This window comes from Phacochoerus africanus, chromosome 15, assembly GCF_016906955.1.
Source record: "Phacochoerus africanus isolate WHEZ1 chromosome 15, ROS_Pafr_v1, whole genome shotgun sequence".
In the NCBI taxonomy this organism is placed as follows: domain Eukaryota; kingdom Metazoa; phylum Chordata; class Mammalia; order Artiodactyla; family Suidae; genus Phacochoerus; species Phacochoerus africanus.
In genome coordinates, this window is record NC_062558.1 from 50,156,815 (window position 1) to 50,395,918 (window position 239,104).

A 239,104-nucleotide genomic window follows, 5' to 3' on the forward strand; every position below is an offset into this window, starting at 1 on the left:
ATAGGCTGTCCTGGTCCAGTTGTTTGTAGAAGACATTGTGGCTGGCTGATTTGGTGGAGTTGGTGTTTGAAACCACTCTTTGGTTTAGGTCCTCCATGTCCCGGTCCACATCGGGTGTCCCAGGCAGCAGGGTGCCGATGGCCTGTCTGTCCCCAGGGTGAGTTTAGTGGAGCTGCGACTCTGCTTAGATCCAGCATCCCACATGCACTGACCAGGACTATATCCCTGAGGACAAGGACTGCATCCCCAGGCCTCTGAGAGAGAGGACAGGCCCTGACAGGTGATGGGGCGCAGGAGACCTAACACATCCTACAGGGTGTGGAGAGCCCCCAGGAGGCCTTGATCCAGTCCAGCTCTCCCCCTGCCATCCCCACCCCCATTGAGATTCTTGGCCCACTCCAGCCTCAGACCTGGGCTCCTTGCACCTTAGGGGCTGGGTTCCACACCCAGGGTCCAGGCAGAAGCTCTTCCCCCCCAGCACCTGCTGCCCAGGGCCCAGAAACTGTGGTTCTCCTAGGGATGGCCCCAGGTTTTGGGGAGAAGAAGGGGCTTTCCACGAACTCAGTGACCCCAGCTGCCCCCCGCCATCCTGTACCTGCTGCAGGATCTAGGCCACTGCCACTGCAGACCACATCCTCCCATGGTGGCTGTGGTCAGAAATACAGGTCTGGCTGGACCCTAGGGACCCTCAAGGGATAGGCTTTGGCCACCCAGGCCTGCCCTACCCCCTCCTGGACTGAGAATGGCCAAGGGCTGGACTCTGGCTGGCCCAGAGAGGTCTGGGTCCAGCTGCCCCACTGGTGGACCCCCTGCTCAGGGTCCCTGACCTTTGTGCCCCCGCCCACCTGCCCTGGAGCAGAGGGCTGTGTCATGTCCAGAACATTCCCTGCTTCCGTGTCAGAGGGTGCCCCCTGCCTCCTGCTGGTCAGGCCCCCACCCCTGGCCCCTGGCCATCCCAGACCCCAGAGACTCCTCCTGCAGCCACTGTGGACTCTTCTCTCCCATCTCCAGGGCAGACACATGAGTCCATCTTCCTCAGGTCCCAACTGCGAGTTCTAGAAAATTCCAGGTTCTTGGGGTCAGTGGACATGTCGTATGGCTCCCAAGCCCTTCTCTGGGGGTGGTCTCCATTACTGGAAGGTTCAAAACATTCTCCAATGCCCAGAGTTCTCCAGAGGAAAGGGAGGGGGGGTGTCTTGAGATAATCAGCCCATTCCCAGGGGATCCACCAGGAGGCTGAGCTCTGAGTTTGGGGCAGGCCCAGCCCAGGGTGCTGTGGGGGTAGAGCCTGTGGGCAGGGCTGGGGCAACACTTGGGCAGAGATTGGGGAGGGGGAGCAGGAAGAGGTCCAGGCTATGGTTGAGGTGCCCTGCACTCTCCTCCTGAGCCTGCAGCTGGGCAGGACTCCCCAAGACCCTCTCGTTGTGGCTCATGCAAACCCATTCCTCTTGTTTTTGCTGCCTGTGGGCTCCACCTGCATCTGGAAGGGCTGGTCCAGAAGGAAGCAGTTAGGGGTGGAGCCTTCTCACTGCCACCCCACCAAGGCCTTCTCCCTCTGCTCTCCTGTCTCAGGGAAAGCTGGCTCTGCCTTTGGGTCTGAGGTGTGGTCAGGAGCCCAGGACTGGCCCAAGGGTTCTTTTCAGAAGTGTCAGATTTGGGATTTTTGTTGTTGTTTGCTCATTTGTGTGTGTTTGTCCATGCCTGTGGCATGGGTCAAGGATTGAACCCGTGCCACAGCAGTGATCCAAGCCACAGCAGTGACAATGTCAGATCTTTAACCTGCTAAGCCACTAGGGAACTCCCAGATTTGGGGGTTTTAACCAAGGAAGAAGGGCTGCTGGCAGCACCTCCCTGAGCCACAAAGCTGGGAGGGAAGGGATTGAGGAAACTGAGCAAAGCAGCCACCACAGGGGCGGGGATGGGGTGGGGGGTAAGCTCCAGGTCTTGCTGGGTGAAGGCTGAGAAAGTTGAGGGTGAGGGGCATGGAGGGGGGGTGTCTCATCCAGGGAGGGGAAAGTGAATGCAGCAGTGCAGAGCAGGGCTCCCAGGAGGGCAGCTGCAATCTGGAAATCAGGGCTGTGGGGCCACAGCTAGAGGGTGGTCAAAATGCCTAAAGAGCAGGAGCTGAGTGGAGTCAGAGGCCAGCCGTGGGAGGTGAGAGTGTTCCGTGTGTAGGAGCATACCTATTCCCTTGCTTCTGTTTCAAGGTGCTCCTTAGAGGCATTTTCAGATCGTCACCTGCTTGACCACATTTGTGGTTTGGGTGAAAGTGTCTTAACAAGTGAGGTTGAAGCAGATAGCGAGGGCGCAGGAAGTGCTCTGAGACTTTCACATGCATGCAGCCACCAGAGATCTTGTGAAAATGTGGATTCAGACTCCAAAGATCTGGGGTGGCCTGGAAATGGGGCAGAGTGGACACACATGGCGTCCCTTGGGTATAAACAGCACTCTGTGCTGCCTCCTGGAGGCCTTGTTATCCGGTGTCTGCCCTTGTCCAGCAGGTGATGGGGGCTGGTGGCGTTCACCATGGCCAGAGTGGGACGATTCCCAGGGCCACTCTGACATTTGCTGAACTGGGCTGTGGGAGTGTTGAACCTCGGAAAGCTGTGTCTCTGGGTCAAGGATGTGCTGATGAGATGCAGGAAATGAGAGGAGGGTTCAGATTTGAGGGACCATCTGGAAGGCAGTCACTGAAGTGAAGATGGGAGAGGGGTTGTGGTTAGCCTCTAAGGATATCACCCTCCCAGCTCCACCACCCTCAGCTGCAGTCCAGACCGTCCTATAAGGAGAACACTGCTCACCAGCTCCATGGGGAAAAGTGAAGCCTTCAGGGCACAGAAGAGAGATTTAACCTTTTTTTCATGTTTTTTTTTCTTTTCTTTTACTTTGAGTGTGGTGTAAGGTGGGTAGTGTTATCCTAAACTTAACTTTTCTTTTTTTTAGGGCTGCAGGTATGGCATATGGAAGTTCACAGGCTAAGTGTCAAATTGGAGCTGCATCTGTGACCTACACCACAGCTTGCAGCAATGCCAGATCCTTAACCCACTGAGTGGGGCCAAGGATTGAACCTATATCCTCATGGATACTAGTTGGGTTCATTTCTGCTGAGCCACAGTGGGAACTCCTAATGTTTCTTCTTTGGGGAGGGTAAACTGTTTGCAGGTATATCCTCCTCTCAACCTAGAGCTGAGCCCAGTCATCAGAAAACATGTTCTTCATTTGTTCAAATGAGTTCCTTCTCTTAGCAACAGTAGTTGGGGACTTTAATGCTCCACTTTCAACAATAGAACAACTAGACAGAAGGTTGACAAGGAAGTGGAAGATCTGAACAATGCTGTAGCCAACTAGAACTCACAAACACCTATAGACCACTCCACCCAGCACAGCCTTGTACCCTTTCTCCTCAAATGCACACCCAACAGTCTCCCAGAGAGACTACATGCTAGGGCTAAAACAAGTTTCACCAAGTTGAAAAGGACTGAAATAATACAAAGTTTGTTCTTCAACTACAAAGGAAGGACATAAGGGATCAATAACAGAAGGAAATTTGGAGAATTCACAAACATATGGAAGTTAAACAACACATTCCTGAGGAGTTAATCAGTCAAAGAAGAAATCACAAAAGAAATTAGAAAATATTTGAGATAACTAAAAATGAAAACACAACATACAAGACTTAGGTAACCCCTCTTCTACTTTCCGTCTTTATGAATTGGACCACTCTAGGTGCCTCACTCAGGTATTAGTTGAATTATACAGTATTTTTGTGACTGGGTTATTTCATTTCCTCAAGGTCCATCTGTGTCGCTGGATGTGTCAGAATATGCTTCCTTTTTAAGGCTGAATATTCTATTGTATGAATTTTCCTCATTTTGTTTATCCATTTATATCTCAATGGACAAAAGGTTATTTCCACCTTTTGGCTATTGTGAATAATATTGCTATGAACATGGGTGTGCAAATATGACCTTGAGACCCTCCTTTCTATTCCTTTGGGTATAACTTGATAATACAGACATTCCTTTTTTTTTTTACTTTTTATCTTTCTGGGGCACACTGATGGCATGTGGAAGTTCCTGGGCTAGGAGAACCCATGATGCAACACCGACCTGAGCTCCTGCAGTGACAACACCAGATCCTTAACCATATACTTATTAGTGATGTAATCAAATCCCAGGTGGGAAATCCACAGACTGGAGAATAACTACATTGCAGAGGCTCTCCCATGGGAGTGAGCACTCTGAGCTTATGTCAGGCTCCCCAGCCTGGGGTTCTGGAATTGGGAGGAGAAGCCCCTAAAGGAATTGGCTTTGAAGGCCAGTGGGGCTTGATTTCAGGAACTCCACCAGACCAGGGAAATTAGAGACTCTACTCTCAGAGGTCACATACAAGGTCTCACGTGCACTGGGATCCAGGACTTCATAGGAACCTGGGCCAGACCAGGGTCTAGGGGGAGGCGGGTGTGGGGAAGGGTTGCAGCTGTGGCTCACACTGGTGTATTCACCTGCTTATCGGGGAGTATTCATCTGTGTGGACATTGGGTTGAACCAACAGCAACTTCCTGGTATTGATGCTGTATTTTAATTACGGAAGATGTTAACAGTGGAGGAAGATGGGGAAAGGTGCATGGAACTTTTCAGACCACTACTTTGCAACTTCATGAAAATCTAGAATCATTTCGAAACTAAAACTTTTGAGAAATTCAGTTAAAGGGTGTTTTGATACATTCTCCTAAAAGGTCTCAAAGTCATGATCAAACCTAAGTATCCCGTAGTAGTGAGTAGTCAAATTTCAGTAATGGTCCTCAAAAATAACTCTCATTTATAGTTATTGTGTCTTGTTCAGTTTGATCTTCAAACAAGTTCCAGCAAAACTACTGGAATGAGGAGTTCCCGTCGTGGCGCAGTGGTTAACGAATCCAACTAGGAACCATGAGGTTGTGGGTTCAATCCCTGACCTTGCTCAGTGGGTTAAGGATCCGGCGTTGCCATGAGCTGTGGTATAGGTTGCAGAGTGGCCCTTTGAAAGGCAAAAAGACACACACACACACACACACACACACACACACACACACACACACACACACACACAAACTACTGGAATGAAAATGCCCCCATTTTACACCCCATCATGAATGAATGGATTTGGGCGTAGTGAATGCATCACACAAATGCAACTTAGCACAAGATGTGAGGGCCATCTGTGCCCTAAAGGGCTCTTCTTGTGTGTTAATCCCACCCCAACCCCTTATGCGGGGCTACCTGCCCCAGCTCATCACGCCAAACCCCGTCAAGACCACATGGGCCTGTGCACAGAGATACCTCACATTTTCACTTTGTCTGATTGGCACGCTCCATCCCTCCCAGACCCTGGGTCTCCTCAGACCCCTCCCCCAGGGTCTCAGGGTCTAACTCAGTCAGAATGTTTGGGCCCCTGGTCTTCAGTGTCCTCAGTACCTGGTGACATGTCCAAGACCAATGGGTCAAACTTGGGAAATGTGCCAAGCATTTATTTGCACAGACCACAGCTCTCAGGCCACCCCCCCCCCACCACCACCACCACCTTGCTCTGTGTCACAGTCAGGAGCCCTGCTGACTCCTGGGGGTAGGGGTGGGGCACTTTGCATTCCAGACCACAGAGCCCAACATTCTGGGAACCTGACCCTCTCCAATATCGCTAGCCTCCATTAATTCAAAAAGTTTCTCAATGTTCCCTTCCCTGCATTGACTTATTTCAACTTTTCCCTTCCATATCACTCCTGGTTGCTGGATATAATCACTAGATTTGCAAGTTTTCCCTTCTTAGGGAACCACAGTGACTCCAGCCATCTCCTGGGTCGCAGAATAATGGGGTCTTTGGGTCCCAAGAATTCATTCGGTCCTGCATTCATTTACTCATTCATCTATTCACTCGACTCAGTTATCACCTATTGTTCATCAGATACAAAGAGTGAGTTAAACAGATCCTACCCACTGGGAATTTCTGGATTAATGGAGGAAAGAGACTTGTGAAATAAATTTATATATCTGTGGTAGGTGCTAAATATATTTTGGAAAACATAATGTTAGCTCATGGCAGGAAGCCAGTGACTGCCTAAAAAGGTCAGAGAAGCTGTGCCCAAGGAGTGAGATTGGAGATAACTATGGATCTCAGGTTTGGTGCAGCCAGCTGGAGGGCATGGCAAAGGGATGGGAAGTCTTGCTGTCTTGGACAAAGGTTTAGAGGCATTGCAGAGCATCAGGTAGGATCAACTGCAGACACACTATGGCAGAAACAGGCACTGAGGGTAGCACCCAAGAAATGGCACTTGGGACATAGTCTGGGCAAAAGGCTGTGTCATGAAAAGGAGTCTTACTTTTTTTTTGTTTTTTTAGGGCTCTACCTCCGGCATGTGGAAATTCCCAGGCTAGGGGTTGAAATGCAGTTGCAGCTGCTGGTCTATGCCACAGCCACTGCAATGCAGTATCAGAGCTGTGTCTGTGACACCACAGCTCATGGTAATGCTTGATCCTTAGTCCACTGCGTGAAGCCATGGATGGAACCTGTGTCCTTGTGGATACTAGTTGGGTTCATTACTGCTGAGCCACGACGGGAGGTCCCAAGGAGTCTTAATTTTATCTCTTCAACCTGCACTGTCCTGTCACAATCCAAGACAGCTGTTTATCACTTGGAATGTGGCCTGGCCAAATTGAGATGAGCTCCAAATAAAAAATATATACTAGATTTTTTTTTTTTTTGGCTTTTCAGGGCTTCACTTGCGGTATATGGAGGTTCCCAAGCTAGGGATCCAATCGGAGCTACAAATGCTGGCCTATGCCACAGTCAGATCCTTAACCCACTGAGTGAGTCCAGGGATCCAACCCGCAATCTCATGGTTCCTAGTTGGATTTGTTTCTGCTGCACCATGATGAGAACTCCAAATATACACTAGATTTTAAAGATTTATTCATTTATTTACTTAATTTAAAATGAAAGTTGCAATTTCTATTTCCATTTGTTTTTGTTTTGCCACACCCATGGTATGCGTAATTTCCCTGGGCCAGGGATTGAACCTGTGCCACAGACATACCTGAGCTACAGTAGTGACAATGCTGGATCCTTATGGGTTTTGAAGATTGAGTATGCAAAAAAGAGTTAACCATCTTTAACTGATTTTGATGTGCAATCAATGTGTTGATTGCACATTGAAATGATAATATTTGGGATGCATTACATTAAATAAACTATATTATTAAAAATCATTTCACTTGTTTCTTTGCATCTTTTTAAAAAAACATACCACCAGAAAATTGGAAATGATAGGTGTGGCTTGCATTTGTACCTTTGAAGGTGGGAGGCAATGGAAGGATAGGGAGGAGGAGTACAGGCAAGGCTGGATCTGGGAGGAATGAAGATGAGGAGTGGATGGTCCAGGCTGCAGTAGTAGGATGGGCAGGAAATCCTGATGATAGTTGAGGTGAGAAATGACTCAGACTAAAGGAAAGGATTGGACAAGAGGAAGGCCAGGCTACTCCTATTACGTTGAGTGCCCATTACAGTCAAGCCCAGGTTAAGCACTTTATATCAATTAATTGGTAAGCTATTATCTTTTTTTTTTTTTAATTTTTAGGGCCGCACCCATGACATACAGGCAAGGGGTCGAATTGGAACTCCAGCTGCCAGTCTACACTACAGCTACAGCAATGCCAGATCCATAACCCATTGAGCAAGGCCAGGGATTGAACTCACATCCTCACAGATACTAGTCAGGTTCACTTCCACTGAGCCACAGTGGGAATTCCTGCAGTTATCCTCTTTACATACAACACTGGAAATGTTATCCTAGAACCCAAATGACACTTCCGAGGCTGCCCAGATCCAGGACTTGCTCTGGCTGGCCCGAGGCCCAGGTCAGGTTCCCACCCTCCAGGAACCTGGTGGGGCAGGTGTGTTGGGATGATGGAGCCAGCATGACTCCCTGTTCCCTGGATTTCTTGTGGCTCAGAATCCCAGAATCACAAAGGATGAAAGCAAGGGAAGGTCAGGTTCCAAGTGAGAGACAGAGTCCTTTGGGGACCACCTAGCTGACCTTTGGAAACCTGGGCTACCCAGGGGCAAAGGCCTGATGTGGGAACAACTCAGTGCGCTTTAGGAAGTAGAAGCCCAGAGGGTGCTGGGAACTGGCCTGAGCTGAGGCTCTTACTACAGGAGACTCAGGAAATGCTGTATCCTTAACGCATGGAATCACACAACGCATGGAAGGGCTGATACGACACACATCTGCCGCTCTGTGGGGACCTCGTGTTTGGGGTCTTTTCAGCTGTGATAAATGGAGCTTCTCATCCAAATTTGGGATCCCAGGGGAGATGGTTTGTCGGGCACCTCTCTGAGTGGGAGGTGTAGCTACACACATGGCATGGACACCTGAGGTCCGGGTCGCTCTTTCAGGGCTCACGCTAACCCAGCACCCAAGGGCTCAGGGTACAGGACCCCTCCCACCCCATTCCCTCCTCACCCAACAAGCCCCTTGGCAAGGCCATGCTCCTCAGTCCCTCCTGCCCTCAGGGCCTTCCCTGGCCCAAGGGTCAGTGTTCTGGGATCTCCAGGGAGGAGGAGTTGAGGGCCACCTTGATGTGTCGTTTGGCCAAAACCTGGAGGCAGGAACTGGGTGTTTCTCTAGAGTAGAAGTCAGCAAAGCGTGGCCCAAGAGCCATGTCCAGCCCAGCCCTGCCTGTTTCTGTGAGAAAGTTTAATAGGAAACAGCCATGCCTATGTGTTTATGTACAGTCTGTGGCTGCTTTTGAGCCTCAAGGACAGAATCGAGTAGTTGCCACAACAATCTTGCGGCCCAGAAAGTCCAAAACTATGTGCCATCTGGCCCTTTACACAAAATATTTACAGCCCTGCCACTTTCCTGCCCGTTTCTCTCACCTAGATCCACGGTTCTCAGCTGGGATGATTTGGCAATGCTTAGGACAGTTTTGCTTGTCATAATTAGGAGCAGGAGGGTGTTTGGTGGGTAGGGCCCAGGGATGCTGCTTGACACCCTACAGTGGCCAGGAGAGTCCACTGCAAAGGACCGTGTGGCCCAATAGAGGGCCTGGTCCACAGCCATCACCGGGCACCACGCTCTGCCCCAGAGGCCTAACTAAGGCATTTTCTAAGCTGCTTACCCCATAACTCCTGTGCATAATCTGGTGACAATAGATGTCCTGTCTTTGGCAGGGGTGTCCCCACAAGGTGCTGTGTCGGCCTGCAGCTCCCCAGGACCCACGAGACCAGGGGCTCCAGCCAAGCAGATCGTGACCAGTCAGTCTCCTGGGACCTTCACCCTCAGTTCTTGGGTGCGTCCTACTCACCCTGACCATTCACAGAATCTCTGGGGCCTCCTCGGAACAAATTCGGCACACCAGTCAGACCAATAAGCAAAACAGCTTCCCAAGGCAGAAGTAGCTTTAATCCTCGAATCTGGCCTTCATGGGGGTTTACAGGAAGCCCTGACCCCACCCTCCTGCCCACAGGGACTCCCATCCCTCTGCCTTTAGTTCAACGCAAGCATTTCCTAGGGTGCCGGGGACACTGGAGCAGCAGGCTCGTTTCCTTCCCTCATCTCTCTCTCCATCTCCCTCTCCCGCTCCCGCTCCAATCTCTCAACCATGGCAGCACAGAAATACACAGCCTCGTCCTCAGGCTGAAGCTCAGAGATGCTCAAATACCCCGTGTTCTTGGCCATGTCTTTGGATCCAGAGAAGCGAGGGGGGACCTTGTGGCCCTGGATTTTGTCTGAATGGGAGAAATAGCTCAGCAAGAATCTTGGAGGGTGGCCGGGCCACTGCTGGTACCACTGGATGTTGTAAATGCTGATGTCAAGGTCCCTGCTCAAGGTACAGGCCAGGTGGATTGTGGTTCCGAGGGACGAGGACACAGACGGCGGCTGATCCAGCAACTGCTGAGGGCCACACCCTGGGAACACAGAGGCATGTGGGCACTGGGGCAGAGCAGGGCAAGGAAAAGGCTGGGGGCTGCGAGTTCCCGGGTTCTTACCTGTGCAGTGGGCCAGGAGCAATAGCAGGATGAGAGCCCAGGACATGGTGCCGCTGTGCAGAGCTCTGCCTCCCTCAGGTACCACAGCTCCTGGGCCTCTCAGGGCTGAGCCAGCACCCTCCTCCACCCTCCCAGGGGTGGAGCTGTGGCATGCCTGGTTCCTGACCACCCATCCCAAACTTTCTTGGGTTTGCGTTGTCAGTTAGGGGATGACCCCATGGTGGTCTCTTTGGCTCTTGCCTTGGCCCCTTGAAAACTCTTAGGGAGGATGCACCTGCTGAGATGGCGTAGGCCAGTGCTCAGGGGGCCAGTCTGCAGACTGAGCCACTGAGGGGGACTGGCCTCAAAGTGCCCTCGAGCAAGCTGAGTCTCAGAGAATAAGGTTCTTGCCCACATTTACATGCCCGGTGAACCACAACGAGAGGACAGGTCCTCGAGTGGAAAACACCTGCTTGGTGCTGCAGGAAATGCAGGAGGCCCTGCACATTCCCCTGGGGGGTTAGGAAAGAGACAAGAGGATTGTTCTCTTAGTATAAAATCATGGCGGGGGGGGGGGGGGGGAGGATGGTTTGTTTCACTTTTTTTTTTTAAGTGCCAACTACTGCGCAAAGACCAGGTTGAGAGGAAACAGTAGGAGAAGCATTTTACAGTAAGTTTATCAACATCTGCATAGATCTGCATTTGTAAGCAGTAATTTTTCCATCCTAAAATAAATAAAATGAGAGTTTATTTCAAATCAATAAGCAAGGAATTATCAAAGTAAAAATAGGCAAATGCTTCCTTTTTAAGATTTATTTTTCCACTCTGAATTTTAAACAATCATCATCACAAATATTTGTGTTTGTTTTATGTTCACACTGTAGATAAATAAATTTCAGTAAGTTTCCGGTGGTGAAGGTTATTTTTTTGTTTTTTGTTTTGTTTTGTTTTTCCTTGAGCAATATTTACTCACTTACAGCTTCTCCTTAACATGTGCGGGCATTTGAGTGTGTGCCTCTAGGTACAGGGCAACTTTATTTGTTTTTATTTTTTATTAAAAAAAAATTTTTGGAGTTCCCATCGTGGCTCAGCAGTTAGTGAACCCAACTAGCATCCGTTCCCATCGTGGCTCAGAGGTTAATGAACCCGACTTGTATCCGTGAGGACTCAGGTTTGATCCCTGGCTTTGCCCAGTGGGTTAAGGATCCGGCGTTGCCATGAGCTGTGGTATAGGTCACAGACACAGCTCGGATTCTGCATTGCTGTGGCTGTGGTGTAGGCTGGTGGTTACAGCTCTGATTGGACTCCTAGCCTGGGATATATGCCAGAGGTTCGGCCCTAAAAAAAGACAAAAAAAAAATTTTTTTAACAGCCGCACCCACAGCATATGGGAGTTCCCTGGCCAAGGACTGAATCTGAGCCACAGATGCAGCAATGTCAGATCCTTTAACCCACTGCTGCTAACAGAATCCACATCGCCACAGCAACCTGAGCCGCTACAGTCTGATTCTTACTGCCCCACAGCAGCAACTCCAATTTGCTTTTTAACTTGGTCATTCTTTTTTTTTTTCTGGCTGCGCTCGATGTATGTAAAAGTTCCCAGGCCAGGGATAAAACCTGTGCCACAGCAGCAACCCAGGCTGCTGCAGTGACACCAGATCCTTACCTCCTTGTGCCACATGGGAACTTCCATTCTGACATTTTGATGGTATCAAGAAGAAAAAATTTTGAGTGTTTATGGTTTTTTTAACAATTACTTTTTTCTTTTTTGATTTGTTATCTTTTAAAGTTTCATTGAAGTATAATTGATTTACAAGGTTATGATAATTTCTGCTGTACAACAAAATGATTCAGTTATGCATGTCCACATAACCATTCTCTTTCAGATTCTTTTCCCACATAGATTAGCACAGAATATTGGGTAGAGTTTGCTGTGCTATAGAGCAGGTTCCCATTGGCCAATCATTCCATACACCAATGACTTTTTTCCTTGAATGAATGATGTAATCAACCCGCAAACATTTGAGGCACGCCCTCAAATCCAATCAGGCTTGGCTGTGGGCAAAGAGTATGAAAGTACTGAAAGTTCTCTTCTTTTTAACATTTTACCTAGTCAGGTTAATGTCACAGGGGCATTTAAAGGAGTTCTGGGAGTTCCCATCGTGGTTCAGTGGTTAACAAATCCGACTAGGAACCATGAGGTTGCGGGTTCGGTCCCTGCCCTTGCTCAGTGGGTTGAGGATCCAGCGTTGCCATGCCCTGAGCTGTGGTGTGGGTCGCAGATGAGGCGCAGATCCTGCATTGCTTTGGCTGTGGTGTAGGCCGGCGGCTACAGCTCCGATTAGACCCTTAGCCTGGGAACCTCCATATGCTTGTGTGTGGCCCTGGAAAAAACAAAAAAAAAAAAAAAAAAAGCAAAGGAGCTCTGAAAGGGATACTTCCTCACTCCCTCAGGTGGGATGAAAGTCCTGACACTCCAGAACTCCAGGCTGGTGGCGATGTCTGCCCAGCTGAAGGTGGTATAGCAGATTCACTTAACTGGTTTTTCATAAGGAATTGAGTTGGCTAAATTTCTTGCTCCCAAGATGCCATTTTCCTGGCATTTAGATACCAATGGGATTCAAGCACCCCCTCGCTTTTTCAGCTTAAGCCATTACTAGGAGTCAGATCAATGTTTCCGGTCTACTAAGATTTGAGGCAACTGCATTATGAGCCGAGGGCCAAATCCCAGAGGCTGGGGGCTGAGAGCCCGTGGCCACCCTGAGGCCCTGGCTGGAACACCCCCCACCCCCAATCCAGACGTTTGCCAACCATCAAGACCTGGAAGTTGAGAAATGGGTACGTGAGACTGGTCAAGACTGGGGCATTTCTCTTACCCCTTCCTAACATAGGATATACAAACTCAGATGTTGCTTGGGGTAGTCAGGCCAGTCTGGGGCAGAAATTCTCTGCAGACTGATGGGGTTGGGCTCTGGGGCTCTGCAGCCCGGAAAGAATCCACTTTGGGGTCCCCTGAGCTGGGGAGCCCGCACACAGTTGGGTGCAATGCTGCAATGCCCCAGGGCCAGATAAGTGGGCACCACAGACTCACTTGGCTGCACAGAGCTGCAGGAGTAGGTTTCTGTCCCACTTCTGTGAGCCCCAAATCTCCTTGGGCACTGAGGGTGGTGGTGTTGGTGAGGCACTAGTAAGTAGCCTCATCCTCCATCTGAAGCCCAGAGATGGCCAGGGAGGCTGCGTTGTTGGACCTGGAGCCTGAGAAGTATGGAGGGACCCCCGCAGGCCGACTGCCATCTGCGAAGATCACAAGCGTGGGCGGCAGCGTCGCCCCCCCCCAGGCAAGGATCACAAGCGTCCCACCCCACCCCCAGCACCTGCTGGAGCCACCTGGCATAATTCTTGCCCAGGTTGTTGCTGACCCCGGAGCACTGGATGGTGATTATCTGTCCCAGAGCCCCCAACACCAAGGCTGGCTTAGTCAGCACAAATTGCATCCAGGACCCTGGAAGGAGAGAAACACAGACTGGTTACCCTGAGCTTAGAGCTGGTACTGAACCCTGGAGGAGAACAGGAGAGGAGCCCAGGTGCCCTGCCCTGAGTGTGTCCTGAGACCATGTCAGCCCGTCAGGTCACCTGGGCAAGAGTGAGGAGGGTGAGAGGGAGCAGAGGGGTCCAGGCCATGGTGAAGGCATCCACAGAGCCAAGATGACTGCGGATGGGCTCCCGGGTCCCTCTAATACCCATTGACAGCTTTGTGGGGGCGGAGATGCAGGAAGATGCTGCTTCCTGATTGCAGGCCCAGGGCCTTGCCCTGGGCATTGACTGCATGGGGTGGGGGAGAGCGGGACTCCTGGGCCCCTTCTGTGGTGGGGCGGGGTGCCTGGTCCCAGTGGGACCCTGCTGGTTCTGGCAGGGCACAGCTATAGTCAGTCGCACCCTGGTGAACACCTGTTGGCTCAACTACCTTAGAGCCCCCCCTGTGTGGTTCCCAGTTGTTCCCCTTCGGACAGCTCCATTGCACCCCCTGCCGGCCAGAGACGCACAAGCCCAGCAAAGATCTGTAACCCTGGGGCAGGGTAGGAACCCAGGGGCCCTGAACTTGGGCAAGAAATTGTATGCCATTATTACAACTGACCTCTAATATTCATCAGTTCCTTCAAACACGAATACAGGCAAACCACCGCAGTATTAGCCATATCCATTTGTCACCAACAGAAATAGCAGCTGGGCCAGGAATTTCCATATGCCACAGGTGCGGCGAAGGAAGGGAGGGAGGGAGGAAGGAAACATGGAAACATGAAAAATCCTCCTTTTCCTAAACAACAGAATTTTAAAAGAGCCTCACGGGTTACTGTAACAAGCAGCAAGATTTCCAGAACTATCCCTCAGAGCAGTGGTTTCCAAATTTGGTAACCTCTTGACATCACCTGGAATCTTTATAAACAAAAACAAAATACCAATGCCTGACTCTGCCGCCGCAGATGATATGGTTTAAAAGGCAGGACTGATTCCCAGGCATCTGGGTGATTCTAATGTACAACCAAGTTTGGAAAGCAACACGGTGGGAAATTAATAAGAAAAAAGTGGTGTTCAGGTGACTGAGTAAGCTGTAAATGTACAGATCTCCACACAGAGTAAAAGAGAGTGAGGAATAGTCCGGGCCCTCCAGAGTAATAAAACTGATGCAGGAGTTCCCGTCATGGCGCAGTGGTTAACGAATCCGACTAGGAACCATGAGGTTGCGGGTTCGGTCCCTGCCCTTGCTCAGTGGGTTAACGATCCGGCGTTGCCGTGAGCTGTGGTGTAGGTTGCAGATGCGGCTCGGATCCTGAGTTGCTGTGGCTCTGGCGTAGGCCAGTGGCAACAGCTCCGATTAGACCCCTAGCCTGGGAACCTCCATGTGCCGCGGGAGCGGCCCAAACAAATAGCAAAAAGACAAAAAATAAAATAAAAAATAAAAATAAAACTGATGCATATTAAAAATACTCAGAGTTCCCATGTTGCAACAGAACAAAGGGTGGGGAAAAAATGTAATGTATACATGTAAGGATAACTTGATCCCCTTGCTGTACAGTGGGGAAAAAAAAATACTCGGAGTTCCTGCTATGGTTCAGTGAGTTAAGAACCTGACTAGTATCCATGAGGACGTGGATTAGGGATCCAGCATTGTTATGAACTGAGGCATAGTTTGTGGATGTGATTCAGATATGGTCTTGCTGTGGCTGTGGCATGGGTAGGGAGTTGCAGCTCTGATTCGACCCCTAGCCTGGGAATCCCCATATGCCATGGGTGTGGCCTTAAAAATAAATAAATAATATAAAAACACTCGTAAACCCACTATTGTTTTCTTAAGATATGCATTGAGAAAGGGAAAGACAGCTCCTGACAGTGGGGAGCCTGCCTGGCCCTGGAAGCCAGCTCTTGGGTTCCTGGGAGCTGACTTAGCTCCTACAGCTCCCATGTACATACATAATTTCCCAAAGCACCAGCCTCAGATAAGGCTGGTCGGGGACCCTGATGATCAAGACAAAATCAAACCATTCCACAGTCGTATATGAATCCATAAAAATCATGAGTGTTGTTTAAACCACAAGATGACCAAGCATTGCCCCGGTGCTGGCTCTATGAGTGACTTCAGCTTCTTTCCCAGCTACAGTTCCAGCTGTGCTCTCCTCGGTTAGAAAAAGGACAGGGCCAATGATGGAATCACCAGGCTTCCTAACAATATCCAATCCCCAGCAAATCCCCATTTCCTTGAACCCTCCCCCAAATTCCCTAACAGAAGTCCAAATCCAGCAATAACTTTTTCCTAACAGCCTCCCGCACAGAAGCTCCCCAGGCTGTCCAGTGTCCTACATGGCAGGCTGCAAATCCACAATACCAGACTCGCTTGCCTTCAGATTTGTCCACCTTAATTCTTCCCCCTACAGAGACCAACTTTAACAATACCATTAAGAAATCACTTTTCCTCACTAGTGTTCAGCCTACTTCCTTATATACCAAGTGTCCACGTGAAGCCTCTGCTCCATCGGGAGCTCCCTGGTCCTAATCCTGTGCTAACTTAACGCCACAGCTGATGCACGAACCCCCAAGGCACCTGCATTAGGAAGAGAGTGGATGAAATTGGATGACTACAGGGGGCTGAAAATCCTAGTGAGGAGGAAAAGCTGCATTGGAACCTACAAGGAGCTCCTGAGAAAATCCAGGTGACAGGTGAAATATGTGCTCCTTACAACACCCACCTCAGCTAGAGAGGGGGATGGGTGAGGATCCCTCAGGGGCTGAGCAGGGAGATGCTTTGGGCTGAGCGGGGAGATGCTTTAGGCTTCAGTGGGGAAAAGCTGGAAGTGTGAATGGTTCCTCATAAGAAAGGCACTTGGGAAGGAGCCTGTCCAGGCTCCTTCATACGCTGAGGGGTGAGGGGAGATCCTCTCACAGGGCATGTAAGAAGCTCTCATTGTGCCACTCTTGGGAATCTTTTTCCAGCCACTCTGAAGAGGGCAGCACAATGTATATTACACCCCAGACATTATTCTGGTGCAGGGGAGGGGAGTCCTGGCCAAGAGCCAAGGTCATTAGTCTCATGGGTGCAAATTCTGAGATCACCACAGGACAGCTTTCTGCAGCCCAAGGAAGAAACGTTTCTTTCCTTCTGCAGGGAGCAGAAGGACAGAATGAGAAAGGGTCCTTCTATACCTTCACCTAGAATGTTTCTTGCACCCAAAGTCTAAACATTGTTTCTGTGGCCTCACATGCCACGGTGGTGCTCGGTTGAGCTCAGTGGGAAAGGGTATGTTAATTTTGAAATACAAATTTGCTCAGAATTTCTGATGTAATCAAGAAACCAAGATAAAACTCAGAGTCTATGGTCCTAATACCCACACTCAGACCCACGAGAGAGGGGTTCCTGCCACAGTTGCCAGGGCAGGAGTGGGTACTCTGGTCCTGAGTCCCGGATCCTGCGAGTACCCTGATTCTAGATCCTAAGAGGAGGGACAACCATTCCTGAGACCTCACAGCTGTATTATGGGGTGGGGGTGACCCCACTGCCTTTTCGCCCCTGCTGGGGATAGGAGAGGACTTTCACGTCAATCTGCTCCCCAACCACAGTCCTGCCTCAGGCCCAATACAAAGCCTACTGTCCCCTTCCGGGCTGCGCTGCCAAAGCCACAGCAGTGGACGAAACGAGAGGATGGCCCAAGTGCTGGCAAGAGGCCCCTCCCATCCACGTGACCCGGCGAGCTCTTTCCCCCCCCCCCCACACACGTGATCCAGTGCGAGGCGGAAGCGCTCCCAGCCTGTCCACTCACGTGAGAGGGGGCAGGCCCCGCCTACTTGCCTGCTGCGAGGCGGGAGGCCCTTTCCACCTAAGTGACCCGGGGAAGTCGCCCCGCCCCCACGTGACCCGGAGCAAGGCACGCGGCGCTAGGGGCAGGTTCTTTGAGGAGGAACTGAGGCACTGGTGTCAGGAGGGATCTTCCAGTGAGGGACCGTCCTCTTCCTCCGAGGTCTACTGTCTTGGCAGCCCTGCGGGCTTTGGGGCGTCCAGGCCTGAGGCCTGGCCCACTGCAGGTTGTGAAAGGAAAGCAGAATGCCCGGCGTGCGCAAGTGAGGGCTCCCGATGGGGAGACCCCGAGCTCAGGCCTGGCGGGCGGTGCAAACCCGATGGCCCCCTTCCTCCGCCCGAAGGGACGCGGGGCAGAGGGTTTCTTGGGGGATTCCCAAAGCACACCGACTGCCCCGCGCAGGGCTGCCGTACCAGAGCCTGCGCTGGGAAAGGATGGAGCCCGGGCCCATTAATCTGAATCCTGGTCTCCTCCTCTACCCAAGCCTGAGGAATGACGGCCTCCGAACGGAAAACCAGACGCCTTGACGCCAGCGCTGCAGAGGTGCCCTCGCGGCTTCCCCGCTTCCCTTCAGGCCTCTGAGTGGGCTCCTCCCGCAGAGCGCCAGGGGCTCAGACCAGGAGGGGTAGAGGATGACTCGAAGCCGCGGCTGCCGGTCCATCGTGTGCCTGCGGGGCTGCGGGGTGATGGTGCCCCACGAGGGGCCTGGACATCACCTTGGGGAAGGTGAGTTACTGACTTGGGCGCATTTTTCTGAGCTGTAGTAGTAAGCTTGTCAGGGACCCCACGAGTTTTTTGAACTTCCTACTACGATGGCTTCTAGAAGTGCGAAAATAACAATAGCTGGAGCTCAGTGAGGTTGAAACTCCAATATTGTTGGGACAGGTGGCAGCTGAAGTGGAAGGGGCTGGGGGAAGTTGGCATCCTGCCAGACACACTTGCAAGACATAAGAAAATCCAACCAAGTGCACAGGAAGTCCCAGCAAACACATTATTTACCAGGGCCCTCGGAATATGCCAGTGACCTGGGCGGCAGGCTCCCCCTGCAGTTCAGTGGGTGCTCCTCTGTAGGCTGTTATAGAATTAGACTCACTCATAGAAATGGGCCAGTAGGACCCTGAAGTGATTGGGGTCAGGTGTCAGGTGATGGCATTTCACATCAGAAGCCAGGTTGACACAGTTACTGTATTGAGCCATATGGTTGGCGTCACAGCCAAGACACAGGACCCACAGAGGGTTATGGACATGGTTTAAAGAACACACTGTCCTTAGTTGCAAGATAGAAGGGCAGCCACCAAAAGTAATACTTTTGCTATCAGAAGAAATAAAGGCTGAATAAGGAGGCTTAGAGCAGTCAGCCCAATAAAAAGTCATAATCCCTTGCCAGGTTTCTAGACTGGAGTCAGTTTTTAGGCCTGAAATCCTTTGGTTGAAGAAGAGGCTAGGTCCTCAGGAGGAAAGATCTATCACCATGATAAGGGGACTAATAATTTCCTCAAATGAATCTACATACATTTATTCAGTGTATTAGTTGTCTGTTGCTATACAAGTTACCCCCAAAACTTGGCAGTTTAATTTGTTATTATCTCACACAGTTTCTGTGGATCACGAGTTTTGTTGCAGCTTAGCTGGATGGTTCTGGCTCACAGTCTCTCAAAGGGATGCAGTTATTTGAAAGTTCAACTGGGGCCAAAGTATTCACTTCCAAGGTGTCTTACCCACATGTCTAGTAAGTGTTTGACAAGACCCCTCAGTTATTTGCCACATGGATCTTTCCATAGGGCTGCTTGACGTAGGGCTGCTCTCCATGACACCAAAGCAGATGATCCAAGAGAGAACAGAGTGAAAGTCATGGTGTCTTTTAACGTTGAGAGTCATAACTGTAATTTCTGCCACAGCCTATTTGTTAGCACAGGCCTGCCTTGTTCACTATAGCAGGAGACTTCATAAGAGCATGAATACCAGGAGGCAAGAATCATTGCAACCATTTTGAAGGCTGGCTACCATACTTAGGTAACTAAATAAGGGGAATTGGAATATTCAAGCAATTTGAGCATTAGACCAGGGAAAGTGGGAAAATACAAACAATCTGAATATTGTTGGACATAGCATCAGAGTTAACATTGATATCTGGAGATCCAAAACACCATTGTTGCCCACTGTTAGAATGGAGAGCCAGGTTATAAATAGAATCCTGGCCAAAATCATCTTACAATGGGTATACTGTGTCACTACCCAGTTTGCAGATGTGAATTGGAATAGAATATTTGGAAGTTGATGCAGTATCCTCATTGTGTCTTCAACTGTGTGTTAAGAACTATTGTGATGGGGAAGGCCAAATGGAGTCCTCTGTAATCACTCCCACTCCTGGTCAAGATGGTGAATAAAAAGCAGTACCATATCTTTAGAGGAATGATGGAAAATTGTACCACTCTTAAGGATGTAAAGGACTTATGGGTGGTGGTCCTTGTCATAGTTCCATATAATTCACCAGTCTGCACCTGCAGAAACCAGATTCGTCCTGAAAGTTGGCTGAGACTTCTCTTAATTCACCCAAATAGAAGCTCCAGTTGAAGCTTCTGTGCCAAATGCGCTCCCTTTCCTTGAGCTGATTAATAATGCCTCAGGTAAACAAAACCAAGCAGGAGGCATAACGCTCCCAGACTTCAGGCAATATTACAAAGCCACAGTCATCAAGACAGTGTGGTACTGGTACCAAAACAGACAGACAGACCAATGGAACAGAATAGAGAACCCAGAAATAAACCCAGACACCCATGGTCAATTAATCTTTGACAAAGGAGGCAAGGACATAAAATGGGAAAAAGAAAGTCTTTTCAGCAAGCATGGCTGGGAAACCTGGACAGCTGCATGCAAATCAGTGAAATTAGAACACACCCTCACACCATGCATGAAAGTAAATTCAAAATGGCTGAAAAACTTAAATATAAGACAAGACACCCTCAAACTCCTGGAAGAGAACATAGGCAAAACGTTCTCTGACATCAACCTTACAAATGTTTTCTCAGGTCAGTATCCCAAAGGAACAGAAATAAAAGCAAAAATAAACCAGTGGGACCTAATCAAACTGAAAAGCTTTTGCACAGCAAAGGAAACCAAAAAGAAAACAAAAAGACAACTTACAGAATGGGAGAAAATAGTTTCAAATGATGCAACTGACAAGGGCTTAATATCTAAAATATATAAGCAATTTATACAACCCAACAGTAAAAAAGCCAACCACCCAATGGAAAAATGGGCAAAAGACCTGAATAGGTCTCCAAGGAAGACATACAGAAGGCCAACAAGCACATGAAAAAATGTTCAATGTCCCTTATTATTAGAGAAATGCAAATCAAAACTACCATGAGGTACCACCTCACACCAGTCAGAATGGCCACCATTAATAAGACCACAAATAACAAATGCTGGAGGGGGTATGGAGAAAAGGGACCCCTCCCACACTGTTGGTAGGAATGTAAGCTGGTACAACCACTATGGAGAACAGTATCGAGGTACCTTAGAAAACTATACATAGAACTACCGTATGACCCAGCAACGCCACTCTTGGGTATGTATCGGAACAAAACTTTCCTTAAAAAAGACACATGCACCCGCATGTTCATTGCAGCACTATTCACAGTAGCCAAGACATGGAAACAACCCAGATGTCCATCGACAGATGATTGGATTAGGAAGATGTGGTATCTATACACAATGGACTACTACTCAGCCATAAAAAGAACAAAATAATGCCATTTACAGCAACATGGATGAAACTAGAGACTCTCATACTGAGTGAAGTGTCAGAAAGAGACAAATACCATATGATATCACATATCTGGAATGTAATATACAACACAAATGAACCTTTCCACAGAAAAGAAAATTATGGACTTGGAGAATAGACTTGTGGTTGCCAAGGGGGAGGGGGAGGGAGTGGGATGGATTGGGAGCTTGGGGTTGATTGATGCAAAAACTATTGCTTTTGGAATGGATTAGCAGTGATATCCTGCTGTGTAGCCCTGGGAACTATGTTTAGTCACTTATGATGGAGCATGATAATGTGAGGAAAAAGAGTGTATACATGTATGTGTAACTGGGTCACCATGCTGTTCAGTAGGAAAAAAATTGTATTGGGGAAATAATAGTTACAAAACACCTCAGATATATGGTTAATTGGTGAATATGTTCCATGTATCCCTATCAAATACCATTTGTATTCACATAGAACAGATGACAGTATGCATTTCATTTTTCTCCAGGATTATACTTCTGTCATAGTCCAAAGAGATCTGGACCATCTACGACCACAGGACATCATGTTGATTCACTACTTTGATGACATCATACTAATCGAGTTAGATTAGCAAGAAAGGGCTGGAATGTTGGAGGCCTTGGTAAGAAACATGCACTGTAAAGAGTAGGAGAAAATCCATATGAAGATTGAAGGACCTGCCACATGGAAACAAAATTTTTTTTTTGTCTTTTTTTTTGCTATTTCTTGGGCCGCTCCCACGGCATATGGAGGTTCCCAGGTTAGGGGTCGAATCGGAGCTGTAGTCTCTGGCCTACGCCAGAGCCACAGCAACGCAGGATCCAAGCCGCGTCTGCAACCTACACCACAGCTCTCGGCAACACCGGATCGTTAACCCACTGAGCAAGGGCAGGGATCGAACCCTCAACCTCATGGTTCCTAGTTGGATTCGTTAACCACTGCGCCACGACGGGAACTCCCAGAAACAATTTTTGAATGCTTCCAGGGGTCGAGGACATGCTGGGTCATAGCCAAAGTAAAAGATAAATGATCACATCTTGCACCTCCTCTGGCGAAGGAGGAAGCACAATGCCTGATAGAACTCCAGGAGTTCCCATCATGGCTCAGTGGTAACGAACCCAACAAGTATCCATGAGGATGTGGATTAGATCCCTGGCCTCACTCAGTGGATTAAGGATCTGGCATTGCTGTGAGCTGCAGTGTAGCTTGTAGATGCAGATTGGATTTGGCGTGGCTGTGGCAGTTGCCAGCAGCTACAACTCTGATTAGACCCATAGCCTGGGAAGTTCCATATGCCAAGGTGTTCCCTTAAAAAGACCAAAAAAAAAAAAAAAAAATCCAGGTTTTGGAGACAGCATAGTCCACATCTGAGAACAAATCTTTGGTTTGTATATGGGGTCATACAAAAGGCCGCCACCTTTGAGTTCAGCCCAAAGTAGGAAAGTTCTCTGCAAGGTAGCAAAGTCCAGACTGCCATGAAAGCAGCTATGCTGCTTGAGCCATATGACTTGGAATGTATGGGAGTAGGGGGTACCAGTGGTAGGAGAAAGTCCCATGTAGAATTTGTGGCAAGCTCCAGTGGGAGAATCACAGTAAGGGCTTCTAAGGGTCTAGGGTATGGCCTTGCCATCTGCAGTGGTGAATTATGTTTTGCAAAACAGCCCTGCAGTGCTGCTGGGCCCCGGTGGAGGACCATGGGACATGAGGTAACATGTCCAGAACTGCTTGGCACAGGTATGTTGCAGCAAAACTGTCAAGTCGTAAAGTTGGTTAGGCCCCACCACAGGAGAGGGCCAATAGATTACAAAACATGGCCACCACCTGAACACTTTATCCTCTTTGTGTTAGGGGCCCAGTTGGCAAGGAAAGGAGGCCCCACATCATGAGGAAACAGGGCCGCTTTTATTTTATTTTAATTTTTAAAATTTGTTTAGGCTATGCCTGTGGCATGTGGAAGTTCCTGGGCCAGGAATGTGCCCTACAGGAGTGACCCAAGCCATCACAGTGGCAACACTGGATCCTTAACCTGCTAGGGCCACCAGGGAACTCTGAGATAGGGATGCTCTTACCCTAGGGGATAGGGAGGAATGTGTTTTGACCCTCAAGTGATAATTTTGGTGCATCTTGATACTCCCTTGGTCAGTTGTGACAGTGGTGCAGCCACAGAGGGCATGATGAGGGGCTGGGACACCTCAGACCACCTGGAAAGCCACTGTGGACAAACAAGACCCTTGTTTGCAGTGGCCAAGACTAGTTGGTCTCACTAGCCCTTCTCTTCTGAGTTTGCCCCATGATTAGAGGCCAGTGGAACCCCAGGAAAGCCCCTTCTCAAACAGATGAAGGGCAGCCAGGCTGTGCACCTGATGGGAGCAGGCAAGCAATAAATCCAGGTTTTCACAGACAAGAAAAGGAACAGCAGAGATGTTGGATGCTCGAGGGAACCAGAGGCCTCAGCTCATTACATCCTTGGGCAAAAAATCCCAGTGGGGGAGGAGAAGCTGCATTGGAGCCTAGGAGGAGGCCCTGAGGATATCCGAGTGACAGTTAAAATGTGCCACTGATGACATCCACCTTAGCTAGAGAGGGGACAGTTGCTGAGCAGTAAGACGTTTCAGCTGGGGGAAGATGGAGGTGTGACTGGTTCCTCATAAGAAAGGCACTTGGTGAGTTCCCATTGTGGTACAATAGAAACTAATCTGACTGGGAACCATGAGGTTGAGAGGTTGAGGGTTTGATCCCTGGCCTTGCTCAGTGGGTTAAGGATCCGGCGTTGCCGTGAGCTGTGGTGTGGTCACAGACGTGGCTCAGATCTGGCATTGCTGTGGCTGTGGTGTAGGCTGGCAGCTGTAGCTCCAATTCGACCCCTAGCCTGGGAACCTCCATATGCCAAGGGTTCGACCCTAAAACAACAAAAGACCCCTCCCCCCAAAAAAAAGGCACTTGGAGCCCATCCAGGCCGAGGGGCAGGGGGAAGGGAGGGAGGGTCGTCTCACGGGAGGGGCAAGTACTGAGTGCTCACTGTACCCTGTCCGGGAACCTCTCTCTGGCCCCTCTGAAGACGTCAGTAGAATATACATCCCTCACCAAAAGTTTGGCTATGGGACCTACTTTTGCTTAGTGAGAGGCATGGAACTCTGCCCTCAGAAGAGAGGCACAGGCAGAAATGCCCCTGAGGGCCCCAGGCATGTGGCTTTCTGTGGGTGGTTTCTTCAGAGATATGGGATGTTTCAGGAGAAGTACAGAGGGGAGGATTCAGACTTGTCACAGCATCTCTTGGCCCAGGGGTCCTGCTACTTCAGAGAAGCTCTGCACTCAGAACAATTGGATTGTGACGGGGCCTGGTGCTTCCCTTCCTACACTGCCTGTTCCACAGGCTGCTCCAGAGGCCTGAGCCTTTCTCTGCTGGTGCCACTCCTCAGACATACAGACGTAGGAAATGCTCCAATAGAGAAGGTTCCACCGGGTCAGAATTTAGTGTTTTGGTTGTTAAAATGATCCTTACCAAGCCTGCCCTAATGTGCCCCCTTTTCCCCCCATGGAAGAGTAGCCTGCTATGGGGTGAGGGCTGTGGGCCGCTCCAAGGGGCAGCGGAGCAAGTCAGGGTAGAAACTGGAGGGGCCAAGGTGTGGACTGCTGGCTGTGCTGGTGGTAGAAGGAAATGCGTGCGTTCTCAGAGACTCTATGTATGTCCTAGTTGCTGACTGCAGTCTCTGATTCTGCCCAGAGCCACACTTATGTGTCTCACTCCTGAGACCTTTGCGAATCCTGCAGTTGATTGTCTCCCAACTTTGCTACCCTGATAGTCTTAAGTTTTGGCCTCTGCAGCCTACCACCAGTTCCTTGAATCCACATTTTTCCAGAGTCCAAAACTGCTTTTTCTGGGGGAGTTGGGGTGCGTAATTCATTCTGTTATGGCTTCCTGGTTTTAGATCTTCCTTTACTTCATTTGGGTTTTCAGGTAGTAGCTCAGAGCACTAATGGTCACTTGTCCAAGTGTAATCAGAAGTTCACTGGAAGTTCCTTGTGTCACAGGAGGGTAAGGATCCAGCATTGCTTCAGCTATGGCACAGGCTGCAACTGCATCACAGGTTCCATCCCTGGCCTGGGAACTTCCACATTCCACATTAGGGCCAAAAACAACAACAGCAGGGAGTTCCCTTTGTGATACAGTGGAAACGAATCCAACTAGTATCCATGAGGATGCAGGTTTGATCCCTGGCTGCACTCAGTGGGTTGGGGAGCCAGTGTTGCTGTGAGCTCTGGTGTAGGTCACAGATGAGGCTTGGTTCCCGAGTTGTGGCTGTGGCCAGCAACTACAGCTCTGATTTGACCCCTAGCCTGGGAACTTCCATATGCCACAAGTGTGGCCCTAAAAAGCAAAACAAAAAAAACAACAAAAACGAAAAAATCAAAATAGTAGCTACCAACTGCTCTACTACTTAGTTCTTTCATTCCAGGAAGAAACCCCTCGTGATCCTGTTTCTGTTTTGTTTTGTTTTGTGTTTTGTTTTTTGTGTTTTTTGTCTTTTTAGGGCCATACTTGTGGCATATGGAGGTTCCCAGGCTAGGGGTCAAATCGGAGCCGTAGCTGCCGGCCTACACCACAGCCCCAGCCACATTCACAGCAATGTGGGATCTGAGCTGAGTCTGTGACCTACACCATAGCTCACAGCAATGCCAGATCCTTAACCCACTGCGCAAGGCCAGGGATAGAACCCATGCCCCCATGAATCCCAATTGGGTTTGCTGCTGCTGAGCCACGGTGGGAACTCCCAGTTGGGTGAGTTTCTTAAAACACTCATTTATAAAGTGGGTGATTGAAATGTTAATCAAGGGAATAGAGAAGTAAGGTGCCTCACCTGGAGTTTTCCTTCTCTTGTTTGTTCAATAGTGACATCCTGCGTTGCTCAGAAAGTGCTCTCACTTCAGAATACAAAGATAAACATTAATGATACCTGCTTTCAGAGAGCTTAACTTTGAAAGAGGTATGGGGACCACTAAAGAAGTCATTAAGCCAGGAGTTCCCGTAATGGCTCAGCAGTTAATGAACCTGACTAATATCCATGAGGGGGAGTTCCTGTCGTGGCTAAGTGGTTAATGAATCCGACTAGGAACCAAGAGCGGCCCTAGAAAAAAGCAAAAAAGACAAAAAAAATAGTAATAATAATATCCATGAGGACGTGGGTTTGATCCCTGGCCATGCTCAGTGGGTTAAGGACCCGGCATTGCCCTGAGCTGTGGTGTAGTCCCAGACTCAGCTCGGATCCTGTGTTGCCATGGCTGTGGTGTAGGCTGGCAGCTGTAGCTCCGAGCTAGTAGAGATGGCTATGAGATAATAGAAAATATATACAGTCATCCCTCAGTATCTGCTGGGAATTGGTTCCAGGACTTCCCTCAGATACCAAAACCCAAGGATGCTCAAGTCTTTTTTATAAAATGGTATAGTATTGGCATATAACCTATGCACATCTCCCATATACCTTAGATCATCTCTAGATTACTTATAATACCTAGTACAAAGTAAATGCTATATAAATAGTTGCTATACTTTATTTAGGGAGTAATGGCAAGATCAAAGTCTGTGCATGTTCAGTACATGCAGCCATTCAGTGATCATAGGACTAACTAGGTAGCACATTAGCAATGATGTAAGATTTTCTTTTTTTCAGCACTTACAGATTGCTTTCATTTAAGGATCTAAGAGAAGTACCTAGAATAAAAAATACAAGTATATAAATAAAATACAGAGAAAATGTAAATTCAGTTTTTTCTCTTGTACATTGTGTTAACATTCACCAAAACTTTGGTTCTAGTCTCTTGATAACCTTTATATCATAACAGTGACATCCTTCATATGATGAAAATCATGATGATGAGGATGATGATAAGATTACCTAAGAACCCTCATATGATGATTAACCCTCAGATGATGACCTTCACAAAATGATCCTCAGATAATGAGGATGATGAAGAGAATAACTTTCAGATGATGATGAGGATCTGTAGATGTTGATAGGATAACCCTCAGATAATGACGAGGATGATGATGCTTAGATGATATGGAGGATAATGATTCTTACATGAGGAGAGGATAATAACTTCAGACGGTGATGAGGATGATGATGCATAGGTAAGGAGAGGATGTTAACCCTCAGATAGTGATGAGGATGATAATGCTTACCCGAGGAGGGGATGATAACCGTCAGATGGTGTTGGAGATGAAGATCTTTAGATGATGAAAAGGATGATAATCCTTAGATAATGATAAAGATGATGATACTTACATGATGATGAAAATAATGAACCATAGATGATGAGGAGGATGATTCTTAGATGAGGATAGATAAGCCTCAGATTGTGATGTGAATGATGATCATTAGATGTTGAGGACAACCATAACCATTAGATGATGTTGAGGATGATAATTCTAGATGAGGAGAGGATGATGATGAATAGATATTGAGGACAGTAACCCTCAGATATTGAAAATGATGATCCTAGATGATGAGGTTAATAACACATAGATGATGAAGATAATGATACTTAGATGATGGTGGGTATGGTGATGCTTAGATAAGGAGGGGGGATGATAATCCTCAGATGATGATGAGGATGATCATTAGATGATGAGGACAATGATAATTCTTTTTTTTTTTTTCTTTTTGCTATTTCTTGGGCTGCTCCTGCGGCATATGGAGGTTCCCAGGCTAGGGGTTGAATCGGAGCTGCAGCCACTGGCCTACGCCAGAGCCACAGCAACGCAGAATCCGAGCCGCGTCTGCAACCTACACCACAGCTCACGGCAACGCTGGATCGTTAACCCACTGAGCAAGGGCAAGGACCGAACCTGAAACCTCATGGTTCCTAGTCGGATTCATTAACCACTGCACCACGACGGGAACTCCCAGACAATGATAATTCTTAAAGGGTACTGAGGATAATGCTCTTTAGATGAAGAGAGGATGATGATCCTTAGATGATGCTGAAGATGAAGATTCTTAGATGATGAAAAGGATGATAATGCTTAGATAATGATGCTTAATGTTAAGGACGACAATAACCCTCATACAATGTTGAGGACAAAGATCCTTAGATGATGAAAAGGATGATAATGCTCAGATAATGATGAGGATGATAATGCTTAAATGTTGAGGTTGACGGTAACCCCCATATAATGCTTAGGATGAAGATCCTTAGGTGATAAAAAGGATGATAACCCTTGGATAATAATGAAGATGATCCATATATGGTGATGAGGGTGATGATGAATAGAGGTTGAGAAGATTGATAAACCTCAGATGATGTTGAACATGACAATCCTTAGATGATGAGGATAATGATACTTAGATGATGAGAATGATAATCTTCAGATGATGAGGAAAATGATAAACCTCAGATGAGGATGATGATGCTTAGATGAGAAGAGGATGATAACTGTTAGATAATGATGAGGAGGGGGTGATGCTTAGATATTGAAGATGAGGATAAGCCTAAGATGATGAAAAGGATGATATTTATGTGAGAATGAGGAGGATGATGCTTAGCTGAGGAGAAGAATGATAATCTTCAGATGGTGATGAGGATGATGATCCTTAGATGGGGAAGAGGATGGCCATCCTCAGATGGTGATGAATAGATGTTAAGGAGATTAATAAACCTCGGATGATGTTGAAGATGACGGCCCTTAGATGGTGAGTTTGATAACCCTTATGTTATTGAGGATAATTATCCTTTGATGAGAATGATAACCCTCAGTAATCATGAAGATGAAGATGAGGATGATGATGCTTTAATGAGGAGAGAATGGTAAACCTCAGATGGTGATGAGATGATTATGCTTAAAAGAGAGGATGATGATGCTTAGATATTGAGAGTGAGGATAGCCCTCAGATGATGTTGAGGATGAAGATCTCTAGATAATTAAAATGATGATAACCCTTAGATAATGACTAGGATGATGGTACTTAGATGATGATGAGAAAGATGATACTTAAGTTTGAGGAGGAAGATGCTTAGATGAGGAGAGGGATGATATTCATCATGTTGATGAAGACAGTTATCCTTAGATGAGGATGAGGATGATTCTTAGATGATGATGAGACTGTTAATACCTAGGTGAGGGTGATGATAATCCTCAGATGGTGATGAGGATGATGATGAATAGTTGTTGAGGATATTGATAAGCCACAGATGAAGTTGAAGATGACAATCCATAGATGATGAGGAGGTTGATTACCCATATTTGGTGAAGAGGATAATGATACTTAGAGGATGAGAAGGAATTATAACCCTCAGTTGATGAGAATGATGATGCTTAGATATTGAGGACAAGGATAATCCTAGGATGATAACCCTTAGATAATGAAGATGATGATTCTGGATGAGGCTGAGGCTGGTGATGCTTAGATGAGAAGCAGGATGATAATCTTCAGATGGGGATGATGATCATTAGATGTTGAGATTAATAAAACTCAGGTAATGTTGAGATGATGTTCCTTAGATGAGGATAAGGATGATGATGCTTAGGTTAGGAGAGAAATGATAATCTTCAGATGAGGTTGATGGTCCCTAGATGAGGAAGAGGCTGATGATGCTTAGGTGAGAAGGGGGATGATAATCTTCAGATGGTGGTGAGGCTGATGATGAATAGATGTCGTTGAGACTGTTAAACCTTAGATGATGTTGAAGATGACAATCCTTAGATTATGACAAAGATAATGATACTTAGATGATGAGGAAAATGATAAACCTCAGATGAGGATGCTTAGGTGAGGAGAGGGTGAAAACCCTCAGATAGTGATGAGGATGATGTGTGTATGTGTTGAGGATGACGGTAACCCTCAGATGATGTTGAGGATAATGTTCCTAAGCTGAGGATTAGGATGATGTAGCTTGGGTGAGGAGAGGGATGATAATCCTCAGGTGGTGATGAGGATGATGATGAATAGATGTTCAGGAGATTAATGAGCCTCAGATGACGCTGAAGATGATGTTCCTTAGAGGATGAGGACAGTGATAACCCTCAGATGATGAGGAAAATGATAAAACTCAGGTGAGGATGAGGATGATGATGCTTAGGTGAGGAGAGGATAACTTAAATAATGATGAGGATTATGATCCTTAGATATCGAAGATCAGAATAACCCTTAAATAATATTGAGGATGAAGAAAAGGATAATAATTGGAGTTCCCATTGTGGCTTAGCAGGTTAAGGTCCCAACTGATATCCATGAGTATGCAGATTAGATCCTTGGCCTCAATGAATAAAAGATCTGGTGTTGCCACAAGCCGTGGTGTGGGCCAGGAGCTGCAGTTCTGGTTTGACCCTTAGCCTGGGAAGCTCCATATGCCACAGGTGAGGTCCTAAAAAGAAAAAAAAAAAAGGATGATAACCATTAGAGAATGATGAGGTTAACAAAACTTAGATGAAGATATAGATGATGATCATTTGATGAGGATGAGTATGATGATGCTTAGATAAGGAGGGCAATGATAGTCCTCACATGGTGATTGGGATGATGATGAATAGATGTTGTGGAGGTGACGAAGCCCTGATGATGTTGTCAATGATAGTTCTTAGATGATGAGGAGATTGATAACCTTTAGGTGATATTGAAGATAATGATCCTCAGATGATGAGGATGAGAATAACCCACAGATAATGAGTATGATGATTCTTAGATAATGAGACTGATGATGCTTCAATAAGGAGAGGATGATAAACCTCAGATGCTGATGAGGATGATCATCCTAAATGAGAATCAGGATGATGTTGCTTAGGTGAGGAAGGGGATGATAATCCTCAGACAGTGATGAGGATAATGATGAATAGATTTGAGGAGACTGATTAACCTCAGATGACATTGAGGAGGATGATCCTTGGATGATGGGGAGGTTGATACTTCTTGGATAATGACAAGGATAGTGAACGTAGAAGATGAGGAGGAGGATGATCCTTAGATGATGTGGAAAATGATAAAGCTCAGATGACTATATAGATGATGATCCTTAGATGATGAAAAGAAACATAGGAGTTCCCATCGTGGCTTGGAGTTCCCGTCGTGGTGCAGTGGTTAACGAATCCAACTAGGAACCATGAGGTTGCGGGTTCGATCCCTGGCCTTGCTCAGTGGGCTAAGGATCCGGCGTTGCCGTAAGCTGTGGTGTAGGGCGGCTTGGATCCTGAGTTGCTGTGGCTCTGGCGTAGGCCAGTGGCTACAGCTCCGATTTGACCCCTAGCCTGGGAACCTCCATATGCTGCAGGAGCAGCCCAAAAAAAAATCACAAAAAAAGACAAAAAGAAAAAAAAAGAAAAATAACCCATAGATAATGGCTAGGAAGGTACTTAGATGATGGTGAAGATTATGATACTTAGATGAGTTTGAGAATGATTATACTTAGATGAGAAGGGGGACAATAATCCTCAGCTGGTGATGAGGATGATGATGCATAGATGAGGAGGGAGATGATAGTCCTTAGATGGTGATGAGGATGATGATGAATAGATTTGAGGAGGCTGATAGACCTCAGATGATGTTGAAGATGATGATTCTTAGATGATGACAAGGATGATGAAACTTAGAAGATGATGAAGATAATGATCCCTTAGCTGAGGATGAGGATACTTAGATGTTGAGGACAATGATAGCCCTCAGATGATGTTAAGGATAAAGATCCTCAGATGGTGAGGGGTTCCTGTCATGGTGCAGCAGAAATGAATCTGACTAGGAACCATGAGGTTGCAGGTTCAATCTCGCTTCGCTCAGAAGGTTAAGGATTTGATGTTGCTGTGATCTATGGTGTAGGTCACAGACGAGGCTTGGATCCCACATTGCTATGGCTGTGGTTTAGGCCGGCAGCTGTAGTTCCAATTGGACCCCTAGCCTGGGAACCTCCATATGTCGCAGATGCAGCCCTAAAAAAAAAAAAACAAAAGCAAAGATCTCAGATGGTGAAAGGATGACAGCCCTTGGATAATAACACAGATGATGATGCTTAGATGATGACCACAATAATGATCCTTAGATGAGGTTGAGGATAAAGGGGTTGATAATCCTCAGATGATAATGAGGATGATGAATATTAGATGTTGAGGATGATGATAACTCTCAAATTATGTTGAGGATAAGGATCCTCAGATGATGATGAGTATTGATGATGCTTATCAAATGAGAAGGAAGATAATAACCCTCAGTTGGTAATGAGGGTGATAACTTTTTTCTGTTTTGTTTTGTTTTGTTTTGCTTTGCTTTTTAGGGGCCCACCCATGGCATATGGAGGTTCCCAGGCTAGGAGTCAAATTGGAGCCACAGCTGCTGGTCTACACCACGGCCGCAGCAATGCCAGATCTGAGCTGCGTCTGCAACCTATACCCCAGCCCATGGCAACACCGGATCCTTAACCCACTGAGCAAGTCCAGGGATCGAACCCACAACCTCATAGTTCCTAGTCAGATTTGTTTCCGCAGCATCACAATGGGAACTCCAAGGGTGATTATTTTTAGATGATGAGGAGGAGGATGATGCTTAGGTGAGGAGACGGTGATAACCCTCAGAAAATGATAAGAATGATGAATCTTAGATGAGGAGCAGATGCTAATCCTCACAGGGTGATGAGGATGATGAATACATATTGAGGTTGATAAACCTTAGATGATTTTGAGGGTGACGGTCCTTAGATGATGACGAGGCTGATAACCTTTAGATCATGATGAGGATAATGATACTCAATGTGATGAGAAGGAGGATAACCTTGAGGTGATGATGAGGAGGATGATGCTTAGGTGCAGAGGCAATGATAACCATCAGATAATATTGAGGATGATGAAGATCCTTAATGATGAGGAGGTTGATATCCTTCAGATGGTGATGAGGAGACAGATCCCTAGATGAGGAGGAGGATAATGATTCTTAGCAGAGAATAATAAACCTCATAATGATGAGGATGATTATCCTTAGATGATAGAATGATGATGCTTAGTAAGGAGGAGGTAGATAACTCTCAGATGATGTTGAGGAGGATGATACTTAGATGATGAGGATAAACTTCAGATTATGGTGAAAATGATGATTCTTAGATAAGGAAAGGATGATAACCCTCAGATGGTGACCAGGATAATGATGAATAGATTTGAGGAGGTTGATGAGCCTCATATGTTGAATATGGTGGTTCTTAGATGATGAGGAGGAGGATGGTGCTTAGGCGAAGAAAGGATGATGACCCTCAGATAATGATTAGGATGGTGGTGCTTATATATTGAGGATGATTATAACCCTTAGATGACGTTGAGAATGAAGATCCTTAGATGATGAAAGAGATGGCAGACCTTAGATAATAACGAGGATGATGATGGTTAGATGATGACATAGATAATGATCCTTAGATGATGATGATGAGGAGGAGGAGGAGGAGGATGCTTAGATGATGAGGGGAATAATCCTCAGATGGTGATGAGGATGATGATAAGTTTTTGAGGAGGTTGATAACATCAGATGATATTGAAGATGATCCTTAGATGATGAGGATGTCGATAACCATTAGATGATGAGGAGGAGGATGATCCTTAGATGATGAAAAGTATGATAACCCTTAGATAATGATGAGGATGAAACTTAGGTGATGATAATGATGATCCTTAGATGAGGTTGAGGATGATAGTGCTTCGATGAGGAGGATGATAATACTCAAATGGTGTTATGGATGATGATCATTAGATGGTGGGGAGATGATAAACCTTAGATGAATTTGAGGATAATGTTCCTTAGATGAGGATGAGAATGATGGTGCTTAGATGAGGTGGGGGAGGATAATCCTCAGATTTTGATGAGGATGATGATAAGTAGATGATATAGAGGTTGATAAACTTCAGATGACGAAGATGAAGGGTTTTTTTGTTTTTGTTTGTTTTGCTTTTTAGGGCTGCATGTGCAGCATATGGATGTTCCCAGGCTAGGGGTCAAATCAGAGCTACAGCTGCCATCCCATGCCACAGCCACAGCAGTGGGCATCTGAGCCATGTCTGTGACCTACACCACAGCTCACGGCAATGCCAGATCCTTAACCCACTGAGCAAGGCCAGGGATCAAACCCACAACCTCGTGGTTCCTAGTCAGATTTGTTTCCACTGCGCCACGCCGGGAACTCCAGAACTGAGTTTCAACTGCAGATGCTGAAGCTTTAGTTGGAGGCTCAATAATACTAATGTCAGGATCTATGGAGGCTAAGGGCTGAGAATCTTCAAGCATTGACAGTCAAGTGTTCACAACTTCAGATGCTTTAGTTAGGAATGTTGTTATGGGAAGTTTTTTTTTTTCTTTGCATCATCAAAGAAATCTTGTAGTGGTGGAGTTCCCATTGTAGCTCAGAGAGTTAAAGACCTGACATTGTTCCTGTGAGGATGAGGGTTCGATCCCTGGCCTTGCTCAGTGGGTTAAAGATCCAGCGTTGTGGCAAACTGTGGTGTAGGTCACAGATATGGCTGGGATCCAGTTTTGCTGTGGATGTGGTGTAGGCCTCAGCTGCAGCTCCTATTTGATCCCCGGCCTGGGAACTTCCATATGCCACAGATGCAGCCATTAAAAAAAAAAATCTTTGCAGTGGTTATAAGCGTGTTGTTATCCCTTGGGAGACACAGACCCTTCACTCCATTGTAGGCCATCACTCGAGAATCATATTCACTTGTAACTGTTAAAAAACTGCTGCAAGTTTTTCAAGTGTCCAAGGTGATCGCTCCATATCCTCTAAATCTTTAGCATCATCCTCATCAGTAAAGGATTTCAGCACATTTTTTAGTTCTTTGTTTGTTTTTTTTTAGGACCACACCCGCAACATATGGAGGTTCCCAGGCTAGGGGTCAAATCGGCACTGCAGCTGCCAGCCTACGCTACAGCCACAGTAACGCCAGATCCGAGCTGCATATTCGACCTACACCACCGCTCACAGCAATGCCAGATCCTTAACCCATTGAGCAAAGCCAGGGATTGAACCTGCATCCTCAGGGATACTAGATGGGTTCATTACCACTTAGCCACAAAGGGAACTCCCTTGGGTTCCTTGTTAGTACGGCTTTCTCTGTGCTCTTCTAATTGTCCCTCAACATTGTCCTTGATCACTTCAGAGAAGCCTCTCCTGCCAACTTCCCTTGCAGCATTCAAGCTATGTGTGACTTCAGTATCAATAGTGGGGAAGTTCCTGAAATCTTACCTTACTCCATAATTGCTTCCAACATGCATTGACTGTCTTGGCCTTAAGTGCATCTACAGCCTCTTCAGTAAGCACAGTTGTGGAGCTATTCCTTAAGTCCCGGATGTTGCAGTCAGAGTTAGCATCTGCCAAAGGTGAGGCAGGTGTAAGTCACCTTAATGCACTTGATGATACTCTATTCCTTATATGGGAATTAATCTGTTTTAAGTGTGTAATTCAGTGTTGTTTATTATATTCACAGTGTTCTGCAACTATAGCCAGTATCTATTTCCAAACTTTTTTTCATCACTGCAAACAAACTCTATACATTTAAGTATTAATTTCTGACTTCCGCCTTCCTCTCTGCCCTTGTGACTTCTACTCTACTTTCCATCTCTATGAATTTGTCTATTCTACCTCACATAAGTGAAACCATATAATATGTGGTGGTTATGGGTTGATTTGTGCCCCCACCAAAGATGTGTTGAAGTCCTAACTCCCTGTACTTCAGAAGGTAACCTTATTTGGAAATAGGGGCTTTGCAGAGGTAATCAACTTAAAATAAGGTCATTAGGATAGGCCCTAATCCATTATGACTAGTGTCCTTCTAAGGAGGGGAGAGTGTTTGCAGGCAGGCTAAGACTAAATCTGTACATTTTAAAAAGACTAAAACTGTAGACTTAAAAAGTTTGAAAAGTGAGTTTCCTGGTGGTGCAGCAGGTTAAGCATCTGGCATAGTCACTGCTGTGACTTGGGTTGCAGCTGTGGCATGGGTTCCATCCCTGGCCCCAGAACTTCCACATGTCATGGGTGCAGAAAAAAAAAAGATTAAAAAGATGTATCACTTAATCACAATGTGTACCTTTCTTGTATCCTGATTTGGATAAACAGTTTATGAAATGGCTGGAAATTTGAGGGTAGACTAGATATTTGATAATATTACAGAATGATTACATTTTTTGCATGTGATAGAATGATTTTATATTTTGTACTTTGAAGATAAATGCTGAAATATTTGCAGATGGAGTGTGATGTTGGGGATTTGCTTCCAAGAAATACAGAAGGAAAGAGGAGGGCATGAGTATGAATGCAAGGTGATTGGCAAAGAGTTGATGACTATTGAAGCTGAGTGATGGGTACATGGATCTATTGTAATACTTGATTTTACTTTTGTGTTTCCATACAAAGAGACTTTTTAAAAATGCTATTATTAGGAGTTACCACTGTGGCATAGTGGGTTAACAGCCTGGCCTTCTTTTTGTGGTGGCACGGGTTTGATTCCTGGCCTGGTGCAGTGGGTTGAAGATCTGGCATTGCCACAACTGTAGCATAGGTCACAGCTATGGTTCAGATTGGATCCCTGGCCCAGGAACTTCCATATGCCATGGGTGCAGACCCCCCCCCCCAAAAAAAAAGCCATTGTGGGCTGAATTTTGCCTCTCCCAACCTTCCAAAATTCTGTGTTGAAGTCCTAACCCCTCTCCCCGCCCCCGTATCTCAGAATGTGACTCTCTTTGGAGACAGGGCATTTAAAGAGATAATTAAGGTGAAATGCAGTCATGTGGGTGGGCCTTAATCCAATATGATGAGGGTCTTTATAAAAAGAAGAGATTAGGACACACACCTGTGTACACAGAGGAAACCCACATGAGGATACAGCAAGAAGGTGGCCATAAAAAGCTAAGAGAGGTCTCAGAAGGAACCAACCCTGAACTTAGATTTCTAGCCTTCAGAATTGTGAGAAACTACATTGTTGTTGTCTGGGCTACCTAGTCTTTGGTATTTTGTTGTGTTTGCATCCCTAGAAAACTAATGCAAATGCCTTCAAGAAATGAATGAATTAACTAGAGAATTTTTTTTTTTTTTTGTCTTTTTAGCTATTTCTTGGGCCGCTCCCACGGCATATGGAGGTTCCTAGGCTAGGGGTTGAATCGGAGCTGTAGCCCCCGGCCTACGCCAGAGCCACAGCAACGCAGGATCCGAGCCGCGTCTGCAACCTACACCACAGCTCACGGCAACGCCAGATCGTTAACCCACTGAGCAAGGGCAGGGACCAAACCCGCAACCTCGTGGTTCCTAGTCGGATTCGTTAACCACTGCGCCACAACAGGAACTCCCAACTAGAGAATTTAAATTCATGCCAGGCAAGTTTTACTAAGTGCAACTTTCTGATTCTCCAATACTCACTTAAGCAAAGTTGTGAAATTCAAATGACCACTTGCTTACAAAAATATGAAAGATTAAAAGATCCAAAATACTAATAATTACAATGACTAGGATTTATTGAGGTCTCACTCCATTAGGGTAGAGCTCTCTTGTGAAATACTTTATTAACTCCTCCTAATAATTCTGTGATCAAGGTACTACTGCACCCGTTTTATAAATGAGAGTAGGTAATGTAGTCAGATAACTTAATGAGGCAGTAAGATTTCATCCCAGGCCATCTGACTCCATGCAGAGCCCCTGCTCATAGCCACAATATTTCTTTGGCAGCTTTGGTAGTGTTTCTTTCTCATTCTTGGGAAATGTCACTTGTCTAGATCTTGCTGCCAATACCTGAAGCAAAACAGTGGAAAGTTTCTTTCACAAAGCAAGAGCACATATCCCTTTCCCTTGCTTTCTCCAGTGCAGCATTAGGAATTTGTGTTCTCATAACCACTGCTGATTGAGGTTGAACTGACAGTAACAGCTTTAGGATGGCCTTTATCCAGATGCCTCCAGGATCCTCTCTTGGGCAACTCCCTAAAGATCAATCAGCTCCTTGAAGAGCATCCTTTCATGTGACATCATGTATTGAACCAGGATGTCATTTACCTGGTATTCCATGGAAAGCTGGCCTCCGTTACCATATGAGGTAGCTGTAGTTTGCCAATTCCATATTGTCCCTGTCCTAAGATTATTAACCTAAGTCAGATATTATGAACACATGATCAGGAAGCCTTCAGTAATTTGAAGTCTTTAACAGAATTTACAAGGCCATACAAATGTGGTCCTGCCTCAATATCCCAGCCCATTTCTCAACAGCTACTCAGTTCAAACTAGGCTAATGTCAGTTCCCATACCTGCTATGCCCCAGCTCGTGGCAGAGCCTTCTCATGTGCTATCCCATTTACCTGAAACGTTCATTCTTTTTTTCTTCCATTGTCTCTTCTTCTGGGAATCCTTTCATGAACCTACAGGCCCTAAATTATGGTGTCAATGCAACTTTCAGTGTTCTTTTGCCCTTTTTAAGACATTGTGAACCATCTTACTTATACTTTCCTAAAATAGTTTTCAACATGTGATGACTCTGTTTCAGCCCAACTGGTGTGCTAAGAGTGTGCCTTTAGGCCACTAGGACAGGATGAAGCAAAGCAGGAAGGGTTTTCATTAATTCACATAGAGAAAGTATAAATCTAGCAGTTACTAGATACAGGCTCAGTGCTGCGTCATGTATTTACTTCCTCCCAGTAAATAAAACAGTACTCTAAAACAAGTACAATTATCTCCCGCATTTTAGAAATAAAAATATGAGGTTTAGAGCACTTGAGGAACTTAACAAAATCATACAGGAAGCGAGACGTACCGGGGACTTAAGCAGAGATCTCTGTGACTTTAGATTGTAGCTCATGCTGCTATAACTCTCCTAAGCGATAAGAAAACCTTATGAAAAAAGGCTAATGCCCGGCCCCAGAGACCCCTTTGAGCTTTTAACAAACCTCTTCCTTTTCCTTTAACCACGACTCCAGTTAGGAAAAGTCTTTATGATAACTCTTTACTGCCAGTCCTAGGAGGAGGAAAAGGCTCTTCTCACCTGGCCACAACCCCACTCCCTGGTCCCTGGCTTCTGGACCTTTCAGGACCAGCTAAGTCCTGCCTGTGGAGATCAGAGAAATCCAGCACAAGGCACAGTACCTGGGCCTTAAGAGCTTCAGCCTCATTCAGTCACTAGGAACTAAGGAACAACACTGTGCTAGCAGCCCGGAGGGTGGGGATCAGGAACAGACTTGTGGCTCCACTGAATGTGCCCAGGACCCCAGCGTGCAGTGACAGCCCGCCCAGTTCCCGGAGCATTCTTACATCACACTGCGTACCCAGCTGTAGCTGGAAGTGGTTCCAACAGGTCCCTAAGTGAGGCTCTTCAACAGGGTTTCCCAGGATCCCTTTGCTGATGCCATGTTCCCAGAGTGGCTTCAGGATCTCATCCTTTTCTGGAATCCTACGTTGGCTCAGGTCACTTCAGTAGCTTTTCCTTCCCACGTTTTCTTTGGAAATGGTTTCTGCCTTGGCATGGTTCTTCATAGGCTTAGTGATGACCAGTTGCCTTTTAAAAACATCCCTGAGGAGTTCCCGTCGTGGCGCAGTGGTTAACGAATCCGACTAGGAACCACGAGGTTGCGGGTTCGGTCCCTGCCCTTGCTCAGTGGGTTAACGATCCGGCGTTGCCGTGAGCTGTGGTGTAGGTTGCAGACGCGGCTCGGATCCCGCGTTGCTGTGGCCCTGGCGTAGGCCGGTGGCTACAGCTCCGATTGGACCCCTAGCCTGGGAACCTCCATATGCTGTGGAAGCGGCCCAAGAAATAGCAAAAAGACAAAAAAAAAAAAAATCCCTGAGATAGGCATCCTAAGTCCAGAGAGGTTAGTTGACTGAACGTCCTCAGCAAGTTAGAGAACTGTGGCTCTGGTGTAGGCTGGCAGTTGCAACTCTGATTCGACCCCTAGCCTGGGAACTTGCATATGCAGCAGGTGCAGCCCTAAAAAGACACACACACACACACACACACACACACACACACACACACACACACACAATGCTGGCACATGATAGGAGTTTAAGTAATTTATGTGTTAAAGGAATAAGGGAATGAATGAATTCCACACCCTATTGTGTACCTGTGCCTATCTTATCTCTCACTTTTTTTTACTGAATGATTAATGTGAAACCGAACATCAAATCTAGTTATTCTGTAACTCAGCCTAACCCAAGTAAATTATATTTTAAGGGGGGATTCCTGAGAGCACACACCAACTCAGAAACAAAATCTAGGGAGTTCCCATCGTGGCGCAGTGGTTAACGAATCCGACTAGGAACCATGAGGTTGCGGGTTCGGTCCCTGCCCTTGCTCAGTGGGTTAACGATCCGGTGTTGCCGTGAGCTGTGGTGTAGGTTGCAGACGTGGCTCGGATCCCGCGTTGCTGTGGCTCTGGCGTAGGATGGTGGCTACAGCTCCGATTGGACCCCAAGCCTGGGAACCTCCATATACCGAGGGAGCGGCCCAAGAAATAGCAAAAAAAAAAAAAAAAAAAAAAGACAAAAAAAAGAAACAAAATCTAGTTATAAGGGAACTATTTTCTGTTGAGAGAAAAGAGCTAGAATTGACCTTATCTAATTTGGATTTACAACCTCCAGGTTACACTCACTCATTCAAACATGTAATGAGTTCCTAGCATGTGTCAAACTTTGTTCTGCAAGTTTGGAAATGGCAGTGAAACAAATGTCCAAGAACTTGATATTCTACTGGAAGAAGACAGATAAGAAGGATTTAAGATATATATACTTTTTTGTTGTTGTTGTTTGGTTTTTTTGTCTTTTTGCCATTTCTTGGGCCACTCCCCATGGCATATGGGAGGTTCCCAGGCTAGGGGTCGAATCGGAGCTATAGCTGCTGGCCTATGCCAGAGCCACAGCAACGCGGGATCCGAGCCGTGTCTGCGACCTACACCACAGCTCACAGCAACGTTGTGATCGTTAACCCACTGAGCAAGGGCAGGGATCGAACCTGCAACCTCATGGTTCCTAGTCGGATTCGTTAACCACTGCGCCATGACGGGAACTCCAGATATATATACTTTTTTTAGGGCCACACCTATGGCATATGGAAGTTCCCAGGCTAGGGTTCAAATCTAGAGCAACAGCTCTCCGCCTGTGCCACAGCCACAGCCATAGCCACGTGGGGTCCAAGCCACGTCTGTGACCTACACCACAGCTCATGGCAACACTGGATCCTTTAACCCACTGAGCTAGGCCAGGGATCAAACCCACATTCTCATGGATATTAGTTGGGTTCTTAACCCACTGAACCACAATGGGAATTCCAAGGTAATTTTAGATAGTGATAACTGCTATAGAAAATAAAGCAGGTGATAGGTTTTGGTGAGATTCAGGAAAGAAGTACTCTGGCAAGGGCAGTGATTTCAAATGGACAGCCTAGGAGCAAGAATGGTTCTCGTTGCCAGAGATATAGGAAAGGGAATATCCCACTCTAGAAGAGGCATGTCTCTAATAATACATACATAATTGACAATATTATTTAAAGATCGGTCATTTGGTTGTTTGATTCTTTTTAATAATTTCCAAGAGCGTGAATAAATCTGTGTATACTAAGTCCACATCTTGGACTGCCAGTGCGGAGAAACAGACTCCAGAATATGGTCCCCATTCCAAAATATTGTCACTCATGGCAGTTATGATTAGAACATTATTCAGCAGCTAGGATGGCCCTATTCCCTCATTGTTATTTTACAACATCATCCTGGCCCACAATTTCACTGACTGGTGAGTGAGAGTTTCTGTTTTCCTAGCCTTCATACTTCATTGACTTATGGAATCATAAAGTTTAAGGTGTCACCGAACTCAAGTTCAGCTGCTTGTTGCTCAAGAATCCAATACTGAGAGGCCAGTGTTTGGGGTTAAAAGGAAAGATATTGAGGAAGATTATTGAGGAAGCCAGCAATCCTGGGGAGAAGGCGGACTCATGTCCTGAAGAATCAACTCCCTGTTGTTGATCAGGGAGCAAGAGCTTTTACAAGTAAGATATGGGGGTGTACAGGCAGTTGGTGGGGTGAGGGCTATTTGCAGAACAGCAGAGTCAGCTCTGATAATCATCTTGAAATTGGTCATGTGGTGGTCTGCTCAGTGTCATCTTGATTGGAATCACACAAGATGAAGCAGTTTATGTTATGGCTATAGTCCAGTCATCATGTAGTTAACTTCTTCTACCTGGTAGGGGCTTCAGTATCTTCAAAATAGCTCAAAGGATGTGGCTCAGAATATTATCTGTAGCCCTTGAGGGGGAAACTAAAGGTCCTTGACTTTGCTTAATGGCTCAATTATTATTACTTGTCTTGTTTGACTGTTTCCCTTTCTTTATGCACTGTCTCACTTCTCTGATTAAATTTACCCTTTAAAACTCAGAGAAAGCCGAGGAGGCTAAGTTTTCTGCAAACAAAAGGCAAGCAGAGGATAATATAGCAGAGGGGTAGGGGATGTCTGTCCTGGGACGGCCTCATAAGGTCTTGCTTGGTTACAAAGATAAAATTCTCACCCATGCACCACATGTTATTGAAATACATGGACTGAAGAAAATGGTTGGAAAACCTCTACAGGGAACCTCATGAAATGCACAAGTAAATACTAATGTTAATAGTTTAATAACAGTAGCTGTCTTTTAATGACTATTTAATGTGGCAGACCCTTAGCTCATTTAATCCTCAAAACTGCCTTCCAGGAGTTCCCATCGTGGCTCAGAGGTTAACGAATCCGACTAGGAACCATGAGGTTGCAGGTTCGATCCCTGGCCTTGCTCAGTGGGTTAAGGATCCGGCGTTGCCATGAGCTGTGGTGTAGGTTGCAGACGTGGCTCGGATCCTGCATTGCTATGGCTCTGGCATGGGCCAGTGGCTACACCTGATTAGACCCCTAGCCTGGGAACCTCCATATGCCACGGGAAATGGCCCTAGAAAAGGCAAAAAGACAAAAACAAAATAAAAAAAAAAAAACAACTGCCCTCCAAGTACCTTCCACAGGGGAAAAGAACATTCAATGCTGAGAACTTCCAGCTCCAATTACTAGCTGCATGACTTCAGGCAAAGTATTCTTCAGCTATAAATGGGGATAAGTAAGTACTACATCCCTTGTAAATTTTGTCTATGTGAGTATTAAATGGGATGGTGATTATAAACTGATATTAAACATTGTTTAATGTTAGCTTTTAGTGTTAACACTTGTAAGCTTAAAATATGCAGTACTGGCTAGAGATTTGATGGATATTTGGTTCCATTTTCTTTTTGTTTTCCCTTGTTTGTGTATCATTCTTTAATCAATCTGGAATATTTCTGGCTTGATGTATGCCTACTTGCAATTTACCAGAAAAGGGGCCTTGTGTATATTTCCAACAGTTCCCCAACTTCTAAAATCAGAAAAACAAACAAGCTAGTTGGAAGGAATGTATGAGCTGCTAGGAATGTTTCCAGCAGAGTGTGGAGGAGTGAAAACCAGCCACAGTAATGTCTTGGTCTTTTTGTTTTAAGGCTCTTTTGGAGCGTCTATATCTGAATTACCCTATTTTATTTAAAATACATTCATTACCATTGAAAATACAGACTCTAATTCTCATAGGAGAATTGTTTTCAGTTTCACTAAACTCTAAAGAACTCAGAAAGAAATTGTTTTGCTAAAACACTTTTAGGAGTTCCCTGATAACCTAGCAATTAAGGATCTAGCATTGCTACTGCTGTGGTGTGGGTTTGATCCCAGGCTTGGGAATATCCACATGCTGTGGGCACAACTTAAAAAAAATGAGTTTCAGATTATTAAGGATATGACTTCTTTACATTTTTTATCCTTTATGAAGATGATTCCGTGGGGCTTTTTTCCCTCTTTTGTCTTATCATACGGTGAATTTTATTAAGAGATGTACTCATATTGGACTATCCTTTGCATTTCTAGTATTTCTTTTTTAAATAATTGAATGAATTTTATTATATGTATAGTTGTACAACCACCTAATTTTAGAACATTTTATAACAACCTAATTTTAGAACATTTCTGTGTCAAAACCCCAGTTCATCCCTCCCTGCCCCCCAACCTGTCCCCTTTGGTAACCATAAGTTTTTCAAAGTTCGTGAGTCTGTTTCTGTTCTGCAAATAAGTTCATTTGTATCCTTTTTTAAATATTTCACATAGAAGTGATATCCTGTGATGTTTGTCTCTCACAGTCTGACTACCTTCACTTAGTATGATAATTTCTAGGTCCATCCATTGCTGTAAATGCCATTATTTCTTTCCTTGTAATGACTGAGTAATATTCCATTGTGTATACATACCACATCTTCTTTATCCACTCCTCTGTCAGTGGACATTTAGGTTGTTTCCATGTCTTGGCTGTTGTGTATAGTGCTGCACTGAATATTGGAATACAAGTATCTTTTCAAGTCATGGTTTTCTCTGGATAGATGCCCAGGAGCAGGATTGCTGGATCAAATGGTAATTCTATTTTTAGTTTTCTGAGGCATCTCCATACTGTTTTCCACAGTGGTTGCACCAATTTACATTCCCACCAACAGTGTGATAGGGTTCCCTTTTCTCCACACTCTCTCCAGCACTTATTGTTTGTAGACTTTTTGATGATGGCCATTCTGGCTGGTGTAAGGTGGTACCTCGTAGTAGTTTTGATTTGCATTTCTCTAGTGATGAGTGATGTTGAACATCTTTTCATGTGTTTTTTGGCCATCTGTATGTCTTCTCTGGAGAATTATCTCTTTAGATCTTCTGCCCATTTTTTGATGGGCTTGTTTTTTGGTATTGAGCTGCAGGAAGTGTTTATAAATTTTGGAAATTAATCCCTTGTCAGTTGCTTCATATGCAGATATTTTCTCCCATTCTGTGGGTTGTCTTTTCATTTTGTTTAGGGCTTCCTTTGCTGTGTAAAAACTTTTAAGCTTAATTAGGTCCCATTTGTTTATTTTTGTTTTTATTGTCATTATTATAGGCGGTGTTTCTGAGAAGATACTGCTGCAGTTTATGTCAGAGTGTTCAGCCTATGTTTTCCTATAAGAGTTTTATAGTATCCGGTATTATATTTAGGTCTTTAATCTATTTTGAGTTTATTTTTGTGTATGGTGTTAGGAGTGTTCTAATTTTATTCTTTTACATGTAGCCATCCAGTTTTCCCAGCACCACTATTGAAGAGATTGTGTTTTCTCCATTGTGTATTCTTGCCTCCTTTGTCATAGATTAGTTGACTGTAGGTGTGTGGGTTTAATTCTGGGTTTTCTATCCTGTAGTAGTATAGTCTGAAGCTTTGTAGTATAGTCTGAAGCCAGGGAGCCTGATTCCTCCAGCTCCATTTTTCTTTCTCAGAATGGCTTTGACTATTCTTGGTCTTTTGTGTTTACATACAAATTTTAAAATATTTTGTTCTAGTTCTGTGAAAAATGCCTTTGGTAATTTGATCAGGCTTGCATTGAATCTGTAGATTGCCTCAGTATTTCTCACTTAGTCCTATTCTATAGTTATTTTCATGTACTGTTGGATGCCGTTAAAAGAAAATTTTCCATAGACAATTTATTGATTTGGTAGGCTTTTATTCATCAATTCATGAATTGGGCAGCATCTGATCTATCAGATAGGAAGGAGCTCCAAAGGTGAGAGGTTTCTCTAGACCAGAATGAGCAGAAACAAGGAAGTTATACTGGGCATTTTCTGGTTGGTCCAGGCAGGGCTGCTCTCCTTACGGGGAGCAAAGGGATAGTCTTGGATCCTGGTCATGTGACTTGTGCCAGGCAGTCTTTTATGGAATAGGAACTTAATTAAGCATTTTTGGGTTTTATTTGTTTGTTTGTTTGTTTTTGTTTTTGGCCATATCCAAGGCATGTGGAAGTTCCCAGGCCAGGGATCGAACCTGCGTGACAGCAGCAATCCAAGCCACTACAGTGACAATGCCAGATCCTTAACCTGCCGTGCCCCAAGGGAATTCCTGGATTTTTTTAATGAAATAACTTTGTCAGTTTTGATCTGTTTGTAACTCAGAGTTAAATCTAGTATGGCCTGGGATAAATGAGTTGGCTGAATGACAGACCCTTTCCTGAGATAAGTGGAAAAATATGCACCTCAGTGAAAAACTATGTGTTCAGATCAGTCCTTTGTTGTCCTAGTCTTCAGATCAGTCCTTTGTTGTTTTCTAGTCTTTTATTACTTTTGAGCTATTTTGGAACACAACTGATAGCAATGCAGAATAATTCTTATCTCTAGACAGCTAAATTTTGTCCCATTTTATTGACTTTCTCTGTTCCTAGAAGCCAGTTTCACCTCTTTTTGCACATTCATTTCAATATTCCTGAACTTATTTTGGATGCTTCCTAGAACTGATTGCAACACCTTCCTAGTTTCCTCACTAATCAGTTAAATAAATAAAAATTTTTATATTTGTGTGAGTCGTGATTTTAATCATTTTTTGAAAAGCATCTCTTTTTCAAAATGTGGTAAAGTACATGTAAAATTTACCATCTTAACTACTTTTATTTATTTGTTTGTTTATTTTTTTGTCTTTTTCTAGGGCTGCACCCGCGACATATGGAGGTTCCCGGTCTAGGGGTCTAACTGGAGCTGTAGCCACCGGCCTACACCGCAGCCACAGCAATGCCACATCCGAGCCGGGTCTGCAACCTACACCACAGCTCACAGCAACACCGGATCCTCAACCCACTGAGCGAGGCCAGGGATCGAACCTGCAACCTCATGGTTCCTAGTCGGATTCATTAACCACTGAGCCATGACGGGAACTCCTTAACTACTTTTAAATGTATAGTTCAGTGGCATTAAGTACATTCACATTATTGTGCAGCCATCACCATCATCCATCTCCAGAGCTCTTCTCATTTTGCAAAACTGAAGCTCTGTACCCATTAAACACTAACCCTTCAGTCTTCCATCACCTAAGCTCCTGGTCACCACTAGTCTACTCTGTCTCTGTGAATTTTACTACTCCAAATACCTCATATAAATGTGCAAGGAGGAGAAACTTCCTCTCTCAATTTAGAGGTAGTCTGGAGCCTCCAGGTTAATTGACAGTAGGCTGATGAATAGGAGAAGAGGCAAGATTTATCTGTACATTCATGCTGGAACATTCAGGTCCAGAGGCTCCCCAAAGAGCTAGAGATGGAGGTTTCCTTCCCAGCCCCACCGGAGAAAAGTGGCAGGGAACTCCTATGGGAAAGACTAATGGGCTTCTAGGAGGACTGACGGAGGGCATGACCATTTGCAATAATGTTTGCTTATGCAGTTTCTCAGGTGCAAGTGGTCCAGACTGGGAGTAAACCCCTGCAAAGAGGGCAGTCATGGCAGCCTCACTCTTAGAAGAGTCAGCCTTTAGTAAGACAAAGGAGGCTCCAGAAAGGCTTCTTTCTGCCCCTGCTGTATCTTAGATGGCTTCAATTTAAAATAAATCTTCATACCAATGCTGGTGGTCTAGGTGGATTGTATGGTTATTTGTCCTTCTGCAGCTGGCTTATGTCCTCAGTGTTCATCTATTCTGAAACTTGTGTCCGAATTTCCTTCTCTTTCAAGGCTGAATTAATTCCACTCCTGAGCATTTTTTTCACATGCTTCTTGGCCAGAAAATTACCTTTTACCCCTATATGTCCACCAACTCTAACTGACCCAGAACTAACCCAATGCTTTGTGAGTGGAGAAAGAAACCTCCACCTGGGTCACCCTAGGCATAGTCCGTGGGATCATGGTGAGCTTATAAGGCATGTAAAATATGCCTTGATTGCCAGTGATATCTTTGATATCAAATCATAGCAATGATCAAAGCAGACACAGCTCTTTTTTTCATGAATCTTACAGCTCAGAGGAGGGGAGACAGATGATAAGCCCTTGTGTGTAGCGTGTGAGAGACAGAAGTTGGAGTGTAAGTTCTGTAAAGTGGCTCATGATAGTCAGATACGTAATTAAGGGATGGGTGTGTTCACCTACAAGGGTGCTCAGGAAAGAACTTAGACCCCATGAAGTCTGAGCAGAGACTTGAAGGAGGTGAGGAAGCCAGCCATGTGGGTTTCTGAGAAAAAGCTTCCAGGTGATGAGAACAATAAATACAAAGGCCCTGAGGCAGGATGTGCTTGGGTTGGAGGGGCAGGAGGATTGCTGGTGTAGAGTAAATGCTGCAGAGTGACAGATGGTGGGCCCAGAGACACTATGAGGCTAGATTAGAAGGCCCACCCTGGGGTGCATTGTATGCAGAGTGCAAATGAAGCCACTGGAGAGTTTCCTGAGCCCCTAGGGGTACAAGGACAGAAGCAGGGGGCAAGTGACAAGACTGGGGTGAGAGATACTGAGGGCCTGGTGATGGTGGATTGAAGAGAATTGACAGAACCTAAGTACATTCTGGAGGTAGAATCAATGGAAATGGTGTCCAGTTTGGGGTTAGTGTCCTCAGTAGGTGCTCATGGTAATCTTGGTGGTGAGGACCTAGGGGGAAAGTTGAGCCAGTTTGAGCAAGGAATGGGTCTGCATCCCTGAGGTTCTGGGCCCCATGTCATCAGTGCCTGGAGGGGTGCTAGAGTCTCAAGCTTAGCAGATCCAAGCTGTGGCTTTGGGGTCATGAGAGGAGGATGGTGCCAGTCCCTGGTCCCCCAAACTAACATTTGGTCTGTGGTGGATGTGGAAACCTGGGGGCCACCCACCTGGCCCGGCCACGGTGCTAAGCAGCAGGTCTGAGGATTTCCACCTTACTGTGCACCAGGTTATGGAGATTAGCAGTCCAGCCCTCTCCAGGCTCTTGGAACTGGCAACCCAAGTACCTGCTTTGGAAGAGTTTACAGTTGACCTCTTCCCGCCCCTGCTCACTGCTGCATTTGTCAAGGGTCACATTAAGCTCTGAAGGCACTGGTGCAAGCCTGGCCCTTCCCCTTCCTCTGCCTGGGCTCCCTCATCTTGTGCGGTGGCCCAACCAGGACAGCTTGCAGGCTGTGCTTGATGGGCTGGAGGCCTTCCCTGCCCACAGGGCTTGTCCTGGGTAAGGAGTGCTGGGACCAAGGTGGGGCCACAGAGTCAGGGAGAGAGAACTCGGGGTGCTCACATCAGCCAGGGCTATGAATGGGTGACCCCTGGGTTTCTGGGTGAAGCCTGTGAGAGAGGGAGGGTGGGGGGCTGAGATCTGGGCTCAGGGACCAGGCTCCTCTCACCCTGGGCCCCAGATTGGATCTGACCCTGGACTTTGAGCAGGTCCAGGGCAGAGGCACTTCAGAGGCCTTGGCCACGTTCCCTTTCTGGTTACCATTGACAGCCAGGGCAGAGACGCCCCAGGTCTCATCCAGGCCCCACCTGGTGGGGGACTCGAGGAAAGGACGGGGATGGCCGTGGGAGCCAGTGGAATTGCACATCGGCCTCTTCCCACACAGCCCCTTCAAGTTGGGCACATTTCCTCTTCAGCCTCCTGAACAAGGTGGACTGGAGCAGTGGGGCCCTGCGCCTCTGCTGTCAGAAGCTGCACATCGAGGAGATGCCTTTTAACAGCCTGATCAGGAACCTGAAAATGCTGGACCTGGACTTCATCCAGGAGCTGGAGATATTTGACTGGTACCAGGCGCTGTCGGAGCAGAGACTGTTTGCCACCCAGCTGGGCCAGATCTGCAACCAGTAGGTCAGCCTCAAGCTGGCCTACCACCATTGGGCCTTCTCGGCAGAGGACAAGCAGTCATCCAGCTACTTCCTGTCCCAGCTCAGCAGGCTGGGCCATCTGCAGAAGCTCCAGCTATCCTACTCCTACCTCTCAGGCAACCTGTACCAAGTGCTCAAGTGAGCCAGTGGGCAGGGTCCTCCAGAGAGTCCGTGGTGGGTGGAGGGAGGGGGGTAGGCAGGGCAGGGAGTGGTGCCCTTTCCTCCCTCACCTGGCAGCTGGGGCCTGGGGTCTGCTTTGGAAGGCAGAGATGGGTGCTATTATCCACTGGCCAGCCTGCTGGGGCACCCAAGTGCCTCTCAGCTTGTGCTGGGCCTGAGGACTGAGCACCAGAGAGGAGGGCCTAGGGCTCCAGGGACAACTGTGGGAGGGAAGCATCTCCCTAGAAATTTCCGGGTGAGGCATTCTGTATAACCGAGCCCAGCTTCCCCCCAAACCCAAACCAAAGGAATAAAGATTCCTCCTGTGGACTCCTTATCATCAGATAAGCTCCTGTGTGGTGGGCTTGTACAATGCAGGTCCCGCTTCACTAGGACTTAAACAGAGAGGTTGGGAGAAGATCTAGCAAGGGAGTCTGTTGAGACAGAGCCAGTCCTGTGGCTCCAAGGACATGCCGGTCAGTGGCTACCACGCAGGAGCTGGCCTGGGACCTGGCTGTACCCTGAGAGCCACACCTTCTCTCCTCAGCTGCCTTCAGATGCCGCTGCCAGCCCTGGAGATCCGCTCCTACCCCCTTCTGGATGCCGACATCACCTTCCTGTCCTAGAGCTCTCACGCCGACCACCTGAGGAAGCTGGATCTGAGTGGCAACAGCCTGTCCCACATGGTCCCCGGACCCTTGGAGACTCTCCTGGAGTAGGTCTTGGGGATGCTGCAGCACTGGGACCTGAACCACTGCTGGCTGAAGGACGCACACCTGGGTGCCAGCCTGCCCACCCTGCGCTGCTGCTCCCACCTCAGCTCCCTGGGCCTGTTCAACAGCCCTGTGTCCAGGACCGGTCTGCGGAGCTTGCCAGAACCTGTGGGCAGCCGTCAGGAGCTGAAGCAGGTGCTCTCCCCCATCCCCATGGAGCACTGTGTGTACCTGCATGGCTTGTCCCGGGGCCCATCAACAAGGGAAAAGCTGTGCCAGGTGCAGGCCGAGTTGCAGACGCTGCTGCAGGCTGTGTGCTGGGCTGACATGCAATGGAGCCCCCCACTGCCCATGAGGCTGGTGCAGCTCGACTGAGGCCAGGGACCGTGGCAGAGAGGGCAGCTGGCAGACAGACTTTCTGCTGGGCTGAGCTATTTGGAGGGAGCATAATGGAAATATCCATAGAGGTGCCTTCCGCTCTTCTAGGTCACTCCCCTTGCCAGGCTGCAGCCTCTGGTAGGACCCTGGCCTGGCTGGTTCCATGTCCAGGTGAGGTGCGGGGACAGGGTGCACAGAAAGGCACCAAGCCTGGCCACCCTCCCCACCCCCGCCCCAAACACCTTTTGGCCACATGCTGTTTCTATTCCTTGTCTTTTCCTTCTGGGCAGAATGAAATGGGCCTTGGCTGACCTCCCCAGCCTAGGGTCCTCCTCTGCACGGGCAGTCAGAGTAGCTCAGGGGGTGTTGGGAGAAGGCAGCACATACAGGCCTGGCACTCAAAGTGGAAATGCATCCAGCCAACTGGCCTCCTCGACTTGTGCTGGGCGCCAGGCACCACAGTCCTCAGGGGCAGACAGAGGCCCAAGAGAGCTCACACTGGGTGGACAGGAGCAGGACACAACCATGCAGGAAGTCACACAATGGGGCTGAGTCAGAGAAGAGCCAGGAGAGGCTGATCCTGCTGGTCAGGGTGGAAGCCCTGGGCAGGAGCCCCGAGCTGGGCCAGAATCTGCTGGAGAGGTCCAGAGGCAGCTTCTCGGGGAAAGGCATGGCAGGAGCTGAGCTCTGAGCCTGGGCCAGCTGTGGCAGACTGAGTCCTGACACCAGGTTGGAGGCTAGGCCTCCAGTACAAATGGGTGAAATATAATCAAGGCTGATGCAGATGGAGCCCTGAACAGGAGGCTGGGGAGCCAGGAGTGGCCAAGGCTCAAGCAAGAGCTGCACTGGCAGGCCTGGGTCAGACCCACCTGCGGGGCTGGAGGGCTCCCAGCACAGCCCAGTTCCCAGCAGCTGGGGAGGATGGACCTTCCTTCTGTTCCACTGGCCCACCTGATACCTTCCTCTCCTTGCTGCAGCCCAGAGGCATTCTGAAACCATTCATGCAGCCCCTGGAGGTGGACAGTGGAGAAGCCCCACGTGGTGGACAGGATCCCAGGGCATCACTTGCCCCGTGCCCATCCCACTCCCCTGTCCCCAGCTGCCCTGAGCCCCGGTTATTTCTCCACAGGGCAGGAGGAGGGCTCTGTTTGGGATGAAGCCACAGTCCTTGCGTTCCTTTCTCTGCACTGTGCGAGCAGGGGGCCAGCATCATTCCTCAAAGCCGCCAGCAATGGATTTTCACATTATTCCTTTATTTGACAATACATGCTCAATACCAGCTGACAGGTATTTTGCAAGGACTGGAGGTGGAGCAAAGACAACACCACTTCCCTGCCCTGGTGTCAACAAATAGGTTGCAAATGAACGGCAGGACTTCAGGCTGAGGCTGGTGAGGCGGTGCACCCACAGGTGCTACTGGAGATGAGGGGATGAAGCTGGTGTGTGTTGGGCAGAGACCTGCCTGGGGGCAAACCCTCCAGGCAGCGGAGCAGACAGTGTCGGGTATCCTGGGTGGAGGAACCCTGTGACACATGAAAGTGTCTGGGGCCTTGCACACTGCTGTGCTGGGCAGAAAGTTCAAGTGCTTCCCTGGTCCTGACCAGGTTGAATCGCCTTGGATCCCACATGGGATGTCACTGTCCATGCACTTGGAACCGATCAATGAGTTACTTCCAGAGCCTGCTGAGATCCCACTGCTTCCTTTAGGGACCTTCTGGTGATGTCTTTCCCACATTTATCAGGGTCCTGGTGCTGCAGTGACCCTGGCTACAGGCCAGCCACTACTTGGGACCTCTTCGCTCCTTGCCCTGCCCGGTTATTTTCTCTTCCTTGCTCTGTACTCCGATAGTGGAGGATGCTTGCTTCCAGAAGTACCTGTGCCAGATCTTCCTGCTGCAGCATGGCCACTCAGGGCTTGCTTGAAGGCTCCCCACCTTCTGGGCTGAGGAATCCATGGCTCCTCAGGATCAGGCAAGTTGGCTCTGGGACCATGGGATCCACTGTGTCTCAGTTTCCTCATCTATGGAATTTAAGAATTCTGAATCACAAGGTTGCTCAGAGTCCCTACTTCACAGGTTTACACGTGTATTAATAAGTTATATGCTTAGAAGGTTACATGCTGAGAACGTTGTCTGGCATCTAGTAAACCCTCTTGGAAAAGGGACTTTACAAGGTCCCCTGGAAGTAAGCAGTGGTGTCTGGTCTGGAGGCTTGACGGGAAAACTCGTGGAGATAGCCCATGGACCACCTTTAGGAGAGTGGCAGTCATGTGCGTCCTTTTCTGGTTTCCTTTCCCTTCTTTATTCAGAGTGGACAGTCCACTCCCAGGGAGTCCCTAGGGAAAATAAACAGGGGCATGTTGCCAGCAGGCCACAGGGCTGGCCTCGGTGGGGAGAGGGAGGGGGAAGGGGAAGTGTAGGGCAATCCGAGGGCTCGGGTGGAGTGGGGCAGGAGGGAGGCTGGCCGGGGCCAAAGCATCCACTCCCCAGGACAGTCGCCACGGCTTTGTGCACATCCTCTCCACCAAGGCCTGCGCCTGCCCACAGCCACTTCCAAACACAAAGGGACCCCAGCTCCCCAGAAGCACAGCTGAGGGGGCAGGTGTTGCCTGCACCCCACACCCAGAACACCATGCACACTACCATAGCAGACACTGTGCCCTTGCGTCATGAGGGCGGGTGCAGAGTGCTTCTGTGAGTGGCTGTGGGGGCTCTTTCCTGTGCCAACCAGTCCTGCCGCACCTGTGGACATCCTGCCTTTCCTCCCAGTTCTGACACTACCCCTGTTAGCATCAGATCCCACAAGCTGCTCCCATTGCAGACACATGTCACAGCCCCAGTTTGTCACCTGTACATCTGACTGACTGGCCATAAATTGGAATTCTTCAGTTTGATAATTTGCTAGAATGGCTCAGCAAACTCAGGGAGACATACAGCAGAGGATATGATAAAGGATGCAAAAGGCCAGCTGATGAAGAGCTGCAGAGGGCGAGGTCTGGGAGAGCTTCCGTGCCCTCCTGACACAGGGAAGTATCTCCAGCCTGGAGATGCTCTGAACCCCATATGTTAGGCATGTCATGGAGACTTCATTGTGAAAGCATGATCATTCTCAACTCTATCCCCAGCCCCTCTTCTTTTCTAAGAGGGTGAAAAGTGGAGCAGAAAGTTCCCAGCTTCTAATCACACTAGGGCTTTCTGGTGAGCAGCGCCATCTAGGAGTCCACCAAGAGTTGCCTCATTAGAATAAAGATGTCCCCGTCACCAGGAAATTCTTAGGAATTTGGGAGTTCTGTGTGAGGAACCAGGGCCAAAACCTAAATATGAGCAGGAGCCAGGGGCAGAGACCAATATATATTTCTTACTATTCCACAGGGATGTTGCTCCCTCTTTGTGGGTGAGGGTACCACTTGGCCAAGTCAGCCTGGGGCTCATAAGGAACTATTTGAGTCATGAACTTGTAGGTGGGTCTTTCATTTGATCCCGATTCTGGATCCTTGGAAACATGAAACCAACATGATTGTCAAAGTTGTGGGGTGCAAACCGTGAGTGACGGAATGCTTCCTCTCTATTTTCTGTTACTGTGCTGTGTGTTTAATGCATATTTGCCTAGGTAAGTACCACAGATCGCTACAAAGTCAGCCACAGGAGGGCAGATGTTTTTGTCTGTTTCCTCCACTTTATCCCCAAGGCTTGACAATTGCTAGGTGCTCAGATGAACACTGGATGAATGTGAGACTAAGAGATGATGTGATGGGCAGATGGCGGTGGCCTGGCTAATAAGGTGAGCCTTGCAACGTGCCTTCTGTCATCACCATTGATCTCATGCTGTTGTCTCAGGCTTTGCAGCTTCAGGTAGCTGGCAGTGCTTTTCTCTCCCTGTTCTTGTCTCATTATTCTGTTTTTTTGTTTGTTTGTTTGCTTTAATGACCGCAGCTGCAGCATATGGATGTTCCTGGGCTGGGGGTCGAATCAGAGCAGCAGTTGTGGCCTACGCCACAGCCATAGCAACACTGCATCCAACCTGCATCTGCGGCCCACCTACGCTGCAGCTTACAGCAACACCGGATCCTTAACCCACTGAGCCAGGCCAGGGATCAGACCTGCATCCTCACAGAGACAATGTTGGGCCTGAACTCGTTGAGCCACTGGGGGAACTCTTCCTTGACCATTATTCTTGTCTGTTTATTCTTGCACATGAAAGCACAATGATTTAGCCGTGTTCCAAAATGACTACTCCAAGTATTATAACCTCAAAATAATACAAAATTATGAAGAATTTAAAGCTACCCTCTTCCTCATTGCATACAGCCATGTGGTTTGCTTTTCTTTTTATCTCACTAGGTGTTTATCAATAAGATATCCTTAGAAATTTTAGGGGAAGTGGGGAGGCAGATTCTTGTGCAGAGAATCCATTTCTGCACTGTGTGTTTACCTGGGTTTTGCTGGAGTCACAGATACACCTGCACATCCCGGTGGCTCTTTAGTTACTCCCTTAGGGCAGAAAGGAATGCAAGGAGGTGCTCGTCTAGGTCACAGGAGATGGTCCCAGGAGCTCTGTCTCCAGAAACCCTAGAACTGTTTGGGTGTCTGTGACTCTTCAAGTTCCAGCCACCTGTGGAGCAGCCCTGGACAAAAGTACTTCCCAGGCGCGGAGAAAGGCCTCAGCACACTGCCCATCAACGTAATGTTCCTTGGTGCAATTTTTTCTTGTTTTCCAACTAATGGTGTACTACAAATGCCTTTTGTGTGTGTGTGTGTGTTTTTGGGGCCGCACCCGCAGCATATGGAGGTTCCCAGGCTAGGGGTCTAATCAGAGCTGTAGTCGCCGGCCTATGCCACAGCCACAGCAATGCAGCATCCGAGCCGCTTCTGTGACCTACACCACAGCTCGCTGGATCCTTAACCCACTGAGCGAGGCCAGGGATTGAAACCGCAACCTCATGGTTCCTAGACGGATTCGTTTCTGCTGTGCCACGACAGGAACTCCCTAACAACTTTTTTAGTCCATGAGATTGTACCTGGAAAATGGAGAAAAGACTTGCATTTTTGGTTGTTTTCTGATTGTCTGAGGGTGGCTTTGTTTGAAAATCACTGTTGTACGTGATTCCTGATTAAGGAAAAATATGCTGAGAAAGTAGGAAAAGAATGATAATTTCTTGGTTGTAGGGAAATAATGACTTCCATTATGGAGCCTGCAGCCTAAGAAACTATCTTTTCTCATTTCTGGGGAGTATAGACAAAACTAATGGACAGCAGCAGAAGCCAGAAGGGTGTGAAGTAAAAGCTGAGGCTCATTTTCTTTCAAGCACTATTTATTGAAGAAACTTTCCTTTCTCCTATTGCGTTGCCTTGGTGCCTTCATTAAAAGTCGATTGACAGGCGTATATCCTGTCCTTGACTGGGAGCTCTACTATGTTTCATTGGTCTGTGGCTTTCTCCTCAGGCCACAACTGTGCTGTCTGATGCCTGTCTTTTTTTTTTTTTAGGGCTGCTCCCGAGGCACATGGAAGATCCCAGGCTAAGGATCGAATCAGAGCTGCAGCTGCCAGCCTACACCACAGCCACAGCAATGCTGGAGCCTCAACCCACTGAGTGGGGCCAGAGATGGAAACTGTGTCCTCATGAATACTAGTCAGGTTCATTACCACTGAGCCACAGTGGGAACGCTGAAAGCAACATTTTATACCAAAAGAAATGCGTGATATATTTAAGATACTTAAGGGGGAAAGAATGTGAGCCAAGGATTTTAAGTCCAGCCAAAATGACTTCCAAGTACAAAGATCAGAGTTGGGAGTTCTCTGGTGATGCAGCAGGTTAAGGATCTAGAGTTGTCACTGCTGTGGCTCTGGTGGCTGCTGTGGCATAGGTTCAATCCTTGGCCCAGGAACTTCTGAGTGCTGTGGGCACAGCCTTAAAATAAAATAAAATAGGTCACATTGAACTGTCATCAATTATGCCATTGTTAGTCATCATGAGGGAAGGCAGAGATGCACATGGAACTGGTATCAGTAAGATGTGAGCAAAAGAAATAGGAAAATGCCCCTGACACCTACGGTCAATTAATCTTTGACAAGGGAGGCAAGAACATAAAATGGGAAAAAGAAAGTCTATTCAGCAAGCATTGCTGGGAAACCTGGACAGCTGCATGCAAAGCAATGAAACTAGAACACACCCTCACACCATGCACAAAAATAAACTCAAAATGGCTGAAAGACTTAAATATATGACAGGACACCATCAAACTCCTAGAAGAAAACATAGGCAAAACACTCTGACATTAACATCATGAATATTTTCTCAGGTCAGTCTCCCAAAGCAAAAGAAATTAGAGCAAAAATAAACCCATGGGACCTCATCAAACTGAAAAGCTTTTGCACAGCAAAGGAAACCCAAAAGAAAACAAAAAGACAACTTACAGAATGGGAGAAAATAGTTTCAAATGATGCAACCGACAAGGGCTTAATCTCTAGAATATATAAACAACTTATACAACCCAACAGCAAAAAAGCCAATCAATCAATGGAAAAATGGGCAAAAGACCTGAATAGACATTTCTCCAAAGAAGATATACAGATGGCCAACAAACACATGAAAAAATGCTCAACATCGCTGGTTATAAGAGAAATGCAAATCAAAACTACCATGAGATATCACCTCACACCAGTCAGAATGGCCACCATTAATAAGACCACAAATAACAAATGCTGGAGGGGGTATGGAGAAAAGGGAACCCTCCTACACTGTTGGTGGGAATGTAAACTGGTACAGCCACTATGGAGAACAGTTTGGAGATACCTTAGAAATCTATACATAGAACTTCCACATGACCCCGCAATCCCACTCTTGGGCATCTATCCGGACAAAACTCTCCTTAAAAGAGACACGTGCACCCGCATGTTCATTGCAGCACTATTCACAATAGCCAAGACATGGAAACAACCCAAATGTCCATCAACAGATGATTGGATTCGGAAGATGTGGTATATATACACAATGGAATACTACTCAGCCATAAAAAAGAATGACATAATGCCATTTGCAGCAACATGGATGGAGCTAGAGAATCTCATACTGAGTGAAATGAGCCAGAAAGACAAAGACAAATACCATATGATATCACTTATAACTGGAATCTAATATCCAGCACAAATGAACATCTCCTCAGAAAAGAAAATCATGGACTTGGAGAAGAGACTTGTGGCTGCCTGATGGGGGGTGGGGAGGGAGTGGGAGGGATCGGGAGCTTGGGGTTATCAGACACAACTTAGAATAGATTTACAAGGAGATCCTGCTGAATAGCATTGAGAACTTTGTCTAGATACTCATGTTGCAACAGAAGAAAGGCTGGGGGAAAAATGTAATTGTAATGTATACATGTAAGGATAACCTGACCCCCTTGCTGTACAGTGGGAAAAAAAAAAAAAGAATAAAGAAATAGGAAAATGCCAGAATTGATCTATCTTGGTGACATGAAAGAGTAAAATTTACTCAGCAGATGTCGCTAGTGTCTAGAGGGGCCAAGGGGTGTGTCCCACTTCCCCTGAGGTCTCGAGCTTGGAGCCACGCAGCCTTCGCAGCCTTCGCTGTGATCTCATAGGAATGAGTGATAACTCGTCTCATCCTCAGCTGGAGTCCTGCAGTGTTCGGGATGGCTGTGTTGCCCAACTGGGAGACAAAGAACCAAGCCAGGCCCCTAAGGGCCAATTGTTGTTCCTGAACACAGAACTTTGGGGACTCGGCTGGTACCAGTTTGGGACATGTTCCCAAGGTGGCTGCTGTTTCCTGTGCAGGATGTGCTGGCCATGTATCCTAGGACCCCAGACACCGAGGCCGGTTGGGTCATCACAGACTAGGCCTGGAGCCTGAAGAAATGACAAGAAGGAGAAAGCAGAGAGAAACCCTGTGGCCAGCAGCTGACCTGACCTCTTGGACCCTGCTGCCTAGTTTTGAATCCAGCTCTGCCATTTACACCTGTGTGACCTGTTTCCTTATATGTGATATCAAGATAATGATATTATCTAGTCTCTAGAGTTTTAATGAGAATCAAATGCCTTGAAAATAGAGAAGGGCCCAGGAGTTCCCATCATGGCTCAGTGGAAACAAATCTGACTAGTATCCATGAGGACGTGGGTTCGATCCCTGGCCTCGCTCAATGGCTTAAGGATCCGGCATTGCTATGAGCTGTGGTGTAGATTTCAGACACAGCGTTGCTATGGCTGTGGCTGTGGCTGGCATCTATAACTCCAATTTGACCCCTACCCTGGGAAACTCCATATGTCACAAGTGCAGCCCTAGAAAGACAAAAAAAAAGAAAAAAGAAAAAACAGAGAAGGGCCCAGCACAAAGTAAGCACAGGGTGATGTTAACTATTAACAGTATCAGGAAAACCGAGTCCCAACCTGTGTCCAACCAGAGAGAAAGGAGACCCAGGAGCTCAGCCATCACACCCACCACCCCAGCACCTAAGTGAGGGGGGCCTAAGGACTTTTCTCAACCTGACTCATTTGTCCATGTAAGGGGCCCCAGGGTGGCCAGACCGCAGCTCCCCAGGAGACAAGTGGGGAGGACTCAGCTGCAGAGTGTACAGGCCAACTGCACTTTCTCAGCTTGATGGAGACCCCCGCGTTTCTGGAGCCGACCACTCAGAGGCACTCCTCTTGTCCAGCCCTCAGGTCCCTCCTCTTGCTCTGCAGAATGAACCCCTGAGCTGGATTAAGTAAAGAGGAGCTCTGGTTTTGCCTCTCTGGCAGCTAATGACACCCAGGACCCAACCTTAGCACTGGCCACCTTCAGTGGGGGCTGCATGGAGACAGACTACAAGGCAGTGATGTGGGGGCCAGGAGGGAGATGGCTCAGGATGGTGGCAGCCAAGGCAAGGAGGCTGGATTGGATCTCAAGTATATTTTGAAGACGGTGATGGATAAGGAGTGTGAGAAAGAGGAATCCGGAATGCCTGCAGCTTGAGCCACCAGGAGGATGGGATTGCCATTTTGGAGATGGAGAACCTGCCAAGGAGAGAGGGTTTGCAATCAGCAGTTCTGTTTTGAGAGTGAGATCTCATGGTGACAGAATTTTGGGCATTTCCCAATCTTAATTTGGCCATAGAACTTTCCTTTTTCCAGGGCATCTGTCAGGACTGGTTTCAATAAAGGCAAGTTGGGGGAGATGTCTAGGGGAGCAAAGGAAGTGTGTGCACTCTATTATGTAAAATATATAAAAATAAAGCCATAAAAATTACTTTAAACCTTCCATAATCTTATAGTTCTAACACGAAAAAGATTATTATATTCCAATTCGTTTTCCAGATATGTTTTACATAGATTATTCATTCATTCCACAGATGTTTATAGCATTGAAAGAAGCCTGCTATACACACATATGTAGTTTTTAGTTTTTAATTATGAACAACATTTATGTTTTCACGCTTATCCAGTTTTCATCTTTGTAGATAATTGTCATTATTGCCTCCCCGCGGCCAGGAAGAATGGGGTGAAGGGTTTGGGAACCCCTTGCGGACCGCAGCAGGGCGAAACCAGGGCGGGGTTTGGGAACCCCTGCGGACCCGGAATGCTAGGCTAGAGCCGACTGGAGGATGTGCCCCGGAACGCTTGCGCCTCGGAACCCGCAGACACCGGCGTGCGGCGCCGGAGGGCACGCGGGGGACGACGTCCGCGGCCGGACCCGGAAGCAGGTCGCCGAAGGCCGAGGGGAGGGAGAGGCGGAGCAGGACCCGCGACGTGGTGAGCGGCGGACGGCGGGTGGCGGGCGGCTCGGGAGCGCGTCCAGGCCGGGCTCCGGTTCTCGGCGCTTCCTCCCGCTGGGCGGGGCTGGGAGTGCCCAGAGGGAGCTGGCGCTGCCCCTGAAGCCCCTGTGGACCGAGCCGTCGGTGGGGCCGTGCCGCGGGCGACAGACTCGGGGTTCGCGGTCCAGGCTCCGCTGCTGCCCCCGCCCCAGCTCTGTCTGGAGGGAGCCGGAGCGTGTTTCTCCACGGGGAGTGGTTGGTGCAGAAGAAGGAAGGAGGGAGGGAGAGCACTTTTGTGAACAAATTCGCTGGAATCCAGGCAGTACTTTCTCACAAAGGCCCCGTTTTACCTCTTTTGTTCCTCAGCCTTAGAACAGGTCATGGAGTTCCCGTCGTGGTGCAGTGGTTAGCGAATCCGACTAGGAACCATGAGGATGAGGGTTCAATCCCTGGCCTCACTCAGTGGGTTAAGGATTCCGCGTTGCTGTGGCTGTGGCCTAGGCCTGTGGCTACAGCTCCGATTAGACCCCTAGCCTGGGAACCTCCATGTGCCACGGGTTGGCCCAAAAAAGACCAAAAAAAAGAACAGGTCATGAAAATTCAGCCCAGCCTGGGCTCGGTGGCCAGCGAGTTCTGGGGTCCCTAGAGCCCTGGCAAAGGTCACCTGACACTAGTCTGAATTGTTTTCAACCTCCCAGTCTACCCAGTTTCAAAAATTACAACGTAGGCCTTGTAGGATTGCTGGCAAGATAAAATACAGTTGTGTTTTCAGCTATAGCATGGCTGCAGAGGAGGAGCTTAAAGGGTGGTTTCTCCTCCTGACTCCGTAGGTGTTTGATAAAGTGACTAAGGCGGGAAACCCTAGGGCTCTAAGTGATAAACAGACCACTGCTAGGCCTCCATTCCCAGGCTAGATCCACTTGTGTGATCCACCTGTGTGTAAGTCACTGGTGGTAAAGGACTTTATCTACAGTGCTTCCAAAAGACACATACCATTGTCTTGTGAATGGCCAGGGTTATAACAAGTTAACCTCTACTTCCTTTGATTTTCACCCCTCTAATTATAGCCTTAATTTGGGGTGTTTGCTGTTAATATCCTCTTAGCACTCGCTAATCTCCTTTTATGCAATAGAGGACAAACTTCAGGCTCAGAGCTTTGGCAGGCAACAAAATTGAACTTGAGGGGTTCCTGTTGTGGCTCAGTGGTAACAAACCCAACTAGTATCCATGAGGACTCGGGTTCAATCCCTGACATCAGCTCAGTGAAGTAAGGATCCAGCATTGCTTTGAGCTGCAGTGTAGGTTGTAGACACAACTTGGATCCCTTGTTGCTGTGGCTGTGGCACAGGCCAGCAGCTCTTGCTCTGATTCGAGCCCTTGCCTGGGAACCTACATATGCCTCGAGTGTGGCCCTAAAAAGAAGAAAAAACAAAATGAAATTAAACATGATAGGCCATGTAGGTTACTGGAAAGAATCTAGTTCTGGTTATTGACTACAGCCTTTCAGCTCCTAAGAGGCTATAGAATTTCCCTTTTGTATATATTCAAGCTTTTTCTTAAAGGCAGAACCTTAAGTTAATAATAATATTAGTAAAGCAAAGATGTTAAGATGGTATATAAATGAAATTTTGCAAACCACTCTTTTCAGCTTCTGTTCTCATTGGCTTCCATTTTGAAATTGGAGATATGTCTTCATGGAAAAATAGGGAGGCCTCAAGATTATCAGAGAACATTTGTTGAGAGTGCAGAAATCTTTTTAAGAGGTAGAGCTTGGTGCAGTTGGGGGGGCGGGGGGAAAGTACCTGGCTAGAAGTAGAGCAGCATGCATTTCTGCCCCAAACTTTGGAAAATTGCTTCCTCTGAGTCTTAGTTTGCTCCTCTTTAAGATGGTTGTACCTGATCTAAGCCTCATTGGTGACCTACGCCACAGCTTGCAGCAATGCCAGATCCTTAACACACTGAGTGAGGCCAGGGATCCAACCTGCATCCTCACGGACACTATGTCAGGGTCTTAACCTGCTGAGCCACAACGGGAACTCCCCAGTTTTTAAATTTTATACATGATAAAGTATTTTCATTATTCACTTTGCAGGTAGAATCACTCTTTTATATCTTCAGCGATCATCCATTCAGTAGTATTTGCTCACCATCTACTCCTTGCCATTGGAGTAACACCCCTGTTCTCCTGGAGTTTACTTTTAGAGTGGTAAGTGCTGCAGGGATGCAAGGCATCTCCCCCCGGGGTGCTCTCAGAGGCCAGACAGGTGAGGGCCACAAACTTGAACTCTCGACTCTGCAGTTCCCACCGTGGAGCAGCACAACATGGCCCCCACCCAAGGACCCTGGCAGGACAATTATACCACAATTACTGGCTACACTTGTGATATTACTGCGAGAAAAACTGAGGGGACATCGTAGGATAAATCCTTCCTCCTACTCTGGAAGGGATGGGAAACTTGGAAGCCCTCACAGAGCAATCTCCATTTGCCACCACTTTCCCCTTCTGGCCTCTGGTGTCTCTGGGCTGGGGAAGGGGAGTCTCTGGATGGTCCTGGGCCTCTGACACTTCCCAGAGCAGAGCAGAGGCTGGATAAGAACAGCTTTGGTTGTTCATTCCTTCAGCAGACATTCAGTGAGTGCTGGTGCATAGACCACAAACCACACACCATCCATGGGGGGACGCAGCAGCAGTGGTTTTTAGGGAGAGGGCAGGGAGTCAGAGGAAGTAGACCAAGGTGGAAGCAGGAACGACCATGACTCTGGAGGGAGGAGGAGTTGTCTGGGACGACGGGAGCGGACACAGATCAGGGCCCTGGGCAGTGCCGCCAAGTGGGCTTATTGTCAGGTAGGCGAGCCTCTCTGCAGATGGTCTGGCTGTCATTTGAGGCATCTCAGCTCTTTACTCTGAGGTGATTGTGCATGCATGTGTGTGTGTGTGTGTGTGTGTGTGTGTGTGTCTATATTTATTTATGTATTATTTGGCTGTGGCTTGATGTGGGCTGTCAGTTCCCAGACCATGCAGGGATTGAACCCAGGCTTCAGCAGTGGAAGCACTGAATCCTAACCACTAGACCACCAGGGAACTCCCGAGTTTTCTGTTTCTTGCCTCATGTGTTTTTTTGTTTTTCTTTCTTTTTAGGGCCGCACTTGTGGCATATGGAGGTTTCCAGGCTAGGGGTCTAATTGGAGCTGTTGCCACCGGCCTATACCAGAGCCACAGCAACACAGAATCTGAGCCGCTTCTGCAACCTACATACACTACACCTCACAGCAACGCCGGATCCTTAACCCACTGAGCCAGGACAGGGATCGAATCCACAACCTCATGGTTCCTAGTTGGATTCGTTTCCAATGCGCCATGACGGGAACTCCCTTGCCTCATGTTTGTTTTGTTGTTCAGAATGAGTTTGCCTATTAGTGGTGGAAGTTCCAGTTTCAAGTGCTGTTTTCTGCATATTTTCTCTTTAGGAGTCAGCATTGGCAGCAGTAAGGGGCTGCTCTAGGGCAAAATCTGAGCTGCTTGGCTGCTGTTCCCCTGAGAGCAGTGAAGGAGTGAGGCCAGGACCTGGTGGCACTGGGACGGGATGAAGACCGTGCTCATGGTCGCAGAGAAGCCGTCCCTGGCCCAATCCATTGCCAGGATCCTCTCCCGAGGTACGAGGGACTGCTCTGCATGTCATCCCTTTCTTTTCCCAAAAGGTGACCCCTGATCGCTGGAGTAGGTTCTGTTTGGGACGTCAGGCGTGAAGGAAGCCCTTGGTCTCTTATTCACTTAGTCCCTGGGCTGCGATTACTGTTTTGATCAGCGTCCCACAGGTGCAGGCATGGCTGGTGGCACGTGGCAGTCAGGGTTGTCTGTCACGAGCAACAGAAACCAGCCCTGCTAACTTATGCAGCATGTCCACTGGAAGGACAAAGACACAGCCAGGACCCTGCCTGTGTCATGGGCCTTGGGAACCAGCCTCTGGACCCACCTCCCCCTACAGCTGCAGCCCATGCCCCTCTTGTCAGTCACATATCACAAGGCTGAGCTGTGGCCCCAGCCCCCACAACCCCAGGACACCCTCTGGCCCCACCCTGGCCCCTTGGTGTTTGGTGGGTGCTGGGGATACAGAGATGCCATACATCTGCCATCACCTCCCCTCAGCCCGGCTGAGGGGGAAGAAGACCCCAGGGCAGCAGCATGAGAAGTCCTGGTCTGAAGGGAAGGGGAGACCCCAGAAATGCCTGGTCCCCGGAGGCCAAGAAAATTAAGCTGAGGGACTGTCGGGGAGTGAATTCCCAGGGTTCAACAGTTAGGAGGGCTCTGGGGAACTCTGAGTTGGGTTTGAAAGAGGCAGAAATACAGTTCAGAGTGAGCACAGGAATGCAGCAGACAAGCCCAGTGCCTGTGCATGAGCGTCCAAGGGGTGCTTCTGGCCCCCACCCACCAGTACTATGAGCGAACACAGTGCTAGGTGGTGAGCAGTGCCATTTTCCCTGAGGATCCTTATTCGTGACTGCCAGGGGGACACCAGCTGCAGCTTGCTGGCCTGGCCATCACCCTGCTTCTCTCACAGGAAACATGTCCTCGCACAAAGGGCTGAATGGGACGTGCTCGGTGCATGAATACACAGGGACCTTTGCTGGCCAGCCTGTCCACTTCAAGATGACATCTGTCTGCGGTCACGTGATGACCCTGGACTTTCTGGGTGAGCCCCCACTCCTGCTCACCCTCCATGGCACTGAGCCCAGAAGGTTTGTCCTGAGGCCAACGGATTGAGGAGTGCTGACTGGGGTCCCCATCCCAGAGGTACCCCTCCATTGCTGTGTGCCCTGTACCCTCCTGTGCAGACTGGGGGCAGGGTGCCCACCTCACTGGTGACCTGGCCTGGGCAGTTTTGCAGAAGAGGGTTGCTGCCCCACCATTTGACCCTCGTCCTGTGGGCACTCAGTGGCTGTTACTGGGAGGCCAGCTTCATTGACTCACTGGGGTGAAATGTAGGGCCCCAGTTGACAAGGGTCTGACCTGGACTTAGACCTTTACCCTGCTGGGGCTGCTTCTTGTGTGTGACGGGCCTGAGGACAGCGTCATCACTTCCCAGGACTGTCTGCTGCCCCAGCATGGAGGGAATTGCAGTGCTGAGTGCAGGCCACTTACAGCACAGCCTCGACAGCTCTTTGCTCAGTGACTCCCACCCAGTCATGTCTGACCAGTGAGACCTAAGAGGAAGCCTGAGGGCTGGGCAAGTGATCCTCCAAGCTAGGAAGGAGGGGGTACACCAGACAGGGCCCCAGGGAGACAGATGCTCCCCTGGATCTGCTGAGCACCTGCTAGGTGCCAGCCAAGTGCTGGGTGGGGAGAGGTTACAGAAATTGGTTGCAGGAGGAGCCAGGCATGCATGAGTAGAGTGCATCTCTGGGGCCTGGTGTGGTGCCCCAGCCGCAGGGAACGGCCAGGAATGACTGGAGCGGCATCGCTGCTGGGCTGCCCTGCGAGGGGTGTCAGCTCACAGCTCAGGAAGGCAGGCCCCGCTCTGGGAAGATGTTCCCTGAGCCCCCCCCCCCCCCCTTGACACACTTGAGGTGTCAAGTGTGATTCTAATGTCCTCGTGCCTGCATTTGTAGGGAAGTACAACAAGTGGGACAAGGTGGACCCTGCCGAGCTGTTCAGCCAGGCCCCGACAGAGAAGAAGGAGGCCAACCCCAAGCTGAACATGGTGAAGTTCCTACAGGTGCGTCCTCCCTGACACAGCTGGCCTGGGCACCCTGGTCACCCAACCCCCAGAGCAGGATTCTGCTTTTAAAATAGTTTGGTGGTGGTTTCCTGATTTTAAAACAAATGCACATGTGATGGAAAATTAGGAAATACAAGTAGGGGAGTTCCCATTTTGGCTCAGCGGTTAAGAATCCTACATAGTCTGTGAGAATGCGGGTTAAGGACCCCGCATTGGTGTGAGCTGTGGTGTAGGTCACAGATGTGGCTCAGATCCCATGTTCCTGTTAGGCCAGCAGCTACAGTTCTGATTGGACCCCTAGCCTGGGAATTTCCTTGTGCTGTGGGTGTGGCCTTAAAAAGAAAAGAAAAAAGAAAATACACATAAGTAGGAAGAAGAAAAAATTATTTATAATCATACCATCCAAGACAACCACTGTTAATAGTTAATTATCCATTTCAGCCTTTTTTCTATGCAGTTTTGGAGGTTAAGCTCACATGTCATTTGTAACCTTTTTTTTAATCGAAAAAACAATTCTGAAGTGATTTTTTCCTGAGAGACTAAGCTAGCCTGATAAGCCGGCTCCTCAGCCCAGCCCAGGCCCTGCCCTGGACTCCAGCCTCCTGATAGGGTGGAGGGACCGGGGGTGGAGTGGGGGCGGGCAGGTACAAGTCCCCGTGTGTGCTGTGTGCAGGTGGAGGGCAAGGGCTGCGACTATATCGTGCTGTGGCTGGACTGCGACAAGGAGGGCGAGAACATCTGCTTTGAGGTGAGGGCCCTGGGGTTCACACATCGGCTTTCCTGCCACTGTCACGCCATTTCTGGGCCACTGCCACCCCAGGGAGCCAGCACCAACTTAAAGGGAGATTCTGTAAATGCTTTAAGATGCAGGGGCTCTGCCCAGGGGAGGAAGTGTCCCTTCTCCTGCTGGGCACAGGAGCAAGCAGTGGGGCAGGATTTCCTAGATGGAGGGCTGCCTGGAGGAGAGGGTGGTTCTGGCCATGCAGGGGACTTCAGCTAGCGCTGTGACCCCCTTTCACACGCCACCCTCTTCTCACCTCCTGCCTGCTCCATTGTCTGCACCTCCCTGCCCTCCCGCCTCTGCCACCCCCAGTGAGCCCTCGCTCGGGCAGGGGCCCCTCACACTGTGACACCATAGCTCTCACCGAGGGCCTGGCACTCTCAGGAAACTTGCTCTAGCTGTTCCCAGATACTGTCCCCCACCGCCCGCCCTCCCCTGCAGGGCTGCCACTCCCCAGGGACCTTGGTGTCTGGAGTGCAGAGTGGTGGCGGCTCATGGGCTTTCTCCCCTCAGAAACGAAGCCACTTCTTCCCCGTGAAGAAGCTGCATGGCCAGGCTCCAGCACCGACTCCCCTCCCACTGCACGGCCTTCACTAATTCTTAGTGAGTCTGGGCCCCAGGACCCCAGGACCCCGTGGTGCCCTTGCCCTAAGCCAACCTGGCCCCCTCTCCTATCCACTGCCTCCTCTTCTTTTTTCTTCTCAGTCCTTCCTCTAATCTCTGAAAGGTCTCAAGTCCACGCAGCCCTCCCTCCAGAAGGAGGGGAAGTGGTGGAGTGGGTAGCGGTGGAGGCTGAGTCCCCCATGTCCGTGGCCAGAGCACCTCCTGGTTTGGGGTGGACACGGCCTCTGGCAGGGGGTGTTTGGGGTGGAGGGGTGTTTGGTGGAGGGGAGAGGAAGCTGAGTACAGGAGTTTCTTGGAGACTGGGCTGCTGGGAGGGGCCGCACAGGAGGCTCTGCAAGGGTGGGAGCTGCCAGGCACGCTGGTGAGAAGTTGGGCATTACAGCAGGCCACCTCCCTCAGGTCCTGGATGCAGTGCTCCCTGTCATGAATCAGGCCCATGGCAGCGAGAAGACAGTGTTTCGAGCCCGGTTCAGCTCCATCACGGACACGGACATCTGCAACGCCATGGCCCACTTGGGCGAGCCCGATCACAACGAGGCGCTCTCAGTGGATGCACGGCAGGAGCTGGACCTGCGCATTGGCTGTGCCTTCACCAGGTGCGCCTGGCCACTACCCTGGCCAATCCCGGGCTGCACCCTCGGCCTTATTGGCCTTGGGAGGTGGTGCATTTTCAGTTCCCTGAGAAAATACTCTCTAGCTGAGGCAGACGACAGATGCCCCCCTCTCCCTGACAAGTATAGTGGGTGGGTCTTGAGGGGGTGAGGGGCCTGGAGTGAGATCAGAGGGCTTCCTGCTTCTGGAAGGTCAGAGCCTCTACTCTTTCCTGCCTCCCTGTCAGCGCACATGTAGCTCACTCCACCCACCCACACCTTCTCTACCCCTATGCTGGGTGGGTCCTTTTACCCCACCTCCTGAGCAATGAGCAGCTGCTTTGGGCCTTCTTTCGCACTGCCAGCCAGCCCCCTGCCTGCCTCCCATGGTGCTTGAGGGGACACATGTCCACCCCCCACCCCCATAGGTTCCAGACCAAATACTTCCAGGGGAAATATGGCGACCTGGACAGCTCGCTCATCTCCTTCGGGCCGTGCCAGACCCCCACCTTGGGCTTCTGTGTGGAGAGACACGATAAGATCCAGTCCTTCAAACCAGAGACCTACTGGGTCCTGCAGGCCAAGGTTGGCTTCCCCATGGCTTTACACTGGGGCTCTCCAAGCTTGGGTGTGGACTCTGAGCATCTCCGTCATCGTTGCCATAGTCCTCAGGCTAAGGGCACAGGTGTGGGCAGCTGTCTGAGCAGGCCATGTCATGGGTGCCAGGGACAGGCCCCAGCCTTCATGAAGGTGGCAAGACAAGGCTGGACCTGGATGCTTGGGCAGTGTGGGATGAGGCCACCCACCGGGGCCACAGCTGGGAGGTCAGATCCAAGGACTGACTGGACTTAGAATGGGGCACTGACTTTCAAACTTCTAAAAAGTATTAGAACTCCTTCTCCAAATAGAATGGAGGCTTCTTATAAGATTTAGAACATATTACAGATCTGCTTCAGTCAGCATGGGGCTGGGGGGCTCCTGGGTGGGGCCACACCTAGTGTGGTGGGGGGTGGTGGGGAAGTTAGGGGTAGAGCAGGGATGGCAGGAGATGTGGGGGCTCCAATGCTCCCTAAGGACACCTCAGCCTCAGCTTTGGGCTCCCCTCATGAGCCAGTCTGCCTGGTCTCAGCTGGGAGGCCTCAACCTGTGCCTGTACCTGAACAGGGCTAGGTGCCGCCCCGACTCACCTGGAACCTCTATTCTCCCATCCTGCAGGTGAACACTGACCAAGACAGGTCTCTCCTTCTGGACTGGGACCGAGTGCGTGTGTTCGACCGGGAGATCGCACAGATGTTTCTGAACATGACCAAGCTGGAAAAGGAGGCCCAGGTGGGCCTGCCGCCCAGTCTGTCCCACTGCCTGAGGGAGGGCAGCTTGAAAGCCTCTGCCCACTTAGGCTGATATCTTTCTCTGCCTTTCTGGAGCCCAGATTCCTTTTAGAGAGAAGAGTGGTTACTCGTATATATGCTCCCACTGGGATACTTTGGTCCAGGCTGAAGCTGCAGTGTCCATGCCCACTCTGACCAGGCGCCCCCACCCCACCAGGCCCTCCACGCTCCCCTTTCTTTGTGCCCATGGTGCTACGTGCTTTGGGCAGATTCCACCCAAGTGTCCCTTGCCAGTGATACATCAAGCTAAGAACTAGCAGTCCCTTCAGGAACCCACCCAGGTCAGCGGCTAGTGCTGGTGGCTCTGCATTATCAGCTTTCATGGCCTTGATGTGCTGCTTTTCTTACCCAGGGCTTCACAAGTTGGAAGCATGCACTGCGTGGCTGTTAGGAAGAGGGTGGTGGCATCCAGCAAGGGGCTGGCCACGTGGATAAGGGCAGGTCTGTGGCCACCTCAGCTTATGCCCTGCAGCGTGATGGCTGCCCTAGTCACTGAGGCCCAGCCCAGCCTTCTCTATTCGCCTTCTCATCCTTCCAGAGCCTTCCTGAATGCCCTCTTTCCCACCATGCAATTACTCCAGCTCCAGGTCTTCTCCTAAAGCTGCCCTATGCTTCTACCCTCAATAGCCATCATGTCCACACACAGGGCTGGAGCGTTAGCCCTGAGTTTGGGATTCAGAGGGCACAGTCTTGCCAGGTCCATGTGGGGTTGGTATGGATGCAGCGTGGCAGCAGAGAGGATAGAAGTCCCTCTGACAGCTGTTCAGCCCAGGGGCTGACCAGGGTAGCCCACCACTATTTTCCTTTAAGTACATGGTGTGGAGAAAAGTTCCAAAATGGTTACCCACCTTTAAAAGTTAGGAGATTTCATGTAAACCAGTTTCCAGTTCCTGACAGATCACAAGGTGTAGCAACATTAGTGGTGCAATGAGGGGCAAGCGGCAGGCTGCCTTGTGACAGGCCCTCACTCTGTGGCCCCCTGCCCACCCACCACCACCCCGCTGCTGCCTGGCAGATGTTGGCACCATCTACCCCTTCTGACTCCCCATTCCTCCAGGTTTTCTCTCTCCCTAGAAGATTCTCTAGAAAAGACTTTTCTTTTTTCCCTTTCTGGGCCTGACCAGATAATCCCTCAAGTCTTGAAACCACTGTGACAGTGAATTGGGAAAGGAGGGAGGCCACACGGAAGAGATCAGACCCTTGGCCGCACGTCCTGATCCTGTGCTGGCCACCTCCTCCCCTGGATCTGTTCTTTCTCCAGGTGGAGGCCACAAGCAAGAAAGAGAAGGCCAAGCAGAGGCCACTGGCCCTGAACACTGTGGAGATGCTGCGTGTGGCCAGCTCTGCTCTGGGTGAGTGTGCACCTTGCTCCAAAGCCCCAGGAGATGTCTTGGGGAGGCACGTCATGACCTTATTCAGCTCTGCTCACCGGTGCGGGAAGGCACCCCCTTGACCTGTGCCAGCATGCCCTCCACCAGTGCCAGCACACCCTCCGTGCAGTGTGGGCTGAGGCTTAGAGGGAATCTGAGCCTCATGCAGATTTCTTTTCTCTTAAATTCCAGAGCAGAAACAAGTAACAAACAGGAGGGAGGATTCCATTTGTAGTGTTGGTTAACACTCAACGGTGTCTTTGAACTTGCGGGGGAAATGCAGACCATTTCATGTCACTAAGCGTTGAGCAGCTGCCAGGCCCTTGCGTGTCCCTGGCTCGGTGCTGTCCCCTCAGAGGCGTTAAACTGTGGGGTTTCAGCTCCAAATTAAAGACTGGCCAAGTCCCAGCTGGGCCACTTCTTTCTTTGTCCTGGAGCCTTGGTTTCCTCGTGAGAAAGTAGAGCGACCGTAGGCCCCATCTCTCTGGGTTGTTATGAGGATTACAAGGTGTGAAACAGGCCATCTTAACAATAGCAGTTTGTAGTGCTGGCTGCTCCCTGGAGCAGGGAGGGCCAGGTATGGGAGGCCCATCTCCCCCCCAGGACAGGTGTGACAGGTGTGATGTGGCCTCTCTGAGCCCTGTGTGCACAGCATGGAGGGAGTTGTGCTGGGCGCTTGGTCTCCCAACTGTCAGCCTTCAGGCATTCATGCCCTTCACTGGCCTTAGGAGGCCATAGGCACTGTCCTCAGAGCAGCACCTCCAGGGATCCTCAGGAGACAACAGTGACCTTGAGTGGCGCTAGTGGAGGCTAGCCTCTGTGGGTTGGGGCAGGAGACGAGCCCTCTGTCAGTGGCTCTGGGGGCTGTGATCACAGAAATATCAGGCCTCAACAGAGGCATGTGTGGGCTCTGCTGTCCCAGTGGGACCTGGGCTGAGGGTGTGGCCCAGGCAGAGTGTGAGAGGGTGCTGTACGGCTGTCAACATCTTGAGGGTGACAGGGGCGTCCCCGCCCTGCTTGGGGAACCTGGCGCCCCCTGCCCTCCCAGGACCCTGAGCGCGCCTCCACCACCGGCAGGCATGGGGCCGCAGCACGCCATGCAGACCGCCGAGCGGCTCTACACACAGGGTTACATCAGCTACCCGCGCACCGAGACCACCCACTACCCCGAGAGCTTCGACCTGAAGGGGCCGCTGCGGCAGCAGGCCAACCACCCCTACTGGGCCGACACGGTGAGGCCCCGGCCCCTTGGGCCAAGTCCAGGACAGGCGGCTGCTCCCTCTGTGTGCGAGCCCAGACTCACTCTGCTACACATTCTGCCCTCAGGTGAAGCAGTTGTTAGCTGAGGGTATCAACCGCCCGCGGAAAGGCCACGACGCCGGCGACCATCCTCCCATCACCCCCATGAGGTCCGCCACTGAGGCTGAGCTAGGTATATGGGCGCTGCCGACGATCGCACCTTCGTACACGTGTACACATCCACCCACGCACACCTGCACAGTGTCCGAGCTCCCAAGGGGGTAGGGTGAGGAGCCCCAGTGGTGGCAGCTTTGGATGGGTCAGGCCCCATCAGCAGTGTGGCCCCCACCTGCCCGGCCATGGCCAAGAGGCCACCCGAAAGCTGTGTTCTGTCACACCAAGTATGTGACCCAGGTGTGGGCACTGCTACAGGAGACCCTGGAGCAGAAGGCCAGACAGGAGGCCACAGATGGAGTAGGGTGACACCAGGGCAGAGTGACAGGTTCAACTGCAAGGCACCCCTACTTGCCGCCCACACACAGGAGCGAGCAGGGAGATGGGAGGCCCTGTATGTAGCCCCATCTGATGCAATGGCAGCAGGTCACTTACAGGCCAGGCCAGGCCCTGAAAAGCAGCCCTACCTGGAAGGGCTGGGAGTGGGTGGGGGGCCTGCAGGTGCCACCAAGACCGGGGAGACACTCGCATTCCTTCCTGTGTGCCCCTTCCCCCTTCTCGGGCTCTGAGCAGCCTGGCTCTGGCATCCCAGCCCTGCTGCTGGGCCCTGAGTTCAGGGCTGCTGGAGCCTGAGCCCGAGTACCAAGTAGGCAGCTGTTGCAGGGGGCGAGGCCTGGCGGCTGTACGAGTATATCACCAGGCACTTCATCGCCACGGTCAGCCACGACTGCAGGTACCTGCAGAGCACCATCTCCTTCCGGATTGGGCCTGAGCGCTTCACCTGCACGGGCAAGACTATCATCTCGCCAGGTAAGTGCAGTGGGACAGGTGCCTCTCCTCACGCTGTGGACACACAGACACGGGCCCTGACTGACAGCACCCCATCTCCTCAGGCTTCACAGAGATTATGCCCTGGCAGAGCGTGCCCCTGGAGGAGAGCCTACCCACCTGCCAGAAGGGCGACACTTTTGCCGTGGGCGAGGTCAAGATGCTGGAGAAGCAAACCAGCCCGCCCGACTACCTGACGGAGGCCGAGCTCATCACACTCATGGAGAAGCACGGCATCGGTTGGTCTGGGCCCAGGCTCCCATCCCAGGATGGGGGCCCCATCTGTAGCCACCTGAGTGGGGCAGGGCGGCCTCCTCTTCTCAGCCTCCACCTGAGACCTGGCCCTGCTGCAGAGATGCCCCCTTGGGCTCTGCTACGACCCAGGGCTGCCTTGGCCCAAGGTGCCTGTGATTTCTCTGTGGGATCAAGTCCACACGGATGATAGTAAAGCCACATTTCCACAGCACCACTCCCTGGCCAACCCGGCACCTTGAAGCTCCACATGAGAGTGGGCATCCTGGGGGAGCTCATGGTCTCCGAGGTGGGGTCGCCAATGCATGCTTCAAGAGGTCCTGCCCATACCCTGATGCGCTGCTCCAGTGACCAGGCCCCTCATGGTTGACAGGCTCTGGAGGACAGTGGGACAGCCAGGTCAGGCACTGGGCTCTGCTGCGTCACCCACCGTCCTCAGGTGCCCGCCAAGGAGCCTCTCACTGGAGCCTGGCATCCTGGTGACAGCGATGGCCAAGTCGGGAGAGCTAGGCCTGCTTCTTCCAGGGGCCTGGGTGCTGGTGTCCTCAGCCTACATGGGTATGGGTGCCACTCCCCGGTATCCTCTGTCCTTTTTGACTGGCCATCCGTGGCTTCTTGTAGCCACATGCTAGATAGTGTCACAGACCCCATGACCAAAGCAAGTTTGCAACAGTGAAGAGAGATCCTGTGACCTACTGGCCAGGACAGTGGTCAAAGGTGGCACTGCTGACCAGGGGCCAGGACTATGGTCCAAATGCAGTGGGTACAGCAGGGAGTGTGCAGTGGGCCTCGGAGCTGCACAGGGCTCAGACCCCAAGTCCATGTGGTGCCGCCAGCCATGGACCTTGGGCTCCTGGGCCTCTGAGCACCCACCGTTCAGGAGGCTCCAGGCACAGGACCAGAGAAGGCAACACCTGGCTGTGCTAGGTGACCTTGGTGCCCAGAGGAGGTGTGCCCCACACTGGGGGCTGGGGTTCTGGAAAGGTACAAATGCCACAGGAGGCAAAGAGAGGCCAAGGTCACATTCAGCAGATGTGAGGGCTGGGCAGACAAGCTCGGGAACTTGGCAGAGTTCCTTAATCTCTCTAAGCCTCTAGGAGCATTGTTGTCGGGTCCACAAGAGATAGTCCAGGAAAGGCCTACAGCCTGGCATCCGAGGCTGGCTGAGAACCAGGGCCTGCGTGGCAAGCAGGCCTAAAGGTGGAGCCCAGTCCGACGGGGTCTTGCTCTGGTCACAGGGACAGACGCCAGCATCCCCGTGCACATCAACAACATCTGCCAGCGCAACTACGTGGTCGTGGAGAGTGGGCGCCGGCTCAAGCCCACCAACCTCGGCATCGTCCTGGTGCATGGCTACTATAAGATTGGTGAGTCCAGCTGCCTGGGCACCACCTCTGACGGGCAGTGAGTGCAGTGAGCGTCCAGCAGGGCTGAGTGACATGTGCGAGGGTCCGAGTGCAGGGCTAAGGGACTCTTCTCTGCAGACCACCTCCCACCCAGGCCTGCATCCTTGCTGCAGTGCTTCCATCTGTCCTAGAGGCCCTAGGGAAAGGGAGGAGAGTGGACCCTCACACAAGGAGCCTCCCACTGCAACACTGTCCTGGTGGGGGCTGCCCTGGCCCATAGGCGTGGAGCTTACAGCATGTCCCTACTTGCAGACGCAGAGCTGGTGCTCCCCACCATCCGCAGCGCAGTGGAGAAGCAGCTGAACCTGATCGCCCAGGGCAAGGCCGACTACCGCCAGGTCCTGGGCCACACCCTGGACATCTTCAAGAGGAAGTTCCACTACTTCGTGGACTCCATTGCTGGTAAGGCCCACCTCTTCCCTGCCTTCACCAGACAGCCGCACTCAGAGCCGCCACCTCTGGCAGTGAGACTGCATCCAGGCTCCATGGAGGTTATAGTAGGGGCATCACAGGAACATGCAGCACATGGGGCACATTTGACACGAGGCTGGGGATGGGTGCACACTTGAATCCTTGGCTACAGTGGCTGCTCTCCAGCCCACCATGTATACGGCCTGTCAGGGAGATAGGCGGCCTGAGGTGTATGTGAACCCTATACTCTCTCATTCAGGCATGGATGAGCTGATGGAGGTGTCATTCTCACCCCTGGCAGCCACAGGCAAGCCCCTCTCCCGCTGTGGGAAATGCCACCGGTTCATGAAGTACATCCAGGTAGGAGGGTGAAGGGCTCTGACAGGTGGGGGCACCTGTGCACAGATGAGGCCATCTGGTCACCCCTGTAGGCTTTGCTCCAGCTGTGACCACACAGAATGACTCAGAGGCCTGGGCAGCCATCTCCCACTGTTGCCTCCAGGCCCTAGCAGCGTGTGGGCTCTTAGGCCCCTGAAACTCATGTCCTCCATTTTCTCTGGACAGCATGTTCCCTGCTTTCCTGGGTACTAACACATAGGCAGGGGTTGACACTGGCTGTGTATGTATGTGTGTAACTGTGTGTGTGCCTCTGTGTTGAGGGGGGAGCTATGTATGTGTGTATGTGGAGCAAGTGTCCTGAGACTCAGTGACTAGGGATTCTCCCCTGAGAGGTCCTGGCAGCATCACATACTACACGTTACCTACTGTGCATCGAGCGTGGTAGACATGTATGGCGGGCTTATGTGCACTTACACGTTACGTGTCACATGTTACTTGTTCTGTGTCTTGTATTATGGGAGAATGAGGGCAGGCAGGAGGGTTGGGGGGGGGGCCTTAGCAACCCTGTGCCCTCCCTACCCCCTGCCACAGGCCAAGCCGAGCCGCCTGCACTGTTCCCACTGTGATGAGACCTACACGCTGCCCCAGAACGGCACCATTAAGCTCTACAAGGAGCTCCGGTGCCCGCTTGATGACTTCGAGCTAGTCCTGTGGTCATCGGGCTCACGGGGCAAGAGCTACCCGCTGTGTCCCTACTGCTCCAACCACCCACCCTTCCGAGACATGAAGAAAGGTAAGCTGTGCCCTCCCAAGCCGGGGCATCTGTGGTCTCCCCTTGGTACCAGCCCTGTTTGCACCCCATTGGACTCCTGGGCCTGGATGTGCCAGAATGTGTGCCTGACTGCTGCCCTCTGCCCTATCATGATTGGATGGTTGACTGTGGTCAGCACACCGGGGATCGGGCAGTGGGCATGCTGTGCCCCTCCTGGGCTGGGGCAAGTGAGAAGGTGTAGCAGGTGGGGCCCCTCAGTTACCACCACACTTCCAGGACAATTGAGCGCCCCATGGGCCAAAGGGAGCAAAGTGAAGGGGGCAGGCAGATCCAGTGAGAGGCCATCTAGAGTGCCTTTCGGACTTGGTTTTAGCCCCAGAGCAGGGGGACCTCAGAAGTCAGAGAGGATTTAGAGAACAAAGCCAGGGCTGGTGTGCACAGGGCCAAGGGTCAGGGTGGAGGTGCTGAGGGTGGCAGGCAGGTGTGCATCTCGCTCCCCTCCCCCACCACCAGGCACCGGCTGCAATGAGTGCACGCACCCCACCTGCCAGCACTCGCTGAACATGCTGGGCATCGGCCAATGTGTGGAGTGTGAGAGTGGCGTGCTGGTGCTTGACCCCACCTCGGGCCCCAAGTGGCGGGTGGCCTGCAACAGATGCAACGTTGTGGCGCACTGCTTTGAGAACGCCCACCGTGTACGTGTGTCCTCCGACACCTGCAGCACCTGCGAAGCTGCCCTGCTTGATGTCGACTTCAATAAGGCCAAGTCCCCGCTACCAGGAGATGCCACACAGCACATAGGCTGCGTCTTCTGTGACCCCATCTTCCAGGAGCTGGTGGAGCTGAAGCACGCAGCCTCCTGCCACCCTATGCACCGTGGGCCCGGGAGGAGGCAGGGCCGGGGCCGGGGCCGGAGGCCGGCGGGGAAGCCTGGTGCCAGGCGGCCCAAGGACAAGATGTCAGCCCTGGCTGCCTACTTTGTGTGATGGCCCCACCTGGGCTTTGCATGGTGTCCTCTGGGCCATGAAAATCATTAAACATGTTCTGTCTTCTCCAGAGCAAGCAACTCGGGGCCTTTCTTGGTGTCTGACAGTTATACCTGTCTCCTGCTGGCCCTCCTGCCCCATCCCCTCTCCTCTCCCTCGTTCTGTACATGCCCCCTAAGTGCCCACTCTGTCCACTTCTCGCAGGGAGCCCACCCTTCAGGGAAACCTGGGAGCACACCCAGCCTGAGGCCTCCATCGTGTTCATGTACATGTGGGAGTGGCCCTGGCACCTGTCACCCCTGCATGTGTCCGAGGCAGGAGGAGGCAGCCAGAAGTCCTCCCTGGATGTTAGCCCTCATTCCCCCCACTGCTTGGGGTCAGACCCCCGCTTTCCTCTTGGCATCCCTGGGTGGCACCCTAGGGCCCATTCCCATTCCTATTCTCAAACTCCCATCCTCTGAGAGAGGTTGGCCAGTGGCTTACATAAGGGAGCCATGGTGCCCATGAAGGCTCTCTGGCGCCAGCTGTAGAAGGTACCTCACCAGCCGCACCACCACCCTGTGGGCCACCAGCTACCTGCCCCCTTCCCAAGTCCTCATCCTATCTCCGCTCCCCCCAGGGGCACCCACATTGAGCCACTACATGCCCACCACACATGAGGACTTCCCCCCCTGCCCAGGCTCCACTGCCTCTCCAAGCCTGTGCCAGGGGCAGATCAGAGACCTGCTGCCCACAGGTGGGCTCCCCGTCTTGGTCAGAGATTCACTCACACCTGAGGCTGGGACTCAGGCTGGGTGGGCTGGGTGATGTGGGGAGGCTGCTCTCCTGAGAGCTGATGGAACAGAGATGGGAGAGGCGGATAGGAGCCATACCACCATCCACCACCACCGTGTCCTTGGGCCACCTCCTGCCAGCTCCCAGCCTCAGGGAATCAGTACTCCAGAGAGTAAGGTGGGCCCCGCAGGTTACATCAGTATTCAGGGGTTTCACATGTGGGAGGTCCTGCCTTATGACCAACTGGCCAGCACTGTGGTTCTCAAACTTCCTCCCCACAGGTGGTCCCAGGCACAGTTTGAGAAATGCTGAGGCAGGGTCTCACCACAACCCTAGGAGGTAATTTTGTTGCTATTGTTCCCATTTTTTCCAGTAAGGAAGCTAAGCACAGGGGAGCTGAGGAATGTATTCAAGGTCACAAGTGGCCTCTTTGGAGTCAGCACACAGGGATCAAGGGATCTAGGAAGGAATGAGCAAGATAATGGGATGAGGAGTTCCTGTTGTGACTCAGTGGATTATGAACCTGACTAGTATCCATGAGGATGCAGGTTTGATCCCTGGCCTCACTCAGTGGGTTAAGGATCCTAAGGATCTGACATTGCCATGGTTTGCGGTATAGGTCACAGATGTGGCTTGGATCCCATGTTGCTGTGGCTGTGGTGTAGACCAGCAGATGCAGCTCTGATTTAACCCCTGGCCCAGGAACTTCCATACGCTTTGAGTGCAGCCCTAAAAAGACAAAAGAATGCGACCAGCCAGAGTACCCCCTCCACCCTGCTTTCTCTGCCCAGACACCCCTGCCTGCCAGACCCGCCCCAAACTCCACCCCAGATGTCCTTTCAAATCCACCAACTGCTAGTCTTCCAAAACCCTGTTAGTGAAACATTCCGAGACCTTAGTTCCTGGGAAGGACAGGCAGTGCATGGGTGGGCCCGGATGCCAGGGGGGGCAGGGCCCCAGCTCTCTTAGAAAATTTAAATCACGCTTTACGGAGTTCCAGAGTTCCCGTTCTGGCGAAGCAGAGATGAGTCCGACAAGGAACCGTGAGGTCTTGGGTTTGGTCCCTGGCCTGACTCAGTGGGTTAAGGATCCGGCATTGCCATGAGCTGTGGTGTAGGTTGCAGACATGGCTCGGATCTGGCATTGCTGTGACTCCGGCATAGGCTGGCAGCAACAGCTCTGGTTAGACCCCTAGCCTGGGAACCTCCATATGCTGTGGGTGCAGCACTAAAAAAGACAAAAAGACAAAAATAAAAATTATGCTTTACAACTGCACTGATACAAAGATGAATATATTAACATGTATTAAAACATCTTCTTTGACCTAAAAGTTCATTTATCTCTTCCAGCCTTAAAATATTTTTATAGGAGTTCCTGTCGTGGCGCAGTGGTTAACGAATCCGACTAGGAACCATGAGGTTGCGGGTTCGGTCCCTGCCCTTGCTCAGTGTTTTAATGATCCGGCGTTGCCGTGAGCTGTGGTGTAGGTTGCAGACGCGGTTCGGATCCCGCGTTGCTGTGGCTCTGGCGTAGGCCGGCGGCTACAGCTCCGATTCAACCCCTAGCCTGGGAACCTCCATATGCCACGGAAGCGGCCCAAGAAAAGGCAAAAAGACAAAAAAAAAACAAAAAAATATATATTTTTATACATTTCTAGGATGGCAGGAAAATGGCTCCCAAGGTTCTTGTCCCTGGAACTGTGCTGATGTTAGATTATGTGGTGAATAGGAATCAGGGCCGCAGGTAAAATTAAGGTTGCTAATCGGACTTTAAAATAGGAAGATTATCCTGGGCTATGTGGGCGGCCCAATACCATCGCAAGGGTCTTTTCGTTCCTGGCTTGGAAGGGGGAAGGGGCGGTAAGCCAAGAAGGGGGGCAGTTAGGAGCTGTAAAGATGGGAGAAGGGATTCTGCCCAGAGCCTCCAAAAAAGAAGGCATCCTGCTGACCCTTGAACTTGACCCACTGAGACCCACTGGACTTCTGCCCTCCAGACCTATAGATATTAAATATGTGCGTCTGTAGCAATCGTCCTAACAGCAAAAGGAAGTTAACGGTCTCTGAAAGCATCAGCCCCCGGCAGCGTGGTCTCGCAACCCTGCTCTGAGGCTAACCGGCTGTTAACTGCGCAAGTTGCCTAATTTCTGGGCGCTTTCCTCCATCTACCCGGCCACCGCAGGTTAAAGACGTGCCGGACTCTGGCCGCTGAGCGCGGAGGCAGAAGCCAGGAAGTCGGCAAGCAGGCGCAGCGTGAGCTCAGTCTCCAGGCTGGGCCGCCGCGCGGCCACCAGGAGGCAGCAGAGGCCGGCCCCCGCCTCTCCCGCCCAGGACCAACTGCGCCTGCGCGGTGCCCGTGGCTGCTGGACGGGAAGTGGGCGGGGCTGGAAAGGAGCTGCTCGCTGGGCGCCGGGTGGCCGAGTGGCAGGTGAGGCCCACGGGGGCTTGGGTGCGGCGGCCCGGGGCGCGGAAGCGGGGCAGATGGCGCCAGGGGGGTGCTACGGCGGGGGCGCCAGGGACGGTGTCGGGGGCTGGAGAGGCCGATATGGGGACCCCGAGGGGTTGGGGGCCGAGTGGGAGCTGCAGAGCGGGGGCGGCTGCGGGGCTGGGGAGCCCCAGGCGAGCATGGGGGCTGAACGCCGGGGGGCAGAGTCTGGGCGTCAGGCCCGCGGGGTTGTGACCGAGCCGGGGCAGGGGACCCAGGACGGTAAAGCGGGATGGAGTGCGAAGGGGTCACGTGCCTCCCCTCTTGCCCGGGTCCGGCCCCTCTGCTCCCCACCTCCTGGAGCATCTGGCGCGGCCACAGCCCTGACGCCTACCCCAGGAGCCTCTGCACCCTGGCCCTACTGCAGCCCCGGCCCCGGCCCTCCCCTAAGTGTATTTAAGCTCTAGCCAGACAGGGCCCTCCCCTAAGTGTATTTAAGCTCTAGCCAGACAGGCTAAGATAGAACCTCAGGCAGGGAGGCCATGGCTCCACCACTGCAGCTGTGTGGCTTCAGGCAAGCCTCTTAACCTCTCTGTATCGGGGAGAAATGGCACCTGATTGGAGGGATTTGAGTGCAGGGCCTAACAGTGGGGCCTAATCCCTGGTGAATGGGCTCCTTCTTGAAGGCTTCCACTCAGCTGGACACTTGTCCTGAGTGACACAGGTCCTGGTGACGTTTCCTGGGGCAGTTTCTGTGGATGAGCTGTGCTCCCACCGTGGGAGATAGAATGCAAGGCTCACTTCTGGCTTTTATGCCATTTCCGGCCATTGTCACATTTCACCCTTCCTCCTGCAACTGGAAGTGACAAAGGCATGGAAAGACCCCACCTCATTCCAGCTTTGCCATTTCCTGCCTGTGTGGCCTTCATTGGGCTGCTGACCCTTCCTGAGCCTGTTTCTTCATCTGCAGGAGTGGTTCAGTAAAACTGTACTCAGCCTAGTGGTGAGAGGTAAACAGGATGGTACCACTTTGCAAACCTTCAGGCAGCTTCATTCCTAGAATTCCTTTGTGTTATCGCCTCAAGCCAGCCCTGTCCTTGAGACCTGTCTGCTCCCACCATGTTCACTGGAGTTTTAGCTTCCTCTTTCGAGGGGCTGGGCTCCAGGCTACACCACCATCTAGGGGTGTTGGGAGGGAACTTATGCCTTCCCTCTGCTGTCACACTTGCCAGGAGCCGCACAGAAGCCCTGTGACACCTGAGGGACTGGGTAGGGCGTTGGGGGAGTTTATAATCTTGTGAGAAGGCAAGCCCGTAAAAAGTGGTGGGTGCACAGCAGTGTGAATGTGCTTAAAGCAGCAGAACTGTACAATTAAAAATGGGTAGAAAGGGAAGTTCCCATTGTGGTGCAGTGGAAATGAATCGGACTAGTATGCATGAGGATGTGGTACAATCCCTGGCCTCACTCAGTGGGGCAAGGATCCGGGATTGCTGTAACCTAAAGTGTAGGTCATGTACGTGGCTCTCGGATCCTGCGTTACTGCGGCTGTGTGTAGGCCGGCAGCTGTAGCTCTGATTCAAGCCCTAGCCTGGTGTGGCCCTTAAAAAAAAAAAAAAAAAATGGGTAGAACGGAGTTCGAGCAGCAGAAACAATTCCGCTAGTTTCCATGAGGTTGGTTAGGGATCGCAGACCCTAACCAAACTTTTTTGGTTTTTAGGGCCGCACCCAAGGCATCTGGAACTTCCCAGGTTAGGGGTCAAATCAGAACTACAGCTGCCAGCCTACACCACAGCCACAGCAACATGGGATCCAAGCCACGTCTGTGACCTACACCACAGCTCACAGTAATGCCGAATGCTTAACGCACTGAACGAGGCCAAGGATCAAACCCACGTCCTCATGGATCCTAGTCGGGTTGGTTACCACTGAGCCACTATGGGAACTCTCCACTTGTAGAAAATTTTAAAACAACGATTACAATACTTTTGTAATAGTGATGCGGTTACCTTTCCTAAGTATCAAGCTTCTCCCTTCTCTCTGTTCTCAAGGCAAGTAGGACTTAACAAGTATCTTGTCCTAATGACTAGAAAAAGGCAGTTGTGCGAATGGGCCTTAGTTGAGCTTCTAAGTCAAAATGGGTAAACTAGGAGTTCCTGACGTGGCTCGGTGATTAACGAATCCAACTAGGAACCATGAAGTTGTGTGTTCTATCCCTGGCCTTGCTCAGTGGGTTAAGGATCCTGCGTTGCTGTGGCTGTGGTGTAGGCCAGCAGCTGTAGCTCTGATTAGACCCCTAGCCTGGGAACCTCCATATGCCACAAGTGTGGCCCTCAAAAGCCAAAAAAAAAGGGGGGGTAAACTAGAGGAAAATAAAGGTCTTAAATGGAAGAGAACAAGAAAAATGGACTTCCCCGAGTCAGGTGCAGGCGAGAGTGCTGTAGAAGCCAGCTGTCCCCAGGGTATGATGATGTCTGCAGAGGCCAGGGGTGGAGGGCAGGGAGCAAGGAAACAAAGGAGGGGATCTGGGAGCGATTGAGAGGGTGGTGGGGTTCTATTCAGGTGGGAGCTGGGCTCCACAGTCCCACTGGCCTGACCCTACCAGGGGCCTCTCAGCAGATGACCAGGTCCTTTTGCTGCAGCTCTGAGGTAAGGTGAGGGTGATTTCATGGGTATGGGGAGGTGAGAAGGTGGTAGAGGAAGCAGCTCAAGGTGGTGGGTATTGGCAGCACCGCTACTCCCACCAGGCCGCCGGCAGATGAGCAGTGTGGAGGGGCATCTTTTCAGGAGCTGGAGGACCTGGCTATACTGGTCAAGCAGGTGGCAGAGGTGTCCCTCCCACGCCCACCCCAGGTCCTCATGCGCGCGGGGGGTGGGGGGGGGGAGCAACTGCCCCAGTCAGGACCCCACACCAGGCCCAGCCCTGCTGCATCCTTCCCACCACCTGCCCCTGTTGTGCCACCTGCCTGCTGGCCACCATCCTGAGACCAGCTCCTTGGATGGGCCACAGCCCTGCCCCTATGCTCCCTACCCAGGGCTGTTTCTGGGCCCCTCTTTGGGCAGGAATGTCCTCTTCCTGCCCAGAGAGAGGCCCAGAAGCAACTAGAATCCAGGCTCAAATAGACTCCAGGCTCACATCAGTTTGATGTTTACCTCAAATCTGGGAATGTGTTGAGAAATGGATGGGCAAGGAAGGAAGTCCCTTATGTCAGCTGGCCCCAGAGAAGGAAAGCCATGTCCTGGCTCATTTCCTGGGCCTTGGCTCTGCCAGGTGATGTAGAAACAAGCCTGCTGGGTCCTGGTGATGCCCACCTATCCAGCACAGGAAGGGCTGGTCCAGGCCTTGAGTCACACCTGGGCATGGGGTGGGGGGCACAGGCGCATAGCAGAGACTAAGATCCGGTTGCTGCTGGGGGCGGCTGGGGGGGGGGGGTCAAGGCCCAGGGAACAGCATCCCAAGGCCAGGAAGCAAGGGCTTCCTGCATTCCCCGCACCAAACCCCCTCTGCCAGCACCAGCAGTGAGGTTGCGTTGAAGGCTCTTGAACTCCGCACTTTAGTTCCGGACCCGTGAGGTCAGTGAGCAGGGCCTTCCCCCTTTGATTCTGACCCCTCCTTTAGGGAGCATGCTTTGGCCTGCCAGGGATTTCAGCACCTCAAGTATTTGTTTCTGGATTCAATTGCAGGGGAGCCCCAGGCAGCAGCTCCTTATTACTCACATTTCTCTGCTGAGCCCCATGTTAGAGCAGTTAGCCAGCAGAAGAGGCAGCTTAGCCTCTTTTTCTGCCCTGGGGCCACTGAGTTTGTTGGGAAATTCACGCCACCTTCCTCTTGTTTTTCATTGGCTCAGGCTGTCCTGGGCCTGGCCTGGCCACCTCCTACCCGGTGGCCCTCACCACCCCCATGGGCTGGCCTGGCCCTGTCTCCTGCTCACAGTCTTACCCTTGTGGTTACAAGGCAGCATGCATCCTGCTCTCACCTGCTTGTTCTTTATGTCCTTCATCTGTCTCCCCGTTTGCTTTCTGCAGCCCAGGCTGTGTTGTGCTTGGACAGGAGGGGTGACAGTGTGATCCTGGCCCCAGAACCTTCCATCACAGGTGCCCGGCTTCTGAGTTGTTCGTGTGTCTCTGCTTCAAAAAGTTAACCCCCGATTCCTGTCTCTGACAGAGAGAGAGGGTTTGTGTGTTGAGTTCACCTCTCTTCACCCTCCACCCTCTGCGCTCCAGATCCCCTGCGGACACACATCTTGCTTCCTCTCTCCCTTCGCCCCTGCGCCTGCCCTCCTGTGTTCTGTCTTTATTCTTCCAGAAGACCTGTCAGTGGTTCTGTTCTTCAAGGGGCGCCGAGCCGCCTGCATGCTCCAGACTCCAACCCATTTGGAGCCCAGGACAGTGTATGGGGACATGGTCAAGCCTTTTCAGCCTCAGAAGGCCTGAGGCTCCTCCTGAAAGGACTTAAAAGGCTTGACCACATCCCAGACGCTGCAACCTTTCTGAGCCAACCTTCTGCTTCCTGCCTGCCTGTGATGCCCTCTGCATGGTGGCCCTGCCACTATCCCAACACGTGTCCCTTCTCTCCTCTGGGCACAGCTTCCAGGCTCCCAGGCCCAACAGCATCACTTCTTCATATCCTGCTGCTCAGGCCCCAGGTCAGGTTGAGCCCCTTGATGGGGTATGTCCACCTGGCTTGGCCCTGGGTCTCCCTCCTGCCAACCTCTGGCCGCAGGGGTCGTCTGCCCAGAATGCGCCTTCCCCCCTCCAGGACATCTCTCCCGGCTCTTCTCCTGAAGCTGCCTCTCTGACCTTTGGGTCACCTAGGGTTGTCCCTCCCATGTGGGCCCCAGAACTGTGTGCCAGGATGATGGCGGTGTTAAAGGAAGCTGGAGCCAGTGAGCACTCAGCTCTCAGCACTCAGTGCTGCAAGGCAAGGGCAATGACTATCCGTGTTCCTGCTGATGCTCACATTCCTCCCCCCACATCCCTACCAGAGTGAAGACCTACCAGCCTGGCTGCAGCCCCCGTGATGCTCTGGCCATGGCCTCGGGAGCCTCACAGCAGGACAGCCAGACGGCAGAGGAGATCCCCAGCTTCCTGGACGCGTTCCTCCACGACTTCCCAGCCCCGCTGAGTCCAAACAGCCCTTTGCCATGGAAGGTCCCAGGCATGGTGCTAAGCCAGGAGGAGGTGGAGGGCGAGATGGCCGAGCTGGCGATGGGCTTCCTGGGCAGCAGGTGAGCCGTGTGGTCCAGGATGTGGCGGGGAGGCGGGCATAGAACTTGGCCGCCTGGTCCCCATGCCTTCTCATGATGAGTCCGTTCCACGTGGAAGTCCCTTGACAGGTGAAGGCATCTCCATGACAAAGCACCACAGCCCAGGTGCCTTAGAACAACAGAAATGCCCCACCTCATGGTCCTGGGGGCCGGAAGTCAGGGGCTGCGTTGTCACACGACGTCTACCTCATCTGTCTATGTCTCGTCCCTTCTTGTAAGGATACCTGTTGGATTAGGGGCCTGCCTTGCTCCTACATGACCTCATCTTACACCTGCCAAGACCCTAATTCCATAGAAGGTCACATTCTGAGCCCCTGAGTCAGGGCTTCAGCACATCTTTTCAGGAGGCACAGTTCAATCCATGATAGGCATGAAGCAATAGGTCCCGTTTCTGTCCCGTCTCACACAGGGAGCAGAGGCAGCTAAGCAAAGAGACTGGCCCAAGGCCTTGCAGTTGTGGCAGGACAGAGCCAGGCCATGTGCCCAGCACACAGGCCACACTGTCCCCTGGCCACCACACTGAGAGATGGCACCATTCCCATTTCAGAGGCCGTGAAGACAAGGTTCGGAGAGGAGCACAACCAGCTTAGCGGGTTTTGGGGGGAGATGGAGATCTGTGCGCTGCCATGAGCTGTGCACTGCTCATTGCAGTGAGGGCTGGTGGGCCAAGTGGCCTCAGTGTGAACCTTGACCCTCCTCAGGGGCTGTGCCCACCCTCCCTGGTCACTGCAACACCCCTAATGCCAGGACACACCCTGGCCCCTGCGCTGGTGTTTTCATGTCCCCAAGTGCATTTCCTTCATGGCGGGTCAGCTGCCTCCCGAGAGGTCCTGCTTGGTGGAGCTCGAGGCCAAATCACTGTCAGCAGCACTGGGAGCATGAGGGCCACAGGGCTGCTCCAGGGCCATGTCCACACAGCCCAGGAAGAGGTGCTGGTGACCATGTCCCTCGGGCATGCTATGTGTGGAGGGTGATGCTGGTGGCTTGGCTTTGCTTTCGAGGCAGGTAGCATAAAGCAGATTGGAGCAAACAGACCTGGGGCCTGAGGAGGTGAAGTCAGGCGTCAGGGTGCTGGATGTGGGAGAAATGAGGGGCAGAAGCACAGAAGAGGAAGGGCTGGGTGCCCAGCAGGCACCTCAGTGGACAGAAGGGACATGGAGGGTCTGAACCCCCAGCAGCTACTGGGCAGGTGTGGTGCCCGGCGGGGCCAGGGATGACATGCCCTCAGGGCAGAGCAGAAGCAGGCTGGGGGTCGAGGCACAGAGTGGCCTGGGTAACAGCAGAGCCCCGGGGGAGGGGCACTGATGTGATCAGCCAGGTCTCGGGTTTGGGAGAAGGGCCGTGCTAGGGGGAGGGGGCTGGTTTCACAGCAGGGGAGGTGGGAGCCATGACCAGACTCCTGCCTGGGCTGGTGCCTGAACTGGAGAAATCAGGTCAGTCTGAGGGCCTATGCAGGGCCTCATGGAGTGAGTTCAGTTAGGAGGGAGGGCGGGAAGTGGGGGGAGGTCTCAGGCTAGATGTTGGAAGACTAGGTCTTACTCAGGGTGGGGTGGGACCCCTGGAGGGCCAGGCAGCAGGCGGGTGAGAGGGGAGTGGGGTTGGCAGGCCTTGGGGGCAGGTGTTGAATGAGCTTCCTTTAACTAGCAGATGACAGCAGGATTGAGATCATCAGTGATGGAAGAGGCCAGGGGTCACAGCCCCAGAGCCTGAGGCTGGCAGGGGCCATGCAGGGGGCCTCCCACTGTCCCCGTAGCCGCCCCCCCAGTCCACCTTAAAGCATCTTAAAATGTAACATTTTAGGAGTTTCCTGGTGGCCTAGCATTTAAGGATTTGATGTCATTGCTATGATGCTGGTTTGATCCTGGCCTGGGAATTTTCTCATGCCACTAGCAGGGCCAAAAAAAAAGAAAAAAAATTTTCTTTTCTTTCTTTTTTTTTTTTTGTCTTTTTAGAGCTGCGCCCAGCCATATGGAAGTTCCCAGCTAAGGGTCAAATTGGAGCTCTAGATGCCGGCCTTCACCACAGCCCCAACAACATCAGATCTGAGCCAAGTCTGTGACCTACACCATATTTTTTTTTTTTCTTTTTAGGGCTACACCCATACATATGGAGGTTCCCAGGTTAGGGGTCAAATCGGAGCTGTAGCTGCCAGCCTACACCACAGCCACAGCGACGCAGATCTGAGCCATGTCTGCGACCTACACCACAGCTCATGGTAACTCCGGATCCTTAACCCACTGAGTGAGGCCAGGGATTGAACCCGCAGCCTCATGGGTACTAGTCAGTTTATTTCCACCACACCACAATGGGAACTCCAAAAAAACCATAATGTTTTAAAGTTTCATGTTTTCTGGCCATTTGAATAGGTATATTTTCCATTAGTTTAGTTCTTCCCAGTATTTCTTTCCTATGCGGACAAATGTTCACACATGTCACGTATTGTCTGCACACTTGTGACATATGGGGGTCCCACATGGGTGTCCCAGAAGCTTGCATGCAGGCTCTTAGACCTCAGCCCAGGGCATGTTGGTCTGAGAGGGGTTTCAGATTGTGAGTGGAATCCTGTATGAGACTGTCCAGAAGTCAGATCACCCAGTGTAGGGCTGCAGTGACTTACTTCCTGTCCTCCCCACTGGTGGCCACATCTCAGGTCCCCAAGCAGTGCGTCCCTGACACTGTCACTGCTGATGTGTGTCTCACCTTTGCTGCTATACTGCAGGCTCCTTGGAAACCCGAGGTGTCCGGGGCGACAGCGTTACTCAGGTGCCCAAGCCTCACCTACCTTCCCACTCACCAGGGCATCACTGGCATCTTTAGGAGCCTGGGCACCTGTCAGAACCCCTGGCTGAGGCGGGAGGGGTGGCCAGGAAGCCACGCCGTGGCCCACAGCCAGGCATTGTTCATTCCACATGCTGGAAGCTGCCTCCCTGCAGGAAGCAGCCAGGCCTCGCCCCTCACTGGGAGCCAGAAGAAAAAGGAAAGCCCCTTGGCTGGCAGGAAATCCCCACATGACAGAGGAACTCACTCCTCTGTGTCTTGACTGGTTGTTTTTCAAAGGCAGTTCCAGGGGCTTCTTCCCTGAGTCATTCATTTTAAAAAATGACAGGTTCATCCCAACTGATCCCTAGAGCATCTGTAGGCACAGCCTGTATGCTGGAGGGATGTGACCGCCCCCCCCCCACCTGGCTCTTGGGGGTCCTTGCTCTTCAGGGAGGCTGGTGTCAGCCCAGCACAGCCACTAGCTGCCCTGGACTTAGCCCAGCCCTCAGGGACAGGCCCCGATGCATCCTAGGGGCAGCAGTGCGGCTTGGTGGTAGGAGACAGTTCCTGAGGCCAGGGGCTGGGCAGGCAGCTGGGAGTACTTCCCATCTGCCTGTGTCTCCACCCGCAGACTTGCTGGGGGTTGAGGGGGATCCTGCCAGGGGAGGGTTCCTTTGCCCTTATTTGCTGTCCCACTCCTGCCTGTGCTGACCATCAAAGCACCCAGCCACGTCTGGGCCCCGGGCATCCCCAGGGTCACCCCACTTCCAGCCTCGCCGACCCCTCCAGCCAGACCGCAGGTGCCCTGGTCCCAAGCTTCTCAACCTCAGTGGAACCTGAGGCTCACTACACACCTGCCTGGTCCCCTGCCCAACCCCTGCTCTGTCCTGTCCCGTCCACTGCCAAGCCTGGCGTTTACCCTTGAGTCTACCCCCCAAGGCAAGGCCAGAGAGGTCTAAAAACCACAGTGGGATCATGTCCTGTCCCTCCTCAAGCCACACAGAGGTTGTGGCCCCTGTTGTCCTGATGGTGGCCTCCCCAGGGCCCCCTTCACCATCTGGGCCCCATGGGCTGCACACTCAGCCTGGCCTTTCAGACCCAGCCTGCGGGCCCCATACTCCCCAGGCTGCTTTCCTGGGGCAGCACTGCAGGCTGGGCAGCCCAACTCACAGGAACATAGCAGCTCCGGATCCTGGCAACTGGGCGGGTGCCCTCTAGGGGTGGCTGGCAGCCCTCTGCTGTAGAATCCTCATACCAATCTTTGCCTTCTTCACAGATGAGGACACCAATGTGACTGGAGTAGGGCCCGCCCTTCTCCAGCATGACCTCATTTTAGCTGGTTGCGTCTGCAGCAACCCTGTTTCCAAATGAGGCCACATTCTGAGGCACCCGGTGTTAGAACTGAGACTTATAAACTTGGGAGATGAAGTTCAACCAAAAGACTCCTCGACCCCCAGGGGTCTCCAGCTGGCTTTGGTGTCCAGGAGCTATCATGAGGCTGGACATGGGACTGTTTAGCCTGGCCACCAAGGCCAGCAGACACAGCCCACATGTCTGTGACAGCCCCTTCCCACCAGTTGCCCCAGCACATGTTTGGTGCAGCAAGGGACCCATAAATGGTGTCACATCCAACCAGCCCCGACCCCGCTTGAGGACCAGAGGCTGACCTGCTGGTCGTGGCCATACATGGGGAGTGAGCAGTCACTGTGATCTCCGGAAGGGCCACCCTGAGTGAAAAGGGGCCCGTGGTGCCTACCTGGAGCATGGTGCAGGCCTTGGGTGCTGGCATCTGCCAAGGAGCAGCCTCTCACTCCCGGCTCGCACCCCTAGGAACGCTCCACCATTGCTTGCGGCAAGTCTGGCCCATGAGGCTGTTTCCCGGCTGCTACAGATGGACCTTTCTGAGTTTAGGAAGTTGCTGAAGCAGGAGGATGAGGATGGTGATGAGGAGGAGAAGGCCCCCGTGACCTGTGAGTTTTCCCTCTTGGGGGCCCCGGGCTTAGTGGGTGGTAAATTCACCAGCCAGTCGGGGGCCAGGCCACAGGGGAGCATCAGGGCTCACCTGGCCCCCCTTTCCTGTTTTGCTGGCTGATGGGTGGTCATGGGTAGCACTGGGCACCTGTGCTCAGGACAGGGTGACAGAGTGCAGATGCGGGGACAAGCGTGGATTCTGTTTGTTGGGCACTACAGCCCTGACCCTGAGCTTCACAACAGCCCAGGAGACACATCCTTGTCCCAGTTCACACAGAGGAGCCCTCTGGGCACCCACTTCTCTGCCCCAGAGGGCGATGTGTGGATGGTGACGTGAGAGCTGCTTCCTGGGGGCAGTGTCAGTGTCCAGTCATAGAACATGCAGAGCTCAGGGCGTGTCTCAGCTGATCCAAGTTGGGACCCTGTCAGGTGGAGGCTGGGGGTCCCTGAGAGCCTGGAGAGGCACCACAGAGGCATGCGTCCTGTTCCTGGGACAGTGGTCAGTGACTGGAGGAGCCCAGGACAGGAGTGAGCCTCGTAATCAGGCAGGGCCCTCATTTTTCAAGCCCTCCTGTCACTTTCCTAGTAGTTCCTTCCAACTGTATTTTACCCAAATGTCAGATCAGAACCGTGGAGAGCGAGGGCCTGTGTGTGGGCCCAGGTGGAGTGTGGTGCAGACCCAGCCTGGAGCAGGGGCCCAGTATCTCCATTGCTGCCCAGAGGAGGTGCCTCAGGCCAGTGAGGATGCAGGGAAGCAGGGTGGGTCCTGGGGGTCCAGCCCCTGTAGACAGGGGGCGCGGGAGGGGGCTCACAGATTTCCCCTCCGTTGCCATTTCCTGTGCAACTGTGTTACTTTGCTGTCTTCTTTAATTGAGACGTGAGTGATGTTTCATGGAAGGCAGATTTGGGGGGATGGAGGAATACTGGCTCAACCCCTGCCCCCTTCCCCAGCTGCCGCCCACTGTGTTCCATCCCAGCCCCCGCATTCCTGCTACAGCCAGCCTTTGTCCTTTGCAAAAGCCTGCAGGCGTCCGCCGGGCCGTCATCGCCACCTGCTGGTGGGAAGGAGCTGTGCAGCTGACACCCTGCCTGGGCCTCAGGGCTCCCGCTGGGGAGGCGGGACACTCCAGGGCTCTGCCCACCCAGCAGGCCTGGGCCCGCTGCCCTTGTCAGCTCTGCACTGTCATGGGAGTGGAACGCAGTCTGCCTCTTGCGAAATTGGCCTTGTGCCTTGCAAGAGACAGACTGCTTTGAGACTTACCACCCAGGGCAGGGGTGTGACTGAGGCAGCTGTGTGGCCTCCCCCACCAGCCAGCAGCTCCTCTGAGGTACATCTGGAGTCTGAGCACCCACTGCTTGTCATCCTTACTGGGAACTGCCCTTACTGGAGCCCAGGGTCCAGTTTGCACACGTCAGCAGAAGTAGCAACAGGGCCTGAGCAGAGAATGACCAATGCCTCTGCTACCCCACCTCTGACACTCCCGGGTGTCAGCCTGACATGTACAGAGCCTGGGGGTGGGGGCTTGGGGTGGAAAGAAGAAGCGTCACTGTGCTACCCAGCTGGACAGGACTTTCTGACAACACGGAGCCTTGCACATGGACCTGTGCTCGTGATCTGAGCCTTCCTGCACCCACAGCCCCCTGGCAGCCCTGCCAGTCCCCAGTCTCCCAGACACCTGAATGTCCCTTGTGTCCTGAGCGTGATGGCAGTGGTGCATTCGAGGCACCCACCTTGCTCCATGGACTCCCTCAGACTCATCTCCCGTGGGCTCCTACCCACAGACTGTCGGTGCCTCCCTGGCCCCATGCTCCCCTCTCTTGCAGCCACTGGCCCCACTCCACTCCCAGTCTGTTTCCAGCCACCCGCCCTGGAGCCCCTCTGCAGGCACCTAGGCAGCCATCTCCTCGGGTTATGCAAGAAGTGCACTGGGTGTCCCTGGCACAGCGCCTGGGGTCCCTTTGGACCTGTTTCTTGTCCGTCTTTTCTTTAGAAGCTAGGTATGGGTAGGTTTTGGGGTTTTCCTTTAAAAATTCATGTTGTGGGGGGTGAGTATTCCCTGTTGCTGCATAACAAATTGCCCCCAAGTTTAGTGGCTCTAAACAATAAACATTTATTATCCCACAGTTTCTGTGGGTCTGGAATTTGGTGGCGGCAGAGCTGGTGGTTTGGGCCCCAGGTCCCTCGTGAGGCCATAGTCAGACAAAAGCCAGTGGGGCAGGGGTCCCACTTCCGAGACAGTCCATCACTTGGCCCCTGGCAGGAGACCTCAGTGCCCCACGTGGCATGTGGCCTCTGTACAGGTGCTTGGGTATGTTCAAAGCATGGCTTCCAGCCTCCCTTAGAGCCACTGATTTGTGAGACGGAGAGAGACAGACAAAGACAGAGATTGGGAGGCTAAGAGTGAGAGAAACAGAGCCGGAGAGAGAGCAGGCTGGGACTGCTCACCATCACTTCCGTTTTAGTCTCATTAGAAGCAGTACAAAACTGTACTGAATTATCACAACGTGATCTAGACATAGTTTATCCCACAAGGATGGATGTGTTATTTTTCTGGCCACGCCAACACCCCCACCTTCATCCCTGTCAACCACCATGTCTGTCTCTATAACCTTGTTGCAAGGATGCATCTCAGTGGCCTACACAGTGTGATTTCGGGGTTGGCACCCCCCAGGACTCTGTGTCTGTAGCCCCTGCCCCTTCCACTGAGCACCAGGCAGGGTTCTGTGTCTGGGGGTTTGTCCTTCCCCTATGGACAGACACCTGGGCCCATTCCAGCTCGCAGCTATCACACTGCTGGGACCTCCCAGCACAGGTCGCGATGTGAATCAGTCTTCATTTCTCTGATCTATGAGCCCTGGGTGCAATTGCTGGGCTGAATGGCAATTCTGTGTTTAGTTGCAAAAATCTTTTTCTTTTTTTCATTTTTGCCTGCTCTGCGGCATATGGAGTTCCTGGGCCAGGGATCAAATCTGAGCCACAGTCTTGACCTAAACTGAAGCTGAGGCAACACTGGATCCTTAACCCACTGTGCCAGGCCTGGATTGAACCTGCATATCAGCACTCCAGAGACACCACCGATCCTGTTGCCCCACAGTGGAAACACCACAAAAATAATTTTTAATGCAGCTGAATTCTTCATCAGGAGACCAGACCATAATTTACTCTGTTGTCAGACATGTATTATTTCTAAGTATGCCACAATCACAAGTGACTCTGTACTTGTTCTCAAGGTATCTTTGCATTTCTGGCTCTTTCCTTGGGATGGGCTCTGAGGAGTGGCCATGGGATGGGGGATCCTGGTGTGTGTTGCCACACCAGCCACTCATGCTGATGGCACAGGATGGCATGGGTTCTTAGGCTGCACTGGCTGGGGAGCTTCAGAGGGCAGGGGGAGCACTTCCCTAACTGCCCTCCATCCCCCCTCAGTGCTGGACGCTGCAGGCCTGGCGCGGAGCCTCTTCAACCAGCTGTGGGAAGTGTGCAGCCAGCAGCAGGTGCAGGAGCACGAGCCTGTGGAGGCCCAGGTTCTGCAGCTGCCGTGGCTGGTTTCTGTCCACGCCGTCCGCAATGCCCGCCGCAGGATGGAGGACCGACACGTGTGTCTCCCTGCCTTCAACCAGCTCTTTGGCCTGTCAGTGAGTATACAGCCAGTGGAGAAGGTCTCTGCCTCAGTCAGGACAGCCTGGGAGCCTGCGGAGGGACCCTGGGCACCAAGCGGGAGAGACATCCACAGCTGCCACTGGGAGCCAGTTTGTCCAGCACCCCTGGACCTGGGCAGCCCCTGGCCCCACTGGGAGCCACCTGATGCCTGTTACCTCTTCCTACACTCCTGGCAGCTGGGCCCAAAGTAGAGACCAAGGCTCCCAAGGGTCATCCTTCCCCAGACAGCCCAGCCTGTCTGGTGGTAGAGGCCGTGCTGTCCAAACCCTGCCCCATTCAGCACCCAGCTCTACCCCCTGATGTGACCCTCTGCTGGGCAGGGCCATGACCCACACTGTGCCTCCCCTCCAGGACTCTGTGGACCGCGCCTACTTTGCCGTGTTTGACGGGCATGGTGGGGTGGACGCCGCGAGGTATGCAAGTGTGCATGTGCATGCCAATGCTGCCCGCCAGCCGGAGCTGCCCACAGACCCTGCAGCGGCTCTCCGAGCAGCCTTCCGTTGCACCGATGAGATGTTCCTCCGGAAAGCCAAGAGGGAGGTGAGGACCAGCCGGTGGTTTCTGTGAGACTGCCCGTGCACCAGCAGAGGGTATGCAGCCCTCGTGGGGAGGCACAGCCTGTTTTCAAATGCGCTCAGGATTTTGTCTCAGTCAGGTACAGTAGGATGATAGAGATGGAGGCACCGGCTTAGAAAGAGGTGTTTATTATACACAGTGCTCAGGAGGAGACACCATACCATACAGGGCCACACGGGAAGCACCAGGTCAGGTCAGGAGATCTAGTGGAGAGGGGACGGCATGGCCCCAGGCCTTCACTGTGGCCTCTGTAGGAAGGCCTGGGCGAGGCAGGCAGGCACCACAGCAAGCTTCGGATCAGATGGTTTGAATAAGCCTGGCAGGTTCTGGGCTACAGGGGTAGTCCCCAGCCATCCAGTCCAGGGGACACACTGGCCTGGTGGGGGACCAAGGAGGTCACAGAGGATGTGGGCCCCACTGGCTTGTGCAGGAGAGGTACAACCCCAAAAGATGGAATTAGCCCTGGGAGGGGCACTCCTGTCAGGAGTCATAAGGTCCTCCATTTGTCTAACATCAGAAGATACAGAACACAAATCACAGGACCAGTACAGGCAGACCTCAGGTCTTGAAAATTTGGTTCCACAACGTTATTGGTTCCTCAATAACGTGAGTATCAGATAAAGTGAGTAACATGAATCTTTTGGTTTCCCAGTGAACACGAAAGCTGTGTTTACACTATCATCTAAGTGTGCAACAGTATCACGTCTAAGACAATGTACGTACCTTAAAATTACCTTATTGCTAAAAAAAAACTCTAGCCATCATCTGAGCCTTCAACGAAGTAGGGACTTTCTGCGGGAGTAACATCAACGATCACTGACCACAGATTACCATGACAGGTATGATAAAAGTGAAACGTCACAAGAACTACCAAAATGTGGCACAGAGACAGGAAGAGAGCAAATGCTGTTGGAAAAATGGCACCAGTGGAGTTCCCGTTGTGGCTCAGTGGTTAACGAATCTGACTAGGAACCATGAGGTTGCGGGTTCCATCCCTGGCCTTGCTCAGTGGGTTAAGGATCCGGCGTTGCCGTGAGCTGTGGTGTAGGTTGCAGACACGGCTCGGATCCCGCGTTGCTGTGGCTCTGGCATAGGCCAGCAGCTATAGCTCCGATTAGACCCCTAGCCTGGGAACCTCCATATGCCACAGGAGCGGCCCTCAAAAGGCAAAAAGACAAAAAAAAAAAAAATGGCACCAGTAAACTTGCTTAATACAGGCTTGCCACCAACCTTCAACGTGTAAAAACACATCCGGAGTTCCCTGGTGGCCTAAGAGTTAAGGATTCGGTGCTGTCACTGCTATGGTGTGGGTTCCTAGCCCAGGAACTTCCACATGCTACAGGTGTGGCCAAAACAAACACACGTACACACAGTAAAAGAAGCAGTAACAGTATTTACCATCTCCCCCCACCCCCACCCTGCAGGCTGCTGAGCTCAGAAAAGGCATGGGGGACAGGGGGGCACAGGCCTTACCAAAGTCGCCAGGGCAGGACTTTGCATCTGAACACATGAGGTGGGAGTCGCGCCCTCCTGGCCACTGTCACCTGGAGCTCAGGCTTGCTTCTTGGAGTTGAGAAAGGGTTCCCTGAGGCAGGTGTTTAGCTTAGGTATGATCATCTAAAAGTACCTTTGCTGAGATATAATTGGCACAGGACAGACTCCACTCGTCCAAGGTGGTGGCTTTGGCACGTCTGCACTCTCACCATGGTAACAGACTTCATCACTCGAAGGTTTCGTCTGTCCTTTTTCATCCCTGCCCACCCCCTGTTCCCCAGACACCCACTGCTATCTGACACCACAGATAGCAGAGTCTGCGTTTGCCGACTTTTCGTAAACACCCCTTTCATACAGCATGGCCCTGGCACTTCAGTCTGTTCCTGTTTCCCATGAGCGCTGTTTCGGGGTAGTCTGGCTGGCTGGCGTGGGTGTGTGGCGCAGTGGCCTCTCTGACCTCACCCACATGCCTCCTCTCCCCACAGCGGCTGCAGAGCGGCACCACAGGGGTGTGTGCACTCATTGCCGGGAGCACCCTGCACGTTGCCTGGCTCGGGGACTCCCAGGTACTCCTGGTGCAGCAGGGGCAGGTGGTGAAGCTGATGGATCCACACAGACCTGAGCGACAGGTAAGGGCTTCGGATGGGCTGGGGCCATCTTCCCAGGAGATACCTGGCATGCCTCCAGACAGAGGGCACCCGCCTGACTCGAGTGGCTGGGAGTCCCCTAAAGCTTGGGGTGTTAGCAGCCAGGAATCCCAGTTGAGCCCTTCCTGTCACAGTGACTAGTGCTGCGGGGAGAGCTTTACCTGCAGGGTCCCACCTGGGCTGTGGAGGAGGAGGTGACGCTGAGTTGGAGCTGGAAGGGACCAGGCTTGGGGCTGGGAGCTGCAGAAACGAACAGGAAGGAGGCAGGTGTAGGCCCAGCAGGCCTGTGCTAGAGTCCAGGAGAGAACAGTTCAGCCAGGACCTACCACTGAGATCACGGCTGCTTCTGTGGCAGGAGGCACTTTTTGTAAGGAACCCAGAAGCCTTTGGAATGATCAGACCAGCTGAGGGCAAGCCGAGGGCTGCGTCACAGAGGCCGCTGCGGAGGGACATAGAAGAAAGAGTCCAGGCTTGGGGGATGGGGAAGAGGCTTTGGGCAGCTAAGAGGATGGCGCTGCCTTTAGTCTGGGGGCTGGGGAGCTTGAGGTGGGATATTCCTATGAGTGTGGGCCCTGGAGGGGCTGGTGGGACCCCATGTAGAAGGGCAGGGCTGGGGATGTGGGCCTGCAGGCAGCTGCTCCCGGAGCCCAGAGTTGTGCAGGGGGGAGGGTGTGGCAGGAGGCCGGGCGCACCGTCAGAAGTAGGGTGGAGCAGGAGCACACACAGTGGGGGTCATGGAAGGCCCAGCTGACTACCTGGGCAGCGCACAGGTGAGCCAGGCCTTAGGCCAGAGGGGCTGGGAGGTGAGCAGAAACATGGGACTGGCTGCTGCTAGGAACCAATGGGGCCACCAGTCCCAGCTTGGCCTTGGGGCAGCTGTCTCAGGCAGGTGGGGAAGATGAGGGGGAAGGACAGCTGAGGTGAAAATGGGGCACCCCAAGGCCCAGGATGCCCAGTCTTGGACTGGGCAAGGTGACAGGTGGGAGCCACAGGGGAGGGCAGGGGCACTTGACATCTGGGAAACTTCTTCTTCAGGGCAATTTAGGAGACCTAAGTGGTTTTTAGAACTCGTGGCTGGACCCAGCCTCTTTCCTGTCCTTTTTTTTTTTTTTTTTTTTTTTAAGGGCGGCATCCTGGAGGTTCCCAGGCTAGGGTTTGAATTGGAACTTCAGTTGTCAGCCTACACCACAGCTCACAGCAACACTAGATCCTTAACCCCCTGATCGAGGAATCGGAACCCGCAACCTCCTGGTTCCTAGTTGGATTCATCTCCACTGTGCCACCTTGGGAACTCCTGTCCTGTCCTCTTAGGCCTGGAACACTTTTGTGGAGCTGGACAGTGCCCTTGTGGGGGTGGGGGTGGGGTGAGAAGGACAAGGACCTGGTTCCAGGCCATTCTGGGCCTGGTTTCGTTTTCATCCAGCCCTGCCAAGTGGCCACAGGAACCACACACTTGGTCCTATGAGGGACAGCATCCCCGTGTGACTGATGAGGCAACTGGGAACCCATATCTGACCTGAGCAAGGCTCTAGGTCTTTTTTCGGCCGTGAGCATTTCCTGGACCCGAATCGCTGCTCAGGGATGGGCCCCTGTCTGTGTGTGCAGTAACCTGCTTAGTCGTTCCTGCCAAGGTCATGCGTCTTTGGGACCTTTGGGTCAGTCATATCTTCTCGCAGCCTCACCAGCACTGCCTCGGAAGCCAGTGCATCTCTCCTCAGGCAGCACCACGGGCACCTGCCTTCAAGCCCCAGCCCACCCTGGCTGTCTCCACAGGACGAGAAGGACCGCATCGAGGCGCTGGGCGGCTTCGTGTCACACGTAGATTGCTGGAGAGTCAATGGGACGCTGGCCGTCTCCAGAGCCATTGGTAAGGAGACGAGGGGCCCGGCTCCCAAGTGCTGTGGGGCAGCAGCGTCACCTGCTGGTCGGTCAGCCTGTGAAGGGCTCTGGCGAGTGTAGCCCAGGCAGGTGCAGGCGCCCTGGGGACTTGCATCCCACACAAGTGATTGCAGGGTGCATTACATTTGTTAGAACAGCTCCCCAGAGAGGTCTAGGAGGAAACCCTAAGCCAGTGACCGTGTGTTTAACTAGTCTGTAAGTGAGGCTTATTCTCCCCTACCCCCCTTTCATGCTGGTGACTTTTTTTCTATCTTAAAAAATGAGTACAAACAGCAGTACCCCCCTCCCCATCCTCAGTCTGGGACGCAGACCTCCCTCCTGGTGCTGAGAAATCATTCCCTCCCCACCACCCCTGAAGTGTGGCCCCTCCCAGCCTCTTGAAGTGTTCTGGGCCTTCCTTGCCACTGGGCACTGGGGTGGAGGGGTGTGGAGGCTGGGAGGGGCCCAGCTCTTCAAAAAAGAGGGGACTGCTGGGCAGCTGCGTGACTCGGGGCCACAGTCGGGGCGGGGACTGGTGGGGAGCTCTTGGGTGAGGCCTGAGCAGAAGAGAAGCAGAGGGTGGCATTGGGGCAAGAGTCCTCGGGGAACCGGGCTGGGTGGTGGGGAGATGGGAGCAGGTGGGCGGGAGACAGTGTCTGGAACTCTGTCGAGGTGCCCATTAGATGTGGAGGAGAGCCTGGGGGACTGGCGTGGGTGGTCAGGGCCACAGAGCAGACAGTGTCCTCAGCCTGTGGTCCCCTCCGAAGCAAGACAGCTGTTACAGGGGGCTGACCTGGCCTTGCTGGGTTCTGACCCTGCCCTTGGGAGTCAGTGAATCTGCCATGTTGCCCTGCCTTGTCCCTTTGGAGCACTTGGCCCTGCACGAAACCTTTTCACCCTGTGTCCTTGCCCCATTGAGCCAGGCACTGGAGGCGGGGTGGCGGAAGGGAGCCCCAGGCCTGGGGGAGCAGCAGGGGTGCGGCCCTCACAACTCTCTCCATCCCCAGGGGACGTCTTCCAGAAGCCCTACGTGTCTGGGGAGGCGGACGCAGCCTCGCGGGAGCTGACGGGCTCCGAGGACTACCTGCTGTTGGCCTGCGATGGCTTCTTTGATGTGGTCCCTCACCAGGAGGTGGCTGGCCTTGTGCAGAGCCACCTGGTCGGGCAGCAGGGCAGTGGGCAGCGCGTGGCCGAGGAGCTGGTGGCTGCAGCCCGAGAGCGGGGCTCCCACGACAACATCACGGTTATGGTGGTCTTCCTCAGGGACCCCCGAGACCTACTGGAGGGTGGGGCCCAGGGGGCGGGCCTCTCTGAGCCAGAGACCCCAGCTGCCCCCAGAAGCTAGGAGGTCCAGGCTCCCCACCCTGTGATTCCCACCTCAGATGCCTTAGGACCTGGCAGGAGGTGGGCAGGCACCACCACCCAAGCACGTTCCCCCATGTGCCTCTCTGTCCCCTGCTTGCGTTGGCCATCCTGGTGACTGCCGAGGGTGGCACGCCCTGCTCACGGCAGGCGGTGGGATGGCAGGATCTCCAAAGGAAGCCCCAGAATGGGATGGGGCCCAGCAAGTAGACAGGCTTTGTGCCCCATCAGGCAGGGATGGGACCAGACCAAAGACACCTGGCATGTGCACAGAGCAGCAGGACGCTACCTGGGGGACACTCAGGCAGAACCAGGAACCACAGACATTTTCAGGCACCCTGGGCACCCAGCAAAGATTTCTCACCCACCCCTCACTGCGGGTGACTGGGAGGCATATATGGACAGATGTGCCTGGCGGGTCCTGGTGCCTGGTGGGTCCTGGCCAAGGCAGGTGGCTTCCCAAAGTATGTGAGGGGGGGCCTCCTGGGCAAGGGAGGGGTCCTGTCAGCAGTGCCCATGCATCAGTGACTTCCCTGGTCCCTGTTGCCCATGGTGCACCAGGGAGGGGATGTTCAGACAAAGACGAGTGTGTCTTGTTTGTGGTCTTTTTTTTTTTTTCCAGGGAAAAGTCTAATTCAGAAGCAGTATTTCAGGTTCTGTCCTTGTTATGTCAGTGCCAAGAGGACCTATTGTGTCATGTAACTTGAATAGAGCTCAGCATTTATTTTATTCTTTAGAAAACTTAAGTATTGATTTTTTTTTTTTTTTGAGAAGTGTCTTTTTCAGTATTACTGAATTTTTTTTCCCAAGTCAGGATTTAAACAAACACTTTTCCAGGTGGTGTCAATAAGCCATTCAAGTGCCTTAAACAGCTTTAGGCAAGGCTGCAACTGCCAGGCCTGTGACCGATTCTGATAGCATGTTTAAGTTGTTACAAAAGCAGGATTTATTTTGTCATAGTGGCAGGATTTTGGCCAGAATTCTTCCTACAAGAGTTCTTTCTGCCTTTGTGATGTGCCAATGAGAGTGAGAGCTGGGCCAAGTGGTCTGGGCTGGACTGCAGGGCCGGAATCAGGTGGCCGCAGCCCTGCTTGCCTCCCCACCCGTCTCAGCCCTACCACTCACATCTCTGACTGGACCCCAGGCTGAGGGACTAAGCTCCGTGATCAAGCGGGTCCTTGCTGCTGTGTGGAATATTCCAGAAGGTCTTGCCTATTGGTCACTGAATTGGTTTCACCTGCAAGTACGCGTAAGGGGCTCTGCAAGGCAGAGGCAGCCTGTGGGTCTCTGGCTGCATTTGGAGGAGGTGGTGGTGCCACCGGAAGCCTGAGCTGCCCGCCTGCTGCAGCCCCTCCATCGGCCCTGAGGGTGGCAGCCTCTGCTGCCTTGCTCTGCCTGCAGCCCACCTGCCTGTGAAGCTCAGAGGCCTCAGGACGCAGTGACACAGGTTTGCTCATGTCCAGTGGGGCAGATATGATTATGTGTGGACTTGAAATTGCAGGCCTGGACCCCTGGGGAAAGGGGTCTCTGGTGGCAGGTCTAGGAAGGTCAGCAGGTGGCTTAGTGAGGCTTCAGGGATGCCCCTTGGGGGCTTGTGGGACTGGGCAGGGGGAGGAAGCTTAGTGCCAATGGCTGTGGGGCCCCATGGGGGCGACCATAGTCCACTCCCAGCAGTGGGCCTGGATGAGCTGTGCAGGGAGCCCCTGGCGTCAGCCAGGGCACCAGGGTAGGGGCAGTGTGAGAGCCTCTCCTGAGGCCAGTCCACTGTCCAGCAAGAGGGGAGGGAGACCTTGGGGGTGGGGACGCCACCTGCAGCCTTAGCATTTCCACTCCCAGCTGTGGTCAGTGCCTCGCTCCAGAGCTCTGTTTAAAAAGCAGCTTTAATGTGGTCACAGCAGTTCAGAGATTTGCTCCATTTAACCTGAAGGCCCTGCCTTCTGGGGGCCAGAGGTCCCCTCGCAGCCCAGGAGCAAGGAAACGCTGTCCTCCCTCCACAGGGGGCTGGATTGTGCCAAACCTGGGCACAGAGGCCCTCTTCCTCCCAACTGGGCACCTTCAGCCTGGTCTGGAAACCCTTCCAAGCCCTAGCTTTGTCATAGTCATTGTCTTTGTGCCTCCCTGGACCTCAGTGTCCTCTCTGCGGGACACAGTGGCACTGAGTCTGCAGCAACGCCTGGATTTCTGGAATCTCCGGGCCTCGAGGCCAGCCGGGCCTGCTGGGGAGGTGCTGCCAGTGCAGTGCCAAGGGCCCCTCCCCTGCAGCAGGGTGAGATGATTAAGGGTTATTAGTGACTATTCTTAACATGAAGTGGGCTGGGAAAGAATCAAGCTCCTAATGCCAGTGCCTGCTTTATATGGGATACAAAGCCGGAGTCCTGTGGCCCTGCTGGTACAAGTGGGGCTGATCCCAGTTGGCAGGGATTGGGGAGGCCCAGGGAGGGCACCAGGTGCCAGCCCTCCAGTGTCAAGCCCCCAACCTGCTGAAATCCAAGGGGCAAACTTCACCCAGCCCAGCTTCAGCATCCAGGATTAGGAAATGGGTGTTTTGGGAGGAAGAGCAGTGGGGTGGGGGAGGCCCCACAGGAGAACCCCAAACCCTCTGGTGTGCTAGATCGGCTTCCGAAGACCCCTGCCCTCCCTGGGCCAGCATGCAGCCCTGCCTTGCCCCTTCTCCTGTGGCTGGAAGTCCACTGTGGACTTGGGTGTCCTGGGCACCTCAGCAGTATCCCCAGGGCGGGCACGTAGCCCACCCCTGGGCCTGGCCCCCATTCAAGCCACATGGAAACCTGTGCAAATTGAGCTTTGAGTTTGATTCTGGCTGCGGCCCCAGGGCCGAGGCTCCACAGCTTTACCAGAGCACCTCCAGCCTTTCAAGGCATTATCTGTGCACGTCTCAGTGGGCTTCCTGGAAGTGTTCTGTGCAAGAGGCACTTGTTTCCAGGCGGGGTGGCTGTTTCCACTTCTGAGGGACAAGTGCCTGGGGCCAAGGTGTCAATAAACCACAAGTCCAAACCCACCACTGAGTCCTGCCTTCTCTTCTTTGGTCCCCTGGCATCCAGGGTGTGTGTGGTAGCTGCTGGGGGACCATCTGCCAGTCTTGCCAAGGGAGCAGATGGATTCAAGAGAGACCTGCCTACCGGCTCTCTGGCCCACTAGCCAACCTGGCTCCATCTCTGGGTTCTAGGCTCACCAGAAGCAGGAGGGCCTGTTCCCTTCGAGCCTCTCCAAGGGTGGTGGGAGGGGGGTCAGGCCCCCTGGGAGCCCGCAGGAGTCCTCCAGGGCCTAGGGGATCTGAGGATGGAGACACTCCCCCATTGTACCTGGTGAGGGGAGTAGGGCAAAGGGAGACCACAGTTCAGCAGCTCCCAGGAGGGCTGAGCTCCAGGGAAGGTGAAAACAGCCCCCACACATCTACTGCTGAGCCTCCAATGCTGCCTGAACTCCCCAGGTGGAGCAGGAGCTAGTACTTGTGCTTTCGGGGTGGTTCGGCCAGCTTGCCAGGATGGCGTCCCTGCCGCTCCTACTCCTACCCTGGATGCCAGCCTTCCCACACCTCCTTGCCCACAGTGGGCCTTTCAGTGCCCCTCCCACCCCAGGCAGCCTGGGCAGTGGTCTCCTTCCCTGAGACCACTTAGCAAGGGAGGCAGCTTCATCCGTCTCCACCTTGTTACCATGATGGAGGGGGGGGCTCCCAATGGGCCACACCTACTCACCCATCTGTTTCCCCTGCGCCCCCCACCTCCCTGAGCTCCCGCATCCTTAAGTATATGCTGTCTTAATTGCTCCCTGATGAGCTGCTTCACGTGTCTGAATCAACTCTGCAGCCAGATGGTGGCACCCACACCCCGCCCCCACAGTCACAGGGCTGGGAACCAGGAGCCACCCTGCCTGGGGGATGGGGCTGCAAGGCCCCCGGGGCAGCTGGGCTTCATTCATCTGCCAGACCTGGACCAGGACCAGGCCAGCAGGACAGCAGCTGCGGTGGGGGCTGCAGCTGGGGACAAACCTACACCCAGAGGCCAAAGCTGAGGACACAGAGTCTGCCCAGGGGGAAGGTGGGAGCAGGCAGTGGGGCTGGATCTCATGCCCAACAGGTGGGGGCTCTAGCCCTGGGAGCCAGCTGGGAGGGCTGAAGACTAGCTCCCTGCTGCCCCAAGGGCCCTTCAGAGGGTACTGGGGCTGCTAGCTGCCCCCTCTGTTTCTGAACCAGTCAAGGGCAAGCCTTCAGCCAGCCCCACACATCTTGGATCTGCTTCTAAGAACTTGGGCCTGAACATCTGGGCGCCCAAGGCCAAGGAGTATGTGAAGCCTCAGAGCAGCCTGGGGACCGCTCCAGTCCAGCAGAAGATCCCACCAGGTGCCAGCCCTAGGCCCAGGCAGGTCCCTCCTCAGACCACTGTCTCTGCCAGTTGTTATGACTGTGGTCTTAAAGACCACCTCTTCCTCCTCCCTTCTCTCCCCCTCCCCCTTTTTCTCCTCCCTCCCCTCCCTTTTTTTTTTTTTTTTTTGGTCATCCCTCAGCATATGTAGTTCCCAGGCCTGGGATCAGATCTGAGCTGTAGCTACAACCTAAACTGCAGCTGTGGCACAGTGCATGTTGGTGGTTTCTTGCAGCTTGCTTAAAAAATTATGTGCCTTTATTGTACTAAAGAAATTCCGAGAGCAGCACAACCTACTCCCTTACAAAGTCTACTGAAGCCCTTGAATTTATCCCAATTCAACGTGGGATCCTTAACTCACTGTGCCAGGCCGGGGATCGAACCTTTGTCCTGGCACTGTAGAAACACTGCTGATCCCTTTGCGCCACAGCAGGAATTCCTCCCCTCCTTCCTTAAATTGTAAAAGCAATATGACAGCATAACAAAACTTGGAAGAGAGAGGAGAAACAAGATTTTTTTTGTTTTGTTTTGCTTTTTAGGGCTGCACCTGCAGTATATGGAGGTTCCCAGGCTAGGGGTCGAATCCGAGCTGTAGCCTACACCACAGCCACAGCAACACGAGATCCTTAACCCACTGAGTGAGGCCAGGGATTGAACCTGCAACCTCGTGGTTCCTAGTCTGGTTAGTTTCCGCTGAGCCATGACAGGAACTCCGAGGAGAAACAAGATTTGGTTTTGGGTGTGGAACAAAATAACCAACAAAAGTGTTTAGAAATGAAGCTTAAAAATAAAGCCTTTTGGGAGTTCCCTGGTGGCTCAGTGGGTTAAGGACTCAGCATTGTCACTGCTGTGGCTAGGGTTTGAGCCCTGGCCAGGGAACTTCCACATGCCACAAAAAAAAATCATAAAAAGCAGAGTTCAGGGAGTTCCTGTCGTGGTGCAGTGGTTAACGAATCTAAGAACCATGAGGTTGCGGATTCAGTCCCTGCCCTTGCTCAGTGGGTTAACGATCTGGCATTGCCATGAGCTGTCGTGTACGTTGCAGACGTGGCTCGGATCCCGCGTTGCTGTGGCTCTGGCATAGGCCGGTGGCTACAGCTCTGATTCGACCCCTAGCCTGGGAACCTCCATATGCCGCAGGAGTGGCCCAAGAAATGGAAAAAAGACAAAAAAGAAAAAGCAGAGTTCCTGTGGTGGCTCAGTAGTAACAAGCCCGACTAGTGTCCATGAAGATGCAGGTTCAGTCCCTGGCCTTGCACATTGGTTTAAGGATCCAGTATTGCTGTGAGCTGTGGTGTAGGTCACAGATGTGGCTTGAATATGGTGTTGCTGTGGTGTAGCCCGACAGCTACAGCTCTGATTCAACCCCAGCCTGGGAATTTCCATACGCTGTGGGTGTGGCCCTTAAAAGATAAAAAAATGCCTCTTAAGGAGTTCCTGTCATGGCTCAGCAGTTAACCAACCCAACTAGCATCCATGAGGATGTGGGTTCGATCCCTGGCCTCGCTCAGTGGGTTAAGGATCTGATGTTGCTATGAGCTGTGGTGTAGGTTGCAGACACAGCTCGGGTCAGGAGTTGCTGTGGTGTAGGACGGCAGCTACAGCTCGGATTGGACCCCTAGCCTGGGAACCTCCATATGCTGCTGCAGGTGGAACCCTAAAAAAATGCCCCTTGGGAATGCCCTGGTGGCCTAGTGGTTAAGGACTCAGTGTTGTCACCATTGTGTCCAAACGGTGGCCCTGCTAAGATTAAGTGAGGGCTCTAATAATGACTGAGATGAGACAATAGGAAACACCAGGACATCTGGTCACTGTGTACCACAGGAGGCGTGGACAGTGACTAAGGGATGACCAGGGGAGTCACTGCTCTTGTAACCAAATATGGAACAGCCTAGATCCCCAGCTAGAGTCATGAACAGGGTGGACTCTTAGTGTTTGAAAATGCTCTTCCCAAATAATTTTAGGAAGCTTAAATAGAGGGAAATAAGGAAATCCGGGAATTCCCTGATGGTGCATCAGGTAAAAGATTGGTCATTGTCACTGCAACCGCTAAGGTCACTGCTGTGGCGCAGGTTTGATCCCTGGCCCAGAAACCTCTACATGCCATGGGATGGGGGTGGGGTGTAGTTCCCAACTGTGTGTGCTGGCAATTAGTCCTAAACACACTCTGAATTCTTGGGTCTCAAGAGCTGAGGAGTTGGTTGCTTTGGAAGGTCACCATCGAGGTGGCCAAGGTGGAGCAGGTGGGGCCTTTGCCCCTGGGGTGGCGGGGGCTGCCAGGGTCCCGGGACGCAGAACCACGGTCTGTTCTTGGTTCTACAGCAATGACGAGACCCCCACACTATGTGCAACTGCTCTCAGGTCTCAGAAGAGCCCTCTGCTCTGGGAGGGGAGGGGCATGAGAGCGCTCCGCCTACCCCTCCAGAGAAATTGCTGAGAAGGGCATCCACACAAATAAGTCATCTTGGAAAAGGAGGTCTGTGGGTAAAAGGACAAATTAAGGTGCATTTAAAAAAATGTTTTTACCATTTTATTATAAATTATTCAGTTTATTTAAACAAACAAGCAAAAAGAAAAAAAAAAAAAAGTTCACCCATTTCTCCCACCTTTAAATACCCATGAGTTAATATCATGGGTATTTAATACAAAAACTTTTCCTGGGTCCACCATTATTATTATTATTATTATTACTTTGTCTTTTCAGGGCTGCACCCACTGCATATGGAGATTCCCAGGCTAGAGGTTGAATCAGAGCTACAGCTGCCAGCCTACACCACAGCAGCTCAGAATCTGAGCCGCACCTGTGGCCTACACCACCGCTCATGGCAATGCCGGATCCTTAACCCACTGAGCGAGTCCAGGGATCAAATCTGCCTCCTCATGGATACTATTCAGATTTGTTTCCACTGAGCCATGATGGGAACTCCTGGGTCAACTATTATATGCTGCTAGTAAACCCTCGTTTTTCTAAGTTTTCACCAATTATTTGTTGTCATTCCTTCCTTATTTTTTCCAGTGAACAAGAGGATTGATAACATATGTGTCATTCCCTTTTTGGAAAATGTGGATATCTGTGAGTTTTCTGAGATCTTTCTGGTGTCTGTTTGTGGTTCTCATCTACCTCTCCTTTTAAGCATATCCCAAGAATCTTTGGGGAAATGGCTGTTCCTAGTGGGGAAAGTTGATGTGAAGTGGCATCTGACTAGTTCTTCACATGTTCTTTAACCTTTCTGTCTCTTCTAGTAGTTTTATTTATTATGGTGCCTTTCATAACAAATTCCAATGTTTCTGTTCACAAGATTGTGATTAGGGAAAAAAAACAATGAAAATATACCAAACTACCCCATTTCCATATTTATAATTATGCAAATATACAAATGTGTTCTTTTTTTTTTTTTGTCTTTTCTAGGGCCGCACTCGTGGCATATGGAAGTTCCCAGGCTAGGGGTTGAATCAGAATTGTTGCCACTGGCCTACACCACAGCCACAGCAACGCCAGATCCGAGCCGTGTCTTCGACCTACACCACAGCTCACAGCAACGCCGGATCCTTAACCCACTGAGCGAGGCCAGCAATCAAACCCACAACCTCATGGTTCCTAGTCGGATTTGTTAACCACTGAGCCACAACAGGAACTCCCACAAATGTGTTCTTAAAAGCACAGGAAAGACAGGTACCTCTTGGAGGTGGAGGGGAAGGGCTTCTTGGCCCTGGCCCTCATGCTTTATTTTACAGGCTTTGCACGGTTTGTATTTGTAATAATGAGCATGAAATGTTTTGTAATTTTTTCTGAAGTTCATAAGATATGAAGGAAAGGAACCCTTTTGAAAGCCAGGAGTGAAGAAGCAGAGGAAGAGGCTGGGGCAGGGAGAGCAGTGAGGACCACCTGCTAGAGAGGCAGGGCAGGTGGCGTGGGGGAGGGAGGAGGGGGACCCTGGCTTGCACCTGGTTCAGTATCTCCCTCCTCCACCTCCCTCCCCTGCTTTCCTTTCCCCTGGAGATGGCAGAATGGCTGGACTTTGAATCTGGCAACAATTTCTTGGATGTAACAACAAAGGCACAGACAACAAAAGAAAAATAGATAAATTGGGGTACATCAAATTAGAAACTTCTGTGAATCAAGGGATACCATTGACAAAGAGAAAAGGCAAAGGAATGGAAGAAAATATTTGCAAATCATACACCTGATAAGGGATTAATATCCAGACCATACGAAGAACTACAACTCAACAATCAAAACAAAGCCTGAGAGTTCCTGTGTGGCTCAGTGGGTTAAGGATCTAATGTTTTCACTACAGTCACTCTGGGTACTGCTGTGGCTCGGGTTTGATCCCTGGCCCAGGAACTTCCACATGCTGGAGAGGCAGCCAAAAAAACTTAAATAGATAGATAGGTGGATAGTTAAAAAAATATAATGTTAAGAGACTACAACCCACTAAAATACATAGAAATTCTTGAGTCCATATTGATTAAGGAGAAAGGAAAGCTCTTCTTTACAATAAGTACCAAGTCAGCTAATGGAATTCCTAGCCATGCAATAAGGCAAGAAAAAGACCTAAAAATAACACATTATGAGTTCTCTGGTAATGCATTGGGTTAAGATTCCAGCATGTCACTGTGACGGCTCAGGTCACTGCCTTGGCATTGGTTCAATCCCAATCCCATGCCTCAGATGTAAAAAAAAAATAAAGGTGAGAAAGGAAAAAAGCTATCTCTCTTTGCAGGTGACCTGGTTGTCTACACAGAAACTCCCCCAAAATCTATCCCCTCAAAACACTGTTAAAAACTAACCAGTTAGTGGCCACTCTCCCATCTTTTGAGATGGACCGAATTCTGTCTGGAATGTGTAACTTCCAGGCTGCTCTCACCTTCTGAGAGGCCCACACTACTTCTCTCAATAAATCAAAACAAAAACAAGAGTTCCCGTTGTGGCGCAGTGGAAATGAATCCGACTAGGAACCATGAGGTTTCGGGTTCAGATTAAGGATCCGGTTTTGCCATGAGCTGTGGTGTAGGTCACAGATGGGGCTCAGGTACCGAGTTGCTGTGGCTGTGGTGTAGGCTGGCAGCTGTAGCTCTGATTTGGCTCCTAGCCTGGGAACCTCCATAGGCCACGACTGTGGCCCTAAAAAGCCAAAAAAAAAAAAAAAATACAACTTTAATCACTTAAGTGTACAGTGCAGTGGTACATTCACAGTGTTGTGCAACCATCACCACCATCTATTTTCAAAACTTTGTCATCACCCCAAAGAGAAACTCTACCCATTAAGCAATAACTCCCCCCTCTCCACCCTACCCCCAACCCTTGTAACTCTAATCTACTTGCTCTTACTACAAGTTTGCCTATTCTGAATAGCTCTATAAGTGGGATCCTATTTGTCCTTTTATGTCTGGCTTATTTCACTTAGCATACTGCGTTAAAGGTTCATCCATGGTGTTCCCTTGTGGCTCAGCAGGTTAAGGACCCGCATCGTCACTGCCGCCGCTCTTTGTTGTGGAATATATGAGAACGTCATTCATTTTTATGGTTGGTAATATTCCATTGTATGTATATATACTTTTGTTTAGCCATTCATGGATAAACATGTGAACAAACATGATAGGTATTTATGTTGTTTCCACATGTTGGCTCTAGGAAATAATGTTATGAACATTGAACTTCTGTTATCAGATCTTTGGGGTATATACCTAGGAGTGGGGATGCTGGATGATGTAGTTATCCTATTACTTTTTGAGAAACTATCAAACTGTTTTCTATGGCAGCTGTGCCATTTTCTTTCCCCACCAGTAAGGTGCGAGGGTTTCAATAGCGCCTATGTTGGCCAACTCTTCTTATTTTTTTGTTTGTTTGTTTCCTTATTTTTAATTATAGCCATCTAGTAAGTATGAAGTGATATCTCATTATGGTTTTGATTTGCATTTCCTTAGTGACTAATGATGTCGAACATTTTTTAATGTGCTCATTTGCCATTTGTATATCTTCTTTAGAGACATATCTATCCAAGTCCTTTGCTCATTTTTTAATTGGGTTGTGAGTTTTGCTGTTGAATTGTAGAAGTTCTTTTTTTATTGAGATATAATTGACATACATCATATTAGTTTCAGGCGTACGACATAATGATTCGATATTTGTATTCATTGCAAATTAATCACCACAGTGAACATAGTTAACATCTGTTACCATACATAAAGATAAAAATCTTGTGATGAGAACACTTAAGATTTACACTCTTAGCAACTTTCAAATATGCAATACAGTACAATTAACTATAATCACCATACTGTGCGTTACATCCCCATGACTTATTTATTTATAACTTAATTATTTTATAGCATGTATATTCTTTTTTGCTTTTTAGGGCTGCAGCTGTGGCATATGGAAGTTCCCAGGTTAGGGGTCGAATCAGAGCTACAGCTGCTGGCTTATGCCACAGCCACACAATGCCAGATCTGAGAGGCATCTGTGACCTACACCACAGCTCATGGCAAAGCAGGATTCCCTATCCCTTGAGTGAGTCCAGGGATCGGATTCTCAAACCCACATCCTCATGGATACTACTTGGATCCATTTCTGCTGTATCTTCTTTGTCCATTCATCTATGGATGGCCACTTAGGTTGCATCCATATCTTGGCTATTGTAAATAGTGCTGCAGCGAGCATAGAGATATAATATATTTTTCTTCCTATTTTTTATCCTTTTTTTTTTTTCTTGGTCACACCTGCAGCGTGTGGAAGTTCCAGGGCCAGGGATTGAATCCACGCCACTGTACTGCAGCACCGGTCCTTATCTTGCCAGATCCTTATCCTCATCCTGAGAAGCTGTCACAACCACATAATGGATAAATATAAAGGTCCTTACAGAAAAAGTCCTTAGTAAGGTTCGTGGCTCAGTGGTTAACAGACCCGACTAGTATCCATGAGGACTTGGGTTCGATCCCTGGCCTCACTGAGTGGGTTAAGGATTTGGCATTGCTGTGAGCTGTGGTGTAGGTTACAGACGTGGCTCGGATCCCCACATTGCCGTGGCTGTGGCCAAGGCCAGCAGCTACAGCTCTGATTCGACCCCTAGCCTGGGAACCTCCATATGCCTCAGGCGTGGCCCTAAAAAAAAAAAAAAAAAAAAAAGACAGAAAAAGGTCCTTAGGTGAAAACAAAGAAGGAATTCCCTGGCGGAGCATTGGGTTAAGGATCCAGCGTTGTCACTGCAGTGGCTTGGATCGCTGCTCTGATGGGGGTTCTGTCCCTGGCCTGGGAACTTCCACATGCCAACGACATGGCCAAAAAAGCCCCAACCCCCCCAAAAAACAAAAACACAACTAAAGAAATCTAAGTATGGATTTTACTTAATAACAATATAGTGATACTGGTTCATCAAGTGTACCACACTAACGTAAACTGTTAGTGATAGGGGAGTTCCCGCTGTTGCGCACTTGGATCTGTTGTGTTTCGGGAGTGCTGAGACACAGGTTCAATCCCTGGCCCGGCACAGTGCGTTAAGGGTCCAGTGTTGCCACAGCTGTGGCTTAGGTCATAACTGCAGCTTGGATCTGATCCCTGGCCTGGGAACTCTATATGCCTCAGGCAAGCCAAAAAAAGAAGAAAAAAATGTTAATGATAGAGGAAACTTGGTGTTGGGTATTGGGAACTCTCTGTAGTAGCTCTGCAATTTTTTTGTAAATATAAAAAAGTTTGTTAAAAAAAAACACTATTTAGGCAATCTAGTGAGGAGGATTTCAGCATGAATTGGATGTTGGGGTTGGTAAAGAAGGAGGCTGAGGAAGATGTTTATTTTTTGGCTCTGGGAACTGGAAAGGTGGAGGGGCTCTTGGGTAAATTAGGAAACAGGTCATGGGCAGGTGAGGAATTCCTGGAGATTTGTAAGGAGGGGTCATGCATTTGAGTGTAGAGCTGAGGTGTGCGATTTGGGCTGGAGAGGGAGACTTGGGCCCCTGGGTGGAGAGGATGATGCGGGGGTAGGGGGGTAGGGAGTAGGTTATGGGGGAGGAGTAGGATAGCTCCACCCATCGCCCACCCATTCTCTTTCTTCCTGGATGCTGGAGCCCTGATTTGCCTGGGGTGTCTGCCCTTTTCCCACGTGACTGGGGGGGCCCTCCTCTGGGTTCTGAGAATAAATCTTTATTTATTTTTTTTCTTTTTACAGCTAAACCAATGGCATATGGAAGTTCCCAGGCCAGGGGTTGAATCAGAGTTGCAGCTGCAGCCTTCGCTGCAGTTCGTGGCAATGCTGGATCCTTACCCACTTGAGCGAGGCCAGGGATTGAACTCACATCCTCACCAAGACAATGTTGGGTCGCTAACCTGCTAAGCCACAACAGAAGCTCCCTGAGAGTAAATCTTAATTGGCCCAAGACAGTCTCAGCAGTCTTATTCTGGTGGATGAGGATTAGCTGGGGTGGGCAGGTGACTCCTCTCCACGGGGCCTCAGAGAAGGCTGCTGTGAGGCTGGTGGTTTCCTCACTCCTAAGAAGGAGATTCCCAAAGAGACCCTCCCTGTCTGCCTTTGAACATGGCCCTGTGTGTAGTCTACAAGGCTGCAGCCATCTCCCTGCCCAGCTGAGGACAATGTTGGTGCACAGATTAAGGCAGAGGGCAGAGAAGAGGAGCAAGAGCCTTACCTGTGGGGCTCCTGTCAGGTGAGAAAGAGTCCTGACTATCTATACCAGTTTGGTTTGGCAGGGCCACCACTCAGGCAGTTGAGGCACCTTGGATGCAGCAGTTCAGCAGGTGCAAGCTCTCAGAGGTGGAGACTGCACTTCGTGACCCTGAGAGCGTGTGCTTCCCTAACGTTTCACCCTGGACGCCTCATCCTGGTCCTGACCCCAGCGGATCCACTGTTCTGAAGGCCCAGCTGAAAGTGTCCCACTGGCAAGCAGAGGGCACTGACCTTTAGGAATGGACAGATAAAAGGGACCCAGGAAAGAAGGGGAGTAACTGCTGCTCTGCTCAGGCAGCATGATGTGTTATAGTAATGATGCCAGTGCCGCCCAGCCTTCAGCCTCATACTAAAATGACCCTTCAAGCCATCTTATTTTGAAGACTTCCTAGAGTATGTTCCTGCCTCTGGCCTGAACAATGTTTGCTTATTTGAATTTATTAAAATTCTTTGTGGGAATTCCTTCTGTGGCTCAGCAGGTTAAGAATCTGGCTAGTATCCATGAAGATGTGGGTTCAATCCCTGGCCTCGCTCAGTGGGTTAGGGATGCAGCATTGCCATGAGCTGTGGTGTAGGTTGAAGACACAGCTCAGATCTAGCATTGCTGTGGCCACGGCACAGGCCAGCAGCTGCAGCTCCAATTGGAACCCTAGTCTGGGAACGTCCATATGCCATGGGTGCAGCCCTTAAAAAAATAAACACTCTTTGTGGCCCAAGGTAGGTTACTTTTTAACTATTTCATTATGTAGGTGTAGAACTCAGTATGCATTCTTATGCCTTATTCTGTTGTTTAATTCATCTTTATTCTTATTTTTTGTGTATTTTATATATCACAGTCTGATAGCGGTGTATGGTATATTTTACTATAACTGTGTTTCTATTAGCTGTTTATATTTCTAAAGATTTCTGTTTCCTGTTTTATGCTGCTCTGTAATTTGGTACATTTGGTTTCACAATGACTTTTTATTCTATGTGTATTTTTTGGTGCACCTTTTCTAATAATAGTACATATTCAGAGTTTGTCCTTTGATCTGATCTGAGATTTTCTTATTTTTATAAAGTAATTTTAGTTGTGTTTTTCTTATTTATTTACATTTCCCTTGTTACAACTACTTTAACTTTCCATAATCTAATTTTCTGGTATATTGATGTCATTTTTTTATGATTTCTTGGCATTTATTTTCTACATAACAACATGGAAAAAGTGTCTAGTACACTTCTGGTTACAAGCCTTTTGATTTTTTTTTTTTTTGGTATTTTTTATTTTTTGTCTTTTTGCCTTTTCTAGGGCCGCTCGCGGGGCACATGGAGGTTCCCAGGCCAGGGGTCTAATCGGAGCTGTAGCCACCAGCCTATGCCAGAGCCACAGCAACTCGGGATCCGAGCCGCGTCTGCAACCTACACCACAGCTCACGGCAACGCCGGATCCTTAACCCACTGAGCAAGGGCAGGGATCGAACCCGCAACCTCATGTTTCCTAGTCAGATTCACTAACCACTGTGCCACGACGGGAACTCCTCTTTCTCTTTTTTTTTTGGGGGGGCCACCCTGAGGTATATGGAGATCCCAGGCCAGGGATCAGATCCAAGCTGCAGCTGTGAACCTAAGCTGCAGGTGCAGCAACTCTGGACTCTGGATCCTTAACCCGCTATGCCGGGTTGAGGATTAAACCTGCGTCCCAGGACTACCAAGACACTGCTGATCCCATTGTGACACAATGAGAACTGGGTAAGACTCCTGATTCTTGTTGTGTGGAAGCTGGTTTTGTTTTGTTTTGTTTTGGTCTCATTGGTAGCACGTGTAAGCTCCAGGGCTAGGGATCAAACACATGCCACAACAGTGACCTGAGCTGCAGCATGACAATGCCAGATCTTTAACCTGCTGTGCCACAAGCTAACTGATTTTTGCTGTATTAATTTTTCCTTTTACCTCTTGTTTTTTTTTCTCTTACCACTTGTAATAATTTATGAGTTAGACATACAGCTCTGCATACTGAAAAGACATGAAAATATACAATTTTTAAAAATAACTTTTTTTTGGAGTTCCCATTGTGGCACAGTGGAAACAAATCCGACTAGTAACCATGAGGTTACGGGTTCTATCACTGGCCTTGCTCAGTGGATTAAGGATCTGGCGTTGCCATGAGCTGTGGTGTAGGTCACAGATGTGGCTCGGATCCTTCGTTGCTGTGGCTTCGTTTCGTAGGCCAGCAGCTGGAGCTCTGATTCAACCCCTAGCCCGGGAACCTCCATATGCCGTGGGTGTGACCCTAAAAAGCAAAACAAAAAAACCCCAAACTTTTTCTTCATTTTCTGTAGAAGAGACAGTGCCTTGCTTTTTTTTTTTTTTTTTTAAACCCTCTTTCTTCCTCTCTAGTTTTCATTGCATTAATCTGAGGTTAAATTCTCTTTTTTAAAAAAATCCTCTTTCTCAATTTTTTTTCCCTTTTGGAGTTTGTTTGTTACCATAACAACAACAATTATTTCAACTTATCATCATCAAACAGTCTCTACTGAGTGGTGTTTTTATTCAGTTATCTCTCTATCTTTAGCTAGTTTCAAGGCTCATTGCCAGTTCTTTTCTCTCATTTCATCATTCATGAGTTTCTGATTCATGTCCTGGTGACTTATTGTATGATTCTGAGCAATTTTTACAGAAAAGGGAGTTAGTTGGGTAGTGTATTAGTCACAAACTCTTGTGGTTTCAAGTGACAGACTCCTACTTCAAATTGACTTCAGTTAAAGAAGAGATTGTCTCATGAACCTGTACAGTCCAGGCTCAGCTGAATACAGCCAGCCTCAAACTATGTCATCAGAAAATTGTCTCCCTCTCCAGACTCTGCTTTCTCCATCTCGCCTTTCTTCTCAGAGGGCAATTCTCACATCATGGTGTGTTTGGCCCCAGACTCACACTCCCTGCCCTAGCGTCCTGGCAGAAAGGGAGCATGTCTTTCCCAGTTGTTTCTGCACAAGTCTGGGCTGAGTGTCACTGGCCTGGAACAGCTCTTCATGCCCATCCTTTGAGCCAATGTCTGTGACTCTGGGGGGCCCTGGGTCCCATGCTTTTTTTTTTTCTTTTTTGGGCCACACCTGTGGCATATGGAAGTTGCCAGGCTAGGAGTCAGATTGGAGCTGTAGTTGCCAGCCTATACCCCAGCCATAGCATCGCCCAGGTCTGAGCTGCATCTGCAATCTACACAGCAGCTTGTAGCAATGCCAGATCCTTAACCCACTAAGCGAGGCCAGGGATCAAACCCACATCCTGGTGGATACTAGACAGATTCTTAACCTGCTGAGCCACAAAGGGAACTCCCTTCCATGCTCATCCTTGACTTCAGTGGGCCAGCCCTCCAAACCCAGTGTGGGTGTAGAAGAACAGTTCACAAAGAAAAACGGGATTGTGGCTGCCAGAAGGAGCAAGGATCAGTGCTGGGCAGGCAGATATAACAGATGTGCCTTGTTTTCTAAGATTCTACAGATCTGTGAATTGTCCCCACTCAATAAGGAAGACATCTAGATAGCGAGCCGACCATCTTTGCAGACTCTCAGGCTTAGACAGTGGCTTAGTGTGGTCTCACAATGATCCAGAGCCTTGTTCTCAGGTTCTTGGCTTTGTGCTTCCAGAAATTTGTTGTTGTCAGTGTAGCTAGATGATGGTTCCCCCTGGGCCTGGCTCCTGCGAGCCTGAGTCAGCAGAGACTGCTGTGTATCTAAACCCCATCTCAGAGGGAACCATAATTGCCACGGGACCTGATGAGGGCTGTGTTCTGGTCAGTGCACTTTCCCTGTCGAAAACCACAAGTGAAGCCAAACTCTGATCATAAATTCTCTGGAGAAAGTCAGTGGCCAGATGCATTACGCCATGATAGTGTGGTGACTTTAAAATGTCTGCAATGGAGTTCCCATTGTGGCGCAGTGGTTAACGAATCCGACTAGGAACCATGAGGTTGCGGGTTCAGTCCCTGCCCTTGCTCAGTGGGTTGAGGATCCGGCATTGCTGTGAGCTGTGGTGTAGGTTGCAGACGCGGCTTGGATCCCGTGTCGCTGTGGCTCTGGCGTAGGCCGGTGGCTACAGCTCTGATTCAACCCCTAGCCTGGGAACCTCCATATGCCGCGGGAGTGGCCCAAGAAATAGCAAAAAGACAAAAAAAAAATGTCTGCAAGGTTGCAGACACGCTCAGATCTTACGTGGCTGTGGCTGTGGTGAAGGCCGGGGGCTACAGCTCTGATTCAACCCCTAGCCTGGGAACCTCCATATGCTGTGGGTGCAGCCCTAAAAAGACAAAATAAAATAAAATGTCCACAAATGCTAAAGAATGAAGAGAGGACATGTTACAGGGAGAGAGAGGTACATGGCAAGGATGAAAGACAAGAAGGAACTGAGAGCCATCTGGTCTGGCAGGAGCCCAGAAGGTAAGGGCAGGTTACGTGGGGTGGAGTAGAGGGGGGTCAGCAAAGGCCTTAGAGCTAGAGACTTGCTCTAAGGATTACTGGAGTTCCCACCATGGCGCTGTGGGTTAAGAATGTGACAGCAGCGACTTGGGCCATTTGGGTTAAAGGATCCAGTATAGGTCGAAGCTGCCTCTCAGATTCAATCCCTAGCCCGGGAACTCCCATATGCCATGGGTATAGTAATTAGAAGAAAAAAAAAAAGGTGTAACGTGGTCAAATTCCTTTTGGCAAGACTGATTTGGGTACAGGGAGAAGCAACTGGAGACGGGCAATGCTGGAAGCAGAAGACTTCAGGCTGCTGTGTAAGGCAAGGTGAGCAGTGATGCAGCAGGCTGTAAGAAGAAGAATGGCTTTGGCAGTGAAGCGCGCATGTTTAAAACAGTGCTTTACAGGAGTCCAGGTGGCTTACTGGTTAAGGATCTGGCATTGTCACTGCTGTGACTCCGGTCTCTGCTTTAGCTAGGGCTCCACACCTGACCTAGGGAATTTCTGAAGCCAAAATATAAAAATAAAACGGTGCCTTACAAATTCTATAACCATGTGTGGTGAAGGATGTTAACCAGACTTATCGTAAGCATCATTTCTCTGTATACAAACATCCAATCATTACACTGTACACCTGAAACGAATGTATTGTTTTTTGTTTTGTTTTGTTTTTGTCTTTCTATGGCTGCACCCTTGGCATATGGAAGTACCCAGGCCAGAGGTTGAATCAGAGCTGCAGTCCTCTGCCTACACCACAGCCACAGGAATGCTGGATCCCAGCCGCGTCTGTGACCCACACCACAGCCCACAGCAACATTGGATCCTCAACCCACTGAGCAAAGACAGGGATTGAACCCACATCCTCATGGACACTAGTTGCGCTCACCACCACTGAGCCACAAAGGGAACTCCTAATGTACTGTAGTATGACAGTTATACCTCCTTTAAAAAGACAAATAAAACAGTGCTTTTCAAAGTTTCAGATGCGCATGAACCCCTGGGGATCTTGTTAAAATGCAGATCCTGAGTCAGTAGGTCTGGGGTGGGGCCTGAGACACTGCATTCCTAGCAAACTGCCATATAATGCTGATGCTGTTGGCCTGGAGACCGCATTCTGAGTGGCATTGATTTCAGAAATATTAAAGAATTTGAATTTACAGGCACTTGCAATGGGCCGGGTGGGGGAGGGGTTGGGAGCTAGGTAACATGAGTTGTGAAGGATCATCCCCAAACTTCCAGCTGGAGTATCTGGGTGGAGATGCTCTCCACAGGTACAAGATGAGGAACAGGTTTGGGTGGGGCAGATCACAATAACAGATAACATTTATTGGGTGCTTACTCTGTGCTGGTTCTTTACATAAGTTGTCTTATTTATTCTGTGCAATAGAGAAATAGGTACTATTGCGATCTTTCAGAGTGAGGAAACTGAGGCCAAGGTCGTACAGGTAGTGAGTGGAGCAGCCAAGATTCAAACTCCTAAAGTTTGGAGATGTAGAGTTGAATCACCTTTAGGATGTGACATGGGGCTGACCAGAGATTCTGCATGACAGTTAAAGACCTGGTAAGGGACTTCCCTGGTGGCCTAGGGGTTAAGGATCTGGTGGTGTTGTTGCTGTGGTGGGGGTTTGATTCCCGTCTGGCTTCTGCATACCACAGGCATGGCCAAAAAAAAAAAAAAAAAGAAAAAGACCTGGGAGGAATTGAGGCATTGGTGGGAACTAAACCAAACCATTAAAAATAGTTACAAGTACCCTGTCTGAGTGCTGCTAATCTTGTTCCTTTTTCCTTGGCACTTAATTGCTTCATAGGAATCTGAAGAAAAACATTTTAGCTTAATTTTTAAAATTTTTTATTTTTTGCTTTTTAGGGCCTCATCTTCAGCATATGGAAGTTTCCAGGCTAGGTTTCAAATTGGAGCTGCAGCTGCCGGCCTATGTCACAGCCACAGCAATGCCAGATCCAAGCCACGTAGGCGACCTATAGCACAGTTCACGGCAATGCCAGATCATTAACCCACTGAGCAAGGCCAGGGATCAAACCCACATCCTCATGGATGCTAGTCGGGTTGATAACCCACTGAGCCACAGGAACTCCCAGTTTTTAGCTTTTTAAATAAACAATCTCTTTGTCCTGATTATACATTGTGCTTGTTCTTTATTGCTGAAATTTCCGAACTTTTCCAGATCATGTCTTGGAGTTTTCTGCTTATTTTTTCTGGATTCAGAGAACTCAATTTTCCATGTCCATCCTAGATCCTTTTGTTTTGTTTTGTTCTTTTGGTTGCACCTGCAGCATACAAAAGCTCCCAGGCCAGAGATTAAACCTTTGCCGCAGCAGTGACCTGAGCCGCAGCAGTGACAATGCCAGGTCCTTAACTGCTAGGCTACAAGGGAACTCCAACACCACAGATCTTTTTAGACATTAAGGCAGGTTTTCTTTTACTGTAAGTTATTGCCTCTCTAAGTGATCTGCTCTGTCTTCTTTGGGGAGGGGGTGCCTGTAGTTTGACTTTGTGGTGTTTGTTCTCTTGTACATTTTCTTCTCAAAAGAATTTCATCACCAGCTTTTTCTTATAGTCGTCTCCTATCCTGCTACTTGCTCTTCTACACTGTTAAGTCTGCTTATTACAGCTCCAACCATTGCTTTTACTTTGGCTATTGTGGTTTTAATTTCATGGTACCCTCTATTTATCTTGGCCTGTCCTTTGAAAGATGCAAGTTCTTCTTTTAATCAAGAATCAGGGAGTTCCTGTCGTGGCTCAGTGGTTAACAAATCCGAGTAGGAACCCTGAGGTTGAGGGTTCGATCCCTGGCCTTGCTCAGCGGGTTAAGGATCCAGCGTTGCTGTGAGCCGTAGGTGTGGGTCGCAGATGCGGCTTGGATCCCGCATTGCTGTGGCTTTGGCATAGGCCGGTGGCTACAGCTCTGATTAGACCCCTAGCCTGGGAACCTCCATATGCCGTGGGAAGTGGCCCTAGAAAAGGCAAAAAGACAAAAAAAAAAGGAATAAGAATCAGGTGTTGGGTTCTACTTTATGGACTAAACATATTTCAAAAGAGTACTTTTTGGCTGTAGCCCTTTATTTTCTCATATGCCACATGTTTTTTTTTTTTTCTCTTTTGCTTATTCATCTTCAAGACTGTCTAGTTGATCTTTGTTGATGACTGGAAGTCCAGGCTTTCTGGATCACAGTGTCAGACAATCAGGACGCAGTTTCCTACCCTTAGTCCCCTTTCCAAGACGACGCAGGTGACTCCAATGAAGTGGTTCAGAAGCAAGGGCTGGATCATCTTCTGTCTCATTGTCTTAGCTGTTTATCGAATTCACCTGCTTCAAGATTCTGCCTTTTATTTTCAACCTCTGGTGTTTGTGACTATTAAAGTTACAGTTGATTTATGTTGTGTTCATTTCTGCTATACAGCAAAGTGATTCAGTTATACATATATACATTCTTTTCCATTTTTGTGACAATCTCTGAACCTCAGTGCGTCTAACTCGTTTTCTCTAGATGTTAATACTTGTTTTTTTCGCGTTTCTACCTGGGTAAGATCCTGCCCATCTGTACCAACCTGGGTGGCAGTCTCTGAATCTCAGTGTTTTTCTCAGTGTCTCAACCCACTACTCCCGAATCCCTTACTCTGCTCTCCTTTTCTTCGCAGCACTTCTCAGACAACTTGAGTCTTCCTCCAGATCCATCCGACCGTCCATCCATCATCTCCTGGAGGGTAGCTTCGAGGAGGGTGGACGCGCAGGAACGCGGTGACACTTGTTGAACGAGCCTCTGCCTGAGCGGGCCGCGTCCGGGCTTCTTGTCTCCGCCTCCCACTCTGGGTTTCACACTTTCTCAGGATGCAAATGTCTCTCGCGGTCTCGGTCACCCTTCCGGCTTCTGTGCGGGTCTCGAGGCCTCTAATCTGTATGGGCCCCGGACTCTCACAAACCTGGCTCGGCGCGCGGGGGCGGGGGGAATCCGCCCCGGTAGCGCTCCTACTCGGCGGGAGCCGACCGGAGCTTCTCTTGGCCCGCTGCCCCGCCCGCTCGGCCCCGCAAGCTCGCCCCGCCTCGGAGTCCTCTGCGTTTCCCCGCCACCTCCCGCGAGCGCACGTGACCGCGCCCCGCCCCGCCGCTGCAGTGCTCCGCCCCCAACGCGCCTCTTCCGCCGGCCGCTCAGCCCTGCCCCCAGGCCGCTGGAGCCAATCCGCGCTCACGCCTACGGCCCCGCCCCGGCGCCCTCCTCGGCGCGCGCCCCTCCCTCCGCCCGCCGGCCCGCCCGTCAGTCAGTCAGGCGGGCAGTCGGTAGGAGCGGTCGGTGGCTATCTACCTCTCCTGAGCGGTTCCCTCACTAATTCTTCCCTGCCAGCGGCGGCGGCTGCAGCGGCTGGGGCGCGGTCTCCCCGTTGGTGCAGCGTGGGCCGAGCAGCGGCCGCGGAGCATCGAGCCCAGTGCGGCGGCGGCGGCGGCCCGGCAGCCAACATGGCGGCGGCAGCGGCGGGCGCGGGCCCCGAGATGGTCCGCGGGCAGGTGTTCGACGTGGGGCCGCGCTACACCAACCTCTCCTACATCGGCGAGGGCGCCTACGGCATGGTGTGGTGAGTGTCCACGCCCCGCGGCCTGGCCGCGCCCGCCGCCCTCCCCCCCCCCCCCCAGCCGGGCTCACGGCTGCTGCCCCGCTTGCGCTGCGGACCCCGACCCCGACCCCGACCCCGGACGCGGACCCAGCCCCTACCCCAACCCGGACCTCCGACCTCCGACCCAGGCCCGCTGCGCCGCCAACCTCAGCGGGGCCTCGGTCGGGGCGGGGCCGGTCGGGCTGGGGCGTTGCTCGGTGCGGGGAGGGGGCGGGGGGTGGACACTGGATCCAGGACCCCGGCCCGGGAACCTAGGCCTCCTCCGCCCCCCCGCCCCCCTGCCCGGCCTGGGTGCGCGCCGCGCGGCCTGCTCTTCGAGCCGGGGTGGGAAGCCGCGAATTCCTTCAGATGCTCGCGGCCGCGGCGTGTGTGCCCCGCCCCGAAGTGACCGTCTGTTATTTTCCTCCCCTCGCCTGCGTTTTCCACGCACGGCTTTCATCAGATACCTTCGGTGGTGCCAGCGGTGCTCTCCTGCGCAGGCTTTTGAAAAAGCATCAGTGGCGTCAATGTTTGTTTTGGCATATTTCATTCTTGATGAAGTTTTTAAATGGGTTTTAATATCGTACTGTCCGCGTTTTAGGAAAGATAAGCCAGCATCCCTCTCTTGATTTATAAGGAGTCATTTGGAGTTGAGCCTAAATTGGCTTCTTTTTCCTTTATCTCGCTTGAACTCTATTACCAGCATAAAGGCATCCAGACGTTTTAGCACAATTATTGTGGACTTTTACTGTCAATGCTTTAGTGGTCAATATGTATGCAGTCCTGGTGGAGTTCTTGCAGAGTCACATGCTGGTTCCCTCGTCTTGATGCAGATCCCTCAGAAACGTTTGTGGAGTGGAGGTGACGGTGTTTTTTTTTCCTTTTTTTTTTTAAATTAGTACTAACTAGCTGTCTTGTGCTGATGAAGACTTGTGCAGGTGTGGACTCCCTTATACCTAAATCTTGTGAGTGTCTTTTGTGTTGAACGAAGGAAAAAAACTAATACTGAATGCTGCGTGGCAGGTACTGTGCTAGATATATTATCTCATTTTATTTGAATAGTCAGCTGGTGGGAGGGAAAGGCTGTGAGATCTTTCAGATGAGAAAGTATTTCTGGTAAAGCCAATTCCTAAGGTCATTCAACTAAAGAGTCAGACTTGAGATTGTAGACTGAGATCTTAACTTCAGTTGCTGCAGCTCTTTTCATTACATCCTATTTTCCTTAAGTAATGTTATTAATAATTTTAGAATTCTAGTCTGTCTTATTCATAAGCAAATCTATTTCAGAAATATATTCAACTTTAAATGATCATGCTTTCAGAAAGGCCATAGAGGGCATGATTTACCAGTTACATTAGCTAGGTTCAAAGACTACATAAAATTAAAAAAAAAAAAGAAAAAGATTTTCATTGAATCTTGAATATTTTCATTCTCTTCAAGATCAAAATGCTTCGAAGTATACAGCTGAGAATTAACGTGAATTCAGAGGCTAAGGAGCCAAAAGCGAAATTAAATTAGTTGAGGCCTAAAAGAAATGCAGTCCTAGAATGTAATGGAGAGAAAGTAATGCCCCACAGCATCACTTGTGTCCTACATCTGATTGCTGTTGTACCTGCTGGTAAGTGTGCCAGTAAAGGTCTCTATGAAGTGTTCAGAATTGCCTGTCATGTCCTTCAGCCCTTCCAAAGAAGATAAATTAGCACCTAAGATAGACTCTGAAAAGAACTAGTTTTGGAGTTCCCGTCGTGGCTCAGTGGTTAACGAATCTGACTAGGAACCATGAAGTTGTGGGTTCGATCCCTGGCCTTGCTCAGTGGGTTAAGGATCCGGCATTGCTGTGAGCTGTGGTGCAGGTTGCAGACGTGGCTCGGATTCCGCATTGCTGTGGCTCTGGCATAGGCCGGGGGCTACAGCTCTGATTGGATCCCTAGCCTGGGAACCTCCATATGCTGCGGGAGCAGCCCAAGAAATGGCAAAAAGACAAAAAAAAAACCCCAAAAAACTAGTTTTATGACAATCCAGTTTAGAGGTTTTTTTTCCTTTTTAATTTGATAAGAATGTTTACTAGTCTAAAGCTCATTTAGATCTGCTAACTTTCTATAGCTTCTATAGACTTATTTGACCTTCTAAATCTCTGTCAGGTAAAATACCAAGCCCTCTTAATGTGACGTTCCTTTCTTAAGTAGGATCCAAGTGTAAATATTATTGGAATTAGAATCCTGGGTACAGATTATAGCTTTTTAATCTTCAGATTAATGATATTTAAGAATTAAATCCATGTCACATTATTAGCATTTAATAAATGTTGGTTTACATTGTTGGGTTTATGGAGGATTTCTTGATTGAAATAGTAATATTTGAATAGGGATGTTTTCAAAAATTTAATGCTTCCAGAAGGATTTAAGCGTTTTGGGAGAAAAAAATTTTTTTTCACTCCCTGAATCAGTTCATTAGGAATTTGCTTTTTCTGTGCAGAGTCCTTTCCTAATCATCATGTGGAGAATATAAAGATGAAGAGTGGAGCTTGAATTGGGCCTTTAGGAGTGGGTGTGATTTTGATAGAAAGATAATCGGTGCAAGTGACAGTTTGAGCTGTAGACTCTAATTCTGGAAAAGTACTTAGTTGGCAAATTGTAGAGGACTCTAAAGGCGAAACCAAGCTTGAGCGTATATTTGTGCAATGGAGAAGCATCAGTGTTTTTGAAAAGAGGCAGACACATGGTCAGTTTTGAAATTTTGAGGGAAGATAGAGCAACACTGGTAGAAGTGACGGGAAAAAGCAAAGTGGGAAATCACTTAGGCTATTGTAACCTCCTAGAGGTGAAGTAATAGAGTGGCAGCCGAAAGCAGCAGATGGAGAGCCCTCATAGACAGAATCAGTCACTTGGGCTCTGGTAAGTAGAGTGGTAGACTTCTAATCATGGCGAGTATGGGATGAAGCAAAGGACGATGAGATCTGAAAGAGGCTGGGAGAGGCGGGATTTGGACTTGAGAGGGGTTTCTTGGTGGTGTGCTGTGGACATGGTGGTTATTCCAAGGCTTCTAGCTTGGCAGCCTGGGAAGATGGTGGTGTCATTATCAGAGAAGAAACATTGTAGGCAGAAGAGGTTTGTTAAGGAGAAGGAAATAGTGAGTTCTTATGGGGACTTGTTAAGTTTATGGTGCCTCTAGGCCATTTAGGCTATATCCAGAAGTCATCTTGAAAGTAAGAGGAAAGTAGGATCTGGAGATGAAAATTATTTGGGTAATTGATAGTCTGGGTAGATAAGCATAGCTTCTCCGCCATCTTTTTTTTCGGTCTTTTGTCTTTTTAGGGCTGAACCATAGCATATGGAGGTTCCCAGGCTAGGGGTTGAATTGAAGCTGTAGCTGCCAGCCTACTCCACAGCCACAGCAACATTGGTTCCAAGCTGCATCTGCGACCTACACCACAGCTCATGGCAACGCCAGATCCTTCACCCACTGAGCAAGGTAAGGGATCGAACCCGAATCCTCATGGATACTAGTCCAGTTTGTTAACCACTGAGCCACAGTGGGAACTCCAAGCACAGCTTCTTATTAAAGGTCATCGCTTAGGTGAAATTGCATGCATGTATTCTGTATGTTTACCCTTTTAGTAAACAAACTATAGAATTCAGTATATTTTTCAAAGGGTCCATTATCCCAGAAAGGTTAAGAATGAGTAAGACAGAAAGACCAAAGAGGTCACCCTGGCAAACAAGTACTTGGAAGAGATGGGCAAAGGAAAAGGAAGCTGAGGACTGGTGAGATGCATAAGAATCAGAAAAAAAGGAAAAAATGGTTTGAAAGAGGAGAAGTTGAAGCTCTGTGCTGATCATCTAATCAAGATAAGTATTTTGGGGGTTTCCGTTGTAGCTCAGTGGTAACGAACCCAGCTAGTATCCATGAGGATGTGGTTTTTTATACCTGGACTTGCTTGGTGGGTTAAGGATCTGGCATTGCCGTGAGCTGTGGTGTAGGTCGCAGACGAGGCTCCTTGCTGGGCTATGGTGTAGGCCGGCAGCTATAGCTCTGATTCGACCCCTAGCCTGGGAACTTACAAATGCTGAGAGTGTGGCCCTAAAAAGGCCAAAAAAAAAAGGGTTAAATATTTTGGATAAGTTCAGTTTGAACACAGTCCTGAATGTGAGTGAGAGGTTGTGGGGTCATCTCCATAGAGATACTAATTGAAACCTTGAAAATGGGCAAGATGAGAAAAGTGTGAGCGCTGAGCCAAAGGAATACCTGACTTTAGGTGTTCATAGAGGGCAAGGTATAGGAGAGGAGGAATGGTCAGACCAGAGAACCGGAGTTGGCATTGTCCAGGGACCCAGGGAGAGGATGGTCTCCAGACTGGCGTGAATATTGTAGAGAGTACTGTGCAGCTAGAAGACAAGCTGTTGGATTTGTTGGCTTTCAGCTCTCCTAAAAAACACTTGGTTCCCAGGAAGATTTCATTGTGAGGTTATAGAAGACTAGTCTACTTTCTGTTAGTTTTTTTTTTTTTTTTTGGTCTTTTTAGGGCCGCACCTGCCGCATATGGAGGTTCCCAGGCTAGGGGTTGAACAGAGCTGTAATCGCTAGCCTACGCCAGAGCCACAGCAACACTGGATCTGAGCTGCATCTGTGACCTACACCACAGCGCCGGATCCTAACCCACTGAGCGAGGCCAGCTGTGGAACCTGTGTCCTCATGGTTACTTAGTTAGGTTTGTTTCCACTGAGCCACGACAGGAACTCCACATTTTGTTTTTTTTAGCGTACAGTAATTAATCCTCATTGACACCCTGCTCAGATGGTTACTTTCAGTGAGTGGGAACTTGAGACACAGATAGGTTAGTTAACTTGCCCACTGACACCCAGGAAGGACATGATAGAGCATCCCAGTCTGTATGGTTCCTAAGTGATACTCAGCCAAAGAGCTGAGTTGAGCTCTTTTTCTGCTTTCAATAACAGAAAAGATCTATTGTCTGCTTTTTGCTTGTGTCACTTTAAGCCTTTAAAAAACCTTTCATGCAAGGTCAGTCCCTTGGAACTTATTTATTGAGCACCTATTATGTGCTAGGATTCATGTGGTCCCTGCCCTTTACTAACGTTTAGTCAAAATAATGGGATAGAGTTGGGCAGTAATACAGAGCATTCTAGTGCCATGCAAAAGGAATGTGTGGAGTGCTGTGAGGAAAAAATGAAGCCTGGGGTGTCTTTTTATGGCTTCACAAATGTTGACATATGACTGGGAGTTTGCCTTGAGAAGTGCACTCCCCTTAGAGGAAAGTGTACATGCAAAGGCACAGAGTATGAAGACAGCATCTCAGGTCAGGAAAATCGGGAGTAGTTGGGGAAGGCAGGGGAAGGCTTGGGTGCCTTTGGGAGAAAGCTGGAGTTGAGACAGCAGAATGGGCAGAGCCACATTCTGAAGGACATTGTGTACCGAGAAGTTCAGACTTGATTTTGTAGGTGAAAGTCGTTAAGGGATGCCTTTCTCTGGAGTTCCATTGTGGCTTAGTGGGTTAAGAATCAGACTAGTATCCATGAGGACATAGGTTCCATCCCTGGCCTCCCTCGGTGGGTTAAGGATCCGCAGATGTGGCTCGGATTCTGCATTGCTGTGGCTGTGGTGTAGACCAGCAGCCGCAGCTCCGATTTGACCCCTAACCTGGGAACTTCCATATGCTGAGGGTGTGGCCCTAAAAAGACCCCCTCCCAAAAAAGGGGATGCCCTTCTGCCAGTTCCTTATCACATTTGATGTTCCCCTCTGTCTCTTACACTTCTACCTCCTGTGCATTTCTGCATTATCTAGGGGTATTCAGTGAGTGTGATTTTTTGTTTGTTTTTTACTCTCTCTCCAGTGGCATTTTGAAATGGATATGAATTTTGCTTTGGTTTTTGGTTGTTGAGGTGATTGGGGGTGTTGTTGGCCTTCGTGTGTGTGTGTGTGTGTGTGTGTGTGTGAGAGAGAGAGAGAGAGAGAGGGGAGAGAGAGGGGAGGAGGGAGAGAGAGAGAGGGAGAGAGGGAGAGAGAGGGAGAGGGAGAGAGAGGAGGGGAGGAGAGAGAGGGAGAGAGAGAGGGAGAGGGAGAGGGAGAGGGAGAGGGATGGAGATGGAGGCAGACACTAAACTACCCATAGTGCATGATACAGTTCTTGCCTTGGAGGACTATACTGTTAAGATGCCAGTAGTATTTCCTCCCAGCCCATCCCCCGGAAGCACTGGGCCCTGATCTGTTCTGCCTTACTCTAAGGTTCATCTCCTCTGTAAACTTGCCCTTCTTATTCTTTGCTGCTGCTCCCCCCTGCCGTTTGTGGAGCTTTGCTGGGTATTTGTACCACCTGTTTGGCAGGCATGACCAAAGCAGTATTTATCATCTGTAAAGGCTTGAGATCTGGAAACAGATCTGGATGTTAACTGTTTGACTTCTTTTTTTCTTTCTTTTTTGGTTGCCCCATGGCGTATGGAGTTCCTGGGCCAGGGATCAGATCTGAGCTGTGGTTGACCTGTGCTGCAGCTGTGGCAACACTGGATCCTATAACCCAGGTGTGCCAGGTGAGGGATTGAACATGCACTCTGGCGATACACAGATGCTTCTGATCCTGTTGCGTCTTAACTTTTAAGAAATCCTTTGTATTTTTGGAGCTCAAAGATGTGAGGAGACCAGCTTATATGAGCAACAGAAAATCCAGAGTTTCTGACCTTTTTTTTTTTTTTTGGTCTTTTTAGGGCCACACCTGCAGCATATGGAGTTTCCCAGGCTAGGAGTCTAATCAGAGCTGTTGCCGTCAGCCTACACCAGAGCCACAGCAATGCCACATCCGAGCCACGTCTGCGACCTACACCATAGCTCACGGCAACGCTGGATCCTTAACTCACTGAGCGAGGCCAGGGATTGAACCCAAGACCTCATGGTTCCTAGTCGGATTTGTTTCTGCTGTGCCACGACAGGAACTCCATGACTAGTTTTGGTTGTAAATAAAGTACAGACTTAATTTTGATATTAATAGCATCCCTAATAATGTACTCCTGGTAGCTATAACTGATGGTTGTTCCCATGAATTTAATTTGTATGCTCTCAGTTTTCAAGTATTTACAAAAAGATTCTTACGAAAAGCATCCATGTTGAGTTTTCCCAGGAACCATATATAATTTATTCCTCTCCTTACTAACATTAATGTAGCTACTAAGTGAAAAACAGCTAGTTCCCCAGCAAACATCTAGAGCTACCCCACCATGCATCCAGCTTGCTCACCTATCCACCTGCCTAACCTTGAAATGCTCTTTCTCCCTTTTTGCTCCTCTTTCGTCTTTCACTTCTTTAGGCTCCTGTACATTGGGAAGCCAACGGGATAGATGTTCTCCAGGGTTTCTCTTAGATGTTTAGTCTTAGGGCAGGTTCTGGGTTCTGAACCCATCCATGGCTGATAGGAGCTGGGAATTGGGGCAGAGGGAGGGAGTCGTGGAGTCTGCATGGGATATGCTATGACCAACTGACTAATACTAATAGTGGTTGCAAGCCAGCTTTGCCTTTTTTTTTTTTTTTTTTTTTTGGCTATGCCCACAGCACATGGAAATTTCTTGGCCTGGAATCGAACCTGAGCCATAGCAGTGATAATGCTGAATCCTCAACCACTAGGCCACCAGGAGACTCCGAGCCTGCCTTTTTGCTTTAGGTTGTATGGTTTCAATTTTTTAATTTTTTATTTTAAGGGCCACACCTGGGGCATATGGAAGTTCCCAGGCTAGGGCTCAAATCTGAGCTGCAGCTGCTGGGCTGTGCCACAGCCATAGCCATGCCAGATGTGAACCTCGTCTGCAACCTACACCATGGCTCACGGCAGTGCCGGATCCTTAACCCACTGAGCAGGGCCAGGGATCGAGCCCATATCCTCATGGATGCTAGTCGGGTTTGTTACTGCTGAGCAACAGCAGGAACTCCTAGGTACCAGGGTTTCAAATTCATTTTTATCCTCATCTTTTAGATATTTTTTTCACTTTATAGATAAGGAAACCAGGTATCAGGTACTTGTCCAGGGTTCACAGCCAGTAAATATATTAGCAGAACAGATTTGTCTAGACCCCAAAAACCTGTGATTTTTTTTTAATTTCATTTTATTTATTTTTTCCGCTGTACAGCATGGGGACCAAGTTACACTTACATGTATACATTTTTTTTCCTCCCTTTGTTCTGTTGCGATATTAAGTATCTAGGCATCGTTCTCAATGCTACACAGCAGGATCTCATTGTAAATCCATTCCAAGAGCAATAGTTTGCATCTGACAACCCCACGCTCCCAATCCCTCCCACTCCCTCCCTCTCCCCCCAGGCAACCATAAATCTGTTCTCCAAGTCCATGATTTTCTTTTCTGTGGAAAGGTTCATTTGTGTTGTATATTACATTCCAGTTATAAGTGATATCATATGGTATTTGTCTCTGACTTATTTCACTAAGTATGAGAGTCTCTAGTTCCAGTCATGTTGCTGCAAATGGCATTATGTCATTCTTTTTTATGGCTGAGTAGCATTCCATTGTGTATAGATACCACATCTTCCTAATCCAGTCATCTGTCGATGGACATTTGGGTTGTTTCCATGTCTTGGCTGTTGTGAATAGTGCTGCAATGAACATGCGGGTGCATGTGTCTTTTTTAAGGAAAGTTTTGTCCGGATATATGCCAAGAGTGGGATTGCGGGGTCATATGGTAGTTCTATGTATAGATTTCTAAGGTATCTCCAAACTGTTTTCCATAGTGGCTGTATCAGCTTACATTCCCACCAACAGTGCAGGAGGGTTCCCTTTTCTCCATACCCCCTCCGGCACTTGTTATTTGTGGTCTTATTAATGGTGGCCATTCTGACTGGTGTGAGGTGGTACCTCATGGTAGTTTTGATTTGCATTTCTCTTATAATCAGGGATGATGAACATTTTTTCATGTGCTTGTTGGCCATGTGTTTATCTTCCTTGGAGAACAGTCTAATCAGGTCTTTTGCCCATTTTTCCATTGGGTGATTGGCTTTTTTACTGTTGGGTTGTATAAGTTGCTTGTATATTCTAGAGGTTAAGCCCTTGTCCGTTGCATCATTTGAAACTATTTCCTCCCATTCTGTAAGTTGTCTTTTTGTTTTCTTTTTGGTTTCCTTTGCTGTGCAAAAGCTTTTCAGTTTGATTAGGTCCTATTGGTTTATTTTTGCTCTTATTTCTGTTGCCTTGGGAGACTGACCTAAGAAAATATTCATGAGGTTGATGTCAGAGAGTGTTTGGCCTCTGTTCTCTCCAGGAGTTTGAGGGTGTCTTGTCTTATATTTAAGTCTTTCAGCCATTTTGAGTTTATTTTTGTGCATGGTATGAGGGTGTGTTTAATTTCATTGCTTTGCATGCAGCTCTCCAGGTTTCCCAGCAATGCTTGCTGAATAGACTTTCTTTTTTCCATATTATGCTCTTGCCTCCTTTGTCAAAGATTAATTGACCATGGGTGTCAGGATTTATTTCTGGGTTCTCTATTCTGTTCCATTGGTCTGTCTGTTTTGATACCAATACCACACTGTTTTGATGACTGTGGCTTTGTAGTATTGCTTGAAGTCTGGGAGAGTTATGCCCCCTGCTTGGTTTTTGTTTCTCAGGATTGCTTTGGCAATTCTGGGTTTTTTGTGGTTCCATATACATTTTTGGATTGTTTGTTCTAGTTCTGTAAAAAATATCATGGGTAATTTGTAGATTGCTTTGGGTAGTATGGCCATTTTTACAATACTGATTTTTCCAATCCATGAACATGGAATATCTTTCCATTTCTTTACATTTTCTTTAATTTCTTTGATTAAAGTTTTATAGTTCTTGGTACATAAGTCCTTTACCTCCTTAGTCAGGTGTATTCCGAAGTATTTGAGTTTTTGAGGTGCAGGTTTTTTTTTGTCTTTTGTCTTTTTTTTTGTTGTTGTTGTTGCTATTTCTTGGGCCGCTCCCGCGGCATATGGAGGTTCCCAGGCTAGGGGTCGAATCGGAGCTGTAGCCACTGGCCTACGCCAGAGCCACAGCAACGCGGGATCCGAACCGCGTCTGCAACCTACACCACAGCTCACGGCAACGCCGGATCGTTAACCCACTGAGCAAGGGCAGGGACCGAACCCGCAACCTCATGGTTCCTAGTCGGATTCGTTCACCACTGCACCACGATGGGAACTCCTTGAGGTGCAGTTTTAAAAGGTATTTTTTTATTCCTTTTCTAATATTTCATTGCTGGTATACAGAAATGCGACTGATTTCTGAATGTTAATCTTATATCCTTCTGCGTTGCTGAATTTATGAATCAGTTCAAGTAGTTTTTGGGTTGAGTCCTTAGGGTTTTCTATATATAGTATCATGTCTTCTGCATACAGTGACAGTTTTATCTCTTCTCTTCCTATCTGGATGCCTTTTATTTCTTTTGTTTGTCTAATTGCTGTGGCTAGGACTTCCAAAACTATGTTGAATAGCAGTGGTGAGAGTGGGCATCCCTGTCTTGTTTCAGATTTGAATGAGAAGGTTTCAGTTTTTCTCCACTGAGTATTATATTTGCTGTGGGTTTGTCATAAATGGCTTTGATTATGTTAAGGAATGTTCCCTCTATACCCACTTTGGTGAGAGTTTTTATCGTAAATGGATGTTGGACTTTGTCACATGCTTTTTCTGCGTCTACTGAGATGATCATGTGGTTTTTGACTCTTCCTTTGTTAACCTGGTGTATGGTGTTGATTGATTTTCGTATGGTTTGTTTGTTTGTTTTTTGTTCTTTGTTTTTGTCCTTTTGCCTTTTCTAGGGCTCCTCCTGTGGCATATGGAGGTTCCCAGGCTAGGGGTCCATTCAGAGCTGTAGCTGCTGGCCTACGCCAGAGCCACAGCAACACTGGATCCAAGCCACATCTGCAGTCTATATCATAGCTCCTGACAATGCCGGATCCTTAACCCACTAAGCGAGGCCAGGAATTGAACCCGAAACCTCATGGTTCCTAATTGGATTCGTTAACCACTGAGCCACGATGGGAACTCCTTGATTTGCGTGTGTTGAACCATCCTTGTGAACCTGGGATGAATCCCACCTGGTCATGGTGTACGATCTTTTTGATATGTTGTTGGATTCGGTTGGCCTGAATTTTGTTGAGGATTTTTGCATCTATATTCATCAAAGATATTGGCTGATAGTTTTCTTTTTTGGTGGTATCTTTGTCTGGTTTTGGAATTAGGGTGATGGTGCATCATAGTTTGTCTTTGGGAGTGTTCCTTCTTCAACCTTTTGAAAAGTTCGAGGATAATGGGCACTAGATCCTCTTTCTGTGTTTGGTAGAATTTGCCTGTGAAGCCATCTGGTCCTGGGCTTTTATTTGTAGGGAGTGTTTTTATGATGTATTCAATTTCATTTCTAGTCATTGGTCTGCTCAGTTGGCCTATTTCTTCGTGATTCAGTTTTGGCAGGCTATAAGATTCTAGAAAGTTGTCCATTTCTTCCAGATTGTCAGATTTGTTGGCATATAGTTGTTCATAGTATCCTCTTATGGTTTTTTGTATTTCTGCAGTATCCGTTGTGATTTCTTTTTCATTTCTAATTTTGTTTATTTGGGTTCTTTCTCTTCTCTTTTTAGTGAGTCTAGCCAGAGGTTTGTCAATTTTGTTTACCTTTTCAAAGAACCAGCCCTTGGTTTTATTAATTTTCTCTGTTGTTTTTTGAATCTCTATTTTATTGATTTCCTCTCTGATCTTTATGATTTCCTTCTTTCTGCTGACTTTAGGGGGTTTTTTTTGTTGTTCTTTTTTCTAATTCATTTAGGGTTAAATTGTCAATCTGAGATTTTTCTTCTTTTTTGAGGAAGGCCTATATTGCTATGACTTTCCCTTTTAGCACTGCTTTTGCGGCGTCCCATAGATTTTGAGAGGTTGTGCCTTCATTATCGTTTGTCTTGAGTTATTTTTTAATTTCCTTCTTGATTTCCTCATTGACCCATTGGTTTTTTAGTAGCATGTTGTTTAGTCTCCATGTAGTAGGTTTTTTCTCATTTCTTTTCCTGTGGTTGATTTCTAGTTTCATACCATTGTGGTCAGAAAAGATACTAGAAATAATTTCTATGCTCCTAAATTTGTTGAGGTTAGCTTTGTGCCGCAATATGTGATCAATTCTTGAGAATGTTCCATGCGCACCTTTAAAGAACATGTATTCTGATTTTTGGATGTAATGTCCAGAAAATGTCAATTAGGTCTAACTTTTCTATTGTTTCCTTTAGGATCTCTCTTGATTTATTGGTTTCCTATCTAGAGGATCTATCCATTGATGTGAGTGGGGTGCAGAGCTAGTTCTACCCCTAGCCTGGGAACTTCATATGCTGCAGGTGGGGCCCTGAGAAGCAACAAAAAAAAGGAAAGAAAGAAAAGAAAATAATAAAAGCAATTAAAGTGTCATGTGTGGTTGTAACCAGGAACTAGAAAATAAACCAGGAAGTTCCTGTTGTGGCTCAGCAGAAATGAATCTGACTAGTATCCATGAGGATGCGGTTTTGATCCCTGGCCTCATTCAGTGAGTTAAGGGTCCAGCATTGCTGTGAGCTGTGGTGTAGGTTGCAGACACAGCTTGGATCCAGCATTGCTATGGCTGTGGCATAGGCCAACAGCTATAGCTCTGATTTGACACCTAGCCAGGGAACTTCCATATCCTGCAGGTGGGGCCCTAAAAAGTGAAAAAAGAAAAGAAAATAGACCAAGGCAGCTGTCCTCCCGCCCCCACTTTTAGGGCCCTACGTGCAGAAAAAGGAAGCTCCTGGGCCAGAGGTCAAATGGAGCTGCAGCTTAAGTTTATGCCACAGCCACAGCAACACCAGATCTGAGCCGCATCTGTGACCTACACCAGAGCTTGTGGCAACACCAGATTCTTAACCCACTGAGTGAGGCCAGGGATCGAACCTGCATCCTCACAGAGACAATGTTGGGTCCTTAAAGCCTCATAGCCATGATAGGAACTACTCCCGCCTTTACATTTATGAAATCTTCCTGCACTCTGCATTTCTGCACAGCTGTTTTGTTTTTATTTAGTTTTCTGTTTTACCACATCTCCATACACTTGGCAAAAAAGAGCTGAAACAACAACAACAAAGACAAAAGACAAAAAAAAAAAAAAGAAATGGGAGTTCCCGTTGTGGCGCAGTGGTTAACGAATCCGACTAGGAACCATGAGGTTGCGGGTTTGGTCCCTGCCCTTGCTCAGTGGGTTAACGATCCGGCGTTGCCGTGAGCTGTGGTGTAGGTTGCAGATGCGTCTCGGATCCCACGTTGCTGTGGCTCTGGCGTAGGCCGGTGGCTACAGCTCTGATTCGACCCCTAGCCTGGGAACCTCCATATGCCACGGGAGCGGCCCAAGAAATAGCAACAACAACAACAACAACAACAAAAAAGACAAAAGACAAAAAAAAAAATAGCTGACCCTAGCTTCTCAAAGGAATGTGTCATCAGTTCATTGACAGCCAGAGACTGAGAGCACTCTGAGTCCAATTCCTTGCAGGGAGAATCTGATCCAGCTTGGGATAGTGTCCACTTTTGGTCTGGTCAGCTGAGGCCCAAGGTGGAATTCTCTGATGAGGTTGGGCATCTCTAAGGTATGAGTAGTGGCATGCAGGTGTTCAAAAGATGTCTCCTATTGACCACTGACTTCCCGGGTTCAGGTTCTCCATGCTTCTTCCCCTGCTTTCCTTGGGCTGGAACCATTGCCTGCTGTTGAGGCCTGTGGAGGAGGGGAGGTGAGGGGGAAGTAGTTGAGGCAGGAGAAGGGCTTTGGATTGTTTTTAGGGCTCGTCTGCCTTCCTGTCTCTGGCAGTATAGGGGTAGCAGCCAAACGGGGTGGCATATTTAATATTTAATCCATATATAACTTGTGACTTACGCAGCCTGACAGTAAACACCTAAGAACCCATCACCCACTCACCGACTTCAGACCATATAGTCTGAGGCCACTGTTCTCATCCCTGTCCACAGCCTCCACCCCAGAGTTTTATTGTCTTTCTGGGATGGAGTGGCTAAGAGCACAGACTTTGGACACTTCTCTATGACAGGAGCTTGCTTTTCACACCTATAGAAGAGGGTAGTGATATACAGCCTTAATGTTGGGAGGGTTAAATGAAATGTGTAGGTGAAGTGCTGAGCACTTAGTGTCTAGTTAATGATCTAATTGTTGTTACTCCCTTGAAGTAAATGAGCCTGATAAAAACTGGATCCTGCCTCACTGCAGTAAAGCAGAACGTGCAGAAACAAAAACATTATAATTGGAGTTCCCATCATGGTGCAGCAGAAACGAATCTGACTAGGAACCATGAGGTTGCGAGTTCGATCCCAGGTCTTGCTCAGTGGTGTAAGGATCCAGCGCTATGGTGGGCTGTGATATAGGTCGAAAGTGCGGCTCAGATCTGACATGGCTGTGGCTGTGGTGTAGGCCTGCAGCTGGAGCTCCAGTTCAACCTCTAGCCTGAGAACTCCCACGTGCTACAATTGTGGCCCTAAAAAGCAAAAACAAACAAAAAACCCATGTTCTATTATAAGATATAAAACTATGATTGATAAATAAAAAGTTAATGGTACATCCTAGAATAACAGTGATTTGTTTTTCAGCCAGACTCCTCTACACAGATTCAAACTTTGTAGTTTGCAATATTATCTTAATTAGTGCTGGCCTTCATGGGTTCATGTTCCAGGCCTAGGTGTCTCGAAGCCTCTTGCCCAGGTGCTGGAGGGATGGATGCTAATGGATGGGTCCAGGGCAGAGTCTGAGAATATGAAAGCTGCAGCTACTGCCAGTTTTCAGAGTCCCACATCTTGCACTTTGAACCTTAATTTGCGTTAACAACCTTTTTTTTTTTTTTAAGTTTTAGTGAAATATAGTTAATTTACAAGGTTGTGATAATTGCTGCTGTACAACAAAGTGACCCAGTATACATATACACATATCCATTCTAAGATTCTTAACCTTTTTCAAAATGTTCATCCCCCTCTTTATACCATAGTGATTTTTAAAAGACTGACCAAATAGCAAGCAAAAGGAGGCTCTTCTGGAGTTCCTGTTGTGGTACAAAGGGATCAGAGACTTTGCTTCATTCTATGCCTCTTATTTTCAAACAGGTATATATATCAACATACTATAAAATTCATAAAAGTTTAAGTATTCAATTCAGTAATTTTTAACAAGTTACAAAGTTGTGTAGCCATCATCACAATCCAGTTTTTGAACATCTCCATCATTCCAAAAAGTTCACTCCTGTCATTTGCAGTTAGGTCCTGCTCCCACCCAACCACCCTCCCACCCCTCTGGCAGCCGATGATCTGCTTTTTGTTTTGCATGTTTTTAGGACTTTAGATTCATGTGAGATGAGAGGTTTTTTGTTTTTGTTGTGCTTTGTGGGGCCTCACCCGAAGCATATGGAGGTTCCCAGGCCAAGGGTCGAATTGGAGCTACAGCTGCTGGCCTTATACCATAGTCACAGCAATGCCAGATCTGAGCTACATCTTTTACCTACACCACAGCTCACAGCAGTGAGCAAGGCCAGGGATCGAACCCAAAACTTCATGGTTCCTAGTCGGATTTGTTTCCGCTGCGCCATGACGGGAACTCCAAAGGTTTGGTTTTTTTGTTTTTTTTTTTTTTAATCCGGCGTTTTCTTCACTTAAAATGTTTTGAGATTCATCCTTGTTGTTGCCAGGATCAGTAGTTTGTTGCTTTTTGGTCATTCAGTAGTTATTGGATGTCTATACCAGATAATAGACATTTGGAATATTTCCAGTTTTTGTTTATTATGAATAATGTTGCTATGAACATTCACATATATGTTCTTATGTGGACATGTTTTTATTCTCTTGGGTACTTTGCAGTAGAGTTGCTGGCTCATAAGCTAAGTGGTGTGTGTGGATTTTTTGGGGAGGAGATGGTAAATGATTTTTTGTTAAATGATTATAAGACAAATTAACTTATTGGACAAATATGAATAACCACTCTATTGGCCAGTATGCCGGGCACTTAGAATAGAGGAGTGAACAAAATGTAGTCCTGACCTTTGAGGAGCTTACTTTTCAGTGGAGAAGGTAGCCTATCACATGCACGTACCGTTTCACTTACTGATAAGGCCATGAAGAAAACCAAAATGGGGTAATGGTATAGAGTGTAGAGGGCAGGGCATTTTATTTTATTTTATTTTCTGTTAAAGATGCTTTTTTTTTCTTTTCAGGGCTGTACCCGCAACATATGGAAGTTCCCAGGCTAGCATTTGAATCGGAGCTTTAGCTGCTGGTGCACACCACTGCTACAGCAACTCGGGATCCGAGCTGTGTCTGACTTGTACCACAGCTCATGGCAACACCAGATCCTTAACCCATTGAGCAAAGCCGGGGTTCAAAGGGTATTAGTTGGATTCTTTACCATTGAGCCATGATAGGAAGACCTCTAAAGACACTTTTTTTTTTTTTTTTTTTGCTTTTTAGGGCCACACCCTCAGCATGTGGAGGGAGGTTCCCAGGCTAGGGGTCCAGTCCGAGCTACAGCTGTCAGCCCACACCACAGCCGCGCAGGGTCTGAGCTGCATCTGTGACCTACACCGCAGCTCACGGCAGCGCTGGATCCTTAACCCACTGAATGAGGCCAGGGATCAGACGCGCAACCTCATGGTTCCTAGTTGGGTTCATTTCCACTGTGCCACGATGGGAACTCCTAAAGACACTTTTAATGCTAAATATTTAACAAAATTTTTTAAACAAGCGTAAATGTATAGAAATATTATAAGGATAGTACAAAGGTTTTTTTCCCCCTGAATCATTTGAGAGTAAATCGCTGGAACAGTGCTCATCTCACTACAATGCCAAACCAGGACACTCTCCTGCATGACCAGAACATAGCTGTCACCACCAGAAAGTGAGCACCGACACGCTGCTACTTCCTACTTTTCAGACCCTGCTACCCTGCTCATCAGGCTTGTTATCCGAGCTTGCATTTAGTTATCCTAGTGCTTTGATCTTCTTCAGGCTGGAGCAGTTCCTCAGACTTCCTTTGACTTCAATCCCTTGAAACTTAAAAATTGGTGTGTGTTAACTTTTTTTTTTTGCTATTTCTTGGGCCGCTCCTGTGGCATATGGAGGTTCCCAGGCTAGGGGTCCAATCGGAGCTGTAGCCACCGGCCTACGCCAGAGCCACAGCAACGCGGGATCCGAGCCGCATCTGCAGCCTACACCACAGCTCACAGCAACACCGGATCGTCAACCCACTGAGCAAGAGCAGGGCCCGAACCCGCAACCTCATGGTTCCTAGTCAGATTCGTCAACCACTGCACCACGACGGGAACTCCTGTTTTAACTTTTTAAGAAACCACCAAACTGTTGTCCAAAGTACCATTTTACACTTGTCTGCAATGTGGGTGGCGTTCCAGTTCTTATCTTTACCAACACTTGGTCCAATTGGTCTATTTGATTAATCCCATCTGGTGAGTTTATAAGTAGTACTGCATTGTGGTTTTACCTTGAGGAGTATCTTTTTTGGGGGGGGGCACACCCACAGCATATGGAGCTTCCCAGGCTAGGGGTTGAATTGGAGCTACAGCACAGCCACAGCAACACAGGATCTGAGCTGTGTCTGCAACCTACCACAGCTCAGGGCAACGCTGGATCCTTAACCCTCTGAAGAAGGTCAGGGATCAAACCTGTGTCCTCAGGGATACTAGTTGGGTTCCTTAACCACTGAGCCACAACGGGAACTCCCAGGTATCTTTTTATGTGCTTTTAACCAGTTGCTTATATTGTTTGGTGAAGTGTCCAGCTGTATCTTTTGCCCATTTAAAAAAGTCCTCATCTCTCATTTGATTTTATTGTTTATAGTTGAGCACTCCGGGTTTTCCTTTAGAATAGGGACGGCCGAGAATTGAAAGTGTAATCCAGGTCTAGTCATGGGGCAGCATCAGACAGATCCTAACTTAGGGATACTCTATAAGATGAATAGTCTGTAATCTTCAAAAATGTCAAAGTCATGGAAGTCAAGAATACTAGGGATTGTTCCAGGTGGAAGGAATCTAAAGAGGGCGACAGATAATGTGATCATGGTTCTGAATTGGCACGGTGGAGTGTGTCTGAAGGTGAGACTGTAATGTGTCCTTGTTAACAATTTTGATCATGTGGGAGCCTGGCCTTGTTTTCTTTGTAGCAAATACATGCCAAAGTATCAGGGAGTGATGAGGTATCATTTTAGCAAATTTGCTTTCAGATGCTTCTGGGAGTAAAAGATTGATGGCCTACATTTACAACTTTTCTGTAGTTTGAGATATAGTTCCTTTTCACTGAAGAGTTGTTGGTGAGTCTCTGGAATATTCTTGTGGGAGGGTGTGCCGAAATTTGGGGTGGGCCTCGAAAGGCATCTTTAAGCTGGGTGAGATCACTGGCCTGGGAACTAGGGACCTGAGTCTCAGTCCCTGCCTTGTGGACACTTGCCATGGGCTTGTATTAAGTCACTTTGCTTCTGCAAGTTTTCATCTGTAAAATTAAGGGATTAGGATAGTCTCTAGGGTCCTTTCCAGCTCTGATGTTTGTCCTGTCCTCTGGAGCATCACCTGAGATTACCACACATACACGCATATATATATGAAGAGAACTCTTGTGGGTTCTTTCCCTGTTGACTGGAGAGCTGTCTACTTTAGTTTACCTGAGAAGTCTTTGGATAAGCATTACTGAGAGCAAAATGGGAAACTCTTTAAGAACTGGCAAAATGATTTACTAAAATCAAGCCCTTGAGGAAAACAACTATTTTCTTTACTCTAAAGTAGGAGCTTTCAGAGTTCCTGTTGTGGCTCAGCAGGTTAAGAATCTGATTAGTATAGGAGTTCCCGTCGTGGCGCAGTGGTTAACGAATCCGACTAGGAACCATGAGGTTGCGGGTTTGGTCCCTGCCCTTGCTCGGTTGGCGATCCGGCGTTGCCGTGAGCTGTGGTGTAGGTTGCAGACGTGGCTCGGATCCTGCATTGCTGTGGCTCTGGCGTGGGCTGGTGGCTGCAGCTCTGATTAGACCCCTAGCCTGGGAACCTCCATATGCCGAGGGAGCGGCCCAAGAAATGGCAAAAAGACAAAAAAAAAAAAAAAAGAATCTGACTAGTATAGTATCCATGAGGATGCTGGTTTAATTCCTGAACTTGCTCAGTGGGTTAAGGATCCAGCATTGCTGCAAGCCGCAGTATAGGTACCAGTTTCCTAGTGGGCTTCGTCTCTTTCCCATCCATTTTCTGCTGGCTAGATTGGGCTATTCGCGGAAGAATAAGGAGCAGACCTCTGGCCTGTGTTGAGATCACAGGTGGGAAGATAGAGGAAGTCTTCCCCCTTAGCTCAAGGGTGGAAAGTAAGGGCACAAGAGGAGCAGTCACTAAGAAACCATGGCAACTGAGTGTGTGTGAGGGCTTTTTTGCCAGGTGGCCTTGCTTCTGAGTCAAATAGGAGGTAAGGTCAGACATCTGCCAGGAGTGCATCGTGTGGAGGATCTAAGGCTTGGAAAGTGTAGGTAAGGTTTGGGACAGCTCTTGTGTACTTGAAAGTCAACTAGAGGTGAAGCAATGAGCTGACCCTACCCCTGGAGAGCGAGGGCTCTGTTTGCTGCTGTCACCCCAGTACCTAGTACACACACTGCACATAGTAGGTGCTCAAAATATTTTTCAGTCAGCCAGATGTAAGAATACCAGTGATGGTACATTGAGACTGGCCAGCTCTGTGTTGTCCTCAGAGTTTTTACCTTCTTAAATTTCTTTTTTTTTTTTTTTTGCCTTTTAGGGCCATACCCATGGCGTGTGGAAGTTCCCAGGCTAGGGGTTGAATTGCCTACGCAGGCAGCTGTAGCTCCTGCGTGGGATCTGAGCCATGTCTGCGACCTTCACCACAGCTCATGGCAATGCCAGATCCTTAACCCACTGAATGAGGCCAGGGATTGAACCTGCATCCCCATGGATGCTAGTTGGGTTCGTTAACCGCTGAGCCATGAGGGGAACTCCCCTTTTTACATCTCCACTCACTTCCCTGTTACTTGACTACCTGCTTGAAGGAAGAAATAAGTTCTTCATGACCCTTGTGGCCTTTAAGAGCAGCAGGAATATGTCTCTTTTATCAGTTTAGAAACTGCACTTAAAAATCTCAGCTCTGGCACTGAGAGCTGGATAACTGACAGCATGTCATTTAACTTCTCAGTCTCATTTCCCTCTTGGGTGAAACAGGGATCATGCATTTTGAGTGCTGGAATGATTACATCTGTTAAATCACTATATAATTCTGACCCATCTCAATATGGATCTAGAGAGTAAAGTGTTGGAATGAACTACTTGAGTGCAGGCTGGACACCTATATGAGTAGGTAACTTATGGAGCTTGTTTTGGGGTTTTAAAATTATTTTTTTTAATTGCAGAAAAATGCACATGACAGAATTTACTGTCATAACCGTCTTTGAGCATATAGTTCGGTAAAGTATTTTCATATTATTGTATAATAGATCTGTAGAACTTTTTCACCTGGTAAAACTGAAACTCCACCCCTTAGCAACTCTTCATTCTCCCCTCATCTTTTTTTTTATTGTTTTTTTTGTTCTCCCCTCATCTTTCACCCACCATTCTACTTTCTGTCTCTATGAATTTGACTGCTTTAGGTACCTTATGTAAGTAAGCATAATGTCCTCAAGACTCATTTATATAGTTGCAGACAGTAGGATTTTCTTCTTTGTTATCTATTCATCCATCAGTGGATACTTGGATTGCTTCCACCTCTTGGCTCTTGTGAATAATGCTGCTATTAACAGAGATGTATAATTATCTCTTTAAGACCCTGCTTTCAATTCTTTGGATATATATCCAGAAATGGAATGATAATTCTGTATTTAATTTTTTAAGGCACTACCATACTGTTTTTTTTGAAGCAGCTGCCACATTTGCAATCCCACCAACAGTGCAGAAGGATTCCAATTTCTCCACATGCTCATCAGTACTGATTTTTTGGGTTTTGATAGTAGCCGTCCTACTGGGTGTGATGTGGAAGCTTGTTTGATAGGTCTTGTGTTCTCTGTGTTTAGGGTGCTATCAGTCAGCCCTGAATATTTGGAAGTTAAAGTGGAAGTGACTCAAGAAATGGTGGGTTAAGCACTTGTGTGAGGTAAAAATATGAATAGGACACAACCTTTCAGAGAAGCTTTTAATAAATACAGTAGGGAGCTTATAACTTAAAAGTCTATGTATGCTCATTCTATGTATTTTCCCTCTGTTTCTAAACAAAAAAGTACTTCTTGGAGTTCCTGCTCTGGTACAATGAGGTCAGCGGTCTCTGCAGTCCTAGGATGCAGGTTTGATCCCCTGCCCAGCACAGTGGGTTAAAGAAAATAGTGTTGGGGTGTTGAGTTGCAGCTGTGGCTCAGATCTGACCCCTGGCCTGAGAATTCCCTATGTCTCATCCAAATTTCTATGTACTGATGACTCTCCTGTTCCTAAAAAGCAAAAGAAGCCAAACCCTCAGCACCCTTTCAGGCATTGGCATCCTTCTTTCTCCTCCAGGTCTTGCCCTCTCTCACATTGGGCTTCACTTCCCTCTGCTCTGCTGGGCTTGTTCTCAGCAAGGTCTTTCTTTCTGTTTCTTTTTGCTTTTTAGGGCAGCACCTGCGGCATAGGGATCAAACCGGAGCTACAGCTTCTGGTCTACACCACAGCCACAGCAATGCGGCATTCAAGCTGCGTCTGCTACAGCACAGCTCACAGCAGTGCCAGATCCTTAACCCACTGAGCAGGACCAGGGATTGAACCCACGTCCTTGTGGATACTAGTCAGGTTCTTTCTTTCTTTATTTATTTATTGCCATTTCTTCGGCTGCTCCCTCGGCATGTGGAAGTTCCAGGCCAGGGGTCGAATCGGAGCTGTAGCCACCAGCCTACGCCAGAGCCACAGCAACACGGGATCCGAGCCGCGTCTGCAACCTACACCACAGCTCACAGCAACGCCCGATCCTTAACCCACTGAGTAAGGCCAGGGATGGAACCTGCAGCCTCATGGTTCCTAGTCGGATTCGTTAACCACTGAGCCACGACAGGAACTCCTCTAACATGAATTTTAATGAAAACGATAATATTGGAGGGCTTCCTTGTGGCTCAGCAGGTTAAGGATCTGGCATTGTTACTGCAGCAGCTCAGGTTGCTGCTGTGGTGCAAGTTCGATCCCTGGCCCAGGAACTTCTGCATGTTGTGGGAGCAGCCAAAAAAACCCAAACCAAAAACCAAAACAGATTTTTATAACTGTTACCCATCTCTTGGGCATTTGAATTTGTTTTGAAATAATGCAGGTATAAACATTTTTAATAAAAACAGGACCCCAACTTTGAGTAGTTTTCTTAGAACCCATTTTTCAAAAATGGGGATGACTAGGTCAGAAATGTGACTTTTGCAGTATGTGACCAGATTGCTCTTCAGAAAACAGTGTTTGAACTTGAATTTATGCTGTCCTTGTTACTTTTTTTTCCCCTGGCCCCTCGCTCTCACCTGTCTCTGTTAATCTTTAAAAGTCCCTCTCTGCTCTGTGTGTCTCCCATCCCAGCACCAATTCCTTCTTGCTGTGACAGCATGGTATTATCCTTTTACTTGTATTGAATAGAAGTAAGATAAACCTTATAAGTACCTTGTTTTTGGTTATTTGTGAGGGCAAACTTTCTTTAAGTTTTACTCATTTATCTGGTATTTGAATCTTAAACTCTTTTTGTGGGTCTCTTATTTTAAATTAATTATTTTCTTCTTCCTTTTTTGGCCACCCTGCGGCATACTGAGTTCCTGGGCCAGGGATCAGATCTGAGCCACAGTTGTCATGTACACTGCAGTTACAGCAATGCCAGATACTTTAACTCACTGTGCTGGGCTGGAGATTGAACCTCCGTCCTGGAACTACAGAGGTGCTGCCAATCCCATTGTACCACAGCAGGAACTCCTCTTTTTTAAACTGTTTTTCAGCTCTGATGGTTTCACCTGCGCTATCTTCCTTTTTTTTTTTTTTTTGCTGAACCCAAGGCATATGGCAGTTCTCAGGCTCAGGCCAGGGATTGAGCACATGCCTCAGAGCTGTGACTAGAGCTGCCAGAGACAGTGCCAGGTCCTTAACCTTCTGTGTCACAGTGGGAACTCCTATCTTCTAAGCCTGATTTCTTTTATTGTTATCTTATAAATTATCATCTTACAATTTACATTCTGCCTGACTTACTCTCTCTTTTTTTTTTTAATCTTGTTTCTGCTCTTTGCAGAATTCTTTTTTGTTTTAAATTATTTTGTAGTATGTCATGGTTCCGCAGAATATATTCTGATCTTTATTTAGTATTCCACTTATATGTAACACTTTAAATGTTGTTAATGAGTCCCATTTACTTATTTCCATTCTTTTTTTTTTTTTTTGTCAGGTCTGCTTCCACAGCATATGGAAGTTCCCAGGCTAGGGATTGAATTGAAAGTACAACTGCCAGCCTACGCCACAGCCACAGCAACGCCAAATCTGAGCCACGTCTGTGACCTAATACCACAGGTCATAGTAGTGCCAGATCCTTAACCCACTGAGTGGAGCCAGGAATTAACCTGCATCCTCATGGATACTAGTCTGGTTAGTTACCACTGACCCACAATGGGAGCTACTATTTATTTCCATTCTTAGAGACTTGGACTCCTTTTCTCCTGGGACTTTATGGTTTGTACTTAGTGGCCACTCCCAGCTCCTGGGTTGCCCTTTAAAATTTGCTTGCTTTGTTCCTTCAGTTGAGTCTGAATCTTTGTTCTTTGTTTATAACATGTTTATTTCGTTGGGTTTTGAAGGAGTAGGCATTGTGCACCATTTCTCACTTAGTGCTTCCCAAAGTTCTGCTGTGTAAGACTTTCTGGGCACATTCTTTTTTTTTTTTTTTTTGTCTTTTTGCCATTTCTTGGGCTGCTCCCGCGGCGTATGGAGGTTCCCAGGCTAGGGGTATAATCGGAGCTGTAGCCACCGGCCTACGCCAGAGCCACAGCAACGAGGGATCCAAGCCGCGTCTGCAACCTACACCACAGCTCACGACAACGCCGGATCGTTAACCCACTGAGCAAGGGCAGGGACCAAACCCGCAACCTCATGGTTCCTAGTCGGATTCGTTAACCACTGCGCCACAACAGGAACTCCATGGGCACATTCTGATGTAATGGAAAGAACACAGAACTCAGGAAAGGCCAGTTGTTAATCCTAGCCCTACCATTGGGTGGCTCTGGCTGTCACTTAGACTCTAATGGACTTAAACTATTTAAAATTTTTATATAGGAGTGGATTAAAGGATCCAGTGTTGAGGTAGCTGCAGTGTAGGTCACAGCTGTGGCTCACATTCAGTCCCTGGCCCGGGAACTTCCATATGCCGTGGGTGTAGCCATAAAAATAAAATAAAATAAAGTTTTATACAGTTTTTGTGTTCTTAAAAATAACCATAATTTTTTTTTCTCCTTTTTTGGCGGCCTCTTGGCATATGGAGTTCCCAGGGTAGGGATTAGCTCTGAGATAGAGGGTGGATGTGAAAACAGTGATGGGATCAAGATCTCTCTTTAACTTCCAACCCACTTAAAAATTTAAAGAAACACTTTAAATAGTTAGAAAACAGCCTCCCCCAAAACCTCATTTTTAAAAAATTGATGATTGAGGACCAAAAGGAAATACATTGCTTCTGTGGTTAGATTTATCTGCAAAGTCATTCCAATGTTTAGTATTAACGATTAAAATGTAATTCATTTTTCCTCATCAGCTTAATCCTGTAGATGTTCACACTAGTGGGCAGGAGAAGGGGGGGTCCCTGCAGAGAAATGGGAGAACTTGTGTTCTCCTGCCCTCCATCAGGCTCTGTAGGAAGGGCTCTTCCACAGTAAACTGAAAACCAAGACAAGGTGGGCTGAGAAGAAAAGGATTGGAACATTTACTCTCAGACTTAGTTTTATGTTAGAATCACCTGGGACCCTTTAAAAAAAACCCCAATGCTCAGGCTGCACCCTAGACCAATTCAGCCAATTTCTGACTGTGAGACCAGATTGTTTTGTTTTTTTTTTGTTTTGGGGCCACACCTGCAACATATGGAAGTTCACAGGCCAGGAATCCAACCTGTGCCACAGCAGTGACCTGAGCTATTGCAGTGACAATGCCAGATCCTTCACTGGCTGAGCCGCAAGGGAACTCCAAATTGAGTTTTGGGGTTTTTTTTGTTTTTTTCTTTCTTGGGCCTCACCTGCAGCATAAGGAAGTTCCCAGGCTAGGGGTCCAATCAGAGCTGTAGCTGCCAGCCTACACCACAGCTACGCGGCAACACAGAATCCGAGCCACGTCTTCGACCTACACCACAGCTCATGGCAACACCAGATCTTTAACCCATTGAGTGAGGCTAGGGAAGTGATTGAGGCCGGGGATTGAACCTTCATCCTTGTGGAAGCTAGTCAGGTTTGTTTCCACTGAGCCACAATGGCAACTTCCCAGGCTGGGTTTGGGGGTTTTGTTTGTTTGTTTTTTGTCTTTTTAGGGCTGCACCCATGGCATGTGGAGGTTCCCAGGCTAGGAGTCAAATTGGAGCTGTAGCCACTGGCCTACACCACAACCTCAGCAATGCCAGATCTGAGCCACGTCTGGAACCTACATCACAGCTGATGGCAACACCAGATCCTTAACCCACTGAGTGAGGCCAGGGATGGAACCTGCATCCTCATGGGTGCTAGTCAGATTTGTTTCCATTGAGCCACAACAAGAACTTCAGATTGGGTATTTTTTTTTTAAAGCTCCATTGGTCATTCCATGTGTAGCCAAGGTTGAGAGCCACTGGGCTAGAGAAGCAAGGAACTTATCATATTCATGGCTTTTCCTTTTTATTTTCTTCACCTTTTTAGTGTTTGAATTAAAAACATTTATTGAACATGTACTTTATGTCAGAAACTATTCTGAGTGTTTTATGTCCTTTAATTTGTTCTTGCACATTTTCTCACTGTTACTTACCTCTTTTTTTCGTATCAGTAACTTTGTTCCTTTTTAGTCTAGTTTCCCTCTTTCTTTTAACATTCTTCTCATTCTCTGTTCTTTGTTTTAAAAAATCTTTGTTATGCAAGAGCACACAGGTGTATGTGCATATGATTTTTAATAAAAGGATAGAGTTTTTTAAACTGTTATGTTTGAGGTAGTTTTAGACTTAGAAAAAGGTGCAAAATAATCCAGAGTTCCTATGTACCCACCTTTTCCTGATGTTAATATTGTATATATCTGTGGTAATATCATCAAAACCAAGAAATTAAAACTGGTACAGGAGTTCCCATTGTGGTGCAGTGGTTAACGAGTCTGACTAGGAACCATGAGGTTGCAGGTTTGATCTCTGGCCTTGCTCAGTGGGTTAAGGATCCGGCATTGCTGTGAGCCATGGTGTAGGTTGCAGACGTGGCTCGGATCCCAAGTTGCTGTGGCTCTGGCGTATGCCGGCGGCTACAGCTCCGATTCGACCCCTAGCCTGGGAACCTCCATATGCTGTGGGAGTGGCCCTCGAAAAGACAAAAAAAAAGACCAAAAAACAAAACAAACAAACAAAAAAACTGGTACAATACTGTCAGCTAGATGCAGGCCTTATTCACATTTCCCATTTTCCCACTAATGCCATTTTTTTCTTCCAGGATCTTATTTTGCATTTAACTGTTATTTCCCCTTAGTCTCTTCCAACTGTGATGTTGCTTCTGTCTTTCATGACTGTGACACTTTTAAAAAGAGTACTGCACTGTTATTTTGTAAACTGTCTCTTAATTTGTGTTTGTCTGTTTTTTGTTTTTTTTTTCACGAGTTGAATGAGATTATGCAGTTTTAACCGAGGTAATATTGATCCCTTCTGGGTCCATCTTGTCAGAGAGTTCATGTTGTTGAGGTATTTTATCCCTGGAGATATTAACTTGAATCATCTGGTTGAGATCGGGTCCATCTGTTTAGTCCTTTGTACTTTGAGACTAAGAAGATAGCCTGTTCTCACATTTTGACTTACTAAATTATAAGCATCCATACATGGATCTTGTCTGAAAAAATTACTGTGGTGTTTGCCTAAGGACACTTTCTCTGTCCATTCCTTCTCACTGGAGTGCTATAAGAAAAAGCTGTCCCATCCCCCTATACTTTATAAAGTTATTTATTTGTGTCAGTGTGAACTCATGGGTATTTATTTTATCCTGTGGGTTATAATCCAGTATTGTCATTTTTTATTTCAAGTTGTTGCAACTTCGACCATTGTTTGCTCCTTGACATTCACCACTTTGAACAAGCCCCACCCTTGTTTGAATATCTTCTTAGGTACTGAGTGTACTCATTGCTAGTGGGGGGTTGTTACTTCCTGATCTCAGCACACAGAGCTGGGAAAGCAGCATGTGTGCGCCAGGCCATACTCACACACCCCCTTCCTACCCATCCCATATGTAGCTAGTCTCTTTAGTTTATCCTTCCTATACTTCTGCTATACCTATAAGCAGATACATTTATGTTTTCTTATAACCCTTCTAATGTGAAGGATAGCATACTATAAATCTCTTCTGTACTTCACATTTTTTACTTAACATTGTATCTCGGAACCACTCCCTAGCAGTTCTTAGAGGTCTTTGCCATTCTTTTTTTTTTTACAGCTGTATAGTACTCCATTATGTGAATGTACCTTAGTTTATTCAACCTCTCTCCAATGTATGGGTATTTAGTTTTTTTTTCCAATATTTTGCAGTTAGAAATAATGCTGCAGTGAATAACCTTGTTGTATGTATTGTCATATCATTGGAGATGTATATTTAGGGTAGATTGTTAGCAGTGGGATTGCTGAATAAAGGTAGATGCAGATGTATGATTTGGTAGATATTGTCCTACCAGCCTGTCCAAAGGGTGTATAATTTGCCTTCCCACCAGCAATGTATGCAAATTAATTGCATGTAACATATATTTGAATGATTATCAAGTTTTGTTCAGGTCTTCCTTTCCTTATCTACTTCCCTTTTATAATGATGGATGGTGGGGGGTGACTTTAACTGCAAAAAGTTTTTTTAATGGAAAGAAAAATTAGTTTTCCAGAGCTGACTGAAGATTTTCTTACTGGCATTTTAGAGTTATAATTATATGTTATATTTTTCTACTTTACCTAGTTTAGCATCTGTTACATAACATCTCACCACCTGCTTAGTTGTGCAGGCAGCTCTTTTCAGTTTAGATAATAATGCTGTGTGCTTTAGGTTTAAATGTTTTCCATTCTCGAGAGTCATTCTGTACATGTCTGGGCTGGTGTTGATATTTCTAACATTGGGACAATTCCTGAGAGACTTGGATTTCTCAACTAAAGTTGCAGTGGTGGGGCTGGTTGCCTGATCCTCTCTCAGGTGCAGCTGACAAAAGTGAGCACGGGTAGCCTTTATGATGTAGATGGTCCTTTCAGACTGCAGCTCCCTTTGCTCCTGCTCCTTCCCCCTAGTGTCCCACGTGAGATCCTCACCTCCATGGTTCCCCATATCAGTCTACTGGTCCAGCTTGGCTTCACCCTGGCTCTTGTCTGCTGACCGCTCCTCTGACAAGATTCTCACTTCTCTTAACAAGTCCACTCCCATTTTACAGGAACCCAGCTGTTTATCTTGTCTGATATTACTCACGGGCTGATGATATATGCTAGAGAAAATCACTGAACTGTCACGACTGACACCATGAAAAAAGTCTCTGGATTCTTTTTTCGGCTGGTCTCCAGCAGGATCTTGTTACTTGTCCCACTCAGGCCCCGGTCTCACCTCCCTCTCCTCTGTCTGCTTTGCCTTTACATCTCCTGCCTTTAGGTCTGCTCGCCCACACTTCTTTTACAGTACAGATCTGCCTCATGTTTCAGAGGAGACAGATTTTGGCTCATCTTGAGAAGGATGATGTAAATAGCCAGAACCTTTGAAACAGGTTACTTTGGGAAGCAGAATGCAGTCTGTATCATGGTCATTATGATGTTAAGTTTTTTTTTGTTTTTGTTTGTTTGTTTGTTGCTTTTTAGGCCTGCACCCTCAGCATATGGAAGTCCCCAGGCTAGGGGTTGAATCGGAGCTACAGCTGCTGTCCTATGCCACAATCACAGCAACACCAGATCTGAGCCACGTCTGCAGCCTACACCACAGCTCATGGCAACACTAAACCCCTGACCCACTAAAGCGAGGCCAGGGATCAAACCCGCATCCTCACAGATACTAATCGGATTTGTTTCTGCTGTGCCACAACAGAAACTCCCGGATGATTTTTTATTTTTATTTTTTAAATTTTTATTTATTTATTTTTGTCTTTTGTCTTTATAGGGCCGCACATGAAGCATATGAATACCAGTTCTGTCAGCTATGGGTTGTGTAATCATAGATAAGTTGTGTGTGTGTGTGTGTCTCTTAGGGCCACACGTTGTGGCATATGGAAGTTCCCCGGGCTGGGAATTGAATTGGAGCTGTAGCCACCAGCCTACGCTGCAGCCACAGCAATGCCAGATCTGAGCTGTCTGCTTCCTACACCACAGCTCATGGCAAGACCAGATCCTTTACCCATTGAGTGGGACCAGGGGTGAAAATCATGTCTTCATGGATCCTAGTCAAGTTTGTTAACCACTGAGCCACAACAGGAACTCTGTAGACGAGTTGCTTGACTCCTCCCTTCTGCCTCAGTTTCTTCATCTGTAAAATAGGAGCTTTGCTTCATAGGATTGTGGTGAAGACAATACATTAAGATTTTTCTAAAGCTCTTAGCAGTTGTTCAGTAAGCCATGTTTTTTTTTAATTTTTTATTTTAAAAATTTTATTTATTTTGCTTTTTAGGGCCGCATTCGTGGCATATGGAGGTTCCCAGGCTAGGGATCCAATGGGAGCTAACAGCTGCCATCCTCCTCCACAGCCACAGCAGGATCCAAGCCTTATCTTCGACCTACACTACAGCTCACAGCAATACCAGATCCTTAACCAACTGAGTGAGGCCAGGGATTGAACCTGCAACCTTATGGTTCTTTGTTGGATTCATTTTCTCTGTGCCACAACAGGAACTCCAGTAAACCATGTTTATTATGGTTAATGAGGCTCTTTCTCATTTTCTCACTCTGCTTCAGGTCCAGAGGCATTGTGGAAAGCATTGAAGGAGGCTTGATACTCTTAGTCTCTTTGTGATTACTTCTTACTATCTCATCAGATTCTTGCCCATGAAGGTGGGAGAGGATAACTGAGAAGGAAGGAAATATAGGGGAATGATCCAGAGATGACTAGGCCATCTACTACATCACGCTCTCACCACAAGGTTAGAGCATAGACAGAGGTCATTTCTAAATAGTACTGCTTTGGGTTAGAGAGTATTTGTTGCAGAAAATCCTAACCCTGACTCTGTGCTTCAGATAACAAAGTGTATGGTTGTGGGGTTTAGATAGACAGTAGTCATAGTGCTATATCTTGATGGAGTATCTTAGATCTAGTAATAGGGACTCACTTTTCCTAGTCACATGGAGAGATATGTTGGTTTTTCATGCTTTTTCCTTTAATAATTTGTGTATGTGAGTCCACTAAAAATCTGTGGAACCTTTACTAAGTGTAAGTCACTGCAAGTCTTCATCTTTCTGTGGTCATATCTGTGCGTACATGTATATGTATGTACATTCAACCACATAGCTGGACGTGGGTTTTTTCCCCATTCTTTTGTATACATATAAAAGTTTTAAAGGAATTTTGCGTCTATGTTTAGAAGAAGCCTGAACAAGGAATAATGGAATCCTTTTGTAATTTGACCAACAATCTCAGGGCAGACATGTAGGATGCCGCTGAGCTAGGATTAAAACTGAGACCTTTGATTTGATGCCTAGTATTATTTTCTTTTTTTTTTGTCTTTTTGTCTTTTTGCTATTTCTTGGGCCGCTCCCACGGCATATGGAGGTTCCCAGGCTAGGGGTCGAATTGGAGTTGCAGCCACCGGCCTACGCCAGAGCCACAGCAACGCTGGATCCGAGCCGCGTCTGCAACCTACACCACAGCTCGCGGCAACGCCGGATTGTTAACCCACTGAGCAAGGGCAGGGACCAAACCCGCAACCTCATGGTTCCTAGTCGGATTCGTTAACCACTGCACCATGACGGGAACTCCTAGTATTCTTTTCTGATGTTACTTTCTTTTTTAGGGTTTCATTTGATAAATTCATAAATAGCAATAAAAATGATAAATTAATAAAAGTGTCTACTCCACTATTGGGGGGGATGGTCTAATGTCTTCCAGGCTTTTCATCTGCTATTTTCGTGATCTTTACAACCCTCAGGCTTGCCTCATTTTTGAGCCAAACAGATGGTTGCTCAGATATGTGAGGCCGCTCAATGATGTCTCAGTAAGGGATGGACCAGAACTGGACCTCTTCTGACTGTTGGCCCCTGTTTTATCACTGAAGAGATTAAAAAGTGCATATGTAAGCAACCAAATTTGGTCAAGCTTTGGGCTGTGTGGAGCACCTTTTCTAGAGAGGTTACAAAAGTGTTAATGACATCAGATTTTAAGCTATGATATCTGTAGTATATTGGAGCACTGATTTTTTTTTTTCTTTTTTTGTCTCTTTGCCATTTTTTGGGCCACTCCCTCGGCACATGGAGGTTCCCAGGCTAGGGGTCGAATCAGACCTATAGCTGACAGCCTACGCCAGAGCCACAGCAACGCAGGATCTGAGCTGCGTCTGCGACCTACACCACAGCTCACGGCAACACCGGATCCTTAACCCACTGAGCAAGGGCAGGGATCGAACCTGCAACCTCATGGTTTCTAGTCAGATTCGTTAACCACTGCGCCACGACGGGAACTCCCTGGAGCACTGATTCTTAATGTAAAATTGTGATGGTTTTATAACTAAAATAACTTCACCTTTTATTTTCTCACTTAAATAGTTTGCTCTCTCTGAAAAAACCTTTGCACTGGCATTTTTGGTTAGTGAATTATGAGAGACTCAGGTTAAAAAGTAATGAGTACATTTTCTTTCTTTTTTTCCCCATTTTTGGCCATCCCTTGGCATAAGGAGTTCCCAGGCCAGGGATCAGATCTGAGCCGTAGTCATGACCTAAGCCACAGCTGAGATAATGCCAGATCTTTAACCCACTGCGCCAGGCCAGGGATGGAACCTGCAACCCAGCGCTCCCAAGACGCCATCGATCCTGTTGCACCACAGTGGGATCTACTGAGTGCATTTCCTTTTAAAGCAGTCATTTATGTTGTCTCCCTACTTATTTTTGGAACATTAATTTGAATCAGTCTAACTTACTTTGCATCTGAAGACAAGTTAATTTTTATCTGTAAAACAAAAGTACTGTAGTTTTGTGTTCAGATAATTAAAGTTCACCAAAATGGGTAGCTTAGAGAACAGCTTAATAGCTTTCTCTAAAAATAACCCATTCACAGTTGATAGGTAGCATTTTAGTTGCTTAACAGAGTGTACAGTATGTAATCCTTATGTGTAAGATATTGCCTTTATTTAGACAAACTTTATTATCCACAAATATTATTGTACCTCTGCTGTGAAATGACTCTAATGACAGGGACTGGGGAGGATGAGGAGAAAATCTGAACGAACTAGAACTGTTTATTTATGTCAAAGCCTTAGAAATGATGTGCAAGCCTGGGCATGTATTCTAATGATACTGCCATTGCTCCAGACGTATTTGGAACGTTTGGCTTGAAATTGCCTTCAGTGTGAGCAGAGGAACCAGGAAAGAAAATCAACCCATAATTTTGTAGCATAGCTCAGTTTTTAAAATCACCTTTGAGGTATAATTTATGTACAATAAAATGCACCTTTTCTTTGTGCAGAGTTCAGTGAGTCTTGGCAAATATATGCACTTGTGTAACCACCACTACTGTGGAAACAGAACATTATGTAACCCCAGAAAGTGCCCTGTGCCATTTGCAGTTTTCAGCTCAGGCAACTGTAGATCAGTTTTCTGTCACCTTAGACAGCTTCAGCTTACCTGGAGTTCCAGGTAAATGGGACTAAAATGTCTGTGTTCTTTTTTTGCCTGGCTTCTTCTCTTAGCAGATATCTTCCACGTTCATCCTTGTCGCCTGTATCAGTAGTTGTCTCCTCTCTGTTGCTCAGTGCTCTTCATTGCACAGGTGACACATGGTTATGAAAAAGCTCTATAAATATTTGTATAGTCTCTGTGAACATGTATTTTCTTTTTTCTTTCTCTTTTTTTGTCCCCCCCCCCTTTTTTTTAGGGCTGCACTCGTGGCATGTGGAGGTTCCCAGGCTAGGGGTCTAATCAGATCTGTAGCTGCTGGCCTACATCACAGCCACAGCAACACCAGATCCGAGCCACGTCTGCGACCTACACCACAGCTCAATGCTGGATCCTTACCCCACTGAGCAAGGCCAGGGATTGAACCCACAACCTCGTGGTTTCTTGTTGGATTTGTTTCCACTGCACCAAGGCAGGAACTCCTCTGTTTTCTTTTTACCTCTGCTCCTGCATTATATGGACCTTCCCAGGCCAGGAGTCAAATCAGAGCTGCAGCTGAAGGCTTATGCCACAGTCACTGCAACATCAGATCCAAGCTGCATCCACCACCTATGCTGCAGCTCACCGCAACACCAGATCCTTAACCCACTAAGCAAGGCCAGGGATCAAACCCATGTCCTCACAGACACTATGTTAGGTCCTTAACCCACTGAACCCCAGTGGGAACTCCTTTATTTTTTTTAATTGAAGCGTATTTAACATACAGTATTTTATTAGTTTCATGTGTAACTGCATAGTGATTTGACGTTTGAATACATTGTGAAATGATCGCCACGATAAGTGTAATTATCGTAGTCACCATACAAAGTCAGTACACTATTATTGACTGTATTTCCCATGTTGGATATTACATCCCTATGACTTACTTATTTTATAACTTTAAGTTTGTACTTTTTTTTTGTCTTTTTTTTTTTGCTATTCCTTTGGGCCGCTTCTGCGGCATATGGAAGTTCCCAGGCCAGGGGTCGAATCGGAGCTGTAGCCACTAGCCTACACCAGAGCCACAGCAACGCAGGATCCAAGCCGCGTCTGCAACCTACACCACAGCTCACGGCAACGCCGGATCGTTAACCCACTGAGCAAGGGCAGGGACCGAACCCGCAACCTCATGGTTCCTAGTCGGATTCATTAACCACTGCGCCACGACGGGAACTCCAAGTTTGTACTTTTGACTTCTTTCACCTATTTTCCCCCACCCCATCTCAACCCCCTCCCTCTCTGGCAACCACTAAACTATTTTCTATATCTGTGAGCCAGGGTTTTGTTTCTTTTGTTTTTTGGTTTTTTGGGTTTTTTAAGATTCCACATTTAAGGACTCTCATCCAGTATTTGTCCTTTCACTGACTGACTTCATAGCCTAAGGCCCTTTAGGTCCATCCACGTGTAGATGGCAAGATTACTTTCTTTTTTTTATGGCTGACTGGTATTCCATTGTATGTATATTATATACTACATCTTCTTTACCCATTCATCCATCAGTGGACACTTAAGTGTCCACTTATCTTGGCTGTTGTTGTAGACATATATTTTCATTTCTCTTGAGTAAGTAAGTAAGAGTAGAACTGCCAGGTTGTATGATAAGTGTGCATTTAGCTTTTCAGAAACCACCAAACTTTTCATAGTGGTTTACCATTTTGTAGTTCCACCTGCAGGGTATAAGAGTTATAGCTTTTCTACATCCTCATCAACACTTAGTTTGGTCATTCTTTTTCATTTTAGCCATTTTAATGGGTATGTTATGCGGTTTTAATTTGCATTTCCCTCGTGACTCATCAGTCATCCTGTATGTGTGTATTGTCACACAAAAAGTGTATTCTTATCTTTTGCCTATTTGAAGCATTTGTTTGTTGTTTTATTTTGAAGTTGTAAGGGTTCTGTATATATTCTAAATACAAGTACTACATGTTGCAAATTTTTTTCTCTCATCTTCACTGCTCTTTTTTGACCTTGGCAGTATTATCCAACTTGTCACCCACCTCACTCTCTAGATCCTAGCACCTTTCCTTTTCAACCTTGCTAAGTCCTCCTATCTCCACCGACATCACCTTGTACCTTCTAGAGGCTTCAGCACTCCCCTTAGGGGTGTGGTTCTTTTCCTTTGTTTAGGTATTTAACTGATTTGAGCATGCCTCTGGTGCCCTTGAGCCTGGGGTGCTGAGTGTCTGCAGTGGGCCACAGGGTTTCACACGGGTCTGTGCTTTTGGTTTAGTCCAAGTCACTGCCTTGTCTCACTGGTATTGCAGGTGTCTCAGATGGTTTCTTTTTTTCACGCTTTCCTTTTCACAATTCCTTCTCCATATCACAGCTGGAGAGAGCATTTACAAATGTACATTGAGTACCTTCAGTTCTTCCTTAAAGTGGCAACACATTTAGGATGAAACTTAACCCTGTAGCACAACTGCTAGGTCTCTGCCTCATCCTGAACCATGAGCTCTCAGCTTGATACAGTCACAATGACCTTCTTTTGGGTCCACAGATACACAAGCTCAACCTGCTCAGGGCACCCTTCTCAGCTCTTCCTCACCTGGCTAATTCCAGCACATCCTTCAGGTCTCTGGGGGTGGGGGGGTTTGGTGTCTTTTGGCTGCACTCATAGCATGTGAAAGTTCCTGGGCCAGGGATCGAATCTGAGTCACAGCATCGGAACTGCAATAACACTAGATCCTTAACCTGCTGCACCATGGCAGGAGCTCCCCAGGTACCTGTTTTATTTATTTATTATCATTATTTTTTGTCTTTTTTTGTCTTGTATGCATGGCATATGGAGGTTCCCAGGCTGGGGTCTAATCAGAACTGTAGCTGCCGGCCTATACCACGCCAGATCCTTAAGCCATTGAGCGAGGCCAGGGATCGAACCCGAAACCTCATGGTTCTTAGTTGGATTCATTTACACTGCGCCACGACAGAAACTCTACCAGGTCTGTGTTTTAAATGCCACTTCCTTAGAGAGGAAGAACCTTCCTCTGAGCCCCTAATTTAAATCAAGTTCTCTAGTTATTCATGACAATGTTAATTATAGCATTTGTGTTTTTCTTAGCAGCCATCATAATTTATATATTTAGGAGTTCCTGTTGTGGTGCAGTGGAAGTGAATCCGACTAGGATCCACGAGGTTGTGGGTTCAATCCCTGGCCTCGCTCAGTGGGTTAAGGATCCAGCATTGCCGTGAGCTGTGGTATAGGTCGCAGACATGGCTTGGATCTGGTGTGTTGTTGTGGCTCTGGTGAAGGCCAGTGACTACAGCTCCAATTAGACCCCTAGCCTGGGAACCTCCATATGCTGTAAGTGCAGTCCTAAAAAGGACAAAAGAAAAAAAAATTTATATATTTATAATACAGTCATATATTAATATACAGTGTGGAAAATATGAGTATAGCTGTCTCTTTATATTTCCCCCATGTTGTACAAGTTTATGAGAGCAGGGAGCTTTCTGTTTTCACTGAAATGTCTATAGTGCTTAATACACTGTAGATGTTTAATAAATATCTGATCAGCAGAATTGATTTTAACTTTTTTTTTTTTTTTTTTTTTGCTATTTTGCTCTTTAGGGCCACACATGAGGCGTATAGAAGTTCCCAGTCTAAGAGTCAAATTGGAGCTGCAGCTGTCAGTGTATGCTACAGCCATAGCAAGCAGGATCCGAGCCTCATCTGCGATGTATGCCACAGTTCACAGCAACACACTGAGGGAGGCCACGGATTGAACCCACATCCTCATGTACATTAGTCGGGTTTGTTACTGCTGAGCCACAATGAGAACTCCTGATTTTAACATTTAAATGATCTTTATTTAGAGTGCTTCCTTCAAGATCTCAAACTGGGAGTTCCCATTGTGACACAGCAGAAATGAATCTGACTAGTATCCATAAGGATGTGGGTTCGATCCCTGGCCTCTGTCAGTGGGTCAGGGTCCGGCATTGGCGTGAGCTGTGGCATAGGCCTGCATTTGTAGCTCCGATTAGAACCCCTAGCACTTGCATGTGCCGAGGGTGCAGGCCTAAAAAGCAAAATAAAACAAAACACTCAAACTGACTTTTTTTCTTGAACACAGACTTCTCTCTTCTAGTTTTCTGTCTCTGCCATTTGCATTGAATCTATAAATCGCTCTAGTAAGTGTTTTTTTTTTTATCATTTTTAAAAGTTTTATTGAAGTATAGTTGATTTACAATGTTGTCATAATTTCTGCTCCACAACAAAGTGATTCAGGAGTTCTTAATCTTGGAGTTCCCAAGATTGGGAAACGAACCCAACTAGGATCCCTGGCCTTGCTTAGTGGGTTAAAGATCCGTGTTGCCATGATCTGTGGTGTAGGTTTCAGACATGGCTTGGATCCCGTGTTGTTTGGCGTAAGATGGCAGCAGCCTATGCCATATTTGACCCCTATCCTGGAAACTTCATATGCCATAGGAGCGGCCCTAAAAAGCAGTAAATAAATAAATATTACCAAGGAGAATTTTGGAAAATATCTAACTGTCTAAAAACCTAATCTGCCAGTATTCTTAGAGCACAGAGGATCTTACCCCTGATTCCATCCTGAGCTCCTCTCGGGGGTGTTGAGAGTGGGCAGCTGCAGTGGCTCATGATTGAGTCTGTAGAGGCAGGTGGCAAGTGCCAAACTCTGGTTCACATTTGAAAAATTGGCCTCTTCTAGGTAAATATTTTTAAGCTGTAGTCTGATTTTATTGAATCTCATCTTTGTTTTGTTTTTGTTTTTGTTTTTTTGTCTTTTTAGGGCTGCACCTGCGGCCTATGGAGGTTCCCAGGGTATGGGTCTAATCGGAGCTGTAGCCACAGGCCTACACCACAGCCACATCGGACCCGAGCCACGTCTTGGACCTACACCACTACTCATGGCAATGCTGGATCCTTAACCCACTGAGTGAGGCCAGGGATCAAACCCACGACCTAATGGTTCCTAGTCGGATTTGTTTCCACTGCGCCACAATGGGAACTCCTGCATCTCACTTTTAGTATGATCTTCATACTTAGTTTAATGGCTGCACAGTGACCCATTAATATTCCATAATTTAGTATTCTATGTTTGGCAATACAGGTTTTGTTCTTTTAGGTATTGTTGAAGTAAATATCTTGAAGTATCATCTGTATTCTTAAGGATTCTCAAAGGGAGAAAGGCAGATGGGATGAGGTTCTATTTATTTGTGTCTGCAGTGTGTATTTAGACTATATTAGGTAGCAGATAAAGGTTTTTCAAGTGATTGAGGTGGAATTTAACTTAAAATTCAAGTAGGTAAAGTTTTCAGTTATATTTTAAGGAATGTTTTTGTTCCATCAAGCATTTGTGGCGGGGGAGGGGGCAGGATTGCAATTTAATGGAGTAGTCAGGGGAGGCCTCAAGGAGCTGACATCAGAGCAGAGACCTGGAAATGAAAGAGCCATAGGTATATCTGGGGGAAGAGCAACCCAGGTAGAGGACATAGCAGGGGCAAAGGCTCTGGGGCAGCACCATGCCTGTGTGTAGGAGGAAGCAAGGAGGCATGTGGCTGTACAAACTTTGTTTTTTACTCCAAGAGCCCTGGGGAACCATGAGAGGGTTGGAACAATTGGCCTACCCACAGCAGGCCACCAGGGAGGGCAGCTTGTGCAGTAATCCACCTGGCAGAGTCCTCCTAAGAGGATGAGGGCTCTCATTTTCCTGGGACTAGACAGAATTAGCTGTAGGGACCCTGCCTTGCCCCAGCCCACCAGGCAGGTACCCGAGTACCTACCCAGGAGAGGGCATGGCTAGGACGGGGCCCTGGCACCATGTGTGCACACGTGTGTCTTCTAGCTACCTCCAGTCTGGTGGTCACCAATGGAGGTAGACAGGAGGTTGATCGGTAGACCCAGGTTCCTCAAATCAAATGATTGTCCAATGAAAATAACCCTGAGACCTTGACAGGAAGGAAAGAGAAATCTGTTTCCTCTGGCTGGGCTTGCTAAGCTGAGTAGGGGGTGTCATCAGCCAAGAGCCCTGGAGCCACCCCTGCCCAAGGAAACTACTCACTGGAGTTCAAAGTCTCCAGAAATGGAGAGAGTCACATAGCTGAATACTGAAGCACCTGGATCCAGCTATGCCTAAAGTCAGAAAGAACCTAACCCTGTACATTTCACTTCCTGAAGCTCACAAAGACTGTTTGGCTCTAGATGACTTGGCTCCACTGCAACCCAGAGAGGCTTAGCTAGAACCACCCACCCCCACCTCAAGGATGGGGGTTGGGACCTCTTGGGCAGTGCTAAGAATTCAGGTAATCAGGGCGAGAAGCTCACTGAGGCTTTGTACCTGTAGAAGCTGGGCCAACCCCGGGGGGTAGAGGCTGGACCATGGAACCACTGGGTCTGAAGAACCTACCTCCCTCTCCACTGCCTGCTCCAAGTCCCTCCTGGCTCAGGTGTGAGACAACACCCAGTGACATCCAGGGCCCTAATTCAGCCTTGCTGTGGGAACCACCTGGGAACCGTAATGAGAGGGAAGTCTCTGTTCTTGGCAAAGTCTGTGTTTTCCAGAAAATAAAAGGTTATGGGGGCAGGAAGGGGGATGCACTCCCTCCTGAACACGTTCTGTTTCCTCAGGTCCTTCGAGGGTCCTGGTGCTCTGGTTCCTCCCCTGCTAGAACTTCTGGTTCTTGCTTAGCTGGTTGTGGTGTCAAATGTTGTATTTCCACAGCAGTTGCCAGTATTCTCGGGTCTCGGGGTCCAGCTCCTCCAGCTTCTTGGGGAGGGGCCACATTCATCTCGGAACAGCCTGACGGAGAGTAGGCAGGAGCTAGGGTGCAGAGCAGCCCCTCAAGGCTTCCGCACTCCAGGCACTCACTCTGGGTACTCAGAATCTGGCTTCAGAATGACATCCATGCCCTCCTTGTAGATATTGATGCCCATGGCATGTGTGGTGAGCTGGATGGGGTCTGTACACACCTCTAGGGTCTTTAAAGGCCTCACTGACCACAGAGCCTTTCCCCACCCCGTAATGACCAGTCTTCTGGTGCGATTTCGTACAGATAGTCTCCCAGAAGCAGCGGGGTCTGAGAGCTGGGCCTGCCAGCTGGCCCAGCTGTGGGCAGCCCCAAAAAGGTGTCTAGCCCCTGTGACGTAAGCCTACTTAAGCATTCATTTTTGTTTTTATGGGAGGTTAAAGTAGCTTATTATGAAATGTTTGTTTTCTTCTGTTTATTAAATTAAGCCCATATTTTCTACATACTAAGTAATCAGATTGGAAGTAGCATTTAGTGGAATACTTTTTTCAGATAAACTTTTATGTTGGAGTATTTTAAGTTTACAGAAAAGTTGTAGAGAGTTCCCATAAGCTCCCCCCCCCCGCCCCGACCCCTATTCCTGGTGCCCTAGTATCACCCTCTTACTGTACTGTAGTGCGCTTATCAAAACTGAGAACCCTGTGTATATGTATGTGTGACTGGGTCACCTTGCTGTACAGTAAAAAATTGACAGAACACTGTAAACCAGCTATGATGGAACAGAATAAAAATCATTAAAACAAACAAACAAAAAAAACCCCTGAGAACCCAGCATTGGTATAACTCAACTCCAGACTTTACTTGGAATTTGCCTTTCCATTGATTTCCTTTTTCTGTTCCAGGACCTAGTCCAGGATACTACATGCATTTAGTTGCTATGTCTGCTTTGTCTTCTGTGACTATTGTCTTGCTTTTCTTTTCATGACCTTAAGGAGTACTAGTCAAGCATTTGGTGGAATATCCCTTGACTTTGGTTTGTCTGATGTCCTTCTCATTATTAGACTGGACTTATGGGTTTGGGGAAAGAATATCACAGAAATGAGATGCCCCTCACCTCGTCCCGTTAGGGGTTCACAGTATTCACTGTGGTCACTTGGTCGAGGTGCTATCTTCAGGTTTCTCCACTGTAAAGTGACTGTTTTTCCTTTTTTAAATTCTGTTTGGCCTGCCAGTAAGTTCAGTCTGCTCACGTGGTGTGGGCGCTGGGTGAAATTAAGTTTCACCTCCTGGAGGGGAGAATGTCTGCTTTCGAAATTCTTCTGTCTGAAAGACTTGTCTCTTCTCCATTTATTTATCTATTTATTTAATTAATTTTTGCTTTTTAGGGCCATGCTTGCAGCATACAGAAGTTCCCAGGCTAGGGGGTCGAATCGGAGCTACAGCTGCTGATCTACACCACAGCCACAGCAATTCGGGATCCAAGCCGTGTCTGTGACCTACACCACAGCTTATGGCAACACCAGATCCCAGCCCACCAAGCAAGGGCCAGGGATCAAACCTGCATCCTCATGGATACTAGTTGGATTTGTTTCCACTGCACCACAGCGGGAACTCCCTGGCCTCCTTTTGTTCTTGAGTACTTCCTTACCCCAGCACTATGTTGATGATCCAGGCTCATCTTGTGTTTTTCTTGCCCTCATCCCTAAAATCAGCCATTTCTGTTCCTTTTATTGGAGGAGGATATTTAGAAACCAAGATCTGGACACTGGATATAATTGAATACTCTCAATCCTCTAATACTAAATACCAGGAAAATGTTAGTAAATTAGCTTTAGCAGAAGTGTCAGAAGTATTGGAGTAATTGTCAAAATCTTTCAAACACAGAACTGAATTGGCCTTTTCAGTCAAGTAATATCCTTCCCTTAAGGAAATTTGAATGCACGTTGGGTATGTAGTTCAGTATCAGTGTAGGGCAGGGACCCATATTTCCCACCTGGCCTGAAGGCCATGTGAAATATGCTCAGGTGACTAGGAGCGCTCTGTGGCCTGGAGTTCATTGGTATTTCAGGTATCCTGCGGCTGAGACAGCTAGAGGCTGAGTCAAGACCTGAAGTACTTGTGGCTGGCAGTTTGTACTTCTCCCAGTTCCTCTTGGCATTTGTGGTTCATCTATAGGGTTTTTGTTAGGAAGTCTTCCAATGGGAGGTGTCAGATAATAGTATTTTGTTTCTCCCCTGCAAATTTCGTTAAACTACTCTTAACAAGGCAGGTTGTTTAGATTAGAGTTCAGCCCTTGAGGAGTGTATTCTAATTGAATAGAGAGTATTCCAACAGGCCCAAACTAGGAAACATGAGGTTTGTGAAATAAGCACCCATCTCCTGAGCTGCCGTGGCTCCCTCGTTATTCCAGTTTGGCGAAGAGGGCTCCTGCCTGGTGCCCTGCCCTCTCCTCACCATTCTTTCAGCCTTCTGCCACCTGAGGGAACTTCACAGAAATAGCAACAGTGCCATGCTTAGAATTTCTGGTGGCTCTCCAGGATATGGCCTGGCTCCTGCTTATGTCTCCAGCTTCAACCTATCTGTGACCCCCGTGTGTCCCACTCACCATTGCCCAGTTTCCTCTGCACCTTTGTGTGCCATGTGCTTTGCATGAAGTGCACTCTGCCTTCTCACCCAGCCCCCAGCCTTCGACCCACCCACTGCTTTCATAACAGCCTTTGCCTCTCAGTTGTTCCCCTGGATTTGCTAGTCATTCTCCTCCTCACCTTCTTTAAAAAATAGTTGCCTGTACTGTTTCCACTCCTGTCCCTACTCCCCTCCATTTACTGACACCCAGAGTACCAGGCATCAGCTCATTGCAGATTCAGTGAATGTTTTCCAATGTTCCTCTTTCTCAAGCACTCCTCTTTGGAACTCTTTCTGTCTTTGGCCTCTGAAACACCACTCTCCTGGTCTTCATAGGTGCTTTCTCACTCTAGCGAGTTCCTCTTCCTCTCTCTGCTCCCGAGTTTTCACCCCAGACCTCTCTTTTCTACATTCTCTTTCCTCAGCAGTGCTACCCTCTGTGGCTTCTTTTAAAACTCATATATCCTATTCCCAGCCTTGCTGTCTCTCCATTTAATGCTGCTGGAAACACAGAGCCTCTGTTTCCTCCATTAGAATCACCCACAAGCATCTTTACATCTTTAAGTCAGGAAGTAAGAGACCGTCATTGTCTTCCCCTACGTCTGTCATCATTTTGTACCTCCCAAACCCACGCCTGCCCCTAATGTTTTTTTTTGCAAGGCCTGGATCAAGAACACATATGGAGCACCACGTACCATATAAATCAAACTCAGAAACGTGTATTAAATTCTCTCCCCTACCATGACAGAGTAACCTTAAAGATTTGGAAGATTAGGTTCACATGGAAAAATCTTGGGCTTTTTAGAGTTAAGTGCATCAGTTCAAGGAGAACAGGGCTCCAGCATAGCCCTCTTTTTCCCAACCAGTGCTGTGCCCTACTGGGAGCTGGAGTTGGTGGTCACCAGCCTGATGGCCCACACACAGCACGCACCCTGCACATAGCTACTACCCCTTGGCCACCTCTTTTGTACATGCTGGAGGGGAGTCTGCTCTGCAGAGCCACTGTGCAGAGACCCATACAGCCTTGGAAGCAGACTGAGGAGACGCAGGGGATTCTGGGGTTCCTGAAGGTTCTCTGGACCCCGTAACACCACCTGGTGGGGAGACATATGGTTGGGTGAGGGCCAATGGTCCCCATAGATGGCCTGTTTATTTTCCTCTCCATGTGTTGCCTCTTGTCTTGCTCTGTGCCTTTGCTCCTCTTTCAGAAGCCTGTTCATCCTTAAGGCCTTATCTTCTCTTAGTGTTCTTTTCAATACTAAGACTTTTAAGACTTAATCTACCCAAATCCTCCTGGGGTTTCAGAAGTGCTTTACTGTGACAGGTAGTATATATTGTCTGTTCCTGTCTATTCCCTTGCTAAACTGAGAGCCCCTTAAGAGCAGGATCACTATTTGCTTTTGACCCCAGTACTAACATGAAGTCTCACAAATGGGAAGTTCTTGACAAGTAGGGCTTGAATCCACCACAGCTCTGGCATCACTCTCTTGTTGTTGTGGTAACCCTATCAAAACAGGAAATGAGGTTAGTTTAGCATGACTTGTTCATAATTGACTCATCTGGTTCCCTTTTCTTCCTTAAGTGATCACAAAACATCTCTTAAACAATCTACTCCAGAATTTTGTGGGCTTCTATTTCCACATTTACTGGTCAAATACCATTCTGGATTCTTCCTACCTCTACCCCATCCCTGGAATTGACCACATATTCAGGGAGGCCTGGTTCCTTTTTTAACTGCTCTCTTAAGCATTTGACAAACAATATCCTGCACAGTGTACAGTTTAAGTTTTAACATGTTATACAATCATGAAGCTGTCAGCACAGATAATGAGCATATGCTTTACCTCCAGAAGCTCTCTAGTTTCCATCTGTGTGATCCCCCCCCACCAGCCTTAAGTAACCCTACTGCTGTGCTCTCTGTCCTCATAGAGTAGTTTGCATTTGAGAGTCTTCTGCATTGTATATATCAGTAGTTTATTTCCTTTTATTGCTGAATAGTAGCAATCTACCTGTTTTGAGACTTGAGCATGTTCACTTTTGGCCTTGACCTCCCATTCCCCACCATTTATTGATCTCAGAATAACATCCAGGACTTGAGGCTGCATTTATGTAAGTTGACTGGGAGGTCTCAATAGCTTGAGCTCCTGAAGGGCACAGTATTAGTTATAATCTTTGTATATCATTAGTATAACTGAAGTTTGGATAAAAGTTTCATCCTTTCAGATGGTGTGTATATGTATCTGTCTGTCTCCATTAAATGCACCTAGTTCCAATTTTAAAGATTATTCTCTCAGGTGGGTACGAAGTTAAAGATATTTTTGCACCTCCTTCTAACACATTAAGATTTTTATTATTTTTTTTTTTTTTTGCTTTTTAGGGCCCACCTGCAGCATATGGAAGTTCCCAGGCTAGGGGTTGAATTGGAGCTACAGCAACACAGGATCTGCGCCGCATCTGTGACCTACACCACAGCTCACAGCAACGCCGGATCTTTAACCCACTGAGCAAGGCCAGAAATTGAACCTGTGTCCTCATGGATCCTAGTTGGGTTCGTTAACCTCTGAGCCACGAAGGGAACTCCCTAATGCATATTCTTTATTTTAAAAATATTTTGGGGGGAGTTACCACTGGTGCAGTGGAGTGGGATCAGTGGTGTCTTCGAAGTGCTAGGATGCAGGTTCAATCCCCAGCCAGGTAGAGTGGGTTAAGGGTCCGGTGTTGCCTCAGCTATGGCTTAGGTTGCAGCTACAGCTTGTATCTGATTCCTGGCCTGGAACCTCCGTATGCCTCAGGGTGGCCAAAAAAGGAAAAAAAAAAATTTTTTTTTGTATTGTTCTGGGATTCCAAAGTAATTATGCTTTCTCCTTTAAAGGGTGTTCCAGTAGTCTTCTAGTATTTCTTTTGAATTTCTTCTTTCTTTTTTTTTTGAGGGGGGGGCATGCCTATGGCACGCAGAAGTTCCTGAGTCACGGATCTAACCTGTGCCATAGCAGTGACAGTGCCGGTTCCTTAACCCACTAGGCCACCAGAGAACTCCTCTTGTATTTTTTCTAATTAACAATAGCTGGTGTGGTGTAGGTTGCAGACACAGCTCGGATTCCGCATTGCTGTGGCTGTGGTATGGGGTTGCAGCTCCAACTGATCCCTAGCCTGGGATCCTCCGTGTGCCATGGGTGTGGCCCTAAAAAGACCAAAAAAAAAAAAAAAAAGGCTTTTAAAATAAATTTTGAAAAAGTTAACGTAGTTCTTTAATCAAAACAATATAAAGTGAGGGGTTTTGCTACCCTGTCACACTCCACACTAGGCTTTCTTTTGCAAACACAAGCAGATTTCATATGTATAAAAGCACATAGATATGGACATTATTACATATATAATCTTACTTTTACTCTTTCATAAAAAAGATAGCATATTAATCCACTGCTCGACTGTGCTTTTTTTGATTTAAGAGACCTTGAAGACCTTTCCATGCCATTCCTTTTCTCAGTTTCATAGTATTATGTGGTATACATAACCCTATTGATGATTTTTACTTTATTTATTTATTTATTTATTTATTTATTTATTTTTGCCTGCACCTATGGCATGCAGAAGTTCCTAGATCAGGGATCAAACCTGCACCACAGCAGTGACCATGCTGGATCCTTAACCCACTAAGCCACCAGGGAACTCGTGGTGGATATTTTTAAAATTAAACTTTTTGGGCAGAGCTTTCTTGCCTGGCCTCTTGCATCTCCCACAAGTGTCCTATCCTAATAAATCTGTTTCTTGCCTAAAATAATAATAATAAAATTAAACTTTTTGTTTTGAGATAATTGTAAAGTCACATGCAGTTGTAGAAGGTCCCATTTCCTCTCGGTGGTAATAACATCTTGAATAACTATAGTGCATCACCACAGCTGGGAGAGTGACATAGATACACTGTGCAGAGATCATTCACATATCACTCATTTATATCATTTCATTTTATATCACAAGCTATTGAGTAGATTTTCCTGTGCTATATAATAAGTTCTCATTAATCATCTGTTTTAAACAGCAGTGTGTATGTGTTATTCCCACCCTCCCAACTCTTCCCGCCCTCTAATGGTTTCACCTGTGGTAACCTTAAGATTGATTTTGAAATCCGTGGGAGTTCCCGTCGTGGCGCAGTGGTTAACGAATCCGACTAGGAACCATGAGGTTGCGGGTTCGGTCCCTGCCCTTGCTCAGTAGGTTAATGATCCGGCGTTGCCGTGAGCTGTGGTGTAGGTTGCAGACGTGGCTCGGATCCCGCGTTGCTGTGGCTCTGGCGTAGGCTGGTGGCTGCAGCTCTGATTCGACCCCTAGCCTGGGAACCTCCATGTGCCGAGGGAGCAGCCCAAGAAATGGCAAAAAAGAGGAAAAAAAGAAAGAAAGAAAGAAAGAAATCCGTGAGTTTGTTTTATAAATAAGTTCTTTTGTATCATTTTTATTAGATTCCACTTATAAGTGATATCATATGATGTTTGTCTTTCCTCTAACTTCATTTAATATGATAATCTCTAGTTCCATCCATGTTGCTGCAAATGATATTATTTCATTCTTTTTATTGCTGAGTAATATTCCCTTGTATATAATCTTTATCCATTCCTCTGTCAGTGGACACTTAGGTTGCTTCGTGTTTTGGCTGTTGTAAATAGTGCTCAGTGAAAATTGGGTTGCATGTATCTTTTTGAATTAATCGTTTTCTCTGGATAGACACCCAAGAGTGGATTTGCTGGATCATAGGTAAGTTCTGTAGTTTTTTAAGGAACCTCCATACTGTCCTCAGTAGTTGTTGCACCCATTTACATTCCCATCAACCTTGTAGGAGGGTTCTCTTTTCTCCACACCCTCTCCAGCACTTATTGTTTGTAGTCTTTTTGATGATGGCTATTCTGATTCCTGTGAGGTGATACTGCGTTGTAGTTTTGATTTGCAGTTCTCTAATAATTAGTGAAGTTGAGCATCTTTTCATGTGTTTTTAAGTTTAATTAGGTCCCATTCATTTATTTTTGTTTGTTTTCATTATTGTAGGAGGTGCATCAAACAAGATATTGTTGCAATTTATGACAAAGAGTATTCTGCCTGTGTTTTCCTCTAGGAGTTTTATGGTATCTAGCCTTATGTTTAGATCTTTAATCCATTTCGAGTTTATTTTGTGTATGGTGTTGGAGAATGTTGTAATTTCATTCTTTTACACTTACCTGTCCAGTTTTCCCAGCACCACTTACTGAAGAGACTTTCTTCCATTGTATGTTCTTGCCTCCTTTGTCGTAGGTTAGCTGACCATAGGTACTTGGATTTATTTCTGGACTTTGTTTTGTGTTTTTTGTTTGTTTTAGTTTTTTTTTTTTTTTTTCCTATTTCTTTGGGCCGCTCCTGCGGCATATGGAGGTTCCCAGGCTAGGGGTTGAATCAGAGCTGTAGCCACTGGCCTACACCAGAGCCACAGCAACGCGGGATCCGAGCCACGTCTGCAACCTACACCACAGCTCACGGCAATGCCGGATCGTTAACCCACTGAGCAAGGGCAGGGACCGAACCCGCAACCTCATGGTTCCTAGTCGGATTCGTTAACCACTGTGCCACGACGGGAACTCCCTGTTTTAGTTTTTTTTTTTTGTCTTTTGTCTTTTTAGGGCTGCACCCGTGGTATATGGAGGTTCCCAGGCTAGGGGTCAAATCGGAGTTACAGCTGCCGGCCTATGCCAGAGCCACAGCAATGCAGGATCTGAGCTGCGTCTGTGACCTACACTGTAGCTCATGGCAACGCTGGATCCTTAACCCACTGAGCGAGGCCAGGGATTGAACCTGCAACCTCATGGTTCCTAGTCAGATTTGTTTCCACTGTGCCACAACGGAAACTCCTATTTCTGGCCTTTCTATCCTGTTGCATTGATCTGTAATTTCTGGTTTTGGGCCAGTACCATACTGGGTTTTTTTTGTTTTATTTTTTGTTTTTTTCTTTTCCTTTATACAGCCATACTTTTGGCATATGGAATTTGCCCGGGTCAGGGGTTGAATTGGAGCTGCAGCCTATGCCACAGCCGTGACAACACCGGATCCAAGCCATATCTGTGACCTACACTGCAGCTTGCGGCAATGCTGAATCTTTAACCCACTAAACGAGGCCTGGGATTGAACCTGCATCTTCTCAGAGACTATGTCAGGTTCTTTACCTGCTGAGACACAACAGGAACTCCCACACTGTTTTGATTACTCTAGCTTTGTAGTATAGTCTGAAATCAGGAAGTTCGATTCCTCCAGTTTGGTTTTTCTTTTTCAAGATTGCATTGGCTATTCAGGGTCTTTTGAGTTTGAATACAAATTTTAAAATATTTTGCTCTAGTTCTGTGAAGAGTATCATTGGCTATCTTGATATGGATTGTATTCAATCTGTAGATTGCCTTGGGTAGTGTCGTCATTTTGACAATATTGACTTTTCTCAGTCTAAGAGCATGGTATATCTTTACATCTGTTTGTGTCATCTTTGATTTCTTCTATCAGGGACTTGTAGTTTTCAGAGTACAGGTTATGGGCCAGTACCATACTGTTTTCAGAGTACAAGTCTTTTGTCTCTTTAGGTAAGTTTATTCCTAGGTATTTTATTCTTTTTGATGTGATGGTAATTGAATGCTTCATTCTTTTTTTGACATCTACTTTTTCATTAATATGTCTTTTCTCTCCCCCTTAAAATTTTTTAAAAATTTAATTGTAGGAGTTCCCATCGTGGTGCAACGGAAACAAATCCGACTAGGAACCATGAGGTTGCATGTTTGATCCCTGGCCTCCCTCACTCAGTGGGTTAAGGATCCAGCGTTGCCGTGAGCTGTGGTGTAGGTCACAGATGTGGCTTGGGTCTGGCGTTGCTGTGGCTGTGGCGTAGGCCGGCAGCTACAGCTCTGATTAGACCCATAGCCTGGGAACCTCCATATCCAGTGGATGCAGCCCTAAAAGGACAAAAGAGGAGTTCCCGTCATGGCACAGTGGTTAATGAATCTGACTAGGAACCATGAGGTCGTGGGTTCGGTCCCTGCCCTTGCTCAGTGGGTTAACGATCCGGCATTGCCATGAGCTGTGGTGTAGGTTGCAGACGCGGCTCGGATCCGGCGTTGCTGTGGCTCTGGCGTAGGCCAGGGGCTACAGCTCCGATTCGACCCCTAGCCTGGGAACCTCCATGTGCCGCGGGAACAGCCCAAGAAATAGCAAAAAAGACCAAAAAAAAAAAAAAAAGGACAAAAGACAAAAATAAATAAATAAATTGTTTTAATTGTTAAAAAAATGTTAAATTAAAATTTTAACTTTTTTTTTTGTCATTTCTAGGGCCGCTTCTGCGGCATTTGAAGTTTCCCAGGCTAGGGGTCCAATCGGAGCTGTAGCCACGGGCCTACACCACAGTCACAGCAACATGGGATCCAAGCCGCATCTGCAACCTATACCACAGCTCACAGCAACGCCGGATCTTTAACGCACTGAGCAAGGCCAGAGATCAAACCCACAACCTCATGGTTCCTAGTCGAATTTGTTAACCACTGCGCCACAACGGGAACTCCAAAATTTTAACTATTTTTAAGTACATAGTTAAATAGTACTAAATATGTTCACAGTATGTGCAAAAGATCTACAGAGCTTTTTTACCTTGCAAAACAAACTGTACCCTTGAGGACCATCTCATTTTCTTCCCTCCAGTGCTTGGTAACCACCATTCTTCTTTCTGAGCCTGTGAGATTGACAGCTTTATATACCACATTTGAGTGGAATCATACAGTCTTTTGTGACTGGCTTATTTCATTTAACACAATGACTAGTCTCAAGGTTCATGTATGTTGTAGAATGCAGGAGAATTTCTCCTGAATACAGGAGATTCGAATCTGAATACAGTTTCTGGGTGTGCTTAAGACCACATTTTTGTTATCCATTTCTCCATCAGTAGACACTCTGGTTGCTTCTATTTGGATATCATGAATAATGTGGTGAACATGGATGTGCCAGTATCTCTTTGAGGTCTTATTTTTTTATAATGATTTTTATTTTTTCTGTTATAGTTGGGTTAGTATTCCGTTAGTTTTCTACTGTACAGCAAAGTAACCCAGTCTCACACACACACATATATACACATTCTTTTTCTCACAGTATTCTCCATCTTGCGCCATTGCATGTGACTAGATGCAGCAGGATCTCATTGTTTATCCACTCCAATGCAATAGTTTGCATCTATTAACCCCAGATTTCTAGTCCATCCCACTCCCTCCCCCTTCTCCTTGGCAACCACAAGTCTGTTTTCTAAGTCCATGAGTTTCTTTTCTGTGGAAAGGTTCATTTGTGCATATATTAGATTCCAGATACAAGTGATATCATACGGTATTTGTCTTTATCTCTCTGACTTACTTCACTTAGTATGAGAGTCTCTAGTTCCATCCATGTTGCTGCAAATGGCATTATTTTATTCTTTTTTATGGCTGAGTAGTATTCCATTGTGTATATATACCATATCTTCTTAATCCATTCCTCTGTCAGTGGACATTTGGGTTGTTTCCATGTCTTGACTGTTGTGAATAGTGCTGCAGTGAACACAGAGGTGCATGCGTGTTTTTCAAGGAAAGCTTTGTCTGGATGTATGCCCAAGAGTGGGATTGCTGGGTCATATGGTAGTTCTATGTATAGATTTCTAAGGTATCTCCATACCGTTTTCCATAGTGGTTGTACCAATGTACATTCCCACCAACAGTGCAGGAGGGTTCCCTTTTTTCCACAGCCTCTCTAGCACTTGTTATTAGTGACCTTATTACTGATGGCCATTCTGACTGGTGTGAGGTGGTATCTCATAGCAGTTTTGATTTTCATTTCTCTAATAATCAGTGATGTTGAGCATTTTTTCATGTGCTTTTTGGCCATCAATATATCTACTTTGGAGAAATGTCTATATAGGTCTTTTGCCTGTTTTTCAGTTGGGTTGTTGGCTTTTTTTGCTGTTGAGTTGTATAAGTTGCTTGTATATTTTAAAGAGTAAGCCCTTGTCAGTTGCATTGTTTGGAACTGTTTTCTCCTATTCCATAGGTTGTCTTTTTTTTTTTTTTATGGTTTCCTTGGCTGTGTAAAAGCTTATCATTAAGTCTTTAAGCTATTTTGAGTTTATTTTTGTGCATGGTGTGAGGGTGTGTTCCAATTTGATTGATTTCCATGCAACTGTCCGGTTTTCCCAGAACCATTTCCTGAAGAGACTTTTTCCCATTTTATATTCTTGCCTCCTTTGTCTAAGATTAATTGACCATAGGTGTCTGGGTTTTTTTCTGAGTTCTCTGAGATCTTATTTCGAATTCTTTTAGGTTTATATGCAGAAATGGAATTACTGGATCATATATGATAATTCTATGTTTGATTTTTGGGAGAACTTCCATACTGTTTTCCATAGTCTCTCCACTACTTTATATTCCCAGCAGTGCACAAATTTTCCAGTTTCTCCACATCCTCTGCAACAGTTGTTAATTTTTTATTTTTTGATAGTGGCAAACCAGATGGGTATGAAGAATTGTCTTGTGGGTTTGATTTACATTTCTCTAATGATGAGTGATTTTGAGCAACTTGTCATATGCTTGTTGGCCATTTGTGTTTCTTCTCTGGAGAAATGTCTAATCAACTAATCCACATTCTCTTATTTTAATGTTTTTAAATTGAGCCATTCTTGAATTCCTGAGATTAAATATTACTTGGACATAATGGACTTGTTATTTTAATGTGTTGTTAAATTATACTTACTCTTTTTTGTGGTTGTTTTTTGCTTTTTAGGGTGGCACCCATGGTATATGGAAGTTCTCAGGCTAGGGGTCTAATCAACCTACAACCTGTATCTTCTGACCTACACCACAGCTCACGGCAACACCAAATCCTTAACCCACTGAGGGAGGCCAAGGATCAAACCCACATCCTCATGAATCCTAGTCAGGTTCATTAACTGGTGAGCCATGAAGGAAACTCTCTACTTACTCTTTTCTGTTGATTTTCAATCTCTTGTAAAAGAGATTGTTCTTTAGTTTTGCTTTTAGTTGTTTTTCATTATCACCAATTTTTATTTACTTATTTCTAGAGGTTATTACCTTATAGGGATGAGTTAGGAAGCTCTTTATTTTCTTAACTGTGAGCAGTTTATTTAACCTTGAATTTTGTTTTTGAAAAGAAAAGTTTCATCAGTTAAAAGAAAAATGAATATTTAAAATTAACTCATCCAAAAACTGTATAGTCACAGATTGGATTAAGATACCAAACTGCAATCATAAGTGGTTTGCAAGAGACACATTTCAAGCAAAAGCGGTAGCGAGGCGGTGGGTGCAGGGAGAACTCCAGGATGTGAGCAGAGATTAAATTCTTAAAGGAAAGAAAAAAGGTGGTAATGCCACAGTGATTTTAAAATAAAAACTGAGACACTGAAAAGTCCATGGTGAAGATACACCAATAAAACATATTTGCCGAATATCACAACTATACAATATATAAAAAACAAAATCAAGATATCCAAGGAGAAATGAACAAATAGTGCTGTTGTGGAAACATATAAATGCTTTGTGATCAGTTATGTGGCAGATTGTGTAAACTAAACAGGCGGCAAAATGGAGAGAGAATACACAGCGACAGACCAAAAACTCTAAGATCACCCCTTCTCTGCATGTGGGAATCAGTGAGTCTCCTCTCGTGCCTTCTCACTTGAAAGGAGTCAGTGGTTATTTCTCTCATCACAGAGTGTCCATGCAGTTGGAGGGGAACACTCTGCAGGAGCCCCTCCCCTCAGCAGTCTTGTTCTCAAAGGCAATTTATGGAATGTTCAGCCATCATGCTTCAGTAAATTGAAGTTGAATTTAACCAGTGTTTTAGAACTAGTTGAACCTATGTTCTCTTTTGTTCAATTTTTATAATTTGAATTATCAAAATTTTTTACTTTAGTAATATGCATAAGTATAGGAGTTTCCGTTGTGGCTCAGCAGGTTAAGAATCTGACATAGTGTTCATGAGAATGCAAGTTTGATCCCTGGCCTCTGCTCAGTGGGTTAAGAATCCAGCATTGCCACAGGCTGTGGTGTATGTGGCTCAGACCCAGTGTTGCAATGGCATAGGCTGGCATTTGCAGCTCCAATTTGACCCCTGTCCTGGGCACTTCCATATGCTGTGGATGCAGCCCTGAAAAGAAAAAAAAAATTTTTTTTTAAATATATAGGAGTTCCCTTCGTGGTGCAGCAGAAAGGAATCCGACTAGGAACCATGAGGTTTCAGGTTCGATCCCTGGCCTCGCTCAGTGGGTTAAGGATCCAGCGTTGCTGTGAGCTGTGGTATAGGTCGCAGATGTGGCTTGGCTCTGGTGTTGCTGTGGCTCTGGCATAGGCTCGTAGCCTGGGAACCTCCATATGCTGCAGGGTACGGCCCTAAAAGGACAATAAAGACAAAAAAATAAAAAATACATAAATACTTAGAAATAAATATTCCCTATATTGAATAAGCTTGCTTGAACGACATATACCTTTGCCTGTCTACCTAAAAATCAGTGATTTAGGCTTTCGTGTAGCAAACCAAAGCAAAATAAGATTTGAGTAGTGATTCTTTTATTTAAGGAAATAGACTTCATTTCAGAGTATTGAGTGCAGATTATTAATGGTGTTGTGAGAATTAAAGCTGAGTTAGGCAAGGTCTCTCATATGGCATGGTTTTATGATAGACAGATACATTAGTAATTATCAGAATAAGTAGATTGATAAGTATTCTAAAAGCACAAACTTGAGAATAAACTTATTTATTTCCATTTTTAGCACCCTGAGGAAGCCAGAAGTATTATGTTACTGCCTGTCTGTGTTGCATTGCTTTGATTGATGAACCAGATGTTGATATTTGTTAATATTAAAAGCTCTTACAGAAAAGATTTGTAGAATATTGATCATAAAGATAGTAGTACTGTTCATGATACAAATTCATTATAAAATTGAAGTTATTGCTTCTGCTTGAAATTCTATTAAGTCAGAACTTCAGGACAACTTGGGAGAGAACTAAGCCCTATGTTATAGTTATGAAGGTGTTTTTGTTTTTGTTTTTTTAATCTTTTTAGGGCCACGCTCATGTCGTACGGAGGTTCCCAGGCTAGGGGTCGAACCAGTGTACACCACAGCCACAGCAATGAGGGATCCGAGCTGTGTCTGCAACCTACATTACAACTCGCGGCAGTGCCAAATCCTCAACCCGCTGAATGAGGCCAGGGATCAAACCTGTGTCCTTATGGATACTAGTTGGGTTTGTTACTGCTGAGCAACGATGGGAACTCCCCAATATGAAGGTATTTTTTGAGCAATACTTTCTAGGTTTTGTTAAAGACCACATAGACATCTTGATAAAATTTCTGGGGGTGGGGGTTGGTAAGACAACATCATTTTGCAGGTAAGACAAAATTGCTGTAAGCAATCAATATGTCCTCTTGGGTCCCCTTTCTTTTTGGAGAGGGTGGCCTCGCTCACGGCATGTGGAAGTTCTGGGGTCAGGGATCAAACCTGCGCCACAGGGAGTTTCTGTCGTGGTGCAGTGGTTAACGAGTCCGACTAGGAACCATGAGGTTTCAGGTTCGATCCCTGGCTTTGCTCAGTGGGTTAAGGATCTGGCGTTGCCGTGAGCTGTGGTATAGGTTGCAGACGTGGCTCGGATCCTGTGTTGCTGTGGCTCTGGTGTAGGCTGGTAGCTACCGCTCCGATTAGACCCCTAGCCTGGGAACCTCCATATGCCATGGGAGCAGCCCTAGAAAAGGCAAAAAGACAAAAAAACAAAAAACAAAAACAAAACCTGAGCCACAGTAGTGACCATGCCAGATCCTTAACCCTACTGTGCCCGCAGGGAACAATCCCCCTTTTCATTAAAATATAGTTGACTAAATAGTACTTAGTTTTTGGTGTACAGAATAATGATGGGGCAGGGGGTGTTTGTCTACGTCTTTTTAGGGTTGAACCCATGGCATATGGAGGTTTCCGGGCAAGGGGTCGCTGGCCTGTGCAACAGCCATAGCAATGCCAGATCCAGGCTGTGTCTGTGACCTACACCTACACCATACTCACGTCAATGCTGGATCCTTAATCCACTGAGAGAGGCCAGGATCGAACCTGGGTTCTCATGGATACTAGTCAGATTCATTTCCACTGAGCCACGATGGGAACTCCTGATTTAGTATTTTTATAGGTTATATACTCTGTTAAAAGTTTTCCAAGATAATGGCTATAATTCCCTGTGCTATTGCAGTAGATCCCTGTTGCCCTCTTGGGTCCATTTTTGTTAGGGGTGAGGATGTAGTTGATGGTCATTGGAATATTTCTGCTGAGTCAGTGGAATCTGATACAGTAGTAGGAAGCTGTTATGGAGGCAGAAATGATTCCTCTCACCGGAATGCAGTTGCTGTTAAAAACAGTGGGAAAAATGGAGGGGGGATCCACCCATATTCCTGGAGTTTTGAAAATGGGCAACCAGGAGTTACCAGGTGGCTCAGTGGGTTAAGGATCTGTTGTTGTCACTGCAGTGGCTCTGGTCACAGCTGTGGCAGGTTCAGTCCCTGGCCCAGCAACTTGCGCATGCTGCAGGTATGGCCAAAGAAAGAAAGAAATTTGGTGTCCATACAGTTTCCAGGGCCAGGCCCTCTGGTGGTTCTGAGATACACAGTGTGTACTGTGGCATCCTGCTATGTCCTCCCCCTCTTAGGGCCTCTTTGTGGGTGATATGCATTCTGCCTTCATGCATGTGAAACAAGTATTTGCCCAGAGTTCTGAACAGAATACTTCACTTTGCGTTCTTTCTGCCAGGGTGTTCTGAGAACTGTTTTTAATGCCATCTCCCCTCTTTTTCAGCTCTGCTTATGATAATGTCAACAAAGTTCGAGTAGCTATCAAGAAAATCAGTCCATTTGAGCATCAGACCTACTGCCAGAGAACCCTGAGGGAGATAAAAATCTTACTGCGCTTCAGACATGAGAACATCATTGGAATCAATGATATCATTCGAGCACCAACCATCGAGCAGATGAAAGATGTGTATCCTTTTCAGGCTGTGGACTCCACTGCTCCATCACCTGGTTGAGTAATGTGACTTGATGTGTCTTCCACTTATCATGGTGGAAGAAAAGTAGTCAAACATGTTTAAGGGGAAACTCTACTCTGCTTACCACTTACTATAACACTTGCATCATTTACTTTTTTTTTTTTCTTGCTTCTTCCACAGCATGTGGAAGTTCCTGGGTCAGGGATCAAACCCGTGCCAAGCAGCAATCCAAGTTGCAGCAGTGACAAAGCTGGGTCCTTAGCCCTCTGAACCACAAGATAACTCCCACATCATTTACTTTTTTTCTCTGATTCATTTTATTAGTAGTCAGTAACTGTTTTTAGCATATTTTTTGCTGTTTATTCTATATTTTCTCAGTTTCAGTAAAGATTTCCTCTAAGTGTAGTTAATGGAAAAAGTTGGTTAACACCTTTTCCAGTCATGATATTTCTTTTCAAGGTATGGTTTGTTGTGGTGAAAGAGCAGTAGACTAAAAGAAGAGGCCCTGTATAGCACCTGGTCAGGTCGAGATTGTCCTGATCTCAGTGTCATTTTTACTTCTGGGTCCAGTTTTCTCACGTTAAAACTGAGGTACAGCCATCATGATCTTCAAGGCTATCTCAGGTCTGAAGTTGTCATTAATTGTGACAAACGTTTAGAAATCTGGACTCAGGAGGTCCAGAGGATACTTTCTGAGTAAGGACTGCATGTGAAAGATAGAAGTGTTAAGTGTGCTCGGAGTTCCCGTCGTGGCACAGTGGTTAACGAATCCGACTAGGAACCATGAGGTTCAGTGGGTTAAGGATCTGGTGTTGCCGTGAGCTGTGGTGTGGGTCGCAGATGCGGCTCGAATCCCGCATTGCTGTGGCTCTGGCGTAGGCTAGCAGCACCAGCTCTGATTAGACCCCCAGCAAGGGAACCTCCCTATGCCACGGGAGCGGCAAGAGAAAAGGCAAAAAGACCAAAAAAAAAAAAAAAAAGGTGTTAAGTGTGCTGAGGAGGATCTGCCAGGAGAAAGGGTTCTGGCCAGTGCAGCATTACTGCCAGCTTGCGCACTGTGCAGTCCGCCCCTCCAGGGAGAGGCAGTGCGCTGTCTCTAGGCAGTCTTTCCATTTTTAAACAGTTCTGTTACTAAGTTGTGATATTTTAAGTGAAATGCCTCCTTCTGCCGCCTGTTGTCCTGCTTTACCTTTTGCCTTGAAAATCAGGTCTCTTTTAGATGACTAGTTTTTAAGTCATGTTTCTTCAAATCCCATACTGTGTCTCATCTAGCATGAATCTCTAGGAGATGTATAGTATTTACAGAGAAATGAATAAAAGAAATGCAGGAAGACTTCACAGAACCTCAGGAGGAAGCAGCTACTCAGGACTCCTTCCATTAAGCTCTACTCAGTTTCCATCAGTTTCTCATTTCCCTTCTGGGCCTCATGATGTAATAATGGACCATTTGGATTCCTTCTGTTTTCAGTGCTTTGCTAAGTGTAACTAGCTCTTTTGGTTGTGTTACCTTAATCTTTCCAAACAGATACATAGTACAGGACCTCATGGAAACAGATCTCTACAAGCTCTTGAAGACGCAGCACCTCAGCAACGACCATATCTGCTATTTTCTTTACCAGATCCTCAGAGGGTTAAAATATATCCATTCAGCTAACGTACTGCACCGTGACCTCAAACCTTCCAACCTGCTGCTCAACACCACCTGCGATCTCAAGGTCAGCCAGCTTATTTACTCTTAGGGTGGTATTTATTGGACAAAACTCGTTTTGCTGGAGAATGTTTATTTATATATATGTAATTTTTTATTTTATTTTTCTTTTCAGGGCCACAGATATCATGAAAGAATGTAGATTCATTCTAATAAAAATGCACTTGAATTTAAGAGGACCTAGATAAATGAAATGACATTCCATGTTCATGGATTGGAAGACTTAATATTGTTAATATGGCAGTGTTTTCAAATTTGATCTACTGATGTAATGGAATCCCTATCAAAGCCCCAGGTGGCTTCTTTTGCAAAAATGGACAGGCTGATCCTGAAGTGCAATAGAAATTCAAGAGACCCAGAATAGCTAAGACAATTTTATGAAAGGGCAGAGTTATAGGACTCACACTTTCTGATTTCAGAACTTACTACCAAGCTGTGGCAATCAAGAGTAGGCATATAGATCACTGGAATAGAACTCCGAGTCAGTAAATAAACCCATATGTTTATGAGTAACTGACTTTTTTTTTTTTTTTTTTGGCCACCCTGTGGCATATGGAGCTTCCCGGCCAGGGATCAGATCCAAGCCTTAGTTATGACGTAAGCCAAAGCTGCAGCAGCAACAGATCCTTAACCCACTGTGCTGGGCCAGGGATTGAACCTGTGTCCCAGCTCTCCCAAGATGCTACTGATCCTGTTGCACCACAGTTGGAACTTCTGTGATTAACTGACTTTTTTTTTTTAAGGGCCAAACCCACGACATGTGGAAGTGCCCAGGCTAAAGGGTCAGATTGGAGCTACAGCTGCTGGCCTACTCCACAGCCACAGCAATGCGTGATCCAAGCTGTGTCTGCGACCTACACTACAACTCACAGCAACACCAGATCCCCAACCCACTGATCGAAGCCAGGGTTTGAACCTACACCCTCACCGATACTGTCAGATTCGTTTCTGCTGCACCACAACAGAGGCTTTTTTTTTTTTTTTTCAATTAACAAATTTTTGAGAAGAGCACCAAGAACATTACTAAGGAAAGAATAGTCTTTTCACCAAATGGTGCTGGGACAGCTGGATAACCACATGCGAAAAAATGGGGCTGGGCACCTCCTGGCCCTACAAAAATTAACTCAAAATGCCACAATCAGAGACCTAAACTGAAGGGCGAAAACTAAAATACACTTTAAAAAACATGGGAGTAAATTTTTACAGTCTTGTATTAGGCCAAGTTCTTAGACATGACACCAAAACACAAACAACAACATTGTTTTTTTAAAAAGTGGATGTCAGGGAGTTCTCGTCGTGGCTCAGTGGTTAAAGAATCTGACTAGGAACCATGAGGTTGCGGGTTTGATCCCTGGCCTTGTTCAGAGGGTTAAGGATCCGGCATTGCCGTGAGCTGTGGTGTAGGTTGCAGACGTGGCTCGGATCCTGCGTTGCTGTGGCTCTGGCATAGGCCAGTGGCTACAGCTCTGATTCGACCCCTAGCCTGGGAACCTCCATATGCCGTGGGAGCGTCCCAAGAAATGGCAAAAAGACAAAAAAAAAAAAAAAAGGTGGACGTCAGGAGTTCTCTTGCAGTGCAGCAGGTTAAGGATCTGGTATTGTCACTGCAGCAGCTTGGGCCACTGCTGTGGCTGGGGTTCATTCCCTGATCTAGGAACTTCCATATGCCACAGGCATGGCCAATAAGTAAAAATTTTAAAATGGATTTCATCAAGATTAGAAACTTGCGCTACAAACTAAACCGTAAAGGAAGTGAAAAGATAACCCACAGAATAAGAGGAAATATTTATAAGTCATATATCTGATAAGAGACTTTATATCTAAAGTATATGAAAAACTCTTACAACTCAACGACTAAAAGATAAATAGCCCGATTTAAAAGCTAGCAAAGGATCTGAAAAGACCAAGGACCTAAAGAAGATATACAAATGACCAATATGTACATGAAAAGATACTTGACAGCATTAGTCAGTGGGGAAATGCAGATCATACCCACAGTGAGATTCCGTGTCATACACACTAGAATGATATAATCAAAATGTCAGATGATAGATGTTGGCAAGAGTCTCACTCCTCGGTGTATACCTAAGTGGAGTGAAAATAGGCATCCACATGCAGGCTAGTACACAGATACTTATAGTAGCATAAGAACCCAAAGGTGGAAATAGTCCTGATGTCCAGTAGATGATGGTTAAATCAAATGTGGTGGGTCTGCACAGAGAAATGAAGCAATGATGCATGCTGATAACACAGATGAGTCTTGCAGATGTTACTGTGTGAGAGAGGCTGGTCATAAAACACTGCACAGTGTAGAATATTTGAGTCTAGAGTTAGAAGGTAGATTAATGGTTGCTGTGGAACCACTGGTGGGATTGGGAGGTGGGGAGAGACTGCTAATGGGCCCAAGGTGATAAAAATGTTCTAAAACTAGATAGTGGTGATTTATAGCCCTGTGATTAGAATGCCAAAAACGACTGAATTGTACGCTTTAAATGGGTGAATTGTATGCTATGGAAATTATATCTCAATGAGGTGGTTTGAAAAGTATGTATTGGAGTTTCCACCATGGCTCAATGGGTTAAGACTCTGACTACAGTGGATTGGGTCACTGTGGTGGCACAGGTTTGATCCCTAGCCTGGCGCAGTGGGTTAAAGGAACTGGTATTGCTGCAGCTATGGCCTGGATTCAGTCATTGGCCTGGGAACTTCCACAGGTCATGAAATCTGAAAACTTCTATCAGCTCAGTAGCTTGATAAACAGTAGATTGTAGTACTGTTTATCCCACTGTACTGTTTACTGTTTAACCCACTGTAGCTGGGGTTCCAAAAGGAAAGGTGTATAAACACAAAGGAGAAGGGTGAGCTGGTTTTGGCCGGGCCATGAGGCATCAGAGAGAAGGTGGGGGGAGTTCCCATCATGGCTCGGGGGAAATGAATCTTTACTAGGATCCATGGGGACGTAGGTTCGATCCCCGGCCTCACTCCTTGGGTTAAGGATCTGGCGTTGCCGTGAGCTGTGGTGTAGCTCGTAGGTGCAGCTTGGATCCAGTGTTGCTGTGGCTGTGGAGTAGGCTGGCAGCTGTAGCTCTGATTTGACCCCTAACCTGGGAACCTTCATATGCCTCGGGTGTGGCCCTAAAAAGACAAAAAAGAAAGAAGGTGGGGTCATGATGTCCCTCTCAATGTGTCAGACTTTCACTGGGTGAGTGGCTCAGTTGGACACAGAATTTTGTAGGGAGGAGAAGCGGCAGAAATAAGCAAGAGATGAGTGCACAAATATGGAGGCCCGCTCTGTGTGGCTGCAACTTCAAGTGGGTAGTGGGGAGTCACCGATGTATCCGTTGTGGAGAACCATCTGGAACTATCTGAAAGGCAGTGTAAGAGTTCCTGTTGTGGTACACTGGGTTAATGATCTAGCTCATCTCTGGGGCGTTTCCAGTTTGATCTCCTGCCCAGCACTGTGGGCTGAGGATTCAGCACTACCGCAGATGTGGTTCAGATTTAATCCATGGCCTGGGAACTTCCATATACAGCAGGTGCAGCCCAGAAGAGAAAATAAATGAATGAATGAATGAATCAATGGCAGTGGGTCCTGTCATCAGGGTCAGCTGATCCACTGTTCTTGGGCAGCAGACATCATGTGAACAGTTGTGAAGATGGTATCCTGCATCAGATACGGTTGGATTGGACCTTGTCACCTCTCAGGGGCCTTCTGCATGAGTCATGGGGCATAGCCAGGTCCCTTCCCTGGAGTCTGTGCAAGAGCAAGCCAGGCCAGCACAGGAATGTCTTAGTGATTTTCTTGAAAAGTTACAGAGAATACTTTTCATGTCTCCTACTGCTTTTCCTTTTTCTTTATTTCTTGCTGTGGCCATCCTGTTATGGGAGATTGCTTTTGTTTGTTTTTGGAGAGGCATTCTTTTTTTTTTTTTTGTCTTTTTGCCATTTCTTGAGCCGCTCCCGAGGCATATGGAGGTTCCCAGGCTAGGGGTCGAATCGGAGCTGTAGCTGCCAGCCTACGCCAGAGCCACAGCAACGCAGGATCCGAGCCGCATCTGCGACCTACACTAGAGCTCACGGCAATGCCAGATCGTTAACCCACTGAGCAAGGGCAGGGATCGAACCCGCAACCTCATGGTTCCTAGTCAGATTCATTAACCACTGCGCCACGACGGGAACTCCTGGAGAGACATTCTTAATGAGTAGTTTAAGTGTGTAATATATCTGGGGAAAGTTGACTCTTACTTTTACTTGAAAATGCTTGTCCTTAAGAAGAAAAACAGGACTAGACTATGTTGTCTTCTCACTGTGGACTTGTCTTTACCTAGGGCCCTTTTGTTCACTCAGATGCACACCCACACTGATATATGTGTGTTGGCCATCTGCACAATCCAGGCATTGTTTTCAAAACCCAATTTAACACACACTCAGAAACACAATAGGATGTTTTAGATATTTGCAGCAGCACAGTTCACCCACGTTTAAAATGTCCATATGGGGTGTGCATCATCCACACAGGCATGAATATTCAGAAGAGAATCTCATGGTAGAGATGAGTGTGGTGTGTGGCCAAGTCATGGACTTGCTGTGGCGAGTGTGTCTTACAAGCAGGGCAGGTGCCCACATGAGAGCAGAGGGCGCGCGCAGGGGAAGGGGAGCTCTGGAGTCACCCAACAGCCTCAGACCTTGAGGTCACCATCCTGCTGTGCCTAGAACCTTTGTAACCTGTGGCCTTACATTTTGTTATTGAAGTCCTTGGCAGTTGTGTCACTTCCTTTCTCCATTAGCCTCTGCGTTCCTGAAGCACTTCCTACTCCTGAGCCCTCAGGATATCCGCTCTTCTGAGCATCTTAGACCTTGAACCAATAAGGCCCACAGCAGTATGCTTTCATTTTGGCTTCTAGAAACTGCTTTGTTATCTGAAGCCCTGAGACCCAGCAGACACTGGCCTCTCAGGGCTCCTGGGACACTCTCCTTGTAGACTTCCTCTTTATTTCTCAGGACCCACAGAAAAACAAGGACTAGAGGCCCCATTTGGAGAGTCCGCTAGCATATTTTTAGTGAAACTGCTAGGTGAGTGTGGTCTTCAGTAGCTCTTGTCCTCGCTGTTTGCAAGGAGGAGCCCATAGCAGTCCCATTAGGAGCCCCACTGTGCTAGGATCACAGCACATGTGGTTCTGGCTGTGCCTGGGAAGGAGCCCTGTGTCCTTGGGGTCTCTTTTGTCTTATCAGAATTTGAATTTACTTAACCCAGAAAGTAGCCAGGTAGGAGTGCTCTAGGTTGTTTTAATTTCTTGTACCATATCCTAGTTGTCTGCTGTCCTTTGTATGAAATTGTAATGAATTTTATTGCTTTTTTATTTTGCCTTGGCAGGTTTTTTGTTAATTGCATATAGTAGCTTTTGGTGTTACAGTGTTACGAGAACTTAAAAAAAAAAAAAAAAAAATCAGGAGTTCACACTTTGCCGCAGTGGGATCGACACAAGCTTTGATCCCCAGTCCAGCACAATGGGATCTGGCATTGCTGCAGCCACAGCATAGGTTGCAACTGTGGCTCAGATCTGATCGCTGGCCCAGGAACTCCATATGCCTTGGAGTGGCCAAAAAAAAAAAACTCATGAGCTTTTCCATTCAAGACTGTGAATGGAGTTGTGAAATCTTTTAGAGGTCTAAATGCTATATCTCCCTCTTTATTGTTTAAGTTGTAACCAATCATTTTTGAGACCCTGCTGGTTCTATGCCCTGTACTAGATGTGGAGGATACAAATAATCCCTCTTACACCAGCTCATGACTCTGATAATTGGTAACTAAAGGGAAAGGATCAAATACTTTTCTATCTTTATAGTAGGATCTGTGCATCAGGGTAAACAAATAGTCCCAGTTGATGCATGGTGCCTCTTCCTTAAAATAAATGCCAGCTAATAAATGCAGAGGGATAATAAAATTAGAAAAGTCCACACTTTGCAACCTCCATTGAAATCACTGAATTGTGTAGTGTAGCCCCTAGATCCTGTGCTCACTCTGCTCAGACCCCAGTCCCTGGGTAGGCTGCCGCCGCCTCCCCACCTTGGAGCCCTGTCCACCCACCGGTGCTACATTCCTCCCCAGCCATCTCAGCCCCCCGGGCCACAGGGCCCCACCTGATGGTTTCCAGACAGAAAGCACCTGCACGTTTAACCCTCTTTCTCTCTCTCCTTTTTTTTTTTTTGTCTTTTTGTCTTTTTCCCATTTCTTGGGCCGCTCCCACGGCATATGGAGGTTCCCAGGCTAGGGGTCGAATCGGAGCTGTAGCTGCCAGCCTACACCAGAGCAACGCGGGATCCGAGCCTCGTATGCAACCTATACCACAGCTTACGGCAACGCCAGATCGTTAACCCACTGAGCAAGGGCAGGGATCGAACTCACAACCTCATGGTTCCTAGTCGGATTCGTTAACCACTGCGCCACAACGGGAACTCCTCTCTCCTTTTTTTGGAGCTGCACCCGCAGCATATGCAAGTGCCCAGGGTAGGGATTGAATTGGAGCTACAGCTACCAGCCACAGCCACAGCAAGGCAGGATACGAATCACGTCTGTGACCTACACCATAGCTCACGGCAATGCCAGATCCTTAACCTACTGAGCGAGGCCAGGGATCCACAATAGGAACTCCTTTGCTCTCATTTTATAGAAGTAGCTGTATTGCAGCATTCAGCGTTGTTGGACCAGTCTTCCCTAGTGAAGGAGTGTTACTAATTCTAGTTTATTTTTCCTTCTTCACATTGCCTCTTAAAAACAGTGTGATTTTATTAACATTATTAAGTGTTAGTGTGAGATTTTAGCCCTGGTAGTGCTATACCCTGATTTTTATTTTTAAGATATTATCAGTAGTTCAGGAGTTCCTATCGTGGTGCAGTAGAAAAACAAATCTTATCTCAGAACCATGAGGTTGTGGGTTCGATCCCTGGCCTCATTCAGTGGATTGAGGATCCAGCGTTGCCATGAGCTGTGGTGTAGGTCACAGACGCTGCTCGGATCTGGCATTGCTGTGGTGTATGCTAGCAGCTGTAGCTCCGATTAGACCCCTAGCCTGGGAACCTCCATATGCTGAGTGCGACCCTAAAAAGACAAAAAACCTAATGGAGTTCCCGTTGTGGCACAGTGGTTAACAAACCCGACCAGGAACCATGAGGTTGCAGGTTTGATCCGTGCCCTTGCTCAGTGGGTTAAGGATCTGGTGTTGCCGTGAGCTGTGGTGTAGGTTGCAGACGCGGCTCAGATCCTGCATTGCTGTGGCTCTGGTGTAGCCTGGAGACTACAGCTCCGATTGGACCCCTAGCCTGGGAACTTCCATATGGCGCGGGAAGTGGCCCTGGAAAAGGCAAAAAGACCAAAAAAAAAAAAAGATAAGACCCCCCCAAAAAAGATATTATTTATCAATATTTCAGATACTGTGAAAAGTGGTCAGTACTAGAGTCTCTGCCAGTTAATCCACCTCAGTTGTGCTTCTTACAGACATTTGAAATAAGGTGTTTATTCACCTGGTGGTAAGAGCCCCCTATATATAGGACACTACGAATAAAAAGTTAGTCAAGGAGTTCCCGTCTTGGCACAGTGGTTAACGAATCCGACTAGGATCCATGAGGTTGCGGGTTCGATCCCTGGCCTTGCTCAATGGGTTGAGGATCTAGCATTGCCATGAGCTGTGGTGTAGGTTGCAGATGCAGCTTGGATCCCGCGTTGCTGTGGCTCTGGCATAGGCTGGTGGCTACGGCTCCAGTTGGACCCCTGGCCTGGGAACCTCCATATGCCGCAGGAGCGGCCCTACAAAAGGCAAAAAGACCAAAAAAAAAAAAAAAAGTTGAGTATTGTCTTAGAGGCAGAACAGTTTCTGCCCAGTGACATAAGCAAGATCACTGAGGGATAAGCAAATAATAATGGCAGATGCCTCTTAAAACACGTTCTGTTCAGGACCTTTCCAGCCGCTTCTTGTCTGATATGTGGCAGCTGCCTTCCAGATTGTTGTGAGGATTATCTAAGCCCGAGTTTGTAGAGTAAATCAACTATAATAAAAAAAATTTTTTTTAATAAAAAAGAATGAGTTTGTAGAATTCCAACAAAGATTCCGCCACATGGTAATGGTAGCAATTACTTATCATCATTTATTGTTTTTGTCTTTTTGTGTTTTATGTTTTGATACTGAGTTGGTTAGAATCTCTAAATAGGTATCCTGCTTTTTTTCTCTTTTAGATCTGTGACTTTGGGTTGGCCCGTGTTGCAGATCCAGACCATGATCACACAGGGTTCCTGACGGAGTATGTAGCCACACGTTGGTACAGGGCTCCAGAAATTATGTTAAATTCCAAGGTAAGGACCAAGTTTCCATAAAAAGAAACCAGGAAGCAAAAGAACTGTGGACGTGAGTTACAGTCAGCCTCCCTGTCAGTAAGCCAGTTTCCACCTGGTCTGAGGCTTGGCCTCTCTGGCCAGGACCAAGGTGCTGTCCCAGTTTCCTGTTCAGCACAGAACTTCTGGGCCCTGAGTTGTGGCCTTTCCACTGCAGCTGGGATAGTGCTGCTGTGTTACAGGGTTGGAGGGTGCGCCTCTCCGGTCACTGCATCCCACCCTTGGTCAGCTCTCCCCAAGTCTTGCCGGGGGGCAACTTTCACTTTTGCGGTCCTGTTCTCATAGCTGGGAGGGGTGGTGCTGCTATCGCTGGGCAGCCCTCAGGGAGGGACGCCCTGTAGATGCTTGTCCAGCCCAGAGAAAGAGGGGATCCCCCATTGTGACTGCGCATGGTGATCAGAAGTGTGAGTGCTGACCAGTGTCTCTGCACTGTTCACATCCACTGTCATCATAATAACCTCTGTGGCTTTTCTCCCTGTTTGGTTTATATGCTGTGTTGTTGCTTTAGTCTCCTTCAGTAGTTCCTCAGCTTTTCTTGACCTCGATGTTCTTGAAGGATTCGGGCTAGCTCTTTTTTAGCACATACCTCAGTTTTGTGTCATGCATTTGGGCCGTGAATAGTCTAGAGACCGTGTTTCTGTCCTGTCAAGGGGCACACCTGGTTTGTGTTAGTGTTGGGGAAGTTCACATTGGTCTTTTGGGGAAGGTTTAACATCTTAAAAGAAAACCAAATTATTATTTGTCTCTCCATGCGGTCTTCATTGATTACTGAATTCCGAAGCCAAAGGAGAAGCTGACCCTCAGTGGCCCCTTGCCTCTGTGCAGGAAGGTCCCGTGTCATGGAGAGCCATAGTCACACTCATCTTGTCTTTTTTCCCGCTGCAGGGCTACACCAAGTCCATCGACATCTGGTCTGTCGGCTGCATCTTGGCAGAGATGCTCTCCAACAGGCCCATCTTCCCAGGGAAGCATTATCTCGACCAGCTGAACCACATTCTGGGTAAGCTTTCTGAGCATGCTCAGCCTGTGATGGGCAGGAACTTTCTCATCTTTGATGAGGGAGGAAAGCATTGGGAGGTGGTGAGAGGACATTGGTACCAGGGTCCCTTCCGCCCCACTCCTGATGGGTAAGATTGCTGTACTTTGGCTTTGATGATTAACAGCTAATTATTTTACCTGATAGGTATTCTTGGATCCCCATCACAGGAAGACCTGAATTGTATAATAAATTTAAAAGCTAGAAACTATTTGCTTTCTCTTCCACACAAAAATAAGGTGCCATGGAACAGGCTGTTCCCAAATGCTGACTCCAAAGGTAAATAGGATTTCATTGATTATTTTTCTTAGGTTTAGCTTATATTTGTGTTCTTCAGTAAAGCATGAGGTCACTCTGTAGTTATTGGACAATGCTTTTGGTGTTGGCTCTTCATTGCTTTCCCCCGTTTATTTAGGAGTGGTGGCTATAGGCTAAGGGGGTGTGCAGGGGAGTGTCTTGTTTTCTGCTTTCTAAAGTCAGGTTTATCGTAGAGTAATTTACATAGAGTAAAACTCACCCATTTTAGTTGTGCAGGTCTTTGAATTTTAACAGATGGGTACAGTCCTGTAACTTCCACCACAGATAAGATATGGAGTGTTTCCATCATCCCCAGAAGTTGCCTCCTGCCCCTTTGTAATCAGCTCCCTTGCCAGGTCCCTGACCGTGTCTGCTCTGATCTCTGTCCCGATAGCTTGGCCTTTTCCAGAATGTCATAGCAATTCAGTGATGTCATATGTAGCCTTTGATATCTGGACTCTTCCACTCAGTATCATGCATGTGAGATTTAAGTTTGTACTGGTGCCTGTCAGTCTCCTCAGCAAATGGTGCTGGAACATTTGTGTGCAATAAATAAATAACATAAAGGAGTTCCCGTCGTGGCGCAGTGGTTAACGAATCCGACTAGGAACCATGAGGTTGCGGGTTCGGTCCCTGCCCTTACTCAGTGGGTTAACGATCCGGCGTTGCCGTGAGCTGTGGTGTAGGTTGCAGACTCGGCTCGGATCCCACGTTGCTGTGGCTCTGGCGTAGGCTGGTGGCTACAGCTCCGATTCAACCCCTGGCCTGGGAACCTCCATATGCCACGGAAGCGGCCCAAGAAATAGCAGCAACAACAACAAAAAAGACAAAAGACAAAAAAAATAAAAAATAAAAAAAAATAAATAACATAGACCTAAATATAAGGACTACAACTATTCAGCTCTGAGAAGAGAACAGGATAGAGTCTTTGTGACCTTAAGTTAGGTGAAGATTTCTTAGATATGATACCAAGAACATGTTCCATTAAAAAAAAACGGTGATACATTCGACTTTAGCAGCATAGGAATCAGGAGGAGGGGAGATCCTCAGAGAATCTGTGGGGTCTAAGTCAGTTGAGTCTCTGGAGGGCAGTTTGGCAGTTGTGTCACATGTCTTTTATTCCAATAGTTCTGGGTATTGAACTTTTTTGGGTTTGCCAACCAAGTAAGGGAGAAGTGGCATTTTAATTTGTTTTTCTTTAATTAAAAGTGAGGGTGAATATGAATATTTTTTCACGTGTTTGTTAGAAATTTTCTGACTGCTTAGTCCCTTGAACCAGTAGTATTGTAGATTTCTCTCCAAAATTACTCCAGTGAGGTGGAAGAAATGATGATTATTCAGCAGATGGTACTGGGCTAGTTGAATAGCTTTTTGGAAGAAAATCAGTTTAAGTCATTACTCACACATCAAAGTGATTCCCAAGAGAATGCATAAAATACTTTTTAAAAAATCACAAAGAAATAGCAAAAAAAAAAAAAAAAAAAAACCAGGCGTTCCCATCGTGGTGCAGTGGTTAACGAATCCGACTAGGAACCATGAGGTTGCGGGTTTGGTCCCTGCCCTTGCTCAATGGGTTAAGGATCCGGCGTTGCCGTGAGCTGTGGTGTAGGTTGCAGACGCGGCTTGGATCCCGTGTTGCTGTGGCTCTGGCGTAGGCCAGTGGCTACAGCTCCGATTCGACCCCTAGCCTGGGAACCTCCATATGCCGCGAGAGCGGCCCAAAGAAATAGCCAAAAAAAAAAAAAATCATAGTTTAAAAACTAACAATATTTGGAGTTCCCATCATGGCTCAGTGAAAATGAATCTGACTAGCATCCATGAGGATGCAGGTTCGATCTCAGGCCTCACTGAGTGGGTTAAGGATCCACCGTTGCCATGAGCTGTGGTGTAGGATGTGCCGAGAGAAGTGTGGGTCAGCAGGCAGGAAGGGGGATCCACGTGTGGGTAGAGAAGGGCTGAGAAGTCTCTCCCAGAGCTGCTGGGGGCCTCAGTGAGATGAAGAGTCTTGAGTTCTTGGCAGAGTGCTCCTTAGGCCTCTGAGGTCCCAAACCTTCCAGGGGGCCGTGAGCTTAAAACCACTTTCTTAACAGCACTTGAATGTTCTTTACTCTTTCTCTCTTCCCACCTGCCTTGGAGCAGAGGGAGACTGCCAGCACCTGAGCTTTTGAGAGTCTGGCTCTGAGATCAGAAAGCTGGAGAAGCACTGTAGCGGTGGCTCAGTCCGCAAGGCGGCCATTCTCTCTGGCCCTGCTCAGAACTTCTAGTTGAGGATCGAGTTGACAGGTGGCATCCCTGACTTGGGATGGGATTGTTGCTGGGTAGATGAGGTGGGCACTGCTAGTCGGGTGCCCCCTCTCCCTGACCTAGGTTAGAGGGAGAATGTGGCATTCTGGGGGCTGTCAGGGAGTCAGGAGTGCTGTTGGTCGTCATCCAGGCCTTGAAGAGACTTCAGTCTTTGAGGGGAAATAAAATCTGCATCCAGGGAAGCATATGCACAGGCAGCATGATTCATGCCGTCTGAGCCGTGCCAGTGGGTAGCAGAGCCGTGTGGGAGGCAGGAGGCCAGGCACTCTGACTGTAAGATCAGCACTGCCAGCTGCCTCCCATTTCTCTCTCCTTCCCCTTCTGTAGGTATGCAGTGCAGAAATAGCACTTGCACTCAGAAGAGGCTAGAGATTCAGTGATTTTTCAAATAGCCAAAAAAAAAAGCTCTCCCTTTGAAGTTGCTTGGAGGTTTAAGGCCTGGGGTTTAACTCAAAGAAACTAAAGGGTCTGCTTTGGAGATGGTTGCCTCAGCAGAGCATCCAACTGCCTTGGAGGGCTTCCCCCATGCACTCTCAGCAGACTCGGGGCATAGGGATAATGTTGCTGGGATCTGTGGCTAGCCCTCTGGTGTCCTGACTCAGACCAAAGTATCTAAGCTTATTTAAGTACATCCTGGGGGCAGTGTCCTTGAGCTCTGGGGGAGGGGTTTGGGAGCAGGAAATGAGGCAGGTTTTAGTACCTGTGACAGGTGTGTGGTGTGGTCTCAGGTCTACCAGGTGTTCTGTGGGACTCAGATTTGAGCCAGAGGTGCCCAACTCTTTGACCGTCATGGTGCAGTGTCTTGACACTGGAGAGGCTCCTTGGAAGCCTACCCTCTCTGAGGCCCCAAGACCTCATGTACTGCTGCAGGATGACACCTTCTGTTGCCCACAGTGTGCCTCAGTCTGTATCCAGATTCCTAAGAGCCACCTCTTCTCTGAAAAGTTCTCTAGCCTGTGAGGCAGATGTCATTGTTCTCTGATTTCCTAAGGAATACTTATGAGTATGTGTTGCAAAGATTATAGATAGAGGAGTTACCTGGTGGCCTAGTGGTTAAGGATCTGGTGTTGTCGCTGCTGTGTTCCCTTGGCCTGGGAACTTTAGCATGCTTCAGGCATGGCCCCCCAAAAAGATTATAGGTAGAGGCAAAAATTAATTTGAAAATGTACTGTTTGTAGACAGATTCGTTATGTATACTTAAAAAAAAAATCCTACTAGAGTACCCTTGTGGTGCAGCAGGTTAAGGATCCAGCATTGTCACTCCAGTGGCTTAGATTGCTGCTGTGGCTCAGGTTTGAGCTCTGGCTCATGAATTTCCACATGCTGTGGGGTGCAGCAAAAAAAAAAAAAGAAAACCTACTTTTTGTCTACACTTTCCCTTTACACACACACACTTTTTTTTTTTTCTGTCTTGGTCACCCCTCGGCATATAGAGTTCCTGCGACAGGTATTAGATCTAAGCCCCAGTTGTAACCTACACTGCAGTGGTAGCACTGCCGGATCCTTTAACCCATTATGCCAGGCTGGGGATTGAACCTGTGTCCAGGAACTACAGAGACACCACTGATCCCGTTGTACCACAGCAGGAACTCCTCATACTTCACTTTCTAGACATGAGAAAAGTCTTTTGTTACATGGAATTTCTCATTTGGCCATCATTGGGTTTACCACATTGATTTATATCTACTCTTGAAGATGGATGGGCGTGGGACCCAGAGCTGAGCCCGCCTATGCACCCTGCCAGAAACCTCAGGCTGCAGGGTGCCCCGGCCACACCTCTCTCCAGGTTGACATCCTACCACATGAACAGTCACCTCAGTAGGTTTACTGTCTGCTGCTCACAAGGGGTGAATACGTTTGTCAGTGAGTAAATGACCACAGTGGTTTTCCGTTACCATTCTCCTCTTACAGCTTAGTAGCTGCAGGTGCTGATTTGTAGATGAATGGGGTTGATAACCTTGTAAGAAATTATCACTGTAAGGAACACGGCTTCATTATGTAATTGCCAGGGTTTTTCTTAGCGTCCCTACATTCTCCTTAATATTACCTGTGGAGTTCTCTGATACTCTAGTGGTTAGGTCTTGGCCCTCTCACTAGGGTTCAATCGCTGGTCTGGGAAATGTGACCCCACATCAAGACACTACATGCCGTGGCCAAAAAAAATTAAAAATTACCTAGTAGTTTTTATATTTGTTTCTGGGAGCCCTGGAATTCTCAGCAGTGTTCTAGGGCTGTGAGCACCACTGGTCTGAGCATCATTAGATAAGGAGAGGCATTTCTGGAAAAAAAACCCTTTTTTACTACTACCAGAACAGTAATGTGTATTCTTTCTCTTTGAAGCCTTCTCTTGACACTACATACAAGAAGTGTTTTGTCACATTGTCCTTCACCCTTGTCCCAGCCACTGTCAGCCACACCTTTGGGCTGTGCTCACAGCCTGAGGTGGTGCCAGGATACTCTTTCAGAGGCCTGCAGGGCAGGCCATGGAGTAGCCACCCTTCCGTCTCCTTCCTGCTCATCCCCCACTTGAGAAAAAGTCTTGTTCCAGACTGACTGCCAGCCAGGTCAAGACAGTACTTTTGGTTTGGGGCCTTGGAAAAAGATGCCGAGTAGGCCAGGGGTGCCTGTGCTTTCCACATGCCTCAGCCAGGACTGGAAGGAGGTGGCTGAAACCATGGGAGGATGGGAGCCTTTGCAGAAGGACTTTGGAGTTTGACTTAAGAGCAGTACACGTGTGGAGTTCCTGTCGTGGCTCATTGGTTAACGAACCCAACTAGCATCCATGAGGATGCAGGTTCGATCCCTGGCCTCACTCAGTGGGTTAAGGATCTGGTGTTGCCGTGAGCTGTGGTGTAGGTCTCAGCCTTAGCTCAGATCCAGCATTGCTGTGGCTGTGGCATAGGCTGGAAGCTACACTCCGATTCAACCCCTAGCCTGAGAACCTCCATATGCTGAGGCTGCAGCCCTAAAAAAAGGAAAAAGAAGAAGACGGAGTTCCCTTCGTGGTGCAGTGGTTAACGAATCCAACTAGGAACCATGTGGGTTCCTAGTGGGTTAATGATCCGGCGTTGCTGAGAGCTGTGGTGTAGGTCACAGACGTAGCTAGGATCCCGCATTGCTGTGGCTCTGACGTAGGCCAGCTCTGATTAGACCCCTAGCCTGGGAATCTGCATATGCCGTAGGATCGGCCCTAGAAAAGGCAAAAAGACAAAAAAAAAGAAGAAGAAGAAGAAAAGAAAGAGCGGCACTTGTGTGAAACCTCTGCAAAGCAGAACAGTTTTTAGGCCTCTTTGCCAAGCACATCCCCTTCCTGAGCCTGGGTCTGCTGCTGTCAGAGGGTTGGATCAGGAAGCTCGCAGGTGGGGTGGGCTCCCGTGTGCTGGCTGTTCTCCCAAGGCCATGCTTGTGTTGCTCAGCTGTCCTGTGGTCGGTTATCCTGAACAGAAAGTGGGAAGTGTATCAGTGACTTTTTCCTTTGGCTTTTCACCACCACAAAACTTGTCTCTTTGTAGCTCTGGATTTACTGGACAAAATGTTGACATTCAACCCTCACAAGAGGATTGAAGTAGAGCAGGCTCTGGCCCACCCATACCTGGAGCAGTATTATGACCCAAGTGATGAGGTAAGTGTCCGCGCCACAGACTGGCACTGTCCCTTTCCTCCAGGACTGGGCCGGGGGAATGGCAGGGATCTGAGGACATTGTCATGGTCTGTGAAAGGAAGAGACTCGGGGCTGCAGTGCCCACCTGCAGGTTGTGGGAGGGACAGGTCAGCTGGGACAGTTCCACTTGGTGGCTTGGTGTCTCCTGTGCCTCTCTGCAGACACAGGAGTCTGTGAGCAGTTACGGGCCCAGAAGTGCATGAGCGGGTCTCCAGCACCCGCCAGGTGTCCATAGGAAGGTGCTGCACGTCAGTCATGTCCTCTCTTTGACAAGTCCCAGTCCTTGGCTCTGTGCCTCCTCTAGGAGCTCACTCTTAACTTTATCCTCTGGAGGGTGACCAAGGGAAATGCAGTAGAAAGCAGGAGTTTGGATCTTTCTAGTTGAGGCTAAAATGTGTAGACTATAAGCCTTCACACTCCTGTTTTTTAAAAAAGGAAAAGCATCCTGCTGTGTAGCACAGGGGAACTATATCTAGTCACTTGTGATGGAGCGTGATGGAGGATAATGTGAGAAAAAGAATGTATGTATATGGATGACTGGGTTACTTTGCGGAGCAGCAGAAATTGACAAAACATCGTAAGTCAATTATAATAAAAAAATTTTAAGTAGAAGCAAGTGGAATGTGTTAAAGGGGAAAATGGAAGAGGAGAGGAAAACTATAAAAGTGAAAAGGAAGTAAATGAAAAAGAGAAGGAGGAAATCAGAAAGAGAAAGCATTTATTAGTCAGCCTCCCCTTCCATAGCCTCCCCCAGAAATGGTCCTTCAGGACAGTAGGCTGCTTGTTTTTCCTCTTTTCCCCTTCCAAGAAGCCAAAGCCTGGAGGAGGGCATGGGGTATATGTTTCCTGCCCTTAAGACCTGGTGTGAGGGAGTTCTCACTATGGTGCAGTGGATTAGAATGTTGTCACTGCTGTGACTGGGATAAGGCCTGGTGTGAGGACTACATGGGTAAGATCTAGGGGACCTCATTACTGCTAAGCACCCCCAGACTAACAGCTATTACCTTTATCAGGAGCTTTGTATCATTGTGTTCTTTTGGGGGTGCCTACAAATCAGAATAGAAAATTAATTGACTAATTTCATTTTTTAATCATTGGGCGTGTATGGAGCTTCTTTGACATAAATGATTTAAGTATGTACTTAATTTTCTGAAATATGAAAACTTGCAGAAAAATACAAAGAGGATCACTTTGTAGTCTTAGGGTTCATTCTGTTTAGGACAAATATGGGCATTTTGTCATAGTTTTTATCTTCCTTGCAGCTTCATTTTTAATGGCTCCCTATTTCTTCATGTAAGGTTACTGTCTTGTACTTAATAAAATGCATTTATTTGAGTACCACGGGTTTTGACCTTATAAACACACCAGCAGCAGCAGGAGCCCTCTCACAACAGCAGATTCCTGTGATTTCACTACGCAGTGCCCTAAAACATCTGAACAGTATTGGGGAAACATTCTGTGGCCTCAGCTGCTTCCCGTCATTCATTCAGTGCTCATGGGGAGGGAGTTTGCTATGCAGTGCGATGGTGCCAGTCTTATCATAAGATTCTAGGACCTTAGCTGTGGTCGTTTTCTGGAGCAGTGAGTGAGTGCCGCAACCACAACAGCTTTGTCTAAATGCTTTGTTTTCTTTTCAAGCCCATCGCTGAAGCACCATTCAAGTTTGACATGGAATTGGATGACCTGCCCAAGGAAAAGCTCAAAGAGCTCATTTTTGAAGAGACCGCTCGATTCCAGCCAGGATACAGATCTTAAATTTGTCAGGTATCTGGAGCTTTAACCAATAATAAATTCTAGCAAAAGAGATAGGATAAATTAAATATCATTAGTAAGAAAGAAGGGTTTCCACAGGCCTGTGTGAGCTTCATGAGCTTAGAAGTGGTAGACAGTTCAGTGGTGTTGGTTTTTTTAAAAAGTGTTCCAAAAAAGGAAATGCAGATTTTGATTTTAGAGAATACTTGGAAGCAAGAGAGAATGGGGCTTGTGTTAGAACTCTGTAAGAATGAGCACTGAGGAGTTCCTGTTGTGGCTCAGTGGTTAACGAATCCAACTAGGAACCATGAGGTTGCGGGTTCGATCCCTGGCCTTGCTCAGTGGGTTAACAGTCTGGCGTTGCCGTGAGCTGTGGTGTAGTTTGCAGATACAGCTTGGGTCCCAAGTTGCTGTAGCTCTGGTGTAGGCTGGTGGCTACAGCTCCGATTTGACCCCTAGCCTGGGAAACTCCATATGCCATGAGAGCAGCCCAAGAAATGGCCAAAAAAAAAAAAAAAAGAATGAGCACTGAAAGAGAACTATCACCAGGGCTCTACTGGGGAAATGCTTTGGACAGTCGGGCCTGGGGCGGGCCACCAAGCAGTGGTGTCTATACAGATAGGTGACCAAGGGGAAACTGCACTTGTGTTGGAACTTGCCAGTGGAGGGGCGGAGGTTGTTTATGAAAGGTAGATTCTGCAGTGGTGAGCACTAGAGGTTTCTGGCTGCGTATTTATTCCATTCTCTCCTGCCTGTTCCTTTTTATTTTCATATATTGGCATCAGACCGAGGGTTGGCCCTGGTTGCCTGTAGGAGCAGCATCCAGGGTTAAGATCAGAAGCTGCTCAGGGTATTTCTGATGGAGGGGGTGTAGTCAGCTAGGAGGCTTAAAGGGCTGGAGAACACAGCAGGGCTCGGGCTACCTGCACATGTGACTGCAGGCAGCCGTGGCTGGCGTCCCAAATGAGCAGGTAGGGAGGGTACAGGGGCCCAGCCATAACCAAGGGTGTTAGAGATGGCCGTTGCTGTGTGGGGTCAGGAGCCCAACTTCCACTGGCGCAGGGACCTCAGGGCCTGAAGTCACTGCCACCCTCCAGTGCCCCTGAAACCCAGGGGTGCCCCTCTTGCCACATGTCACTAGACACAGAAGGAAGGAAACAGGGCCTTTCCTCTCAATGCCTGCCACAGGCAGTCTCACCAGGCAGCCACCAAGGACACCTAGCAGAGTGTGAGGGATGGTCAGGAAGGGGCCAGGAGCAGACATGGCTGGCTCACCTCCCAGAGCCACAGGGCTGGGGCCAATGGGGACAGCCAGTGGAGCTTTCAGCGGGAACCTGACATCAGAACTGAATGGGACAGAGGGGCTGGAGAGGAGCTTCCAGCCAGGGTGCTCGGCTTAGGGCTGGTGGGGAGAAGTGTGACGTGGGGGGTTGGGGAGAGCAGAGTTAAGAAGACCCTAGTTCCCTAAGCCAGCAGTAGGGGTGGTAGGGTGACCCTCAAGCCCTTGTGGCTGATTCTTTTTTCAGCATGTTTTCAGTAATAGGTCTTATGGAAAGTGGCAAGTTTCACTGGACACCCACACCCCACCACCTAGCCCTATGTTAAACACTTTACTATACCTGCTCTGCCTTCTCCCACATCTGCCCTCAATCCAGCTAGTATTGTGAATGTAGAGGAAGGTGGGGCTAGGAGCCTTATTAAACTCTGGGTCAGACTCTTTTATAGACATTTCCTTCTCAAGTCAGCGTGTGCCCCAGGTCAACACTGAGGAAACACGTCATCTGCTTAAGCACTTTGCTCAAGATTTTACAGCAGTGGCAAAACTAGGCAGAGAATCCAGGCCCCTTAGAACTCAGAATTCCTTTTTCTTAAAGTTTCTGTGCAACTGCCTTGAGCTCAGTTTGTTCATGGGTAGGTGGAGGGATTGTGGTTGTGGGTTCACAACCTACAGTGAGGACAGCTCTATGCAATGAGGAGTCTGCAGGTGGAGGTGCTGTGACATGGCAGCTGAGGAGGGGGATGGTCCACTGCCTGAGAACATGCATGCACAGTCATGGGGGCTTTGACAGAGGCCACCCCAGATGTCCCCTGCTTGCTGATGTCCTTAGCGGGGGCCCTGGGTGGTCATAAAGGATCAAAATATGTTCATTGTATTTTGTTTAAGGGAGTCTGTTTTAGAAATGTTTCCACTGAAAAAATAAGGAGTAAGTGGTCAGCACTTTGTGTCAAGCCTCATCCTTACATACCATCCCCTTAATTCCTTCCCCAAGGGGTCGGGCAAGCCTGGAGTGTGCCTGCCTGCCTTCCTCGCCCACACAGAGGTGGGCTTTCTCTGGTGGACTGACTACTAGAGGCACTAACCTCCTGTTTCCCTTTGGTTTCATTGAAGATAAAAGCATTTTAGGGCAGTTTTAATTTTCTGCCAGTCACTAGATTTGGCTGCAGTTCAAGACAGCAGACACCTGGGTGGAGGTCATATCCCATCTCCCCACCCCACAGTTGGGCCTTTGTGAGCATCCTTTCTGCCCTGATGCTGTGGCAGATGCCCAATCCCCTGAAAGTGGCTGTGAGGTCAGTGACACCTGCCAGAGGCCGCTGCACACCAGGCAGCGTTTCCAAGGAAGGGTCTTCGTCGTTCGCATACCAATGTACGTGGTTGCCCTCCCGCTGTCTCCACGAGGCTGCCTCAGGGGAACCAAGAACGTGATCTGAGTGCCATGCTTCCACTTCTCCCCGGGGCAGTCCACCGTGATAGACCTGGTGGGAGGTGCTTCTCAGAAGCCTGGTCCATCCGTATGGCCCCAGAGGTCCATGCCCACATCTGAGGACTGCTGGGCTGTAAACGAGTGGAGGGAGTTTGACTTGGAGTCTAATTTCCTTAAGTAAAATAGAGGCATTGGGAGGAGAAGCAGGGCCCACCACCTGCCCTTTCAGAGTCCAGGCCTGCCAGCTGCACGCTCCTCTGCCTATGGATGATGCTGGCCTCCCTGGTCATCTAGAGAAGGGGACTTAGAGGAACTTCCAAGTGTGTTTACAAAGATTCTCAGACTGGTTCCGACTGTGGGTTGGTGAAAGGCATCCTGGGATTCTGTCAACGGCCCAGCTATGAGCCAGTGTGTCTGCCCCAACTGTCGTGGAAACATTCTCTGGGAAACCCTGGGAAGTGGAGGCAAGCCCACCACTGCCAACTGTGCTGTTTCTCTTGCCGCGTGGTCCAGGGGAAGTGGGCTTCTCTGCAGGACGAGTCTTCCTATGCTTTTTCACTTTCCTATTTTCCTGCTGCCGCTGCTGCTATTTTAATGTGGGTCATCCGAGCTCATGGTTTGTCTGTTTCCCAATAGGACACGGGCTCCAAGGACGGGACGTGCTCAGACGTCGGTGTTCTTCCTCCCAGCTCCTGACCCCGGTCCTGTCTCCAGCCCATCTCGGCTTGTCCACCTTGACTCCTTTGAGCCGTTCAGAGGGGCGGTTTCTGATAGTTGTGGCTTTTATGCTTTCAAAGAATTCCTTCAGTCCAGAGAACTGTCCCTGGCAGCCCTGTGTGTGTCGCCCCTGGTGGCCTGTGGCAGTATGTACTTCAGTGCACCTACTGCTTACCATTGCTTCAGTCACTAATCGCTTTCTGATTTGAAAGATGCAGTGGTTCCTCCATCCCACCGCCCTGCTGACCCTGTTCCTCGGGCACTTTAGGGCAGCAGTGACCCCTCTTTGCACTTCTCCTCCCGCCCTGGCCAGGCCCTGGCTGGGCAACCTGCAGCTCGAGCTCTGTCTCAGGGCCCTTAGGGCACTCATCCGCATCCTTCTCGATCACGTTAATCACTAGCGTGCGTAAGGTATGTGCTCTTGCCCAGCTTTTAGAAAATTCAGTCATTTTTCTAAATAAAAGCAAGAAGTACTGCATCCAGCATTTCCACTTGTACCATTTATAGAGGCATGACACTTGCCAAAATATGTGCAGTCCTGGGTGTTTGCAAAGCTTATGCAAAAAAGATTCAAAGTGGCAGCTCCTCTCAGGATTTCATGAGAGGTGATGGGGTCACGTGGGCTGCCCAGGGTCATAGGCAGTGCTCCACATTGGGGCATGTCCACCCTGGAGCTGCTCACGCATACCTGGTTCACCATGACCACACTCAATGCCTGAGGGCTTAGCGGAGAGAAACACTGCGTCTTTAAATGAGAAAGTGTACACTTCCTTCCTTCCTACAGCATGTCTGCATCTCAAGGTCCTTTCAGCCTCCGAGCCCTCATGAGCTCGTGCCGTGAAGCGCTGTTCCGTCAGGTGCTCTAATGTCTGATGCTGCAGGGCTGAGGCCGGCAGGAGACGCTAGTGCTAGGTCGTGTGTGGAGCCCTCGCCCATCCCCTCCCTATCTCTAACTGCCGCTCCTGCCACTGCACCCTGTGGCCTTGACTCGGTGTTCTGTCCCAGTGCGGTGCCTCCTCTGACCCCCACTGCTCTGGTGAGAAACCTGCCTTGTTGAGTAACCACTGTACCCTCGCATGACTGTTACAGCTTTCTGTGCGGAGATGACTGTCCAAGTGCCACATCCCATGATTGAGTTGTGTTCCACGGAAAATGCTATCCAGCAGACCACTTAGGAAAAATAATCCTATTTTTAGCTTTTCATTTCTCAGCTTTTCTTGTTTGATTTTTGACAGCAGTGGAGAATGGGTTATATAAAGACTGCCTGCTAATATGAACAGACATGCACTTGTAATTCATGAAAATAAATGTACATCTTCTATCTTCATTTCATGTTAAGATTCAGTGTTGATTTTCTCTGGATCAGCGTGTCCGAATGGACAGTCAGAAAGACTAATGGGCCTCACCTTCCCACTCAGGCACTGCCCGACCACTTTGGTTTACATAAGATGACTTAGAAGGCATTTCTGGGGGGTTCTCTTTTCCTTCTGCACAGCAGAGACTCAGTTCTGACATGTTCCTTTATTCAGCCACAGGTCTCCAGTGTTGTGTCAGACTCTGATGAAGCAGCCCAATCATCTCAGGTTGGGTTCTCTGGTTCATTCTAAAGAGGGCCAGTCTGTATCCCAGGCAACTGCCAGAGGGCTGTGCACACCCCCAGCCCAGCATGCTGATGTGCACACACCCGAGGGCTGACTGGCCCTCAGAAATCAGAACCACACCTCCATGCGCAGAGCTGCTCTCTGAAGGTCCACACGGCATTGAAAAATCAGAGACTGACTGTTCTTTGATACGTTCTAAAAGGAGCATTGACAGTTTTATTTCTCTTGCTTCTTTGTACTTTTTAAGTGGAATTTTAGGGTCACTGTGAGGTACAGTCCTCTAACCAGAAAGTCTTGGCTGTGGTTCCTAAAACCTGGGGCCTGTGGGCTCCCCCATGGAGTCAGGCCAGCAGGAAACCACCGACTCTTCTAGAGTCCCTGCAGCCCTCAGTTGTGTGCTTTTACTAACCATGCCCAGTGTGGCTTAACAGGTCAGTGGATTGTCTTAACCAAGGTACCTATGAAAAATCCTGGCTCTTGTGTGTGGTGGACTCATCATTTGGACCTTCTTGCATCACTAAACATGTACATATTAGGTCATCTAAAGTCATACTGTGATACCAGATGTCCCCATTATTAGTATGTGCAGATAAGCTCTCAGACTGATGCTCTTTGGTGTCTAAAATGCAAGCAGCAAGTTCCTGTCAAAACATTCCAATCCTTTCACTTGTGTGAAGCAAAACTCCTGACCAACGAGGGGCTGATCCTGAGAGCTCAGGATGGCCGTGCAGACACAAGCCTTCCAACCTGGTGGCTAGGTCATTGCGTGTGTGCGGTGCATGACGCCACGTGTGCACACAGCTCCGGCTGCTGCAGGGATAGCCACGGGCAAGGGGGGGCGCTCAAGACTGGGTGGGGGTCTCAGAGTCAGGTGCGCTGCCCACATGCAGACCATTCAGAGGAGACTATTGACCTTCATTTGCTTTTATGTCAATACGGTTTTTAAATTGGTAACTTTTATATAGTACGGTTAACAGTATGTTCATCCACATATACTGCACATGTGCTTTGGGTCCTTCCATAATACTTTTATATTTGTAAATCAATGTTTTGGAGCAATCCCAAGTTTAAGGGAAATATTTTTGTAAATGTAGTGGTTTTGGAAATTCGAACAGTCCTTTTGCTTACACATTTTAAAGCATCTATGCTTTAAAGTTGTCATGCTAACATCTGAAATATACTCTAGTGCGGACGAGAGGCAGGTACCAGCAGAGTGAATGCATGGTCTCCCCACTGCAGCCCCAGCGCAGCCTAGGGGTCAAAAGCAACAGGGAGTCCACAGGAGTGCTCTAGGCTCACACCAGGGTTACCTGAAGCTCATTGCCTTTTTCGTGCTGTTTATCCATGTAGAGCACTCAAGAAAGTTCTGAAACTGCTTCGTATCTGCTTTGTACTGTTGGTGCCTTCCTGGTATTGTATGTACCCCCAAATTCTGCATAGACTATTTAGTGTAATGGTAAGTGTAAAACAAATGTTAAAGGAAGATTTTATTAAGAACCTGAATGTTTATTCATTATATTGTTACAATTTAACATTTGTGGTTTTGTGATTTGGTTAATCTGTATAAAAATTGTAAGTAGAAAGGTTTATATTTCATCTTAATTCTTTTGATGTTGTAAACGTACTTTCTGAAGAATGGATTATTTGAATGTTTATGGCACCTGACTTGTTAAAAAAAAAAAACCTACGAAAAAAATTAGAATCATTAAATTGTGTCCGTGTTAACAAAATAACAAAATACTGTGCGTTGTATAGTTTACCTGGAATTTCATTTGTGAGAATATGAAAATCATCTAGTGCTGCTGGTGGTACTAACAGGTGCTTTAAAGTCTCTGGAGTCCTGGTGTCCATCAGGTTCTCCAGAGTGTTCTTTAGCCCTCTGGCCACAGGGGGGAAGAAGGCAGTGCCCACAAGCATCTCTTCTCGCCTTCCTGGACTTCGGCAACCCCGCTGTCAGGCGGGTGGCACCTGCAGCTGCTCTTCAGACCAAGACATCACAGGCGTTAGGGGCATCAGACATTGCTTCTTGTCAGTGTTGGGCACCATGCAGTGGCTGCTTTATAAGAAGTCCTGGCCAAGTCTGGTGGAGGGACAGGAGAGCAGGGGCGCATGCTGCCCCACGCAGTGGAGCAGAGCCCCTTGGAGTCGACGGTGAGCCTCCCTGAATGCTGCACTTGCCTGAGTTCTGTTGAGAGGCAGCAGCCTTTCCTCTGTCCCAAGAGGGAGCCCCACGCCTCCTTCAGGGCAACAGCTGATCCCTACACTGAGATTCTGACAGGTGTGTATTGTGCTTGCTGTCGTCCCCTTCCTTTAGGGATGGTTAGATCATCATCCTTGTGTCCCATGAAGGAGTCGGACAGCGCCCTCCCCCCGATTACTTGACTTCAGTCATGGTGTGGACAGCATCTTAGCCTAGAAGCAGAGCATCCAGAGCTGACCCAGTGACCACAGCAGGTGGAGGGCAGGGCCCACATGTGAGTCTGAGTGAAGGAGACATCCAGAGGGACCATAGGGCGAGGGCAGGGGAGGGCATCCATCAGACCTGGGACATGGGGGCTCTGAGACCAGTGCCAAGGACAACTGAAGATAGAGGTCATCTTCTAGACAGGAGAAAACTTCAGATGAAGAGGGAACAGCCTCCCCATGAGAGCAAGGACATCAGGCGCACCCTCTGTGGTGAAGTCTGCAGGGTGATGTCACCCCTGTGGGGGTGACGCAGGGCTGGGCAGTGTGGGGGACCAGAGAATTGGCCAGGTGATGGGCACCAGCCACTGTGCATGCATGTGGAAGGAGGTGAAAGCAGGCAATCAGGTATCAGACCCAGGTTCTCTGCCGTTGGAGCTCCTGGATGACAAGCTGGTGTGTCAGAGCAGTAGCCAGCGAGCAGCTGCGTCACCCTTCAGGGCATTGACACGACTTGAGGAGCAGCAGGGTGGCAACCATGCAGTGGAGAGGAGAGACCTCGTCCACCTCAGGTTGTCATTAGCTACGTGGGCCTCCTGCTGGATGTGCTGCTGATTCATGTTTCTATTCTGCAAGGACCAGTTTCCTGTCCATCCCTGCCTGCAGGTTATTATTATTATTTTTTTGTCTTTTTGTCTTTTCTAGGGCCGCTCCCGCGGCATATGGAGGTTCCCAGGCTAGGGGCCGAATTGGAGCTGCAGCCACCGGCCTACGCCAGAGCCACAGCAACGCGGGATCCGAGCCGCGTCTGCAACCTACACCACAGCTCACGGCAACGCCGGTTCGTTAACCCACTGAGCAAGGGCAGGGACCTCATGGTTCCTAGTCGGATTCGTTAACCACTGCGCCACGACAGGAACTCCCTTGCAGGTTATTTTTAAGTGGGTTTAAAAGCTGAACCAGGAGTTCCCATCGTGGAGCGGAAACAAATCCAACTAGGAACCATGAGGTTGCCAGTTCGATCCTTGACCTCGCTCAGTGGGTTAATGATCTGGAGTTGCCGTGGCTGTGATGTAGGCCGGCAGCAACGGCTCTGATTAGACCCCTAGCCTGGGGACCTCCATATGCTGTGGGTACAGCCCCAAAAAGACAAAAGACAAACATTAATAATAATAATAAATAAAAACAACCAGAGGATCAGGGAGATCCTCTGGGTAGTCCTCACCCCCTTCACAAGGGTCTTGAGAGCCCCCCCAGTGCTGTGAGCACGGAAAATAGGCAGGGACCTCCTTTCAAGGTATCTTGGGAAGTTCCTGTATGGCACAGCAGGTTAAGAATCTGGCGTTCCCTCAGTTGTGGCTCAGGTTGCAACTGCAGCATGGGTTCATCCCCTGGCCTGGGAAATTCTATGTTGTGGGCAAGGTCAAAAAAAAAAAGTTCAAACACGTCTTTAATCACTAATGCCTGGACAAGCTATTTTCTGTTTTCTTTCCTTTCATCCGGTTTCCTAGTTTCTGTTTAAAATCAAGTCAAAGGAATTCTGAGTATGACAACATCCTGCAGTCACATGCTGGGTGTTGAGGTGTTTTTCCCTTGGCCAACCAGAAGCAGGTGCTTTTTCCTAACTCAGCGGGTTCAGGACTGCAGCCCGTGACATGCTGGGCTGTGTCCAAGGACAGCTTTCAGCTTGACACCAGACAGCTTGCTGTGGCCCCTGGTTTAGGGAGTAAAGATCAGGTAAGGAGAGGGCCCCCCCCCCCCATTTGGGTGAGAGACGGAGGGTCAGTTACTCTTGAGCGAACTGGCCAGGGGAGCTGGTGTCCTTTTCAAGTAAGAGTGAAAGGTAACAAGCCTGGTATCAGCCATGGAGATGGTGGGAGGACCAGGAGGGCACAGTGGTGCAGGGTAGGGAGGGAGCCATGACCTGGGACACTGGGACCAAAGCCTTCAGGTCCAGGTGCCGGAGGGAGGGCTGCAGACTGGCTGTGGGTCACAATGCTGACCCTGAGTCCAATTTTAAGAGTCAGGTGGTAACCAGTGGGTCACATGGCCACCCCCAGAAATCTGTGCCATCTTTTCAAAAACTTCTGTCAACCCCAGAGAGCATTCTTGCTCCACTGAAATATCCCCATTCCATGAGCATGGGGAGCCAGCCACCTGGCTCTAGGCAGGAGTGTGTGGGGTTTCCGAGGTTCAACAGAGTCCCCAGGGAGCAGGACACTGGTGCAGGACCACCTGAAGAGAGCTTGATACAGACCAGTGCTGAGTTCTAAAGGACTGCGGTGGGTGGGGGTGTTCAATTGCTTGTGAAAGCCTTTGTTGCCCTTACACATCCCACACAGCAGTGGTTTTCAGATTTTCAAGTATTTTTATCACCAGTGCCATTTCATGAAAGGAAATCAATAGAAGTTCACTAGCTCTGAATAGGCAAGGCTGGCGCAGCCCAGCACCTCCACCTATCTCCCTCCCACAGGCTGTGATGTTTCTTCCCCAAAAGAACTAAAGGGTCATAGAACCTATAGGGAGAGAAGCAGATGCCACAGAAAACAGCAACCAAGGAGCACGGTCAGAGGACACCAGCTCTGTCCAGAGGACATCAGTGAACCCCACATGAGGGTGGGTCTCACGGTGCTTCACATGGGCGCAAGAAACTTGTTCAGACCCCTGGGAAGAGTGTGGGAGAATAGGTGACAAGCAGGATGAACTTGTGAGGATGGGGAATGAAGTGTTCGGTGTTGATGCTTGTCTACAGGTGCCAGTATCCACTGCGTGCTGAGCGCAGCCGTGAGCAAGCTGGAAGGTGCCTGGGTGTGAGGAGGGGCATCGAGTGCATGGCGCCTGGCAGCTTACAGAGCAAATGGGGCGGGGGGGAGGCAGTGGCTCAGCATTAAAAAAAGGCCGTTGCTGGAGTTCCCGTTGTGGCTCAGTGGTTAACGAATCCGACTAGGAACCATGAGGTTGCAGGTTCGATCCCTGCCCTTGCTCAGTGGTTTAAGGATCGGGCATTGCCATGAGCTGTGGTGTGGTTGCAGATGCAACTCGGATCCCGAGTTGCTGTGGCTCTGGCATAGGCCGGAGGCTACAGCTCCGATTCAACCCCTAGCCTGGGAACTTCCATATGCCGCTGGAGCGGCCCAAGAAATCACAAAAAGACAAAAAAAAAAAAAAGCCGTTGGTGCCATGGGGAGAAGCAAATGCTCTGCAGAGGCAGCTGCATCATCTGGGAACACATCTTGGTTGGCCAGGCAGGTTTTAAGAAGGAGGGTGAGGTGACAGCGGTGGCCTCCCTGGCAAAAGGTGCAAGGGCAGAACTGGGAACAGTGTGCAACTGTTGGGTTCTGGATGGGGCCCTGCCACCCACGGTGCAGGCAGGAGGACCAAAAAGAGTGGTGATGTGGCAGCTGAGAAAATAGGATGCCTTCACCTGCTTGCTCCCAGTCACAGATGGAGGCTGGGAAGAGGCCCGCCTGGGGCCATTCCTAGGACAATCTGGAATCTGAGGGCTTTGGAAGGAGTCAAGCCAGGTCTTTCCCTGTTTCAGAGGTGGTGGCTTAGATGGGCCTGCCGAGGTGGCAGATGAAAGTGCATTCACCGTGGCTGACACCCCACCCCGACCCCAGGCCCATGAGGGCGCTGACCTAGAATGTGGATTCTCTGCAGCTCAGTCCCCCTGCTCCCCCCCTCCCCCGGCTGTCAGGGCATACTGCCCACCCTGTGTCAAAGGGTGGCAGGAGCACTTGCAGCCTGGCCTTTCCAGAGCATGTGCAGCAGTTTGGGTTGGGGGAGCAGAGACCAGGGTCTGATCTGGACCCTGAAGCTGAGGGGCTTCAGGTCCTCAGGGTCTCTAAAACTGGGCTGGCGAAATTGGAATGGTAACACCTGCCTCAAGGTGGCTCCCAGGGCATGCATGAACAGATGTGCCTGCAGCTGCTGCTGGTTGCATGCGGTACCCCCCACCCCACTTTCCTTGTTGCTGTGTGCTTTTTGCTGTTTGGCCTTGTGTTTTGATTTTCCTTGTGGTAACGGATGTACGTTTCTGGTTCTGGAGGCCCCCAAGAGAGCTTGTCTCTGTCCCATCTGGTCCTCGACACCACATCCCTACCTCCATCCACATCAACAGCAGCCACATGCTTCATTTTGCTCCCCAGGAATCCACCATACACAGTAAGTCTGGAAGGTAGTTAACCTTCCTTTGTCAGAACCCTAAGAGATCTGTCATCGTTGGTGGTTTTCAAGCCCCCTTTTAAGCACTTCCTGATCCCCAAATCCCCCAAGATCTTCTCTCCAAACCTGGCCCGTCTTGCTCATATCCTCATTTTTTAGACCTTACTGATTTTAGTACAGCTTTAAATTTACAGAGTAATTGACAGATAATAACCAGCGTTTGACACACTTGTTCACTCCTTCTAACCCTCCTCCCAGCCCCTGGTGACCACATATCTTTTTATTGTCTCCATAGTTTTGACTTTTCAAGTGTCATATAGTTGGAAATACACAGAATTGTAGCCTTTTCAAATTGCCTTCTCCCATGTAGTGACATGCGTTTAAGGTCACTTCATGTCCATGGATTGATGGCCACAACATATCCATCATGATACAATTGACAAATAAAATTGTATGTATTTAAAGTGTACTGGAGTTCCCGTCATGACACAGTGGAAACGATTCCGACTGGGAACCATGAGGTTGAGGGTTCGATCCCTGGCCTCACTCGGTGGATTAAGGTGTGTACCCTTTGCCGTGAGCTGTGGTGTAGATCCCAGACGTGATCCTGCGTGCTGTGGCTGTGGCTTAGGCTGTCAGGGCATACTGATTTGACCCCTTGCCTGGGAACTTCCATATGCCACAGGTGTAGCCCTAAAATGCAAAAAAATAAAGTGTGGAGTTCCAGTCGTGGTGCAGTGGAAACGAATCTGACTAGGAACCATGAGGTTGCCGGTTCAGTTCGCTGGACTTGCTGAGTGGATTAAGGATCCAGCTTTGCCTTGAACTGTGGTGTGGATTGCAGATGTGGGCTTGGATCTGGTGTTGCTGTGGCTTAGGCCAGCAGCTATAGCTCTGATTAGAAACCCTAGCCTGGGAACCTCCATATGCCGCGGACACAGCCCTAAAAATAAATAAGTAAATAAATAAATCAATAAAGTGTACCACGTGGTGATTGGATGGATATACATATACATGGTGGAGTGGTTACACTATCAGATTGGTTAACACATTATCCCTTCGCACAGTTAGGTTTTTCTGTGTGTGGTGAGAAAACCTAAGATCTTCTGTTTTAGAAGATTGCAAGTAGGAGTTCATCTGTGGCACAGCAGATCAAGTATCTGTATTTTCACTGCAGTGGCTCAAGTGCCTAAAAAGAAAAAGAAAATTGCAAGTATAAAGTATAGTATCATTAAGTAGAGTCACCATACTGCAGACTCCCCAAAACTCATTCATCTTGTAACTGAAGGTGTGTATCCTTTGACCAGCATCTCCCCATTTCCCCCACCCCCCAGCTCCTGGTAACCACTCTAGTTTATCTCTTCACCACTGAATAAGATTACATGGTATGGAAGGACCACACTTTGTTTACCCATTCACCTACAGAAGGACATATTGGTTGCTTCCAGATTGGGGTAATAATGAGTAAAATTGCTATGAACATATGTGTGCAGGTTTTTGTGTGGACACAAGTTTTCAAGTCATTCAGGTAAATATCAAAGAAAACAACTGAACCAGGCACAGTTGTTTTAAGGAAGAAATTATACGGATTCTCTAGAATTTGTTCCAGAAAAGTAGAAGCAGAAAAAAAAGGAGTTCCCATCGTGGTGCAGTGGAAACAAATCTGACTAGGAACCGTGAGGTTCAATCCCTGGCCTCGCTCAGTGGGTTAAGGATCCAGCATTGCCGTGAGCTGTGGTATAGGTCACAGACATGACTCGGATCCTGAGTTGCTGTGGCTGTGGTGTAGGCCGGCAGCTACAGCTCCAATTATTCCTAGCCTGGGAACCTCCATATGCCGAGGGTGCAGCCCTAGGAAAGGCAAAAAAAACAAAAAACAAAAACAAAAAAAAAAGATGATACATCATGTTGGGTTTATTCCAGGCATGTAAGTCTGGTTCAACACTTGGAAACTGATTGTTATCCATCACATCAACAAGCTAAAGAAAAATCACATGATTCCAGTAGATGCAGAAAAAGCATTTGGCAAAATTCAACATCCATTCATCATAGAAATTTAGCAGATTAGATATAGAAGGGAACTTCCTCAATTTGATGAAGAGCATTGATTTAAAAAACAAAAACAAAAACCTACAGGTCACATACTTTATAATGAGAAAGTACATGCCTTCCCCCTGAAATGAAGAACAAGGTAAGGATGTCTCTCACCACTCCTGTTGAACATCATATTGAAAGAAAAAAACACAACCTGGTATTTTGTTTTCACTGAAATTATCCTTCAAAAATGGATAAATAGGGAGTTCCCATTGTGGCACAGTGGAAACAAATCCAAATAGTATCCACGAGGATGTGGATTCAATCCCTGGCCTTGCTCAGTGGGTTAAGGATCTGGCATTGCCATGAGCTGTGGTGTAGCTCGCAGACATGGCTCAGATCTGGCATTGCTCTGGCTGTGGCCTAGGCCAGGAGCTGTAGCTCCGATTCAACCCCTAGCCTGGGAACTTCCATATGCCACGTGTGCAGCCCTAAAAAAAAAAAAAAAAGGATAAATATATACTTTCTTAAGACAAAACAAAACAAAAAAAACTAAGGGAATTTACTGCCAGTGGATCTACTTTGCAAAAAATGTTTTAAGAGTTCTTCAGAGAAAAAGAAAATGATATATGTCAGAAATTCATTCCTGCAGTAGCGCAGTGGTTAATGAACCCGACTAGTATCCATGAGGACACGGGTTTAATCCCTGGCCTTGATCAGCGGGTTAAGGGTCTGGCATTGCCATGAGCTGTGGTGTAGGTCACAGACGTGGCTTGGATCTGGCAATGCTGTGGCTGTGGTGTAGGCCAGCGGCTACAGCTCCCATTTGACCCCTCCATATGCCACGGTTGCAGCCCTAAAGAGTCAAAAAAACAAAAAAAAAGTCAGGCCTAGGAATTTCTGCTGTGGCACAATGGGATGGTGGTATCTCTGGAGCACTAGGATGCAGGTTTGATCCCCAGCCCAGCAGAGTGAATTAAGGATCTGGTGTTGCCACAGATGTAGCATAGGTCATAACTGCAGCTCAGATATGATCCCTGACTCTGGAACTCCACATGCCACTCAAGGCAGTCAAAAAACAAACAAACAAAACTCTTTCTTTAAACATTTAAAAAACGTTCCATTCCTCTCCTTGTTTGTGTGGTTTCTGAAGAGAAGTCTGATGTAATTCCTAGCCTTGTATCTCTGTAGGTAACAGAGTTTTATTTGTTTTATTCTGGCTTCTTGCAAAATTCTCTCCTTGTCTTTGATTTTCTGCATCTTGAATATGATATGCCTACGAAGAGATATTTGGGTATTTATCCTACTCAGTGTTAGCTGAGATTATTAATTTTGAAATATTCTCAGCCATTATTTAACCATTTCCAATTCCTTCTGGAATTCCTATTGTGTATGTGTTAACGTCTTTTATAATTTTCCCACAGTTCTTGGACATCCTGCTCCTTTTTTTCCCTTCTGTGTTTCAGTTTGAGAAGTTTCTAGTGACAGATCTTCAAGCTTACTGATTCTTTCCTCTGATGTGTCCAATCTACAGATGAGCCCATCAAAGTTGTTCTCCATTTCTGTTAGGGTTTTTTCCCCCTAGGGTTTTCTTTTGACTCTTAGTTTCCATCTCTCTGCTTACATTACTCATCTGTTCTTGCATGTTGTCCACTTTTTCCATTAGTGCCCTTAATCATAGGTGGTTTAAATTCCCAGTGCAATAATTCCAAAATCTCTGCATATCTAGGTCTGGTTCTGATTCCTCCTTTGGTCCTCAGACTGTGTTTTTTCTCTTAGCACACATGTAACATTTTGTTGGAAGGCAGATATGATCTATTGGGTAAAAGAACTGGAGGAGACAAGCCTTTAGTGTGAGGTTTTTGTTTTCCTGGCTGGAAGTCAGGCTCTGCTTACTGTTTGTTCAGTAGCTTCAGACTGAAATTTCCTCCAGTGTCTCTGCTTTGTTTCCCCTGTTGTCCTTGGGTTTCCCTAGAGACTCCTCCTTAGGTGGAATCTGAGCCTAGCTGCAATTTTTGGCAGTGTACAGGAGCCCTGTTGATGGGGCAGGAGGATGTGGGTGGAGGGGGAGTGCTTCCTAATCATGTCCCTGTGTTTCTTGGGGCTTGTTTGCCCCCTTAGGTAAGACAGAAAGCCTAGGGAGGTTAAGTTATATCTCTCCCTTCCCTTGTAGTGAATGAGGCTCTGAGAAAATCCTGTCCCTTCCTTGTTGCACTTCCTAGTGAAGAACAATCTGGGCATGTTTCAAAATGGTTACTATTCCCCTCTCCCCTGGGCACATGGGGTTTTCCTCCAATCTTCCCTGGGAGAACCTGGTGGGGCTCCTTGGAGGCACAAGTCATAAAAATGTGGGCCCCCTTAGCCTGGGTCCTCATGAGTTTTTAACTCTCAAGCTAGTCTACACTCGCCTCCAGCCTTTGTTTTTTGTTTGTTTGTTTGTCTTTTTAAGGTCGCACCCACAGCACATGGAGGTTCCCAGGCTAGGGGTCAAATTGGAGCTATACCTGCTGGCCTATGGCACACCAACAGCAATGCCAGATCCAAGCCACATCTATGACCTACACCACAGCTCACAGTAACACCAGACACTTAACCCATTGAACGAGGCCAGGGATCAAATCTGTGTCCTCATGGATGCTAAACAGATTTGTTTCTGCTGAGCCATGACAGGAAATCCCAGCCTCCAGCATTTGTGGGGCCATTTGGCATGTTCCTGGCTCCAATGGCTTCTGTATGTAAGCTGTGATGCTTACAGCTTGTATGTATTGGTGGGGGGTGGGGGGAGTGTCCTGTGCCCTCAGTCCTCTGATGAATCTAGTAGAAATCATTGATTTTCAGTTTATTCAGATTTTTTCTTGTTCTGAGGGTGAGGGAGGCCTCTAAACTCTTCATGTGTTGGAGCTAAAACCAGGAGTCAGTTTCATTCTGGCTGCCCAATGTTCTTTTTGTTCTTTCTTTCTTTCCTTTTTTTTTTTTTTGGCTTTTTGTTGTTGTTTTTGTTGTTTGTCTTTTCAGGGCCACACCCACAGCATATGGAAGTTCCCAGGCTAGGGGTTGAATCAGAGCTGCAGCTGCCGGCCAACACCACAGCAACACCAGATCCAAGCCATGTCTGTGACCTGCACCACAGCTCACAGCAACACCAGATCCTTAACCCACTGAATGAGGCAAGGGATCAAACCTAAGTCCTCATGGATACTAGTCAGTTTCTTAACCTGCTGAACCACAATGGAAACTCCCCTGCCCAATGCTTTTCCTAACAAACGCATCCAGAAGGGCAAGGTGTTGGTGCAGCAGAGGCAGCTGGAGAAGAGTAATAAGTCCAGTGTCTTGGACAGACCGGAGGATTGGAGAGAAGCATCTTCACATCTGATTTCAACACAGGCCCGCAAGGAAAACAGCACAGAGGACACCGCTGCAGCCAGGGGCATGTCCACCACAGGGGAACAACAATAAGAGCCTATTTTCCAAAACAAAAAGAATCACAAAAATACAAACACCTCAACTCTTTCCCAACTGCCAAGGTAATCAAAGAGCATTGTCTGGTTACATGAGGAAAAGTGACCAGTGCCATTGGTAAACAGGGAAATGCAAAGTCAAGATGAGGTGCCGTTTTGTACACCCCCTACTTTCTAGGGGGTTGGTGGTGATATGGTTTGGTTTGCTTTGCTTTCAGGTTTTTTTTTTTTTCCTCAGCAAAAGCGAAACTGTAAAAGCCAGATATTGTGAAGTTGTAATGTGTTGCTTGTAGTGCTGTAAATGAATAGAGACTGACAGCAGCCAATCAGAAGATGTGTTTGGTTTTTTTTTCTTTCTTTCTTTCTTTTTTTGTCTTTTTGTCTTTTTAGGGCCACACCCGCAGCATATGGAACTTCCCAGGCTTAGGGGTCTCATCAGAACTGTAGCTGCCAGCCTACACCACAGCCACAGCAATGCAGGATCCGAGCCACATCTGCGACCTACACCGCAGCTCACAGCAATGCCAGATCCGTAACCGGATGAGTGAGGCCAGGGATCAAACCCGCAACCTCATGGTTCCTAGTCGGATTCGTTTCTGCTGCGCCACAACGAGAACTCCCAGAAGACGTATTTGATTCAGAAATTCCATTTCTAGGACTTTTTTTCCCTAGACAATAATTCTAGGGACAACAGCCACATGACAGAGGTGTTTGTCCCAGCATTACTTGCAACAGCAGAAGGCAGTCATCAGCCTCCATACCCAGCATTCCCTCTAAGAAGCAGCAAGTGTCCTCACTGACTGCTCTCCAACACGCAGGTCCTAGCCACACTTCTGATCTGGATGCTTTCTTCTCCCCCACCCCACCCCAAGTAATGTTGCCCCCTCTCTTGTCTACTTGCCAGGAGGTTCCTGGAAAGCATGCTTTGTGGCTTGCTCATTTGGGTATGGCAGCCTCCTACCTCCAACACTTGTACAAAGAAAGGCTCATAAAGCCTGATGCACAAAATGTGGGCCAGGGACCAGCAGCATCCCCCATCACTGAAGCCCGTTTAAGCACAGAATCTCTGGTGTAAGATGGCACAGTTGAGGCCATGGACATTTTACCACAATTAAAACTTACAATGCATAATCTCAGGCTCCAACTCAGACATCCTGCCTTTCAGCAAATATTTTAACAAATTCCTGGGTGATTTGTTTAAATTTTGGGAAGCTCTGTCCATTGAATGTATAGTTATTCTCAAGATATAAATTCCCATCAGGAGTTCCCCCTGTGGCGTAATGGGATGGGACAGTGTCTCTGCAGTGCCAGGACGCAGGTTCAAATCTCCAGTACAGTAAGTTGGGTTGGTTCCAGCATTGCCACAGCTGTGGCGTAGGTTGCAACTGCAGCTCAGAAGTGATTCCTGGCCCAGGAATTCCATGTGCTGAGGGGAGGCCAAAAAAGAAAAAATAAACATTTTTTAAAATAAATAAAGGCGTTCCAGCTGTGGTGCAAGTGAATTGAGGGCACCTTGGGAGTGCTGGGATGCAATTTTGATCCCCAGCCTGAAACAGTGGGTTAAGGATCTGGCGTTGCCACACCTGTGGCTTCCTTTGCAACTGTGGCTCAGATCTGATCTCTGGCCTAGGAATGCCCTGTGCCTCAGGGCAGCCAATAAATAAATAAATAAATAAATTCCCATCATTAGTTACCATTTCTAATTAAAATACAGCCTTAATTTTCCTCCCTCACTGTGGGAGGCTGGTCTTTATTTACTCTGGGGCCCCTTCATTTGCATGAAGGATGGAGAAATCACAGTGGCAGCTGGCAGACTCCAGGGACAGCAGGATGCCATGGCAACCACTTCCATCAGTAACTTAATTTCATCTCTGCTTTTGCATCTTTCTTCAGTCTCAAAGCTGGGAATATTTTTAATTTGGAAAGAACATAAGATGGCATGTGGTTGCTATTCCAACAGCGAATACTTCCTAATGGGCTTGAATATCACACAGGAAACCATGAGCAACTCTCAGATCTTAGACCTCAAGGAGGTACAGCAAGGCTTCACGCCCTCCCTTGGCTGAGGGCACCAGTTGCCACAGGCACCCACCAGCCTGCCTTGAAGTCCCTACCCAGGCTGCTTGGTCTGGCCTCCCTGGGGATCTTAGGCAGACAGGGAAGGGGGGCAGGAGGGGGATGCTTTGGATAATTGTTTTAGGCCTCTTTCTACCCCTCAAGCCCAGTGTGTTCAATTGCTGGGCCCGCCATACCAAAGGACCACAGGCTGGGCAGCTTCAGCAACAGGATTTATGTCTCACAGTCTGCAGGCTAGATATACAAGATCAAGGTGTTGCCTGGTTTGCTTTCTCCTGAGGCCTCTCTCCTTGGCTTAAAGATGGTCATCTTCTGTCTGTGTCCCTGAATGACCACCCTCTGTGTCTCCATCTCACAAGGACACCAGTTGGGGACCTCCCACTGTGGCATAATGGGATTGGCGGTGTCTGGGGAGTGCTGGGTCACAGGTTCCATTCCTGGCCCAGCAAAGTGGATTAAGGATCCATCGTTACTGCAGCTGTGGTTTAGGTTGTGCGACTGTGGCTCAGATCTGATCCCTGGCCCGGGAATGCCATATGCCAATGGGGCGACCAAAAATGAATGAAAAGAAAAGGACACCCGTCAGACAGGATTAGGACCCCGCCACCTCGGAGCCATGAGGGGCGGAGGGCCCAGGCACTGAGCCAGCTGCAGTGTCCTGCACTCCGTGTTCTAACCCACCTTTGAAACATGTAACCTGCTCCATGCCCTATGTCTGGCCACATCATGTTATACCCTCTTTGCAGCCGGTGCCCTGGGGACCTTTCTGGGGTCTTGGAGCCCAGTTCAGCCCTAATCACCCTGCAGGAGTCACTCACCCAGCAAATGTTCTAAGCACTGGGGATGTGGCCGAGAAGGAACCTCATCCCCAACCTCGGGGTCTTCCATCCTGGTGAGGCGAGCCAGCAAGAAACCAAACAAAGAAGATGTGCAGTGATGTTGAGGAGGGAAAACCAATACAGGGAAGGAGAGATGGCAAGTGGCAGGCACAGTGGCTCCCAGAGCTTGGAGGGCATGGCCTCTCTGATGGGGACACACCGGAGGGGAATCCGGAGAAAGAAAGGACTTCCAGGGGAGGGGACAGCAAGTGCAGAGTCGCTGCAAAGAAGCAGTGTGCCTGGGTGTTGGTGAGCTGGGGGCTTCATAGGAAAAAATTGGTCAATGCCCCAAAAATTTGGCCTTCGCTTCTGGAGGTAACCTCTAAGCCCTCATAGGAGTATCCGTTTGCGGGCGGCGGGTGCAGGGGGAGTTGCTGGTCTTCAGGCTTCAGACAGTCAAACCGTGTGATTTAAAGCAGGGAGAACACTCTGGATAGTATTCCGGCTGGGCTGACCACACAGGAATAGACCAAAGGTGTGACTTAAGTGGGCACATACCCACTCGGGGCTGGAGCCTGAGCTCAGGTCAGGCCATTACGGAGCCAAACTGGATTGACTTGCCTCAGGCAGAAAAGCCTATCTACTGACACCGGTGGTGCTGAAAGAAAGCCCAGCATTTACAGCAGGCACTAAGCAATGAGAACAGGAACCTGGTGCTTAAAAGACCCAAAGTCCCCGAAGGCTTTCAGGGAAAGGTTTTTAAAAACAAGGTAAAGAAGGGGGTTGCTGGGTGTGTGATCAGCTCGTGGACATTCTTCTGATTGGTTGTTGGTGAGGTAATTGCGAGTCAACATCACCAACCTTCTGGTTCCAACTGGTCTGGGGTCTAGTGCTTTGGGGCAGCATCCAGTTAACTTCTTCCACCTGGTGGGGGTGTCAGTATCTGCAGAACAGCTGAAAGGACACGGCTCAGGATATTATCTCTAGGAGTTCCTGTTGTGGCTCAGAGGTAATGAACCCAACTAGTATCCATGAGGATGTGGGTTTGACCCCTGGCCTTCCTCAGTGGTTATGGGTCCAGTGTTGTCATGAGCTGTGGTGTAGGTCACAGATGGGGCTCGGATCCCACAGTGTTGCTGTGGCTGTGGCATAGGCCAGCAGCTGCAGCACCAATTGGACCCCTAGCATGGGAAGTTTCATATGCCAAGGGTGCAGCCCTGAAAAGCAGGGGGAAAAAAGAAAAGAATATCATCTCTAGCCCTTGAGGAGGAACTAAACATCCTTGACTTTGTTTTTGTTTTTTTGTCTTTTATATTTTTAGGGATGCTCTCAGAGCATATGGAGGTTCCCAGGCTGGGGGTCGAATCAGAGCTATAGCTGCCATCCTCCACTACAGCCACAGCAACTCAGGATCCTAGCTGCATCTGTGACTACAGCTCACGGCAATGCCAGATTCTTAACCCACTGAGCAAGGCCAGGGATCAAACCTGAGTTCTCATGGCTGCCAGTTGGGTTCATGAACCACTGAGCCATGATGGGAAGGCCTTGACTTTGTTTAATGACTAAAAACTATTATTATTTTGTCTTGGTTGACTGTTTTCCTTTCTGCATTTTCTCACCTCTCTGATTTAATTTAGTCTTTTTTTTTAAACTATTTATGGCCATACCTACAGTATATGGAAGTTGTCAGGCCAGGGGTCGAATTGCACCTGCAACTGCCAGCCCATGCCACAGCAACACGGGATCTGAGCAGTATCTATGACCTACACCACAGCTTGTTGCAACACCAAATCCTTAATATACTGAGTGAGGCCAGGGATCGAACCTGCATCCTCATGGATACTTGTTGGGTTCTTAACCTGCTGAGCCACAATGAGAACTCCTGATTCATTTATTTATTTATTTTTATTATAGTTGATTTACAGTGTTCTGCTAATTGCTGCTGTAGAGCAAAGTGAACCAGTTATACATATATATACACTCTTTTTTCCAAGTTATCCTCCATCATGTTCCATCACAAGTGATTAGATATCATTCCCTGTGCTATACAGCAGGATCTCATTGCTTTTCCACTGCAAATGCAATAGTTTACAACTACTAACCCCAAACTCCCAGTCCTTCCCACTCCCCACCCCTTGGCAACCACAAGTCTGTTCTCCAAGTCCATGAGTTTGTTTTTTTTCTGTAGATAAGTTCATTTGTGCCATATATTAGACTCCAGATATAAGTGGTGTCATATGGTATTTGTCTTTCACATTCTGACTTACTTCACTTAGTATGAGAGTCTCTCATTCCATCCATGTTGCTGCAGATGGCATTATTTTGTTCTTCTTATAGCTAAGTTAGTATTCCTTTTTGTATATGTACCACATCTTTTTCTAACTCAATGAATTTTATTACATTTATAGTTGTACAACCATTATCACAACCCAGTTTTATAGCATTTCCATCCCAAACCACCAGCCCATCCTCCTACCCCCCAACCTGTCTTCTCTGGAAACCTGTCCCGAGATAGTTTCTCTGAAAAATCCATCTTGTCCTTCTTTACTTTATCCCGTCTTCTTGCTTTACTTTAGCCAATCTTCCTGCTTGGAAAAACAGTCACAGTGCTGGTAAATGACTTCAGCTTAAGAACAAAGACTGTTATGTGCCTAAAGGTCAGAGTAAAAGCTTAACCTTTTACCACCTAAGTGGCTTTTAAAATAGTAAAAGAACTTATAAAATAGTAAACAAACCCTATATCCGCCACACCCATAGCCCCTCCTCACTTGATCTCATCTAAAGAGCACAAAGGTGTGGTTTCTTGAGGCAGGGCTCTTGGTCCTTGAGACCTTGAGTCCCCTGGTTCCCACCTTTACTGTCTCTGTGTCTGGGTTTATGTTAACTTTTTTCCTTAAGTTTCATAGTACCCGTTCTTCAGCCCCATCCTGCTGAGCTGGTCTCGGCAGAAAGCATAAGTTTTTCAGTCTGTGAGTCAGTATCTCTTCTGCAAAGAAGTCCATTGTGTTCTTTTTTTAGATTCCATATGCAAGTGATAGCATATGATGTTGGTGTCTCACTGTCTGACCGACTTCACTTAGCATGGTAATTTCTAGGTCCATCCATGTTGCTGCAAATGCTGTTTGTTTCTTTCCTTTTAATGACTGAGTAATATTCCATTGTGTATATGTACCACATCTTCTTTATTCACTCCTCTGTTGATGGATATTTAGGTTGTTTCCATGTCTTGGCTATTGTATATCATGCTGTAATGAACATTGGAGTACTTGTATTTTTTCAAGTCATGGTTTTCTCTGGATAGATCCCCAGTAGCAGGATTGCTGATCAAACGGTAATTCTATTTTTAGTTTTCTGAGGCATCTCCATACTGTTTTCCACAGTGGTTGCTCCAATTTACATTCCCACCAACAGTGTTATGGGGTTCCATTTTCTCCACACTCTATCCAGCATTTATTGTTTGCAGACTTTTTTTTTTTCTTTTTTGTCTTTTTAGGGCCACACCCATGGAATATGGAGATTCCCATTAGCGGTCTAATCGGAGCTGTAGCTGCTGGCCTACTCCATAGCAACAGTGATACCAGATCCGAGACTTGACTATGACCTACATCACAGCTCACAGTAACGCCAGATCCTTGACCCACTGAGCGAGGCCAGGGATCAAAACTGCAACCTCATGGTTCCTAGTTGGATTTGTTTCTGCTGTGCCACAACGGGAACTCCTGTTTCGAGACTTTTTGATGATGGCCATTCTGGCTGGTGTAAGGTGGTACCTCATCGTGGTTTTGATTTGCATTTCTCTAATAGTAATGTTGAATATATTTTCATGTTTTTTGGCCATCTGGATGTCTTATTTGGAGAATTGTCTGTTTAGATATTCTGCCCATTTTTAGATGGTCTTGTTTTTTGGTATTGAGCAGCAGGAGGTATTTATAAATTTGGAGATTAATCCCTTGTCAGTCGCTTCATTTGCAAATATTTTCTCCTATTCTGTGGGTTGATTTTTCATTTTGTTTAGGGTTTCCTTTGCTGTACAGAAACATTTAAGTTTAATTAGGTCCCATTTCTTTCTTTCTTTCTTTCCTTCTTTTTTTTTTTTTTTTTTTTTGCCTTTTAGGACCACACCTGTGGCATATGGAGATAACCAGGCTAGGGGTCAAATCAGAGATCCAGCTGCCAGCCTATGCCACAGCCACAGCGATGCAGGATCCAAGCCACATCTGTGACCTACACCATAAGTCATGGCAACACCAGACCCTTAACCCACTGAGTGAGGCCAGGGATCAAACCCGCAACTTCATGGTTCCTAGTTGGATTTGTTTCCCCTGTACCACGACAGGAACTCCAGTATTCGGTCTTATATGTGGGTCTTTAATCCATTTTGATTTTATTTTTGTGTATGGTGTTAGGAAGTATTCTAATTTCATTCTTTCACATGTAGCTGTCCAGTTTTCCCAGCACCACTTATTGAAGAGACTGTCTTTTCTCCATTATATATTCTTGCCTCTTTTGTCATAGATTAGTTGACTGTAGGTGCATGGGTTTAATTCAGGGCCCTCTATCCTGTTCCACTGATCTATATTTCTGTTTTTGTGCCAGTACCATATAGGCTGTTTTATTTCTGCTTTTTAGGGCCACACCTACGGCATATGGAGGTTCCCAGGCTAGGGGTTGAATCCAAGCTACAGGTACTGGCCTATGCCATAGCCACAGCAACTCAGGATCCAAGCCATGTCTGTGACCTACACCACATCTCAAGGCAATGCCGGATCCTTAACCCACTGAGTGAGGCCAGGGATCCTAGTCGGGTTCTTTACCATTGAGCCATGATGGAAACTCCTACCATTTGGTTTTGATAACTGTAGCTTTGTAGTATAGTCTGAAGCTAGGGAGCCTAATTCCTCTTTTTCTTTCTCAGGATAGCTTTGGCTATTCTGGGTCTTTTGTGCTTCCAAACAAACTTTATTTTTTATTTTTATTTTTTTTCTCTTTTTGCCTTTTCTAGGGCTGTACCCGTGGCATATGGAGGTTCCCAGGCTAGGGGTTGAGTTGCAGCTGTAGCCGCGGGCCTACACCAGAGCCACAGCAATGCGAGATCCTTAACCCACTGAGTGAGGCCAGGGATCGAACCCTCAACCTCATGGTTCCTAGTTGGATTCATTAACCACTGAGCCACGATGGGAACTCCTAAACAAATTTTAAAATATCTTTTTTTTTTTTTTGTCTTTTTGCCATTTCTTGGGCTGCTCCAACGGCATATGGAGGTTCCCAGGCTAGGGGTCAAATCAGAGCTGTAGCCGCCAGCCTATGCCAGAGCCACAGCAATGCAAGATCTGAGCCACGTCTGCAACCTACACCACAGCTCACGGCAACACTGGATCCTTAACCCACTGAGCAAGGGCAGGGATCGAACCCTCAACCTCATGGTTCCTAGTCGGATTCGTTAACCACTGCGCCACGATGGGAACTCCCAAATTTTAAAATATCTTGTTCGAGTTCTGTGAAAAATGTCCTTGGTAATTTGATAGGGATTACATTATATCTGTAGATTGCCTTGGGTAGTACAGTCATTTTCATAATATCGATTCTTTTTTTTTTTTCTCTTTTTTGTCTTTTTGTTGTTGTTGTTGTTGTTGTTGTTGTTGCTATTTCTTGGGCCGCTCCCACAGCATATGGAGGTTCCCAGGCTAGGGGTTGAATTGGAGCTGTAGCCACCGGCCTACGCCAGAGCCACAGCAACTCGGGATCCGAGCCGAGTCTGCAGCCTACACCACAGCTCACGGCAACACCGGATCCTTAACCCACTGAGCAAGGGCAGGGACCGAACCCACAACCTCGTGGTTCCTAGTCGGACTCGTTAACCACTGCGCCACGACGGGAACTCCAATAATATCGATTCTTTCAATCCAAAAGTATGGTATGTCTTTCCATCTGTTTGTGTCATCTTTGATTTCTTTCATCAGTGTCTTATAGTTTTCAGAGTACAGGTCTTTTGTCTCTTTAGGTAAGTTTATTCCTAGGTATGTTATTCTTTTTTTTTTTTTTTTTTTTTTTTTGCTATTTCTTGGGCCGCTCCCATGGCATATGGAGGTTCCCAGGCTAGGGGTTGAATCAGAGCTGTAGCCACTGGCCTATGCCAGAGCCACAGCAATGCGGGATCCGAGCCTCGTCTGCAACCTACACCACAGGTCATGGCAACACCAGATCCTTAACCTACTGAGCAAGGCCAGGGATCGAACCCACAACCTCATGGTTCCTAGTCAGATTCGTTAACCACTGAGCCACGACGGCGACTCCTTTATTCTTTTCGATATGATGGTGAATGGGATTGTTTCCCTTTTTTCTCTTTCTGATCTTTCATTGTTAGTATATAGGCATGTGTCAATTTCTGCATATTAATTTTGTATCCTGCAACTTTGCAAAATTCATTGATGAGCTCTAAAAGTTTTCTGGTAGTGTTGTTAGGATTTTCTAACTATAGCATCATGTCATCCGCAAACAGTGGTAGTTTTACTTCTCCCTTTCCAATTTGGATTCCTGTTATTTCTTTTGTTTCTCTGATTGTCGTGGCTAGGACTTCCAAAAAATATGTTGAAGAGTAGTGGTAAGAGCAGACACCCTTTTCTTGTTCCTGATCTCAGTGGAAATTCTTTCAGCTTTTCACCATTGAGAATGATGTTAGGTTTGGGTTTGTCATATATGGTCTTTATTATGTTGAGGTCGGTTCCCTCCATGCCCACTATCTGAAGCGTTTTTATCAGAAATGGGTGTTGGATTTTGTCAAAGGCTTTTTGTGCATCTATTGAGAGGATCATATGGTTTTTATTCTTCAGTTTCTTAATGTGGTGTATCACACTGATTGATTTGTGGATATTGAACAATCCTTGCATCCCTGGGATAATCAAACCCTGCTTGATCATGATGTACAATCCTTTTAATGTATTGTTGGATTCGGTCTATGTTCATCAGTGATATTGGCCTGTAATTTTCTTTTTTTCTTTTTCTTTTTTTTTGTCTTTTTGCCATTTCTTGGGCCACTCCCGCGGCATATGGAGGTTCTCAGGCTACGGGTCCAATCAGAGCTGTAGCCGCCGGTCTACACCACAGCCACAGCAACGCCAGATCCAAGCCACGTCTGCAACCTACACCATAGCTCACGGTAATGCCAGATCCTTAACCCACTGAGCGAGGCCAGGGATCGAACCCGCAACGTCATGGTTCCTAGTCTAGTCGGATTCGTTTCACTGCACCATGAGGGGAACTCCTGTTTTCACTTCTTTACAATCTTTTTTCTCTTTTCTATTCCACATTGGTGATATCCACTAGTCTGTCCTCCACCTTTCTTATTTGTTCTTCTGCTCCTGGATTCTGCTATTGGTTGCTTCTAATGAATTTTTTATTTCAGTTATTTTATTTTGCATCTTTGCTTGCTTAATCCTTAAATCTTGTATTTCTTTGCTCAGTGTTTCATGTAATTTATCAATCTTTGCCTCCAGTTTATTTCCAATGTCTTGAATCATCTTCACTATCATCAGTCTAAAGTCTTTTTCATGGTGGTTGATAATCTACAGTTCACTTAGCTGTATTTCTGGGGTTTTTTCCTTGCTCCCTTATCTAAGTCATAATTCTCTGCCTTTTCATTTTGTATAGATTTTTGGTGTGGTCTCCTTTTTGCAGACAATAGGGTTGTAGCCTCTCTTACTTCTGGTGACTGCCCCACCTTGTGGCTGAAGTTGGTACTGGCCTTGCTAAGGGCTTCCTGATGGGAGAGACTGGTGCCTGCCCACTGGTAGGTGGAGCTGATTCTTATCCGTCTGGTGGGTGGGGCTTTGTCTCTGGGCCAGATACAGAGGCAGGGCTGTGTGCTTGGGGGGTCTTTAGGCAGCCTATATGCTGATGGGTATGGCCTCCTCTTTGTCTTCTGGGGTAGGATATCTTTTTTGATAATTTGCAGTCTATCTGGTTGATGGTTTTTCAGCAGTGGGTTGTAATTTTGTTGCTTTTATGAGAGAAGGTGAGCTGCAGTCCTTCTACTTCTCCATCTTAATCTGGTCTCCCCTGTAACCACATCTTAATCCATTCATTTGCTGATGGACATTTAGATTGTTTCCATATCTTGGCTATTGGGAATTCTGCTGCAGTGAACATAGGGGTTCATGAATCTTTTTCAATAAAAGCTTTGTCCAGATGTATGTCCAAGAGAGGGATTGCTGGCTCATGTGGTAGTTCTATGGTGTTTCGTTTTCTGCAGGGCCTCCATACTGTCTTCTATTGTAGTTGTACCAATTTGCATTCCTAACAGGGTAGGAGGGTTCCCTTTTCTCCACATCCTCTTCAGCATTTGTTATGTGTAGACTTACTATTGATGGCCATACTGACTGGTGTGAGGTGGTACCTCATTGTAGTTATGATTTGCATTTCTCTAATAATTAGTGATGCCAAGCATTTTTTCATGTGTCTAAGGAACTCCTGATTTAATTTATTCTTTGACTAAAGTTTTTCTACAGACCAAAGGCAAGTGGAGGACATGGAAGGGGGTCTGTCCTGTGAAGTTCCAGAGGGTCCTGCTTGGTTACAATGCTGGTGTGATGGAGTCCCAAAGAAAACTCTGCCCCAGGCCCCATGAGCTTCCTCACTGGCAGCGCTCATATTGGTGCCAGGAGAAGAGGCCTCATGAGTCCGCAGGGAGAGGACAGCTGGGCCTCCATGCTCATGAGCTTGTTCCAGGGGCTGAATTTAATCCCATACCCTTTCTCTGTTGTAACTGAAACAGCAAGTGTAACCACTTTTTATGAGTCCTTCTAGGAGATGGTCAGACCTGAGGTCATCCTCGAGACCCCAAGCCTACAGTTGGTGTCAGAAGCGAGGGTGATGCCCTGGGACTGGTCCCTCTGGACATCTAGCTGGTTAAAGGCTCACAAGGATGGAAGCAGGAAGTCAGGAGAGCTGAGGATGATCCAGGTCACACAACCATGGGACCCCACTATCCATTCCCCAAATTCTTCCTCATCCTAAACAGAAACTTCATACCCATAAAATGTATTTTTTCTATGGCTGCACCTGTGGCATATTGTAGTTCCCGGACCAGAGACTGAATCTGAGCTGCAACTGCGACCTGTGCCACAGCTTTGGCAATACCAGATCCTTTTAACACACAGCAGGAACTCCAGTAAAATGCTCTTTTTTTTTTTTTTTTTGGTCTTTTCTAGGGCCTCTCCCACAGCATATGGAGGTTCCCAGGCTAGGGGTCAAATTGGAGCTGTAGCCGCTGGCCTACGCCAGAGCCACTGCAATGCGGGATCCAAGCCACATCTGCAACCTACACCACAGGTCATGGCAACACTGGATCCTTAACCCACTGAGTAAAGCCAGGGATCAAACCTGCAACCTCATGGTTTCTAGTTGGATTCGTAACCACTGCGCCACAACAGGAACATCCAATGTTTTGTTTTAACTGTAATCATAGTTTAAAATATTTGAAAGGGGAGTTCCTGTTGTGGCTCAGCAGGTTAAGAACCTGACTAGTATCCATGAGGATGTGGGTTGATCCCTGGCCTTGCTCAGTGTGTTAAGGTTCCGGTGTTGTCGTGAGCTGTGGTGTACATCCCAGACATGACTCTGATCCTACTTTGCTGTGGTTGTGCTATAGGTTGGCAGCTGCAGCTCCAATTCGATCCCTAGCCTGGGAACTTCCATATGCTGCAGGTGTAGCCCTAAAAAGAAGAAAAATAAAGGAAAAAATATTTGGAAGGCACTGGTCAGTGGTCAGAGAGGTCAGTGTGCATCAGAGTCACACAGAGGACAAGATCCTTGCAAAAAAGGGCCAATGAGCTGACAGGCCAGGGCACTGGCGGAGTCCTCCAAGATTCGGGTATATACCTCAGTCACTTTGATTCTAAGGGAGAACTGTGTCTCCAAGAAGGAAGGTAGGAACCATAATGCAAAGAATAACGGCAAATTGGGAGTTCACTGGTAGGTTAAAGATTTGGCACTGTCACTGCTGTGGCTCTGATCACTGCAGTGGTGCCATTTCAATCCCTGGCCAGGGAACTTCTGCACATCTTGGAAAAAAAAAATATCTGCAAAAACAGAAAAAAGCAGGATACAAAATTATATAAACTATGGCTCACATCAAAACGAGGATTTCTTTTTTCAAGAGAGGAGTGGCTGAGAAAATATATTTGCAATGGAAAACCAACTAAATGTTAAGGAGTTCCTGTCATGGTGCAGCGGAAAGGAATCCGACTAGGAACCATGAGGTTGTGGGTTCCATCCCTGGCCTCGCTCAGTGGGTTAATGATCTGGCATTGCTGTGGTGGTGTAGGCCAGCAGCTGTAGCTCTGATTAGACCCCTTGCCTGGGAACCTTCATATGCCGCGGGTGCTGCCCTTAAAAAAAAAAAAAGAAAAGAAAAGAAAAAAAGAGTTCTCGTCGTGGCACAGTGGTTAACAAATCCAACTAGGAACCATGAGGTTGCAGATTCGATTCCTGGCCTTGCTCAGTGGGTGAAGGATCCGGCGTTGCCGTGAGCTGTGGTGTAGGTCGCAGACGCAGCTCGGATCCCGCGTTGCTGTGGCTGTGGCTGTGGCCAGCAGCTACAGCTCCAATTGGACCCCTAGCCTGGGATCCTCCATATGCCGAGGGAAGCTGTCCTAGAAAAGGCAAAAAAAAAAAAAATCAACTAAAGGTTAATATTTATTTATTATTATTTTTTTTGTCTTTTGTCTTTTTGTTGTTGCTATTTCTTGGGCCGCTCCCGCGGCATATGGAGGTTCCCAGGCTAGGGGTTGAATCGGAGCTGTAGCCACCGGCCTACGCCAGAGCCACAGCAACGCGGGATCCGAGCCGCGTCTGCGACCTATACCACAGCTCACGGCAACGCTGGATCGTTAACCCACTGAGCAAGGGCAGGGACCGAACCCGCAACCTCATGGTTCCTAGTCGGATTCGTTAACCACTGCGCCACGACGGGAACTCCTAAAGGTTAATATTTAAAACAATCTAAGGAATTCTGAAATTCAGAAGAAAAAAGAAACTCAGTTGGAAATTGAAGGAGACCTGAAAGGCTTAATAGTTAATGAAGAGATGCTGACACTCCTTTGAGGAACCAGCTTCAAGACCCTGTGCAGCGGGCTTGTGGAAACATAGCCGCTCTCTAACAGTGAATCAGAGCTCACCCAAGCCACTGAGAGCCGTGCAGATACATTGTATCCTAAAAAGGAAACAAGCATCAAGGGTGCTACCATGTAAAAAATGGTATCTACACTGTGACCTCGACGGTGCGCGATGGTGGTGCTGACGACGTGATTTAAACACCCATCTAGGGAGAAAGGCTTTGGGACCCACACGAAGACCGCCAGGGAGGCCTGGGGGACGGAGTGCGGTTAAGGGGCAGACGGAGCTGCCGGGCCAAGGGCTTCCCGTCAGGCCAGGTGCGCAATCCGAGGCGCTCAAGTCCAGCGGCTCGGAGCGAACTAGAGGGGGTCTGGGCAGGCGACGCGGAGGACTCGCTCCGGAATGGGGTGGCCAAGGGGTCCGGCCAGGAAGCCCCACTCGCGCCCCAGGTTCCCAGTCCCCTCGGCCAACGCACGAATGTCGGGAAAAGCGGGTGACCGGGGCCTTTCCGGGGTGCGAGGTCCCCACCGCCAGAGACCCGTGCAGGCGGATCGCCCAACCCAAGGCAATCCGCGCCGGCGCGCTGAGCTCCTCATTGAGCCCGCCCCACCAGGCCCCACCCCGCGCCCCTCGACCCTCACAGGCTGGCTCCGAGGCCGCGCTCGGCCGGCAGGCCAATGGGAGAGCGGCGCGCCCCGGCGCACGTGCGCCCCGCCCCGCCCTGCAGAGGGCTAGCCGGCCGAGCTACGGGAGGAGGCGCGCCGGGGCGGGGCCGGGGCTGGGCTGCGGCGGGGCCGCGCGCTGATTGGCCGGTGCCGCGCTCCGAGGCCGTTAACGGCGGCGCGGCGGGGCCGCAGCTCCAAAACAAAGGGCAGGCGGCCCGCGGGCGGCGGCGGCAGGGATGCCTCGCGCGCGGCCCAGGCGTCAACCGCCGCAGCGCGTCCCGGGCCGCGCTGGGGCCTCCGGAGAGCTGCGCCCGCGCTGAGCGAGGCCGTGCCGATGGGCGCTGCGGGCCGGGGCGCGGACCGGCGGGCGGCCGTGAGTAGGGCGGGCCGGGGGTGCTCACCGGGCGTCGTTGGGCTGGTTGGCGGGCGGCGGGACCGGGAGCGTCTCCCCCGTTCTCCCTCCCCCTGACCCGGAGAAGGGACGGAAGGAGCTCCGCCCCCGATGGTAATAGGCTTTTCCCCCTAGAAAAAGGTCTCGACTGGGGAGGGAAATGAGGACAAAAGAGGCCTCCCGGCGAGTTCATGGCAAAGGGGGCGTTTCGAGTTCCCCACGTGAAGGTCGAGGCCGAAGTGAAACGCTCGCCTTCGTCCACCACTTGTGGCACCACCAGGGCTCTGTGGGTGCGAAGCTTGCACAGCCTAAGCTCCCCAAAACCGTGGTCCCTCCCCCGGGCCTGCCTCCTGCGGGCGCTGGAGCTCTAGGGAGGGAAGATGGGACGACGCCTCGGAGGAATCAGTGTCCCCGCCCCCAAGCTTTTTCTGTTCGGTTGCATTTCTTCTTCCTTTCTCGCCGCGAAACGCACCCCTCAACCTGTTGTTTCCTTTACCAGGAATGGTACTCTTTCTACCTTCCAGTACCTTATTCTGCTAAACTACCTGAGCTTACCTCCTCTGGGGATCAGTTTCAGGTGTGTCACCTGCGCACGCTCCAGCCTCCCCCCTGCTCTAGGAGATGTGGCAGGAGTCTGCTCCATCCCCGTGTGTTGTTTTGTAATCCTTCCCTGCTTCCCCAAGCCCTGGCCGTGGGCTTTGGTCTGAGGGGTGCTAATTCTGAGCCTCTGGGCACCCCCTACCCACTGCCCTCCCCTTGCATCCCACGGAGCTAGAGTTATTCCACGGTGGGAACCCCTCATCCAGGACCTGGGGAATCCATGTCTTACCGCAGCTGTAGCACAGGGCCTGGCCTGATTGGGCAAATGATCTTAATTACCAATCTGATTAATAGTCTCTGATTTTTTTATTTATTGGAGTATAGTTGACTTACTGTATTGCTATATTAGTTTCAGGTGTACAACAAAGTGAATCAGATATATAAATTTATTTATTTATTTAGTCTTTTTTTAGGGCCACATCCCTGGCATATGGAGGTTCCCAGGCTAGGGGTCCAATCGGAGCTGTAGCCGCCAGCCTATACCACAGCCACAGCAACGCGGGATTGGAGCGGCTTCTGACACCTACACTACAGCTCAAGGCAACGTCGGATCCTCAACTCACTGAGCAAGGCCAGGGGTCAAACCCATGTCCTCATGAATGATAGGTTCATTAACTGCTGAGCCGCAAAGGGAACTCAGATATATCAATTTAGATATTCATTCTTTGTCCCCATAGTTTTTCTGACTTTAAATATTGGTTTTGTTTGTTTGTTTATTTCTTGGGCCGCTCCCGCGGCATACGGAGGTGAGGTTCCCAGGCTAGGGGTCAAATCGGAGCTGTAGCCGCTGGCCTACGCCAGAGCCACAGCAATGCAGGATCCGAGCCAAGTCTATAACCTACACCACAGGTCACGGCAACGCCGGATCCTTAACCCACTGAGCAAGGCCAGGGATTGAACCCGCAACCTCCTGGTTCCTAGTCGGATTCGTTAACCACTGAGCCACGACAGGCTCCTTTAAATATTGTTTTGGAATAACTTTTGATTTAGATGAAAGTGGCAAAGATAGTACAGATAGTCCCAATGTGCCCCACACCCAGTGTCCCCATTGTGACTGCCCCACATTGCCATGGTGTGTTTGCCAAAACTAAAAACTGATAAAGATACATTCTTTAAACTCCAAGCAATATTTTTTCCATTTTTGAAGAACTAAAATTTATAAAACTCTTTATATTGAGAGCCGTGTTCCTGTCTGTCTGATTCCTACCTCCTCCACTAGGTTCCAACAGAACCCTCTGTCAGGGGGACAGTGGTGGGGGTGGAGGGAGCAAGGGACTTGTCATGGTGGTTTCAGTGTCTTTCTCTCCCTGGAAGACTGATGAGTGGAAAATAGTTTCAAAGGTACAGAAGCAGAAATCTTCTTGCTTTAAAATCATTCATCTCTAACACTCTTCATTTGAGAATCACTTGGTTTTAACTCTTTAGAAAGTAGTTAGATTTGCTAATCAGTGAAACCTCCAGGGAGTGAATGGAAATTTTGACAAGAGAATTGAGGGGAGGATGGAGAAGGTTCTGGGTTCTGGGGAAAGCAGTGTGAGTGGGATTCCGGAGAGAAGTCGAGAGGACGAGGTCCAGTTGACTGCTGGGTGACATCCCTCCTGTGATAGCACCAGGTCTGCTGAAAGCCTGTCGGAAGGTGATAGAAAAATGAAATCGCGGAGCCAAGCCTCATCATACCTGGGAAGGGACCTCTGCTCTGGCACCTGCAGAGCCTCAGAACCAGGGTCCCCATGGGGTTTTTGAGGCATTGAGGCGTCTTGCCAGCCCTTTGCCAAAGTGACAGCAACGTGACACCTGGTGTGATTCTCTGGGTCACCATAGGCCTTACCCCCATTTTACAGGTCCGGTACCCATTCAGCCCCTTCTCAGTCTTGTCCCTGCCAGGCCACCTGCTGGTTCCCATGTGGTGCCACCTGTCCTCCCAGCTTCTGCACACTGTCCCCCCAACCCCGGCACTAGCCCCCATCTGGCTTCTCTCTGTGTCTCAGGGCTTTCCCTTCCCTTGCTTCGAATGCTTGCTCTTGCCTCTTTCCTCCTGCTTCCAGTCCTCCAGTCTCGTCCCTACCCTTTAGGCTGAAAAGATGGCCGCACCGCCTGTGTCATTCCTGTACCTTTTCTCTTAGCAAGGAAGCAGGCAAAGGCTAGGATGTATCCTAGGGCCACGCCTGGGAAACTTAGTTACTAGTGGGAGAAATAAGAAAGAAGGTTTCACAGGTTCTTAGAAAAGAAAGGCTCAGCCCCAACCCAAGGCATTAATCAGCTATCTGGGAGAGGCGGCCGTGGGAGGAGTGATGGGTCCATAGCTGGGGAGCCAGGGCCAGGTGGGAGGCCATGAGTGTGGGGGCTGCAGCTGAGGGCGCAGGAGGCAGCTGGTAGGAGGGAGGGGGCCTTCTAGCTCCTCCCAGCACATCCACAGGTCCAGCAAAGCTGCAGTTTGTGAGACGTGGAAAAAAAGCTTTTCACCTTTAATTCAAGTAGGAAGGACGTGCCTGTGTGCTAAGGGAAGCTGGTACCACCAAAGGCAAATTGTACACCTGCCCTTTGATGAGAAGCCTTCCAGACCTCTCTGTGCCTGTGTGCTCATGTGCTATGTTTGTGTATGTTTGTAGTCAGTACCTTACACTTGTTAAGATCTCAAGTTACCAAAACAGGAGTTCCCGTCATGGTTCAGGGGAAATGAAATTTATAAGGATGCAGGTTCAGTCCCTGGCCTTGCTCGGTGGGTTAAGGATCAAGCATTGCCATGAGCTGTGGTGTAGGTCGCAGACACAGCTTGGATCTGGAGTGGCTATGGCTGTGGTGTAGGCCAGCAGCTATAGCTCCAATTCCACCCCTAGCCTGCGAACCTCCATATGCCATGGGTTTGGCCCTAAAAAACATGTATAAAATAAAGTTACTGAAATAGCCGGTGAGAAGGAGTTCGCCTTTCCAGAGCCTCCTGCCCAGCCTGAGGCCCCGCCTTGAAAACAGTTCTGATCCATTCCTCAGTGCCTCTGGCCAGACCTGCTTTGTTATTACAGGCAATACTGTAATAGCATTTTCCTGGTTACTTTGCACAAGTGCCAGTCAGCCTGGAGGGGGATCGGCCTGGGTCTGGGGGCCTGTGCCTGGGAGCACCAGTGGGTGCTACCAAATGGAAATATTGCCAGTGCCCTCACCAATGGGATTGTCAACTTTAAAAAATCATTGCCTCCAGTTCCCATCATGGCTCAGCAGAAAGGAATCTGACTAGCATTTATGAGGACACTGGTTCGATCTCTGGCCTTGTTCAGTGGATTAAGGATCTGGCATGGCCGTGAGCTGTGGTGTGGGTCACAGATGCAGCTTGGACCCCTCATTACTGTGGCTGTGACTGTGGCATAGGCCAGTGACTACAGCTCTCATTCGACCTCTACATGGGAACCTCCATATGCTATGGCTGCAGCCCTAAAAAGACAAGGAAAAAAAAAGTCATTGCCAGCCCACAGGTTCAGTGTGACTTTGGTTTGCAATGGTGGGCAATGCTTAAACCTGCTCACGTGTCTGCACTGGTCCAGGGTTTAGACTCTTGGCTTTGAATCCAGCTACACAGCTTCCTTTCTGGCTCTCCGGGCCTCCATTTCCCTGTCTGTGCAGTGGAACTAAGACCTCTCATCTCTTGTGGCTGTTGCTCTCATGTGATTCTCATTGCCAGTCTAAGCACCAGTCACCTGCTTAGACTAGGATGGTCTCTGTCTCGATGGTGATGGATGTCTGCGTGCCACCCGTCTGGGGCCCACTCTCCCTGCTGACATGGCAGCCTGCACAGGCAGCATTCTGCTTTTTGAGTTGTTTTCTTCTGCACTGGCCACGGCCCAAGGGAGCCCCTGCTTCCCTGCCCACCTGTGCCTCTACCCCCCCGGCCCCCACCCATAGTGAGGTGACTAGGAGGACAAGGGAACCCGCGTGGGGACTGGAGGGCCAGGGGCGCGCACCCTCGGCCACCTCCACTCTGTGCCAGGAGTGTCAGCTGCTGACTTCTGGTTCTCAGGCTTTGTCTTTAGAAGTGTGGTAACTGTACCATATGGACATGAGCCTGATTCACATTCTCTTAAAATAAACGTCCATGCTTATTTTAGGAGAGAAACTTCTGGAATCCAGAATATTGTCTTTGCTCCAAAACTTACCCCACACTCACATCTTTTTTTTTGGGGGGGGGCGTTGTTGGCTGCTCCCCAGGCTCAGGGGACATCGTAACCCATAGGAGACAGAAGTCACGACATGTTTGCCTTCCAGCTACTAAGGGGGGTCCTGAGTCTTGGCCAGCCTTGTTGGAAGAGCCCACCTGTGCACTGGTTGCTGGAAAGCTTGGCCAGGACTTCCCTGCACCTCAGGAACATCCATTGTGAAAGCCTGGTTAACTCATGACCAGACAGGCTTCTTGGTGATGGAGATATAGGCCCGGCCCTACTTGGGAGGGGCAGTGATGGGGCGGAGACCAGGATGTGCAAGCAGGAGGCACCGCCTGACTTTGAAGGATGACTCTGGCTGCTGAGGATGGAAGAGCAGGCCATCCTGAGGGAAGAGCTGTCCAGGGAAGCCAGCAGGATGTGACCAGCATTCACGACATGGAGAAATTCAAAAGAAACAGAAGGCCCTTGGCAAATTTTAAACAGTGTTGTCCTGAGAGAGGTAACTCCAAGTTAGAAATTGGGGGTGGCCCCCACTCTCATAATGAGTGAGAGTGGTAGTGCCTGGTTAAGGCCTGGGCTATGTGAAGGGCCCTTTCTGCTGCCTCTGTTCCAGCTGCTCCAGGGGCCCAAGTCTGAGTCACCAGGGATAAAACAGTTTATTCATTTAAGGCACCTTTAACCACAGGGAGGAAAACTCAGGTGAAGATAGTAAAAATATCACATGCTCGGGTAAGAAGAACAAGCTCCTTCCTTCTTGCTCAGTAAGGCTGGTGGAACGAACAGGTGTGGATTCGAATGTGTCCGTGTGGATGGCAGGGGCCCCTTGGCCAAGCAGAGCTGGGGCCAGAGCTGGGCAGGATCCTCAGCCGGGTGGGGGCAGGTGGTTTCTGAGGTGATTCATATCCCCATCACCTCCCTGGAGCTTATCAAAAGTGAGAGGGAAGCCAGGACTCAAATTCATAAAGGACCCCAGAGGTCAGACAATGACGAGAACCTGATGAAATGCATTAGGGCTAATGTGACGCCTTGTCCTTGAGTCTAAAGAAACCCAAGGGCAAAATTCAGGATTGGCACTACTGGGAAAAAAGTTTCAGGTTTGGGGACTTACCGATGGGGAATGTCTCATATGATCAGACTTATCCAGAAATACCTCCTCACTTCGTTGTGAAGAAACACACAGGCTTCCCTGGGGTGGCGGGGGGCAGGCGTGCATCTCTGTGTGGGAGTTTCCTCCATGGCTGTCTTGCTGCTGCTGCTGTTCCTCATGTTGCGTCAGAAAGTGTGAGCTCTTTGTATTGTTCATGGTGAGCAATGGGATCCAATTGTGTTTTCCTTTTCCTATAGATACCCAGTTGTCCAGCACCCATTTTTGGAGAAAGCTGCTCTTTCCCAAGAGCTGTGCCTGGGCTGGGTCTGGGCTCCTTGATCAGCCTGAGCCAGGACCCCACCCTGTCTCGGTGAGTCTAGGGGGCCTGACCTTCCCCAGCTGCCTTCTGGACAGCACGGGCTTTCTCCTGCTGCTTCCAGCCTTGACACAATGGGATTCAGGACATGCTGCCCCAGCACCCAGCTCCTTGCCTTACTGAGTATCTTAAGCTGAAGAAGTTTGATAAAATGGCGGAAGGGGGAGGTCAGAGTGACCTTCTACCCTGAGCCGCCAGAAAGCTCCCCTGTGAAGGGCCACCTGCCTCAGGCGGAGGGCAGGCGGTGGGTTTGGGGTTGAGAAATCAGTATAAACAGGAGTTCCCGTCGTGGCGCAGTGGTTAACGAATCCGACTAGGAACCATGAGGTTGCGGGTTCGATCCCTGCCCTTGCTCAGTGGGTTAACGATCCGGCGTTGCCGTGAGCTGTGGTGTAGGTTGCAGACGCGGCTCGGATCCCGTGTTGCTGTGGCTCTGGCATAGGCCGGTGGCTACAGCTCCGATTGGACCCCTAGCCTGGGAATCTCCATATGCCGCGGGAGCGGCCCAAGAAATGGCAAAAAGAAAAAAAAAAGAAATCAGTATAAACAAATCTTCCTAGTTACTCCTTCAGTGTGGACCACCCCTGCCCATACCAGGGACCCCGAGAGTCAAGAAAACTTTTTCCTCCCCTGAAAACACCTCTAGAATAAGTTTAGGCTCAAATCTCTCTGGCTGGCTGCCTCCCTGGCTCATTTGTACACAGCCTTCTGGATTTTGATTTGAATTGCCTTTAACAATTCCTTTGGGGGGGGTGGAATTCATATATTTGTAATATTTTCCAGTCCTGGTCGTGGTATAGCTCTCCATTTATTTAGGTCTTTATTAATGCCCCTCAGAGTTTTATAATGTTCTCTGAAAAGGTGTTTCAGATCTTTGAATTTGCTCCCAGATACTTTGCATTGTTGCACTGTTGTGTGAGAGTGGGTTTTTTAAAGCCCCTATTTCCTTCTCTTGCCTTACTGAGCTGGCTTGGACTTCCAGAATTGTGGAATGAAAGTGGTGGTATAGAGGCCATCATGGTTTATTCCTACATTTTTTTTTTCTACAGTCGCACCTGCAGCACATGGAAGTTCCCCAGCTAGGGGTCGAATTGGAGCTGCAGCTGCCAGCCTGCACCACAGCCACAACATCATCTGTGACCATGCCACAGCTTGTGGCAGCACTGGATCCTTTAACCACTGATCGAGCACAGGGATTGAACCTGCATCCTCATGGTACTGGTCAGGTTCTTAACCCTCTGAGCCACAACAGGAACTCTTGCATGGAGTATTTTTAAAAGTTGTGAATGGATGTTGAATTTTGTCAAAAGCTTTTCTATGTGTGTGTGTTTCTACTAAGACAAACAGAACAGTCAATGGTAAACTGTGTTAATCACATTTCTAATGTTAAATGATCTTGTATTCCAGTGATAAAATCACCTGAATTATATTGTACCATCCTTAAAATAGTGCTAGATTTGTTTGGTCCTAGGATGTCTGCCTCTTGGTTTCTGAGAAGTACATTATAGTAAATTCCATTCCTGTGCCGCCCTGAAGGAGATGTGGTGTCAGGAGAACCTACTACATCAGATGGCTGGAGGGTGCTTCCTCTTTTTCTTTTCTGGAAGAGTTTGTGTCTAGAATGAGTCCTTCCTTGAAGTGCAGTGAGCTCTCCACCTGTAGGTGTGTTTGATATGTGTGTGTTGGGAGAAGAGGCTTTTCATGAGTGATTTGACTTCTTTAATGTTTATAACACTATACAGGTTTTCTATCTCTTTTTTTTTTTTTTTAAATCTTTTTAGGGCCCACCCACGGCATATGGAGGTTCCCAGACTAGGGGTCGAATAGGAGCTGTAGTTGCCAGCCCATGCTATAGCCATAGCAACGTGGGATCCGAGCCACATCTTCAACCTACACCCACAGCTCATGGCAATGCCAGATGCTTAACCCACTGAGTGAGGCCAGGGATCAAACCCACGTCCTTATGAATAGTCGGGTTCGTTAACTGCTGAGCCATTACAGGAACTCCTATATCTTCTTCGTCACGTTTTAAGTAGTTTTATTTATTTATTTATTTTTTAACTTTGTGGGGCTGCACCCTCAGTGTATAGAGATTCCAAGGCTAGAGGTTGAATTGGAGCTATAGCTGTTGGCCTACAGCATGGCCACAGCAACGCAGTATCCAAGCTGTGTCTGCTGCCTACACCACAGCTCACAGCAACACTGGATCCTTAACCCACTGAGCGAGGCCAGGGATTAAACCCACGTCCTCATGGATACTAGTCAGGTTTGTTAACTGCTGAGCCACAACAGGAACTCCTACATTGATTTATTTTCCAGGAATTTATCTACGTTTTCAAATATATTGACCTAAATTGATCACAGCATCTCTTCCCCATGAATCTTGCCCACAGAAGGTGCTCTGCATTGCATTTGCATTTCTGATGGCAGCTCAGGTCATCATTCTTTTCCAAGAAAACAGCTTTGCCTTTTAATCCTCTCTATCAGATCTATGTTTTCCTTTTCTGTAATATTTTTTTTCCTATTTCTTTCCTTATATTTTCTTGGGGTTGTTTTACTGTTACTTCTCTAACTTTTTTTTTTTTTTTTTTTTGCTATTTCTTGGGCAGCTGCCGCGGCATATGGAGGTTCCCAAGCTAGGGGTCCAATCGGAGCCGTAGCCACCAGCCTATGCCAGAGCCGCAGCAATGCAGGATCCGAGCCGTGTCT

The 239,104-nt window shown here is 48.2% G+C and overlaps 4 protein-coding genes and 1 pseudogene across 9 annotated transcripts; 4 read left to right on the forward strand and 1 right to left on the reverse strand.

Annotated features, from left to right (window-relative positions):
* Window positions 1–9,414: 9,414 nt before the first annotated feature.
* On the reverse strand, window positions 9,415–10,370 carry LOC125116517 (immunoglobulin omega chain-like). The gene is made up of 2 exons (XM_047761805.1): window positions 10,024–10,370; window positions 9,415–9,942 (listed from the first exon to the last, which is right to left on the reverse strand). The coding sequence occupies exons 1-2, from the start codon at window positions 10,067–10,069 to the stop codon at window positions 9,542–9,544; spliced, it is 447 nt and encodes a 148-aa protein (XP_047617761.1). The 5' UTR covers window positions 10,070–10,370; the 3' UTR covers window positions 9,415–9,541.
* A 39,197-nt stretch (window positions 10,371–49,567) lies between these two features.
* Window positions 49,568–50,972, forward strand: LOC125116945 (leucine-rich repeat-containing protein 14-like; annotated as a pseudogene).
* A 9,674-nt stretch (window positions 50,973–60,646) lies between these two features.
* TOP3B (DNA topoisomerase III beta) lies at window positions 60,647–77,665 on the forward strand. 4 transcript variants are annotated; one of them, XM_047760231.1, is made up of 19 exons: window positions 60,647–60,714; window positions 62,809–62,922; window positions 64,185–64,370; window positions 65,276–65,407; window positions 66,324–66,430; window positions 67,107–67,181; window positions 68,238–68,434; window positions 68,857–69,013; window positions 69,644–69,757; window positions 71,078–71,168; window positions 72,264–72,418; window positions 72,513–72,618; window positions 73,263–73,409; window positions 73,493–73,666; window positions 74,918–75,046; window positions 75,338–75,487; window positions 75,756–75,856; window positions 76,427–76,628; window positions 77,121–77,665. In XM_047760231.1, exons 3-19 carry the CDS (start codon window positions 64,301–64,303, stop codon window positions 77,591–77,593), a joined length of 2,580 nt encoding a protein of 859 aa, XP_047616187.1. In that variant the 5' UTR covers window positions 60,647–60,714; window positions 62,809–62,922; window positions 64,185–64,300; the 3' UTR covers window positions 77,594–77,665. The 4 variants fall into 4 exon arrangements, with proteins under 4 accessions (XP_047616187.1, XP_047616189.1, XP_047616188.1 ...); XM_047760233.1 differs by having other exon boundaries at window positions 77,329–77,557; XM_047760232.1 differs by lacking the exon at window positions 62,809–62,922 and having other exon boundaries at window positions 60,650–60,714.
* A 3,059-nt stretch (window positions 77,666–80,724) lies between these two features.
* Window positions 80,725–103,417, forward strand: PPM1F (protein phosphatase, Mg2+/Mn2+ dependent 1F). Its single transcript, XM_047760349.1, has 8 exons — window positions 80,725–80,791; window positions 85,771–86,013; window positions 90,643–90,782; window positions 94,211–94,419; window positions 94,796–94,984; window positions 97,000–97,143; window positions 98,935–99,028; window positions 100,047–103,417. The coding sequence occupies exons 2-8, from the start codon at window positions 85,817–85,819 to the stop codon at window positions 100,382–100,384; spliced, it is 1,311 nt and encodes a 436-aa protein (XP_047616305.1). The 5' UTR covers window positions 80,725–80,791; window positions 85,771–85,816; the 3' UTR covers window positions 100,385–103,417.
* An 18,716-nt stretch (window positions 103,418–122,133) lies between these two features.
* MAPK1 (mitogen-activated protein kinase 1) lies at window positions 122,134–204,769 on the forward strand. 3 transcript variants are annotated; one of them, XM_047762732.1, is made up of 9 exons: window positions 122,134–122,479; window positions 178,704–178,886; window positions 180,419–180,608; window positions 188,832–188,948; window positions 189,873–189,987; window positions 190,171–190,302; window positions 196,137–196,246; window positions 197,924–198,049; window positions 202,989–204,769. In XM_047762732.1, the coding sequence occupies exons 1-8, from the start codon at window positions 122,364–122,366 to the stop codon at window positions 198,038–198,040; spliced, it is 1,080 nt and encodes a 359-aa protein (XP_047618688.1). In that variant the 5' UTR covers window positions 122,134–122,363; the 3' UTR covers window positions 198,041–198,049; window positions 202,989–204,769. The 3 variants fall into 3 exon arrangements, with proteins under 3 accessions (XP_047618688.1, XP_047618689.1, XP_047618686.1); XM_047762733.1 differs by having other exon boundaries at window positions 204,411–204,764; XM_047762730.1 differs by lacking the exon at window positions 202,989–204,769 and adding an exon at window positions 201,379–202,791.
* The last annotated feature ends 34,335 nt before the right edge of the window (window positions 204,770–239,104 follow it).

Coding starts and splice junctions, on each gene's coding strand:
- LOC125116517 (XM_047761805.1), bottom strand. CDS start 10,069: ATGTCCTGGGCTCTCATCCTGCTATTGCTCCTGGCCCACTGCACAG. Junction 9,943..10,023: donor GCTCCTGGCCCACTGCACAG/GTAAGAACCCGG, acceptor CTGTGTTCCCAG/GGTGTGGCCCTCAGCAGTTG.
- TOP3B (XM_047760231.1), top strand. CDS start 64,301: ATGAAGACCGTGCTCATGGTCGCAGAGAAGCCGTCCCTGGCCCAATCC. Junction 69,758..71,077: donor AGCTGGAAAAGGAGGCCCAG/GTGGGCCTGCCG, acceptor TTCTTTCTCCAG/GTGGAGGCCACAAGCAAGAA. Junction 75,857..76,426: donor GGTTCATGAAGTACATCCAG/GTAGGAGGGTGA, acceptor CCCCTGCCACAG/GCCAAGCCGAGCCGCCTGCA.
- PPM1F (XM_047760349.1), top strand. CDS start 85,817: ATGGCCTCGGGAGCCTCACAGCAGGACAGCCAGACGGCAGAGGAGATC. Junction 94,420..94,795: donor ACCAGCTCTTTGGCCTGTCA/GTGAGTATACAG, acceptor CCTCCCCTCCAG/GACTCTGTGGACCGCGCCTA. Junction 94,985..96,999: donor TCCGGAAAGCCAAGAGGGAG/GTGAGGACCAGC, acceptor CTCTCCCCACAG/CGGCTGCAGAGCGGCACCAC.
- MAPK1 (XM_047762732.1), top strand. CDS start 122,364: ATGGCGGCGGCAGCGGCGGGCGCGGGCCCCGAGATGGTCCGCGGGCAG. Junction 180,609..188,831: donor ACACCACCTGCGATCTCAAG/GTCAGCCAGCTT, acceptor TTTCTCTTTTAG/ATCTGTGACTTTGGGTTGGC. Junction 196,247..197,923: donor ATTATGACCCAAGTGATGAG/GTAAGTGTCCGC, acceptor TTTCTTTTCAAG/CCCATCGCTGAAGCACCATT.